The sequence below is a fragment of the Chamaea fasciata genome, unplaced genomic scaffold, assembly GCF_029207755.1.
Source record: "Chamaea fasciata isolate MVZ Bird 193981 ecotype frontalis unplaced genomic scaffold, bChaFas1.0.hap1 SCAF_2, whole genome shotgun sequence".
Taxonomy (NCBI): Eukaryota; Metazoa; Chordata; class Aves; order Passeriformes; family Sylviidae; genus Chamaea; species Chamaea fasciata.
Window position 1 is genome coordinate 5,856,119 of NW_027094087.1, and position 288,358 is coordinate 6,144,476.

The following is a 288,358-nucleotide window of genomic DNA, read 5'->3' on the forward strand; positions in this document are numbered from 1 at the left end:
TCTCTCAAGCCATCTGTACAGCAAGGTGACTTCTGAGTGTGGAGCCATAGCAGCCTGAGTTTTGACACAGTCATATCCATAGCCATGGATCAGCACTGGATATGCTCCAAGACACTTCCACTAAAGAGGCCTGTGTCTTTGCTGCTCAATCTGTGAGGAGCCTAATTGGCACACCTGCTTTCAGCCTGTTGTTGGGGTAACTTGCACTGCGTAATTTTAAGTGTGTTGCTGCTCTAAAACCCTTTTTCAAAGCTTCTGTTATTGTCTGCATCTCAGATCCTGAGATTTCAAGGTCTGTCTTTGCTCTGGTTTTGCTCCATTTTGCGAAATGTTGTAAATGCCTGGCACTAGGTTTTGTCATATGTGTGTCTCTATGTACATACACATATGTAAAATTTTTTCTTAGCTAACAAAAGGAAGCTCAGTAGAAAAAGAAGGCATTCTAGAATGTACATTAAACAGTAAACAGTCAAAATAAAATGCATGTGTATTAAATAACTATTTAATTACTTCCCTCTGTCCAGATTTCCATACTCTCTGCCATTTCCACAGCTGTAATTTGTATTCTCATGCCATGCAGTTATTTAGAAAAAGAATGCACATAAGTATATAACTGTTGATGAACTGAAGGGTCATGAATACTGTTTCTAAGATAATCTTGCTTATCTCTTGTCTTTCTTGATAACTGTACCTTCCCCAAGTCTGCCTTTATTCTTTTTCAATCACTAAAATATTTCCAACAAACAGAAAGTAGTGGGTTCTTTTTGTTTACACTTTTTATGAGTTATTGGAAATGAAAATTTCCTTTCTCAATGTAAAATATCTTTCCCCCCCCCCCCCCCCAAATGCTTAGCAATGCATTTTTGATGATGCTGAAACACAGCGTGTTTGTTGTCCTGGAATGTTTACTTAATATTTCATGTACTCTGGAGATAATAAGAATTTAATTTCTGGAAATTTTTGTTTGCTGAGATCTAAAAAAGGCGAATACTCCTCTTTCTGCTTGAGACTGCCTAAAATGTAAATTATTACCTGACTTCCTTCATGGTCATCTCTGTGTAGATAAAAGGTCTGGTTCTATTCTCATGCTCCTCATTGGTTGTTCCTCACAAAACTGTGCTGCTTTACTTTGGGGTGTTACATTCACAATATCTTTTTTTTTGGAGGATCTCAAGCCATATTTCTGTGCTTGGGGAAGTTCTATAAACACTTCAAGTGTTGATAAGCAGGCTGTAGCTGGTAGTGTTATTGAGGCACTACACCTAAAGCTGCCCAGAGAAGTTGTGGATGTCCCACCCCTGGAAGTGTCCAAGCCCAGGCTGGATGGAGCCCTGAGCAACCTGGTGTAGTGGAAGATGTCCCTGTCCATGGCAGGGGATTGGAACAAGATGATCTTGAAGGTCCCTCCCCCACCCCAAACCATTCTGTGATTCTCTTGACTCCATGATTAAACACAGGAAGCAAGGAGGAGGGAAAGAAATGATCTGAAGAGGAAAATCATCCCACAGGTTAAGTACATGCAGATCTGGAATCCTACAGGCATCTGGCTCTATGTATGAAACCTCAATCATTTCTTAACCTCTTTGTCCCAATGTCCCCAGCTGCAGAATAAGGTTAATAATATTTACGAGCCTGTGGTAGTGGATCACTATCTGTCAGAATGCATGCAATAAAGTATAATTTCAGTGTATTGGGAGGGACATCAGCGATGCTTCAGGCACTCATGACCTGATCCCTATTTTCAGAGAGTGCTGGCAGAAACCACTTGGCGTATTCCCAGGAGGGATAGCATGCCATCTTCCAAGGGTGGTAAAAATTTACGATTGGAGCAGCTTGCCCGGCTCCATCACGGGTCCAAGCGGGCGGGGTTTTGGCCGGCGTGTCGATGCCGGGTGCCCGGGGCCGGGCGCCGCTGTCCGCGGTGCTGGAGCTCCGGAGCGCCGCAACTTTCTCGCCCCGCCCGACCGTGCGCCCACTCGGGCACGTTTCCCGGGAGCGCGGCCTCTAATTAAACTAACTCCTCCCTTCGGCTGCAGGAGCCCGTAGGAACGGGGGCCTTCCTCTCGCTCTCCATCCGCTACCCTTCTTTTTTTTTTTTTTTTTTTTTTTTCTTTTTTACCCCCTTTAGCGGAGCAAGCGAGCGTGCTGCGCCTGGGCTGGGCTGCGGAGCGCGCACCCCGCGGGCTCTGATTCCAGCGGGATCTGCCCCCGCCCTCCCCCGGCAAACTTCGGGCGCCTCCCGCACCTCCCGGGACCGCGTTTCGGGGCTCCCGCCGCCCAGGTAAGAGGGGAGAGCTGAGAGATTAAAGAAAGGGGAAGGAGGCGGAATGCTGCGGTTTATCCCCAGCGCAGCCCGAGCCGGGCCGGGGATCACCCCGGGGGCGGGGTGGGCGCGGCGGAGCATCCTCCTCCTCCGGCGCGTCCCCCGGGAGCGGCGATCCTGCACCAGCTGCTCCCTGGGCAGGTGCCTCCCGCTAGGGAACTTCCCCGAGTTTGGCCGGGGCTGGAGGTGGGAAAGCGGGAGAGGTCGGTGGGCTCTGGGGACACGGAGCCCAAAGGCAGCGGGGTAACACCTGGTGCAGAGCTGCGCTGCGCTTCCAGCTGGGCTTCTTCTGGGCATCCCTCGGAATCCTGGTGCCAAAGCTAAGGGAGGAGTCAACAACGTGCTGGCATGAAGAGAGAGCATCGGAGTTTTGCTCATTCATCCTTTTTTTCCCTACAATTTAATGCATCGAAATGCCAGTTATTTCAAATTCTAGATCACAATATATCAAGCAGTTCAGCTCATAAAAGGTAGTAGAGTGCAGTATGTAAATTGGAAATTGCACGCTTCCTTTATTAATTTGGAACTACCATAATATATTAAATTTAGCTGAAGTTAATAGTAAGAAAAAAGTTAGGCAAGAAAGATAGTTGCAATTAGCTTTGGGAGAAGTAATACAAATGAAAATGAGTGTGATGACACTTTCAGTACAGACATGTTGCACCAAAGGAAACCCAACCTGATAAATTAAAGTTGTGTGCAACCAGCTCAGAAGGAGGCTTTTTTTTTTTTTCTTACTTATAAGTTTGGATAAGTGGAAATATGTCCACTGCATACCTATGTGTACAGATAAAAAAAATTATGGTCAAGAAGGAATAGTAATACTCAAGATGGGTCCTAACATAGGCCTATAGGATTGCAAAAATAGGCTCTAACTTCATTGTTTAAAATCTTGGGTCAAGAATAGGCTGGGTACCAGCTGTAAATCCAGGGAAGTAATTATCCTTCTAGCCAAAGGTATGGCCTGTGATTTAAAGCTATTGGTACTGGGTTACTTATTTCAGATTTAACCTACATAAAGTGTACTTCATGAAGTAAAATACCTGTGGAAAACCAACCATATTTTACTGCTAATGTTATAGAAATTAATGATGGAAACTAATTTTGGAGTTAAATGTTACTTGTTACATTTCAGGTACTTCATACCTGCACACATTTCACTGTTTCTCTGGCATTTTATTGTACAGCTGGATATAGCAAGTACCTAGGTGGTTGCTTCTGGTCGTTACACCTCTGTAAGCCAGAAGCACAGAGGCAAAATAAGAATTAATTCCCTTGCCTCATGGCTCCTGCTGGGCAGTGAGAAATAGGTGCTCTCCACTGCAGCTCAAATCTGGTGCAGGTAGGAGGTGTTTACCTGCATCTTCCCATCCAAGGCTCCATCAGCAGTGTTAGTCAGAGAAATGACTGGATGATTAACTGAATGAGAGTGATTAATATGGGCACAGGATGTCCAAAAGGCTGTTGCTATAACTTACAGTTACAGTGGATATTCAGTTGACAGTCTTGGTAACATTTATAACTTGTGTACCATTGTGGAAAACTCAGAACACCAGAGACATAATTTCTTTTTAGCTAATATGCAGCAGAAATTGGGTGTAAATGTGTGTCTTTCCTCTCTTAAATGACTTTTGCCTGTATACAGAGGACTGCCATGTGATCTGTATGCTGCTCAGGCTACTGGAGTTCTTACAGTGTAGTTATGGTGTGCTCTTTCTCTGAGTAGTTATGAATTTCTGTTGCACATTTTACTCTGGCTTTGGGATGAATTAAAAAATATCTGTTCTGATATCAAGTAGAGCTCTCAAAATCAACAGAAAAAATGCTTATACTGAAAGTCCCTTTATACCAAAATTCCTAAATTATGTAAACATCAGAATAAATATGAAAAAGAATCCTACCAATCCTATTGCTCAAAGAAACAACATGGGAAAGAAATAACTAATTTCACTGAAATTTAGTAGGATTGATGTTTCCAATGCAAATTTTTGTGCAGGTTCAAGTCCTAGGTGGGCGTTATTACCTTCCTTTGTCCTTCCTTGACTTCTTGTTTGTGCTAAAATTAAGTTTCCCAGGAGTGAGACGTCATCAGGCTTTTTCACAAGTAGTAATTGAAATCTCTTAACACGCCTACAAAGCTGAAAGCCAAGTCATCTATTTAAAGAGTGTTTTGAATCGGTGCTTTTCTTTGTTGGTTATCTGGGAAGTGGAGAAATGGTTTATCTGACACCAATTCCCTTGGAATATTTGGGTTTTTCTGTGGAATAACTGATCTTAATGAATGTGGGGAACTAGCATCAGATTAAATCTTTATCCATGGTTCAGCTCAATGAAAAACCTCAGGAGTGCCTTCAGCTCAAGGGCTTTCTCTTCAGACATTGAACATAGGGAACCTGTTACAAGGTCAGCCAGAAGTTATAAGCAACAGCAAATGGCCACCTCTGAAATCTCCACTGATGAAATATTTTGTGAGAAGGACAAAGCAGTCTGCACCTTTGGAGGGAATACAACCCCTGGAGCCCAAATATCTGTATCTGAGTATCACAGTCACAATGTCTCTGATCTCCTCCTCGTGCATGTTTAGCTTACTCTGAGGGAGAGAAAAGTCTTGGCAGAAAACAGAACAGTGCCAGCCTTTAGGAAAGAGAGCTATAAGCACATTGGAGCTGAGGCAGTAGCCACAGAAAAGCATGACATGACATCAGGGGTTAAACTTAAGTGAAAGTGGAAAAATAATGGCGATCTTTGTCCAAAAAATCCCCTCAGTCAAGGTGTCAAAATGAGATATTGCTTTTATTACACTGTACTGATGCTCAGGCATTGATTTTCCTTTTATCTGCTGGTCTGCTTCTCAATCAGCAGAATTTCTTCATCAGCCCTACCTTGCACCTCACAACTTCATGGGGTTTGACTGGGAGTCATGGCTGGGCTTCTGGAAGGCAGCATGCCCTTGGCTGTGGGAAAAAACAATATTAAATACTATGTTGATTTTCACAGTATAATGTTTTCTTCTTTTCTAACCTGTTTTCAGCCGTGATTTGGAAACTAGCTTGACTTTTTTTTCATTAAGACAGCTTTCAAAACCCAGGGCCTCCAACAATGCTAGTATTTCTTTTAAATGAAGACAAAGCTCCCACAGCAGTATATCAAAACTAATGTCTTCAGAAACATTTCCTTCCCTCTTCACCCTGTAAACAAGAAATTCCTGTCACAGAAGCACACTTACCTAGAGCCTAGAATGGGAGCTATCAAATATTGAATGAACAATGGATTTAAGGTGGCACATTCTCAGGAAACTTGGTCAGAATAAAGAAACCTTCAGGCCACAGAGGGTGTCTGCCCTTAAGGGTAGAAGTTTCTAGCCCTGGTGGATCAGGTCTTTAAAATCACAAGATGCAACATTGCTATGCAGTGGAAAGTTATTCAAAGAATTTCTTGAGGATTTTAAAATTTATTAGCCACTGTGCTTTTTATCTTATAGAAGCCCAAACAGCTAAACTCTGGAGAGATCCTCTAAAAGAGATGCAAGAATAATTCCAATAAATATTAGAAACTGCTAGACTACTCTCAAAATAATTTTTGGTAAATTATGCACTCTCTGAATATATGAAGGTATGATTGCTAGTATGGGTGGAACACTGTTTCATTCCCCTGGGATTTATGCCTACTTGGATTTTGCATACTCAACATAACAGGAAAAAAAGCCCTAACCAAATGTTTCCATCTCTGTTGGTACTCCCACTCAAAAAAATGAGGTGATTTTTTGACTTTTCCCATTCTTCACAGTTATTCTGCCCCGATTTGTTTATTTTCAAGTCCATGAAAATTAGTTTAGGTCAGGCAGGGGTGTTTACAAGAATAACTATGGAGTGTTCCTTGTTAGTGGTAATAATGTAAATGGTAATATGTAGTATATAGACAAGACTGTAATTTAATAACTTACTAAATCATGATCAGATTTCGTAGCTATACTAGACGATGCTTCACTGGAATGTATTCTATAGATCAACCTCCAGCTAATCTAGTTTTTATAAAGAGTCCTGTACAATGTTATTACAAACATCTGTAACTTAAAAAAAAAAAAAAAAAGAAAAAAAAGAAAAAAAGAAAAAAAAAGAAAAAAAGAAAAAAGAAGTCAGCAGGGACCAAAGTTGCTCTCAGGCACTTTTGGAAATCCTGTGCACATGAAATAACACAACTGGGATTTATTAATTTGTTGGTGGTTAGGAGAGGTGTCAGGCTTTGACGAACCTACTCAGACTTTACCACCATGCTTGTATGCACCTGAGCAGATCCCCAGGTGAGCCTGGCATCTCCCATCCCTTAGCTGCTCTCCAAGAAGACTTGCAAAACTGTTGGCTGCTGTAAGAAACTGAATAATTGATTTCTGCAGCCGTGCTCCTATGCTGGGGGAACTGGAACATGGTTGTGCCGCTGCACTCCCCAGAGAACGCAGGACTGCACGTTTCCTGAGCAAGTTCCAGCAGCAGTTCAGCATTCCCGGCTGTGCATGAGGCATACAGGTCTTTCAGAGCGGTTTCCAGTCATTAAATATACATATGACACTCATGCAGAGAGTCATTATACCTTCTCTTCTAATGAGTGCGGGAACTTATTTTTTCCCTTATTTTTTTTTGTTGAGTCAGAGCAAAGGGCGCACCTTGAAAATTTCCCTGCTAAATTCCAGCACTGAAAAGACAAGGTTTGGGTTAGGGCTTGTTTGCTGAGCCATAGTATCTGCCTTCATCCTTCTAAGCAGCAGGCTAAAATGTGGCAGCACAAGCACACTGGCACTGAGAAGTCTTTTTGTTGCTTTGGTCACTCTAAGGAGCTTGGAAGTCTTCCTTCCAGCCTCACCAGACGAAAAGACACTGGTGGAATGTTGCTGTTCTAATTTTGCTTTCCCATCCACCAAAAACAAAAGTGAAGAGATGCTTTAGCCAAAATGTTTAAAGTCCCAGAAGGAAAAAAATGTAAGTTAAATCAGCTTCTGTGAGCTTCTGATGTGTCTTAGAGACAAACCAGACCATACCAGCATGTCCAGGACATGAAAGGTGGGCAAGTGATACACAACATCTTTTGTTTATTCCTTTTTACAGAAATTTAGTTATCTAGTACAGTGCCCCCTTTCTCCTTCAAAGTGGAACACAAAAAAAATACATCTTAAACCTCACCATTTTCTAAGGTAAATGTAGAGTGAGGAAAAGAGATCAGAATAACAAATGCCTCAGAGAAGTGTCAATGTTTATTTAAGCAGAGTATTTTTCCCCTGCTCCTTTTTCTCTGCTCTATGTTTGTTGTGGATCCTCATTTAAGACATGAGTTTTTCTCACAGGATTTTGTGGTTTATTTTTTTTCAGTATTATTCTCCACATGTGTTTGAGATCAAAATAGTTATCATCTGAATTTAATTTAGTACACCTTTCTCTTTGTGATGGGCTGCTATTTCAGAAAGTACAATGCCACTATTAATCATCATAAAGAAAATGCATGAAAACAGTCCAAAATATGTGTCAGGCACTTCAAGGTGATGGATGCACAATAGATAGCCCCATTATTATCACTCAGGAACTTGAAAACTTTTGATCCTCACATTTTCTCACTTTAAAACATCATTAATTTGTTCATGGGATCCAATACTTTGTGAAAAATGTATTACTCTCCTACTCACTTTTTCCTCATCCTTCATGCTGTATTGACAGAGCCAGTTACCTGAAATTTCTTAATGCATTGTAAGTTTACTTCTCAGTGTATGAGATAGCAAAGAAAACCAAAACAAATGGTTTTATGGAGCCAAAGTCAATTATATTGATTTTGATATGTTAATGCAAAAGCAGATTGTATGAGTGATTGTAATTAGGGAACTTATGTTTATTGGTCACAGTTTTATTTACTCCTTGGATTTATTCTCTTTTGTGAATCAGAAGAACTTAAGACTAAAATATCCATGTGGACTGAATGTAGCTGATTATCTTCTTCTTTTAGGATTGTTACGAAAGTTATACAAACCTAGTTATACAAACCAGACCACAGATATTCCCCAGTCAGACCACTCACATGATCTAATCTAACTGTTTGGGAAATAAATGGTGGCAGTTTCCAAAACCATCTTCTGCTCTCTGTAGTGATACAGCTAATTCCTGTCTCAGAGCCTATCATCTAAACAACTGGATGGAAAATCTTAAAAGCAAAAGTAATCTAATATTTAAACCTTCTATTGCAAAGGAAGGTTTTTTTTTCATTTTGGGAAAAAACCCTTTTTAAGTCTTAATGAAATTGCCTTGAAGGTTCATAATGTTTCATAAAAATTAATTTGGTAAGTTTCTGTACAGAAAAGAATGGAAAAAACTATGTTTCTAAAGGCCCAGCTTAAGACATATTTGCCTTCATTCAGGAACCATTTAATTCACAGTTATAGTATGTCTGTAGGTAATTTTTATTTCTCCTAACAGTACATATGTTGCTTTCTTTGTAACATTAATCTGCTGTTTAAAAAGTTCAATCTTAAAAATATTGCAACTCTTACATTTTTCACTTTAAATTTTAATCAGAGAGTACAGAAGAATCAATAGTTGCTTAAACTTTGAAAGGTTCTGAAAGCAAACCTGATTATAAGTTAGTGACTTAATGATTTAGTATGTTACTGAATAATCAATAAGTGCTATCAGATGTCTTGAGTCACTCTTACTAAATATGTTTTGGAAAGTTTGTAATTACACCACAGAAGTTTCAGACAGGCATGCTGAACTGAAGAAGACATTGTCAGTGACAGACAGTGCACCCTCAGCAAGTCTCCGGATTACACAAAACTGAGGGGAGCTGTTGACACTTCTGAAGGATGTGATCCCATCCAGAGGGACCTGGACAAGCCTGAGAAGTGGCCTATGGGAATCTCACGAGGCTTAACAGACCAAGTCCAAGCTACTGCACCTGGGTCAGAGCAACCCTTGGTACGGTCCAGGCTGGGGATGAACAGACCCAGAGCAGCCCTGGGAGAAGGACTTGGGGGTGCTGGTGGGTGAGAGGCTGGACATGCCCTGGCTGCGTGCTGGGAGCCCAGAAACCCCCGTGTGCTGGGCTGCATCCAAAGCCCCATGGGCAGCAGGGCAGGGAGAGGATTCTCCCCTCGGCCCCGCTCTGCTGAGACCCCACCTGCAGGGCTGCATCCAGCTCTGGGCTCCCAGCACAGCAAGGACAGGGACCTGCTGGAGCCAGGCCAGAGCAGGCACCAAGGTGATCAGAGGGATGGAGCAGCTCTGCTGTGAGGAAAGCCTGGGAGAATTGGGATTGTTCAGCCTGGAAAAGAGACAGCTCTGGGTTGATCTAATTGTGGCCTTCCAGTACCTGAAGAGAGCCCACAGGAAAGATGGAGAGAGACTAAATGCAGAGCCTGGAGTGACAGGACAAGGGGGAATGGTGTTAAACTGACAGAGACTAGGTTTAGGTCAGATATTAGGAAGAAGTTGTTTGCTGTAAGGTTGGTGAGGCACTGGCACAGGAAAAGGTATGGCTGCCCCATCCCTGGAAGTGCTCCAGGCCAGGCTGGATGGGGCTCTGATCAACCTAGTCTAGTGGAAGGTGTCCCTGCCCATGGCAAGTCCCTTCAAACCCAAACTCTTCTAAGGTTCTATGATTCCATGATTTGCAGAGGCCCTTGTTCTGATGTCACAAGAACCTGTGTTCTAGCAGTGTATTTTCCATCTCAGTTGAGCCATGGCTGACTCCAAGCTGAGACATGTCCTAGGTTATGTGCTCAGCCCTGGGTGGGAGCTCATGGCTTTTCACCTTCTGTGCACAAAGACAGTATCTGGCAGCTTGGAGTGAGGAGCAGGAGTGCTTTGGCCCAGCCGGGGCAGCTCTGGAAACCTCTGGTGTGGTATGGACCTTGTTTTGCTGCTCTTGCATTGCATCTGAATTTAAACAGGCAAAACTATCCTGATACTGCAGGGAAGTCCTCATCAGATAGTATCTGGTTCCACAGATGGCCCTTGGAGGGAGCTTGAATTCATAATGCCATTGGTAATGCACTAACAGAAATGAGGTTAAAAAATACAGTCTTTGTAACAGGCAAAGTAAGGCATCAGTGATAAATTCAATTATTTTAAATGCATCAGACCAGGTTCTGATTTCAGTTACGTGGATATAAACAGGCCTGCTGGTACCATAGCCTTTTGTGCACGCAAGGAAGGTTAGAGTCTTGTCTCAGGGATGTAAAAATACATCCACTTTAGACTTTATAATGTGTATTAGAAAAATTAAGCCTGTCCTTGGATTTCATTACATATCAGCATTCAAAATATTTATAAGATATTTTGTGGGTTTGGTGACCTTTTATCAGTGTTTTGGAGGGTTTTCCTTTTTTCCCCCCACAACTACATAATTCCAAACATTTAATGTACCTGCTAAAACTCTTGTATCGTTGCCTTTCCAGAGAGATCCAGCTGATATGTGAGGCTGGCTGTATTAACAACAGCCAGAGAAACCATTTATCCCTTCCTACTATCTCTACTAGATATTTCATAGGTACTGTGTGGAGAGGAAATCTGTTCTTTAAATAAGGTTAAGTGGCTAAATTCTACTTCATCTGCAACAGTAACTTCCAATTTATGAGGCAAGTGACATTCCCATTATTTTCCAGGAAGCTGTTGTGGGGTTTTTTTGTCATTTGCTAGAGATTTATAAAGTGTATGCTTGAATTGAATAAATACTGTTTTTTTAAAAAATATAGCTTTGTAGAGACAATTATAAATTAATAATACTAAAAAGGATAATTGACTCTACATAGTTGATATATTCAGTGATTGAAATAAGACAAAAGCATACAAAATAATCCAGGCAGTAACAGAAAGAAAGCAAAATATGTGTAAGCTGTTGCCATCCACAAACCCAGTTCTGCAGAGCCTATGGATTTTAATGGATTGTGCTATTTAGATGGCAACAAATCTCTGGAAATGCAGCTGAAAGCCTCCCAGCTTTTCATGCCAACACTACTTCAGCAGAAGTCTCATCTTAAACAAACTTCAGACTTTGTTAGAGTCCTTTATATGACAGATTTATCCATGTTTCCTGATTCCCTGCCAACTGACTGCACCTGGTTCACTCTAAATTAGTTATAGTTAATTGTCAATAAATGTGAAGAAGGTCCTCCTGCCATTTTCTCTTGGCTGTGAAGCTGGTGAGTCTCATGGCTATTTATCAGCTAGAGTTATACATCCTGAGGATTAGAGGAGAAAAAAAAAGAGTAAAATAGAGAGTGGTGGTAGCTGTTTTGTTACTTTTTTCCCATGTGCGTTTTGGTGCAGGATATGTGTGAGCACAGCTGCACTAAGGTTGAGATGTTATTTAATTCAGGTGATTCTTGGTTGGATGGGCTATAAAGGGTGTGGGAGGTAGGCTGGGCTTTTATCTGCTTGTGTAGGGAGAATTGTTGATTTACAAAGAGTAGAGAGAAAGAAGATCTATGGGTAAGTTTTTATTTCCCTTTTAGTCCAGTGTAATTTTTTTTCTCTTATAGCAGCTTTGGAGTGTAATGTGAAAATAGATTCTTCTCTGTGGAGTTAAAGTAATTAAAAATCTTTTTTTTTTTTTGTCCTATTGGAGGATGTAATTTGTGTATCTCTTGGCTTTCCTTCAGTAGGCCTTGTGACAACAAAAACTTGCTTTTAAAATTATTTTTGTATAATTGTAATTTCTGTTTACCTCTTTACAAGATGGCTAAAGGAAAGGCGAAAAAAGGGGCATTTTTCCTGCCCTCTGCCTTTCTAGACCTGTTGCATCTGCTGTTCCTATTAAGTTGGTATACTTATTGCCTGATTCCATCCTTGGTCATTTTATTCCTGTGTTTGAGGGGCTGAAGCGGCACTAGTGTAAATCCAAAGGTTGTAAAGGTTAATTACAGGCTTGCTAGTTAAGCTTTTTTACTGTAATGTTCTTCTCTATTAGAAAAAGTGTTCTTTAATTAAAAAATGTGTTTGTTTGAGATAAACCTGCTTGCCTACACCTGTGTGAAAAGTGAGGCTCAGGAGTCGGAGGGGATTAATGGTTTTGAGTCTGAGGCAGTTTTCTGCTTCTATAATAAAAGCCTCCTGCTGAATTTTCCTCGGGAAATGGAACCTGTAGTTTGAATTTTAAGTTACTTATGTGTCGGTTACTGCTCTTTGCTTCTTTCCCTTCACAAATTGTCTCATAGAAGACAAGAAATATGACAGGAATAATATCTTTAAGGCTTAGATTCCCTCTGTCTCTTTGGAGTTTTGTGCTGTTGTGAAGTGTATAGCTTTCACCCAGACCCTGCAGCCTCTTCTGCCTTGCTGTTTCTTTCGGGGATGGGTCCTGTGTTGTGAAGAAAATGGCTCTTGGATCCAGAATAAAACCTTCCAACTTTTGATTTTTTTTTTCTCAATTGGAGTGGTATGGATACAGTCTCTAGGCTTCCCCTTAGTAATGTGTTTTTTTTCCTCTGCCCGCTAGTTGTGAACTTTCAAGCCAAAAAAATCTTTAAAAAGCTAAACGTTTCCTGGTGAGGTTGTGAGATAATAATGGAATGGTTTGTGTGGGAAGAGACCTTAAAGGCCATCCAGTTCCAACCCCCTGCCATCGGCAGGGATACCTTCTTCTAGACTGGGATGCTCAGAGCCCCATCCAACCTGGCCTTGAACACTCCCAGGGATGGGGCAGCCACAGCTTCTCTGGGCAACCTGTGCCAGGGCCTCACAAGCCTCAAAGTGAAGAATTTCTTCCCAATATTCAATCTCAACCTACTCCCTAACAGTCTGAGACATTTCGCCTTGTTCTATCCCTACATGCCCTTGGAAAAAGCCTTTAGGTGCTGGAAAGCATCTTAATGCTTTCTTAGTTGTAATATTTATATTACAGCTATTAGGGCTGTAGATGCAAATGCCAGCTTCTTGTGGAACTCTAGCTTTCTGTAGACACAGTCAAAACAAAAATTATCTTGGACATTTTAATTAATTGTAACATAGGTAAATAGCTAATTGAATACCATCTGTTTGCTTGGGCTGAGCATCAAGAATGTGTCTGTTAGTTTGAGGAAAGAATATTCATGAAACAGAACATCTCCTTTTCAAGACACTAACTTCACAAAACTATTTCTTTGACCTTGCCTTACCTTGTGGTAACGTGTGTATATTTTTAGGATGTTTATTGTTCTAAGTTTTCACTTTGGAATTCCCATTTTCAGTTGTTTGCTTCTCCTTTCCTGTGGGGGTTAAGTAGTCCAAAAAAGACAAGGCTAAAACAAACAAAGCTTTTTAGCATCCTTTTCTCTCTTCCTTCCATATGCCTGAGAGGGGATAGAGAGGAACTGTGTGTGCTGGTTGGGGAGGGCACTGTTCTGCTGAAATAACAGCAGCTCTAGGAGGCCTCAAACAAGCTCTCCACAAGAAAATCAAGGTGTTTGTAACAATGGGGAGAATTCCCTATGCAAAAGAATTACCTTCAACAACCTGTTTTGAAGCAAAACATAATTTTCCTTCTGAACAGCTACGTGAAGTGCATGGGCAGATACTTTGTGATTTGGGCAGATGGTTAATGCACTGATTAAATGCAAATGTGAAAGTTTGGTGGTCACAGCAAACAGGAAATATTACCCCTTCCCTTTAACCTGTCAGCCAAAACCCATTCTTGTAGGAGCTTCCACTGCCTGCCTTCCCTCCATAAGTGGGGGTAGGTGAGAAAGGGAGAAACTGAAATATAGTGCTCTACATATCTGCTTTTGTCATCTTTAGGTTTTCATTCTATAAATTTTACTGAGAGTTTAAGTTGCATAAAGCAGTGATATTTTTCACTGGAGATCATGGATCAGAATTGAGAATTATGGATTATAATTTCAGTTGAACCTTTTGTTATGGATGAGTGCTGCATCCATGAGTTTGGAAAATAACTTCTTTAAAAATTACTGTAATATCAACATTAAAAGTATGCTTAATGAGCCAATATGTAAACATACCCTTCTGTTAGTGTAGTGTTTTCCCTGTTTTTTTCCAAATTTTTTTTTTAATTGTCCTGTTCACAAGGGTTTTATGGCTCTTTATAATGGAAAAGAACCACAAGAAGTTACTTACAATACCATCTTGTTTTTAAAAACTACTTACTGCTGCAAGACTTCCCACATGTTGGCTAAATTTCCCAAACATTCATACACCAATTTATGTAATAGCTGCCTGTGCTTTAGACTAGAAATGAAATTCTGTGTTTTCCAGCTAGTCCTGTGTAATTTGTACAGTTCTGATAAATCAGTATTCAATTAAACAGCTCTTCTGATGGAGCAGATCTGAGTCAGAGTGCTGTAAGAGGAGGTGTGGTGGGGAATAATAAATAGGTGAATGTTGCCAGTGCCAGTGATGATGCCCAGAGGAGCTCATCCCTGGAAGTGTTCCAGGCCAGGCTGGATGGGGCTCTGAGCACCCTGGTCCTGTGGAAGGTGTCCCTGCCCATGGCAGTGGGTTGGAAAGAGATGAGCTTTGAAGTTGCTTCCAACCCAAATCATTCTATAATGTTAAAAGTGTGGTGACTGGAAGACTCAGTTGGTCCCTAAAAGCCCATGATGAAAAGCAATGGCTCGCACATCTCCATGTTGTAAAACCCAAGACTGAAAAAAAATCCAAATTTTAAGTACATTGAGGGATTTTGCCTCAGGAAATTTTCTTTGCAATCCAACGAGACTTCTAAGAGAATTAAGTGAGGTGCTGCTTGTTCAGGACTTTTAAATCTGGCTGGATCTGGGAGTTTTTCTGGTGAAGCTCAGGCCTTCTGTACAAAAGGAAAATTCAAGCATTTTCAAAGCCACTTATTTTGATTTTGTAGTAGCCTATGAGGTGACGGTATTGAGCAAACAGTCAGGGAGGTTCTGAATGAAAGAGCATTTTTACCAGTGAGTATTTATTAAAGTAGAGTTATAGATGTGTACTGAGGAAATTTATGGGAATTTTTTTGCTTTCCTTCACCCTAAGGTATATTTCCCAAGAGTTATAACTAAAACATTCAATAATATTTCTTTGCACAGCATCCAATAATGCAATGGCTGGAAGACAAGGAAGTGGCAGAGTAGCTGGGTGGATGCACTGGATATTGGCAATAATTCTGATGCTGTGGGGTCACCAGATCAGTGGACAAGGACAAGGTAAGTGAAGATCATTTACTGCAATTTGATATTGACATAGTATTGAATAGCAGTGGTTAGAGAAAGAAGGCTGTATGATCCAAGGGCTGGACTGCTGTGAATAGCTGACAAGAAATAGGGATATAAAAAGCTGCATGACTTCAGTTGAGAAGTTAAATTCTGTTTGGAAAATGATGTCTTGATGCCTTCAGGGATTATCCAGGTGCTTGAATCTGTTTTCATGTGCTCAGTGATTGAAGTGTGCCTTGAAATAAATCTTCCCTTTGTATGTGTTGCTGGCTCTCTAGGTGGGGAGAAGAAGCTGTTTAGGAGATTATAGACATGGATACTTCATGTTGTTTGGCTGTGGTATCTGCAATATTCAGAAAGGCTTTTGTGGCCATGCTATAAATAATTTCCCTGTTGCATTCCTGTCTCACTCACTGATAGAGGTGCATAATAACAGCTGTGGGGATGCAGACAGGCAAAAGAAAAAGTCTCCTTGGATTTTTAGTTTTGAAAAATGAACCATTATTGCATGTTTGTGATCTGAGGGCTGCTAGCAAGAGAGGTAAAACCAGGCTATTATACTTTGTAATATATATTTAGAATAAAAGATGCTTGTGTGTTGTGTCAGATTGGGAAAGGGGGAAAATTGTAATTTTGAGGCACTGAAATTAAAGTGAATAAATTTTTGAGGAATTCTTTAATCAGGCCTTCAGGAAATATGTTACATGTGGGCAGAGATTTCCACATCCTTAATTTACTCCTCAAGTGTGGAAAATGCTGTATGTTTTTTGCTAGAGCCCCTCTGTTCTCTATTACTCCAGTCACTGGCTACAAGCATGGTGCTGGTTAGTGTGTGCAGCCTGTGCTGGGTCCTTTTCCTTAGCTAATTTGGACTACAGGAAGAGTTCTTGGCTGTTTGAAGGATAATGCTGTTCACTCTTGGTGCAGTTTTAGAGGTAGGAATTGGATATAAACTGTGCACTTCAGTTCTGCTGGAAACTTCTGTGGAACTTGTGTGTTGCCTCCAGAAATCCTAAAATCCAACCTGGCAGCCTGTATAGAAGTTTAGCAGGGAAGTGTCATGGGTGTTTTGCAGGTAGCAACCAGCTTTTCTGTGATATAAATTGTATTTGTACAAAAAGGGATGTTGCTTTTCTAAAGTGTCCATTTTGACATTATAGTCTTTGAATTGGAAAACCAGGTATGTTTGAAGACTATTATGTGGTATTGTGCTAAAGTGTGATGGGTATGGTAAATTTTTCTGTTTTATGAAATATTGGTGAATGACATTGGAAAGAAACACAGATATACAGCATCTTGAAAGAATTTGTTTTCAGAGTGGGTGATGTGAGGGCAGCTGTGCTGGGAAATTGTCTTTACATGGTTCTAAACCCTCTGTGAGTTTCTGGTTGATGATAAGACAGTCTTGATCTATGAGCTGAGCTTCAGTCATGTCATTCTGTGTGTTTCTGATTTCTAATAATTTTCAAATTGTAGAAAAATGAAACTACTATGACAAAACACTCTATGATGCAAGATGTCTTCCTAAAGTTAGCAGTGACCCTTAGTGGAAAATGGATATAGACCACAATCATGTTATTTTGCTTTTATTTTAAACGACTTTACAAGGTTGTTACACAGCTCTTGAATATTAAATACCTCTAAGCAGGTCTAGTATAATAAAACTGACTGTGTTTCAGTCTTGGTAGACTTTGTACTCTACTGTCATGGAAGTGTAGTGTAGACTTTTGAGCATATACTTATTTCAACTGCTGTGCATTGCTTTGAACCTTCACTTGAGAAATGTGAACTTTTAATGGCAATGAGGTAGTAAATTATAAACAAGGAACAAGTATTTTTTGGCATAATTACACACACAGGATGTTTTAAAAATGCAAAACCCTTAGGTTTCAGGATATATCTAATTTTGCTCTGGGCTTCTGTTAACACTTTATTTTTCTAAAGTAAAGCCCTTTGGGCATGCCTTGCAGGAAACTGAGAAATGTGATTTCTGATTAATTTGAGTAAAATTAATATTAATTATAAAGTTTGGTTATTTGGAGTCTATCAGGACAATAAAATGAAGAAATAATGATTCTGTGTCTGGGCATAGAACCAAAAGTGTTTAAAAGCCATATGGCTGCATTTAAAGAAAACAGCTTCTGAGTCACATAACTTCAGTGTGAGTGGGTTGCTATGGAAGTTAGGAAGAAATCAACATTTGTTCCACTTCCATTTCCAATCAGAATAGTAAACTTAAATTGAAAGCCCTTTGTTTTTCAACAGCTCTTTCTATCCTTCCCTTTTTACGCATTAACCCAACCCAAGAATTGTCTGGTTTTTGTGGTCCGTGTGGCTGCATCTTCCTCTATTCACGTGTAGCTTAGGACTAGATACTTCAGTGTATCCAGTGCAAGTGTCCAGTAGAGACTGAAGTAAGGAAGAAACTGTTTTAATTTATTTTGCACTCTAGCACAATAGACAAATGTGTAGTTTTAGTGTTTTGCATCCATTCTGCTTTTCTCACTTACCTGAATATTGCAGGTTTACTCCTCTGTCTTCAGAGGAGCAAATATATTTTGGCCTGTGTTTTGTATGGAGGTGAATTCAAAAAAAGACTTACCTCTTACACTGAGCCCTGAGTATTTTGAAGAGTATTTTGAAACAGACTTGTTTTTCTTGGTGAACTTTGAAATTATATATCTGGAAGTCTGAAGTTACTTGAACAGTAAGCAGGCAATTACTGTTCAGTGATATCCACAAATAGTGTTAGCATTGATATTAAGACAGAAGATGAATAAGGAGTCCTGAAATCTAATAACGTTCAGACTTGTAAAAGAAGTGAATGTTGCTTAATATCTGGAATTTCACTGCTGTGCAGATGAAGCAGGTGCTCTCTTTGAAGCTCTAGAGATGCTAGATAAAACAGTGTCTGCTCTCTGAAGTACACAGCAGTAGTGCTGATGATCTTGGGTGCATGCTCTCTGCCCAAAATGAGCCTTTCAAATATTTCTCTTTTTTTTACAGAGCTGTCAGGGTACAGTGTTGACAGGTTGCTTTATTTAATGATCAAGCATAAAGGCTGTGCAATGTGCTACAGTTGAGAGGCTTCAGAGCTCAGACAATGTGCTAGAAAGCAGTGGGTGTTGCTGGCTGGCCAAGCTCTGATCCCCTGCCTGCAGGAACATTTTTTCCCCCCACAACACAGGTCTAATGGGGGAAAGCACCTTAACTTTTGAATTTAAACAGTGTTGTGTGTAAGTATATAATATCTTTGGTTTCTTTTTGCATTTTGTAACTTTAATCAGTGATAAAGGAGGCAGCATTATGGCTAACTTGGAATATTCAGGAGTATTTATCAGTGCACCTTCAGAAACAGGAAAGGAGTCTGCTGGGCTTCAGAGTCATAAGGGGTGTGCTTTTAGCTGAGGACAAGCATTCAAACTGCCTCAATTTCACCTTCTTTTGTCTGTGCTGCTGACAAAGCCCAAATGTTCCTCAAAACAGGCTCCAAAATGAATGAATAACAATGTCTTCACTGGGTTCTGAGATTACTGTGGCCTGTCAATGGTGGGAAGGAAGGCAGGTTGAGGATACCTGAGATTTCTTCCCAAACCCATCCTTAGTCATGTGTTTTGACCGTGAAGACTAAGCTGTGGTGTCTATTTCCAACCACTACACTTTGCTGTGGGCTAAAGCAGTGTCAGTATCTTTCTCTAGCTCAGCTGTCTCGCTGACAAGGTAAGGAAAAGTATTTTGTATAAATGGAGTGTGTACATATGCACATACACCGTTTTGTGGTACTAAATGACTGGCAGTGATTTTGGCTTCAAAAAATGTAAAACCAGAGAGGTAAAAAACTGCATGTAGGAATCAAGAGTATTGGGACTGGTTCCAAATTTCCCACCTCAGCTAATCCTGAAATGGTTCGTGGGTGCTGTGGTGCCATGATTTGCATTCAGCACTGCCAAACCTGCCAAGTGCATGTGTGTAACCTGGCTTTTGACTCTCTGTGGGCACAGGAGCAGCCCCGTGGGGACATGGAATGGGACCCAGGTGGCACTGCTGCCTCAGGGATGCTGCCCACACCAGTCTTGTACAGCTCCTAGGTCACCCAGCCCATCCAGAGCCTGTGGCACAGCCCAGCAGGGTAGGATGGGTTTTCATGCTCAGAGGAGGAAAGTTGATATTTGTTCTGAGCGTCTGATGTGAGTTGGCTGGCAGGTTTTTGGTTTGATGGTAACTTCTGCTACCTGAAAATCAGTCCTCTTACATCAGTCTTTAAAGCTCACCTTTGAATAAATGAATGTGCAAAGCTGCAGGTCATGTATTAATGCTAAGGAGGCATTGAGTCTATGACAGACCTGTGCTTGGATCCAAATCTAGACTAAACCCAGGTGACAAGCTTAAGTAGTCTTTGCTTGTGCACTACTATGTGTTATAAATTCAGGTGATTCAGTGAGAAAAATTTGGGATAGGACAACCAAAGCCCTCCAGGCACGTTATGTTACATTGCAGTTATCCCTTCTGTCTTGGTGCTTCCTCACTGTGCGATTCTAATGGATATTTGAGTTAAATGATGAAGAAGCTAAGTAATTATGGGGCTAGATGTTGTGTTTGTATTCTCACTGTATGTGTGTGAAGGCACTTAGAGACATTTGAGTGAGTTTTTGGAAAAAAACAAACCCAAAAGCTTTTTTCTTGAGGCCAAGATGTACTGTGTGGGAAACGTGTGTGAATGGTATACCTAAAACTCATGTTCTCACTTTTGCCTATGCAAGCTGGATGCCTTAGGTGGAAAAGTGGTTTTTACATACACCTGTGCATGAAAAAAAAGATTGAACTGAAAAGAGAAGTCTTGTTTTTGGTTCAGCAGCCTGTGTTGGAGAGCTTCAGCTTTAGTGAAAGAAACATCAGCCTTAATGCAAAGTGACTGCTGCTTGTCTTATAATAATGTTCTGAAAGTACATTTGAAAGCACAGTGTGTACCTTTACCCTATCAAAGTACCAGTAGTTTTTTATAGCGATTGAACATGATTTAGTACTTAACCTTTCTCTCTTGTACATTACGCAGCTTTGCTAATGGATGGCAACACTGTATTTTGAAGGGAGGATTTGTTTTGTTTTTAATGGAATGGTTAATAGTAGCCACTTTAAAATTGGCAAGTAGCTTTAAAAAAAAAGCTGTTAACCAATAATATATTACATTTTTTTCAAAGAGTTCCTAATTTTTTGAGGCAACACCCTTTGCAGAAACTCTTGATGGAAAAGAAACTAGGAGAGTCTTTCTTTAAGGTATTCTTGCCTCATGTACTATTTGAAAAGTGAAATCTGAAAAAAGGCAACTGCGTGTACCGCCTTGTAATGCAGCTGAAGTTCTGCATGAACTGTGGAATTTAAATTCAATCACAAAGCATTCTTTGCTTTCAATCAATTAAATTTCCATTTGTCATAAATCCTTCTTGCAGGCCAAGGCACTGCACAGTTAATGCAACCTACAAATATTGTGTTTTTCTTTAGAATTAATTTTCATGGACTTTCACAAAAAGGTATAAGTTTTTAAGCATGCAGTCATTGCTCTTTGTGGCCAATAATCAGAAAATACTTTGTGTCTTGCCTATTTCAGAGAGATCCAAGGTAACTCAAATAGTAAACAATTAAATTTAAGACATGATCATTATAGATTCCACTATAATGTAATTCTCAGAAATCATGCGACAAAAGGCAAGACTAATTTCAGCATGAAGTACAGGAAGATATAATTTGAGCAGAATAGTTATTATTAATGAGGAAGTAGAAAATTAGTGGTAATAGCTCTAACTAGCCAAGGAAAAAAGGGTTCTTATTGCTGAAGTGACAAAAGCCCGTGAAGTTTTTGGGATAAAGTGATAAACGGGCTTGAGAATACTCATGAAAAATGTGGACTATCTAAGTGTAAACTTGGGTTTTTGTCCTAAGCAATTTGCATGAATTTGCTTAAGGTTATTTACATTACTCTCTTATGACTTGAAAATCATCTCTCTTCTGTGGACTGTGTTTTCTCTTGCTCTTTTCCCCCAGGATTGTTAGTCTGCATCTTTGAGAGGCGAAAAACCTGCTTTTGCTGGAAAGGTTCTATGGGGAGCGGGAAATGAATTGTTCCCTATTGGGGAGCAGTGCATAGGGAATCAGACCTGGTGCGGGAGATGAATCCAATACCTGAATAATAAAAGGTCTGTTCCATGGGCAGAGAGCACAGGCAGCTCTGTTAGCCTTCAGTTCTCGTAGCTTAGCCAACCAAAAAACAGTGAGACGGATGAGAGCAGGTACTGAGTGTAGTTCTACCTTCCTAGTAGAACTTATGTTGCAAAAATGAATGTTATATTTTTAGTACATGAAAAATTAAGAGAAACTGGGACAATCTCAATGTTAAACGCTTGAATTAATGGCCTGATGCAATTCAAGACATAGAAAAATTTTTAACATCGGATAGGGAGAATGGTTCTGAGATCAGGTGCGTGCTTTGTGTGATTGGTTTTAGGTAGAAAGTTCACTGTTGGCAATTTGCAACAGGTTAAATCCCCTCAAGAATGGCTTTCTAAGAAGTTTTAGTATTGAATAATGAGAAATTTCTAATGAGTGTGTGTGTAAATGAGAACCTCAGATGTCATCATCTGAAAACAAGCTTGGATGATGCAGATAATTGACGGTACTGCTGTGGCAGCTTTTGTTCCAGGTGGTTTAAGACTCACTTCCCATTATGTAGGAATTAATAATTTTCCTGGCACTAAACTGAAACCCAATTTTTATTTTCCTTTCCAAAAAGCAAATTTACTTCTTAGATGACAGGATATGAATAAAGCCACCACTTGGTACACTTTAAAAAGTTTCACTTTATATAATTTAAAGTCTTTCATTTTGGAAAATATGGTGCTCTTGATGTTTTAACAGAATGTATGAGGCTTCAAAAATGTTCTTGGCAGTCATTGTGGTAGTACGCTTCATGAAAAATAATAAAAATTGGCAGTAAGGGGAATGATACAATGCATGTAATATAAAACACTTTATCCTGGAACATATACAAGTACTAAGTGTCCTAATGTATATTTATTGAGATAGAGCTTGAAGTTTTATTTATGTTGCATTTTAAATGAAAGTGTTTCAGGATTCAGTTGTCTTTGTCCAGCACTTATTTGTAAAAGTTACCATAACCATGAACTATCAGATCTTGGTGACTTGAAATGAACCTCTAAAAGGATATTGCAGGAAGCTCATAGTTCAGACAGGCTTTTTTTGATATCTTGGATTGAAATATATTTGCTTTTAATGAAGGCTTCTTTTACTGTTCAGTTTCTGTTTGGGCTTCATCTCTTTCTACAAAAAAATTCAAAAAGACCCAAACAAACCCAACAGTAAAGTCATTTTAGCCTTTCTAAAAACAGATCACTCCTTGAATAAGTGCTGTGAAAGCTTTATTAGAGCGAGGATGCCAAGCCTGTGTTCTAGTATTAACAGCTACTTTCCTATTAATTCAACCTTTCCTCATCTTTCAGTTCCTGTCCTGGCTGTGTGATGTTTGGGAACAGATACTCTTTTTTTTTTTTTTTTTTCTTGCTGCCACTTGCTGTTCTGTGTTTAGATCCTCACTTCTCCAGGAGAAATAAATCCCAGCAAAGGTTTTTTTGGAGTGGCGAATCTTCACTGGAAGAAAGCCAGTAGAAGTCTTCTCAAGTTGACTTTACTTTTGCTAATTGGGACGCAAATTCTCAGCTTCCAAAAGAAAAAAAAAATCTGGGGAAAACTGTCAAAATGTACAAGTGATGGTCAGTAACTGCTAAATCCTGTGAGGATAGAGAAGGGAGAGTAGAAAGTTGGAATCCTTGGCATGAGGAGTGAAGGAAAGATAAAAGGTCATCAATAATCCTCCTAGCTCTGCTCTGAAGGAACCTGAGAGCAGGCAAAGCCTATTTAACTGCAGGTCTGTAGGAATATAAAGGCAGAGTGTCCCATGCAGTGCCTTGCATGTGAATCAGTTAATTGCAATTTGTGCCTAGAACCAAGTAGGCCATTTCAGTCAGTGCTTGCTCTGGAGATAAATTGTCTGGGGGTCTTGAATCTTTCTGTACCTCAACACCAGTTCTGGAATCCATCCAGTGAGGGCTGTCTAAGAAATATATATATATTTTTTTTAGAGAAAATTGTTTGGTTATAGTTATTGGGCGACATTTTATTAAAGCGAGGAACTTCTCATTAACACTCAGTTCAGGGAAAGCGGTCTTCAAAGAATTATCTCATGTACTAGATGAAAGTGTTCAGTGATTTGCAATTTCAGAACAGTTTTTCATTCACAGTTTAAAAATTGCTAGCAAATGCACAATTAATTACATAACAATTTAACTTTGACAGCTCATTTCTGGATCAGATAAAATAAGTCACAGCTTTCTCATCTTGCTAAATGATGTTTCAGTGCTTTGTGACTATGCTTCATAGTTGTAGGGTCATATCATTAAAAATACATGGGGAAGAATGTTGTTTCCATTATTTTAATATGTAGTAGAAAATGCAGATTATTTCTTATCTGTTTAAACCCATCATTGTAAAATTAATATTTTCAATTTTCTCAGTCTGTGTTAAAACTAGGGGAAAAATAATGTGATAGATTTTTTGTTGTTGTTAATTTCAGGCAAATAATACAGAAATGCTTTAACCATAAAAGCAAAGCCTTACTGAGAAGAACTGAAGTTTTATTTTGCTGAAAAGAAATAGTGTTCCATAGTTAGAGTCCAAAGCATGCCATGCTCTTTATGATCTTTCTGAAATCCGTTTCTTTCAAAAACGCTGGCATTGATCATTACCAGTAATAAAACCCCTCATTTTTCTTTATGATTGAAAAGTAGCCTAGGGCAATTCTTTTTCATGTATATTGTAAGATTGCAGATACGGATATATGTGTATGTGCCAAGCACTTTCTGCTGGCTTGATTTGCTGCAAGATTTTATTATTTATTAATTTGAAACGAATGAATAATCCCATTTACATGAGAGATCTGTTCATGAAGTGCACTTTGAAAATTTGTCTTCAATGGTAAGGCTCATAAATCACACGCTATAAAACTTTTAGATGTTTGGCTTTAGACTGGTATAAGGTTCCCAAGAGAACTCTGAAACACATGGGGCTTCAGGTTTTACAATGTTCATACTTAGCGCTGTCCACTTGAGTCTAAAGCTTCAAGTGTCTTTCCTAAAGCCATTTCATACCTTTTTTTTTTTTTTTTTTTTCCCCTGAAGCAGAAAAGGTAAGATGTTGAGCAGTGGACAGAAAGGGGTCCGGTGTGTTCACGATGGCTGAGGTTGTAAAGGTCATCTGTGCCAACCTTCCTGCTCAAAGCAGGCTCAGCCAGCAGAGGCAGCCCAGGAACATGTGCCGACACCTCTGCAATACAAATATTTGAGAGATGTAGAATTATTATTGCTCTCTAGACTATCTTAAAAATATGAGGGGGAGGGCATTTGCAATTCTAAGCGTAATTTTACATACTAATTTATGCGTGTGTGTGTGACAGGCAAACTGTGATTGTTTCACTGGGCTGTCCATCAATGGCAGAATGAGCTTAACAAATATGTTCATTCTTGTACAAACCAGGAGGCAGATGCTGTGTTTGAAGTGCCACTGTACACAGCATGGGCTCATACATGTCTGCTAAGAAAAATAAACACAAGCATGACAGGCTTCCTGTGAAACTGCTAACTTCATCTGGCAGGTCACTGTCATTATCTCTGACTTGAAATGCAGTGGGAGCTTTAGAATCCCCCACTCCTCCAAATCCTTGTCTTTGTAGACCCTGTGTGTGTGGAGTTAGGCATTTGTTGTGAGGAATCCTTTGTTTTAGCTTCCAGTGTGCTTAGGCATTCTGAATTCATGGCACATACAGGCTGCCCCTGTTCAGCTAAATAGGCAAAATAGGTGTTCTAGCTCTGTTCAAATCTCTGAAGCCATGGATATTTTGCCAAGTTGGCCCCCTGTCTGATGGAATTTTGGCTTGGTCAAAAAAATTAAATTGTGTGCAAAAGGTGTCTTCTCTCTTTGCTGCATGTGACTTTGTGTTGTTACTGCTTTTAATAGTATAAGTATTAAATCTGCCTTCAGTACTCATGAATACTTGTGTGTAGTTGATGCCCCTGCATTGATGCCATTTTTTCTATGGCAAATTGCTTTATCATTTTGTCTCCTTAACTTTTTGTGCTATCTTTTTGCATGAGAAATTCTGCTTTCCTTCACCCAAACCCTTCTAAAGGGGTTTGTGACTTTTATGACTGTTTTCAAGCTGAAAATGAGTGGCATGCAGGGTAAATGTGGCGAAGGGTGCCACGCACACAGGCCATGTGTAAGTGAGCACTTACAAGTTTTAACTTTGTAAGCCCTCAAATAAGATGGACAGCTATACTTTTATTAATAGAGCCTAAAATTGCTACAATTCTAATAAAAATATAATTCAATAGCAAAGCATTTGGCCACTTTTGGGCCCTCTGGTGTGTACAGTCTTACTTCACATCAGCTCTGAGGGAAAGCAGTGATTTATTTTGTCTACCCCAGCAGGCTCCTAAATCTTACCATTTTTGAATCCTGTCAAACAGAGTCCTTTGTCCTTGACAAGGCCAGCCACTGACAAGGCCTGTGGCTTTCTGATAACAGATTGCATGTGTTTAAATAATTTTTCCTCTTTAAAAGAAGAAACTCTGCATATTCCTCAGTGTTTTCTAGATCTGATACATGGAACACTTCTAGAATCAGCATAAAATTGCTAGCTTCTAGCTTCTTCAAGAGAGTCTGTATTTCAAAGTGTATGGAACATGCAGTGTGGGATTTTTTGCTAAGGCTGGATACAGATCATCTAAATCCATTAATACTGTGAAAATGTTACTAAGCAGTTGTTAGAAGAGGTGGCTCTTGCTGAGGTGGTGCTGGGAAGTAATGCCTTCTAATTAAATTCCACAGAAAAATCCAGAAGGCATTTCAGTGAGGCTGCTCTACAAGCTTGCTGAAGGCTGCAGTCTCCTCTCACTGTAAAAGCAGGAAAACAAATGGTTCTAATTCTTCTTGTTTTCACAGTAATAACTGTCATAGGTTAAAACAGATATTTCCATTAGACCACTTGTATTAGGTTAGCTTAGCTTGTTGAGAGGTAATAATGACTTTCCTCCAAGGATGAGGAGGCAAAAAAAGGAAATCAAATTAATATCAAAGGAAGCTGCAAGTACTTTGTAAGTAAATCAAGATACAAAGTAAGTCAGATTTGTAGTAGAAATACATGCAAAGGATGGTGATGGGTATTATAAAACTTTTCCCTTGCCATCTTGGAAGTTTCCTTGTGGAAGTTCGTAAGTTTTATGTCCGTGTGGATGGAGGCAACCAGCGTGTTATACTGACATCACATCCTAATACGTAATTTCTCCATGCTGTACAAGGAACTGCTTGGAGGGTTTCCTCTCTTTAGAGGGCAAAAGGAATTCTGTGAGTATGGCAATATGATTTGCCTTAAGATTAACGTTGGGATTATAAACTGAAATAAGTAGTGGCATAAATTCCCTTGAGAAATCATTGATGTCCTATCCGTGGCAGTGTTCAGGGCCAGGCTGGGTGGGCTCTGAGCTACCTGGTCTAGTGACAGATGTCCCTGCTAATGACAGGGGGGTTGGAGCTGGATGATCTTTAAGCCTCCTTTAACCCAAACCATCCTATGGCTGTATTTTGAGGTTGGCAGCAGGCCCTTTCTTCAGGGGAACTTCTTGTATCATGCTGAGAAATCCCACCTGTAATAAAACACTATTCATTTGCTGCATTGCACATTTGTATAAATGGTATTGATAGCTCCAGGAACAGGAAGAATTTATTTATATAATCCTAATATAAATTTTCCATGTGTCTGTTGTCCTCCATTAATGTGCAATGTGTAGGATGCAGTTGACAGGATTTGCACTTTATTTCAGTAGAAGGGTAAGAAAGTATGCTTGTTTCTTAAGGAAGTTAGAGTCCTGGAAATGATCTGGTATTTCTGGGAAGATACCAAATGTTGTGTCCTGTCTCCTGGATGCACAGTATTAGTAGAACCTGGAGCAATGCCATTGCCTGAGTTGCTGTTTTAGCAACTTGGCCAAGCTGTGAATGATGCACAGTATTTGTTTCTCCCCAGGCCCTCAACCCCAATCGGTCTGAAAGTAGTGACTCCTGGCCTTGGATATTTAGAACACTCTTCCTGGAGCAGCGCCACCTTGCTGGTTGCCTCCTGTGGTACCTGAGACTGGGATGCCACTGTTGTGCCTCTCCCTGGCATCTCCAGCCACTGCACGGGACTCCCCTCCTTTCCTTCCCCGTGTAGGTTTTGTTCTTCTTTGGGGGAGCAGAGTGGTGCAAAACCACTGAAGGTTTTTTGCTCAAGTACAGCAGCATCCATCTGTCAGCAGTCTGGAGCTCCTCTCCATGAGGACACCAAGGCTGCCTGGTGGTGGGCTTAGCTGTAGCTGCCAGCATCACCAGCTTCCCAGCAGGACATCTCCCTGTGCATGGGCATTCCCTTGGGAAAGGGAAGAGGGAGTTTTTGCCAGCACAGGGCTGCTGGCACTGGAGGGCAGGGGGACACCCATTGTCCCGTGGCACCACTGCTCCCCTCTCCACCCTGGAGCTTCCCAAGCTCTCTCTGGAAAATGTGTCTTGATGTTTAATTCATGCCACGAAGCCTGTGATTAGGGCAAAGTAGCTGCCTCAGGTTTGGAGCTCAGGGAGGATCTGCTGTATCAATTTATATCCTTAAGTTGGGCAAGGACTCACCATCGAGCGTTTTGGCAGGCGACCAGCTAAGCATTACTGTCGCATTTGATTCTTTATTAGGCACTGTAAATGGGTATTGGAGTTCAGAGAAAATAAGATCTAGCATAAATACTGGTCCAATTTGTGTATGTTGACTGGGTTTACACCAGGCTTTGGTTTGTTTACTTTCAATTAGAGATGGTATGGAAAAAGATTTATGCGATAATCCATACCAAAGGGCCAGTTACTAATGAAGACATTGGTAATTCTATGAGTAATTAAATTTCATCTGAGCTAATTACTGAGGTATTCTGATTCAGAAGCCTCTAGCCACAAATATTGAAAATCCATTTATTTAACTCAGCTTTTACTTAGCTTGTTGTATTAGCTGATAATACACAGTCATTTCTAAAGCATTTCCCTTGGGTGTCCTCTCTTTTTTGTTGTGGATGTGTGTCCACAAATACTTCCTTACTCTTTGAAACACAGCAGAAAATGGTCTTCTATACAGCCAAGCCCACAATAAAGAATTCCAGTGGAGTTTCTTATCTTCAACTAGAACAAAAACTATTGCTGAGGAGAATTGAATCCATATATCACGTATCTTGTATTATTTTCCCAGTTATTCTCTCTACACACATTAAATTCTGATGTATCATGCATGCTATGTAAAGCTTGTTTTAGAAGGTATAATGTGCTCTTATGTGACTGGAGCTGATAGCAGAAACTAATGAAAAAGGACTTGACTCTTTTATGGTCAATTCGCAATCTGGCCGCAGTGAACTTAATGAAAAATCTTAAATATCTAAGGATATCTAAATTTGATTGTACTTGCATTTGAGCATAGCTTATGGAGAGTTTATTGTATTACTCAATGAAAAAATTAACACAAGTTTTTTTTGGTTTTTTATGTATCCCTTTTTGCAAAGAAAGGCTTTACAAGTCTTGGGAGCAAAAACTTAGTTTGTGTGCCTGCTTTTCAAGATAGAGATCTTGGCAAAGCTTTTTCACAATAAATACTAAGCACGGTGTAACACAGTAAATTTTAAGCAAGGCCAGTTTTTTCTTTAAATAAGAAAAATAATAATAATAATGGTATTTTTAGGTAGTAAGTTGCTTGAAAATGTTTTCCTAGAGAGGCGTTACATAAGTATTATTTCAGAAACTAGAAGGATACAATTTTGAAAAAGGCTGAAATAATTTCTGGCATTACTGATTCTTAATTTTCATCAGCAGTGCAAGTGGAAGACCTGAAAGCTCTGCTAGTAACTATTGCACCTGATGTAAACCCCCAAGGATTTTTAGGGCATTTGTCTTCCCCAGTGGCCTGTGATACCTCTTGGGGTTTGCTCTTTTGGTGACTGTGTAGTAAGGCATCCTCTGGCCTTTGTTGTAATGTGGGGGACCTTTCCCCATCAAGGATCTGTATCCAGCTCTAATGTCAAACAAAAGGACTTTGTTTGGTGTGAGGTAGGGTCTTTTGTTTGGCTTCAGAGCTGTGGGAAGTTTGTGTGAGGAGTTGCTTTGATGGAAAGGTAGGCTTGGACTTGAGTTGTGAAAATTGCCAACGAGACTAATTTTGCGAGTTAGAAAGAAATGCTACTCAACTTACTTGCTATGCTACTTTCCATAAATAATTCAAAAATTGGAATTTCAATTTTCAGACTTCTCTGTAACACGTTTTACCCATTTATTCACCTTTCATCCCCTTTAAAAATCCAATCAGGTTAAGAGCATTTTAATGCACTTCTAATATGTGCATTACCTGGAATTTTAGATTAAAGTGGAAAATGGGGCTTTATGACCGTAGTGAGTGATGTTCAAGAGTTGCTTTAGGAATGATAAAACTGGTTCCATTCAGTGTGTGCTGTGATTGAAACACTTTGCAATTTAAAAACACACCCTCTGAAGATCACCTTCGGTGCTGGGAAGTTTGTGCACCATCTGCTCTGACCTCTGCTCTGGAGACAGTGAAGTCAAACCAAGTTGTGTTACTAATAGTAAACATGATGAGCGCAGCTTGGTACCTCTGGATGGGTGGCTGGTGCACAACAGTCACACAGTGAATGGCTCTGGGACCCCTGCACTGCTCAGGTGTTGATTTTAGAGGTGTCGGGTGCTCAGACTGAAGTGATGGATAAATGTTTAGAAGTCTTGAGAGAAATAGCTACATAAATCCAACTGTGCTGACTAATTGATTATAAAATTGCTTATGCTGGTTTAAATTAGCTCTCCTGTTTCATGAAATTAGATTTCTCCTGACACTTGAAAATTGAGGGATGAATGCAGAAGTGATCTGTAGTGCTCCATGTTATGATGCACTGGTTCCTCCTAATGTGGGAGGAAGGTGGAGTTTTTGCTTCCTTTGCAGAAAGAGGGAAAAGAGAAAAGGCTAGCATTCGCTGGAAAGCAAGTGGTCCAGACAATTTGGAAAAATGAAAGCTGATTGTGAGCAAGGAAAGGTGATGCATTATTTGGTGTCTTCATTTACTGAATTAGATGTGGACTTCAGTAAGTGAATGTGGCGTTGTAATAAAGCAGGGCGGGAGGTTCTATTAACTGGCAAGTGCCACCTTATACTGTGGGTTACTGGATGAATAGGCTTGTCTGGAAGTTAGCTCTTCTTGTTTTCTGGTGGGGAAAAAAGCAACGCTGAACACGTCTTTGTTTTACCTTAGTTTTTGTCAAAATTGTATATGTTCATGTGCTTGGAAAGTATAAAAATGTTACAAAATTTGCCCATTAAAAAGGGGCAAGAACTGGAGGGGAAATTCAAAAAATACGTTTTCATGCCAAAATATTTTTCTGTAAGTTTATTATTTTATTTTGAACTTGATCAATTTTCATTTATAGTCCTGAGACTTAAGTGACTGGTTGGGTCATCTTTATTTTCAAGAGCTACTTTTTTACAAAAGGGAAGAATAAGGGATAACCACTTTAATTGAAAGATCCTAATGATTCCCTGTCAGGTATGGAAACATCCCATGAAATTAAGTTGAGTCTTTTTGTTGACTTCACTCAGTTAATAGTCAGAGTCACTGTAAAATTATTAGAGTATGAAAATGGGGTTATTTTTGTGGCCTTGATTTGAAAGAATTTTGATAGATTGTCACAGTGACTTGTCTTGCATTTAATGCAGATGATTTTGCATATTAAGACTTAAGATTTATCCACATGAAATGAATTCAAATTCTAGGCTTATAGATAAAATACAGCAGCCAGCTTTGTGGTTGACCCATCTCAGTGGCACTAAAGCATGTGCCCTTTGGTAGGACCAGTATTCCTGAGGTGTTGGATCTTTTTTGGAGGGATATTTTATATATATATATATATATATATATATATATATATATATGTATATATGTATATATAATTCAAGCCCATTTGTTGGATTGATTTTTCATGCAGGAAAATATTATGTGAAATATACATATCTAAACTTTGTAATCTTTGTTGTGAGACACTAGGAATAGGAGAAATATTAGAGTGTATCCATCTTTGTGAAGCTCTATATAGCCTATATATGCAATATATGCTTTGGTTTAACGTAGAGATAAAGCTGTCATGCATTTAGTGTAGGGAGAAGTTCTTCAGTGCTTCTAAGCTTGTCTCCTACATGATGTTTATAACATCTTCGCAGCACCTAGTGACTGTCAGACTTTTATTTTTCTTTTCCCTTCTTAATGTAGAGAGCTTTGAAGAAGTTCCAGCTTTTATTCAGGGCAGTCACAGTTGGACTTGATACAACTCTGCAGTGTCAGGTTGCATTTGGGTAATACTCTCATGACACCATGTATTATCCTAAAATGTTTGCAACATTCCAAGAAAGCCAGAGGGCGAGGAAAGGCTTTTGTTCCTACTTCATTACTGAGTGTTTTGCTCAGATTTCACTACTGGATTGGGAAGGTTGACACTAGCAGCAGGACAGACTCAGTCATAGAAAATACTTCTGCCACAGTCAGTGTTAAAACTGAAACACAAACATAGCAAAATTGTACTTCTGAACAATAAAGCTGGGTTTATAGTCTGATATATTTTGTGTTATCCCTAAGAAAGGTCAGTGCCTTTCTGGTGATGCAAAATATAGAAATAACTGCATTGGACAGGAATAAGGTAATACACCTTTAAATAGCTGCAGTGGTTTTCATACACCTTGGTGACAACTGGTGAGCTACTAGAAATATTTGAACAGAACTGTCTTGTTATCAGCATTGGCAAAATATTCCAGAAACTTCCATTTTAGCATCTGAATTTTATTTGAAAACTGAACTACTTGTATTTTGGTTCTTTGAAATGCACAGAGAAGGAAAAATTAAATTGAAAGAAAAGCCTTTTGCTTGAATTAGTATTCATAAAAACTAGCAAATAGCTCCTAAGTATGAGTTGTAATAGGTTTTTCTGACAAAGCTATAAAGAATGCAGCAGCATGAACTAATACATAAGAATTGATCTTTTTCTTTCCCATCTCTTTTCAGCCTATTCTATCAAATATGTACTCTGAAAGTTCTAGTTTTTACTAAAATAGGTTTGAAAGTTCAAAGTGCACATTTTATTTATCTTGGGAAGAAAACTAATTTTAGCCCGCTAACTGATTAAACATACTTTAGTTCTCTCATACTTTAGTTTCACTCCATATTGATAATCAGTTGGTAAAGTGTATTTCAATAGTAGTTGTTTGGAGGCTTCTTCACGTCAAATCTTTCTCTTCTTCCATAAGCCAGTACTGCCTGGAAACTTCAAATATTGTGGTGTTATTTACTTGGAAAATAAGCTTGCCTTGCTATTAATACGGAAATGAGAACATCTGTATTTATGGAACTGGAAGATATTATGACTATTCAGGGGCAAAAAAAAAATCCACAAAAATAAGTCAGTATTGAGATGACAGGAAATACTCCTGTTAATGAAAGTTTTAGTGAATCTTGGAGCAAATTTTGGGTCTCCTTGTCCTTCTGCTGGAATGACTGTGGGCAGCAAGGGTTCTTACTGTCTCAACCTCCATGGTTTAAAACGAGCTATTTGGCTGAACTGAAGCTGGCATGATTTACCTCGAATGCTTCAGGTGTGAGCAAAAGTGAAAAAGTAAGGGTTGTTTCATGTGCTGTTTTTCCATTTGCTCAGCCAAGAGTGGGGATGGCTGAGAGAATTCACCCCATCTCTGCCAAGCCTTTGCTTTCCTTATACATTTAGTTTGTGGAAATGTACACTCACTGCCATTCACAGCTCAGAAAAGGCAGAATAGTTAAGGATTCAGCTGCAATTAACCTTTGAGAGCTGTCTATGTAATTCCCATTCATGTCTCTCAAAAAGAAGTCTTTATACATCTCATTAATTTGATTCAGTTGCTTCTATTCAAAATGATAAGAATGTATTTGAATGCATGGCTCCAAAAGATCTGTTGGGCAGTTTAATTTTGCATGTGTTTTGCAACCAGCCTGCAATTTTCCTCTCTAAAGTCACATAAATTTAGAGCCCTATGAACACACAAGTCAATATGCATTAGTTGGATGGTGGGAGGATGATGTTAGTTAAGGCATTCATAGAATCTTTGCTTTTTTTTTTTTTGTTCTGGTTTTCAAGGTTTTGGTGTTTGACTTTCATCAGCAATTCCCAAAGGGTTAGCTGTTTATAGATAAAGTTGTAAAAAGAAAACAAGTGCTCTGATATATATCACTTACGCAGCAAGGCTTAGGTACTCACCCTGCCTGCAATGCTGCAATACCAGAATCCACCACAAATGTTTAAGGCTTTGTCCCATAATGAGGCAAAGTACAGTGCAACCCATTTCAGAGAGGAGACCTGAGAAATTGAAGTGATATTGGTACAGATTTTAGGAGCCTGTCTTTTGTCCTGCGGTAGATTGATGCTGTGGGCATTGCTAAGCCCAAAACCGAGCCCTCTTGCAAGTTCCCCTGGATAGCCTGGTTTTCTTTCTGAGCCCTGCAGCCCCCTCTCGTTATGTTAAGAGTCATCTTAGAAATTATGCTACTATTTTTTTTTTTATTATTTAATTGCAGAAAATGTTCTCTTACTGTAGAATACATTGCTTTACGCTGCTAATTTGTTCAGTCTCTAAAGACAGAACTTGTGGTCTTGAAAATTCTGTTTATGTATAATTTATGTGCAGTTAATTTGCCTCTGTTTGGCCCCCAGCTTACATAGGACAAGGGAAAGCTTTGTTGTCGCAAAAATATTTAGGAACACATTGGGAATACTTTCAAAGAAGTTACAGTATTTTTTCTCTACATTATGAACTCCTTAGGTTGCTCTCAGAATTTCCTTTTTACTCACAACTGTTTCACTTCCTGCCTTCAGATTTTCTGCAAGATCAGTTGCTTACCAACATTGATTGAAGCTGAGGTCTAGAGGTTTCTTAGATGTGTAGTCAAAAGACAGAAAGCATGTGAGGACTATTTTTTTAAATAAGCACTTGTGTGAAACAGGAAGACTCTCAATTGAAGTCAGATGTTGACCTTTGGATTTGTTGAGCTGCCAATTATCTGAATCTGTTTCTTTTCTCCCTTCCACTTGTGTGCCATCAAGAGCACAAACATGTCTGAAGTATGCAATTTTGCTTGCATGAGAGGTATAATGTTGGCCGAAATATAATGATTTTTCTACCCACAGTGCATATAGAAAATATGCCATAGTTTTTCATGTGTTTTGTTCTAGCTACAAATTCAAACACGTAAACTGCAGCTTTCTATACCAGCACTCTTGAAACAATAGGTTTTTGTGAAACAATATCTTGACACCTTTTAGAACAAACACAATTTGATTGAACTATATTCTTTACATTTGTTTGTAGAAAATATGCAATGTTAAAAGAAAAAACTGAAAAAACTGTTTTCCATTTAAAAATTGTTTGTACTTTATACATCACATGAACATCAAATGGGAGGAATTATCTAAAGTTCTGTAACCTGCCTTTTGCACTGCATTATTTCATATTATTTGTCCATAATTGCTACATTTTTATACAAATTTCAGTGAGTTTACAAAGCATCTGCAATGAATCATCCCCGTTTGAGTTTCAGATGGCATCCAAGCTTGGTAACAGAAGGTACAAGGGATTAATATTTCGTTGCAAAACAACAGTTTGAGCAGGTGGTACTTGATGCTATTACACATATAGGTCACTTGGGAGTGTGCTTAATCACTGAACTGAATATTAATTAGGACAGCTTTCTTAGCCAGTTTTTTTTTTTTTTTTTAAAAAAAGGAATACTTCTCAAGGAGGAGGGAAAAAAGACCAAACTCACCGAAGTCTGGAGTTATGAAAATTGAGGTGCTTGCTGTAAAAACTTGCTATAGAAATTGAGGTTCAGATTTTTTCAGGAGATCTAATTTTGTGATACAAGATATCACTATGAGCTTTGAGTACAAGCTGTGTGAACTCAGTCTTCTTAATTTCTCTTATTGAAACTTTTCTCTATCTGCCTGGATTTCACACTGTCCTGTTAAATGCCTGACCAAAATTACTTGGGTCACTTGAAGATGTAGGTTTCCATAGGTACAAAACAGTACTTTAGAAATTTTTGGCTTGAGATCCTGAAAATAAATGTGGGATTAATGTATCTGAGTTGAAAAATTAATTCTTGATATAAATTAGGGAGAAACAATTGACTTAATTGAATGAGCTGCAGAACATAAAATCTACTTTCTTTGACAGTTTTCTGTACAAAGTCATGCTTTAAATAACTTTAGAATTATTCAGGTTCTTGTTTTAAAAGTTGTAAAGTCAATTTTCAAGATGCTAGAATGCCCTGAAAGACAATATTAATCTGATTTGGTGATGCCTGATGCTACCACGGGTTAAATCCTCTGAAATCCAGGAATCCACAGGAGGAGCTGAAGCAGTTTCCTGCAGGCAGTGCTTGCTATTGCCTCTGCAGGACAGCAGCTGGCATTGATATGCCCTATCAACATTGCTCTGCTGCACCATCTGAAACTCCTTTAGGAGCTTTGATTTTTCCCAGGGCTCCGTTTGGGAGCTGCTGGCTGTCACAGCTGTGTGACAATGATGAGCAGCAGGAATTTCCCTCTGCCCCAGGCAGTGGCATAGAGAAGGCGTAGCTGTCTCCTGGAGTGGATTCCCGGAGGCTTTTCCACTCAAAGGGATGAGGTGCTTCACTTGGAAAGTGGGCTTTAGGTATTGAGGAAGTGAGGGATGGTCACGGGGAGGGCCAGTGTGGGGCTGGGACCTCCCAGGACTTTCCCACTGTCTGCTGAGTTCAAAGCCTCCTTCTCCCTGCTCCCACCAGCTTTCAGCACTGAGCTCTCTTTCTGTCCTTTAGCAAAAGGTTCTGGCACAGTGTCCTGTGCCTGTGCATATTTAGGCAGAGCACGGTGCTCCCACCCGGGCTGGGTGTTCCCTGAACCTCCTGGAGGCACCTTTCACAAGGCCAGGGGTTCATTGACAGCAATGCACACCTGAAGAGATGTTGCAGCATTGTTTCTGCAACAGCATCTTCCTTCTGAGGCCTGGTTTAGCATCATGTGAGGATGATGTACTGTGAATTCTGCTGCTCTGACATTTCCAGCTGCATTTGGGATAATGTCACTTTATGATCTGTGTTTGCTCATTGAAAGCCACCAGCAAAATTCAGCTTTTACTTGTATTGGTGAAACAGTCCCGTGAATTTGAACTTATTTCCACTGTGGAAGCTTAACTTCTTAGCTTAATTTTATATCTTTAAATGTTTGGGAGAGGAGGCATATTTTTTCCTGTTCTTTTTTTTTTTTAGTTCAGAGATGAAGTTAAATATTTTAATAAATATTGAAGATAGTGAGATAATCATTGATTTCAGCACTCAGGTGAAGCATGTTTATCTTTAAACACCTTGCACTGTGTGAGATGTCCATACAAATAAAGACTAGAGGAAACATCTAGAGAGAGGAGAAGAAAAACTGAGTTGGAAATGAATTTGAAATGGACTCTGAATTAGATCCTGCATATAAATAAACAGTGGCAGCCAGATGGCACTCTCAGATACCTGGGATAGGGAGGTAATGCAGCGGCATAGGAATTGAGGGGGAAACATAAAGCATGTCTTTGTTTCAGAATGGATAAATGGAAACTCTTGGGTGACTGAGGCTAGGAGTGTTGATTCTCAGAGAAAGCACCAAAGTGAGCTTAGCAAAAAAGAACAGATGTTGCTGAAGGCTGAAATGGTGGACATAGGGTATCTAGCTTGAGCAATGCAGGAGAGGGAACTAGAGTATCTTACAGAAGAACCAGGTGGTGCAGGTCAAAAGAGTGGGATAGAGTTAGACTGGAAGGGGAACCTGAGCTTTTAATAGGAAGCATAGAGTTGGAAAACTGCGATTTGAGAAGGGGGAGGTGTAAAAAAAACACCCAGGACTGATACAGATTTGTGGTGGAAGGCGAAGTTTACCTGGGGGAGCTAAGTAGTTTGACAAGTCTGTTGCCACAAGAGCATGTTGGCTTCCAGAGCCCACAGTAATGTTCCACATTCTTGACTCTTTTTGTCAGCAAATGTGTGAAACCTTTGTGGCCAATTCTATCCCTGAAAACCCACAGGGTAGCAACTGCTACCATTTACTCCCCCAGTCTGCTTACCGTACATGAGTTTCAAATGTTTATAAATGGACAAACTGCTTGTGAAACAAGTGGAATTTGGTTTTAATTCTGAAAAAGTAAACAAGAATGCTGCATGCGATAAAAATATTATTCACAGAAAAAAAGAGGCGTTTATGGTCCTAAGTATGGTTAATGATTCTTGCAACAGAAGTTTGCCTCCAGTTGTATGCTGTACAGTAATACTTAATTATGTTATCCCATGCTATTTTTCTTCCAAGCTATTCTCGCCTTATTCAGGTTTTTGGATGAACAGAGTTTGTTTAATGAACAGATGTTCACTATTTTGTACAACATGTGGCCTCAGGCCTCATTTCCTGCATTTTATTCAGACCCTTACTATGAAGTCAAAATGATTCTTTTCCTCAGGGGCTTTTCATGATGCTCATCACTGTAATATCTGAATAGCTTCTCTCAAAATAATTAATTTACCTTCACAACACCCTTGAGCTGTGCAAGTTTTGTCTATTTTTACAAGCAAGCAATAAAGGAGGAATGAGATCAAGATGAAGTATCTTCTCTCCATGCAGAGTGCCAAGTCTGAGACATCCAAGACACTGTCTGGATGGTCACTTTTTTTTTCAGTTTCTTTTTGGGTACACAACATTAAATTTTGGACTTTTATTTCCAAATTTTAGTGCTTGCTAATATGGTGTGGGAGGGATAAACTCACGTTAAAGTAAGAGTCTTTGGTGTACTATTGTTTGGGTTTATTAACACTAGTTATGTTAGTTTTAACGAATAAAGTAATCTAGAATTTCACATTTTTGAAGGGAATAAAAATGAATGCTCATCAATTCAAGTAGGTTATGAATTTATAGATATTTATATGTTAATGTAGTTATAAAACAGCCCACTGCCAATTTCTAATCATTTGTAGGCTGCTCACTCAGGTTTTGATAAGAAGGTAAAAAATGATCTGTGGAATTTGTAGTTTGTCTCTGAACTAGTTAAATTAAACTAAAGAGTGAACACAAACATCAGTATGAATGGAAATTAATTTTCAGTGTCATAACTAGAGCAACTGTTTAGAAGTCCTGTCTGTAGAGAAGGAATTTGTTACAAAAATGCTTTTCATGGTGTTGACAGAAGGGTTTTGTTTTTAATCCAAGGAAACAAATTGAATCATGGTGCTTGTTACAGAGAGGTTACCCCACTGCTCAACCCACTGAATTCCAAGAGCATCTTGGAATACCTGGTCTGCCCTGGAAAAGATGGTACCTTCCTGTGTGAATCTCATTGCCTGATAAATCCAGCTTTTTGCCTAATAGTGCTGATTCATTATTAACTTATCAATAAAAAGAAAATATTTGGAATCCTTTACATAAATTATGCCTTTACCAAAATGTACCAAGTTAGATTTAAAAGAAACCATAAGCATTTTTATGCAGCATCATGACTGGTGAAGCTCCAAGCTTGGTGGCCTTGTCAGCCGGAGCCCAGAGTTTACTTCCCCTGTTATTACTTGTGTGCACCTGAAATATTCCCCTCACAGGGTGCTGCTTCAGAAAAGCCTTTTGGCTACCTCCTGTGTTAGGCTGTTGTGCTTGATATAAAAAGGAATTTGGAAATATACATTAAGCTGTGATATTGAGTAAAGACGGTAAGCTTTATGTCTTGGGCCTTTGTCATGTTAAGAAATAGCTTCAATCCCTGTTTCAAGTTTAGTTCATTTTTATTGAATTGCATTCAGTGATAGTGGTAGTACTTGAAAAGTCTGTGTTCCCCCTTTCTTTCCCCTGCCCTTTGTTTAAAGGCTTCATCCTTTTTAAGCTTTTGAAGTGTTTATGTGCCTTGTTTTATGGACAGGTCTACAGTCATAGCTAAGGGCTCACTTCTGTAGGCCAGTTTTGCTGAAACAGATGTGCAAGCTAACATCTGGAGTGCTCAAACACATTCAGTAGAGGTTTCAGACAAGTGATTGCTGAAGTCTCTGTTGCTTTTTGACCATCTCATTTCAGGGCTGTGTCTAGGTGCTTAAACACTTAGACTTGTCAGCTCTGAGCATTTTAATGATTGTGCCCTTTGTGGATGTCACTTTAATATCTCTGTGCCTAATACTCTACTTGGTAGAGATATTTCTGTCACAGGTAGTTGTGAGAGCATAAAATGCCCAGATACTGGACTGGGGATGCAGTGCACAAAGATGAAAAGTGCAAAGGCTGCTTGGTGCCTGGATCTCAGAGCTGTGGGGTTCCCAGGGTTTGGAATGAACTAAGAAATGGAGTTTTGGGCCCACGGGAAGCTACTGCTACAAGGGTGTGCTACTGGTAGGACAAATTAGGTCCTGAGGTGATCTTCCTGCAGTTCTGAATTTCAAGAATCCACCTGCCTCACCTTGTTGATAGGGATTTGTTGATACAGGTACAGTTTTTTTTTTTTTTTTAATTTATTTAAATCTTAATTTGGCTACCCTGGAGAAGACAGTAGTTAGTAATGTTTTAATGGCTTTTGTGGTATAATTTTTTCCTTCAACAGTTCAGCCTCTCTCCTTATCTCCCTGCTGCTCAAGCCTGCATTGATACACTCCTCCCAGTGGCTGAATTTGGCAAATCTAGATTCTCAAGCCACAAAGTTGCACTCAACTTTTAGCAGCCTTGAATATAACCTTTCTTTGGTCTGCTGTAGCCCCTAGTGTAAAACCTAGGATGGTGGCAAGCCTCTTGGACACAGTGTGCAGCCAGGGGCCGACTGTGCTGTTCACTTGATGGCTCTCTTCTGAAAGAGAAATGTTTGCAGCCCTGTAATCCAAGCAGCTGCTGTCATTGCTCCAAGCTGAGCTGCTGATGTGAGAGCATGAGCACTGGCAGGGTTAGGCTGTTTGGGGGAACTTTGCTGATTTTTGGATTGAGAAATGACTTCAAAGTTAGTGCCAGGGCTTATATGGATAAAGGAATGTGAAGAAAGCTTTATTCATAATGCATCCTGTGCTTGGATCTTATGGATTTTGTAACAGCACAAAAAGGGAGGAGAGGGAGCAGAGATGAGCAGCACCATATGGGTTGCTGGAATAGTGAAGCCCAGTGGTGGGTGGGGAATATAATGCTTATTTAATAACAAAGACTCTGTCTCTGCCAGTGCATAGGCAGTGTGAAAATAGCAGCTCACATTCTGCTTTTTCCCGAACTGAAGCTGCCTTTTGAACGACTGGATTTGACAAGGTCAAGATCTCTGTCTTATGAATTTGACTGATCCTAATGACCTGGAACAGAGCAAGCAGAAACAGTGGCTGTCAGAGGAAGGTTATCCAGAACACCAGAAAGAGTTAATATTTATGAATACAGTGGTGAAAGTTGCTAACACAACACCAAAATGTGCAGCGTGCTACCTGAACCTCATAATCAGCTCCTGCTCTGCCTTCCTAATTTGTGGGAAATTTGGTAAAATTCGTTGATGTTTTCCGTGACCATTGTGCACACAAATGACAATTTCCATTTCCATGTGCACACACATGACAAACATTTCCCCTGTCATTTAAGATGCCAAATGGACTTCACTGACATGTTTGGTAATTTTTTTTTCCCCCAAGTGCTGAAGGAATAGTGGGTCATAGAGAGACAATAAAAAAATGCTTTGCTTTTTTTTTTCTTTTCCCCCCCAGTTGTATCTGAGCTACAGAGGTTGCTGTCAGTCATCTGTGACCAATACATCTGGAATTTACACTCCCAGCTAAAACATTTGGAGGACATAAACAATGCTGAGAGCTCCTAAGAGAGAGTGTCTTTGTCTGTGCTTTTGTATTTTTTAGCACCGTGAGCTCTGTATTGGATCCTCTGGGTGCTGAATGTTATGAAATTTAGAAAAGACAAGACAGGTTTTTGACTTTCAGAGTTACTTATAATCTCACACTATAGAAGTAGGGATTTTTACACTAATTAAGAAATTAAGTGAAATTTTTATTTTGCATTAAAATTTCAAAGTGCTTGTAACCAAGTAAATCTGCTTTCAGATGTGCTGTACAAATAGAAAGCTATTATATGTCTGTGATCTGATCCTGCTGCTACAATACTGAGCACTTACTGTGTGAGGTCAGTCAGTCAGTTCTACCCTTCACGCTGATGTCAGGTCGTTTTTGCAATTAGTTTGGTGCAAAAATGTCTTCACTTTACTTTCTGATCTCGGTTCTGCAATGCTGGGGAAGACCACTGGATGGAACTATTACATTTTACTGAGCAGAATCTTGCAAAACCATGCTGAGACTGAAATACGTGCTCCTTAAAAAAAAAAAAAAAAAGCTTTTATTAAATAATGGCATTACCATTAATGTTTGATTTTAAAAAAAGAAAAGCGGAAAAGCCATAATAAGAGCAGATTTTAAATAGTACTTCTGTGAATCTCAAATTATCAGGAGATGATATTTTCTCTTTTGCAATCTCTAGTTATTCTATTTGGAAGAATCGGAGTTGAAAAACCAACAGAACTTTAATTATACTTTTTGAAGTCACGAGGGCTTTTAAGAAAGATACTGTGTACCCTGTGCTGTAGTATTAGCCAGCAGATTATCCAGCCAGAAGTTTTTCAAGACTTAATACTGTTTGGCAGATAGCAAAAAGCTTCCACTGTGGGAGATGTTAGGCAAGAGGCTTTTAAGAAGTCATGCTTCAATTATTCTGGTTAATTAGAAAGAAAGTCTGTAATTAAGGGAGTAGTTCTTCTCTTTTTTTTTTTTTCCCCTCCAAATGAAGTTGAAAGTTAATTTGGAGCTAAGATTATGGGGTTTATTTTCTCTTGTCTTTTAGTTTGATCGGATGGACATGATAGCTGCTGTCATAATACTGTGGGACCTCCAGAGAGGAACATTTTAGTTGATAAGCAGTTTGAATTTAAAAACTAGTTCCTGTATTTGGAAACTTTTAACAGATTCATGTGATTTCCAAGATACTCTTTGTGTGATGATAGCCACCAAGGTTTACAGTGGAAAGCTACTTCTATAATTTGCTAACAAGGCAGCTGCTAAAATAAAAATCATCAATTTCTGTGTATTATCCTAAAACAGACTCCTCTTGAAGATGAAACTATGATAATAGAAACTCATTATGGCATCATCCCTAGGCAGTGACAGCAGGCAGATCTCATTGCAACCCAAGCTCTGTGTATTCACACTGGGGTCCTGAAATATTCATTTGTCTCACGTGTGTGTCAGGAGGTGTTGTGGAGGGAGAACCACATTCATGGGTGGTTAGCAGCTGGCATGGAGCTGGGGTAACCTGCAGATATCTTTCCTCCCTTTTTGTCCTATTTGTAGTAGTAGCATTGGGGAAAAAATGAACAAAGCCTTAATGCCTTGTAAATTGTGTGATATTCAGCTCTCTATTTAAGGAAAAAACCAGTGTTGTTTATGATACCATAGAATATGAGCATTTTTGTGGGTTTTTTTTGAGCAGGCTATACCTCTTTAAGGCCAACAGCACTGGCAAAACAGACTCTGAAAATGTGGGAGTGCTCGTAGCCTTTCCACTGATACAGCAGGAGGACTTAAGGAGCACAAATAGAAGTTCAGATGGGTGACTGCAGTCCTGTTGGAGCTGAGGACCCTTTGCAGATGGTGCTGGGGTTGGTCAGTGTGGTTCCTCTAACGATCTGCTTGTGAACTACAGAAATTCTGCTTGAGTTGTGAAGTTACCACATTTGTGAAGTGATACCAAAGTTAGGCTGAATATGTAAATCCACTATTCCTTCTGAAAGAGAAGGAAAGAGTGCCTGAGAGGCCGCCTTCTGAATTCGGAGGAAACCCAGTCATTGTCAGGAAAAGACATGTCTGAATCGCTTCATGAAGAAAAGAAATAATTAGGTAGAGCAAGCTAGTTGTTTCATGGTTTTTGTCTTTTCATATTGCTAAAACCAAACAGAGAACAGCTGTTTCCTAAGCTGGGTTGACTTAACCTGCTGCTTTGTCTCCTTTATTATGATTAGGGTGTGAGGTGGTAGTGGAGCTGTTTTTCTCCACTCACCTTAGTAGTTGTCTTGTTAACTGATTTTTTTAAAAAGAGGATAGATTTCACAAAAAAAAAAAAAAAAAAAAGTCTTTTTTTTTTTAGTATTTGACAAATGTGACTATTCAAGTTATAAATAAAACCAAAACCATTTTATCTTTTTCTGATGAATTAGCCTTTTTATGTTTGTCACTTGCATTCATTCAGCCCTACTCTGACTTCTGCTGCAAAAATGCATAGCACCTTGAACATTTCACTATAAATACTTGGTATTTTGAGGTATCTCCAGCTACATAACTACTGAAGAATTTTCTTACAGGGCTCTTGCTTTAGATGGCTTTTTTTCCTTTAGATGGATGTTGATTCAATAAATATAACAAAGCACAGAATACGGCTAGAATGCTAACCCTGAGTGGAGCTTTCCTTTAAGGAACGGGAAAATTAGTTCTGTGGTATCATTATCAGCTGCAGTGCCAGCATCTGCCTTTTGTTTCACAGCGTCTCCCAGATGCTGGAGTTCCCAATCTGCCTGGTGTCACAGCTCCTCACCTGCCTTGCTCCTTGCAACTAAACTACCACAGTGTAATTGAGAGTTTCAGGCTGCACAAGCACCAGATGATTTTTTTTTTTTTTTTTTTGGTTTAAGCCTAATTAACTGTTAACTTGTTAATTGGTGGAAATTCCTACATCAGAGATCAGAAGTTTGTGCTGCTAATTATCATGATCTGGTATGTGAAGCTGTGCTGACACTAGTAGCATTGGCAGAGCGGGATAATTAGAAGTAGAGAGAAGCAGAACCAGAGTACTTATTCAATTGATTTGATGGAATATTCAGTTTTTCATTACTCCTCCCTGCCCCAACAATAGGAAATCAAGTATGAGCTGCTAGACATTGGAAGCTTGGCTGGCATCTGAGTTTATGACCGAGCTCTACCCAAACAGGCAGTCTGTGAATTGGTGTAAAAGACTCTCTGTAGAAGTGTACACATATCCTTTGCATAGCATTAAAAAGGAGAGCCAGAGCTGATTGGTTTTGACTTTTTGGCTGCTGGGGAGTAGCACATTGAGGTTGGGTGAGCACAGCTGCTCTGGTACGTGACAGCTGTGGTGGTGCTCAAGGCTGGTGGCCAAAGAGGCCAGAGCCCCTTGATGGTCAGAGACATCACATGGGGAGAGTTGGTAGAGTATGGAAAATTCATAGCATGGAATGAGGTCCAAATAACCAGTTGTCATTAGCATGAGGTACTGCAGAAGCTTGGCAGGACACACATTCGGTGGTGTTACAACTAAATTTTAGAATATAAAATCTGAACTGTTTCTAAATTAATAATTTCTACAATGAAATATTTTTACGTTTTGCTTTTTCATACATAGTTGTATTATGGGTTCTTTCGGTTTTTCTGTTTTTTTTTTTTTTTTTTTTTTTTTTTTTTTTTTTTTTTTTTTGTTTTGTTTTGTTTTGTTTTGTTTTGTTTTGTTTTTGCTTTAATGTGGAAATGTGTCCTGCTTGTAGGATAATATTGCTAAGCCTGTTATTTTTGTATTTCTTGCCTTTCCATTTTGTTCTTTATATTCACTGTTGTACATTTTACCTTCCTTTGCTTTCTTAAGCTCTTTTACTTTCCAGTGCAGAATCTCCTTTGCATTGCAAAGGGTGGTGGGGAGAAGTTTGCTCCTGCAGGCACCTGTTCAGGCAGTGAGCACAGGGAAATGTCACACCAGTGCTTTGGAGGACAAGGAATGCCCTGGAATGGTAACCAAAACCTGTTCTGGTCTTTTGTTAGCAATATAAAGAAGGAGATGGATGAAGTTCAAGAGTGAAATGCTGGATGGGTATTGAATCTAAAGAAAGAACATAGAAGGGGAAACAAAGCATTGAAAGATGAGTTAAGAGTTGCCCACTGGTGAGGTGTGTTATGGAGCTGTAACTACAGCAGGGGTAGGAAGGCAGGGGGAAAAAAGGCCATGCTGGGTGAATAAGTAAGTGAAAAATACAATTGAAGATAAGAGGGGGAAAAAATTGTGTGATGAAAAGATTCAAGAAAAGCCTGGAAGAATATGGAAAGAAGTTAAGGGAATATAAAAATTGATGAGAAAAGCAAAGATCAAAAAAAAGATCACACTTACTTTCAAAGGAAGAGGTTGAGATGAAATAACTTGTTTTTTTATCCTGGTAGAAAAGGTGCTTTTCTCTCCGGAGAAATCCTGAAGTTCCCAGCAGGGCAGGAATAGGGCTGGGGTGCCCACTGAGGCTGGCTCTGCCCACCAGGGAGTCAGGGATGGGAGCAGCCTTTCCTGCAGGGAAAGGAGCAGCAAACTCCCTCTCCCAGGCTCAGCTTCACCTCTCTGGTCTTCTAACCACTGCTGCTGGGAAAGTCTCCCCCTCACTTTAGTTACCTGTCTCCACATTGCAATTATTGGTATCTCAGCACAATTTGGGTTCTTTCCCTTAAAAAATGTTAAAAACAGCATGGATTTTTCTTTCTTCTTCAGTAAAAATATTCCCCTCCAAAGTACCGGGGTTCCTTGGATTTGAAAACAGCTGATAGAGACCTGAGCTCTCTACTGACCCGAGACCTGAGCTGAGTCTTCTGGCTCTGCAAGTCTTGGCAGCTCATGCAGGGTAAAAACCTAACAAAACCAGATCCTCCAAGCTCTTCCTAAACCCATCCTTAACTCAGCATTCAAATATTTTCCTGCGAATCTGAGTACCTGCTTCAAATGTACCCCTCTGCCCCCAAACCAGCTGTGAATTTAAAACTCAACAGAAAATACAGAGGTTTAGTAAGGAAAAACCTTGTGGTATGAATCAGTATGTTTTAAAAAGATTGTTTTCTCATCTGAATGAGATAGATTTTTCACAGAAAAACTTGGGGAGTTGTGTGAGGGGGAAAGCACCTGACTACAGCCCATAGCTTGACCAGTGTGGCTTTTTTTGGGGCAGTGAGGTTGAAGTTGCTGCTTGCAACCAAAGTGTGTGGACATCTGGTGTGTATGTGTTCTGTTTTCATAGTGTTTAAAAGGAAAGACAGCTTCGGGCGACCCCAGAGCAGTTGTTGGATAGCTCCTGTTACACAAGTATCATACTGAAAATTTACTTGGCAAGGATTCCTGTTTCTTTTAGCTGTTACCTTTCAAAAATATTTAAGATTTTTACCTGCAAATACTTGAAACCTGCATAGTGATACAAAAAAACCAACCAAACAAAAAACCACACACACACAAAAAAAAAAAGGAGCATAAAATGTAGTGTACATGATCTGGACTGTCAGTCATCTGTCACTTGTTCAGAGTTCTTCTCTTGGAGGTGGGAAGAGGTTATTTTTCAGGGTGCACATTGGTAGGTTTGGCTGCACTCTTCCTATTGCATGGATCATGTGCTCATGTATAGTAATGTGACCTGTAACTCTCAGACTTTGGCTCCCCAGGTAGATGAATGCCATGGATTGATGAACAGGGACATTTCAGTAACATCTTCCCAAGTTCAACTTGACAGGTTAGAGTCGTTCTGTGCATGTCTTGTCACATAACACCCAGAGAGCATCAGGAGGGTCAAGTAATATCTGAAAATGAACTAATCCCAGTGAAGGTCTGTACAAGCTTTACGTCAATTTTTTGAGAGCATTTTTTTCAGCTTCTCACTTTCCATGTGCTCTTTCATGGCTGTAGTCCTGCGCTGCTAGAACTAGTTTGTGATGCTGTTAATAGGGGCAAAGACAAAAATTTTTATTCTCCCTCCCGTTTGATTGTAGCCTTGTTAATGTGCCGACAGTATCCTAGAAGAAATGTGGATTGTGATTTTGAGAGGTCCAGGAGAGGAGAGCATAGGGAATCAGTGGGCTGCTGGTTGCTCTCCCTGTGTTTCTGCATGGGTCCACCCCCTACTGAACAGAGTTCCTGGAGTGTGATGGCTGCGATGTGCAGAAATCAAAGCAATAAATAAAATACTCCAAACACAGCTGCCAGGGCACTGCTGGCTCTTCTCCGACTGGCCCTTTCCACAGCATGGCTTTCCACCCTCTCTTTCCCCTCAGTGTGTGTGCAAATCCAGGGTTGTCCCATCCCAGATGAAGAATCTAGCGCTTGTCTTTGTTTGAGGGAATCAACAGCTCCTCCCAATTTAGTATCATTGGCAAACTTAAGTCTCCCTTCCTGTGCTGAATCCAGGTCACTTATGAAAATGCTGAAGAGCACAGGGCTGAGGATGGAGCCCTCTGACTCAGACAGGTCAGAGTCTGATGTCCCCCCAGCCACTGTAACCCTTTGTGCCTGACCTGTGAGCCAGTCACTCACCCATCCCATCAGGTGTTTATCCAGCTGCGGGATGGACATTTTATCCAGAGGGATCCTGGGAGAGACAGTATCAAAGCTTTACTGGAATCTAGAAAGATTTCATCAACAATCTTCCCTTGATCAGCTGGGCAGGATTATCCAGTCTACCTTGTCGTAAAAGGAAATTAAGATTTTTAAGGACTTTCCTCTCATGAATTTGTGCTGGCTGTGGCCAGTGACTGAGTTGTCCTTGGGGTGTTTTTCAGCATAAGCACAAATGCTGCTTTCAGCTTCTCTTAAAGCTTAATGTATTTAAGGTGAGTTGGGATGGTGGAGCTTTTTAATCCATCAGGTATGTTGACCATGTGACAGTGTATAAAGCACAGCTACTTGATGGTTTAGTACGGAATTGAAATCTTGAAGGCTTTGTGAAACACCACAGGCAGCATTTCTGCAGTAACACAATAAGATTTCTAGGTAAAATTTGTGGAACTACCTATCACTTTAACCCAGTGCACGTGTGCAACAGAACAAACAAAGTGAATTTTAAAGATTTTTCAAAGTATGTTTTAAGTACTTTATAACAAAAATGACAGAATAACACATGCGTTTTTTGGAGTATTTCTATATATTTTATCTGAAAACAGTAAAAGTATTTCTAATAAATAGAAGTCATAAAATAGTTATGGTGTGCTATAAAAATGCAATTTATTTTATGCTTGGTAATGCAGGATGCAGTAGAGTAACACTAAATAAAATCTGATGCAGTGAATCTGGCAGAGTACTAACTGTACATTCAGATGACTCTGCTATTAACCTCTTTCATATACTCTTGTCTAGTTTGTGGGCTACCTTTTATTACAGAAATAAGTGATAAGGACTACTGTTAGCAGTATGAGATGAACACTGGCCCCCAATTCAAGTTTCTCATCCAAACTGTTATGACAATGACCTATACAGTCTTTAAGATGAAATTAATTTTGGTCCAGAGGGCCAATATACGGCTTAAGTTTGCCTCAAGTCCTACTTACGCCTGAACTTGATGTTTTATTTGGCATATCTTGTATAATAATTAAGCTCAGACTAGATTATTGTATTAGTTTTGCCCAGATTGAACAACTTTTTCCAAGAAATGAACAACTCCTCAGAAAACCATGTGCTTCATGTAGTTTTGTAGTCACGAGCCAGATGCTGCTGCAGCTGAAGCTGCCTATTGCATAATCTCCAACTGTGCTTCTTGAGATGTGCAGCAAGATTTACTCCTGGATTACATGGTTTTATGTTATGTAATAAAACATTCCTTTAGTCTATATAGATTGTAATGCAACGTGGCTCAGAAGGCTTTTTTTTAATCTGTCATTTTCATCAATGAAATCTCTTCCTTTTAAACTTTAATTGTCCTTCTGGATAATGGCACTTTTGCTGCAAGTGTCTTACAAGTTATGTGAATATATTTTGTAAAAGAGCATCAAATTTCTCCAAGGTGAAGCTTCAGCTAAGCTTACATCTTGCTAAAACCCCCACAGTTAATCAAAAAAATGTTTTCGAATGCACCAAACCACAGAAAACGTTTAGAGTTTGTATCCTACATGTACACCAAGAATCATTCCTCTGTCAATGGCTTTCCCTACTTTGGTTCTCCAATAACTGACATAAAATGAGTTGATGCTAAAGAGCCCTAAAATGTGAATATAATGTGAATAATATTATAAATTCATTGAAAACCAGGTGGTGGTCTCATAAATTAATGCATGCGTGTCCTTCATGAGAATATGAACTGTAAAAGTTTTTAATTTCATACTTATTTTTTGTAATTTTTTTTCCCTTTTATATACTAGTGCCTTCATTTTATCTTTATCTTGGTTAGGTCAAATTTAAATGTCTGATGGATTTCACTTGCTTTTTTCTTTAAAGGTGTTTAAAGATTGTGTCTGATTCTGTGTTATGACAAGCTAAAGGGATCCAACCTTCTTGTAACTTTTCATGTTCAACACTGTGTACAGTGGAGCTAATGGAATTTACTTTTCTCTGCATTCTGTAAAAGAATTGGTATTTGTGCAAAGATTAAAATCCAAAATGCAGCCATGATTCACATTAATTCTTTCAAAGGGTGTCAGCTTTTTCTAAGCATACTGAGCCTTGAAAGCTGAGAAACTGAGAAATAAGCTCTGTACTTTTGAAGCTTCCGGGAAGGAGACTGAATGACAGCGCAGATCAGAATCCAAATTCCAAAGGCATAACTTAGTCTTAGAAATTCGTTTTAGGAACATGTGGCACAGACTAATCCTAAATTCTGTCATAGGTCACATGAGACTGTTCTGACATTTAGAATGGTCCTCAGCGTGGCAAGCTTTCAGGGTGACATTTAGATGGAACTTTTTAGAAATATATCACCTACTTGGGGAAATTCTGTGGAGTGGAGCAGATTTATAGAGCGAAGAGCCTATTATGCAGAACTGTAGATCACTGTCGTCTACCACTAAAGCCAGTTCTTTTTTTGCTAATGTTCATCAAGTGTCCTTTGCCTTTCTCCTCTCCTTGGTGAAGTAACAATTCAATTTGATAGCATTCTTTTAAAATATTTTTTCTGGGAACACTAAACTTCTGTTGTTTTTCTCATTCCCTGCTCAACCCACCATATGCTTTTTTCTCCTTTTTCTTCTATTTTACTTTCAGCTGCCTGTTTGCTCCAAAGTTGGTGATATCAACATGTTGTACATCTAATAATGTAGCTAGGTTCTGGATAGGGCATCCATCATATTACTGTGTACTGTATATATGCAATTGCAAAAACATAAATCAATGAAAAAAGTAATTTCTAGAATGCAGTGTTATTGTGTTGAAAGCACAGTGTTACCCAGAGACAAATGTACTGTTATGAGAGTGGGAAAAACATTTCAGAAAAAAAAAATCTGCCGGCAATACAACTCTATTTAGACCATCCAGAGGCTCAAATTCCAAATGCTTTTTACTCATGCACCCTCTTTTTCCCAGTGTATCCAATTCATCCAGTTATGTGGAGCAGAGCTTTGGCTGGCTGTTCATTTGGATTCAGCAATCAGCTTAATCGGCCATATATGATAGGTACCCTCCATTAATGTTTTCAACGAGGGTTTCTATTCTATAGCAATGAGAAGGGCTGATAAATAGGTGGAAATAAAGAATGAATTATGTGAATGGAATGTGCTAAATAAATTCCAAGACACAGCTGAGTTTGAGTATCAGGAGGCTGTTTACTGGTGACTTTACAGAAATAAGTAATGGAAATTTTAAGGATTTGATATTGTAACAATGATGGATTGTTTTGTGTGGTTTTCAGATTATTAATTCTTAACGTCCTTTTTACTGTCACATCTTATTTTTCTATGTTCTCATTTATATTGCCACTATCTTCTACTGCTACGGAAGTATGTTCTAATTAACTTTGTCACAGACTAGTATAATTGAAGTTAAGGCTTGGTAAAGATGAGGGTCAGTGCACCTTCATGATGACTGGGGGATTAGGAAGATATTTAAAAACTTAGAGTTGATAAAAATGCATGAGCGGAGAGCCAGTTATTAACCTGATTTCAGCTAAAAAGAAATCTGCTATTACTTTTGTGATATTAAGAGTCCTCCTGATTTGTGAAAAGCTCACTGCATTCTTCTCTGTATGCAAATTTCCTAAAATTATGTGAACTCTTGATGTTGCAAAATGTAGGATGCTCAATTGGTCTACCTATGCAGATGGAATTAGCTGTTTTGGTGTTAATGAAGAAAGGGAAGTATCTGACATTTGTTCTTTTCATTTAATGATCCACAACCTCATGTAGAGTTTTACAAATTAGGTATGGCAGGCCATCATTCACATCACTCTGCAGAACTTGTGACAATGGAACCAGTAGAGAGAATACTCACAGTGTAAATCTGTAAGAAATTTTGCTCTTCAGTTCAGCAGGTAGAAGGAAAACTTTAAAAATTACCACGTCAAGCCAGGCTGAAATAAATGTATTTGTATGCAGTGTGAGAGTATCAGCTGTCCTTTTCACAGCCCCAAAAAACTTAGTCCTGACAGGGTGGTATGGGCTACAAATTTCAGAGAAAATCAAAATCCCAAAAAGGGTCAGTTTGGAACGGACCCTAGCGGGTGTTTTAGGGCTGTTCCCATTCCCATGCTTAGGAGGATTGTGCTGGCTCTCAGGGAGCTCATTTTCTTAATGACTGCACCTGAAGAAGGCTTCAAAACTACAAAAGAGCAGAGTAAAATTATTGGAATCATCTCTCTGCATTAGATCTTTTAGGAAGATCAGGAGGGTAAAAAGGATGTTGCTGGTTTGGTGTATTTCTGGTGTGTACACTGCTGTTGGAGTGAACTTTGGGTGTCAGCTTTTGTGGGATGTTTTTCCCCTCCTTCCTGTTGCAATCAGGTATCTCAAAAGTAAAACCTGCAAAAGCAAGTCTATAATAATAGTCAATAACTTCATGTGAACTACTGTAGAGATAGTGTTAATTGAATAGGCTCTTTTTGTGCCAAACAAAAAATGAATAGCTACAGCTCTTGAATGAATGTTTGTCCCTCTCTAGGTTTTTGCAAAAAGCTGTACAATTAAACTGATAGCTGGATGGATTGGAAATTGTTTCTTTTTGATATATGTTTTAATTATTGAAATAGGACAAAATACCAATTCCCTTTGCATATGGAAAGGGAAAGGAGCAAGACCATGGCAGATACTCTGTAGTAAGGAATTTTAGTTTGAAAAAGTGAAAGAAATCAAAGGGTCAAAATAGATTTGGTTTTCTTGGGAGATGGCACGTTAAGTAAAAGGAAGTTTTATTAGTTCATTTATACCTGTTAATAAAGCTGATGGCGAAACTGAAACGAGTAAAGAAAAGAATAATATATTGGTGGAAGCAGTGTTTCTGTGAATAACTTGTGCTGTGTATGTTCTGATATTGCTGCAGCTAAGATGAACAAACAGAAGATTCTGCCTTGACATGGGAGTCATATAAGACTCCTACTGAAATAAAGATGATTACTGTCCTTGTATTATGGGTTAATTCACATAACGTTTTGAAAAAAAACTTTATCTTTCAGCTTGTTCAACTATGGAGTGTTGGTCTTTGAAATCCCAACATTTTTTTTTTCCATGTTTTTCGTGGAGAACAATTTTGTCTTTGCTATGAATGACCACAGGGTGGCAACATTAAAAAATGAAATCCCAGAGCATGAGCTACAGATACACCGGTAAGGCTGAGAGTTGGGTTGCGTAGATTTTAGAGAGAGGGCAAGTACGAACGGGTGTGTCTGAGGATATGTCCCAGCCTTCCAGTTTTTTTATCAGCTTCCACAGCTAAACACCCCGTGGTTTCAGTTTCTGCCTTTGCTTAGGGATGTAGGAAGAGAAACTTGGTTTGGAATGAAAAATTTGTCAGTGTTTGCTCTCATCCAAAAAATTTTGTTGATGGGTGGTGATGTTTTATTCTTGAGTAGCGGAGTTACTGTTCTGTTGAAAAGCACTGAGGACAGGGCTGGCTGGCAGCCAGTGTGATGCACAAAAATATGCTGCAGTTTTACCTGGATAAAAGAATGGGACAAAGAGCCAACCTGCTGCTAGCATTAGTACTCATATGGAAATTTAGATTTAGTACAATCAGTAAAGGCAGCCGATAAATTGATTTTTAGAATTCTCAATTGCATATTAAAATGAAAACTCTTTAATATTTTCTTTCTAGTACGATCAATATATAAAACGTCATTTTAAATGCATATTTTCTTTTGTGCTGCCATTTCACAACTGGTTTGTGTTGTTTTTTTAATTCTAGTTTTTTAAAGTCCTTGAGACTTCAAGAAGCTTGTGTCTTGAGGTATATACAATTAACAGCTACTTGAGTATTGCAATGTGCCTATAAATGCATGCACTACACCCACTTTTAGAAATCAGTTTACAGAGGTGTGATAGTTTTCTATTGTAGTCTAATAAAGAGAAGGCAGCTGAGGAGGTGAATTTAGCCCTTGTTGATTAACCAATGAATGGACTGTGGCCTGTCTATCAAAAGGTGTTTGGTCAGTGGAGAACTGGGTCTCTAAATCACATGGTTTGCTTTTGGCTCCTTTACTGGACTTGATTCTTAATAAGTAGGAAGAGATTCTGAATGACTCACTGGAACTTTGAACTCCTCCAGGAGACAATTAGGAGAACATTTAATAGTAAAAGATTTAGTACTCAGGTTGAATAATGGTAAGACCTATTAAATCATCTTCTTTCATTTATTAAAGTATTTCAGTAAAACTGACACACAGTCTACCTTTGTTGCTCATAAAAAAAAAACTGAGAAAGGGGGAAAAATACCAGCTGCATGTCAGAATTGATATCAACTTATTGTTAAGCACATCTGAAGCAAGTAAGTGTGTGCTTGCATGTGAACACATCTACGCAATAAAGTAGCCAGCCCCTTTTGCAGTTTCCACTGTCATCTAATGTAATATGTAAAAATATAAATTGCTTTCCAAACTTCTAAGTAAATAGTGTGGCTTTTTTGTACATACTTTCCATGAGTTTCTTTTCCAGTGAAATATGAGAAGTTTTTTGTAATTTTTTTTTGCTTGTATGACAATAAATGATAAATGATTAGCTATTCTCTAGGCTTTTCCATTAGTTTTATCTGGCAGAAGAAAATTAAAGAACAATAATGTTAAGAAAGTATTTGCAAAATCAGTAATTTGAAGCCGATTAAACTAAATGATCACCCAATAAATTTGTAAATAATTCTCTGTTGAGTAAATATACTCTACCCTATGCTACCAATTTTTCATATATTTGAATTTCATACTAAATGGCTTCCAGACAGGATTGGTCCACATTGCTAGAAGGAAGAGTAGTGTGTGACTAGACATATATATTTAATATTTTGTTGCACTTTTTCTGTCATGTAGCTCCAAGTAAAGACTTAGACTTTTGCCTTGTGCTAGGAGAATGTGCAGACTTTCCCTTTTAAGGTGGTGACATCCACTGCAGATGTTGCAATTTATCACTGGGCTTTAACACAAATGTGACATGATCTCATTAAACTTCTGCCACGAGGTTTTATTGCTTTAATAATTTGTTGCAATATTTATAGAATAATGTGATGAATTGAATGGAATTTATCATATTATCCAAAAATAATGTGGCAGAGCAATATATCAATCACATTTTAGAAAGTGCTAAAATTGTATTGTCTTAACATTCTAGATCCAAGCATAATAAGGTCTCCTCTGAAAAGGAAAGGGAAGCTTATTAGCATGAAATATTTCATAGTAGATGGATTGGTTTGGGTCTTGATCAAAAATCCTCTCAAGCTGTTGTCTGGTAGCTGCGGACTTAACTTTTTAGTAGAGAGTATTTTGGCAATGTCTTGTCTTCTTGTGGAATAGACTGAATGCAGGAGCAGAGAATAAAGGATCACTGGAGGCCCTTAGCTGGACTGGCTCCAGTCTGATGCTGATTTTCTTTTAATTTGCTTGATAGTAGTGAGACTGTTCCTAGAAGTAAAAGAGCAGCAAGGAGAGTACATGAACAGGGAGCAGGGCAATTTGTAACAACCACTTATTCTTGTCTCTACTGCCTTTTGAAGGAACCAGTTGCTAATTCCAGGTATCTGTGAACCCCCAAGGAGAGCTGGGCTGTGTGAAATAATGATATTCCTCTGTACCTGTTATTACACACCAATAGCAAGAGGATAATGTAGTAAAGGAAGGGGAAATAAAAAGCTTAAATTAATGATGAAAGTCACTAGTTATTTGATCCTCCAGGTTAGGATTTTTTTTTTTTTTCTGATTTGAAATGTGTTCTCTATTTGTCCAGCTTCCTTCACTCCACATACTGATTCATTCTAGAGTGATGCTGTGGTTAATTCTAAAGTTGCAGTTATTGCTTTTATGAACATCTGTAAACCAAACCATCCAAATCAGGCAGCAGGACACCACTTTGGTGATAATTACCTACATGCAGAAATTCTCCAGACACCTCTGATGCAGACCCTTGACTTGCATTGCCTGCTAAGTAGGTGGTGAGAAGAGGAAAGGATGCAGATAGATGAGAATAGAAAGAAATAATTAAACAATAATATCTGAGTCAGCCCATCAGAAGCCTTATTAAATTAAGGTTTCTTAGAGAAGCAAGTTTTTAAGGAACATAAGAATTATATTAAGATTGATTTTGTGAGTGCGTACAGGATGTCATCTGAGCATAGTACATAGTGTTTTCTTTTTATAACCAAAAAATACAGAGAGACTCCAATTCTGGCCTTTCTCAAAGGGAGACACTTGAGTGGCCAGAGTAATAATTGTGATTTCTGTGGTAGCCTGGGTTTAAAAATCAAAATGTCTTTTGCTTTCATCATTCAATATATTATCTTCCTATCTGTGTACATCTTCAACATTTTGGATGAGTCAAATTTTCTGGCATTATCAAAATGGAACATTTACTCTTGTGTATGTAACTGAAGAAGCAGCATGTTGTTGCAGTTCAGTTCTACTTAGAACTGTCTCTACCTCTGGAATGTGTGCTGCTTTTTTCCTTCACACTTCTCGTGTGTGGGGCAAGTACTCTGTTATCAGTGGGTGCAGGAATGTGACTTCCATGAAGTGCTGCTTTGTCATATTTGAACAGACACCATGGAAAATACACCTCAGCCTGGAAGCACAGTCTGGGCAGAGCAGAGGTGAGGTCTAACTCTCCCTTTCTGACACTAGTGAAATCCACTAAGTGGAATAAAAGTGATAGGGATTTCCCAGGGGGGAAAAAAACAATGAGTTTTCATTTAACATCATCTTAATGAGATGTTTATCTATCTTGGTCCATCTTGAAAGTATCTTTATTTTCCCTCCCTTCCCCTCCCCCTGACTATTTTTCCCCCTCTATCATTTCTCTGTGATCTTGGTAGGTAGGTACTTGGCAGTTTCCACAAAAGTTTGGTGTGAAGGCTGATGGTCTCTTCCAGCCTTACTGTTCTGTGATTCTTTTTTACTGCTGCAAACACCTTGTGAATGAATGTGTGTATGTGTTTCTGCTGACTGCTTTTAAGTTTCCAGGATGTTTAATTTGCTTGCAAACTATCCCCACCTCCAACAAACTCATGAATTATCCCAGACAACCAAAAATCCTCCTTCACTATGTCATGTGCTTGGACTGTCTGAGGAAAATTAAGTGATTAAAAGGTCACAGAAATTTTAGACCCGATTTTGAATGACTACTAGGACTTCAGGTGTGTGAGTTCACATATTTCATTTAGTGAAATAGGACAGATAAATATTTGTGGTACTTTTATAAAAATATCTGGCACAAGGACTGCTCAATTGTATTAGAAATAGCAGGAGAGCTCAGGGCTTGCTTGGAGTTTGGAAGTTTATGCTATGTGCACTACATTGCTATTACTGTGAGACTATTGTGTTTCTCAGTTTTTTAAATGTTACCCATCTGGTCCTTAAAGGTAAGGTTGCTCACTGTTAATGTTTTATTTACCTTAAGTTGGCATGGTTTTCTTTTGTTCCCTCTTGAAGAACAAATGAATAATAACTTGGTGACTCCCTTCTGATGCAGTTGGCAGTTGTCATTTCCACACATTTTTCCTAATGTAGGGATGAGATGTGGTAGCACTAATTTATTAGAAATACAGGAACTCTCAGTTCTAAAATGTACCATAAAAACTACATGTTTTCTCTCTCACCAAAGACTTCATTGAGACAGATAGTCAATACTGCAGGACATAAACATGTTTTAGGTATGGCTTTATATTTTGAGAACCTTTTAGTGCCACTGGAAATTAAATTAATTGTTAATGAAGAGTAATAAATGATTAATAATAATAATAATAGGGCTTAAAGTGTCTTGGGTTGTTATGAAGAATTTTTCTATGTATGGCTAAGTTTCAAGTTCAGACAAAGAAATATTAAAAATCATTAGTGAAATCTTACAATTTGATTGCTAAATTTACAAAGGATGAAGGCAGTGGTTCCCAAACGAGTCTGTTCTCCCAAGGGAGCCAGAAAGGGGAATAACTGTGTCAGCTTCCATTGCAAGCACTAAACCTGGAATTTATAGGTGCACATTTTAGTAATTATCTGCTTATACCTTTCAAAGTGGGCCTTTTAGTGATGTAAGAAGGAAGTAAGTTTCTCTTGCATTAAATTAACATCTCTTTGAAAAGCCATTGGAAATGCTTGAATACTTCTTTAAGAAGAGTAAGTTGTACAGATATTTGTAATATAAGCAGTACTGATTGTGAGGGTTTTGTTTTCATAGTGGCCATTTTAGAGACAAATGTTTCTGTAAGACCTTGAAAGGAAAAGGTCACTTAATGCAGAATGTACATCTGTACAATTTATATGCCAATTAATATCCTGATTCACAGGCAGACACCTGAGTTAAAAATCACTGTGGTTTCATGCCAAAATCCATAATATAGCATTCATTTTGCTCTGCATAATAGAATTTTATTTGGAGAACATATTTGACTAGATGAAGGCATCAGTGTGTCTTGGATGAGAGTCTGGCAGTAATCCCATATATTTGCCATCATTATATTGTACAGTTGTCACCATGTCTAGCATTGGGGAAAAAAACCCCCCTCCTTCCTTTGGAAGGCTTCCTTTGCCTTCCTGTGGTTCCCCTGGGGACAATTTAATGGTTTTGGAAGGATATAAATGCAGTTAAGTTGAAAAATGTATATACAACTTGGGAGCTGTTCGGGTAGTTTCCTTAAGGATTCAGTTATTTCCTAGGGTTCCCTATATTTGGATCTGGGATATCGTGGGCATGGAGTATTGTAGGGACGTGGTAAAACTCTTGTAAACCTTAAACCATTGCTTCACAGCATGGCATTAATCAAGGATTTTAATTTAGCACTGATTCTTCCCTTTCCAGATTCTACATACATTTTCTTGTAACCCTAAAAAAGTAAGTACATACATAATATGAGACATAGGAAGAAAGAATAGTCATTTAAAAAAGCAGTTTACGTGATATTAAGAAGTAGCCATTTGAATTCCTCCTAGATGTTGGTTAAATAGGAGTTATCCCCCTAAATTATCAAACGGTTTCTGAAAGTCTAATCTGAACTGCACAAGCTAACAGTGTTTTATAAATCTTCCAATCTTTTTTTGTTTAAAGTTCCTAGACTGATCAGTAGCCTAATGCATTTACCTTTGGAAATTGTAGGGTATCACTTTAAATGACTAAGTAATGGGAAAACAGCTTAATCTCTTACAGCTTGTCTACAAGTAAAGATCAAAGACAGAGAGATCAGGTTTGCCAGCTGTGCTGCTCTTTGGAGCCTGGAGAAATTAAAACAGTCCCTTGCAAACTCTAGATTTGTAGTCCTGTCCTGAACAAATATGTTCACAAACATATGGGAAGTTAAAGAAGAGGACAATTTGTCATACCTCTAGAGAAAACTATTACTTTCTTTAAGAACTAATATATCAATTTACACAAGGTCTATCAGCTCCAGGATGGGATCAGCTGGAATTTCTCATCAGGAGATATTCTGCTTGACGTTTGTACCTGCTGGAAGCACAGTGTGCAGACCCTGTGCCAGGAGATTGTGTGTCTCCAAAGCCCTCCAGTTTTATCTGGAAATATCCCTCCTAGCTGGGCAGTGGCTACCCAAGGAAATGGATACTCTTGTCATTCATGGCAGTGGTGGAAATTGATCTTCTCTCAGGATTTCTTGTTTCCTCACCTTTTAGTGTAGTCAGTCTGACACCAGAAGCAGATTTCCCTGGGTATGTGGGAAATCTGATCACTGGCACTGGGTGGGATTCTCACTTGGGGAGGCACTTGGTCATTTTTGTGTATTTAACAATTTTCCTTCTGTTTGTTTTGCAACTTTTATTTTGCATCCAAATTCACTCTTTTTACTGCATTTTAATGCACATTAGATAAACCACACTTGGACTAGACAAACCACGCTTTGTTACCCTGGAAAACCAATTCTGCCCTGCAAAATTGAAACAAATTAACTGCAGCCAGCTCGTGGGTAATTTATATTTGAAGTGAGTGGAAACAAAGCTCCAACACAAATGAAGGCAAATTGAAGCAAAGCAAGCCTGGCAAGCTTGAGGAGGAAGTGTTGGGCTTGTTTCTTGGAAATTTTGCAGATCTACAGAAGGTATAATTTCCTCTGGAATATATGTGAAGCCAGGGTTGGTTGTGCTTTAAATATAACTTCATTCATATTGATTGTTGTCCTCCCCTGTGAAGCTGAGTTGCAATGCCTTGAAATGTTTCTGCTTGAAAAAGAGGGCTCAATGTCTTCAATAAAAAAAAAAAAAAGAGCTATGTGAGGAGGAAATTGGTCTAAATACTTGGTCAAAAAATCAAAGTTTAAGCAGAACTATATGGGGATACAAACTTTTTTATTAAATTAAAAACTTTGTGGAGAGAAGGTTTGTATATGATTAGAAATGCCTGAAATGTGTTTCTCATTGTAGATCTTGCACCTGTGAAATTTCATTTAAGGGATAGATTATTCTGGGCAAGGGACCAAAAGAAAGTAGCCAACAGACAATAATTTGATAAGGGAATGAGAATGTATTGTAGCCAAAAGGATGTGGGTGCAGTTTTTGAAATCCTTTGAATGAATAGCAATCTCTTTAAACTTCTCTTATTAAATGTATTTATAAGCAATTTTTAAAACACTTGTTGAGTTTTAACAACTTAATGAAATCATGTAGGACTAATATTTTTGAAATAGCTAATCATTGCAGTACTGTCTGCTGCTATAAGCTTTTATTTCATTAGTTTCCAGCCTAGTAATTTAGTTAAAAATTTCAAAACCATTACCCTCAAACTTGTGTATTCAACTTTGATTTGATTTAAAGAATTGACATAGGCCAACAAAAGGAAGAAGGAGCTCCAAAAACATGATTCTGTAAAAAAAAAAATTGAAACCTGTTTTCAAGACAATAGAATGCAAATTTGCATTCAGTGTGTCAAAGGTAATCAAAACTTTGAGATTGTAAGGAAAATTCACTAGTTCTACATTAAAAAATATTTTTAGGTATAACAAAAGTATAAAAACTTGAAGATGCCTTGAAGTCAGAAGAAAGGAAACATAGGCTGAATTGATTGAAAAATGCATGAAAAGTCAAAAACCTAATAAATGCTGTTGCTTGTTTGCTGCTGGGTTTGGCATATTTGCCAAATGTATTTCCTAGAATGGGGTGTTCATTACAGGCTGAGTAGGATTAGGAAGTCAGATTGCCCAGTATCTTTGAGCTGGGACAGGCTGGTTTTTTTCATACCTAGAATACACTTCAAAAGTACAATGAGGAATTCTGTAAAGAGGCTTGTATCCACATCTCTGCCATAGGACATTATACATTCACTTAGTTAAGCTACCAATTTATTAAGTTTGATGGTATAAAAGGAAATTATTTCAGAAGCTTCTTAAAATGAAAACATTCTGAAAATTTTTCGGTTTTCTATGTAAGATTTTTTTTTCTGTTGACAAAATGCAGGTCAGTTAAAATGAAGGGAATATAAAGTGTCCAATTTAATTCTGAAGTATGGAACCACATCTAAGGTAGTATAGGGATACTGTTTTTATAAATTAGTTGGCTGAATAATATGCATTGAGTTGTAGGCATAAAACTAAAAATATCCTTGAAAAAAGGATAAATTGCATGGTAAATAAACCCATAAATCCATTCTTCATGTCCAAGGACCCATCATTACACAGTTCAGTATCGTCTAATTTAGAGGTGAATTAATACCTGGCTACTGTTCTTAAGGTTTAGGAGCTGAATGGAAAGAAATAAAATAAATATTGATTTTAATCCTGATTGAAACAAAGTTCTCTTGAAGAACTTTTATTTCTTGGGGGAAAAACAAACAAACAAAAAAAACCCAAACAACAAAAATCAAACACCACCCTATACAAATTCATGTTTTAAGGACTTTAGAAAGGGACTATTGCTTCAGGTAACAGCCATCTAAGTCATCCAAGGCGTAAATTACGCAGGGCTATATTTCTGTTTTTTGAATGTAACTGAGAATTTATTAATGTTTTGTTTCACACATCAGAACTTTGTAACTAGTGGGATAAAGTCCTTCTAATGTTGTCTTTCATGGGAGAGCTATTCATTTTTGTGCTGTGTACAAACATTACTGGGAGAACACTGGTTTTTATAAGCAAAGATTGCTTCTGTCTGAGCTCCAGCTCCTGTTGCAGAGGCAATCTAATAACTATATCAAATAACTGCTATTTATGTGGAACAAAATGGGATTTACTAATAACCACATTGGTGTGTTTCTGGGTCCTGAGCAGGGCCAGTAGTTGGACTTTGAGCCCTGTGGTTCTCTTCCAGCTCAGGATATTCTCATTCTCTACTCTATAATGTTGCGTTTGAGGGTACTTGGACAGATTGTGAGGTTTCCATCCTTTAAAATACCGCAAAGCCAACTGGACACGGCCCTGAGAAGTCAGGTCCAGTCTCAAAGCCAGTTTTCACACTTCATAGACTGGTAGGGGTTTGGTTTTGTGTTTTTTTTTTTTTTTTTTTTTTTTTTCCTCTGCCTTTTTCCCCTCAGCCTTGCTCAAGAGTTGATTTTAACAATGCTGGCAACATTCTGTGTTACACTATAACACATAGAAGGCATGCTGTGAAGAACTGTAGAGGCATTTCACAGTATATACATTCTTTTTATAGGTGAATACTCCATTTAAATGTTCAGTTGAACAAAATTTAGGTAGTAATTAAAAGTGTTTAACCCACATAAAATTTTTTTATGTAGGTTATGCTATTAATTTTATTACAGAAATTGCATTTAACTTAAGAACTGATGACCTTATCTTAATGCAGTAATGTATTTTTCATTAAAATGAAACATCCTGTTAGCCAGGCAATATAACCAGCCAGAAAGGAAGAGATGGAAAAGGTCCACAATATACCATGTACAACATCTGTCTAAAACAAAAAAAATAGCCAGTAATGCAGCATTTTTCAATTTATTACTGTGTCATACTGGAAAGTTTAAACAGTAATTAAATGGATGGGAACTACTAATACACTGTCATTTTACAACTTTGATGGCTTCTACTGCTGAGCTGTCCTACCTCCTTCAGTAAATTACAGCTGTTGCTTGGTTTTTTATGCAGGCTTTCACACGTGGGATGTATTAATCATTGAGGAAGATTATTGAATGCATTTCCAGACACAGGAACAGCCAATATTTCTTCTGTCAAATGCACCTTCCACCTGTTTGCTGCAGTGCTCTGTGTTTTTTAGGGGTTTCTTGTCTTTGCTGTATGCTGATAACAACATAGATCTTGCAGATGAAGTTTTCTAGATGACTTAAGGTGATAACTCTGAGAGAGTGAATATATTATTATCATTGCTTTTGCTGTCAGGAGATTGTTTGCTCAGTACAGCATATTATTACAAGTGTTTGGTATTAGCAGCAAACAATATTTTTTAACAATGTTATACTACAAGGGAGAGGGGATTTTTTCATCTGTAAGAGGTGAATAATCGTGGATTATTCATGGCAGTGCTGATGCAGTTTGGACTACTTTTCCTCTCTTCAGGTTATCAAACTTCTTTGAATGGCAGGCAAAAGTATTAATTTCATCTTTTTTTAACCATGCTTCTAGATGACAGTATTTTGGAAACAGGTCACTTAGGTAGAGCACGTTGTTTAAAAACACCCCAGCTTCCTAAGGCTTGTTTGTGCTGCCATTATTGAGAAGTATTATTTTGGTTCAGCTAGAGATTCTTACTTGTATCAACACATTGATGGATCTGATTCTGCAACATTTGTCATTAAACAGAAATCAAGAATGAAGAAAAAAACCCACCAAGCAAACAGGAAAACATTAAGAGTAGAGGTTCAAACCGTGAAACAACTCTTTCTCTGGTTTTGAGTGAAAAACCAATTTATTGCTTTGGGAGAAAGGAATTCTCGGTTGGCTAATTTTAGGCATTAGGTCTGTTTCATAGTTGGCTTCAGTAGAGAAAGTTCCCAAGGAGGAAAGTGATGTGTACAGCAAGAATAGTCTTCTTTCTTTATTAGATGGCTTGGTAGGTTTTATGGCTTATGTTTAGCTGCTGATAGTGTTCATTCTTCCTTGAAGTGGTAAGAGAGAGATCATCTGTAAATCTTTTTCTTCATGAGCTGGATCAAATACTGGAATTGTAAAAAACGAAAAGAAAAAAAAGTACTGATTTTGTTCAGTAGGGCAAATACCTTTTGCTTGCTTATATGGGTTTACAAAAGTGTAAATGGTCAGTGGGCTAATTGTCCTGGAACAGCAGTTACAGTCCTTGAATAGAAAAGTTCCTTGACTTGAGATAAGATTTCTTGAATTTCAATGGATTTTGTATTTCATTTAGTTGGGGATTTTTGGTTTGGTTTTTTACTTGGTTGGTTTTTGATTTGTTTTAGTTTTTTGTCTGGTTGGGGTTTGGTTGGTTCGTTTTTTTTGGGGGGGGGGATTCTTTGTTTTGTTTTTATTGCTTTGGCTGTGGAGTATTGCGGGTTTTTTTGTTCGGATTTTTTGGGGGGTTTTTTTGGCTTTTGCTTTTTTCCTGGGTGGTGGTGGTGTGTGCATATCTGTTTATTTTACTTTAGTTGGTGAATATTGTCAGGACAGTAAAAAGAGTAAACTGATGAGTGATTTTTTGAGGCAGGAAGGCACCTCTGGAGATTATACACTCTAACCTGCTCAGGGCTGTGTCTCACTGGGTTTTGTGTATCTCGAGAGGTGGAGGTTCCACAGCTTCTCTAGGAACCTCCACCAGTGTCTGACCACTTTTAGAGGAGGAAAGTGTCTTCTTGTGTTGAGGTGAAATTGCTTCTATTTTAGTTAATTTCTGTCTTCTGTTTTCCTGTCACTGGGCACCCCTGACAGGAGCCTGGCTGCCCCTTCTTTGTGCTTCCCCCATCTGGTGTCAACACACATGGATCAGATCCTTTACATTTCCCATTCATATGGTTCCTGTCAGCTATTTCTCCAGCCTGTTGAGGTCCTTCTGGATGGCAGCACAACCCTCTGGTGGCTCAGCCACTTCCCCTGGGCTGTGTTATCCGCACAAATGTTGTGCCTTGTGTGTAAGGATGAAACTTTTGTCACTGTTGCAGAAATCATGAATACAGACAGCCCTGATGCTGAGACAGATGACTGCTGCTGAGCTCTTGGTGTTTAGAATAGCTGGATGCCAGTTACAAATCTTTTTTTGCCTTTTTATTTTTTTGACTAGATGTTTTGCCATAAAAATGAACGTGGTCTTATGGTCATTCCCTATAATTTTTTTTTCTGATTATCTGGTGATGACTTATGGATGATGGTCATAAAATTAAACTGATTATGTTAGCTATTGTGTTTCTTGTAGCTGATGATCCATTGCCCACATTAGCACTCCTAAATCATATTTTTTCCCTTTGATATTTGTTAGTGTTAGTGGTATTGTACATAGGTTTTATTTCAATATTAATTTTAATAGTCATTACAGTATATATGAATAGCAAGTAGGTTATACTTTAAGTTTCTGCAAGGAATTACTGTTCTGCAGTAGCTGAAATCCTACCACTGCTAAGAAATTAATGGATCACCTTCAAGGAGCTTATTTTCTTTTTGGGTGGGAAGGTGGACCGGAACCTAGACAAACTTACAACTTTTGTTGACTTTTGCACTATCCAATAAATGTTACCAGGCTTTAGTGAAATGGACACACTCAGTAAATATGGGGATAGCTATTAGCAAATTATTGTGGCCTTCCAGTGCCTGAAGGCAGGAAAAGATTTTTTTACTGGGAGGGTGGTGAGGATGCTGGAATATATTTCCCAGACAATCTGTGCTTGCCTCATCCCTGGAAGTGTTCAGAGCTGGGTTGGTTTGGGCTCTGAGCAGCCTGGTCTAGTGGAAGGTGTCCCTTTCTTTGGCACTGGGCTTATATTTGGATGATATTTAAGGTCCCTTCCAAACCAGGCCATTCTGTAATCCTATAATTGAAGTCTTAAATGTTATTATTTCTACCTAATTGTGAGGGAGCAAATTAAATGGCGATTTCAAACAATTTTATTTATTATGTTCAGTCTTCTCTTTAAAAATATTACTGGGGTTCCAAAACCTTTTACTTCTTGCTCCTCTGCCTGCAAGTGCCATGTTTCTGTCAGTGGTGTTCCTGAAAGTGCACAGAGATAACTTGAGAGGGTTAATCAGGGTATGCAAAATTTCTTACTCATAAACTTTTCAGGCAGGACTGAAAACTTTAAGCAGAGCCTGAAGTTATCTTCTTGTGGATATGTTGCTGAAAGTGCTTCAGCCATAAAAACCTGTCAAGCGGGGAGGAGTCTGCTCAGATATCTCTGGTGAGTCTGCACGTGGAAGTGATTTACTGGCTCACATGGCAGGTGACAAAGGAGAGCAAAGGGGTAAAAAGCCTTGGTGGGACTGGAGGTTTCTTGAAAGGCAGGGAAGAGGGTGTGCAAGGCTCTGGAGTGTTGCAGAGGGATGTCTTATTTTAGGTGTGGCCCCAGAGGCTCTTTACCAGCTTCCTGGGCTGTGAGTTGGTGTTTGACTTCAACACCCAAAACATGAGAGATGCCTTAGCAAGAGGTGCTTGAGAATTGGGGTGGATTTATATTGGCAGGGAATCTACATAGGTGTCCAATACACACTGATCCTGCTGCCAGCTGGGAGGGAGAGGAGCTGAGGGAATCCAAGTTTCTCCTCTTTTATCTTCTCATGGAGTGCCAGTAATTTGTTATGTGAATACTTCAAGGCCCCTGCAGGACAAAGCCAAGGAAGTTATTTAGATGCCTGCTCTCTTTATCCTGGGAGGAGTTCAAAACATTCCCACCAGGGCTCTCCTCAGGGCCCATGCCACTGCTCACAAGAATTGGGAGTTGTCTGAAACACCTTTTCAGCTGTCCGTAACTAAGCACATGCTTCTGTTTTTTGCCTTGGAGCAAAGACCAAAAACTGTCAGAAGGGGTCTGACACACCTGGCATGTGTGACTTTGCATTAAAGTGGACTGAAGCACTCAGGCTGTAAAGGGCAGATGAGATATAGGTGAGGAAACTTTTTCTTCAGTGTTTCCTTGCAGTCCCTCTGCACGTTGCTCGTTGCAAACACAGCTGGCATCAGCACCTGCAAATCCACCACTTTTGCTCAAATGTGGGCAGGAGACTCCTCCCTCTGGAAAAAAAAAAGCCAGGCTAAGGCAGGTTACTCTGCACTTTAAAATTTAAACTGAGCTTAGAAACACAGCCACTCTCAGCAGTCAGAGCCTGGCAGCAGAGCAAACACCTGGTTGAGAGTGGCCAGATGTTGGTTTTAGGGATCCTGGCCTGGGACAGACTAATAGAATTAGTGGGGTGACAGGTTTTCATGTGATTGCTATGGGAGATGCAAATAGTATCTCATCCACTTTGTGAAAACACAAATGCAAAAAATAAACCATGGGGAAGAGAATGAAAGGTATGTACTGCTTGTTAATTAAGACTGATGATATTAGGAGAATATTAATGAGTCTGCGATAAAAGAAGGGTTCATCTGAATTGTTAATGTGAACCAAGACTTGATCGAAGGTACTAAATATAATCTCTGTATCTGATTAATCACTTTTTATTGTGGTATATTTTGGGATTGTATTTAGCAACAATTTCAGTTTTACTCTGAAAAAGTAGTTGTGATGGGAATCAGAGAGCAGTAACTGGAAGGCAGGTGATACAACAGAGATTATGCAGGAATGGCTGCTCGTGGTTTTGCTTTGCTGTGGAGAAACAGGAATGTAAATTTCAGCTGTTGCAGTCAGTGCAGGCAATGCTGTCTGTGAGACTGTAGCTATAGAGGGAGCCTGTACTCCATCTAGGGAAACATGCCCTGGTGTGCACTGAACTGAGAAGAAATATAGGTACTTCTTCTGGCATGACAACCTGAACCCCCTGGGTGACATCCAAACTTGTGTAATTGCAAGACCTAGATGACATTAATCACTCAACCACAAATTGAGTTTCAAGCTAAAGAAGTATGTCTGTCTTTCAGCGAATACACTGTTCTTGAATACATAATAATTTCAAATGTTTGCTGGGACTGGGGAGAAAAGGTGAGTTCAATGTAGAAAGAATGTACTAAAAATAAAAGCCTGCCTGACCATTTCAGTGTTTTTACTTTTAATGTATAACCCATTTTTATGGTTCTAAAAAAACTTCATTTTTCCTTTGAAACAGCACAGCTCTATTAATGCTGTTCATGTTTATATGCTTAAAAATCTCACTATAGATCTTCCTATAGTGAAAAGAGCTTGATTTTTAATATTTTGTTGGAATTTTTAACATTAAAGTCCATAGCAATAATACCCAACAAGCCATATGCAGGATGAAAGGAGAATTTTATCTGTTTGCTCTTTGGATTGCATATAAAGATGCTTCTTTTAAAAAATGAGCAGCAGCCTTCTTGTACAGCTGCCTGCCTCAGTCTGTGGTGATTTAACTGGAGGTAATTAGGAGGTGTGTATGAGGAACAGCATGTAAAATCTTTAAATAGATGCTCATCTTGGAGGATTCAGTACTCTTTTAGATATATTTGGGAGAGGTGCTTTGACTTCTAAGATTTTTTTGATGACATTGTGGTATAGGGGTAAGGAACATGCTAAACGGTTCTGGAAGTGGGTAAAGTCTCTCTTGCTAGTCTCCCCTGCAAGACAGCAGGCTCTTCCATATGAGGTGACATTTTTTTATCCTGCAGATTGAGTCAATATTCATGATATTTTTTTCAGCTCTGCAGTTAAATACAGAAAGGTGAAGGTGAAGCTTCCCTTAGTGTCAGAATAGTTGAGAACAATTTGGAGAGAGAAACTTCAGACTTTCAGTTTTAAGCAAACTCTTACGGGTAGAATTTCCTGACTAAATGTAGCGATTGTTTTCATAATTTCTCAGTGATTGTTTTTTGGACAAAATTTTATAGGATATTCCTATTTCCTTTAAAGATACTAATATTTATTGGAGCTGAATTAATAAAGCATGGAGCTACATTTCATTGATGCCTGTAGAGTTGCGTTCTGAGATTGTGCAGGGTTCTGTCAACTTCACTCTCAAACTGTTCAAATTGAAGTATTGTGTGAGTAACCATGAGATTACATCTTTCCAATTGGCAGCATTGATTAAATTTCTCAGCTTCCACTTTAAGTGGTATATTTCATTAAGTATCTCAATGAGATTTTCAGACTCTGGGTTTGGATGGGCATTGGCACAATTTGACTATAGAAACTTATCAGAGAGCTCATTTTATTATTTTTAGGCCAACTATCTGTCATGATGGTCTTTCCTTTTCTTTTCAACTTCCTGAAATGGTTGTTACGAAAATTACACCAGCCTGCTTCTGAAGCAAAACATGTATCAAACTGTGGTTTTATATCCTATAGGCTGCAGATACTGTCATCCTATTCCAGATTCCCACATTCTTCTCTCTTTATTAAAAAATTATTTTCCAATTGGAATTACATTTTGTATAAATGTCAGGGAAAGAACAGCTTAGTGAGTGTGGGCTCTGTTGGCTTTGCAATGTGATTTTGGTCTCTTGTGAAGCTTCGTGCAACATTTTAGGATTCTGCAAAACTTGAGTAAAAATCTTTTCTCTATGGTTAATAGAAAGTTTATGCCCCAGGCATTTGGAGGTAAGTCTAGGATAGAGCTGTTGGCAGATACAGCTAAAGAGGAAGCCCTTTAGTTAGATAGGAAGTATGGAAACAAATGAAATGTTGTAGTCCCTTGATAAAACATTGTTAGCCCCTTGCTTAGCCCCTAATTAAAATCTTATCTGGTAGGTGTAGAGTTTGCAGAAGGGTATAGGGAAAGCTGCATTGCCATCTGTGGGAGAGGTGTTTTGAGTAGACATTTGGAAGACAGTAGAGGACGTACTCTGAAACACGTTAATTTAAATGTATTGTTTCTGCTGAAAAGAGGAGTGGGATTATAATCAGCGTGCCTATTCAATACAAAATTTAAATTACAGGTGGTGTTACGTGCTGATTCAGGTACATATATTAAAATAATTTGTGGGAGGAACGGACTCTTTGAATGTTCTTTTCAAAAGACATCCCAACTTCTTGACACTGTTATAGCTCAAATGGTAATTAAAGGAAGTCTTGAAGCAGGAAGGAGAGAAAACGTGCAGTGCATTTTTGTTCTCTTGCTGGTACACATGTAAATCTCATTTACACCTCTGCAAGTTACTGAGTAAAATCTTCCACTAGTAAGGCACAGGGTGTGTGATCTTGCAAGTTCTTTTCAGACCAAAGGATTTATCTGATAAAAAATCACTTTGTGCCTAAAGAAAATCAAACAGAATTAATTACACGTCAGTTATGTAGGGCTGCATCATCTTTCTATGCAAGTTCTTAACAGGATTTTTACTGGAGAGGAACAAGTTCTAGCTGCTTATTTTTTCCATCAAAAGTCTAATATTCATAATGGATTAAATGCTCATCAGTTAGAGGGATCACTTAGGCTAGCTGATGTCTTCTTACTGTCATTCACTTTGCGGACTGCCATTCTAAGTATGAAAAGAGAAGAAAGAAACCTTCTGTTGAAGGTTATTTTTTACAGTTCAATCTAGAGTGGGGGGGGGGGGGGTAAGGAGAATGACAAATTAAGATATAAAATGTCCCTGGAAGGTAAAATTACTAAAATATCCATGCATTAGTCAACCCTTCTGTGAGATTTCTTAACAGTAAGGAGTAGAAAGGTCTTTCTAGAGAGAGAGCAGTGAAATTGATGTTTTATGTGTGCCACTTTACTGGCTCTTTGTTTAGCTGGAATAAATCTGTATGAAATGGCATCATTTAAAGGGCTACATAATCTGTGGGAGTTGATGATGAATTTTTAATTTGAGAAAGACTGGCTTTTTACAAAATAAGCCTCATGATCTAAGATGTAATGACTACAAATTGCTGTTTTAAATGCCAAGGCTGTGGCTTCATTATTTTTTTGCACATTAAATAATGATTTTAATAAAAGTCTTGAGTTCATGTTCTCTTCTGAAAGCTATTACCTCTCAGCTACTGGCATATACCTCTTTGTCTAGAGGGCAAAGTGAGCAACATCTCATATTTTTCTACGGCTCTATATGAAAGCATTAATTTCCTTCTGATGCTTTGATGGAACTCCAGTGCTGTGGGGCAAGTTAAAGCAAAATGATCACGTTTTCACTCATAATCAATATAGCTGTATGACAGTGGGCATCTGTTTCTCATTTCAGTAAAGCTGAGTGATGTGTGGATTTTGTACAAAAGGCTTCTTTTGAAAAGCAGGGGTGGAAATTGCATTTTTAGCAGGAGGCTGAGTCACTTGTTTACACCTGCAGTTGCCTCCCAGCAAAGAAAGATCTTGATGTGTTTCACCACGAACCATTTCTCTTTTCATTTACCTGTTGCATTTGAATAAATCAGATACTTGCCATTTTACTTCAGGAAGGCAAACAACTAGCTATTGATCTCCTGAGGTTTTGATGGAATTATTTTTTCCATTTGAGTATCTCTGTGATCTTGCGCTCCTTACATCCGGGTGCTGGAAGCAAAAGCTGCTGAAGATCCTTCTTCATTACTGAGAGGAGAATGATGGAAGGAAAGAAGAGCATTGGCTTTCAAGACAGAAGTTGAAGCATCTGTTTTTGTGATTCTAAATTTTTTGAAGTGCCCAGACACGGAAGTCTGAGTATTTGTATATCATTATAAAAAGTCTGTGGAGGACTGTCTCCTCTGGGAGGGATTCCTCACCGGAGCAGGGGAATAGTAGAAGAAGAAGGAGCAGCAGAGATGTGTCACAAACTGACCACAGCCCCTCTGTCCTCCTGTGCCTCTGGGTAGGAGGAGGCGGAGAAAATTGAGTGAAATTGAGCTTAGGAAGGAAAAGGAGAGGTGTTTTTAGGATTTGGTTTTATTTGTTATTACCCTACACTGGTAATAAATTTGCATAATTTTTCCACAAGCTGACTTTGTTTTGCCTGTGGTGGTGACTGGAGAAGAAGCCTTTTGTTACGGTTTTTTTTCTCCTCTTTCCAGCTGAGGAGGCAAGTGACAGAGTGGCTTTGGTAGGCACCTGCATCCACCACAAGAGTTTAATATTATGTTTGAAAAATACAGACTTAAAAACTATCAAAATTTTCTGTGCCTAAGCCCCAATTACTCAAATTAATATCATGTAGTAGATTTTTCTTGTTATCAAGTGGTCAAGATTCGGAACATGTTAATATAGTATATTTAATCCTTCAAGAGAACAAATGGAGGAACTTTTAAAAGTCTTTCTTAGGCTCTGTTGAAGTCACATTTTTAGCCTAATAAACTGTCAAAATATTTTCGTAGAAGATAATTTTTTGTTTTACATTTCAGTAGAGTGTTATAAATGGAAAATATTGACCTCAGAAGTCAAATAACAGCAGGTGTCAGAAATCCTGCAATTATAAACCCCTGATGAGAACACTGTGAAATGCATTATGGAAGATTAGCTTTCCTTTAAAAATTCTATTTCTGGCAAGAAAGCAACAGTGCGAAAATTCTCAGAATTCTTAATTCTTCTCAGTGTTGGTGTATAAGATAATTCTAAATTATAGTAAATTGGGGGGCAGGGCTACGGATAAAACCCTTGTTCATAGGGAGAAAAAATTTGGCATTCGGAGAGAAACCAGCCGACTCAGTCTCACGTGATAAAGCACGTATTAACAGCCCCTTCTTGATCCATGATATGTAATTGTGAGCTTTAATTTCCCTTGTAACTCAGTGGATACCTGTTGCAGAGCTGCAGCTGTGTGTGAAGCTGCTGCTTCTTCCCCCACCTGGAGCAGGAGTCATCGATTATCCCCGAGCACACGGCAGCTGATTAATCTCAAAACAAAGCACGGGATGTTTTTGCATTCAAAATGTAAGATTTTGTCATTGCGTAAATTCTTGTGGCTGGGAGGGGACCAGACAAGCTGAGACAGACCTGACAGGCACAGAGATGTACCTTGCTTTACGGAGGGACTGGCAGATGCTTTCACATGAACAAGTGGTGTTTCTAATTCTGCCCCTTAGAATGCTTCCACCTGTCTACACAGTGTGACCCTCCTGCTACCAGCCCTCTGTGTCAGCCAATTCTCCCTTCTTTTGGCCTCTCTTTCTACCAGAATAATGAGGCCAAAGAGGTCTTAAAAACTTGTTCTTGGCAGATTATCGATGGTTTTCTGGCCTATGTTGTAACAGGCTCTTAATTTGTTTGCTTTATTTAACTAGTAAAGGAATAATGTAACGAGTTTTCAGCCTCATCAGGTAGGATAGATTAGGCACTGTCAGATTTAAAAATAAGTAGATAAAAAATATCCAGACATCAGGATGTGGAAGTATTTATTTTATTTTATTTTGTTCTGCAGTTTTTGGAGGTTTAGCACCCTTAAAAAATGCAGGTGACTGCTGACTTGTCATCCTGAAGACCTAATTTTCATCAGATACCATCTGCAACTGTGGCAAAACCTTTCAACCTGTGTCAGGCACAATTATCTCGCTACCTACAATTTGAAAAAAATGTGAGACCATTCAGTTGTTAAAGATTGACTTCCATGTTCTCATTTACATTAATATTGATAGTAGTTTCTTAAATTAAGGAATCAAAAAGACGGTACCAGCCAGAAGGGAAGAAACTAAAACATTACACACTGGATTCTCTGGTAATTTACCTTTTTTGTTTGTTTCTGTAAGAAACAGACAAACTCTCCAATCTGGTGTTCTGTAGGATCCCGCTTGTAACAAAGAAGGTTCTTTCCAGATTGTTTTGGGGTTTTTTTCCCCTCTAGAGTTCATAAATTTGGTGCACTGAGAGAGCTGCTCTAACCAAGGAAAGACTGAATATCACGGGAGCAAATCTAGGTCAGTGAGATGCTGATACCAAAGCATGTCTTGAGCAGTCATGTACAGAATCATCAGAGTTCTGATGCTTTGGGGTATGCAAAAGCAGAGTTCTCCATGGGGAATCAGCGGGGAACAGCCCTTGTTCTGTGAGCTGGGGGCTGCCTTTGGTCAGCACCGTTGTTGAAAGGCAGATTTTTTTCTTGTTGGAGGGCTTTACCTCTGTTCCACAGAACTCTTTGCCTTCAAACAGCCAGCATGAGAGGTAAGCCAGTGTTACCTGTCTGAGGCTAGGAGAGGAAAAAGGCCTTGGATCAGTCATGATCCTGCTTTTCCATCAGAAGGGAACAGATGCATTAACTATTGCCAGCGTTTGGTTCATGTTCCCACTGTCACAAAGCTGCAGTTCTGGTCCAGCTGGACTGTGCTGCCAATCTTTCTACACAGGTGGAAAAGTAAAATCACAATTAAGTCTGCTGGCCCAGTTGTATGGAATAATTGTTTTTCTTGTTCACATTTTTGCTCCCTGGTCATGATTTGAAGCAGCTTCTCGGGATTTATTTGAGCTTTTAACTTTTAGAGAGATTACAGAGCTCCTCCCTTGTCCTGTGTCTTTGGTCTCCTCACACTTTCTCTAGATCTCTGCTCTTTGTTTCCAGTAGCACAGTTATGTTGCCCATATTGTCCCCCAGGCCAGTTCCTTTGGGCTGGTAACACCCTCATACCTGGGACTCGTATCCTACCTTTATCCTTGGCTTGTGGATGTTTCCTTGCAGCAGTAAATCACACTTTAGAAGTTTTATCCGCCACTACCCACAAATCACTCCGTGTTCTGCAGTGTGTTATTACTGAATCTATAAATAAGGGAATAAATCATTGGTTTCTGACTGGCAAAGAATATGCCACCACATATGAAAATACATCAATTTTTAATTCATTTCTGAAGGTGACCCAGAAGCAAACGATCACTATGCAAGTAAAAGAGAAATACACATACAATACAGTTCCCTGATGAAGAATTACGTTTTAAGAGCATCTGCAGGATTTATGATTTCATACTTATAATTTGCATGTGCTCCATATTTGTTTGGGATTTAATATGCTGTAATTTCATAGCCGTGTAAATAAATTCAGTGGGAACTGCTGCCATCTCCTGGTCGATAGTTAAATTAAATACCGGGCTCGAAAATGCAAGCTAGTATTGCAGGTATTGATCTTCAGGGTCTTCGTTGCTGAAGCTAAGCTTAAAATTCCTAAACACTTCACCTTGCAATATAGAACCCTAGATATTTTGCAGGGTGGCATTTTTGGTAAGATTTGGGTTTGACATGAAAGAATGTCTCTGTTTAGTTATTATTATTTAATAGGAAACTTCAATAGAAATATTTGGGCAGGTACCTTCCCTGTAAATATGTGTGCTTGTGGATTTTGAAATGTTATCTTTTATTTGTAAAAAAAATTAATTTGAAATTGCAAAGCTGAAGGCCATCTAATGTCTTGTATGACTTTTCCCAAGGAGAGTTTACCATCTTCAGTAATTTTTTTTCCTTCTTCCCCAGCCAATAAATTTATTCCCTTTTTTTTCCTTTCTCTCAACAATTGTGCTGAAAGAAAAGTTAGCATGGTAGGATCTGTCGAGTTGGAGTATGATCTTTTTGAGCTTCCTTGTTAATCTGTTCATGTTCCTTTTTTTTAAATAAATTGACTTTTGGCCTCAAAGTGAATTTCACCACTGTGAATGGATGTCACAAAAAGCTGTTTCTTAGCTGTGTGCTTTCAAGGGTGCCTGAAACATGCTAAAACTCGGAAGATTTTGAATGAAACAGGTAACTGTAGTTTTTTCCTCAAAGACTGCAGTGGTACAACACTATGTAAAATTAAGACATTCTCCCTCTTTTTGTCTTTTCAGCAGATTTATCTCATTTTGAATACAGAATGTGGAAACACCTCATAAAATAATTAAGTCACAGTTCCAACACTAATTTTTTTTTTTTACACGTATCCTCTTTTAAGCTGTGCTCTAAGATGGTGGATGTGTGCAGGGTCTCAGTACTAGCACTGCTCTCAGCCTTCAATTTCTTGTTTCTGTGAACTTTAACAAGTTAATTTTTCACACTTATTGTTGCAGTGTTATTTAGCATCTTTCTGTGTAGCATAGTTAGGTGGACAAATTTTTAATGTTAAAGGGTTTATTGGCTCATGCACGAAATGAGAGAAGAAAACTTTGAAATTTTGTCTTTCAAATTCAAATTTTTGCTTTCAAATTCAGGAGTCACAGAGCTACATTCTGTTGATAGGTCTGTATAAAAAAAAAGATTATATATTTGGTTCTGTCTGGTCACTCTGAAGCACCTGAAAGCGTCTGTGCACAGAGAGAAGTAACCAAAGGAAATGCAAATCCCTTGTAATGCTTAGTTGCTTTTCTAGATGCTGATGCAAAAACACACAATGTTTTTGTGATTCTGTCTCATCCAAAAGATGAACTGGGCAGACAGCCACTAACTTCATTGTTTTATCTTTTTACATTTATTTATCTGACTGGAAAAATAGCCGATAATATGAATAATAGGGAGAAAAGAAAAAGTAAACTGATCCAAAGAAGGGAGTAGAAAAAGGAAAGATGGTAAAAATCTATTCCATGTGAACCTGATTAAATGCAGAACTGAACTTAATCTCATTGAGGGTTTCTGTGCCTTGGATTCAATATAATTATATTGTTGCCACAGACAGAAGACCATATCATTTTAAAACTCATCTGTGTTTGAGTAGTAGAAGCAAAATAAAAAGGTTAAAAGTGTAGTCTATAGAGTGAATTAGGACAGAGTGGCTTTGTGGTGTTTTGACCTTAACCTCACTAAAAAAATATGAATTATTTCTGTGGTGACAGGAGAGGATTTGAGGGAAAACTAAAGCAGACTATAATAGGAATTTTCCATAAACACAGATCTGTCTTTCTCCAGACAAGTTAAGACAAATCAGTGTGTTGCTCAATAAATGCATAATTTATGAGGATATTGATGTAAACAGCTTAAGGAAAAACATGAAAAATTAGTATTGTCTCAGAGCTTAGATGATCAGCACCAATGCCAACCTGACTATCTCAGCTTGTGTGAGTTTTTTGTCTCTTAATGCAGCATTAATTAGACTTGATGATCTTAGAGGTCTTTTCTAACCTCAGTGATTCTGTGATTCTACAACCTTTTCCTTGGAGAGGTGTTTTGATCACTTAAAGACACTAAAGATTTCATTGTGTTTTTGTCAGGATCAAGATGATGGCAGCAAGGTCAACTGTGGAAAAAAAAAAAGAAATTAATGTAGTCTAAGTTCTGTAGTGTCATTTAGTTGTGAATCAGAGTTTACTCTTTCACCATCTTTTTGTAGTGCTGCATTACTGCCAAATGCAGCTTTTATTTCTTTCTTTTTTCTTCTGCAAAGGTTGATTGTGTTTCCTTGCTCCTGAGGTAGTTTATTCTGGCATACAACATGCTTTGTGAAGGTCTCAACATCCTCTCCATTCCCAACCTTTTAGGAAAGTCAGTCTGCCAGAGTGCCCTGCTGAGGTTGGAGTGCAAGGCAACCCTAATAAGAGGTGCTGTGGCAGGACACTTGCAATGGGGCATCCTGCCCAGGCCAGCACATCTGGCACAGAAAAAAATCATTTGACTGAGACAAAATCAGGCTCAGAAGCAGCAGATTGGCATCAGTGTGAGGCTGGAGTGGAACAAGTGGCCTCAGGTTGGGGCCCTGGTGTGGTGCTGCTGTGCCACGCTGCCACTACCCTGCTCCAAACTGGATGGCCCACCCCTGCACTGCAGGTTTGGGTCTGATTCCTGGGACCCAACGACCTCCTGACACCATAAAGCAAGGAGGGGAGTTGCTGACCCCAACTGATTGATTATATATAGCGGAATACAGCATTTTACATAGTGGAATCACTTGTGGCTGTTGTGATGCTGCAGTGTCTTTGCCTGAATACGTAACCTTTGAATTTAATGTTGTAACAAAACTTTTAATTATTTCCTTTAGATAAAGATTTTAATTACACACATCCAAACATGAGTTCTTGGCACTGTTGGGTATCTTAAAGAATCTTTTCTGACACAAAACTTGCTTTTCTCCAAAGAACTGCCACTGCACTGGAATGTGCAGCAGGTGAAGGAAATAATTATTTAATCAAATATAAAGCTAAAGCTTCTGGTGCCCAAACCCCCCAAACAATCTGTACTTGAGAAGCTAATTGTATTTACATTCTACAAACAGATCAGATTTGTTAGAAATGAAATTATCAAAAAAGCTTAGAGGTAAGTGGGTAAATTGTTTCATTCCACTGGAGAGAAATACTGTAAACTTCAAGGAATTTCAGATATTTGTGACAAGTCTGACTTTAGCCCATGGTTTTTAATGCTCTTTTCAGTAACACTTGAAGACATCTTGTATGATTGGAGTCTTGCATTTGCACGCCCTGTGGTGGTATGCATAATTGACTAATGATGTCTGTAATTTGCCGGTGTGATTAATTCATTTGAAGCTATAAATATTCTATATTAAATTATGCAGAAAGTTAGTGAGTTTTTAACTGATTTATTGAAATGAAAAATAATTTCTGTGTTTCTTTTTTGTACACTAACCAAACAAAGAAATGGAATAAAACAAATAGTATTTTAGTGACAAAAAATTATAGCAATATTAAATAGAAGTACACAGTTTTCCTACAATGTGAATAGAAGGAGGAAGTTTGCTTTCACTGATAATTTTTTTTTAAATTTATTCTATTAGTATTTTTACAAAATCATCCCTTCAGCTTATGTTTAAGTCTTCGGGGAGCCCAGAAGGGAACAAGACTTGTGGAATTTGTGTTGGATGTTTTCATGAATTCTGTATAAAACTTTGTCTTTTCTCTTTCATGAAATCAAATGTTTTCTCTTTCTCAGAATAAAAGAGAAAAAACCCTGGAAAATATTACTGAAACGCTCAGAATTTTTGAAAGAAAAATTTCCATTGTTTACATAGTGGATGAATGCATTTTATTCTTTTCTGGTTTTATTTTGAGCTTTCAAAAGCAGCCTGCTGGCATGTAGAGGCAAAAGTTTAGTAGAATGACGTTATTTTACCTATCTGCAGTGACTGTAGGACACACACTGCCTCATCTAGAAGAACCTAAAAATATTCTGGACAACTCTAGGGGGAGGAGTGAAAAAGAAAGTAATTATTTATATGTCTCTCTTTGTTCTTTAAACAAATAAACAGTTGAGAAGACAAAACCTGTTGTGACAGCTTTGAAGAGATGCAGAGATTAATGAACTAATCTCAGGAAGGAAAATGTGGCCTGATTAAATCTTAAATATTTTCCTGTTGTTCCTCACTGTGTCTTCAATCACACAGTGCATCATCCTTGAAGTGCATTAAGACAGGGCCATTGATACTTGTGCTGGATTTTCTCTAGGAAATTTTAGAGTGTTGCTAATAAAGTAAATTGAGTGAGAATTATTAGTAGTTTATATCACTAGCATTGTTTCCGTGCATAGGTATATGCAGAGCGTGGTCAGGACTCAAGATTATTCTCTTGTGGTTCAGTTCCTCCTAAAAAAAACTCTTTTGAGACATCCATGGTGTTAGAGTGAGTTACCAATAAGAGTGAGATTTTGCACTCAATGCTACAGCCTAATCTTTTGTTAGCTAGAGCTGTATTCTAATACTCGATATCTACTGCTTTGAGTCTCCTGAGGGACAAAAGGATGTGAAAGCAGTACTGAAGATGAGAATACTGATGTTTTGAGTGGCAGTTCCCAGGGACCCTGTGTGTCTGTCATGAGAAAAAATCACCTTGCCCAGGGCCTTGGAAAGGTTGCAGTGACCAAACCCTAAAGATCCTGGGGCTGATTCCCAACAGGATGCACTGTGTGAGTGCTGAGGACTTCAGACCAGCACCTGGAGAACTAGGAAATAGTCTTTGGATAAGGCTAGCAATAAAATCAGGAGTAAGCAGATAAGCTACTTCTGATATCTGAAAGGAAAAGAAGTCAAGAGCTGCAATAATATAGGTGTGGGCTCTCTTCCATGTGCTTGTAGCTTCCACATTTCAAACAAAAAAAAGTGGTCTTGAAGACGTCTTTCGACAAAGTGAACCATTCTGGGGAGAGGCAGTAAGGAGAGTTAATGTGTTGCTGGAGTTACTACAGATTTATGTGGGAATTACACGTATTATGGCTGGATATTGAAGGATAATTCAGCCGTGGGAGTTTTCTGTCCATGTACTTAAGAGGCTATATTTGAACATGCAATTTATAGAAGGATTAGCTAATCTTTGAAAATACAAACTGGAAAAATTGCAGTCTGAACTATATCAAAGCCCATGATGTTTGCCATAAAGCTTTCAGGTTAAGCCCATGTCCTATGGAACATGTTAAATGAATGGCACTATTAGGAGCTACAAAAGTATGACATTAGAAATATTACAGCACTAATTGGCACTACTTTTACAGACCTTAATATTGCCACTTTAGGTTCTCATTGTTCGCTTGCATTGCAAATCTCTTGATGAATAGCTTTTTGTACTGGATTGTCAGATTCAGCTTTGACAATTCATTTAATTTACTGGGCTGGTTATTCAGATAGGTTAACTCCACTCTGAAAGGGTCATCCTGAGAGTGTCTGCAGCAGAAAACAAAGTAATCCCCTTCATCTTTGGTGAAACAAGTCAGAAGATTGTTCACATCTATGGATGCTTAATCAGGAAAAACATGCAGACTGTAGGATCCAGATCATATGTGTTGTCCATTAAATATAGGAATAACCTATTTAATATAAAAGTAGCCATAATTACACAGTAAACTAAAAAGTAAATTGAAAGTGAATTCAAGTATGTAGTCATAAAAAATTGGAAATCCTAATTGAAATCTTGTTTAATAGACCAGATACTTCATTAGCTAGCATAAAATTCATACTGTGTTCCTGACTATATAACCCAATAAAAGATCATGAAACTAAATCAGTAATCTGTCATTCATTGAATGAAAATTCTATATAGTGTGAACCCATCATAAACCAAAGCAAGAAAAATGCTCTGAATGTCAAATCAGCCTGGAAATCAAATGGAAAATCTAATTATACTTTTTTTTTTTTTTTTTAATCGTGACAGCATAACAGCTTTAACTACAGTAAAATTGCTCTCCTTCCTGAAGTGTGACTTTTAGCAGATACAGAACATAAAAGTGGACAGGATACTCCAGTGTATTGGGAAATGGCTGAGAAGATGCTGATTCTGTGGGTCCTTATGAGGTCACAACAGGATGCTGCATCAGCCCCCTAGAGTGCTTGCCCTGTGCTTGCAGGGGAAAGTATCTCCTCTTGCCATGCTCATCCTCCTCCTGACTGCAGAAATGGGTTCAGCCCCTGTGACATTATCAGAACTGCAGGTTTAGTTTATTGTGCTCATTAAATCTGCAGGGATGGAGCACAGGGCTGCCAAGTTTATCCTCAGACAGCCCTGATTGCAAGGGACATTTGTACTGTTGTTTCTTATTTTTTTCCTCTTCTTTTCAGCACGTTTCTATTTTTCCTGTTGTTGTCCTTCCCCCAGTTAACCTATCCATAATTACTTTTCTACCCCTGATGCCAGTTTTAGTAAATCCTTACCCAAATTTGGTGTTTCTGACACACTTACCCAGGTAACTTTAGCTCTGTGGTATCACTGAAATGGTGACCTGGGTACTATTGACTGTGGAGAACAACTTTCAAATGCTCCCCACTGTTCCCACTTGGATTTTCTGTGCAGTTTTTCTTATGTAAGAATCCAATAACCATCTACAAAGGTCAGAAGCCATCCTGTTGCTGTCTGAGAGGATGAGGACCAGACATCTGAAGGGCAAGTTCTACTTAGGGAAAGAAGATGGAAAAGCCCAAAATATCAGTATTGCCCATCACAGATTCCGTTCTTGAAAGGTGACAAGCCCTGCAGCCGTGGAATCTGACAGGGGCCTTCAGGCAGTTCCCTATTTTTATTTCATCTGCAGTGCCAGGAGCTGCACTGGTAGGTTTATGCTAGACTTCAATTTCCAGAGATGTCTTTGACTTCAGGAACTGAGTTTCATCTGTCAAAACCTAGACACTGAGGTTCTTGAGAAACTCTCTGTGGGAAATGAATGCCCCAGTGAATTGACTGTGGGGTCATCTCAGTAAAACCATGTAGTGATGCTGTCCATACTACATCCCTGCCACTGTTGTCTTCCTCCCTGGAATATTCTTCCTCTTTGGCACTCATTTTAGTGTAGCTTGTTGCTTTAGAAGGGTCTCCTGAATCCCATTTTGAACAGTCACATCTGCTTCTGAAATTTACTCCAAAGGGAAAATGAAATTAGACCTAATAAATACTTAAAAGAAAACCTCATGCATGTGGAAGGTTTTAAACCTAAATTCATAGTATAGTGAATAACTATTAATTTCACAGTGAAACTGGAGTTCATCACAAAATAAACATAAGACTAGGCTCATGTATTCTGCATCTTGGAAGCAATGCACTGAATGCTTTTGGTGCCTTTTAAATGTGTTGCCTTTAGGGTGCATCTTTTAAGCACTGAGCAGCTTGCTTCCTACTTTTTAGGCATAGGTAACAGGTATGTAGGGAAGAATTTAAATTTTGGTTGATGATCTTCAATTTGTAAACTATTTCCAAGGGGTCTTTTATGAAGCCTGAAAATGAATATTGGTACCCAGAACTGCTGTGAGTTCAGGAGGATTACAGAACCAGGTCATGACTAAAAATTATCATACATCATTAAGAACAGAAAGAACATTAAGAATCATTTGGTGGTAATGTGTCTTCAGAGGTACTGGGAAGTTCACTGAATTCATCTTGCTTCTGTTAACTTCTTCAATTCAGTATGGAAAACTTGGAAGACGTTTTATTTTTTGAAGTCATCATCCTGTCTGTTGTGGTTGGACCTTATATATGTACATTCACCTATGTAAATGTGCAGCTTTAAGAGTATGTCTGCTAGAAATGTGAAAATTAGCAGAAGACTGTGCAACAATATGCCAATCGTGTGGTCAATGCATATGAAACAATATTCTAAGACTAAGCAGATTAGAAAATGCTACTTCATTTTTTTTGAGGTGTAGAGAAATTTCATCAGGTCTGTGCAGAGGTGTTATGGTAACTTTTGCTATTGTCTTCTTATGCATTTGTGTTAAGATAATTTTGCTAAACGATTCAGAAAAAATTTGGTGTATCAAAAAAATTAAAAGAAATTTCTTCCTGGACATTTGTCATAAAACCACCACCACTCCCTTCTAACCCCCTTAGAGAGGTGGGGGGGATGCAGATCCTGTGGATAAATATTAGATAAGAATTATAAAAAATGTCAGGCATAATAGAAGAGGATTTCTTTCTCTGGAACAATTTGTCTGTGCTAAAAATCAGAATCTCTGAGGACATAATTTTGTGTTGCTGCTAAAAGCATGTTATCCACCACAACAAATTACCAGATAAAACACCTGTATAAAACAAAGATACTGAAATGTGAATCCAGATGCCATAAGGATTTCTCTGCAAAAAGTCTGATCGTTAGAAACAAACATACACTTCACAATGGTCACTGGTGCTTTATCTTCACTAAAGATTTGTTTTTAATTACTATTTAATTTGAGTGCAAAAAGATAAGCTAGTTCTTGATTCCGCTAAGGAATCTGTGAAGGTCAATTCCATTTATTTATGGAATAATAAATAATTGTTGATATGGTATAGTGCAGTGCTATATATATGAATAGGGGTAGTTTCTTTAGACTCTATAAAGTGGCCCAAATCCACAAAATTGGGTTTTTTCCCACCTATTTATTATAGCGCTTACAAAATATAACATTAATTTAAAGAAGCAAAATTAAAAGTGAGGAAATGCATGCAGAAGACAGACATTTTTCTTTAATTTGAGGTAAAGGTCCCAACAGAGTAAAGGGCCAGGAGAGAAATGTAGGAGTTTAAGTAGCCTCAAGGGTCTAAGTGCTTCTAATGTTTCATGTAGTGAAGTCAGGGAATTGAGAATTAATTCAAACTGAATATGGCAAAGCATGGAAATATTAGAATCTAACCTTACCCTTTACTAATGTTTTATGGTAATTTTACAGCTTGATGTCTCTGATCTTAGATGAGATGGATTTAAGAAAAATACAGCCCAGTTTTTAAAACTGATCCCTCATGGTCTGTCTTTTTACTACACGTATTTTCCTACTGAAATGGCCTTTAGGCATTATAGAAGTGCAAATAATTAATAACTAGCATTACTAAAATATGAGGCAAAGAAGTATCTGTCATACAGTTAATTTTTTGCAAACTATAATTACAAGATTTTAACACTGATTGTAATTACTTGAACATATGGTGAGAAATAGGTAATGAAAGTGTTTTTAATTGTGGTATAATGAGTTTCTGGATGTTCCATACTATTTCCACTGGGATACCAAAAATTTAAGAAGTGAGAAGAAAGAGAGAAAAGGAAAAAAAAAAAAGAAAAAAACCCCAACAAAAAAAACCCCAACTGTCTGGCTTGGAGTTAGCATGGTATCTTTGAAATGAAAGAAAATAGAATTTAAGAATAGTTTGTAGGGTTTTTTTAAAAGAATCTTTAGGTCATCTTTAGGTAAGGTTGTTATTGTATAGGTTGGGTGTGTTCGGAGAACTTGGAAATCTGTTTTTCTTAACATTTTTCAAGGAAAGTTATATAAGGTAGTAGAATGCCTTCTATTCGCAATATCCATAAATACAGAGACTTTCTTCTCTTGTGTTTAGTTATGCAGAGGAATTTTGCTGTCATTATACCTCTGACTGACCCTTCATACCTGACTTTTCCCCCGTTTTTACACATTTTTGCACTGCCTAAGCCCGTAACTATCCCAGTGATTATTCTCCAAAACCTAGTTACACTCTGCTGTGCTCAGCAAAGCCCTGCCTACTGTGGGAAATCAGAAATAATTACTTGTGGTGTTATTGAAGGGCTTTGATGGTATGGGGCTCACGGTTGGTACTGTGAAATGTCCAACATACAGGACAGAATAAGATCTTATGCCGCAGTGTAGCTTTAAAATTTTCTTTTACTTCATTTGGAAGAAATGGCAGGTTTGGGGTTTATTTTTTAGCCAAAATATGAAGGTGTGTACAGGATTAATAGCCTGATGCGTGTTTCTTCCCAAACTCTAAAAATGTTGTAGTTACACATATCCCAACCTTGTGGTTGAAGTTGTCTTTATTTTGCTTCTTCTGTCTGAACTATGCAAAGAACCAGTGATTGTTGTAGGCTGTGCTGCTCCTCAGTTCCTTCCTGAATCTACCTTGGCTCCTGTACCCAGGCAGTGCCTGCACCCTGCAGTGCAGTAGCCAAAATCATTTGGTTCTAGGTGCAATGTTTTTATGCTACTCTACCAACGTATTCCATCATTTTCTGTAACTACTTTGCTAGAGATGGAAAGGTTTTTTTTTTTCTTTCCCTAACTGACTTAACTAGAAATAATGTTTCTTTAAAAATAAGATTTTTTAGAGCAGAAAAGTAAATGGCTTTTGCTTTTAGTGTATGTCCATAACAAGCTCTTTACATTTCAAAATGGTTGTCAACATTTCACTGCCATGCTTGTCACAGCCTCTCTAAAGCTGTTAGAGTCAGGGAGTGATTTTTCTGCCAGAGGAGCCTGGCAGTGATTACAAGCCTAGTGATACTTCTGCTGTGCAGAAAATTATTACTGATGGTGATAAGGATAAGCCTGATGAAGGAAAAGATATTGGGCTGAGTAATGTTAGGGGGAGGAGGGGATGGTTGTGTTTTAGCCCCTGGACATGTCTAGCAAGAAAGTAAAACCTTTTTGTAGCACACCTGGTACTAGAGTGCTCAGTGTTAATCTTCTCCTGTTTTTTCCCCACTATTTTAATTTTTTTTCCAAGCAGTCTATTAAAATTTCTATAGTATGTTGATGGTATCAGAAGAGAAATATCAAACTTGTTTAAGAAGAGGGAATTTCTCAAAGACCATGATTGATAGTCTTAATATAATGGGAGGGTAAATATTTAGGATTAAAAATTCCTAGTGGTTTCCCCCCCCTAGCCCACTGATAACTTTTCTGTGTACTCATTTTAGTAAAATGCTTGTTTTTAATTCCATTTGGACCTCTTGGTTCCTCCTCTATGATTATCTGTCATGCAGCCATCTTCTCAAGTGGTAGCTTTATATTGATCTCTGTTTTCAGCAAACTAAGCTCTAAGATTTCTATAGATCAGATCTGCTACACACATGGGGGTTATGGCTATAAGCAGCAGGAAATCAAAACCAACAGTTGTTGGGAGGCCCAAGTGTTTGGCTTCAAAGGAGCGACTTGAAAGTAGCTATTGGTGTGCATTTAATTGTTGGCAATAGAATTCACCCAGTGCAGCAGCTCCTGAATGTACTGCTGAGTGCCGTAGGAGCTTGCAGTGTTTTGGTGAGGCATTTGTGGTTTTCACTCCTGTGTACCATAAAAGCCTTGATTATGCTGCAGGTAAAAGCACCAGATTCAGACCTATTGTTTTTCCCTGCCCTCCCTGGAATGAATTAAGTAAAATGTGGAGGGAACTTAGCTGGATGCTCTTTAGTTGTATATATCTGGGATATCTCTGCCTTTTAATGTCAGGCCTTGAAGATGGCTAAAATGTGGAAAAGTCATTCTTAAATTTTAAGAAGGAGGAGCAAGAAGGAAAAAAAAAACCAACAACAAAAAACCAACTTAGCTTGCCAGAATGGAATTTGCTGTTAGTATGCAGGCACCAAGATACATCTTTATTTGCAAAAAAAATATGGTTTAATTATAGTTTGAGAAGTGGCATTAGATTTGGTGACTTTATTAAGTGTCAGGATGATCCATGGCATGATTTTGGTCTAGCCTCATCCCTGGAGGTGTTCAAGGTGAGGCTGAATGCAGCTCTGGGTAACCAGGTCTAGTGGGAGGTGTCCCTGTCCTTGGCACAGTGGGGTTGGAACGAGATGAGCTTTAAAGTCGTCTACAAACAAAACCAAACCATTGGAGGCTTTTCCAGAGATACCTGAGCATTTCTGGGGGGTGGCAGAGCCTGGAAGCCAGCACGGCTGGTGCTCCTGTGCCTGGGGGTCAGGGACCTCAGTGCAGTGGCCATGAGAGATGCTGCAGGGGCTGCAGAGCATGGATGTGGGTGTGGCCCAAATCCATTTTGTTTTGAGCCTTTAGGGACTTCTGTTTGGGATGCCATGTGGTAGCCCTGAGTGTCTGCAAACAGAAGTCATGGTAAGAGTCAGGAGCAGCACAACCTTTTTTAGGTTTTCAAAATGATCTTTCCTGCAGAGCAGTAATCCTTTTAGTACCGGAGGTGAAGGAAGCTTGCTCTGTGTGGATACACCATAAATGCAATATATGTGAATTTATTGGTAACCTCTCTGTGTTGAGCACAACGTCCCTGAAGTCTGTGGGGAGGTGACATCTATGTTTTTAACTAATTTCCTTACGTGTGTGTTCCTCCATGCCTAGCAAAATTTCAACCAATCCTGGAAACAAAAGGCAGTTACAGTAAGAGGAAATAAAAAATACCCTAAGATACATTAATAGTAACCTCTTGGACCATGTACTTACGCTTACCTACATACTATTTAAAAATCTACTGAGCTGTGCCATAAGCGTCGGATTAGGAGGTCATATTCTGATGCAAGGTGAACTGCTGAAGTTTTTGCACCTAAAAATATTTTCTTTTATTTTTTTCCTGTTTATGTCTTTTGTTTAAAAGAAAACAAGACAACATAACAAGAAATCTGAAGCAGAGGCATGTCCAGGAGCAGCAGTGTTGGGGTGCATTATGTCATGTGTGCTGTGCCATGGGCTCCTTCCATCCTGTGCCACCTCTCACTACCTGTGCTTGCTTTGGATGTGCCCATCACCCCCCAAATGGCACAAGCCAAGAATAAACACTGACCTTTAATGCAGCTTCTGCTCCTTCCACTCTGTCCTCTTTGACCCTGAATAAACCATTTCAGTTCACTGAGTGAGCAGAAAGCAAACCTGAACTTACAGCTTTGTGTCAGCAGCTTGGCTTAGCAGACTCAAAGAGCTCCTGACAGATAAGTGCCAGGGACAGAAAGGATCACAGTAGCAGCTGGGAGCCTGCCTGTGGCTGCCAAGGAATCACAGCCTGGAAAAAGGCAGTTGTGCCTTCCTCTCCCTGTCTATTAGCAGATCTGGGTCTCCACACTGCGTGGTAGAACTTTTTTAGTTACTTGTGGTGCATTTCTCAGTCCCATCTCTGTATGAACAGCAGGGAAAACCCATCCCTGCATCTCCAAATGAGAATTTGAGACTAGTCAGTCTCAAACTTGGTAGACAAGAACAATACGTTTTTAGTTGATAGAGAAGTATGTATGTACTAGACTGCTTTCCTGAAAACATAGCTGGTGGGTGGGAGACTGAGTTTTTTAAAAATAAGCTCATTCTGCATCTCTCACAGTGATAAAGCAGCATGATTGATGTGAAATAAATAAAGGTCTACTTAGGATTGCATCCTTTGGAGATAATAGATAAATCTCTCTCAGCCCCATGATACTATTTCAATTCTCTAGTAAATATTTTCAATTTCAAAATGAGCTTCAGGGGAATCTCTTGCAGCTACAGTCTCTTGGCTGCTCTAAGGATCCAATCAACTAGATACAATGTCTTATTAAAAACTGATCTACAAACTTGTTCTTCCAGGAAGAGAGGGAGAATGTTTTTAAAGAGACAAAAATCAGATATTGATGAAAAGTCTGTTTTATTGCCTTTTGATGTTTCTATGCCATTACTGCATTTGTGACTAGTTAAGGAAAATAAATAAGTAGCCACTTAACTCATAGTCATTGCTCTGGTCTTGATACCATTTGTGTGTGTAGGGGACAGGGCAGGTATCACAAGTCATTCAGGAGAAAAGTTATTGAAAAACCCACCTGCAAAATTGGAGTGACTAAATCTGTTTGTTGTTTAACAGTCAGTAATTAAGTATATGCTACTGTGCTTCTTTAATATCACATACATATCTGACAAGATATCTTGTTAGTAAGTCTTCATTCAAGTTTTCCTTTGTGATAAATATTATTTTAGAGGAAGCTCAACTGCATATTTTGTGCAGCACCTGACCTTGCTCCAGTTTGATAAAATATATTTGAGCAGGAAAATTGGTGCAGGTCTTAAAAATTTAAGTACCAGTGGGAAAACTTGGATTTTAGTTGGCATTTAAAAAAATACAAAGCAAGTTCTAATATATTTAGAGATGTTTCTCTTTATCAGGTGCAGACTGTTGTAGTGTAGTGTATACTATATCACAGTGATAGTATTGCATAGTATAATACAACAGAGGAAGACAAATTTTGGGGATTTTGGGGATAACAAATGAAACTCAGATTTGATTATCTCTGATTTCATTAGGTTTTATTTGGTGCTAAGGAAATACTCCTATGAATGCTAATGTATACTAAAAAGTTACTAGCCTTGAAATTCCTCTATCTTGCCTTTTTGTCGACATGACCAGTTACAAAAGGGAGCGTTCAGCTGAAGGATGTTCACAGAAACAGAAAGTTCTTGACTACTGTTCCATGAAGAAGGTCTGCGGGTGGAAGACGTGCTAAAACTCGTCTTCCTTGCCCTTGCGAGTTGTCAGCAGGCAGCTGATTCATGGGCTAGAGACAGCCACACCAGGAATGCTGAAAGGGACAGCTCAGCAGCCCCCAGCCTCTTGGGTTGGATCTGGATCTGCACCTCTTGTGCTGCAGTGCAGATTTCGGAGTCTGAGGCACTGGCGAGTGGGAGCTGGCAGCAGCTCCAGGCTTTGCACCCTGGGCTGTGTGGGCAAGGCGAGCAGCGTGCTCCCTTCCCCTGGCTTGTGCTGTGGGGGCAGCAACCTCTTGCAGAAGGGTGGCAAAAAAAAGAGACAGCTGAAGGCGATAATGTCTTTCACTAGCACAGCTAAATTTGTGAGGTGTCGTCGCTCAGCACCCTCATTGCCAAGTACACTGTGTGTTCCGCCATGCCTGTGGAACAGCAGATCCCTTTTTTTGGGAACAACAGGCTCCACGGGCACAGCCCAACAGCAGACAGGGGCTTGGAGGATGTTTGCCACCCTGGGTACCCCAAAATGTTGCTGCATTCCATAGCTGTCTGTGCCCCAAGTTGTTGCTCTCTCCTTAAGAGCCTGTGGCCAGAAAATGGAACCAGGGTCAGAGTGAGTGTAATTCTAGCCTTTGACTGAATTACTCAGCTTTCTCCACCATTTCTCCCTTTATTCCCAGATAGTTTGTAATATTTAACAATTTTTTATTTAATAATTTTTTTTCCAGTTGCTATTTCAGGTGGTTTGGTTGCTTTTTTTTTTTTTTTTTTTTTGTAAATGTCTTTTTTTCACTCATCACTACTTGCATTTGCATTTTTCCTTATTGGTGGAAAGGGATTGGTTAAACTGAAGGGTAAGGTAACTCATCTTAAAGTATCCCCCTTAAACTGTGTTAAACCAAGGTCTTTGCTTTCATAATTTAGTACTTCAAATAAAAAGGAATACACTTTCTACTGCTCTGTGAAATACTATTTGTGGTGTTCTTCTGTCTTATGAAGTCAGTTCTAACTTAACTTGAAAATCATTTTGCTTATTTTTATTGCATTTTTCATGTTACAAGTAAACTTGCAGAAGATGGAGGCTCATTCTCACGGGGTTTAGATTTCCTTGTTCCAGGGAGAACAATTGCTTCTTTACGTTTAAGTGTTTGATGTCGGGATGCTGGGACAAAGACATCCAAGAAGGTGGTGTTTTGGGGAAACTGAGTAACTTTGGAAACTAAAAATTAGTAATATTAATCAGGTCCTTACAAATAAAAGTAATAGCACGTGATTCTGAAATTGTATTTACAGGCATTACTCAAACCTAAGTTGATATTAACTAAGTTGAAATCTTTTGATTGCCCAAAAAGCCCATGCTATTTCAGTCTCTCTGAATGTAAAAATGTATTTGAAGGTAATATTTCAGACCCGACAGACTGAGGCAGAGTGGTGCATGCTGTTCCATGAGATAAGTGTTGTTTCAGCCTTGGTGAAGGAAAAATGAGTTGTCATTTGAGGTACAGGGTTACTCCCCTCTGAATCATCCCAGAGTGGCTTGGTGCAAGATTCCTTCCTGTTGAAAAGCTTGTCATGCAAGACAGAAGAAGTTTTTTTAAAGTTTGAAGAATTTGTAAGGATTTCTAGGGGCAAACTCAGTTTTAAATTTAGGGATAGTGAAACTTCATTAAGTTTGCCAAGCATTTGGCATTTGGAAATTTTTCAAGTAAATAAAAAGAATATATCTGAAGTTTTAAAATGTTTTAGCTTGATTTTGACGTATTCTGTTTAGTCCCATCTTGAATTACACTTCAAAATGCAGTCTCAGAAAGTGAATAATGCTTTTAAATACCTTGTATTCAGTGAGTTTTCTGTCTTCAGGAGTTCACAAACCCTTTTGTTTTCTAAGATACATATTTTAATGTCTAAATTTTATTCCTAATTATCTGTTGATTCAAAATTTAACGTGAAGCTCGATGAAGGCACCATACTATGTTTTACTGTCTGTCACTTAACATGACTCTTGTTTGAAATCAAATTGGAAATAATTCTTCAGGCAACTGTGTCACAGAAATGGGGCTTGGATTGTTTTGATTCCAACAGCTGTGCATCAGGAAGCAATGGAAACAGCCTCTCTTGGTGTTTGTTTAAACAGGTGGATTTGTGTGGATGGCAGGCAACTGTTGTGCTTTCCTGGACTTGAGGCCTCAGGTGAAATATCTGTTTTGTGCGGTGGTGCGTGTCTCCTTATGCCAGGCTAGCCCCTTACACGCCCCCACGGGATCTTGGTGGGATCTTTTTAGCCAGCCTCGTCCTGCCGCTTAGCTACGGCGAAGGGAATGAGAGACAAGACTCTCGGAGGTTTGACTGGGGGTCAGGCTTTATTGAGGGGGATCCTCGCCTTTAGCCCAGAGCATCGGAGAGACCCTGAGCCTCCGACGACAGGGGGTTTTAACCAAGGGGTGGACTCTTGGGGTGGGTACATACATAACCAATGGAGAGAGAGAGGAGGGGAGTCATTAACATAACTGACGACAACATAGAATTATCACCAAAGAGAGGGAGGGGAGAGCCCTCCAGCCAGCCAGTCACCTGGAAGCTCCTATCGAAGCTTCCAGACCTGGGGGACAGGCCCTTGGTGACAGGCAGGGAGGGGGAATCTCCCTGAGGGATGACAGGCAGTTACACAAGGTGGGAAAGGGTAGGCAATCGGGTGCTGTAACTGGAGAAAACCAGGAGGGGCAGAGGGGGAGGTTGTGACATGAGGGAGACTAAAAATAGAACTGGGGTATAGTGAACAGTGAACTGAAATACATGAAACCAAAGTACATAAAACAACTGTAATACATTAAACTTATAAAGTCTCTTGCACCGCCACAGTTTTGTTACTTAATCTGCTAAAAAACTAATCACCAATACTAGCAATAAAACCCCACCCAAAAACCCTCCCCAAAAAATACCTCGAAGACAACAAAAAACCAACTAAACAAAGCCAGTTTAAAAAGCCACCAAAACGCAACCCTAAATAAACCAAGAATATCAAACGCCTTAAGTACCACTGTTTTCCAGATCAAATGTATCTGGAAAGTGCCTTACAAAATTAAGCAAGTGACTTTAAAAATCAAGACCCGTGTGTGGGAAAAGGGAACAAAAATCACATGAGTGTAAACGTCAATGGAGTACTGGCAGACACAGGTGGTAGCAGAGGCTGAAGAAAAGTGAAGGAGCAGCAGGTAATGGAGGAGAATGCTCTTATCCAGCTTGAGCGCTTCTCAAGGTGACTTTCAGAGACATGGAGAAAAGTTTTGGTTTGCCTTCCGAAACAGACTCCAGGGAAATGATCTGTTGCAAAGTGTTCAGAGGAATTGCTTCTAGTACCGCAGAGATTTGCGTAATGTTGTTCTTGGGTTTGGGGTTATGAATGGTTTGATGCAGGGAAAATCATATGTTCAACCTTGGGCACTTTTCTCCAAGCTAAATCCTCAAGCTATTAAAAAGAAAAAAATGTTTTCTAGGAAAGCACAGCACAATTGATGCAGCCTAGGCACTAGTTTGTTGAGGGAAATTTTGGGGACACAGGCTGCAAACATTGTTTAGCAAACACTTAAACAATAAGCATAATATAAAAATGTAAGACTATTGGGAGAAACCTTGCTGTTAAATGAAGAACATAATTTGATGATTGAAGAGGTCATAAAAGTCTTCAAAGAACACTTTATTGCTCTGATTAATATAATTCATTTAATTAAAAAATAAAATTGTAAACGGTGGAAAAATAACTTGAAAGAGAGACTAACTTTGAAGAGTTCTCCAAAATGTTAGCAGGAATGAAAAAAAAGAATCTAGAGGTTTATATCCTGGCAAATGAGCAATACCAGGTTCAGATTGCAGAAAAAGCTGAAAATAACAGGATGCATGGTAGTCCTGTGCCTGTTTTTCAGAAAAAGAGAAGAATTAATCCAAATTGAGGCCAGAGCACAAGGCACAGCTATTTCTGATATAGCTGCTTCTAAATGTTGCTTTCATTAGTTGTGGAGCTTTGTTTTGTTCTAATTGGTAGATGTGTGAAGATGGATTTAGAGACCTAGCATACAATTAGGAGGAAGACAAACAAACCCCAAATCCAAACAAGCCCAAACACAAAAGCAAAAAAACCCCAAAAAACCTTGCACCAGCAAAAAACCTCACCAAAACACACAAAAACCAGCAACAAAACCCCGTACTTTTGTGTTTTGATGTCCTTTTAAAATTTGTGTTTTTATTTAAGTAAGACTGAATATGAAAAGGTGTGGTCTAAACTGTAGTAGATGTAAAATGGTTTGGGTTTTAACTAAATTTATTCTTGGCACGTGAGCAGTCTCAGCCTGGTGCACAAGAAGAGCTGAGAAGCTGCTGTGTCATTGCCCTTTATGCAGTAGTCTGGAAATGAGCATGCTCACTGGGAATGGGATCTGTCTCCTAAACAGGCAGCTAAAATCATCAGGCTATTTGGGGTTTTTTTTTCTGAATGCTTGTGGTGTCCCTTTGTACTGCAAGTGAATGTTCCAGCAGTCTCTGGAACCCATTTTTCAGGTAACTATACTGAAAATGCACCCTGAATGAATTCATTATTATGGATTAGAAAATTGTTCTTGAATGTCTGATATCCAAGTTTAAATGTACTTTGCCTTCAGTAAAAAGTGGGTAAGTGAACTGACTTTTAAAGCACTGATAAAAGCAGGCTGACATGGGCTATCTTTTCAATACATTAATTTAGGCTTAACCCTGAAAAAAGTCTTGTGTTTAGATTTTGTGTTAGAATCAAAGTCTAAGATAACATCAGCTGAAGAGGGTTTACACTGACCTCAATTTTACCCTCAGAGAGCACAGCATAGTATTTACCCTGCTTTTACTTCACAAAGTAGTTGCTTAGCTCTGCTCCTAGTGTCACTTGTGTTGGGAGTGTGAAAGACATTTAACGATCATTTACCTACAACTGAAGTCCACATTGAAGTGTGCTGACAAATTCCCTGGCTGATGCTGATTGTCAGTGTTACTTTTCCAAAGACCTCAATGTGGCTGCTCCCATATATTCCTGTGAAACTTAATGGTGAATCTGAACCTTTAAACATTGGCATAAAAATCAATAAAAAACCCCTAGAATGTAATACTCAGCGAGAGACTAGACTTGAAAAATTCCTGTATCCAGCCTAGAAATTGAAAATCACCCTTTGTCACTGTAAGTCCAGGTGCAGACAAGGCAGGGCTATAGTGCTTTTGGGTAGAAACTGGTTTAAAAGATATATTAGCTAAAGACACACTAAAAGTGATGAATTACTTCCTGGTGTCATAATTGTAGTGTCCTTTCTGCAGTCATGAGAAACTGAAAAATGGAGTCCTAAACCCACCTGTGCTGCTTCTTGGTGTAACTTAGGAGTTGGCACACATCCACATGTTGGGAGCCTTGTATTATTCTCACATTTAGTAAGTGCATCATTCAGCTGTGCTCTGAAGCACTCTAGGTTCAGTCCACTTGAATATCTAGTCTTTCCACCTGCTAGTCATAATTTAGAAAAGTTTTTAACAGAAAAATCGTTTTGTAATTAATACTTTTACAGCTTGGTGGTGTTTTGATTTTTTGACTCCTTACCTGTAAATCTAGCAATATTTCCAATCCTATCCATTCTATCAAAGGCCACAAGAGTGTCTTAGAACTTCATAATCCAGGCTTTTGGTGCAGAGTTGCAACTGTTCAGAAAAATGATAGAAGTCTAGGAAAAAAATAAAGGTGTTCTTTGGGAGATCCTTTAGTTGATGAACAGCATGCTTCCTGTTATGCCTAGGTAAACAGATGTATTCATTCAGCTGGAATTAGCATCATGCATGAACCATGGGACAATGTTTTGGCAAGAAGGAGGCTTGTCGTGAGATTTCCAATAAAGACTTGAGATGAAAGATTGTGTGATGACTTAATCTTGTTGAACGTAGCACAAAACACTAAGTGTATTAGAGCAGGTATTTAAATGATAACAAATCCTGATGTTAGACTGCCTAGAAAACAGTCTTTTCTTCACTTGCTGCTCTTAGAATGGATTTCTTTCAACTTTGGGGCTATTTGCTATTCTTGTTTGTTGTAGATTAGTTTGTTTTGATATGTACTTTTAATTTTTTGGCCTTGCATTTATTTACAAATATATGCAAAGAAAACCCCCACAAATCTGTATGAAGTAGAAATCTATACTACATAACTATCCTATATAATATATAGTAATGATAAAATTACATGCTTTGTATATTTTATATTGTGTGTTACAAGAATATTCATAATTTAGCGTACAGCTCATAGGTAGTATCATGAATCAAGTATCAGAAATATTCACATCCATTACAGGAAAAAATCTGCATCTCTTTTATTGTTTTCAGGGGTAGTTTTGGAGGGTTTTGTTATAAATGGGCAGGAGACAATGTTTCCTCCTTAATTGCCTTTATTGATTTCAGCTCTTAGGAAGGGGGGGTCTGAAGGGTAGCTTCTGCCCCTCCTGCCTGGACCTACACCACTGAGGAGGAAGTGCAATCCATTCTGCAGCTCTCACCGCTAAGTGGGAGTTCTCCTTCTCACGGGAGTCCCAGAAAACTGTCTTGGCTCGCACCGAGCCCAGGGATGTCACGCTCTCTAAGTACTTTTGGAGTTCCAGTGAGATACAGGAGATTGTCCATATATTCTTCTGGGTGTCGCCAGTTCAGTGCTGTACTTCGCAGATCTAGATTCTGAGTTGGCTTGTTTCCGTTAGGGGTTTTTGATATCGATTTAGTCCCATCATGCACCTGGGCTTTGTAATTTACATACTCGGGCTGGCACTGGCGAGCAGGGGGGGTCAGCGTGGGCAGAGAGTAGGATTCTGAAGGACAAATCCGGAGCAACAGGGCGGAGAAGAGACGGAGTCCTGCTGAGGAAACTAAAAGGGGGGGTATGGGAGTGTCGGGGCGGGGGGAACAGCAGCAGTCTTACCTAATGGGGAAGCGATGGGAAAAGTTAGTAGGATTTTAAGGGCAGAGAGTACAAAAATGAATACAAACAGGTTTTAATAGTATTGTTACAATTTTTAAACTAACTTTGACCTTGACTTTATAACTTTGTAACTGCTTTAATATTTCAGAGTTGTTCAGACTTCATTTCTCACAGGTTTTTTGCTAGTTTGTAAGTGATTTATAAAGTAATATTTACATGGTCATCAATTTAATGGAGAACAGGTGATGGGCAAGGCAGTTTCGGCAAATGGGTGTGACTTCTGCTTGCTGCTTGAAAATTACTTCTTGGTTTCGATAGCAAAGTTATCACTGAGGCAGGAATTAAAGTTAGGATCTTCTAACCTGTTTTCATTAGAATCATGAACTGGTCTGGGTTGGAATGGACCTTAAAGCTCACCTAGTTCCAAAATCCCTGTGCCATGGGCTCAGGTTGCTCAGAGCCCCATCCAGCTGATGCCTTAACCTTTAGCTTTCATGTTTTCAGATTCTGTGCTGCCCAAGGGTGCAGTTCTGAGCCTCACGTTCAGTGTCAGTCAGCTCCCTTCACAGAGTAGGGAGACAAAAAAAAATCCTTTTCCTGATGAAGACCAAAGACAACTTTCAGGCCCAAAAGCCCAAACAACGGTGGACTGAAGGGAGGAACAAGAAGGATGGGACCTCACAACCTGAAGTTGTAATTGGACAATTAAACCCCAATATGGAAATGGACCAAAACTTATAAAAGTGTAAGCCCTCATGACCATCCTGCCATTTTTGTGACCATTTTGGGTCCACCTTGGGTGTAGCCCTGGTCAGGCCCTGTCCTGCCCAAGGTGTATCCTGGAGGCCTTTCAATAAATATCTACTTTAGCTCTGTCTAGTTTCTTTTCCAGGTCAGCCTTCCTAAGGCATCACAACCTGGCCTTGAATACTTCAAGAAATGAGTCCACAACTTCTCTGGGCAACCTCTTCCAGTGCCTCCCCACACACACATCATGCAATTTCCTCCTAGCAGCTGATTTAAACCTACCCTCCTTCAGCTTAAGACCCTTCCCCATTGTCCTGTCACTATATGCACCCTCGTGAAAAGTCCCTCTCGAGTTTTTTTTAGAATTGAATTTAAAAATTAAATTAAAATCTTGAATTTTGTTGACTTAAATACTCAATTTTAGGTGTAGGGGCCTGAAAAAAATTTAGTCTTGTATAACTGAGTGTTAGACATACTGAAAAGCCAACACAAAAGTTTTTGTTTGGGCTAGTATTTGAGGGGTTTGGTAAATGACATATTGGCTTTGTGTATTTGCTCTACGTACACCTGTAGCTGCAAAATGCACTTATATTAGTGGATATGGCTGCACATTTTTTTGGAGAGGTTCATAAAATAGATAATTATAAAACTATGCACATCCCAGCTGCTGCATATTCTCTGGGTACTGTTGGCTGTCCTTGTTCATGTCAAGCAGCTCTGCGTACACACATCATCCCTGTAATTTTCATCACATTAATGAGATTCATTAGCTGTTCGGGGGGAAGAGACATGTCAGGTGTTGCAGAGAAGAAGTAGACTGATTAACTTTGAGGTTTTATTGGAAATGGTGAAGAAGTGTCCTGCAAAATTCCCTGTGAAGATGTGTCTGGTGTGTGTACGCAAAGTAAATACAGGTGGTGGGTGACTAAAGGCAGAACTTCCGCAGCTGGGGACACGCTTTCCTTTTAGATTCCAAATGACACTGCTTAGAGCGGTTCCTGTCCATAAGGATAGCCAAGTGTCAGGGATTTGATACCTATGAATGTGTAAAATTCCCAAAATCTCAATAAAGGAAGTGCTCACATTGGCAACTCTGTGTGGTGGCAGGAGGGGAGAAAGAAAGGAAGAAAGTAGGTTACAGTATTTCATAATGTAATTACGAAAGGTGATTTGAATTTGATTGTCTGCAGGAAATGCTGATAAGGGTGAATCTCTGTGCGCATGGAGATCTGAATGCTGAGGCCAGATCAGGTCTCTGCAGACTTGTGTGGAAAAGCACAGCTATTTCATGACCTCCTTCTCTCTCCCATTAGGCTCTTGCCTTGTAAAAACAGGACAGACCTTGAAATGCATTTTACAAATGCAGAAATGACCGTGTGCTTTTCAGGTATGGCTGAACAACAACAACAAAAAAGTATTTCTGTTCATTCTTTGTGAGAAGAGATTAAAAAAGAAAAAAGCACTTAGAGAATCCCTTTAATTAAAGCAGAGTGAAGGTGTACACATGTACTCCATTCAAATTTTGTTCTCATATAAACAGCATACCAAGATCCTGTTTTGCCTCAATAGCAGGAAGAAGGAAAAAAAGTCATGAAAGGCAAAGAATAAGCTGATGTATGCAAAACAAAAAGTTCTTATTTCTTGCTCTAAACTCTGATTTTAATTATTTGATATAAACTTAATTGCATTTTGTCTGTAGGAGCAGTTTGTGATAAGTTGTGGCTTTTGAGTAGGCTTTTCCTCTTTTTTTATTTTTCTTTTCCTTTTTATTTCCAGTTGTATTTCTGATACGTCAGCAACAACCTGAAGTTGTATAAGACCAAATCACTTCAATATCTTCTGTACAATCACACATACCCTGAGGAATAGCATTGTCAATATCCTCCACTGTTTCAGCCCATGTTTACATCAGCCTCTTTGGACACTTTTGCCTGATCTCAATTGTAAAACAAGTGTCTAGAAATTGGGCTGATAAATTATTTGCTCCCTACTCCAGCCCCCTTCTTTATCTTCCCTATCGATTCTTAACACCTGTAATTCCAGTTTATCTTAATGATAGAAATACCTGGTCTGGCAGCTACTCTAAACTTATATGTTCCTGTGATTTTTATTGGAAAAGGAAGGGGAAGAAGTTAACTTATTGTATCTGAAATTTTGTGTGAGACCTGGGACTCGAAAGTAAAAAATTAAATAAAAAAGAAGGTTTGGGGTTTGTAGGGTTCTTCTTGCTTAGAGAGTGTGTATGCAAAATAGGTGAGGGGCATTAGTAGAAGACAGTGGAGAAACATGTCATTGTTTCTGGATCAGCAGTTTAAACCTGCTCCTGCTAAAAAGCCAGGCTGATACTGGCTCAGAACAGGCACCTATACAGAAAGAAGATATCCTGTGCTAGGCACGTGTTTCTGATAAATTTCATACAAAGAATTTTGTAGCTCTTCCAGGGAAGAGCTCTCTACTTACCAAGGAGAGAAATGTGGTATTTATGGCTGACTTGGAAGCATTTGTAATTCAAGCCTCAGTTTATTCATAGCTGGCTTTATTATGTTGCATTCCTGGGGGATACAGTAAAATCTCAGCCATTTGTAGCCACCTAAGTTACTGAGCTTAACTGTTGAGACCACTCCAATATCATCCTTCCATTGCTCCCTTGGTATTGATCCTAAGATTATGTAGCTTTGATTTTAACCATTTCAGTTCTATACCTGCTGCTTTCCCTTTCATTCCCATTTACCCTGTAGCATATCTTCGGGCTGATTTTCTGATTGCTTGCACAAAATTCCTCTGTCTTCTGGGACATTAGGATGTTTGAAAAAGACCCAAAGCACATCATTCTCCTGCATTCTCCTAGTTGGTGGAGTTGCTGTGTGCAGCAATGTTCCTTTTTTTTTTTCTTTTGTTTAATTTTTTTTGTTGGTTTTTTTTTTCTTTGTTTTTTTTTTTTTTTTTTTTTTTTTTTTTTATTTTGTGAAATGCTGGTGTTCCTGCTTGTTTTAGGTACTCCTGCTTTTTTGTTGGTTAGGGACTAGACCAGGAGGCTTTGCATCTGCTTTGCTAATTGTGTTAAATGGCTTTGTGTGAGAAGTTGTAAATATTGCTCTTGTATACCCTATAGTAAAACTCAATGTTTGCAGTAAATTACATTGCGTGAGATTACACTTTTAATTAAGCATGTGTTGATATTAGAGCTACTTTAACCTTCTGCGCTTAAAGCTCGCTCAGCAATACAACCTGTGAGTTGCCATTGACAGCAAGCATCTCTCCTCATAAGGAAGCAATTTTAAAGATTGCTTTTTTTTTTTTTTTTTTTTTTTTGTTTTTTTTTTTTTTGTTTTTTTTTTCAGAGAAAAACACGTTTGGAGCTTAAGCAATGCAAAAAAATTGCTATCACATAACAAAGCATGAACTAACTTAGAGGATGGAAAAATACAACAGACACTAATGACATTAGTGAGGGAAATATCAGTAGATCTGAATGGAATGCTAAGAGTGTGTTGTTCAACAATCCTTTTGTGAAAAGGATACTGGGTAAAATATTGTTAACTGAAATGTCTGTCTCCCATAAGTACGTTTTACAATGCATAGCAAAAGTTTGTATGAAAATTTAATATTTTTCTTGGCAGTAGCTTGGTACTAGTGAAATCAGAAATGTAGGGAGATATGAAAAATGAAGCAGCTGCTTCTGGAACAATTTTTTTTTTTATTAGACCACATGAAATGTGTATCAGTTGCATGAATAGCTTGAGAATCCCTAAAATATCTCTGAGAGAAGAAAAAGCACTTTTGACCCAGTTACTAAATATTAAGTTAATAAAATTGCTAAAATATTTAATTTTCAGTTGAATGCCAGTTTATGTCAAAGCAAAAATATGAAAAGTGACAGATGTTCTTATAGTGCCACCCCTATATGACATACACTTTGTGTAGTGTTACATTTAATGAGAGAGAAAAAGGCTGTCTTGGTATATAATCCTTGACTTTTTTTTTTTTTTAACCAAATCAGTAATAAGATGTACTTTATATATCCTTTTTATCTTTAAACCTATTGATGGCTGAAACATGTGCAAATCCTAAATAACTTTGTGAGAGCTTAGCTGTGTATTCGATGAAGACATCCCAACAGTGTGGACTACACCAGTCACTGAAATAGTGTGGTTGGTTTAAATGCATTTACTCAGCCAGTAGGACCACTCTGTTTGGGATTTTTTTTTTTGTTAGTTTTTTAGGCTATTTTTCAGTTTTGGAGGTTTTCTGCTTTGGTGGTTTTTGGGGTAGTTTTTTTTTTGTGTGTGAGTGGGAAAGTTTTGTAGCTGAAACATACATACCCCAAGGATGTAGTCTGGCTATGTTTTGATTTCCATTGATCAAGTTTTCTTTATAGAAAGAGGTAAAAAGCAAAAGTAGCAATGAATATGTTCAGAAATGTCTTTTAGTTCCTCACAGAGATCTAAAGCAGGAACCAAGTACAGGAAGTGTGCACATATAATTTGCAATTCTGTACACAGGCAAACTTGAAGGCCATCAAAGAAGGGCTTATGAGCAACAAAACTTAGATAAAATGAAATTAGGCATGGTTGTACTATTGGAAATTGATTTTCTCTAAAACTTATAGTATGACTGGTTTTGGAGGAGTATTATGGAGCCTTATTTTAAGATATCTCCTTAATACATGTCCTACATTATGATGGGTTATTTTTCAGATTCATAGGCTAATGCAACAGGGTAACCCTACAGTGAAAGGCTCTGTACTTCTGATGTTCTGCAGGTAATTAGCTATTGCACTTTAGCTCATTACTTCATAGGTGATAAATTTCTTTGGGGAAAAATGCTTTTAAAGAGTTTGACAAGTTTAATTAATCTATTAAAACTTTGACTCTTGGATAAATTTACAAGAAACATCATCCTGTTTCAAGGGCAGCTCCACTACCACCCTTTACCACCATGTTAAAATGGCACTAAGGAGCACAGGCAATACTAATTTGACAAAGGAAAAAGGTTGTTTTTTTTGTTTTGTGTGGGTTTTTGTTTGTTTGTTTGTTTATTTGTTTTTCACCTGGGCATCCAGAGTACAGGCACTATGTGTTTTGCTGAACATGCAACAGAAGGAAATGCTATCTTGGTACTGTCCATATAAAATGGCAGCAGGTAATTTGTACTCAAAGCAAAATAAATTCCTGCAGTCAGATGCCATCCCTCTACCACTGGGAATGGTATTACTGAATCTCAAAATCAAGGAAAAAGATATTAATGTTGTACTTGCAATGCAAAGTTGAGTATTCAAAAGGCAAAGCAAGACTAGGCTTCCTTAAGTGTTTGCATTGTGAAGTATTTTAAAGTAGCGTATATTTTTCTCTCTTTTGCCTCACTTGAGGTACAAAATAGCTTTAAGAAGCAGCCATTTTTCATTCCTGGTTTTTCTTTCTAGTTCCATATGTTCATTTCAGTTTCTAGGCTGCTGTTCAAGTCCTGCTGTGAAGGTGGAATTCCAGTCTTTTTCTGGATTTTTTTCTTTACTACTACCTGTGGTGTTCCTAATATTTGACTTTAAAATTATTTATTTTTTACAACAAGTTTGTAAGTCAAAGTGGAATAATTGCTGGTGTTTTGTGTCAGCTGTGAGGTGATAAGAATGAAAGTCAATGGGCACCACTTTGAATCACTAAAAATGGAACCACATCTCAGTGTACTTTGCATTGTGAAACAGTCAGAAATCAGGTGGCCTTATCACAATTTCCTGATGAGAATATTCAGCAGCTGGACATCAAGGTTTGGCCACAAATCAAATGAATAAATAGTGATAATTTTTTCCCATTTATTTCAGGGACTGTCCTAAATTTACACAGCAGTATGTAATTGAAAGAATCTAGTTCTTGAGACCTGCTTTAACTGTAGTCATCTTTTTATTTCTTCTTTTCAGTTTTACAATTTCTTTTTGCTCGTAATCATCATTCTCAACAGGAATAGCCATAATCCTTAATAGGAAAGAATGCTGTTGATACGACTTTTATTGCTATGCATCTCTAATTTATTCCAAGACAATATCATTCCCACTGGAAAATGAGTTAGCAGTTAATAATAATAATAATAAAAAAATCTGTAATTGTATAATTAAAGAATTTAATATCACAAGCATAGAGAAGACTGAAGGTTCAGGGGAGAAAAAAAGCAGCCGGCAAACTTTTGTCCCACAATCAAATTGCCTTACTAACAGTAGGCATGAAAAAAACCAAAGCTGCAGAGTGGAACATGTCCATTAATTTAATCTATATGTTTTATCAAGTAGTTTTGTCTGTTTGCAGGTTGAATTGAATAAGAGCTCAGACAAGAGTCAAACTACCCTCATTTTTTTCATTTCTTGTTCCCTGCATGATAGATTTGGTGTGTACGGGTCAAGGTGAAATGTGTCTGTCCTTTGAAACTTATGCAGCAACCTCTGTATCGACCAGAGCGTTGGGACTGCCACCCAAATGGATTAATGCATTTGGAAATTTCTGGCTATTGATTGAAACTGGATACAAAATGAACAGGGAATCACTTGGTGGCTGTGGGGTTCCTAATGGGTGACTGACTCTTAAACTGTTTTCTAGCAGGACAGAGTCCTATTGATCCAGTGTTGAGTGTGTGGGCACAAATGCCCGTGCATGCAGTGGGGCTTGGCATGTGATTTGCTGGTTTGTAAGGAAATGTTTCCATTGTATGTGATACAGGGCTGCCATGGATGTAGAGTAGCAGCAGGAGATCAGTGTCCACCCCATGGACACTTGCTGCTCTTGAGGAATGGTTCAACAGTAGGGTTCCTGCAAGGATTTCTTTTATTTGCAATTCATGAAAGGCCATTTGCTCCAATTTGAGCAGAGTGTTTAACACCAACATTAGTACTTGTATGCACCTCTAGGCAAAATATTTTCTTAGAGCCCTGAGTGTTCACTTTTAATATTACTAAAAATATTTATCACTTCTTTCCCAATGTCCTTCTGCATTAGCTGTGTTTTGGAAGAAAGGGTAACCCAGGCAACCCAACACTCCAGCCCTTAGGCAGCCTGCAGGCAGTCAGCCTTTACAGAATGATAATAATGATAAAAGACCCCTCACAGTGCTAGCAGCAAATTCAACAGCACTTTTGACAGGTGAAAGTCTGTGCCTCTGAGGTAAAGCAGAAAATAGGCAGCATGACTAAGTGCTATTTCTGTTTGGTTTATAGCAGTGCCTTAGAGATTTAATAAAGCAAGATTTTTAGTATATTTTGAAAACAGGCTGAGCAGTATTAGAACAGTGTCCTGAGATGAAGGGCCAGGGCAAGAACTGCAGGAAAGGAAAATTCTTCATTCTCTGTGGCAGCCACAAAGGGCTGAGGGAAGCAGTCCCTTCCCACTGGCTTAACTTAGTGGTGGGAGATGCTGACTTGGTTGTGCAGAGCCTGTTTGCAGTCTTGAGCTTGTTTTCTCACACCATGGAAAGTTCACAGCCTGCTCCAGACATGGAGCAGGCTGTGAACAGGATAAGTAGCTCTCAGCTGGTTCAGGCAGACAATCCTTCCTCAGCAGGAAGACCCCACTAGTTTGTACATCAAAGCTTTCCTGGACAAATTCATATCCTCGGACTGAAAAGTTCCAGTCTGTATGATGGATGGCATCTATTTTATCTATTTCAATTTCTCTTACTAGTTTAAGAAACATTTTGACTGAATCAATGGGGAGGAGTGATTTCCCAGGAGGGAAAAAACTCTTTTTTGCCTTGACCAATAACTGATCTGGTGCCAGGGAGAGACAGTGGAGAGTAAGAGGTGGGGGGAGAAGGAGCCTATGTGAATGGACGTAAAGTGCAGAAAGGTGTGAGGAGCAGCCCTTCAGTCCACTGAGGACATGGCAGATCTGTCTGGACCACAGAGGCCTAGGCAAGGTTTGCTAGAACTTGGAAAAATTACCTTTGGAAACAAATTCCTGCTCTGGTTTGGGGAATTCTTCCTTCTTAAAATGTAATTCTTCTGATTAATAGCCCACCAACCACTTGTTTATTGTTTTTATTTTAAAAGCCTTCAGATCTATTTTGATCAAATTGGATCAGTTTGGGAAAGACTCTTTAACGTAACGTTTTGACCAGTTGGGGATCTGGTCTTAGCAGGCAATAGCACAAAGTGTAGGGTCTGGAATTGCAGAAATGTACAGCAGTTCACAAAGTGAGGCTTATGTCTTCCTTTGGGCTGAATATACTTCTTCCAGCCTTCCTGTAGCATCCATTCTACACAGCAGACTAGAGAACTCTTTTTGGGACCCTGTGAATGCAGAGTAACTCTCAGAATGCTTTATTTCTGACAGACAGGAAACTTTGCACAACTTTGGATGTGTTGACCTTGAGTTACTGAGTGATTTTCTTAAGAGCTTCATAACTCGTGCTTACAGCTTGTAATTCCTGTATTGGGGAGTGGCTGTTCACTTCTTTCCTTAGGTTTGCTGATGCCACTAATTATAGATGCTCAGGTAGTAGAGGAATAATATAAATTACTCCTGGCCATTGGAGTTTTTAAGTTTATTTCAACTGTTATCAAGTTGTGTTCAGGATTTTCAGTTATTTCTTTTGTTAAGGTAGAGAAGGAGGAATGCTTGTTTGGGACAGCAAGATGAATCAATGTATGCATTAGATGCCTGAATAAGGATAATGAGTTGCAACAATCCCATATCCCAAACAGAAAAAAATCAAGAAGCTTGATAAATATCAATTTGTTCAGTGAATGAGGCTGATTACTGTGTTGGAGAGATGCTGCTATATGTGATCTATTTTACCCCATCTGTAGAGGCTGAGGCCTTATCAAGATAGACTTAGATTGATTATTTGTTATTTGGGTTTCTATATTTCTTTTTGGTTCTGTTTTTCCCTTTTTACAGGCAAACCTCTACATCTAAGGTATAATCTGCATTTTGCTCCTCTTCCAGCTTCTAGAGGGTTAAATTAAGTTTACATAGCCTTGTCTTTAGACTGCTGCTAAGAATGTTCATAGTACAGAGGTGTTAGCATGAGTGAGGCTGTCACCGTATGTATGTACAGAGGGAAAACACAGCGAGGTCTTCGGACGCAAAACAAAATTTTAAGTTTTTAATGTTCCTCTTGGCTGTATGTGTATTTGGGTAAAGGTAAGTTTTTTTTTCTACAAGGGTGCTGTAGCACTCATGCCTGCACAGGGCTCTGGGACCATTTCTTGTGGAACCTTGTAAAGCAAAGAGCTCTTCAGACCCTTTAGTGGGTGTATCAATTGTCTGCCCTAATCACAGTCTTTTATTGTAGCTGAAATATGCCATGGCTCAAATGAAGGTAAGCAGCTGCATCAGGCATGTTGTGGCTTTTATATGGTATATATGTATTCTACTTTGAGAGACCTTTTTTTTATCATCTTCAGCTAAATGTATAGCAGGTATAAATGGACCTGTAATTTAGCAGTCTAACTTATATTAGATGATTATTCTTCCTGTGGTTTTTACTAGATAAACTAAATAGGTGACAGTTGTATCAATGTAACATTGTTGAGCAATGATAGATTTTTATGTTTGCCTTTATGGCTGGTTTATTATTTTTTGAGGAGCTGAAGTTTTTAAGCAACTTCAGATTCCTGATTGATAAAGATCAAATAAAGTACTAAAATAGGCATGAGAACTGACAGAGAATGTGTGAGTGTCATGAATTTCAACCCACCCCCTCCCTGCTTTAAATTGGTCTTCATGATGAACAAATGTAAGTTATTAAAAATCTGTGTGTGTGTGAATTTGTGTGTGTAAAAAAAAAAAAAGGAATGAAGTAACAGCAACCTCAGCTACAAATCACAGCAGATCACACACAAAATCTGCATAGAAACAGGATTTTTTTACTTAGAAAATATTGCCATTATTCATTCTTCCTGTCTACAAAGCTGCTTGGAATATGTGATTTCTTAAACAATTCTTTTAATATGCTGTTTGTAGGCCTGCAGTTAAGCAAAAAATAAAGAAAATATTGATTTGGCTGGTAAAGCTAGGCTAGGCTCTTTTACCTCCACCAGCTTGTTGGTACTTTGTGTGAATTTCCTATCTGAAAATCTTTTCTGGCCATATTTTGCAATTTGTTTTAGCCAAGTAAGTCCTTTAGGATTACTCTTTCCAAAGGGTGAACCTAATAGAACCATCTAAAATACTCCCAGAAGTGAAAATCTACTTGTTCAGCCCAAAGGAATAGCCAAGTTCATGCAATAGACACATATAAATGAAGATAATAGCAGTCAGGGGCTCTATAAAATACTAACCATGAGACACTGTAACAGGACTGTGAAATGTATTAGTCAGTCAGTGATTTTGCAGAGTTCAAAATTATATGAAGCAAGGATTTTCAAATGTCACTTGTCTAAAGAGTGCATTACTGTAGCAGAAGAGATGATTTAATACTTCTCTTTAATAAAAATAATCCTTAATAAAAACTACATTGGATGATTTTTTTTCCTGTCTCTTAGTTACACTACCCTTCTATATGATCACCAGAATGAGGGAAACTGTAATCAGTCTTCTCAGGAATGTCAGCATTATCCTATGCTTTCCTTATGTCTGCTACTGAGTAGTTAAACTGAGAGCACATTTTTAGGAATATTGCTTTTAGGAAATGAAATGATTGCCATGATTTACTAAAGGAAGAAAAAAAAAGAACCCTGAATATTATTTAACTTGATACCAGATTTTTGGCCACTGTTCCTGAGCTCATCAGAGAACTAAAACTCTGAGATCTTGTTTTCAAGGGAGGGACCAGAATTCAAAGCAAGTGTTCCAGGGTCTGATGGTTGCAAATCTCAGGGTTTTTTCCTAGTGAATACTAATTAGCAGGTGTATTATATCTTCACAGACTGCTATTTTATATCACATAACAATGCACTTATGGTATTATCTCAAGCTGCAAATCTGTGAGCATCCCTTGCCTTGCCACGGTGGATGGGGGGATTTGTTTTCACTTTTGATTAGCTGCTCACTTTACCTATGCTGTCACCTAGGTAAGAGCCATCATAGCCCAAAAAGGAGGTCGATAAAACTTCCTGCCAGAGCTGATGATGTTTTTGAGGTGACAGGTCTATGGCTGAAACCACCATACTTTTATTTTGGGTGCCTTCTGCTCTTTTGTCAGACACTGGGAGTAGCAGAACTTACCAAGCAGTTACTGGATTCCTATCTGGCCTCCAAGTCTCAAAGAACAGATATTATTTATTAGATTTCTCTATTTTCAATTAATACTGCCTGGAATAATGATATACAGACATGTCATAAACTGCTATACCATAAATTATGAATAATTTGAAATAAATTATTAATCATTAGCAACATATTTAAATCTGATACTTAAGATATCCAATGTATTATTGCAGACAAATCAAGAAATTACACCTTTCTACAGAATTTATTGTGCACGTGTAGATGTGTTGAGATAACAATGCTATGATTTTAATCACACTGTTAATGAAGAAATTATTTTAATCACTCCTGTATGAAGAAATCATGGTACAGACCAAATCATGCACGCAGTGCTGTTGTGTGTCACTGTCTTCTCTCAAATGCATCAATGCCAGGAGAAGACAAAAAAGATACAAATAGTTTTGGGGAGATGGATACTTGATTATCTTGAGAAGTAACAGCTGTAGAAAGAACACTATAAACAGGTGCCAAATTAGCTCCTCTTGGATAGAAAAGGTAGAGAGAAGAGGTAATTGCATTTTTGTTCAGTCTGAAGCTGCTGTTCCTATATTTTCAGCCAACACCTAGACAAAAACTAGGTATGTGAGTTTTGCCCAAGAAAATTCTCTGAAAAATATGTATGTTGTATACAAGTTCTTTAAAATGGACTGAATTATACAACGGTTAAAGCGTACAAGTGGTTGAAACTTTCTTTTAATGAGATTTCATGAAATACTTAGTCATGTTATCTTTTCACGGCAAACGTGAAATTCCAGCATCTGGATTTTGTCACTGGTAATTCGGCGTTCTTCTTTACTTCATCAGACTCGACAGAATCACAGAATGGGTTGGAAGAGACCTTAGGGATAACTTGGTTTCAAGCCTCCTGCCATGGACAGGGAAACTTTCCAGTAGACCAGGTTGTTCAGAGCCCCATCCAACCTGGCCCTGAACGCTTCCAGGGATGGGGAGTCCACAACCTCCGGACAGCTTGTTCTCAACAAGTGTTGGATCATTCATACAGTGAGACAACCACCTGCTGCAGGAATAACACAGCTTTCTGTATCCATCTTTTGTTCCTTATTCTTTTTAGTCTTTTATTTCATTCTTTAGTCTTTGTGCCACTCTTGTATAACACCTACAATATAGGGGTCTGTCACATACCTGACTGGGAATTTTAGGGCCAGTGGGGAATATGAAAATAGCAGCAATCTATCTCCTTGTCAATTTAGTTATGTGTTTGTGACAGTAGCTAAAACATTGAAACAGTAGAAGATTCCTGACAGTCATTGTCTTACTGAAGTCTATTCCCAGAAAAATAGATTAATACAAAACCGTTTCTAGAGAATAGTTATCAACACTTCAATTTTAAATTGCATGAATTACAAGTGGGATTCAGATTGCTTCTTTTTAGGATCAGCTATTGTTGAGTAGCTTTGCTAACAGCTTGAGTAGTTGATTGGGATATATGGTTATTAAGTGAACAAATGGAATAGCTACAGAGTGGCTGTATGTGCTATAAAAGAGGATTGGGATTTAAAATAATCTTGATTAAAATGATTAAAAGATTATTAAAAATTGAGTAAGATTCAGGTAATAGGAATGAACAGTGCACTGTATTTGTACTTCCATTATGCTTTCTCTCAATCTGAATTCTTCATTTCAAGAGTCCCCTTGCAGCTCCCTGGTCACTTTTTAACCTGGTTGGTGGATCCCTTTCTCCTTAGTGGTATAGGTTTAGGGCAAGCATAGTTGGGGTGTTTGATCCCTCTTTAGTATTTTCATTCACTTCTTTCTCTTAATTGCTCTTGCCTACCCAGAACATTTTGCCAAGGGTGGGCTGGGGGAGCACCCCCAAGGCAGTGCCACGTGTGCAAAAATGTCAGATCGCTGTCTCATAAGAAAAAAAATTCACTTCTGTTCAGTACTTCTAAGCTGAAACAGCCTTGTGCCAGATTTAGATTCTGCACCTGTGCAAACCAGAGAACACACAGAGTCCCAGAACAGGCAGGTTGGAAGGGACCACAGTGGGTCATCTGGTCCATCCTCCCTACTCAAGCAGGGTCAGCGCAGGGCAGAGGATTGCATCCAGAAACTTCTGGGGTATCTCCAGTGAGGGAGCTCCACACCGTCTCTGGAAAATCTGTTCCAGTTCTCAGTCACTGTATTGGAAAGAAGCTCTTCCTCAGAATTTTGGGTGGAATTTCCTGTGCCTCCGTTTTTCCTGTTGTCTCCTGGCCCATTGCTGGGCACTACCAAGTGGAACCTGGTCCCTGCTCTGACACTGACTGGCAGGGATGAGGTCTGCTAAGAAATACCAGTTTAAAAAACTGACCACTGGAAGTGCTGTAGCAACGTCTTCTTTGATATAGAGGAGTGACTGATATGGAGTTTGTAACACTTGAAATATTCCTCCTTGCTCCTCCATGGTTACAAGGGTGGAAGAAAATAACTTCTTTTTTTTATACCAAGCAAGGGGTAAGGAGTGAAGTAGGTTTACACTGAACCCCAAAATATCCATATTAAACATGAGGAGCAGTTGAGTTTTTTTTACTACCAGTTTGGGGATGTTGAAGTGCCACTAGTATGGGAGAATTTGAAGAAAAAATTATGGTTGTCTGTCAGGAATAGGTTAGGCAGAGTTGCTCACTTCTTAAAGCAGGGAGACCAACCAGAATATTCAGCAAGTTTTCACCCAGTGTTCTCCTTACCCCTTTATTTATGGGCTGATGATCTGGTTTAAATTAGAGATGTAACAAATATGTTGGTTGTAGTTAAAGCATGTAAAATCATCATTCATTCTGTATTATGGTGAATGAAAATTTCTACTGGAAATATATATATTATATGTGTGTGTGCTTATATAATTTTTTCCTTCTGTATTTCCATTATGAAGGACCACAAGACGTAGCATAAAGGAGTGGAAACATAATTCCTTCCCCCTTCTGTGTTCACTAATACATGAGAAAGTAATGTTTTCCCAATGTTGCGCTAAAAAGCTTGAACTAGCTTTGGAAAAAATTTAAAACCAAGGTGGTTTTGGTTTGGACTAGTAAAATCCTTAAAGAAATGAAGCAGTGCAATAATGAACTTGTCAAGAAAGAGGGAGTTTTAATTTTGGAATCTTGAAATCTTTGATTTGGCAGTTCTAAAAAAATGCGTTTTAAGAATGTGAAATGGAAAGAGAAAATCCCAGCCTGCTTTTTCGGCTTTGATACAAAGATTGAACTTCCTGTTCCAAACTACTGATTTTGAAGAGCAGCTAGTCCAACTTTGATCCAGTTTTTCTCTTGCCAATAGAAGTGTGTTGAACTGACAATATCATAGTTTTTTGGTGGGGAGTTGGCTGCTTTGGCTACGTTCTGGCAGAGATGACACTGCTTGAACAGCTCCTGGTGTGACTCCTAATCAAAATGGATGGTTTGTGCAACCTTTATGTGGATACTTTGACAGGATTATGCTGAAAGTACCCCAGTTCTATTTGCAAATAAAACAGCAGCTGATTCTTAACATACTCCTTTAGCCAGCAGGTCTCCTCCTGATCTTTTTTGGTGTATGGCAAAATAATACTGCCATGCACCAAAATTTATCCAGCTACTTTTACCTGGGGCAAGTAATATCCATATTTTCAGGTCCAATCCCATGCTTTTGTCAGGGTAGATTAATTTAATTAGTGCTATATTCTTTTATGTCTTTGGCATGTGTTGCCTGTAGTATCTTTTGGTTTTGTCTTTCAGCCAGTTGCTTTTATTGAGTTGGTTTGTAATTTTCTGTTCTGTGTTATTGTTTGCCATGGATATTATTTCCTTTTCCCAAACTCTTGAGTGGCTACAGTGGCATGATTGCATGCATATGGGTTTGGATTATGGAAAACTGGTGCATAGCTGGGGATGCCAGTAAAGTCAGAGAAGTGCTAAGGAAAAGCATAAGTTTTGCTGTAGAGAGAATTTCCATAGACTTTTGTAATTGTCTATTTTACATTATAAATGTCAATTCACTAGAAGCAGAAGAATTGCCAAACAAGCATTAAAACCACTGTCAAAAGAGTATCAGCCCTGTGGCACCGAATCAACTCCTGATGGAACACAGTCACATGACAGGTGAACCTGTGGAATGCTCAGATCTGGCCTGGTTTGTGATTGTATGGGTGCTTAGCTCCTTGGTGAGTGTCAGCAAGAGACCTTATTACAGGTCTTTTCAATATGGAAATAGAATATATAATTTACTTTCCTTTGTCTGTTTGCTCAGTGACTCCTGCAGAGAAATATATTTGGAAAGCATGACTTCCCTTTACAGAAGATACTTAGGCTCTTTCTTAATTATCATATCAATCTGCATTATTTTATTTAGGGCATTCCTCATTCTTGGATCTTCCCTAAACCTATTAAAAATTGCTATGTGTTTGCCATCAAAGCAATTTAAGAGATAAGTTCCTGATAGAGTTAGTGGCTTGGATATTTTATCCCTGAGTTTTTAAAGACCTTAGGCAAATAGTGATTAGTCACTGTACTAGCTGTAAGTTTATTCCACAAGAATTTGTACTCATACTTTAATTTCAGAGAGTTCTTTAAATACATTCTTTAAAAAAAAAAAAAAGTAAAATTTAGCACACAAGTAGTCTTCTTGATAAATCCAAATATGAGAAAATCCTTCAGCTTTCTTACTGTATTCTATTTTATCTGCTCATTCTTCTATTTTTCTTTTAAATATCATCATCTGTTTGCCCTCTGTAGCAATGCTGTTTTCCTGAGAAAAATGGCTTCTTACTAATTTTCATGTCTTCTTCAAATATTTTCTCAATCCCTTTGGGCTAGCCTGGTGTTTATATTTAAGCTGTCAACATTTATAATCCTTTCTATTGCTTGATTTAGGCATAACTTCACCTTCTGCAAAATAGCCTTCTTATTTCCGAAAGCTTTCTTACCTGGTGTTTTAGAGAGAGAGTCTCTTATCGTCCTCATAAACCTTTTTGGACAGGTGAAATACATTTCCACTGGGCCTCCAGTAGAGTGTCTGTAAATACACTCTGCTTTGTGTCTGAATATTTTCATCTTTTAGATGGCTTTTTATCTTTTAGAGACAGATGTGGTTTTTTTTCTTTTTTTTTTTTACATTAAGCACCATTACAGTTTATTTTCTGTCTACCTGCTCCTGTAATCTGTGTATGATTTTGGTATCAATATGAATACACATTGCAGTATCAGGCAGAGAAATGAATCACAAAATTATATTGGAGTTTGCTTCAGACACTGCAGTTTCCTCTAATTTCTCAGACAGAAGTGCATATGAGGTTAGTGCTGGGAAAAATCAGCAGGTAGAACACTACTCTAGCTATGAACTTCCTTTTCCTGGATTCCTGACTTGGAATTCAGCAGGAATTCTTGCTATAATTTAAGAGAAACCTTTCATGCATCAAGAAAAGAAACAACATCCTAAAATGAAACTGTATTTTTATCCTTGTTGAATCATTATGTGTTTTCCCCCACATTTATCTTTTTCAGTTTGCAAAAGAAGGTTTTGTTTCTCATACCACTTTCCTCACAAATTTCCCATGCTCTGTTCTTTATGGTAGAAATCTCTTCTCAGCTGTGGTAGAGAGTTTTGTTGAGTTTGCAGTTTATTTTGTTTTCTTTTGGTATTTAATGCATTTCTGAATCCTTTTGAAAACAGCTATTTTTCTGTCTGAATTCAAATTACTTTCAATGCTTGTTTGATCGGCTGATGATTTCCATGTGTCCCATTGTTGCTACCATCACTCTCAGAAGTTTTACGAGTGTTTGGAAAGATCTTGCACAACAGGGAATGATCAAAACTCAAAGTCATGCCATAAGAAATAGCACGACAGAGTAGAAATGTGCCAAATTGCCCAGAAGCAATTTGGACGGCTGGCAAACAGGGTCGCCTGCTGGTTTGTGAACAGCGCAGGCAATTTGCCACTCAACTCTCCCCTATTTGCTTCAATAAATTGTAGGGTACTTAGTACCCTAGGATCTGTTATCTATCTGTCTGTACTTCTCTGAACTGTCAGTGGCTCTGCTTCATGTTGTTTGTGTCTGTCTTTCACTTTCAGCTTGATGGAAAACCTTTAAAAGAGAGGTGTGTGGCATTTGGGGGGTTGGAATCCAAGGGTTCGAACATCATGGGGCATCTATGCAGTCAAATCTAAAAAATATAGTTGCAAAGGAATAAAAAAAATGAAGCTAGAGTATTTAAGATATAGTTCAGCAATAGTAGGTGAAAATAAACCAATAATAAGTTCTCATGATTCAACTGGGAAGAGTATTTAAGTAATAACTGAACAACCAACAGCCTCAAAAAAAATGTGTTATGAAATGGGAACCACGTCTGTGCAATACAAAGATTATTTAACAGTGCTGGTCAGTTATTCTCCTCACACTGGAATGGCAACCTTTAAATAGAAGAGCAACAGTTTGGTGGTTTGATTAAAGGAGAATATAAGTTGTTAACATAGTGGGTAAGTAGAAGGAAGAAAGGAAAGAGAAATCCTGAGGAGTTTGTTTGTTTGTTTGTTTGTTTTATCGTTCATGCTTTTCCTGTTCCTTCCCTTTTCTGTTGGTGTTGTCTGAGTTTAGCACAGACCCTGCACCAAAAAAGACTGACACGGCTGCTTACACAGAGCCCTGAAAGGGAATGACATTCCTAGAGAAACAGATCTTTGTGGCCAAGGATTTTGAAGTCAGAGCCTTTGTTTTCCTGTGAAGAGTGAAACAAATCTGTCCTTACGGTATCTAAATGTGCTAATGTACAGTCTGGACAGAATTTTCATTGTTGGATTCTTATTAGCTACAAGTTACTTATGATTTGTTGTTTGTTAGGTGGCTGATATGGAGGTTTATGATTTTTATTTCTGCAACATTTTGAAGACACAGAGTATATAACAGAGGAATATTTTGGTACGAATACACGAAAACTAATTTTCATATACAGTTTTGATTATGGATGTGAAATAAGTTAACATAACTGCATGTTTTACAACACATTGACTTTGTGTTGGGAATGCTTTTTTGTTGAGACATCCATAGATCTTGAGTGAAAGGGAGAGTTATTTTATTTTTCTTAACAACCTACCATCCCCACTAAATGCTGCTGTATCAAGAACAAGATGTTGGGTGAGAAACAGCTGCTTGACCAGGAATCAGTTGTGCCATTTGATGTCAAGTGAGCCACTAAAATGGTGAAAGCCCTCAGAACATGTGTTTAAAAAATAGTAAAAGCACCTAAAATAGTTTTAAAAAGGTAAAAAGCTACACCTGTGTTCTTTTTAGAATGTTAATACATGAAGGATGATTTTATTCAAATAGAAATAGATAGTAAATACACACATGTATTGGAAATGCACCAAAGAATGACATTGCAACAGGAAAATAACTTCTTGGTGTAAACTTAATTCCAAGAGAGGTACGTTGGGCTGTTACAAAATAATCTCTGACACAAGATGCAAAATACGTCATCTTAAAATGAGGGGCTCTGCAGTAAAGTGAAAAATTTTGAGGACATGGGAAGAGTGTAAGGCTGGTTAGGAGGGCTGACAGCAGGGTAAGGGAGGAGAGGTTTTTCCTCTTCTCAGCTGTGGTGAGGCACTTCTGGGGTGCTGGGCTCCCAGTGCAATAGGCAGGGAGATCTGGAGTAAGCCCAGGGAAGGGCCGCAAAGGTCATTACAGAGCAGGAACATCTCTCGTACAAGGAGAGGCTGAGAGAGCTGGGACTGTTCAGCCTGGAGGAGAGAAGGCTAAATACATTGATGTTACTATGAAATCCATATGACAAAAAAAAAAAAAAAAAAAAAAAAAATTGTATTTCTCCTATTTTCTATATTTTCAGTCATACGTGAAGCTTGAGAAGATATATTGTTAGGTAGATTTTTTGTATCTGCTTTTAGATAACAGATGCTAATCATTAGTGGGAAAGACTGCTGCAGGATAATTAAAAAAATTTTTCTATTTCAAATGCTGCTTCTCCTTCCTTTCAGTTTTTCTGTGTGTAAGAGACCATTGTCTCACTGCAGCTTCCCATCTCATTCCTGGGCTCTCCTAATGAAACTGGAATTTCTGCAGGAACCCCGGATATGACTAACAGGAGATTCACTGTGCAATTAGATTACCAGTTTCTGAGTTCTGGACACCTCTTCAAGGACTCTCTTGACAACTGTAAAGTTCTTTAAATAAATATTGACATGCCAGTCTGAAAAGTAATGAAGTCTCTTTTCTTCCTGCAGTATGGAGCAGTAAAAGAGATGTGTGGATTTTTTTTGGTTACTTTAATAGCTAGAATTGAAGCTAAAAACAATGGGTAGTTTGGTTATACAAGGATTTTAAAATGCATTACTTTGCTATTATTGGCAACTTGGAATCCAGGTTTGCAATTATCTGGAACTGTAAATTATTTAAAATCAATATGTCAAAACTTTGTGTGATATATGTTTAATATGGGGCTAGACATTTATTTATGATTATAACTCCTTTTTATTGGTCTAGTAAATGTAGCTATTTAGAAGATATTTCCAGATGATCATAATTTTAATAGCCCATAGATATTACCGAAAATTATAGATGGCAGCAGCCCAGCATTCCTTCTATTTCTTAAATCATACATGTATATATGCTGCCAAAGACTTGAATGGATTCTACTGCAGAATCATTTGTAGTGGTTTTGTTTTGATTTTTTTTCAAGAAATTGAATTTAAGAACAGCATAGTAAATATATAAACTTGCTAATTTACAAATGTTGGGGTATCATTCTCAATATAGAAGGATACTCAAAAAGTTGGATTACCGTCTTCAAAACATTTGTGAAAATAATTTTCTCTTCACAAGATTGTATTTTAGACCATTTTCAGTGTATCATCTGAAACACAGGTGTCCAGATGTTTCGAACAGATTTTTAGTTTAACTGAAAACTTGGGTTTGCCCTGAAAAAAATAGAACAGATGAGAAATTCCAGGCCGTTCACTTTCTTACTGTTCCCTGCTACGTCTTTTTATAGCATGTTGCTACAATTATAGCGCTGGACATACAACTGAATTGATGCTTATAAGGGTTGTGCTCTTGCTTTGCAAGGAGAGGAAATACTGCATAATAATGTGATCATTTTCTACATTGTTTTTAGCAATAAAAGGATGCAGATGACAGTGTTAGGATTTAGGTGTATTAACACCACTCAGTGTATGTGACAAATATTTTGTGTTAAAGCAGTTGCACAATTCCTGATTTTGTATCTTATTCTTTGAATTCCAGCAGAGTAGAGTGCTCTCCTACAAGCCTGAGAGAAGCGTGCTCTGCTTCTGACAGAATGTCTTCTCATTATTGCTTCAGATGATCACTCCTAGTGAGGGTCCTCAAATCTATTTTTATTCTTCCTCAAGGAAATTAAACTTCAAATAGATGAAACTTCTTATCGTGTTGAATTTCTCTATGTGGTCTGATCTTTGTTGTCCTTTTCTAGAAACCTGTTTGTTTAAAGTGATGGAGAAATACAGACCTGGAGATAATTCATAAATAACCAATAGGAGAAGTTTTCATTGAGTTTATCCAATACGTTTAAGGAATATCTTATTTTTGCAGGTATCTGTCATAAATCAAAATTCTTTCTGCTTTTTTTGTGGTGAGTTCAGGGCCTCATCTTTAAAGCTTGAATGATCTATTTGTTGTAGAAAATAAAAGGATGGCCAGGGATGCATTGGTGAGGAAAGTAGAAATCTTTCTTTTTCCTTTTTTTTTAACTACTACTTTAGGAATTATTGCAATATTCTTCCCAAGGGAATAAGTTTCTTTTTCTGTTTCTCATTTTTGGATGTGCATATGTTCTTAAGTTGGCAAAGGTATACTAGGAGGAAGTGGTGGCTTTTCTATTTTTAAATGAAAGTTAATTTTGAAAAGTACTTTGGTACTTACTTCTTGGTACTTATTTCTTGGTACAGAGATTTTCTGTGTGTACTCAACACGTCTGTGTGGTTTTTTGTTTAAAAAAGGAAAATTTCCCAAATTCTGTATTTCATCAAGGGATGCATTTTTAATAATTCTGATGTAATTCCATCAGATTTCTATGTAAGGCCCAGAAAACCAACAGGAATTGCACAGGTGTGAGCACTAAATGCTTAGACTTCTAAATATTGCACTTCTGTGAGTGTAATAGCAAGTACACAAACCTAAAATTATTAATCTCTCTCTGAAACTTTAAAAGGGAATTTTCCTTAAGAATTGGTTGTGATCATTCACTTTTAATCCCCACTTGTAATCTAGCCATTTGAGAGTACAGTTCTGCAGAAGCACATTAACTTTTGTAGCCAATATTGACTTCAGGAGGGAGCAACACTGTGTGCAGTGGAGAGGGCCAGGGTGAGGGGAACTGGGTTGAAAGATCGGTGTCTCAAGAGACAGTCAGCACTTCTTTTGATCTTAGTGGCACATACCGCATCTTTTCTATCCTACTGCATCGAAACTGCCTGATGGCAGCAGTGGGAAGTGTGTTGGCAGCAGTAATTTCCCCTAAAGAGTGTCAAGGATGAGGAGAAAGTTGATTTAAAAAAAAAAAAAAAAAAGTGGAGGATGGAACAGAAACAGAACTTTAAAGAAGGACCATTACTTCTCACATTCTGGTCAAAACTCAGAACAGGACCTAATGTTCAGCTATGTAGAATGAAGAAAAATAGTTACTTTCTGTTCACATGGTAGATTTGCTCTTCCTTCTGGAAGTTTTGCTCTTGCATTGGTGCAGCTACTTCTCGTCATGGTAAAGGAGGTGTTGGACTCCAGCAGTGGGCACCAACCCACTTGGAGACCACACCACCATTCTGACCCAACAGTAGGTGCATGAACTTCGATTTCAAATAATTTAAAAAGTAAGAAAGGTAACATGAGGTATATTTTGTGTTCAAACCATTCAGTTCTTGAAATGTTGTAAGAATAGATTGTGTGGATGACTTCCTATCAGTGAAAAGCAGATGGGCAGTTTCACTGCTGGCTTGAAACCAAGCTCCTGCTCTGAACAGTCACCCCAAATCTGCCTTGTAATTCTTTTGATGTTTCAAAATGGGAGCACATCAATATTCAGTTCATAACTCTCCTAATGTGTATGGCTTTTTCATCAAACTGAATTTCCCCACTGAGGTACCACCATACAGTCCATTTCACTTTAGATTTCCTCCAAGTAGAGCGCACAGAATATGGCATGGGAGGGTTTTATGAGCAGCACATTGAGAGCAATTAACACTGGAATTGAATCTACATCAGGATAACAACAGGCGATAATACTATTTAACAACTGTTAAATGGTGTTAATGGCTAAGTGTAGACCACAAGCCCAACAGATTAGGATGCAGTGAAACTCGGTGGGCATGTAAATTAACAAAAACCAAATGGATAATTTAGAAATGTATATGCCACTGAAAAACTGCAAATTATTTTAGAATGCTCTAATTACCTAAGGTTTTTTTGTAAGTGAAAACACTGGTGGGGTAAGGAAGGTCATTTTGCTAGAGGCTTTTTAAATTGGAAAAAATCAATTTGGTTGAAGTGTTTTTGAAAGTGGTGTTTACATGCATTATGTTCCTATTCTTTTTTTATGTCCTAGTTTTCTGAGCTGATAACTGTTATTTTGATGTGCTGTGCAGAACTTAACTGGACTTAAGTGGATACAGGAACCTAGAGGACAATAGTAGACAGTCAAGTACCCAAATGCTAATTGAGTCCTGGAATAGAAGCAGTTTGAAATTTATAGTATTTTGTATATGAAATACTCTGTGGTAAGTTTAACAAACTAAAACCTTTTCTTTTAAGTTGACCTAGTTTAGTGGAGTCAGTTGCATTTTCATTCTCTTCATAGAATTTAAAATCTATCCAAAACATATTTTTTTGCTGTAGAGTCTTTTTCACTGTTTTAAAGACAGCAGTGAACATGATTTTAGCATAGTACTCAAGTTTGCCTTGATTTCTACCTATTCTGCCAGCTGCTCCAATTTATCCAGCATTAACCTCAGTGTTCAGAAAAGGCAAATCAATAATTCCCCCAAATTTCTTTCTAAATGGAACCTTTCTGAAGGCACTTCAATTTACTCTGTGGGAACAGGAAAAGTTGAGCTGGCTGTTTGGACTGCAGCTGCATAGATGTGATCCCAGTCCCTCAGCTGCTGCCCCCAGGAAGAGATGCCAGTGGCTTTGGTGGCGCTGGCCACATGCCTCCTGCCACTGGCCTGCCTCAGTCCTGGCCTTCCAGTGTGCCCAGCACACTCTGCTCCAGTCCAGGTAATCAACACTCTTCTTCTAGTCTGTGGAGGTCTTTGTGTCATAGAAGCAGTGACAGACAAAGAAGAAGAAGAAAAAAAAAGGTGCTTTGTTACAGTAAAAATGTCTGCTTGCAGATATTCTTATGATGCTGTCAGGTTTGAAGACAATTCTTTTGGAAATGTAGTTGCAGCGTACTGATATATTAGGCTATTTATCTTTTTTTTTTTGCACTCACACATACACACACACACACACACACGTATAGACATCCACACCCAATTTTATGCTCCTTCTAAAATCTTTGTGCCATTAGTTTTAGAATTTGGCCACAGGGATTTTGCTGAAATTGCCTATTTCAGGCAGCATTCTCAATAGTTAATTAGCCATTTAGTGTGGGCCAAATCCTAAAAGATCTTCAATTGGGTTTGAATGGCAAGTCCCTTAAGGAGCAAATGAATGGTGATGGGTTATCAGCTCAGATAGATGAGAAGAGAATAATGGAGGATGTGAATGATTCATTAAAAATATCATTTTTTATGTTATCTTGACACACATAGTAACCTGCTCAGTCTAGGCCTCACTCTCCATCTGTTAATTCCATGTTATTAAGGTTTTGATTTCTTGAGAAAACAGATGGCTATCAACTAAAACAGGTGTTCACATTGCACTTTTTAAAGTTTAAATGCTGAACAGGTATAACTTAAAGTTTGCTTTGTAACAAATGGAATTAGTGCTTTGAAAGATGTGTGAGTGGAGAATAATTTGTAGGGAGGAGGGTCAAGTAATTCACTGGAAGTACACCTACGTACAATTAGCTATGGACCTTTGCCACACAGAACACAAGGAGAGGTGACAGCAGAAAGATTTAAAGGAGCACAGCTTGTTCTGAACCCATGTCCTGTATCTCTTGTTGAAAATATACACCAAGAAAATGTGACCCAAATAAGTTGCAGTCAGTGAAGGAGGAGGACCTGGGTACTTGCTGTTGTTCAGTGATTCTTCCAGAGTTTTTGTGTGGCTCAGTGCACTGCTGCCTTGTTAGAATACAAAAACATAGAAGTAGACTTCTTCTGGGTAAAATGAAATCTAATTCAAGTTTTCAAATTTGTTGTTCCAGTAAAAAAATTGTAAAAATTTCTCAAATTCTGAAAAACAAAAATACTGGGTAAGATAAGGTGGATTGTGTCTAATATATGTCATAGAATGGCATAGTGAAGCTTAGAGTCTGCGCTGTTCCCCTGCCTCATTTTTTATCCAGTTTTGCATTGATTAATACAAAAAAAGAGTGGTTAAATAATGTACAAGGGTTGGGCTATTCTCACATGCATACAATTTTCTCTACACTTCTTATCAAAGATTTAAGAAGCCCCTACTGTAGTGTGATCTCATTATGAGGGTCCTATTATTTTTATGATCTATATTTCAGCATATAAACTGGGGTCCAGTGAACAGGTAAATAATTTAAATTAACTTGCACCAATTGAATGAACAACACAAATTTCTATGAGGCAAAACCTTTGCTCATTTGTTAATTTACTAATTAGCAGACAGAGGCATCTGTATGCAAATTCCAAAATATATGTTAAATAGCACCTTGATTTACTCTCCTGTGTGGGCTCTGCTAGCTTGTGACAATCAGCAAGGGAAAAGGATCAGTGGGTTACAAAATCTCTGCCCCCCTCTTTCTTCTCCTGTTGATGTGCTCTGAATGACTGAGAGGACAGGAGTAATTGAAAAAAACCTTGACTTTCCTCACTTTCCTTTTAGAAGCACTTTCAGAGCACACGGTGACTTTGCTTTCCACCTTCTGTGACCATCTGTAATTTCCCTTAAGAGCAGAGTGAAGCAGAGTACTGACAAGGATGTTATTTATCCATAAATACATGAGGCAGAGGCATACTGTGGGGTGCTAAGGATTGCTTCTTTCTAATCTAAGTTTCCAGTCTGTAAGGACGGGAGGCTGTTGAGCTTATTGAGATGTGTGTCAGCTTTGAATGGAGTTTGCAGCGCTGGTTGATGGTAGCCTGAATATGCACACATTTATCCATCTTCTGCATGAAGAACAAACACTGGTTAGCCAAGGCACTAGGAAACGTGGAATGGGAGAAAGTTATTTCTAATGTACTTGTTTACAATGTGCTTACACAGAAAGACTTTTGTACTTTATGTTTGAACAGAAGAGTAAAGAAATGTCCTTATTATTATTCAAAGAGCTGTTGAACATTTGTAGGGTTGATGTACTATTTACGCTGCTTTTCTAGGTTTTTAAATTATTATTAGACTTTAACCCATTCACTGGCTCATGAAGAGTGTGGCTACTTTAGCAGCTGGGTTTGCTGAAAGGTGCAGATTTGCTTTGTACCTGACCTTGGAGCCTTGCAGCCCTCAGCTGAGCAGTCTGAGTGCACTCAAGGTGTATTTCCTTCAGGTGGAAAAAGGGTAAAATGAGCACTCTGAACAAGAGCGTTTTGCAGCTGGAGCATGCTTAATTTCCAGAACAGACCAAAAGTGAACCTGTGATCAGGGTGTGATGGAGGAAAGTGAAGCTGTCTTCTTTTTCCCCTTTATACCAAAACAAAGATTTGCAGTAGAGGTGCTGACACAGTCACGCCATGAACTTGGCCCGGTTCTGAGAAGAGTTCAGGAAAAAAAGATTATATGGCATGTTTATATGATATTAAAGCAAAAAAGCTACTGCAGTCTGTTGATGAGGCCATACTGAAATGTATTAGAGCCAAAGGGGTCCTTAGAAAATTCTCTGTGCAATTGTACAGATTCCATAGTTTGCATGTGGATTTCATTACCCTGGATATGGTTTCTGGGGATATGCTTGCTTGTTTCCTTTTGCTTCAAGAAGAGGGATAAATGTGAATTTAATATTGTAGATATTGCTATGCAGTCAAAGTATAGAGCTGAAGGAAGACAGAGCGCTTGGGAATTATTATGCTCTACTTGTTTTCCAAATGAGTTGTTTTCTTGTGAGCCACAACAATGGTTGGATACAAGGGGGAGGAAACAGAAAATCTATTACTCCTCTAGTCAGCTGAACAATAGGATTATGTGCACAGGAGCAAATGCCTTTCAGTTGTTGAGTGATGCAGCTGATGTTTCCTATTAAGAACAAGAAGACTTCATCTAAGAGGCCAATGCACTTTTTCATAGGTCAGAGGGAATTTCCCATAGCAGAATCAAAGCAGAATCCATTTTTAAAGGACTTGTGGAGTCATGCTAAGAAAAGCATTTGCTGGTATGAACCAAGAATTTTTGTCTCAGTTGACCAGCAGCAGGGAGCTGGCTAATTTTGTATGTGCTGAGTCAAATTTCCAGTTGGTATAAATCAGGGGTTCCCTACTGACTTTTGGTGCTCAAGGATGGGGTGTGCCCTGCTGGAAGGGCCCTCCTCCCTTCTGCTGGTGTTTGTCCTATTAATTGTGGCTTCAAATGAATTTCAGGCATGCTTTTAATCTGCCAGAGTGCTGAAGGATGGCATATATGGAGGTGGTTTTTTTACGTTTCTATAATTTTTTTAGTGACAGAGGCAAACATATATTTATGCAGATCACTAAGTTTTTGATACAGTACTTTTATTGTCACCCTAATGAGCACAACAGGGTGGGTGTTAGTAAGCTGCTAACAGATGTTTTAGGGATGACTATTTCTTGAATTAAAAAAACCTATAATATACAAGAGATAAGATTCTATTTAGCTCTTGTCCTGTCCAGTAAGTATCATGCTTATCCTGGCTGCCATTCCATGTAATGCTGGATAGAGAACTACCTAAGCCAGGAAAGCATTTCTAATTTCTGCCACCCGCTGCTCTTGCTGCTCCCCCTCAGTGTATCTGGGGTGAAGAGGAGCAGCCCAAGTAGGATATGGAAGAGGCAGTGGATCCCAGTCTCCTTTGGCACGGCTGGCATGAGCAGTGTGACCTCTGGCTGCTGTCCTAGGTGCTCTCTGCTTGCTTTCTCTCTCTTCAGGAATTAGTGTTTATTTGCATTCTTTCTCTCTCTCTTTTTTTTTTTTCTTTTTTTTTTCTCTCTCCTTAATTAGTATCCATGCTTTGCTTCAGTACTTGCTGATAATTGGAGAACAAATGAGCCAGAAATCAGTATTGATTTGCTTTTTAGCTGTTTTTAGGGGATTTATTAGGGAGAGTCCTGAAATGAATACTAGATAAAAACTTGAAGGAATGGGGCTAAATCCAGTCCTTGGCACTCTGCATGCAAAGTGAAGTGTTTTGGATGACTCAAGGCCACAGCTCTGCAGCACGGTGACAGGAAAGCGAGAAGGAAAAGATGAAGTTAGAAGAGAAGAAATTGAGAGCAACCCTAAAGCCAGTTCAGTGCCCTGAAGAGCCTCTGTGCTTCACTCATGCTAATAGAAATACAGTGTGAAATTTAACTATATCCAGTTTCACTCTCATCTAAAATATTTTTTACAGTTCATCAGAGTGATTATCCTTTGATGTTGCTGAGTAGTGTACATGTAAGAAGTATGTACAAGAATTCTCTGCTCTAAAAATTAGAGATGGTCAGTAATTAACATAATTTGTTTGACAGCTTCACAGTATGCCTGTCTTAAAATATATTGATGATTTTTTAATTTTTCATGTTTAATATTTATTCTGTTCCACTTAGGTTACATCCTAAATCGACAGAGAGGAAGGTGCCTTCACATTAGACATTTCCTATTGGGGTAAATCCCTTGCACTTGCAATCAAAAATTGGCAATGTGGGGGAAGGGCCCACTTATCTCCCCCCCTTTCCTCAGAAACAGTGAGGTGGCTGACACAGAAAGTTGTATATACAAATGTTGAATCAAAGCAGTGTAGACACAAAAATATTCTTGTTAATTTATTTAAGTGCTTCAGTGAAATGAATCATCATACTCTTTCTTAACATTTGTACTGTTAAGACTAAACATGTTGGAATAGTCTCATATATATTATCAAATGTATTGTTTCTAGAGTGAAGTTGTCATATGAGTCCTTGACTAATGTTTTGCAATTTTTTTTTAATAATAAAATAAAACAGGGATTTAGTTCAGATTTAAAGATAATGAATTGCCTTAAATAAATTGCCTTCATGCTAGGGGAAGTAGTGGGTTGGGGCTCCAACTATAAAAATGTAATATAGGTCAATTAATATGAGATTTTTTTTCCCCTACTGGACTTATGATTCATTCTTAAAGCAGAATTTGGGAAGGAAAGGGGATCATTTTTATTTCTTATGTTCTGATTTCACTTAGTATAACAAGCCAGTTCAGATTTTTTATCTCCTCTATCTTTAGGAAGCTAAATAATTGTTTGCATTTCAACTTCACTATATTTAATTAACTTGATAAAACATTTTACGATAACTATACAATAAAATAATTGGAAATTTTTATTATATTATTTTGTGTTATTTCAAGTTTTAACACCTTTGTAGATTATGTTAAACAGAAGGGAATGGAAATCATACCCCACGTTCATAGAATGAGTCAAAGACTAAGGATAATAACAAAATTATAAAAGTGTTTTTCTCAGAGCTGTGGCATTTTCAGCATATATTGAAATATTTGAGAGTAAAAGTTATGTCAATTAAAAAATAAAATAACGTGAATACAATTTACTGTCTGTAGCTTATTATACAGCATTTAAGGATTGATTGTTTGAAAGTTAACATATTTCTAAATGGTCATGCTACCTTTAGGAAAGCTAGACAAACTCAAAGACGGTTGAAATGCTCTGTTTGAATCTGGAAGTGATTCTGAAATGCAGTGCTTAACAGGTAATTCACGTTTTTAGAAAAGCTGTTGGAAGCTATCCCTTATAAATACTGAAGTTATGAGCAGTCGTTTAAAGTGGAATGAACCTCCAGCTTTTTTAAGTAGAGGAAACAGCAAATCCTGGGCCCTCCAGGCAGATCTATATCATTATGCTCATACAGAAAGTCACAAATTCCTTGTTAGTGACTCCTTTGTCTCAAAAGCTGGTAGAAGAATAGGATGGGTTAATACAAAGTTTTGCAAAGATGTGAACAGGTATTTAATGTCAGGCACGGTGGTGAGTGCCCTGAAAGCCACTGGGGCTGTTCTATGCTTAAATGTAAGCCATGAAGTAACTACATAGATATGAAAAGGCCTAACATTGCAAGATACATAACATGATAAATCATTTCCAAATATAAGTAATTTCTGTGTTCCCTTTAAATAATTTGCTTGAGTCCTGGTGAAATTATACATACATATTTTTTTTTTTAGACATAAAAAGTTGGTGTCAAATTTTGTTTAAGTCTATCAAGATGTGGTGCAGAATGCCTGACGGTTTCTTATTCTTTAGTGGAAAATACTGGAAAATGAGTGATGAGTCAAATTAGGCAGTTGACAGCTACTCTTCTTTTCCAAGCACTCTGTCTTTAGATCTGTCAATAAAAATAAAATTGCCTTTGGTAACTCATGGCATGGAAGAAAGGCAAATGTTATGATGACATAGGTGCTAAAGCAAGATTTGAGACTTTTTCAGAAAGTACAGGTCCTGGAAATGCCTGCAATGCAATTGGAAAAGGAGTGTTAAGGCAAATTCCATGATCTGTTAAAAAGTTCTGACCCCAATGGTAGATCAAAGATGATGTTCACTCCATCAGAAACACAGTTAATTGAATAGTCAACTTTCCTCCATATCACATTTGCATATGTAAAATCAAGTCCATTTGATGGCAAAACTGTTTTCTGAGAAGAACATGACAAGCTGTAGACTCTGTGTTTTGACTGGGGCCCAGGGCATTAGTTAGTGACAAAATGGAGTGGAAGTAGCATTGTCTCATCCTAACCCAGTCCTGCAGCCCAGGAACTCTGTCCATAAATCTTTTGTGTCCTGTTAAACTAATTTTTCCCGCTAAACATTTGCCAGCATGCCATGGCAGAGTGATTCTAAGAGGTATTGATTTGAAATCGTGACATTTTTAAGGGAAAGAAGCAAAAGAACTACAAAGCAAGAAAGATAGTAAAACTATGCCACTGGTAAGTAACTAGGAGCTTTTTAGTATAAGAAGTAAAAATTTGTTGAATTCAGGTATGATGTGTTCAAAATCACCCAAAGAAACCTCAACTTGTCGTGTTATTTAGGCATGTGGTCCCCTGGTTTTAACGTAATTAGTCAATAAAACAACAATGCTAATGAGATGTTTGACTAAACAAAACAAAGTCAGTCACAAGTCTCTAATTTCCTGAGAGAATGAAACATCTAGCTTTGTTCTCTGCGTCACTAAATATAAATATTTTGGAGATAACAAATATTCCCTGTCTAAACTTATAATACTTGGCAAGATAACTGACAAAAACATGACGGTACAAGAACTGATGCCTATCCATCAGAATTCCTCCTTAGCCAACTGGCAACACATGCAAGAAATCATGGTAATTTATGTATATTTTTCATTATTGAGATGTGAATATAAACCAAGCTTTTGCTTTGGAATCTTTCATGTTGGAACACTTAATACACATGTCAGAGCACTGTTACTAAGATCTTTTTGTGACCAGCTGTGTAACTCTGGAATGTCACCTAACTTTAATCACTGGATAACCATTTTCAGTGAGATTTTTAACTCTTAGAAATTGCTCCCTAGGGGAATATAATAAAAAAAAAAAGTAGCATGTGTTTTCTGAAGATCAGTGCTGAACAAATAAGAAATCCACAACAATTAAAGAATACTCAAAGCTCCAACTAATTTATAAGTCTTAAGAAAAACAAACACACACCTCCCACCTCCCCCCCCCCCCCCCCCAGCTGACCAAAAAACCCAAATAAACATCCAAAAACCCCAATCCTGAAACTCTTAGGTAACACAAGGACAGTTATATTTTAAAATACCTATATTTCCAAAGTAGTGATTGTAGTTTTAGAGTGAGCAATTACTTCCATTTTAATTTTTTTATCACCTTTATTCCAAAAGGAAGTGTTAGTTACCTGTAGTAAATTAAGATTAGAATTATGGTTACTTATTAAAACTAAAATGTGTTAGGACTTTAATTATATTAATGAACTGCTGAGCATCTTCTTTCTCCTTTTTCTTTCCTCATGAAAAAAGCAAGTAAAGCAAAACCCAAGAACTGATGTGGAAGGAACTCTGATTCACTGCCCTGGCTTAATGAAACTTTTACACTAGACCGATTAGAAAGAAGTAGCTGTGTTTTTTTTATTTTATGCTTAACTTTATGGTTTAACAGTCTGCATTCAAATTTCCACCTTAATTAGCCCAGAGTATGAATGTCAGGAACATCATAAATAGTTAGAAAAAAAGAGAAAACCCTGATTTTTGACATGGACAAAATCAGAATAGCAATGGTATGGATATAGCAGTGAATTAGCAACTAGAGGAGTTGACCACCTAGCTGGCCACTGGTATTAATCAAATAATTTCACTTCTTTACCATATGTATGCACTCACACAGAGAAACTCATTTATACTGTTTTATAAACGTGCATGCAGTAAATGAACTTTATAAAAATAATACTTGTGGTGGGCTAACTGAAAATCCGGGACAAATTCTCAAAATCAGGGTAAAATTGTATGGGATTTTGTTTTATAACTGCCCCACTGGTGACAACAGAAACTCTTGAAAGCTAGTTCCTTGCAGGTGAATCTGTGCTCTCTGCACTGTATCAGTTTTATTTAATAACTCTGTCCTTTGAATCATATTTTTGGACTACTCTTCTACTTAGTCTTAAGAATAATTCCTGTGGTACATGTCTGCGTTTGTTAGCATAGAAATCATACAAAAGCCAGGAAAGCTGAGGAGTTTGCCTTTGAGGAGCACTGAAATAATAGTTAAAAATACTGGATGACTGGGTAAAAGTCTCTCAGGATATGCACCAAGAGAGTGAAGCATCTCTATCTTTCTATCTATGGCCACTTTGTGTTTCTTCTTCTGCAAGAGGCAATGAAAAGTGTTGGCACTAACTAGGACAACCTTTGTGCAGCAATTTCCCACTCAGTGTTTCTGGCAGCCAGTTTTCCAGACTCTTTCCTTCTGCTGGAAATGGTGTTTTACAGTATTTTACAGCTGTCCCAAAGGGCCCTTGGGACTCTTGGCAGTGAGGTGACCTAAATTTCCAATATGCATAGGGCATACAGTTTGATCCACAGTGAGCTCAAACAATGTGTTTAATGCCCATGCTCATCCTCTTGAGTGATACAAAGAGTAGGAAGGCAAAAATCATGCTAAGCTTCTCAAAAATGGAACAAAATTTTAGCATATTTTGTGAGGGGAAAATGTAGATGAGAGGCCTAATGGAATGTGGCAAGAAGGGATGCTTCACAAAAGAGATGGACAAACATATAGAAAATATTGTTCAGAGAGAAATGGATGTTATTTTCCAATTTGAAGGTCTAGTCATGGTTTACTTTGAAAATAACATGCCGCTGTATATAAAACTAAATCTCAGGAACTAACATGTAATAAATGTGAATCCTTAAAAAGTCCCCAGTCCTTTAACTGCTCCTATAAAGAGTCGCACGTTTTGCTACTGTAATATTGTCTCAAATGGAATTTCCTCTGTTAACAACTGTGTAGCCTTATTAATACAGTTAATGAATTGATTTTATTGTTAAGACGCTTAATGCAACCTACAGATAACATCATGAAGATTTAATCAGCCATGGATCTCAGTCAGCAGATCCAAAAATCAGTCAGTCAGATCAATTTTCATAGTTTCTTTGCATGCTATAAGTTAGTTGTTGAATTAAAGATATTTTGTCATTTCAAGAGATCACAGAGACTTTCTGTAGGAGGAAGAGTTCCCAGCTCCGCTCTTAGACACCCCTCACTTACACATCTGCCTGTTCTTGTTTTGGTTGCTTTCAATCTACTTTTCCCCCCTCTGAAGAGAGAGGAGATGAGAGCTCAGTTTTATAGATTTCCAAGTTTCCCTGGCACAGTGTTGCCAGTCCAGCCTCCCCTGTAGCATGGGGCCCATTAGAGGCTCGACTTCGGAATTACTCCTTCTGATAGTTCAACAGTTCTGCTCAGGGCGAAGCAAATGAGTTCTGACATTCCCTCCATCAGCCTGCTACACATTTTTTTATCTTGAAGTCCAGAATACATACATTATAGTCTGCAAGAGATGAGCTTTTTTCACAGAATATGTTATCTGCTTGCAGCCTGCTAGCAATGTTAATGACTCTGCTGATCCTTTGAATTCAGAGAACTGGAAAGGCAGGATCCCTTCAGATCCAGCCATTACAACACAGACCTCCTGTTCTCTCAGGGACCCATTTTATGTTTCACAATTATACCCATTTTGAAAGGAAAAAGCCCCATGTTTTTACCACATTCTACAATTACGTAGTAGCAAAGAAAAATTGGAAAAGGAAAATCCCAGGATCTCGTCCCATTTATGAATAAGAGATCATAGACAGCCAGGGTTCAATCCATTTGAATGAGACACTCTTGCCCTTCTCTGAACATAGCATAATGTCATAAAATTTTTAACAGAGCAACAGAAAATATAATTGTGTACGTGACAATGGAAACATCTGTGAAATGTTAAGGAGAGGTGCTTGCTGAGATGCATTTTTAAAGTTCCCAGAGATTTTAGCTTACATAATATTTGGAAAATGAATATATTAAACTTGAGAAAGTGACATATATAGTCAAACTCACTGAATATGAAGCTTTTTCATAACATGATACAGCAGGAGGACTACTTAGGAACTTATCATTGCACCATAATTTATGATTGAACACCAGAGATAAAAGTGGTGAGTACCACTACCCTCACCTGAGACATGGGCAATTTTATTTGAAGCTGGTTTTTTTAAAGAAAGCAGGAACAGAATTTGATTAATTCTCTCTCTCTCTCTCTCTCTCTCTCTCTCTCTCTCTCTCTATATATATATTTTTTTTTTTTTTTTTTTTTTTTGTGAGTAGCAAACCAGAGTGTTTCAGGGCCTTGTTGTTTTTTTTGTGAATTGCCTTCTGAGTCCATGTGTCTATTGAGTTAATTCATCCTAGAAATTCTTGAATACCATTGATATTTTTTCTTCTGCTTTTTTTCATCTGAATCACTTGGAAAATGGAGCTGAAATGCACTTTTTCAGGAAATCGAATAGTTTCAAAGGCATGGGGAGGAATTGGCAGAAGATGTTTTCTCATGATGAAAATATTGTTTGACTTCTAGTTTAGCAGAATTCTGTGAGCCCAGAAATCCAGCTTTGAACTTCAAATGGAGTTACTTTACCATTAGATACACCACCATTTAAGTGCTGTAATCCAAAAAGTGACAATTCTTGAATATTGAATAAATGCAACCAGTGAAATTTAAAAGGATGGTGTACAAGATTTTGACAGAAGCAGTTTTGCTGACAAGTGCTCAGTAGTGCTATGCTAATAAATATGCAAATTCCATTGTATTTTTAGCTCATTTTACTGGTTAACTTTCTTTAAAGTATAGATTCACTAGAGATACCCTTTTCTTAGACTTCATAAACTTAAGAATACATTCTGTTCTAAATATAATGTGCAGAAACTTCAGTTGTCTAATAAAGACAGTTCTTTCATGATGATTTTTTTTTTTTGCCTTTGTTTCTCTATATCCTTGGAATTGAACAGGATATATTAAAAAAAAAAAAAAAAAGAGAAACTTTTGACTGAAGGCATGTGTATGCCTTTCTCTGAGAAGGTCATTGAACATAATCAAACCACTGGATTTCTGAAAGCTGATCCCTTGCAAATAGATAACAAAAGTATATTAGTAACAATGCTCTCTGCAAGGTGACTGAGAAACTTGGCTCTAAATGAGGACAGAGATTTGCCCTGTAATCCTTGCAGTGTGTTCCACTGAATAAGGAGTCAAACAGGAAGACTTAAAATTGGCTTTGCAACTTTGAAAAGCTGTGTTCTATTTAGGGCATGGGGGGGGAAGTCTATCTCTTGAGTACATTTATGGAAAAATCTATGACTAGAGTTCTTGGGGTTTTTTTTACGTGAAATGGAAATGATTGGGTTCCATTTACAATTTTCAACTAAGCCTTTTGAAAATGCTTTAGGGAAACAGATAATCCCTTACTTCACATCATTAATGTATTAATGTAATAAATACGTATCCAGGTAATTTTCTTTACCAGTTGACAGTTCTGATGAAGCCACTAAAAGTTATTCAAAATAATAATAATAAAAAAGAAATCTGGTGTGGATACCCTTTAATAATATCCAGATTGAGCATAAAATCGGTTAAAGTCTTTTGTGTTGATGCAAGTATAAAAATGAAATAATGTTTTTTAGTATTTGGTTTATTTCAGCAATATTGTACTAGCCTTTAAAACTAAAGCAGTTAGTTTTTAAAAACTAAAGTATTTAGTCATTCATAAGTTAATTTGGTCTTTTAGAAGTTTTTATTATTCTTTAGTTAGAATGTCTTTAGAGTGTAGTATTTCCTCAAAGTATGTTCCATAATTATACAATACACATAATTTTGAGATTTGTGTCTTTAATTTCTTCTAGTGTTTGTGTTGTTTTTCACCTTGAATGTGGCTTTTCTGTTTTTATTTTTCTCTTTTTCGACCAAAATTAGTGCAAAACAAGCAAAACAAACAGTGGGGTCTTTCATAAAAGAAAGTAGCAATATTTTTCAAGTTATTTCAACAAAATGAGAAACATTTTCACAAATATCATTGCTGTAGCTTTAAGTAATATTTTGAGGTGCATTTCTGAGTGTTTTCCTCAGGAAGACTGTAGAATTCTACTTTTCTTGCAAATACGAGGCTGCAATTTGTCTGACCATTTTTTCTGTTTTCCATCTGCATACATTAAATGAATGGCTCTCCATTTTGCAGCTGAGGGAAGCACAACTTTGGATGAAAAATGTTGCCATTAAAAAAGAGGGAACAAATTGCATAAATTATAAATGACCTGTGGAAACTGAAATGTGCTACCACATTACCCTGATTATACATGCATGGGGGTTTTGTCATTAATCCAACAAAATAGCATGGTAACCTGTGGAACTCATGCAGATACAGATCTTTTGGTAGAGAAAAAGAGCTCCAATTAGGTTTAAATTTATAAAATTGCATTATGCTTTACCAGGAGGAAAAAGGTGGACTCAATTCCTGAGTTTTTACTGTTCATTTTATGTGTATGCACATTTGTGTTATGCTCTTCCTCTCTAAAAGTTTGTCTTTTATTGAAATATTAAAAAAAAAAAGAATGTTTCTGTTGATCTCTGAGCTAGCACTTGAGATTGCACGAGATTTATAAGGATTGCTATAGGAAAAGAAATCTGCTTATTGCAGCCTTGCTGTGTCAAAGAATTTGGCTAATCTGAAGCTTAGGAGGTTTTCAATGCCTGCTTGCATGCTGAGGCATTTCACAATTTCAGATTGCTGAATATTTATGCAACAATAAATCTTATGAATAAATTAATATATAGCTGTTATTAAGTGTGTTTCATTTTTGAGTATTTTTAGGATTATTATAAGGACACAGAGAATACTAGGTCAGGCCTCAGACTCATCTGCCATATTGTCCTGCTTCTAGTGTTGTACTATAAGAGCAGGTGGAAAAAGATTTTTCCAGAATTTTCTCAGAATCTCTATCGATCTACAGCTCAGGAAGTTAAAGACCTGTGTATTCTTCTTCCAAGGTATCTTCAGATACCTTTTAAAATTGTGTGAAATGCAATAATACTGGTTAGCTAGTCAGGGTACAGCTGAGCTCTCCAGCCTGTGAAGAACTCCACCTCTGCCTTTCAACATTTTTAATTTTTTTTTTTTTTGCGGTTTCATATGATGCCCCTGCTGCTTATGTTGAAGGATGCTGCAGTTGCTGTCCTCCTCCTTGCTATTCATGACTTAGGTTGACTGCTATCAACTCTACATCTCATGATCTATTTTCCAGGTTTAAGATTCACAGGGATATTTGTTGTTCTTCACACTGTAGTTGATCCCCTTTTCTGTACTTATTTCTGTACATGCATCCCCTTGAGATGCAGAGACAACCAAGGTTCCCTGTATCCAGGCCGTGGCTGTGTACTGACTCGTGCAGGCTGCCACAGAGGCAGCTCCTCTCTTGTCCTCTGGGTTTTTCTTACAAATCCCAACACCAGAAATTGCTTTCTTTCATCAAAGACTGATCAAATAAATGCCCAAACTCAGGCTCCTCCATGCTGAATACATTTCCCTGATGCCTGACTAAACTGGGGCATTCATCTGCAGTGATTATCCTCTGCCATGTGAATGCTGACTCATCTGGAAAAGTGGGAACTTTCTTTTATGTCTTGTAGGTAGCCCTTGACTGCACTGACACTAAATATAATTAAGTAACCATAACTTACTTTGTAATCTCACTTTTGCTCCATTTTCCAGGTACTTTCTGACAATTTTTGACAGCAGTTCAGTGGGCTTGTATGCACAGTTCAGGGAATGTTAATGAATGGTATTTTCAAAGAAAAGGCTTTTTTTGTTTGTTTTTTTCACATTATATTTTAACAGATGAAGCATCTCACATTCTGTAAGTGATAGGCACTTAGATTCTTTTTTTTATTTCTCAAAAATAAATTACTCCCTCACGACGCTTTTAACCAGTAGCGTTCTTGATACACTTCTGACATACTTCTTTTGGCAATGTCTCTCTGAATACTTGAAAGTTGGACTAAAAAAAAGAAAAAAGTCTTTCATTTTTAAAATAGTCTTACCAGGACTATCAAACTAGGATATTTTTTGCACCACCCCCAAGCTCTTTATGTCAGACCAGGATTCAAGGGTGACCTGAGATGACTCAGTTTGTTCACTCATGTTCCTGAAGTGTTGAGTGTCTCACTGTGCTAAAGGGTGCTGTCAGCTACTGCTGCTGGAGCTACCTGCGTAATGGACTGCTGGACCTTCCCCAGTTTTAGGGATTTCTCAGCTGTTTTCAAGCTTCAGGGCAAAACACTTCTGTTTCTCATTAGCAGAGCAGTAGCTGTGCAGCTCAAGAGGAAGATAGCAGGATTTTTTTCCCATTATTTAGAAGGACAAAGTTATTGTGTTTATACTGTTGGAAAAGGCTCATGGTTTAATGTCTTTGGCTTCTGTTACAACTTCACCTGCTTGTGTGTTTGCACTGCAACTTCAGTAGAACCAGTGCTACATCCTACTCTGACATGTCAGTAAGTTGGCAAACAGTGACCTCAGGGCAGGGGACATAAAGCTAGCCTCAGGTCTTTAATATGCCTACATAACAAGAATACTTACTTGTTTGGTTTTTTTGTTGTTTGGTTTTTTTGGGTTTTTTTCAGTATCATTTTCATGTTAGAAGAAAATTCAGGTATCTAGGAAAGGGAAGAGGCAAATTACCAGAAAAAATCAGAGCATGAAATCTGAGTTACTAATGAAAACCGAAGGATGTGAAATCTTCTTCCTGTCTTCATGAGCAGTTTTAATGTGTTCATAAAAAGTGAAATCAGCTTTATCCAATTTGACATGCTTCATTTTTTTATTTTTTATATATGTGCAAGTGAGTTGTAATCCTTCCCACACCCATTCCTGCATATGAAAAAGAACCTTTGGGGAAAAGAAAAACAAACAAAACCAGCCAAACTTGTGGCTAGTAAATAGTGCCTGCTTTTAATTAATGGTATTAATCTTGGATGCATTGAGTCCCCGTGTCTCTTGGGAAATATAAAAGGAGAGCTAAAATGCAACATTCATCGCATAAAAGAAATCCTGAAACAACTTCTGTCATTTTTGACTCAATACTTTGTCATTTTTCTTAAACTTGATTAAAGGTAAGCATTTATAAAATAACATAACATTTAAACTTTGAACAGTTTCAAAGGTAATTGTGGATTTTAATGGTTTTTCTTAATTAAAGGAATGGTTAGTTGTGCCTGTTTTCAGTAAATTAATTAAACTTTTAGTCATTAAGCAAAAAGTTAATTCATTATTGAAGGATATAGGAAATTTGACATTTGAGATGGCTCTGACACTCTATCACTGATATTCTGGAATGACATGTTTGAAACCATTCTCGATAGTATAAAATATTACAAAAAGGGCCTGGTGACTAACTAGGGGTGCTTAAAGCATTTTGGTTTGAGTCATCATCTGTGATTTGAGAAACTAATAACTGGTTTTAGGAAAAGGAATTATTTTCCACTTGATATGTTAGTGTAAAACTTTTTCAAAAAGCAAAAGCTAATGAAAATCATGTTCTCATCACTGATTTTGGATGCTAAGATCCTTTTACTATCAGGAGGAAAACACCAGAGCAATAGCGCTGCAGAAAGGCCAGATTTTTGAACTACACATATGAGTAACTTGATTTTATTTACCTGCTGGACTTTGCCTCAGATTTTGTTTTGACATGTAATTGCTCTGTTTCTCTTAGTGTAATTTTGGGTAGAATACCTTTGTCCAGACTTGTGAAAATGGAGTGTAAGGTTACTCCAGGAGGAATTCTTTACCCATTGCCCTCCTCTTTTCAGAGAGAAGTACAAATGAATCTCACATGCTTTGCATATTGATAAAAAGTAGAGCTGATCATAATCAATGTTCTTGTTGTACCAAAATTCCTATGGTGCTGTAAAAAAACCCCCAAGAATTATCAGAGGTGTTTGTTTGTTTTATGATTTACAATTTGTTTTATCAAACTTATGCAAATCTACTTGCTGCACAGAGTTAAAATTCCTTTTCTTTTTCCTGGAAATATAAAATCTCTACACTTTCTGACATAATGAGACAAGATGTTCTGTTCTTAGCTGCAGGAGTGCAGAGTGTGGCAGTACTAACCCCGTCCCTGATATCAATGTTGTAATTCCTGCAAAGGCTTATGTGGAAGAACATATAAGCCTGGGAGAACGTGCACGTGCACAGTTATCTTTGGTAATGTAATTTTTTTGGTATCTGCTTTAGATCATGGTTGTGTAACACTTCATGTTGGCTTTGATCAGGATATGAAAATCTTTATCAAAACTCCATAATCCAATTTATTCCTGTATTTTTCTGAAAGTGGCTGTATTGGTTGAAATTTCACTTTTAAGAAGTGAAAGTTAGATTTGAAACAAAAATGGAGACTTCTGTAGCCATTGCTTTCTGTATTTTCTGCATTTGAGAGAAATGCTTCAGGATGCTTATTACAGAGGAAGTGCTATCATAAAAAGCAGCTTTCCAAGCAGACCAGATTCTAAATTTCCTGCTAATCTGTTTTCTGTGGCAGCAAATCCTCATAATGTTGGATGTTTCCACGATCAGCTCCAATTTTAACCTCTGCATTTTTGTTAACACTCTGCTTCTACAAGATGGAGTTGCTTTCTGTTCAATGTCAGATAGCTGTATGAGTTTAAGATAATGATTAAATATCTCACAGGAAAAAAAATGGTTGCCTGAATACCCATCTTGTAAAATTTAATGGTTTTTCCTTTTACAATATTACATTATTGGCTGTAGAAGATTAGGACAACTTTGATGGAAGAATTGCACATAATTAAATTTTCATGTGTGATTCAAAGTGAATAAAGATTAGAAGGCTATTTAAGAGGTGCTGGAACTGTCACACCATATCAGTAAAGTCTGAAAGATGGAGCACAAAAGTACTGATTTAGTGCAATATGTCACATTATTATAGTGATAACCACAAGGAATATTCCATGGATGGGTGGGTGCCTATGCATATGAATACTTGCAAAGAAATTCTAGAATTCTGATTTGATCTTAGAATAGGTAGGGGAAATGGATCCAGAAGATGCATTCAGAAGTTGTAATTTAATAATCTATTTATTCTAATAGCATACTAAGTAAGCTTTGCTTTACCTTTATTTCTCCAGGCTTATTAATACTTCTGTGTCATGGATGTTTAGGAAATATTTTTATGCTTCGGGAAATTTTACATTTTGGGGAGATCTGACCTGTTTCTCTATTCAGAGATGAGGGGCAGGAGTCTGTGCAACTCTGTAAGTGCAGGGTCACACCTGTTAGCTCCAGACTAGAACTGCCTGACTTGGTTCAGCTCACAAGAGCAAAAGGTAGGCCCATATGATGACCACTGCTTTTCAAGTACTTTCATGTGGTATTTCTCTTGCAGAGATAAGCTGATATTTATAGATGGAACATTGGTATGAATCTATCAAAAATTTCTTTGTTTTATTATTTGGGGGGAAAAAAAAGAAAAAAAAAGTATTGAAGTCCAGCTTAAAAAAAATCCTTAAAAATACTGACCAACTGTTTTCTTTCAGTGAAACATTGCATTGGATCCAAGGGATAGGAAGGCAGATAATTTCAATATATATTAGTAATAACCCACATATGTTGGAATAACCTGCAGCCAAGAGGCACTAGTGAGATTTGGCTGCCCCTCTCATGTTTGAGATCACAGAAACACCTTCTAACAGCTGTGAAGCAGCAAATGAAATACTGACCATGTTATTGTGTCATTTAATTTGTAATGATGTTGAATACTTTTGAAGCAGTGGACAAGAGATGTGGCAAAATCCAATTGTGTCACTCCTTGTAATCTTAGAAAATAAGACAAATCTCAACATAATGAGAATATAAAAGGTTAATGTAGTTTTTGAAAACTAATGAACAAGAACATATTGTGCCATAAGATTCTTGTCTCACAGCCTGGCAGGGTTTGTGGATTTTCTTTTCTGTGTAGCTGGAGCCAGTATACATGTTCAGCATTAAATAATGTATGAGATTTTCATTATATTTTGCTTTCCTAGGATGAGCTAAACTTTGTTTTAGAAACACATATCAAGTTATTAAAAATAAAATCCAAACCAACTGGGAAGTTGATTTGGACCCAGGTGTTTCTTCACTGTGTAAAATATGTGGGTTCAAGGTCATGCATTGGAATTTCATTTCCTTGGTCCCAAATTCAAGTGGAAGGAGTAATTTTGTTGTACCATTTGGCTCCAATGAAAACCAGCAGGAGTTTTTGTGGGTGACTTTAAGGGAGTGGAAACTGGACTTTGGAAAGCATCTGAGTCAGAGAAGCGTAAACAAGAGAGAGAATCACTCATCCATGTACCCAGCCCTGCTTACATGAAGGCTTTGAATTTTACATGAAACAAAATATTTGCCTGTGTTTCACTTCTTGAAATGCAGAGCAAACAATTCTGCTAGAATAGCCAGTGCTATTTCTTCTTATTTCCAGCTATACTACTTCTTCTTCTTTTTCTTTTTCTTTTTTTTTTTTTTTCTTCTTTTTTTTTTTGGTATTTATGCTAGAAAAACAGCAAAAGGTAATTCTAACTCAGTAACTCTAGTAGCAGGAGTAGAACTAAAATATGAAAAAGTAAAAAGCATTGAAGTTAAAGTTTTAGCTTTGGGATTTACGGGTTTTGCTGAAGTTTGTTTGTTACCTGTGCTCTAGAAATAAGCAAAAATTTGTTTTGATTCTGACCCTGAAGTAACTCCCAAAAAGGGAAAAGCAGAGGAGCTTTTTAATATTAATAAAAACTTGCAGGTTTATTTAAATTATTTGGAAGAGCTTTTGATGCAGGGTTTCCTACTAATAACTACCACTAGGTGTTGATATTCCTGTTGGTTTGGGTTCAGTTACATTATCTTTACCCCAAATGGTGGAGAGGTTAGTTTTTTACATGACTCCTGGATATGAAATCACCTCCATGAACACACACAGTCACTCTTGTCACCACAGGAACCTTAGAATCATAGAATTTGCTCCTGTCTTGTTCACCCCCACTTCACTACAGCCTCCTGTTGGGACCCCCTGAACATCCCTTTCTCCTTTCTAGGAGTGGGTGTCCTCTCTGATCCACTCCAGGCATCTTCACTGTGTCTAGTTTGTCATACTTAAAAAACTTCAGAGCAATAGAAAGCTACTGTTTCACTTTTATTGCTTCGTACTCAGGCAATTTAATTAAAAAGATAATATTTTGTACCATTTAGGTTGCCTTTGCTATTTTAAAATATAACCTGTGCATTTGTGTATCAATAATTAGGACAAAAAGTGCCCGTGTGTGTATTTTCAGTCATATCTGTAATAAATTGCAAAAGAAAGCAAAGTTTGGAAGCAAACTAGAAGTTGAACCAAATCTGATTCCAGATTTACTTTTCTTGAACCAAAACAAACAAACCAAAAGTTTTACCAGTTTAAAACCTAGATAAGGAGTTTTCATTCTTATGTTTCATCTCTTTTCCTTCGGATGAATGGCTTCAATTCCTGCTTTTTTCCCACCAAATGAAAAGTTTTTAAAGTTCCATTTTTCTCACTAATCTCCCCCTCTGGTTGCAAAGTAAGGGACAGTATGTGGAGCCTGAACTTACCTGTTCTCTTACTTAGTACAGGGAGCATCTTTTGAGTTTTTATGGACTTGTGACCCTTGTGAAAGCAGGAATCACAGCTTTCTTCCACCAGAATAATGCTTTGTAGGGCAGCTGTGGCTTTCCTTCTCTCTCTTACCAGCATTGTTTAATTAAAAACTTTGTTTGAATGTTTGTCATAAATATAGGTCTCTTCTTTTCTTTGATCTACTGCTCATCAAGGTGTGTGCTGGACAGATGTCCTCACTCCATTACAGCTGCTGTAAACTTTAAATAGTAACAGCAAAAGTGAACAACTTGGTGCTAAAAACTCCTGCAATTGAACGTAGCATTGAAGTCTCCTATTATTATCTCCCCAATCAGTTTACATCTCTTGATGCCTGAACTTGTGGTGCAGCCAGCATGGTTATTGGTTCTGATGACTTTGGGGTATTGATGTTCTGTCATGCCAACTTTAGGTTTGGTCTAACAGTTGTTCTTGTGGTGTTTCTTGTGGCTTTGTTTAAATAGTCAGACTGTTTCTTAATTTACTCCAATTTGAGCCTTGAACACAAGAACCGGGTGACACTGATGCAGCAGCAGTTTCCTCTAGTCCTTGGCAATAGGTCCCCACAATTGCATTTGCACAGGAGAAAAATGTGAGGCATTTTTGCTGCTTTTTGAAAAGTTGGGGTACTATGGCAACTTGCCTGTGTATTCAGACAATCCTTCAATATCCATTAAATTAGTAGGCATATTTCTGGGTCACTTTGGGGAATTTTTGTGATATAACAATAAATCTTTTATCTCATTCATTCACATTTATTGTGAAATTATATTTAGCTCAGTCCTGTTTGGATCATAAGGGGTATGCCCATGTTGCACAGTTCCATTTTTGTTGCTTTAAATCCAAAATAAATCAAAGATTGATATTCTTTGTCTATTCCAGAGCACTTCAGGTCACTTCTTACATGGATTCATTCAGTGCATTATTGTTGCTATTACTGTTATTGCTGTATTGGCTCCCAGGCTGTTTTTTTTGTGTCCCTGCAGGCACAAAATCTTCTCCAGACTCATAGATAGCTCTAATATGTGTGAGGGAAAGAGCATCTCACCAGCGAGGAGAGCATGTGCCTGGCAGCATGTTGTGAGGTCTGTAGTCCCTGAGTAGAGAAAAATAAGGGTAATTTTCTGAGACCACAGCTAGCCTGCTTGGTGGAGGAAAGAAGCAGAGAAGAGAACAAGGCAGTAGGCCAAGAGCAGCAGGTTGAAAGCTGGCTGGAGAGGGGTGATTGATTAGGAGCAAGCTGCCAAAGGATGATGGCACAGGGCTCGTGGGTGGTGCTGCTGCAGCAGGAGCTGTAATGAGAAGCACGTGTAGAGCAGGGATGTGTGGTCAGTTCTGTCACCTGCCAGGACAGGGACTCTGCTGGGGAATGGGAACTCTGCCACGGCTGGGAGCGAGGGGTAGCAAAGTGACACAGCTTTTTGAGGAGAGCTGTGTAGAATTCCAAGGACATGGCAAGGGCAGGGATCACAGAGTGCTGCCAGCATCAGCTGTGCTTCCTCCTAAATTTGTGTGGCACAGTGCATTAGCAGGCAGCTGAGAAGTGGCAGCAGACATGTCACAGCAGACGTTGCTTCTAATCTCCTGCAACCTGGGCCAGCTTCTCTCACTCAAACAGCTGAAGTTTTGGCTTTAAGAAATTAAGCACAGATCTTTTTCCCAAAAAATTAATTTTGAACTTGAGGATGCAATATGTATGCTGCTGACCTGAACATATGTTACAACCTGATAGTAACAGAATCATCACTCAGCATCACTTCACAAATAAGTGTGCTGCTTAATCTTTTTTTGCCAAATCATGGCTTCTTTAGGACTGCCTTATCACTTGGAGGCATTGCCTCTTCCTGAACTATTACATTTCCAGAAAAAACAGCTATAGATTCCTGTAGGTGAGATGCTGAAGCTGGATGTAGAGGAAATTTGAATGGCCACATGGATTGCCTCTTTTTCCAAGTAAAATTTAAGTAAATTTGACACAGCCCTCTCTGAGAGTGCTACATGCAATGGAATTCCATTAGGACAGTAAAAGAATAAAATATCAATCATAATTGTTTCTCCTATGGATTGGAGTGAAAGAAGTAGGGAGATTATTAATATAATTTCCACAGCAAATGCTCATCAGACACCTGGGTATCAGTCACCCACATAAGAGTGCAAGAAAGGTATAATTCGAGTAATTTGAGCTACAGGAGTGGAGAATCATCTCATTCTGACTTTGTGACTTTTTCTATGATATGTTAGTGACATTTATAAGAGCTGTATGATAGCTGAACTTTCAAATTGGTTTCTGATGTAAAGCCTTTAAATTTTAAGGTAAAATAACATTGCTGCAGGACAGAATCATAGTCAGCAAAATCCGCACAGCCAGATACACAGGCGCAACATTTCATTAGCAGGACAGGAAAATTCCCTTTGTGTCGTGGGGATAGGCCACCAGCCAGAGGCAGAAGGACTTTATAGCTGCTGTCTCAACATATCCATTGGGAAGATGGCTAAAACCTAATCTGAAGCTCATCTCATTTATTTGGACCCTCTCCCCCGTGCAACAGCACCAAATGTCTTGCTCAGAACTGCCTGGCAGTGGGGCTTAAGTCATGTAGGTCTAATGGAATCTATCCTGGTTGGATTTTTTTCATCAGAGCTCCAGTGCGAATATATTGGGGAGCTAATGTAACTTGTCACGGAGTCTGTCTAAGGTGCTGTCACGGCAGTGATGGCAACATGTTTTAGAGCTGCCCAAAATAAACTTTAAATTAGCTAGCTCAGGTAGAAATAGTAATCTGTGGCAAGATGGTGCTCAGGACAGAAAAATGTTCCTAGTTCTTGGGCAGAAGCAAATATATTTTTTCTAATACAGTGATTATTATCTTGCCGAATGTGGATTTACACCTAAAAAAGAGGGGACTGAGTTGTTGTTTGTTCCCCGTGGACTTGCATGCAGCTTTGTGCTCTGGCCAAGTATTTTCCTGGATGATTCATAATTTATAATGTGGGACACCATTCCAAGTCAAATTAAGTTGTATTATTGCAGCTTCAATTTAAAAATATGTTAATTTACAAGTGTGGATTTTTATGAGGGAAAAAATCCTGGGTTTTAGCTGATCTGTTAGTGACTTAAATCTCTCAAACCACTAAGCCCTGCATAATCTCAAGAGCAGTAGCTCTGCATTCAATTTGTTACTTCACAAGTCAGCATCTTCTCCGAGTATTTGAGGAGGAATTATTTTAATGTCAGCTAACATGGAATTGCTGCATGTGTAATCCCCAATCAGTAAAACTCACACATTTGCACACACGTGCCCAGCACACGTTCGGTAGGACAGAGCACAATTGCTGTGAAGTTCACAAGATTTTTCAGCAGTATTCTAACAGGTTGTCATCATCTTTGGATCATACTATTCTCACAATATCTATTAGATTGCCTAGTGCTCACCTTGTGATGCTCTATTAGTCAAAACATCTCTTTGCCCATATATTCAAATGAACTGTAGAGGTTATTAACTTGCCCTTGGCAAAAAGATTTAGCTTTCTAGGGCAAATGCTTTTATAAATTCTGTGTGTGACAGTTTTATTACATATTGTAAATAGAATACCCTGCCAGATTTTTATGACAGCCATCACTAAGTCATTCAGACCTTATTACTTTTCATCCCTTCACATACCTTGAATATCTTTTAATTTTTTTTTCTTTTTTTTTTTTTTTAATCTTTAACAGGCCTTGCTTTGGTCAAGGCACTCTTTCTACTTCAATAGCAAATTTTATTTACTAACATCACTGTTCAAAACATTTTGTATTAAGCCAAATATTTTATCTTGCAGAAAATCAAGGCTGTATTTTAATTTGGCTCAGAAACAAATTAATTTGCATATCCTGCATTTATAGTAAGAGACTCATTTAAGCTCGTACACTCTCTGCTAGCAGTTAATGTAATAGTTTTTGTGCTCAGCTGCATACCTATCCAGGGTCTCACTATTTCTAACTGAATGAATATTCTGCTGTTATTGGCTTCATTTTACGTTTTGTATTTCAAAACAACGTATGTGTTGTGAAAAGGAGAAGCACTTAATCCATGCTGGTGTGAGGACCTACTCAGACATATCTAGTTAATCCATGTTTTGTCAACTCATTTCTCTGATCAGAAGGATGCCGTCAGGGAAGGAAAAGGAGTTGTTGAAGAGGTTTTGTTTAAACATGTAGTTTGTTAGTGATGGAAATCTCACGTGTGACAGGCTTGGTGAGCACCGCCGATAAAAACAGCAGTTCCTGCCTCAGTTTTGCTTCCTGCTGAGAAGACAAACGTAACAGAAGGAGGAGTGAGGCTGCCCGTGGTAAAGATACCGTAGAAGTGAAGAGTAATGATTGTCAAAACGATGCAAGGAGCACAGAAGATTAGGTTCCTAAAATTAATAATCCTTTTGGAAGGCTGCCTTCAGCAGTAGTTTAAAAGACAGCAAAGCTGCTGGCCAGGGGGCTGAGCTGCCTGGGGAAGGACATCTCTCTGCCAGGGGAGGCAGCTGAGCTTCCCCCTCCTGCCATGGGCCTTGGGACAAGCCTGTTCTCCTGCGCCTTGGCAAACCAAGCCCCAGCTCTCCCTGGGGATGTCACATTAGGACAGGTTGAAGGTGGGGCTCATACAGTCGTTGGTTAGTCAAAAATGAAAATGCTGATGGAGCTTCCACTTGCTGAATTTGGTAGGAAGGTGGTGTGGTGGGCTGTGAAAGCAGGAAGGGTCTAACTCCCTCTTGGTTTTCTGCTGCTGCCTGATTGGGCATGTCCTCTTAAAACATGCAGTTCTGATGAATTAAAAAAAAAATTAAAAAAACCCAAAACCTTTTAATAGAGACCCTTGAATTGGCTATAATGAACCCTTATTTGAAAATCCACTGTAAGTCATTCCTATTTTCTTAATATTTCTGCAAGTGTATGAACTCAGATTCTTATAAAGGAAAGAATCAGGTGATTTGCAGCTTTAAAGTTGTATGTTTTGCTGTCTAGGCAACTTACAGTAGTTAGGTCACATTATGATAATTAGCCTATTTATAAGTTAGCTAACGGAGCTCTGTTTTAAGCACAATAAATTCTAAAATTAGTGAATAAAGCTAGAAGCCCATTTTCAGATCCATTTAGATGAAAGGTGCTATATAATTTTAAAGCTATTATAAATGATTGAAAGATGTTTTCACAACTGCTGCTAGATTGCATGGGAATGTGGAATAGCATTTCAAAAGATTTCAAAATTATGTGGCTCTGGGTGTGCTCTGGAGAACTGCTGAACCTTCACTACAGCTTCCTTTTTGCCTGCTGCTGACTATGGCAGTGTTTCAGTAATCAGGTACTTATTTTCATGCTAACTTCCTTCACTTTCAGTCCTGAGTCTCCCAGCCCTTCAAAAAAGTATTGCAATTTTTTTTAAAATATGTGTGTGTATATATATCTATATATATAGATATGAACACATACACATATTTTCACACCCCATTTAATAATGATTGATTCTGAGTAACCTGTATGATTAGGGGTGGGGATCCAGGTGTATCTTAGTCTCCACTGAGTGCAAGGTCTCCAGAATAAAGCTATTCTAAAACTTGAAAACAAACTGGATCTGTACATTATTGCATTTTTATTATGCTAGTTACATTGTCACGGTAAAGATTATTGTATTTTCTGTTGCATTAAAAGCAGTGATTCCGGCTCCTTATTTATGTACGAACAGCATGTTCTTCTGATAATGATGATATCTGATTTTTAAAAAACTGCTAAGGATGCATTTGCTGCTGAATCTCTTAATTATATTGACCTAACATTTACTTTTAAATAAGCACTTTAAGAGATTTTTTTCCATCTGTCAGACTTCTTGTTGGTTATGTTTTTTTTTTTTTTTTTTTTTTTTTTTTTTTTTTTTTTTAAGTTGTTTTTGAAGTGTTTTGCTAGTGGAGAGAGATGCAGTTCTTTAATGTCTCCTCACAATTAAAGCTAATGGAAATATCACATTTGTGCTTAATGTAAAGTAGTAGCTTTAAATAATTAACTCTCTTTGGACATTTTGTAGATGATAGGAATGGGTCTCTTCTGTCTAAAAAGTTGCTTCAAAGTTGCTATAAAAGGAAAATAAAACTTTTGAAAGATGTTCTAAGACTAGGGAACAGATTTCACCAATAATTCTCCTTATGATAACCCAGGAGTCTCATTCGCCAAAGAAATCTTATTTTTTAAAAAAAAGACTCTTGACAACAGTAGTTAGCGGTGAATTCCTAGATTTTCAAAAACTATCTTGTTAATCCTCCAGTTCTTGTTGGCTTTTTTTGGTGGAGTGTCTCTCCTTCTGTTGGGTCTCTCTGCATCATTTTTGTGCTAAGCAAAGAACAGGAGAATGAGATCAAAGAATAACAAACAAGAAAACTAAATTGATTATGTAACCTGCATTTTGAAAACTGGTTAACTGAAAGGTTTCTATTTTTCTCTTCTAATGAAAAGAGTTTCATTTCATTAACTCTTCCGCTGAGTATATTTTTATTTCCTTTACATTTCTAGCATTGTGAATACCTAGGGGTGAACTCAATAGAATTGTTACATCGTTTAATATAATAGGATGTGACATGATGCAACTTGATATAGTGCCTGAAAATAGCAAGATACAATGCATTGCAGAAGGCATTTGAAAATTCTGAGCACTGCAGGTAGAAAATAGCCAATTTGAAATCTGGCACATGCATATCTTCATTTTTACTCTCTAATTATGCCATAAACAAGCCTAATTCACTATATCACTTTGAAGTAGTTGGCAATTATTCTTTTCAGACTAAAACATTACCTTAGGCAGCAAGAACTTTCCTTCTTCATACATCAACTTGTTATTGTGTTAATGTGCTTATTATTGTACCATTTTGATTGAAAATGCTAATTATGATTGTTCTTGAACTTAATGTGATTTTTGTGGCTGACAGTGGCCATTTAATAAATGGGAACAACTTTTCACTACAAGAGCTATAAGTGTTTAAAAAGGAATTGCTCTTCTTTTTCAAAGAATCCAAACATTACTTCTCTGGAACAAAGTATTGCTTCATCATACTTTTAATGACGCTAGGAGGGTGTGTTATCCCCAAATAATCACACTGGTAGGGAATTAAAGGCAGTCTGTTCAAAGACTAATCAAGGAAATGAAGAAGTTCTTAAATAAGTCAAGGGACAAGGTTAGAATTCTTTTTTTTTTTTCCTTTTCTGAATCTGTTAAATGAAATGTAAAAAACTCTCTTGTTTAATTTTAAAGTTATATGTCTGCAAATTGGGAAAATTCATGCATAACTGCATCATCTTATTCTGCTGAGTAAAACTATTCACAAAAAAAAAAAAAAAAAAAGCAATTGAAAATCCAACTGACCTGGAAGCAAAACTAGCGAATGTCTGTGGAGAATCAGTGTAGACAAGTCATATTTTTGCAAAAGAAGGATTCTGATGTGTGAACTGATTTTTTTAATGGTATTCATACAGATGAATTTGTGCCTAGCCTATTGTTGAGAAGTTTGCCATTGACGTTTGTATTAATTATTTTATTATGGCAGATCAAATGATGGCATTTGACCTTTGTGAGGGCAGGAAGGGTCCTCTGGAGTTATGTTGTGCTCTTTGATATCAGAGAGGTACTACCCTAATTAAACGCACAGGAAGCCTCTTTCCAATCTCATTTAGCATTATTATTTCAGTGTCCCCCTTAACCCACAGTGTAATTAATTAGCATTAGGAGCCATATGCTCACATTGTGTGTTCAGTCCTCTGAACAGTGCCTGTGCTTCTGTAGGGCTTCCCAGTGTTCTGTCCCATCCAGGGGGCTGGAGGGGCACACAGAGGGGATGCTGCTGGAGGGGGGCATCTTTCTTCCAGGGGGAAATTAGTTTGGGGGAAATAGTAACAAGGAGAAATGCAGTTACAGCCCTTTGTGGGTAAAGTTGTCAGCAGATTCTGGACCTCTGCTCCCATCTGGTGAGATCCCACCTGGACTGTTGTGTCCAGCTTTGGAGTCTTCATCACAAGAAAGACATGGACCTTTTGGAGCCAGTCCAAAGAGGCCGCCAAGGTGATCAGAGGGATGGAGCAGCTCTGCTGGTAGGAAGGGCTGAGAAAATTGGGATTGTTCAGCCTGGAACAGAGAAGGCTTTGGGGTGACCTAATTGTGGCCTTTCCTGTACCTGAAGGGAGCCCATGGAAAAGATGGAGAGACACTGTTTACAAGGGCCTGGAGTGACAGGGCAAGTGGGAATGGCTTCAAATTGAGAGTAGGTTTAGGGTGGACATCAGGAAGAAATTCTTTCTGTGAGGGTGGTGAGGCCCTGGCACAGGTTGCCCAGAGAAACTGTGGCTGCCCCATCCCTGGAAGTGTCCAAGGCCAGGCTGGATGGAGCTCTGAGCAACCTGGTCTAGTGGAATATGTCTCTGCCCATGGCAGGGGTTTCCAACAAGATGATCTTGAAGGTCCCTTCCAACCTAGGCCATTCTATGATCAGCAGGGTAGAGGAAGAATAAATGGAAGAAAATAGATGCAAACTTTTATGCATGGACAAGACAGACTGGTGTTGATCTTGCATGGGAAAGGCGATGCTGAACAAGAAGTTCAGCAAGTTTTTTTGGTCAAAAGTCATCGCTGTGAGGCTAGAGGGAGTTTGGGGACAGAAGGAATTGCTATGAGCGTAGAGAAGATGAAAAATATGCTGCTTATCTAAAAAATAGTACAGGAGCTGCAGCTCCACGATCATAAAGACACTGAGAAGTTCAGGCTGCTGGAGATCTGAGTAGTGCCCCAGCAGGGTCCTCCTCTCAGCATTGATTACAAAAGGAGATTTGGGCTACCAGGGTCCTAATTTAGACCTCTCATGCAAATGTTGAAACCTGCCAGGGGTTGGGGGTGGAGTCTTGCTTTTTTTGGTTTTGTTCAGTCTTTGTGCAATATAGCAGCAGTCTGGGTTACTAAACTGTGATTACTGTCGTAAGTGTAAATAATAATAATGGTTCCTGCTGTAATTTAAGATACATTGAAAACAATTTAAGGGCTTCAGTTTCTCCTTGATAGGAAAATGTGCACCATAAAGTAATATGATGCATAGGACTAGAAAAGAAAATATATTGAAAAAATAAATTAATCCACATTTAAAATAAATTATGCTCGGCAATTTTTCAATAACTGCAGAAGCAAGATATCTGGGACACTTGTGGGATATTTTAGCTTTCCTTTATTACATATTTTTAGTTTAATGCTAGTTATTGATGCTTAATAAATGCACTGCCATTAGGTCTTGGGTGTGTCAATTATCAGCTGCATTTCTTGCTACTGGTGTTTTCAGATTTGATTGTGAGTGAGGACCTCCTGGGACAGATGGTGTGGTGATATCAGCTAGTGATCTCTAACTCCAGAGGAATTAAGGATTTCCAGGCCTCACTTGGTAAAAACCTTCTCTTTGCTTTGACTTGCTGAAATTCCCTGCTTGTTTTTTTTTTGCCTGGGATTCTTGCCACGAGCCTGTGGCTGGATCAGCAGCCAGCCCTCGCTGTCAGCACCTCCTCTGGTGGCCCCTGTGCTGTCGCATTTGGTTGTTTTCTGCTCCTGCTGCCCCTGAGCACAGCCCTGGTGGGGTCAAGCGGGAGCAGAGCCCAGCCTGGTACAGCTCATTGCTCTCAGTTCTGCTCAGATGGAAGGCAGGAAGGGATGGAGCAGGACAGCTGTTCCCTTCATGGTGTCACAGCATCCCCCTGAACCCTAGAGATCACAAACCCACTTCCTTCTCTTACCTTTTAACACCAAGTTTAGCATCAAGGCCTGGCATTCTTGTGGGCTTTTGGGGAATATTCGTTTTCAGACCCATAGTGAAGTCAAATATCCAGTGTGACACTGTACCTAAGTGCATTATGTTGCATTTTAGAGTGTTTCAAATGCTTTTATTCTACAAAAGTTCAATTCGTCTCCTCTCAGAAAAGGAAAGGAAAAAAAATAAAGGTAAAAGGTCTAGGCAAAGATGCATAGGATTACACTGTGTGTGCAATTTTGCTACAATTTATAAAAAGAAGTAAATTTAATCTTTGATACACAGGAATTTTTAATATCACAAAAATTCTGATATCCACTCCAAAATTCTTTACAAATAAATTTCATTATATATATGTGTCATTCTATAATAAATGCACAGTGTAGTATTTGTTCTAATTAGAATATAACAACATTTTAAAATTCCTTTAAATACAAAAAAACACCCCTCTTGATGGGTTAAAACAGTTGGCACATAACAATGTTTTATCTGATAGATCATATATAAGTCTGTTCCAAAATACAGCTTGTGATATTTTAGTCGTGGACCATTATTTAAAAGGGAGATGAAAGAGTCCAAGCACTGCGTTGTGATTTCCCTCTTTGGTTTTCTAGGGGCACATTAACAGTCATGTTCTCTTCTACCTGCCTATTTTGGAAAAACAGATTTATTAGGGGGAGGAGACATAGGGAAACCCACAGGTGCATGCTAATCTATGTCACAGGTGACTCATGATGGGATTACTCTGCCACGCTCATAATTTCCTTCTGACTGTAAAAGTGCCATCATATCCAATTTAAGACAATAAAATGGAATTGTACACAGGAGCATCTGGTTGCCAAAGTTAAGATTGTGGATGAAATATAAGTGTAGTACAATATGGCTTTCTACAGAGCCCCATACAACCTGTCTTTGCACACTTCCAGGGGTGAGGCATCCCCAGTTTTTCTGAACAGCCTGTGCTTCACAGGAAAGAATTTTTTCCTATTTTTTTAAATGGTAAGCCTGTCTCCTCCTGTGTTAATATCTTAAATTTTTGAATTTATACTAAAGCAAACCCTAAAGTGGAAAAATCTCTTAATTACCACTAAAATCAGTATTTTTGTGCCATTTTCTTGGAAACAGTTGAACCTGCACCAGTTACATTCTTTCTCATATGGCTGGCATTTCAAACAAGACCATCTACTCACAATTAACCACAAATGCTGTGAGGGATGATTCTAAAAGTCCCTTCTTGCCTTAAAATCTATTCTTTGGAATAATCAGCACATGGGCCCTTATAAGCCTTTAGGATTGCTGCAGCAATTTGCATACTTGAAAAATGCTGATAGTATGTGCTGTAGTGTGATGATACCAAAGACTCAGATTAACCATTTTAAAAGGTTTTGCATTGTTTGAACACTGCAGTCTGCTGTAAGTATTCCTGAAATTAGGGCACTCTGCTGTGTAGGATAAGGTGGCAACATCATTTTTATCTCAGGCTTTAGGATGAACTAAAACACGTATCCTAAAACAGGTCACCTCCAACAGTGAATATAAACTAACTCCTAAATTGTTCATTATTGAGCTGACAGTCTGATTTGCGTTTGTCATGCACTTGTTAATCTGTGTCCTTAAATGAAGGCCGTGTATGGCTTTGGGTAAAATGCTTTGCAGCTAATGGTGAGGATTGGTTTCTAAAAGCCCTCCTCTAAATCATGGGTTCAGCTACAAACTGCCCAAGTCTTTAGCTGAGTTTGCATCTCAGCTGCTTGTTTGTAAACTTCCCATTCTTCTTGCACATGTTGTGGGAATGAAACCTTAAGGGACTAAAAGTTGTGCAGGTACTTCGATGATAAAAGCTATATAAGTATGTAGATAGATTAACATATGAAGGAAAATGGCATCTGCTCCAACAGTGATAGGAGTTAAGAGTCAAAATCTGACAAGATTTTTGTGCTTATTGAAGTATTTCTACCATTACCTTACTGCAAGCTTACAGGAAACATCTGCTTACAGCTAACGTTTTTATTCAGCTTATATAATTCTCTGTTTTCTGAATCAGCCACATGGTAGTGTTATTTTATTTACATATAGGTTAAGCAGACTTTGCATCTGGAAGTCAGATGGATGAAGCATAAGAGTTTGTTCATAATTATCTCAGAATGGTATGTGGTCCACTCTGCAATATGATTTGTGTGGGTTTGTTGTGTTTGGTGGGGTTTTTCTCCCCCCATGGAAAGTGGCATCATTATTTTGAAAATTCAGCCATGTCATTTTAGAGTGCTGTCCCTACTCTGATATACAATAATAATCTCTTGTAAAGAATTATTGCTAATGCTGACAAATTAGCAGAATGCCATATTGTAACTATAAATTCTGCTTGACGGGGATATTGATCCAATGTTTCTGCTTATTTTACTTGTGCTTACTTCAGAAAGAAGGAGCCTAGGGATTTACCTAGGATTGCCTAACTGTTGCCTCATATTGGAAGAGAGAAATGCTCTTCCTCACAGAAAAAAACCAGGAGTTTTAAGGGGGTTTTATGCTTCATGAGGAGCACTGGAACAGAGACTGAAATCTCCTCTACACCATGAGACCATCCGCAGTGGTCAGACAGCTCAAGTAGGAACTTCACAGGTCCCACCCGTGGGTTTGTGAGGAACTTGCCAAACCATGGCTCTGAAAACTGGTTAAGGGGAACACTTTTGTGTCCTAGGTGTGAGAGCAACATGTGAACTAGACTCTGGACTTCAGATTCAGTGAGGATCCATCAGTGAGGGGGTTTAACTGAATGCTCAAAGCACTGCACCAAGAAACTCTGTGGAGTTGGGATCTACTCATGACCAGTCCATGGACTAGATGAAGTCCAGTTATCTGTTGCAGTTCATCTTCTAAACTCTATTAATCACAACCTAAATTTTGGCTTACAATTTACTAATCTGATTTGCTCTAGATTATTAGGGTTTGAAGGCCAAGTCAGATGCCATTTGAAAGCAGTTTCCCTTGATTTGCAATTGGATTTCTAAAATGACCTACAGCCTTGCTAACATGTTTATGAACCACACATGGCTTGCATAGAGAAAAATGAAAAAATAGAGGTTTTTACAATTTTGCTAGAATAAGGTTCTTATCTTTAATTCTTTTTGACATTTAAGTTTGATGAATCTTGCATATGTATACCTTTGGGGGAAATTACATCTCTTAATTTATAAATATCTCTAATCATGTAGCATCTCTCATTTGAGAAATGGATAAAATATCAGAGGAATAAGTAGGCAACTGAACCAGTGCAATACTGAGAAATGTTGCCTGTGTTTTCTTAGTCCTGTGCCAACTGTTTGAGGTACATGGCACTGGGTATCTGTTCTTTGGTGTCATTATGGTGAAGAAAGGTATTTTAGTGAAGAAGCACACTGTAATATCAAAAAGATTTAAGTGCTCTGTCTACTTCGTATAAATGCATTTAATAAATAGTTGCTTTAAAAAGATAAAAATAAATGTCCCTCATGGATAGGATAGGATCAATTATGAAATCAAAGAATTGGTCGATGAGCTATATAAAAGGAACAGAGGCTATTGAGGAATATCTGTTAGGGTTCAGACTTACTGCATGCAATCACAATGTAAATGCAAATTCTCCAAGTATATAAGGAATTATGGCAAATCTAGTAATTGTTTCCTATCATTCTTAAACTCTATTTTTGTGCTTTTTAAAATTACTTAAAGTTGCAGAAGATGTATTTAAAAAACCCCACCCTCTGCCAGCTGCACAAAGAGGTCAGAAATAGTATATAATTATTGCTGAGCTAATTGCTGGGTGCTAACATACATATAGACATACAGTATTCAACTCAGACATTATCACAATAGTGGACAATTAGGGCAAATTCACTGACAGATAAAATGCAAATAGAATTTTTAAACCTAGTACTCTACTAGATTTTTAATTTTTTAATAATCTTAGAATAATTGTCACTTCTATCTTTAGCCTTACAAATGCAATCTAAAAGGGTGGCTACATCAGAATAACAGTTGCAAAAATCTTTTTCAGAGGACTGTGCTTAAACTCAAAACTACTTACTGTAAAAATAGTTTTAGACACAGACAGTGTGTTTTCTTTTAATATTTCTATTTTTTGAAAGAAAGGTGAGGATTAGAAAGAAGCTGTTTTTTAGAGAATTTTCTGCTGTTTAATTCCTGACTTCAAACCATCTTCTTGAATATTTTGGTAAGATATGGAATCCTTTGAAATATGTCTTTTTGTATTTTGTAGAAATAGATTAATTTCAGAATTACTTATTTTTATGTTGAAATATCTTAAGCTGTAGGAGGGATAGATGAGAAGATAACATAATTAGAAGAAATCTATGGCAACAGTCTGTGCACTTCACGAAGCTTAAGGATATGATGTCCCTTCTCAAACTTTAAAAATGTACTGTTGCAGCATAGCAATGACATGAAAAGCCAACAGTCTCATTACCCTTTTTATTTATGAATGTTGTTTTAAAAAATGTCAGAAAATGAATTCTTCTGTGCATATTTAGATATGGGTTTCTCATGGTCTTGTGTTCCAAAGAGGCAAAAAAATGAAATCTCGTCTTTGGGGTTTTGATGCAGGGGGTGCATGGCTAAGTTATACTTAAGCTTGAAAGAAATTACTGCTCTACTGATATATTCCATTTGGGGATTAATTACACATATTGGAGTTTCCTTGGAGCTTTAAAAGTCAAAGAACTCACAGGCAGCTAAAATCACTTGACAACTATTTACATGGGGTGTGTATATTAAGGAGTAAGAAATAATTTTAATTTTTGTTTGTAGAGAAGCAGAAATGTCAGAAAAAATAAAAGCTGAGGCTATTTTTAAAAGCTGACAATAGGTAAGGACAGATTTTGCTCCCTCAGGACATGTCTGTACATGCATTTAAGAACAAGAACCTTAGAGGAACTTATTTAAGGAGCCCTTCGATTGCATCTAAAAACCCCAGCTCCTTCCCAACACCTGATTTCCCCTTGTCTTGCTAATCACAAGCAATATGTCTTCAAAGTCTTCTACAAACTTCTGTTTGTTTCTTCAAAGTTTATGATTTATTTTTCACTCAATACAGTGGCTGTGATTTATTGCCCATTTCACAGAGGGAATGAGACTTAAATTGCTAAAGGTAGATGTGGGCAAAGCTGGGAGTAAACGTGTGACGATTGATTTCAGAGATAAAGGGAAGTTTTATGGGGGCTGTGTCTGATCAGGCTAACTCTACTTGGACAAGAAAAACCTTTTCAGTATGAGCTCAGAAGGATGGGCTTTGTATTGCACAATTAGCAGTGGAAAAGACACTGTGAGTTTGAAGCTGAAGGTTGTGAGATCGATCTAAATTCCATGGAAGTTAGTGAGTGTATGCCACTTGCTTTCACAGATTTCATGTGGTTTTCAAGGCTATCAGCCAGGACAATGACTTGGGGTTCTTAGTAAAAAGGGGAAGGACAGGTTGATGAAACAGGATAAATAGGTGAAAATTACCCAGCCTCTCAGTGAAGAGCAGGACTTGCCTCAGCCTAAATCTGAGATCAGATCCATTGCCTGTATGATTGTCCCCATTAAATGCTCATGCAGGTAGGACCTGATGATTTTGACTGATCAGAAATTCTGGAAGAACCCCAACTCAGCATTTGTGACTTTTTACCACTGTTCACACTACAGTTTAAAAGGGAGAAGTGCACAGTATTGAAGTGTCCTGTGCTGAGTTGGAGAATCCTTTGCATCCCACTGCACAAAGGAGGGCTCGTACAGATGTCAGGATTCAGCATCAAGAATGATGCTTTTAGCTATTTATGTTGTTCCTGTTAAGACCTTGCATCCCTCACCTGAGTGTAGTTTTCTCCTGTAGGGGTATCTGTAGTGAGCTGTTTGAAGCCAGAGGAGCTGGCTCTGCACTGGGGCAGAATTTTCCATGCTGAGGGAAAGAGCAGAGTTATTAGCTGTTAAACATATAGACAATGACCTTATTAAAATCGGTGTACCAGGGAAAGCTACTGAAGTGCACTGCCTTATTCATACAATTTAGGTGCCTTAATGAAATATGTATATGTATGCAAATTCCCAGTTATTTCACTCAACCCTGAGCAAGGTGTGGAGAGCAGAGGTTTTATGCACGCTGTTGTCTGCGTGTGCAAATGCCTGCACACTTGTTTGAACACCTGGGCCTTGGAGGAGAACTTGTTCTGCCTCCTTGGGTGGTGGTCTGCTGCTGTGCTGGCTTGTCTTTGGAAGCTGCTGTGCCTTACAGTGCCATGATAAATTACAGCCCATGCTGATTATCTGCTGTCATCTGGCCTCTGGTCACTGAAGTGAAACCAATGAAAGATCACATTTCTTCCCACTGTGCTGCTATAACACATCCCTACGATGCTGTAGGCAAAACCCTTATTATAAATTGTTTTATTCAGTCATGCTTATAGTGCCACCTCTACTGAGCCTGCAGCACAGGACATCCAGGTAGAGAGGAATAGCCTAACTTTAATTTTGGTCCACATATTCAACCCTCTAATAGCAACAGAAATTCTTTGCCTCTTTGTTTGATTATTTTTTTAACCAGGCACTGGTTTTGTGCAACTTGTCTGAAAGCCACTATCAAGTCAAAGGTTTATGTAGTTGTTTAGTAATGCTAATTGTTTGAAGGGAAATTCATTCTTATGTGCTGAATGAGAGTGGAAAGCAGTTAACTATAATGACAAAAGCCATCGTAGGAAGAGATTATGCTTTTATTACAAAACCATGCTCGGAGTGTGGCCTGAGACCAACGTGGGATACTCTGACAATGGTTTGGCAGGGTGGGGTAGGGGATAAGCTTATCTCAGAAGAGGACTTACATATAAATTTTTCTCAATTCATGAATAATAAGTTGTATTTGCTAACGTCAGACTGAACAGACTGAGGCTAGGATTATAGCCTTGCTAAGATTTTTTGCCATGTGAATCACCACTGTTAATAAAGATTTCTGCATGGCAGATGATGCCTTCATTTATACCCAACCCCAGTGTGTGCACCCTCTGGCCTTGGTTATAGGCCAGTGGGGTCAGCCCTGGCATTGAAATGTAATTATCAAGCAGTACCTGATGGACGAGCTACTTTCCAAAGCAGTCTATTTTGTTTCTCTAGTGTGAGCTCTGTAGTGCTAATAGAAGTTTAAAAAAAAAAAAAAAAATTATCAGTGAAGGAATGACTGAATTCAGGATTGTCTGTGGTGGTTGTGGCAGGTGAGGTGTCTCACTGTAGCTGTCATCTGTTAGCATTTGACCTTGTCCTGCTGCCTGGTGCACAAGCTCCTTGCCTGATAGGCTGTCTCCCAAAAAAAAACCCAAGCAGATATAGCCTATAATTACTGAAGTGCAAATATCTTTTAACACCAGAACACTGTAAAATAAGGGGTTTGGTCTTATTTTTCAGAATAGATAAAGATATGTTTCTCAATCTCTGCACCTGCAATAAAAATGGGAAAGGAAAGAACGAATGTAGAACTTGAACATAGCCTTAATGAGCAATAGGTTTTGCACTGGTCTAAACAGAAACAGTTTGAATACATAAATTGCAATTGTGCAATTATTTTAAATGCAACAGCAGATACCTGCTTAGCAGGCATCTGTATTGTGTTTATCTCAGTATTTCAGACAAATGCTGATTATACAATACTTTCTGTCTCTCAAAACCACAGATCCTTAGAGTTAGAGAGATTCTCTTGTTTTCCTTTATATCCAGAAAATTTAGCAAATAATAGCTATATTTTAATAAGCACTAGGAAAAAATACTCTCTTTTTTTAAACCTCTTAAAAGTGCCATACATTTGCACTATGATTCTTGGGATTGTCTTGTGCGGGGCTCTGAGTTGGACTTGGATGATCCATGTGGGTCCCTTCCAAATCAGGATATTCTAGCATTCTACTATGGAAGCAGGTGTGTCACAGTGGCTGTCTTTTGCCATGTACACATTTATTCTTGAATGTGGTGAGCAAACAACCCAGCCAAAGCTGCCAAACTCTTCCATCTTTTGCAAACAGAGATTGCAGTCTGGGGCTTCAGAGGAAAATAATTCCAGCGTTAAAACTGCAGGTTTTATGAGCAGTGTGGCATATTGGCACAGCTTTCACACTGACGCATTGCACCCTTGTCTGGTAATGGTTGGTATTTTTGATTTTTTACATGGAATCCCAGCTGACTAATGAGTTTCTTCCCTTGAACACTGCAGAAATCATAGGTAGAGCTGGGAAGTCACTGCTACACCTTTTGTCTTGAATGTGTCCTTAGGGAAACTTCAATACACCATAAAAGGAAAGGCAAGTTAATATCTTTAATAACTGCAATTAGTCAGAGTTTCATCGTTTCAAATCACCTGAAATGTGACACCTTCAGCAGCACTGGAGGCATCCTGAGTGTAAAACCAACTGGATCAATATCTGTTCAGAGAAAGCAGATGTATCTCTTGTCACTGGCAGTATTTCCTGAATGATCTCTGTTGCATCTTGGTCCTCCTTTCTTTCTGATCTGAAGTTTCAGTTCCTGTATAATTCCATTTTCCAGCAGAGCTTGTCTTCTTCCCACATGTTTATTACATGGAGATACCATTATTCTATTACTTAGCTTGTCTTCTCCATGTTTGATTTCTGTCAATGACATCCGGAGACGTTTGATTGACTGGTGTTAGTCGATTCTTCCTAATGGGGCTACTGGGTATTGCAGAGCCAAAGCACTTCAAAAATTCATTGGAAGCAGGAGAGGAGGACCAGATTAGTGTTTTGTGGCTTCAGAGATTGAAATTTCATAATGAAATTTAAAGAGAATATGTCTACTGTGCTCCCAAACAAGTCAATAAAGTGGAAAACACAAAATATTGGAAGCTCTCAGATATAAAGACCTATTCTATAAATGAAATGTGAGCTGGACATATATTTTCCTGTGAATGATAACCTGGATTGGTTTATTGACAAATCAGAGCCCTTAAGTGTCATGGCAGGTGGGTTATGATTCCTGTATGTTTGAACTGGTACTTCCAGCTTTTTAGCTTTGCTCTCTCTTAATCGTGGCTGTTAGAAATAGGCCTGCCAAATTTTTTTTTTTTTAAATTTGTGTAAGAGTTGAAACTATTTTATTGAGTATTTTCCAAGTATAACTATTGCTTTACTTATAGTTTGTGAAAATAAATCTTGGCATCTTTTCTAGCTGCAAAGTTGCTTTGCCCTCAGTTAATCTCTTTTCCCCCCCTCCTGTTGGGCGGGTATCATGTGCCAATAATTTCATAGCTGTGTTTTGGATAAATGCTCTACTTCTTGGTAGGAAATAGAGCAAACTAGAATACAATAAGATAATATATAGTAGGATTTTTCAATATTAGAAAAGAGATGAATTAGACCAGAATTGTTCGCTTTTCCCATTTCCTCTTTGTCGAAACCAGAAATATATTTTCAGTCTGTAGCACAAAACACAGTAAAGTGTCTCATTAGTGGTGCTACCTCCTGTTGTGATTTATGACTTCATATGGTATTTTTCTTACCAAAGCAGCTCCTTGGGAAACAGCATGTGTACATTGTTTAACAATTTGTCTTATTTTAAGATAAATAATATTTCTTATGTATTGTTGCATTATGTATTGTAAATATAATTATATATATTAGTATATTGCAGTTAAACGGTATGTAAAATTTTTTAAATGTAGGCAGCATTTTTTCATACGTCATGTTTAGGAATTGCATTTCAAAATAACAGTATGGCATCTTGTCAGTGTTGAAAGAATTTAGAATCTTTGTGTTGGATGTAGTGGATAAGATTTTACAAGTCAATAATTTTATTAAAAATATTGATAAAGCTAAAAGTTGGTTTTTTCCCATTGTTTACCAAGTATTTAGGCAGTTTTTGGTTGCCTACAAGCTCCATCAAACAAATTTATACTTTTTGAACTGAAACTCCATGTGATTAAGACTGAAATAAGTGCCAGATTCAAAGTGAATTATTATGACTCCTCGTATACTTAAATGGAAACCACCTATAAATCCTGATTGATGAGTGCAGAATATTATGAAATAAATTTCATGCACTTCTTCATTCTACATATTATAATTTGCAGAGTATCAGAAAGACCTTAGACCTGTAAGCATAAACAAGAAATAACCCTCAATATAGAAACAGGAATCTTGGACTTACTTTTCTTGTTTTATTGGTGTGTTTCTTTTACTGCACTAAGGCGGTTATTATAGTGTATTGCTATACCTTGAGCCTTCACATTGTCTTATGCCAGAAACAAAGCCACTAGTTGGTTATGAAGAAGAGAGGCACTCTTTTGTGGGTGTTTATCACCAGCAAAAACCAAAATGAACATAGTATTTGGGGACTGGCATGCAGTGATAGTCAGAACATCTCATTTGGTTATATTTCTGAAGGGGGGATAGAAATAGTTTTTCACAATACCTGCAGTGGAAGTGCAGACTGTGCTCTGGGCAAGCACTGGTGTCTTAATCCCTGGAAATCATGTGAATTGGAAGGATTTTCAAATACGTTTTTTTGATTTAAGAAGGCTCTGTATTTATTTGGCATGGTATTATGCTACAAGTATCCTAAAATGTTGCTTCCATTGGTGTCCGTGGCTAACAGAAATCCCCAGGAGGTTTCCACAGATATTTAGAAAGCCCTAAGCTGAAAGTATTTAAAATCAAAACAATTTTCATGCCTAAAAAGAACTGAATTAATTATGGCCCACAGCATCTTGGACCTCTTTATATGGTGAGGGAGGCAGCAGAAAAATATTCTTCATGCCTTCAATGAAGGATGTGATATTTCCATCTTGTAGTGGTGTTGATTATATTCCTTTTGCAAAGTTCATTTAGTCATGGGCATTTTCATGCTGCCTGATGCTGGCTGTTTGGGATCTTTGGGATGATGGAAGAGGAGATTGGTAGGAAAAAAAGTAATATTGGTAACTTCTTAGGGGGAGGGAATGGATATTTCAGCTTCTGTCTCCATTCCTTCACATCTTAGTCATGACCATCTAAACAGCCTTTTCTGTCTATTTCTGAAAGCTCTGATTCTTTTTTATTTTGATAGTCCAGTGTTATGAAACTGGAAGAATGACGGCTGCTAATCTTTCTGAGCTTCTCCAAGTGTTAAGACAATTCTATAATTATAAAGTGCCAGGATATACAATGAAAAACGTCTGAATGCTGGGTTGGATTGGAGCGCTATTTCTTGCAGTTGCTGAGGGATCTTGAGGAAGTCCATAAACTTCCCTGTAGTGAAATGGAATCTGGAAGGCAAGTAAAGGGCCCAAGAACATGTCAGTAGGCAAGCAGCTGAGGCCTCTGCCTCCTACAGTCTAAAAGCAGCAGAGCTCTCCAAAATATAACCCTTACAAGACCTCTGATATTCAAGCTTCCGTGAAATTGTTGGTGCTATTTATTCAAGCCTGAGGGTTTTAACCAAGTTCTTATAAAAAGCATCCTTTTGTGCCTGATACTGATCAGTAAAATGAAGAAAAAGTAGGGAAAGGAAGAGTGACCAGATAGCTCATTATATCAACTACAGATTAAACTAACTTGGACATATTTTTTCCTGAGTTTCTCACTAGTGATTTGTCATTTAGGTTGCTGGTGTATACTGCCTCTGAGTAAACATCTTAACAATTCTGTTAATTACAAAGAACCTCTGCATTCATTAATGTTGTAGGCATTTATAAGCATAACTTCAGCTTAATCGTAGCTGCTGCCCTTTGGCTTCATGAGCAGAATGAGGGAGAAAATATACAACTGCTAATTCATCCTGAATGCTGCAGGCTTTTCTCTTGACTTCGTCTCATGAACACTAAATTAGAACTGTATATACATAAGGTGAAGGCAGCAAGGGCACTTGTAAGTGTGGGAATCTTTGGTCTGAGAAATTACTTTTTTTACTGGAGTAAGTTGTAGGAAGGGTATTTGGAAAACCATAATATAAGGAAAGGCGAAGAGGATTTTTTTAAATGAGGAAAACTCTAAATTATCTCAATAAATTTATCAAATATACTTTTCAGAGAAATAAGAGGAAGTAATTAAGCGTGTTGAACTCACTGCTAGGACCTATGGTTGTGGAGAAAAGCATAAATGAATCAAAAAAGGAACTAGACAGTCATCGGGGCATTTATTTCACATGGGATTGTTTTGCCTCTTGTACCTGTCAGAGGAGTTTTTGCTGTAATAGTAACAGAGATAAAGGTGGACTTTAGACTGGTTAATTTTCTGTTTCCATTACTGCACAGTCAAAGCATGAAAAAGAATTAAAAATCAGTCCTTTTACATCTCTAAAACAGGATGTTGACTTAAAAATCATGATACTCGAAAGAAAAATAAATGTTGGGTTTCTTTTATTTGTCTTTTTGACGTTTCATCCTACAAAGTTTATATAATCTTAAAACCGTATCTCTCCTCTGGAGCCATTTTAACTCTGGAAAATTGAAATTCTTATGAACCTGGAAATGAGGGAAATGAGTGGAAAAAAACCCACTAAATTTCATAAGAAGGGACAACACTTTCTCTGTGTTTCCTTGAAGGTCTGCCTGCTCGCTCCTAATATAATCCTAAGTGGATACAAAACCTTACCTTTGTAAAATAAGGCAGGAAACCATCATCAGAGTGGAAGTCTGGGCACTTCAGGCATTGGGCTGAACCAAGCACAGCCATGACCAGCAGCTGTGGTGGTTTTCCTTTTGCTCCAGGGTGGTCCTGCCTTTCTCCTGCTGTATCAGCTGAGCTGCTACTCAGGCAGTACCTGATTCTGCTGAGCTGCTGGAGGCTCACGTCAGGGCTGGCAGAAAGTTGACAGAAACTCATCATACCTTCCAAAAGCCACTGGTTTCATTAATGCTGAGAAGAAAAGGTATCTAGGCTGGGTTGAATTCTTCTGCAGTATAGGGAACAAGGGGATATTTTTAATGATGCCTGTCACCACTGGGAACAGTTTTCCCCATAGCAGCTGACTTACTCATGGGTGGGGGTAGAAGCCAGGATAGTGTGATAAACTTTCAGGGGATTATAAGATTTGAAAGCAAGACAAAGACTGAAGAAGGGATGTGGGAGGCTGCAGAGAGGGCCAAGACAATGATCTGTCAAAAGTTCTGAGGTGTGACTGATACTGTCACATGTTTTAGACATTGAAAGTGTTTGCTTTCTGATACAAAACTTTTAAGTTAGTGAATTTACTTTATGGCACCTGAGGAGAGTGGGGCTGGGGGTTGTTTAGTTTAAGGTTTTCTTATTGTCCGGAGGCAAAAATCGTGAAACCTCTGGGAACTCCTAAGATTTTCTGGTTCTTTAACACATTACATGGTGCTAGCAATCAAAACAAACATGAGTGTCTGCCCTGCCTCATTTCAGTAACATTTGGGAAAGAAATAGGAGAAATGGTGTTTTAGTTATTAGCAATGAGGTGGGTGATTGAGAATGGCTTGATGGAGAAATTTAACAGAAGCCACAGCTTAGTGACTCTATGTGACAGATACTGACCTAATTTTTTGGCAACTAAGAGCCATAAACATCATCCTTGATGTATCAGACTCAGCATCTGGTAGGCTGTCTTATAACTTTTAAAAATTAATGCAGAGAGGGATAAAGAACTGTACATCAGCATGTGTTTGTTTTCCGTCTAAATGCAAATGTTACATCCTCTAACAAGCCCATAAATATATTGTAGAACTTAAAAGATCTTTCGTCATTGATATGGTCGTGGTGAAATCCCAATATTTCCTGGTTTGTGATGTGACATACTGTTTGTTTAAAAAAAAAAAATCTCTGAACATATATCAGATGTTCATGATTGTCTCCACCAGTCAAAATATCATTCTTTATTCAGATGAACAAGCAAGGCTTTAGATTTATTAATACCATCCTTTTAATGTTCCACTGAAAAGGGCATCATGTCTGTGGTTGGAAATGTGATAACTTCAGGGAATTTGTGACCAACATTGCTTTGTCATTCTAAAGACATTGATTTTTTTATTTATTTATTTAAATCTACAGCACAAGGGTTTTTGGCTCACTGATTTGACTGCTGCATGCTTATATGGAAACAACAAAATGCCAGAGTGTAGATGAATTCAAGATTTTGGGCACACTAAAGCAGGCACTGGGCATCTCAAGATTGTTTGAGCAGTCTGAATGTCAAAAATCTTTCTCACTGTATCCTTCAAGAAAATCCAAAATTTTACACGGAAAGTCTTTTTTTTTTTTTTTTTTCTTTTTTCTGATCCGGTATCAGCAGAGTAATTTTGTATCTTAAATACAAACATTTGGAGATGTAGGTAGTAGCTCTATTATTTCTGTGGCAGTAACACCTATTACAGGAAAAATTGACTGCAATCTATTATTTTAGGAATGTGTGCATAACTGAATGCCCCCTTTCTCTTTCCTTCCCTCTCCACCTTGTAGTCCTGCCCCTTGGATTTTGGAGATTCTGAGGATAGGTAGTGTGAAAATATAAAATGCATAGCTGCTCTGTGCAGTGAAAAGATTGCTGCTACTGCTAAAGATTTGTTCTTCCTGTTTGCTACTTAAAAAGGAAAAAAAGAAAACAACATGCAGGGTTCTTCCCATGCAATAATTCAGAAACGCTGCAAGTAATTAGTGTGCTGAAGCTTGTATTTTAGTTTAAAATATGAAGTAAAGCCTGAAGAAAATGCAGTGCAAAGTCCTGAGCAGTGGCACAGTGCAGAGCAGGAAATCTCCTGCACACAATAGAGATTAAATGCTCCCTGTGCATACTGTATTCTGCTCAGCCCTCTGCGTTCGGAGCTGGGACCGTGGCAGTCGTTATCTCCAGCAGGTTCCTTGGTGATTTTCAAGCCCTGCACTACCTACCCAAGTGGCAGTGACACCAGCTTTCACTGAAGCCTTATTACTCTTAAAAGAGCAATTTGGTTGGTTGCACAGCTATTAGGATCAGACAGTCAGGCTTAAAGCTGTCAGTACAACTGCTTCTCATCTTTTTTCACAATCCTGACATCTTCTCTCTTTTCTGCTGGACACAAGCATTACTGTATTTATCATTTTCAATCAAGCTCACGCTGCAAGCTGAGGAATATATTCCCACAGAAACCAAAGTGAGGAGCAGAAATTATTTTATAGCTGCTGTAGTAGCAGCAGTGCTGGCTGCATGTTGTGTGGGAGAAATCGGATCAGTGAGAAATGTGGCTTTCCTCAGGGCTACATCATTGAAATATTACTTCAACGTCTGAGAGGAGCAAAGCTACTCCTTGCTCTAATTTTTCAATGATTAATCACTCTCCCCTAAGTAAACACAAAGTGGGGGAGAAGATGTGAGATTTTTAATTTTTTTTTTCTTTTTTTATATTTTTTTTAAAAATAACTTGTGGAAATGTTATCATCACTGAAACGGGGGAAAATCACTATGCTTGAACTTCTTTTCATTTTGATGTTGCTCTTCTCTGGACCAACCCTGAGCAAGCTTAGCAGGACCAAAGGCAAACACTGGAAGGGGGGTAAGTGGAAAGGAAAAGTTTTGTGATGGATGTTTGGGTAAGGTACTAAAAAGCTGTATTGAAAGTAATCTAAGGAGAATACCTCTGCTATTTTGAGTGACTCAGATTTCAGGTTGCTGTGTGGGCTTGCAGGAGGATGCTAAAAAGAGAGCATGGAGTTTAATTTGTTTTCTTGTTAGTTTGCTTGGCTGACTGTGTAAGGTATGTATCCCTTGCAGGAATTTTGCTTTGCATTGTACCATTAGCAGAATAATGTTTAGGGCCTTGATGCAAATAAATGCATGCCATTTATAATTTTTAGTGGTTTTTCTGGATTGTGAGAATTCAGCTTGTTCTTTTTATTATGGAGGCTCTGGGACTCTTGTGGCTTTATTGGAAGTGATGTTAACCCTGTCAAAGGGGGCTACCGTGTTGGAGAAGAAGAGAGAAAGAAAACAAGCAGCCTATTTTGAGTGCAGAATTGTTAGTATATGTGGTAAAAATGACTAGACAGACTTTTTTTTTAGAGTACATGGATGTTGTGAAATGCACTGCCAGCAGCACTAATTGGCTGACTGGCTATGTCAGTGTTGATGTGTTAATAAAGATAAATTGCATTAACTTTATCGAAAGAAATGCTGTGTTGAGAAAACACTTATGATTTTTGAAGGCAGCAATCCATTTTTCTCTTCTGTTAAAAACTGCTGAGAAGATTTACCCTGTGTGTGCTGTGAGCAGTTCACTAAATGTGCCTTTTCATAAAGTTCACTTTGTTTTGCTTCCTTGCATGACATTTGTTTATGGAAAACACAGGTTATTGAGGTCTCATAATCTAATATAGCTCAGTGAGCATAAATGGTATCTCATAAATATTTGGACTGAGGGACTGTGGATTGTAGATTGTTTGATATTTTCTCCCTGGTTGTTTCTTGATGTTGCTGATTGGAGGCACCCCCAGGATTTTTTTTACCTTTTTTTTTTTTTTCCCCCTTACAAGTGTTGCCACAGCATGGTGTGTTTATCACAGCTTTAATAGCACTTCCAGTTTTTCTCTGCTGTCAGTATTGTGATCTGAGGTTAAAGAGAAGCATCAACATTAAAAAGAAGTTTTAATAATTTATCACAACATCTCAGCAGGAGACTCCTCCCTCCCCCCCCTTTTGTTGCATTTAATCTTCCACCTTCTGTACCTTCAAGGGAAAAGTTGCAGCACACGCTTAACCTGGATTGTTAATGCAGCACATATGTCTGAAAATTATTTCCTGGTCCCGTAAATCACATTATCACATGTATCTCACAGTGCTGCTGCTGGGTATCCTCATTGTAAATTACAAGCTGTTATTTACTCTGGGCAGCATGACCTCTTCTCAGAGGTATGTGACTTAGGAATATATGTCACTGTCAAGTTCCTGGGATTTAAGGAATGCTGTTAACTTTTTTCCCTTTCTCCCATTTTCAATTAAATCTGGTAAATGAGGGCTGGACTGCTTTGGTCTCTTACCTACTCTCAGGCAGAGGTAAAGAGCTGAATTTTTATCAGGGGTAGAAAATAACCTATGAACCTGACTGCAGAAAATATCTTAATATGGGCTTTTGCTGTTCTACGAAATGTTTTTTTGCAGCTGAAACAAAACATAAGGAAGATACCTGTTTCAAGGAGGTTAAGAAGCAATTTGTCTTGTTTGCTTGGAGCTCTGAATCAGCAGAAACCTGGGCATACCTGCTGTCCTGTGGTATTGCTGTGAGTGCTGTGTGACTTGAAGAGGATGCCTGCTTTCTGGGGAAAGCTCCAAGTTCAGGATGTGTCAGAACACAGCTGTTGTAATGTTATGTAGTCCGAGTGTTTCTGACCTCCAAAACAGAACATGTGCACCTCCCCTTTCCATTAACCATTGAGGATCAGCTGTTGCTTTTATCTCAGTGACGAGATTAGTTTGTGTTGGTGTGCACGTGGAATTCATGGTGTCGCTTGGTGAGAGGTCAGCACTCAGACTTCTCCACTGCAGCTCACTGGGAAGTCCATCCCAAAATGGCAACAGAGATTTGGTTTTATTTTTATTTTTAAGAGATTCCAGACAGCCGGAGCCCTGCATACCAGCTTCCAGCTCTGTTGTTCAGCGGGGAAGGTTGAAGCTGGTTATGTGCAGCTGGAAAGGAATTGCATGACTCATTATGCTGAAGTGAGTTGCATGGTGGATAGCAACAGCTGATTTAGACCGTCCTCTAGCTCTTCCATACCACATTTTGTTTCAAAAGGGCTGCAAAGTATAGGCATCTTTGGAAAATGTTGGTATCTGTGTAGGCCTTGTGTCTATAGGCCTGGCCGTGATCAGTGCAAGTTAGTGAATCTGGAAAATTTTTTCGTAAAATAAATAAAAACTTCACTGCTGAATTTATAAGCTCTGAGAAGACACTTTCTGTGGTCTTTCTGTATAATTCTGTATTTATGACAAAACCAGCTCTTTTCCACCTGTATTTTTCTCCTCGGAATTCACTGGACACAAGAAAAATGGTCACCCACATAGAACTAACAGAATGGAATTATGGATGGAAAACTGCTCCTGATGTAGTTGCAAGGTTAGGTGTCAGGGAGTGAAATGAGTCCTGTGTGTGGGTCCAGAGAAATACAAAGACACCATTTTCTTTTCTAGCTGTTTATGTCTGCATGCCAGAAAACCTTTCAGAACGATCCATTGGAATGCAGTCTCTAAATGTGCTTTAAACTGGGATTTATAAACTAATGATCAAGATAAACTGGAGTCTAAAAGCACAACCTGGAAGTACAAATCAGCTGGAGTATCTTTTTCCCTTTAAGCTGAAATAACACACCATGGTTCAAGTTTAAGAAGGATTTGTAATAAGGACACCAAAAAACTGGGAAAAGGAAAATATTAAGTATTGTTTGAGTTTATCTTAAATAAGAAGGCAGATTTGAGGTGTTGCTAATGCCTGTCCCCTTCTGAATTCCTCTGTTGCATTTCTTCAACAGTGTTTTCCGTTTGTCATATATCTTGGTCATACGTAGGGGGGTGGGGGAAGGTTTGAGTGTACCCAGGTAAACAAATGCATGTGGATATGCTTTGTGTCTGTCCAGTGGCATCTGGGAGAATTTGTAGGCTGGGAAGTAAGCTGCCCATTTGTTTCTAACTGTGTGGAAGGCTGTGTGGCAGAGAAGTTCAGAGAGAGAGAGAGTGAGACCATTAGGATAGCCACCAGTCTTGGAGGACATAATAAAACCCTTACTCATCTTGGAAACAACTCATGCATTCCACTGGGGGGAAACTCTGCCCATTCAGGCTGCTGGGCAGCTTTGAAGAGTCTGACTCTTCACACAGTGGTCTCTGTGACAGGATCTGGTCCTTTTGCCAGGGCAGCACCCACCCCAGCTGAGAGGTGGCTCTGGGGTGGTCCTTGGGGTGAGCTGAGTCTCAGGAGGGCTACAGAGAGACTCTGTGCACACCCCAGGATGCCCTGGCATGAGAGTCCTCTGTCATCAGTGCTGGCAACGCCTCTCAAGCAAAGAAAAAACCTTCTGTATTGTATGGGAGAGGAGTTGGAGATGAAAAGACTTCAGAGGGAAAGGACCACATCTAGGGCTGGAAAATTCAGGTTAAAGAGTGCCTTCTCCCCAAAGCCTTGTTTGTTCACGTCTCCTTTGTGCTTCACCAAAAGAATTTCCATTTTGGGAACTCAGAGTGACGTGATTTACTTATGATCAAATTGTAGAAATAAAAATAAAATGCAACCACGGGGCATCACCCCACAGAACTATATGAGGTGGTGCCTGCCCTTACTGTCTACAGGGAAGTGAAGCAATAATCTCTTTAATGACTAAATCAAAGTTTATTATGCCAGTGGTCCAGCCTTATATTTCAGTTCCAATTTCAGCTCTGCTGCAGTTCAATCATTTTTATAGCAAAAGGTACCAGTGTTAGAAATCCTAAGTGTCTCTGGCAAGGACTTACTGGTGAGGGTGATACAAAGCTGTGTGCCTCAGATTCAGTCTCTCCACAGATTGATCAGCTCATGTATTATTTAGGGTGCATGTGGTACAACAACACTAGTTTAAATGTTAAATAAATGAAAGCAGATAGGAGGCGTTTACATGGACCCAGGTCGCCTGGATTTCAGTGTGACTAATTGTGAGGCATGAGGGGTCTGGTTGGATGTGGAGCTTTTGACGTGTGGTTGAGTTGCAGCACTTGTAGAGCAGATCCAGCTGTGCTGGGATGATTCACTGTTTACTTTATGTGATTTTAAGCATAACACTTTATATAGTTTGCCGTTTATCTAATTTAAGTAATTTATTTCATGTCATTTCAAGGATAAACTGCATGAATTATTTTTTAATATCATGCTGTATGACTAACAGTATTTCTTAAATAATGAAAGATTAAATATGCTGCCATGCTCTTTTCCATTGGAAAAGCTTATGAAATGCTGACCAAAAGTTTCAGATTCAGGGTCCTAAAAGTATCTCCCTGTGTTTCACATAAGCAACCTGATTTTGAGTAGTAAGAAATTCACAATTTTTTTAACTTCAGAGGAAGCTCGATAGATTTGAGGAGGTGGCTTGTGCATAGCTAAGGATCTAAAACTCTAATTTTAGAAACTGAGTACTGTAAGTGTGGATCTGCAGTTTTAGTTTGACTACAAGTATATAAAGCATATGACTACACACAGTATGTGATTTGATGTGCTAAAGGATGTTCTAATAGCTTTGCTTCGAATATTCTTGAAAGAAAAAAGGAGGTTTATTTGGATACAGAGTGACTGTGAAATTAACTGGGTTTTATTTAGTCTTCTGTTTTCTTTAAAGTCTAGATTCAACCTCTATCCTGTGATAACAAACAAGTTTTTGCACCTTCTTTTACACCACTTTCTTTAGAGTAGAATCTGAATTCAAAAGGGCTCTGGGGATGCATGAAGCTTCCTGCGCATATTTTGTTGGAATAAATGTAATATATATTTATTCCTTTTTCATCTCTTTGAAGACATTTGAAATACTTTATGGAAGTTTGGCAACCTGTATTTAGTCGCATACATGCAGAGGCAATGGAGATGGGGCCAATGGAAAACTGAGCTTGTGAGAGTTTTCTTCTCAGCTGCAGGGGAGGGAAAACGATATGGCTTTTTCAGTCACAAGGGGAACAGTGTGGGGGAAGTGCAACATCTGCTTAAGAGCAGACCAGTGCTGCCACAAAACTAACCAGAAGCAAACAAATCATGGGCTGGGAGAGTGTTTCCAGTCACCATTGAGAAGAGGTTGCCATCCTTTGCAGATGGACTCAGACTGAGCCAGGTTTTCAGTCTCCTTCAACTTCCAAGAGTCCTGTCTGCAGGATCTCCCTCTGAGTCTTCCACTGGCGCTGGTGCTCCTGCACATCTGCTGGCACCTCTGCTCAGGGAGCTGATCCAGGTTGGAACTGGACAGATAAGAGAGGATGGCACTCATTCAGCTGATGGCATTAATTATCTGATGTGACCCTCTTCGTTTGCACACTCTTGGGTCACAGGGGAGCTTGTTACAGAAGGGGGATATGGCCACAAAGGAAGAGATTGGGATCGTGGTTTGATTTAGGTTAGTTCAAGTTGACACATGACTTCACCCTGTAGCTCCAGACTATCCAGAAAAAAATATTAATAAGGTGGCACCTTCCTTTGAATCCTATGTCCACATCCCGTGCTTGGAGTATTGCTTGAAATGTTTGCTATCATATTAAAAAGTATGTTGATCAAACAGTTATGAACCAAAAGGAATATTTAAATAACACTTCATCCACCATGCATACAGGCTCCTCTCCTTTGGTTATTTGCCTTTTTTTTTTTTTTTTTTTTTTTTGGTGTTGAACAGATTTTGGAACAACCATAAAGCATCACTGACATTAGAAAACCAGCAAGCACAAGTATATTCTCTTTACTTTTGTCCACAAATAAAATGAATGTGTGTACATTGCCTTTAGGTGTTAAAAGAGCACAGATGAGATGTGCACTTTCAAACTGATGAACAGGCTTAAACACATACCAGAATGGCTGAGAAAATGTTATTTTGGCATTCCCTTTCTACAATTTTTCAAAGAAAATGTTGTTCATCAGTTAAACACCATTGATCTTTTACATCAAAGCATGATCTCAGGAATACTCAGAGCACATTACTTCTTTCAAGAGCCATTACTAATATGGCTCATGAAAATAATAATCTCATGAAAACTTCTTTCCTTAGTACATTCAGAACTGGGGGCAGGGATGTATGATGCTTTTACAGATTAGCTAGTTTTGGTAAATGTTGCTTGAACCACCCAAATGTAAAGCTCTTGTTTTAGAGCTTCTGTTCAACAGTGAGAGTATCTTCAAAAGAAATTACTTTTTCAGTCATTTATATTTGAATCCTAAAATCTTGTTCTTGGATGAGTTGTGTCATGTTAGCTTTCATCCTAGCACAGATTTCATCCTACTAGGTTTGAAACTGCATCAGCTTCACTAGATAAATAGTAAAACAACTTCATGGTTGCAGAACTATATTGCACAAAGAAGTGAAGTAATTTTTTTTTCTAAGGTTTTCCCTCAAAACCAGTGTTTTTCCATTACTGTGTTTCCTTGCATGACCAAACTTAAAATAAAGGAAAAAATGAGAGAGAGAGAGACAAAATTCAGTTTTGTTTCCAGAGATGCTGATCACTCAGCAGAAACTCCCAATGACAAGGACTCTCGGCCCACATAAAAACCAGTTTTCATATGCCTAAATGTAACCCTCCTCTTTACTCTGGGCTCCTACATCCTCTGAATGCCAACACCCCTCACACCGTTCCTGCTCCCTGTCAGCCTAAGACACAACCCTGTGGTTTCTGCACTCATATAATTTGTGAGGAGACATCACCAGGGAGATTCTTGCTGTGGTTCCAAGCATGGATGGGTCTGTGGTGGTCCATGAACAGAAAATGAACAGAAAATTCTTCACTGTTGTCTTGGTTTGGGAAGACAGGTATCTGTCAGGTAATAAAAAAACCCCAAACAACTGGAGTTTCTTTTGGAATGGAGAGTGTAACCCACCCCCCCCCCCCCTTTTTTTTTTCTTTTTCAATTATAAATTACAATCAGAGGCTCTTAGGCAAAGATTTGGGAAATAGGAATAGCAGTTCTTTACTAGTATGTATTACAAAGCAAACAAACACAAAAAAAACCCCACCAAACAACTACAGCATTAATAACAAACAAAAACAGTACCAAGAACCTTGAGGGCTTTGTTTCACAAAACCCAGGGCAGTTTGGTTTCGGTGTCCCTGCAGGATCCTCAGAGCACCAAGCTGAAACAGTGGAAAGTCTCGGGCTGGTAGCTGGGATGGCAGGATGTCCCGGCAGCGCAGGGGGTGCAGGGTCACACTGTAGCAAGAGGAGCAGCGCCAAAGAAGCCGAAGGCGAGGCAGGGCCAGCCCAACCTCCGCGGGTGGCAGAGAAAACTCCGGATTCAGGCCGAACCGGTGATAGTAGATTTCCCAGGACTGGATCCCTTTGGCCACAGTGAAACTCCTCCAGCCAGCAACAGCCGTTCTCTCCCTCCCCAAACGCCGAAAAAAGCTGAGCCCACAGCTGCCTCAAGCTCTGTCTTTTACCTGCGTTATCTCCCCCTTCCAACTTTGTCCACCTCTTTGTTTCGGTTAAGTACTCTCAAGTATCCCAACACTTGGTCTCCTTGGTAACTTATGGGGAAAAAATTCTTTAGAGAAAGAAGGAACAAACCTAACCCCCAACAACTGTCTTTCCTATGGAGGAAGCTGGATTAAGTGTTCTCGTTAGCACCACACATTGCTTTAATTAACAATTAACTTTCTACCTGCTGGACTTTGTGTGTTCATTAAAAGTACACTGGGAGATTTTGAAAGTTTAGAGAGAGAAAAGTCACAGATTTACCACACTGCCTGAGATTAGTGCCTCTGGTTTGGTAATTTAACCTAGTTGGTAGGTCCTTTGCACTGACAGTGGTAAAACAGAAAAAAAGGGATCCTTAGTTCTGTAAACAGGAGTAAAGCAGCAAATGGTTTACCCACTGCTTAGAACCTTATTGAGAGAAGAAATGGAAATCTATGTAAAGTTTGATACAGGAAAATAGAAATGAGAAAAAAAACCCCACAAACTTTTTCTGAAAATCAGAGAAAATGTTTTTGAGAGATATTGAGGGATTTTATTCTGTTTAATTATAGAAAATCTGGGAGACAACTTTGATGCTATTTGGACATGTCACCGACTTTCTTCTCCCATGAAGGCAAAGGTTCCTTAGAAATCTTACAGAAAGCTACTGCAGGACTGGATGAGTGAAAACCAGTGGCAGACACACCCAAATAAAAACAAGATCAAGTCTTAGGTTCTGTTTGTCAAAAAATGTTCTTTAGTTATATTTTTAAGTCTTCCTGACATATTAAAATTTTGAATTCCATTATCATCATTTTAGTGCAATTAGTGCTTACTTTGAGAAACCACAGATAATGTTCCTAATTTCTTTTATCTTAAGAAAAGAGGCAGGGAGAGCCTGTTTTTCACTCACTACATTTAGCATTTCTCTGGAAAGCAGTGGAGATACCAAATCTGCTGCTTCTGGCTTAAAATATTAGCATATTACACAGAAAATAGCCCTTGAGGGATACCCCTGCTTAAGTGTCGTCTGCAAATATAAGATTGTGTCTTTTTTCTTGTACTTGCTTGAGAAAAACTGTGGTGTTGTTCTGTATAGCAGGGTGTGTCTGTGGGATCTGAAATGTGCTCAGCATTTTTCTTAAGGCCAGGAGTAATTCTGAAATTTCTAGAATTATACCATTTCAAATGAGAGGAGAATCTGCATTTGAGTCTTAGCTGGTCATCATCTATTTGATAATCAATCATGACAGTTCTTACTGGGTGGGTAGTCCTTGTCTACAAACGGATCAGATCAGTTGGGGATGAACTGATCTGAATATGAGAGCATGGAGAAGTCCTGAGGCTGATGAAGACAGAGGAAAAATTTGTGACACTGCTGCAGTTCCCACTAGTTATGGTGATTTAATACTGCTGGTGATTGTGGTAAAGCTTGAGAATTTGTCTACAGTTCATACTTGCCATCCATCATTCCTCAATGGGTCTGACTGAGCTATTAATTATCTTTCTGATTATCCATAGACTTGAGATAAGTTTGTGCAGTAAGAGAGAACATGTTTTAATGAATTGCTGTTGCTTTGATGTCAAGAATCCCTTAATTCAATAATTTTCGATTTATGTATAAATTTCAATAAAACTTAGATTAATAATATGTGTTTTATAACAAAAGGAACAAATATATACTTAAAATAGTGGAAGACATAAAGTTCATTAAAAATCTGGACAAAAGATGGTTTTCAAATTTGCAATTTTGATTTTTTTCCCATCACTAGACTTTTTGGCTTCTGCTTTAAAAAAGTGACAGTCTTGAAATCTGGGTAATGTTCTAGTTGTTGGTAGTCACTGTGGGAAGAAAAAGAAGAACGACTCTATGCTTTGCTGAATTTTAATTTCCATTTTTATTTTTAAAGTTGCAATCTCCTGCTTTTGAGTGTTGAAGATCAGCAGAAGGGAAATGGGAGGAGAACTAAAGAAATCAGCTTTGTTTAGTCAGTTCCTTCATGCTGTTGAATATTGTTTGAAAGGAAAAATATATTTTTAAGACCAGGACTGTGGGAGTTTAAGAATGGAATTGCAGTAGAGTTGTTAAGGAACTTCTCTAAAGTCAGTGGTGGAGCCTCCTGATGCAGTATGGGGAGACAGAGACATTCTGCCGTGTATCAGGGCAAAGTCTCAGTTTTTGGTACTCTGAGAAAAAAGCTTCTTGGATAATGATGACATAATACTTAATTTCAATCTCTCAATTTTCTAGGGAGAACATCTACTCTTTCTACTTTCTTTTTTATTTTTCTTTTCCTAATTGACTGGTTAATGCATTGGCTCTATTGCCATGAAGAGGATAAATTCCGTTTAACATGGTTTCACCTCACTCTTTCTACAGCAGCCCCGCATAGGATATATTTTAAAATCCAACACTAATAGAATATCACTCTTAAGAGCTCATGCTGCTTTACAGCTCCTGGGCACCAGTGACTGACTGGAAGTTTTATATGTGTGTTGCTTAGGTTGTTTCTCATCTCCTTTGATCTTCACATTCAGTGCACAGTTTCTTCTGCTTATCAATTATTTTCTAATTTTTAGAAGACCTTTTACACATGGTTATTTATCAGAGTTACAATTTCAATCAGTTTTAATAGTTTTTTTCACTGTATTTAAATGGAAAAACTACTCGTAAGACATGTTACCTTGAATTAGTCCTACAGAGAGAGTTAGAGACAATATAACACATCATGAGGAACATGTAGACACATTTTTGTTCCTGATAATATGCCTTGGCTTAATATATATTCCTGGGAAAATATGGGTCAGTATCTTGACTAATTTCTTTTCTCGTGCTCTTTGATATGATGTTATTATTTGTCTTTAATCTGAAAGGAACACAGCAATTGGTAAGAGTTTTTGTACCATTCAAATTACAGAGGATGTGTTGTCTTTTATGAATTCTCCAACATTTATAGCTGCTTCATAAACTTGTTTAAAGCCTAGTTTAAACAAAAGCTGTGTTACAAAAGCTTGCATGTGCTCTCAAAAAGTGCACCTCATGTAGAGAAAGTAAGATGTGTTGAGAACACAGGATAATGTTATGTATTATGCATGTAAATTTACTTGATCTATATTGGTCTTTTCAATTCCCTTTCCAAACAAAGAACATGGTAATTTCATTTTACAGATAATGTAGTTTGAGGCCTTAAATCAGTTTAGCAGTACACATTTTTGATTCATGGCGGGGGCAGTCGCCAGCTCTGGATGTATCTGTTCATAATCTCCTCAGCAGAAATTCAGCAGTGACTGAATTAATGGCACTGGCATTGTCTTTGAGCACTGGGAGAGATCACGCGATGAGCTGTGTGATTCATCGATCACCGCGATACCTATAGACAGCCACCACAGGGGGAAATTTTGCTTTGCATTCTGAAAGGAAAATGATTTGAAGAATTCCTTACTGGCTTTCTGTGACCATCCTCTTCCGCAGATGTGGTTTGGGGTTACCTTAATTATATGTGTATTAATTTTTAGGTGGGCACATGCACTTGTATATATTATGTTGAGTTCCAATTTTGCTTTATGGCCTCAACAATGGCTGGAAGCAAAAACTTTCCTATGAAGATTCCTGATTTATTCCTCTTTTCTGCTGTACATGAAAGTTGAGCATAGACTGAAGACTAGCTTGAAGAGTGATTATTTTATGCTGCTTGGTCTACAGCATGAATATGTACCAGATAACACAACTGCTAATAAGCCACTTGTCATCCTTCCGTAAATTATCCTGTTAGTTTTCAAAAACCCTGTAGAACCAGTCTTTTGTTAACAACATTAAATGAGCACCAAGATGTGTCATTTAACTTGCACAAAATGCAAAGGAGATGCCATTTGTATTGATTGCTATAGATTTTTGTCTTGTGTAATGGGATTTATATTTTTTTCTATGTACTTGTGTTGAAAAAAGAAGTGAAAACAAATAATGGCCAGACGTAGAGAACATATTTTAAGTATAGAAATAACTCAAACCTTTAAATTTCTCGTGCATGCCATGGCATCCCTGGTTTCTAAGGCATCCAGTCCCATCTGTCTTTTTGCCAAGACAGTGATGCAAAAGTGCACTGGAAGCAGCCTCCTTTCACTTTGCATTAAAGCAGACAGACCAGCACTCAGCTTTGTGCATTTTGAGCTCACTGCAATAAAAGTTTTAAGAGATAAGAAGCTTTTTCTATTTCAGGGTTGCCATTAGCCTGAATAATATATAAACATGGGAAAAGGTCTGAAGTCCTTTTGAGGCTCACAGTATAGCTTCAATTAAATTATACATCATTATCACAGCTGCCAAGCCTGGTGTGGGATTTTAGCCCCCAATCTCACTAAGTGTTCTATGTAGCTGCCTTGTCCAATTCTTTTTTCTTCCTTTTCTTAAGCAGTAAGAGCACACTTTAAAAAACCAGGTTTAAGGAACAAAGTGGAGGATGAGGTTTGGTTAATCAAGAAAGAACATGGAGATGTCAACAGTCAAGCACCAAGGGAGGAAGGAGGTCAACTCTCTAGCCTTAAAAACCACTGGGGAGAAATCAAACACTATTAAGTCATGACATATTATGTTCCTTTTGAACCAGGGCTGTGTGTACTTCCTCTGTCTGCTGAGAGGTTTGCAGAGCAGCTCCCATGAGCTGCTCGTGAAACCCCTTGTGAAAGCAGAATTGCTGGGGATACCCACTGGGGATACTTTCAGTCCACAAAGCGGGCAGTGGCAGTGAAACACAACCTAAACAGGTAGATGTTTTGTCTCTTTGTCCGTTTATGGTTCTTTCAGACTTTATAACCCAAATTTTTCATGATGGTTTGTCATATTGCAGATGAGTGTTCTTTTGGATCTCGACATGATACAGAGCTATTCAGCCTTCATAATAGGTGCCAGCTAGTTAATACTTTGTGTTAGCTTTGGCATAAATCTAGGATATACAGACCTATCATCACGTACTTAGGAAGATCATATCTTGTCTTATCTATTCCTATAATATCCTCTAAAAGTGTTAGAAGTGTTTTGACTAATTACAATACTCACATCACTAATGCCACTGCACCTGCCATTAATTTTATCAGTTTTCTTGTCTTCTTTGTACAAGTATAACATTAATGAATATTTGGCTTGAGTAGCCATACATGAAAGACTGAAATCAAAGTGCCATCACAGAGTTTTGTGTTTAGAATACTTATTTAGGATTATACCAGACCATTGATTTTTTTTTTTACACTGAACAGGTTATTGATTTCAGTGGCTGCTTAACGTGCAGATCAATGACACATTATAGGGTTTAAATAGTAACTTTTGATACTTAAAAATAAATGAGACAGGGGTATCACTGCCTTCCAAGCAGGACTAAAAAATACCCGATAAAAATGCAAACTTCCTTAAAACTTCAGACAGTTACAAAGCTCAGTTCAGGAGAAGTATCAGGTTGATGCCTTAAGTTTTGGCTTTCATGTTTTTCAAATTCTGTGTTGCCTAGGGGTGTAGTTCTGAACTTCATATTAAGTGCTAGTAAACTCTCATCGCAGAGTAGGTAGACAAAACAAATCCTTTTCCTGCTGAAGACCAAGGACAATGAGTACAAGTTTCAGGCCCAGAAACATTAACAATGGTGGACTGAAGAGAGGAAACGAGAAGGATGGGACTTCACAACCTGGAGCTGTAATTGGACAATTAAACTCTAATGTGCAAATGGACCAAAACTTATAAAAGTGTGAGACCTTGTGACTGGTTGTCCATTTTGTGACCTTGGGTATAGCCCTGGTCAGGCTCCTGTCCTGCCCAAGGTGTATCCTAAAGGCCTTTCAATAAATACCCACTTTATTCTCTAGCTCTGTCCAGTCTCTGTTTCAGGTCAGCCTCCCAAGGCATCAAGGTAAAGAATGTGTGAGGAATTGTGTTTAAAATGCATAATTGAGAATCTGTTGGGAAGCATGTGAGTTGAAAGTTGTGTGCAGTAGGTTGCACCACAGCACTAGCACTGACCTGGCAGAGCTTTGCTTGTTTGCTCACAGCCCTGGGCAGCCTGTGCTGCTGCTCCATGTCCTGCCCAGCTCCTGTTGCCTCAGATGTGTTCTCTGTCTGGTACAGCAGCAGTTGGCAGAGCAGCAAAAGAGCATTTCACATACACTGGCGAGAAATCAGACCATGTAGCTCATTATCCCAGTGATCTGAATTTATGGGATGCAGCTGGAAATCCCTTTAGGTTGTTTACACCAAACTTTATGTGAGCTATACACTTTCCGGTCCTGTTTGAGAGACAAGAAGAGATGTTGGACTAGGAAATCCGGTACAGATTTTTGGAAATCTAATATACAAGACCTTTAATTGCTTAATCCTCCACTCAGCACAATTTGTTCTGACATAGGTTTCTTAAAAATTGGGTGAAATCCATGCTCTTAAATTTGCATTTGCAGCACTCAGGCGTTTTTCTGAAGCATGGCTTGCCATTTATACCTCTAAAAGTGCATTGAGATGGAGGATGAGGTGCTCATCTTTGGTGGTTTACACTGTTTGATTAATCCTCACACTGAAAAAAAATTTTTTTTTATATTAGTTATGCTTTAGCACAGACCTTAGATCTAAATGCAGAAGCTTTAAGCCTGTACAGGCTGTCAGACTAAACATATAATGAGCTAATTTTTTGCTTTTCTGTGGTAGAATTATTTTATAAGCATTTCTGCTGATATTGAAAGAGAAAAGTAGACACACCTTCCTTAATTACTTTTTCAAAATGAGTTGAAAAATGTGTTCTCCAGTATGTAACATATGCCCTTTAAAACTGCTACTGTGCTGCTGCCTGCTCTTATCAGTATGGGCCATAAATTTTGCATGGGTATAGAGGGAACTGCAGCTTGAGGACTTGAAATAGTTAGCAAGATGCTGCTAAAGTACACAAAGTACACTGGCAAATGGGTCTTTGTAGACAGGCATCATTACCAAGATCTGTGTGTGCAGAACTGTGCAAGCCTGGGGAGCATTAAAGGCCAGTGCTCGCAGGAACCTAATTTTGGGTGAATGGAGTCCTTAGATTCATTGTGATATCGCACATAAATGAAAATACCAAATGTCGTTGACTTGTCAGTGAAAAAGTAGCCCAGGCTTTGTAACAAATGGGTCAGTGATGTATATTTGGAAGCTGTGTGACATATTAAAGTAGTTTATGAGGCACAATTTGTTTTGGTGGTCTGCTCTGATTGATGGTCTGCTATCTGCCACTGCTTTAGATGTTGTGGTATGTTTGTAATAAATGTTTGTTGCGAGACAGTGCTAAATGTGTTCCATCTAAATCATTCATTACTTATAACAAGTTTCAGTGTATATGAATCAAAGCTTTTTTATACTTGCCTTCAAAAGAATTTATCATTTTGAAGCAGCTCTATCACCTGTGATGGGGCCAGCTGCACGCCTGAGTGCTCAGACCCTTTCAGCAGTGCCTGCTGGAAGCAGCATTAAGTTAAACTGCAAGCAATCTAATGTTACGCACTACATTTAAAAGTTTGTTGCCTTTTCTAATCTAGTACTCCTATTTGCTTCTTTTTTCAGTTTTGCAAACAGAATAACAGAAAATATCAGAAATAAGCACTGGGGGATGAGGAGGAAACATTGGTGGACCAACTGGACATCAGAGGAAGCACATCAGTGGGAGGGATTTTTGCTGATGTTTTATACCAGTGCATCACCCATTCATCAGAAAACTATAAAAAATGTATGCACTACTCCCAGGGGATTTCCTCTTTCTGGAAAGTGCAGAATGCATCATCTTTAAGCAGAGTGTACTTTGTTCCCTCTTGATTGGTAGGAGAAGGAACATTTTTTTTTTTCCCATGGGACTTGTCTGTGTCCTTCCTCCAAAATTCAGTTGAAAGTGGAGAAAACCTAAGGATGATCATTCCAGGATGATCAGTGTAGAAACACTACATAACTTTTTATTGTAAAAACATTGATTTTCATTTCTTTGTGGCATTTGAAGAGACCTGGGGTTTTTTTCCTCTTTCAATAGCCACTAGGAAGTATAGCAGTGTCACAGAATTCCAGAATGAGTCAGGTGGGAAGGGATCACGATTGGTCATCTGGTCTCACCGCCCAGCTCAAGCAGGGTCACTCCAGAGCACAGGCCACAGGATTGTGTCCAGATGGTTCTGGAATATCTCCAGAGAGGGAGGCTCCACACCCTCTCTGGGTGATCTTTTCCAGTGTTTGGTCACTGCACAGTGAAGAAATTCTTGCTCATGTTCAGAAGGAGCTTCCTGTGGATCAGTTCCTGCCCATGGCCTCTTGTCCCATTGCTGGATACCACCAAGCAGAGCCTGCTCCAGAACTGGACACAGCACTCCACAGTAACAGAGAGGTGCTTGAAGTAATCTTAAATTCTTAAGAGAACAAAAATTTGTGTAGCTATTAATTTAAAATTTGCATGCTGCTGTATTTTGACTACTCTTTAAAGGCAATTGTTTTCATACAATATAGATGTGTACACTAAAATGTAGATCAAGAAAATGAGATGTGGATTTTAAAAATTATTTTGGCTAGTAGAAATAACGCTTGAATCATAACAAATATGTAAATCTGTAGATAAGAGTCCTTGGTCTCTTGTAACACAAAAAAGAAGCAGACTGTTGCATTAAACAGTTTATAAAACAGAAACAAGTTTGGCAAAGAATGAAAAAGGAAAACAGTACAAAGACTTGCCCAAGCAGTCCAGACTTGATGCAAAAAAACTCTCCAATTCCGAATTTTCTTTTTTTTTTAAATCTTATTTTATGTGCAAGACAGTATAAAACACACAAATTGTGTGCTGGCATTTGGAAAGAAGCATGCAGGTGCCTTTTTTCATCATTTTGAGAAAGAAAGAATAAAAGGCATAGTGTTACAGAGTTAAAGGTGCTGTAATGATGGGTTGAGACTGTACAGCTGCAGCAACATCAAGCAGTGGAAAGCATCTGCATGGCATAAGTTAGTCTCTTCATTCCCCCAGAGGTGTGTATTCATACCTGTGCTAAATTATTGTGGGGGATTTTCAACATATAGACCGTATAGCTGTGAATTGATCCTCTTTTTCTGTTATTGTTCTCTTTCCAGAAGTTCTTAGCATGTTAATAGCGTCTTCTAAGCAGCACATTCAGGAGTGTTTATCAAAACCTGAAAAGTTATGTAAGTAGACCCAGAGGGAAAAAACAAGATGAAACTCAGAAAACATAACAGAAACTTGTGGCATCAGCAGCTCAAAAGACAAAATAGTTCAGCACTTGCGGCTTTCTGACGCTAACGAACAGATACTATGTGGCTGGCAATAGCTGGAAATGAAATCTGCACTTTAAGATCCATCTTGTCTACCTCTAACTGCTCTCTTGCAATTTTAATTGGAAACCTTTGCCTCTGCATATTCACATTTCTTTTTCCTCTCTGGATGTCTTTTTCTTTATCACGTCGTAAGCAACCAGTTGTTGCATTCTATAAAATCTCTTATATGGGTTTGGTGGAAGAAGTGGCTGCCTTGGGAATGTTTGTCTGTAAGACTGATTATCCCATCAGTTCGTAGAAGCTATGCCCATCCATGAGTAGAAAATGTTTTTTACAGATTTCCTGCTTGTTTCTCACTTTGGTTTATGGAAAGTCACATATGCTTAGGTGTGACATATATGGCATATATATGTGTGTATGTGATATAAATGATGTATACACAATGTCTAAAGGTTCTGAATAATTTTATAAGTCTTGCAACTCAAAAAATGACATATGCTCACCTCAAGGGGAAAAAAAATGAGCGGAGGCATTTCCATCAAACCATGGCTCAGATTTTAGCAACATAAGCTGCTGTTCTGGCTCCCGGCCAGCAGCTGTAAAATCTGGCTTCCATTTCTGCCTCCTTCTTTTCTGAGAGTATTTAAGGCCCAAGAGGAAGGCAAGGTGGAAACCCCAAGGTTGTCTTGGTGATTTTTGATGTGCTCTTTACCCTGCACTTAGAATGAGAAGGAAAAAGGAAGCCTTAGGAATTGCCATGGTTTGTCTGCGAGCGCAGAGCCACTCAGCTCAGGAGCAATCGCAAGACTCCTTCTTTATACTGGTGGCTGCAGGAGTCAGCAGTGGCTTAGCTATCGTATCTTCTCACCCTGCTTCTTCCTTACCTACTCTTTTCACTGTTTCTCAGTTACAGAAAGTGTTTTGAAGTACAGCTGATGCCCCTGTTGGCAAGCCCAGCTGACTTTCAAGGTTGCTGGCAATAGCAGGTGTTGCTGCATAACCAACCATTTTTTCTTTTATGTGGTAACTTTTCACTTAAGTTTTGCACTGAAGAATTTCATGAGAGTGGTACAGACACCAGGGGATTTATATACCAAGACAAGGTCTTTTATTCAGGCTTTTTGGCAGTGATGCATAATACTCACTGTGCCTGGGAGGAAGCAATACGTTTGTCTTTTTATTCGGTTCAATAACCTCTACTGCCTGTGCTTGCTGCTACAGAGGAATGACTAAGCTGGGAATCAGGGCTTTAATTTTTGACTCCCACCTGCTGGTGGAATCTGTTTGACCATGCCATTTATATGTCTAGCTTTGTTGAAAGGCAGGAAAAAACACCAGTCTGCAAACTTTTCTACCAGCTTTGATGGAACCTACTGTCCAGACTTGTCTCTGATATTTTTTGCTTTTCCTACTTACGGGGGTATCAGCCCTTCCAAGCAGCTACTAATGTAATTATTTTATTCCCCTCCTCTGCAAAAGTAAATTTAACCTCACAGTCCTCTTGCCTGGGGAGAGTTTTGTCTAGTAACTACACAGAGATTTGAGAAATACAGAGATTAGGTGATCTGCCAAATTGTGCTTCCTCTGTCTCTTACAGCCCAATAATAAAAAGATCTTTCCTGTAATGGCTCTTTATTGTCAATTCCCTAGACGTTCTTTACCAAAGTACAATTAATTGGTAAAGGGGCATACAGAAAATTGTTGATGGAGCATCTGAGGAAAAGCAGTAGATATAACCCTATGGAAACATACTATGAGGGGAATAAAAGAAAATGTACTTCCACCCCAGGCTATGCCCTTTGTGCCTCTGATTTGCATTCTGAGGTTTTTGGTGTTTGGGTTGTTGGGTCCTGTTGGCCCCCTCTTCTTAACTTGTCTCTGTCTTGATGCTTTGACTACTATCATTATCTTTATTTATAGGCAGGTTTAAAATGGTTCAGGAGTTGTCTGCAGGTTTTGCAGTGGGTCTGCAGTGATAGCTCCAGGCTCCCGCTGTCCCCTTTTGAAATGACAGCTCTCCCTCTTGAGTTTACACCAAAAGGCTGAATTTGAATGCTAATACAGATTTTTATTATTATTTTTATTGTGGTTCAATTCAGAGATTGAGGATAAAGTAAAGAGCTGGGTTTCTAACTGCTTAGGGACTGCTGAAAGTAGGACTGAAATGCTACTGTTCCCAATGGTTTATTAGGGAAAAGACATAGTTTGCCAATATTTCCTTTAAATATATGTGAACTCAATCTTGCAGTAGTTGTAAAAATCAATTTCACTAATAATTAGAATTATAGAATTTTCTGCCAGTAAATGTGCTATATATAATGAGGCATTGGACTCCACAAGGTCAATATACTTGCCTTCAAAATATATCCTAATATCTGTTAATGTAATCCACCAATTAAAAAGTCTATAAATAAGTATTTACTCAATAGATTATAATGTCTCCAAAGGGAAAGGGAGCAATTAGGCTTTTAAGGAGAAGTCTTAAACATTCCCATGAAGGTTTTAGTATTTTCTTTAACACTTACTTACACTAATGTGCACTTCAGAAATTATGTTTGAAAATCTATTAATTTATGGTAAACTTGTAATTTGCACCCCAATGGTAAATAGTGTTGATAATGTTAATAGTATAATAATAGTGTTAAAATAAGTGTTGATAATGTACATTAATATTTATTTCAGTCCATAAATGATAAAAATATGAAAGCAGGTTTTCTTTCCTGCTATGGTGCTGAATACCTTCCTATTCACTGCAACCTTTAGTGTAATTAGCAATCACATGAGAACAGTTTTTGTCCCAAATAGCTCTCTATGTATTTTACATACTGGAGATAAAGGGATTTCAAATACTGAGGCAGATTCTTGATGTAAATATCAGTGAGCTGAGCTGGTTTAAATTAGCTGAGCATCTGGCCCATTCTCTTTGAAAACAGATAATCTACTCCAGTAATTGACTGAGATTTGTGGGTTTCATTTCTTTCATTTTATATTTAATTGTATAAAATAGTGGCATGGAAATCTAGCCAAGATTATTAAAATTATTGATCGCCTATGCTGTCCAATCAGCTACAAACTATGCACAGTTCTAAACCATTAGTTTTAGGTTATATTAGAAATTCATCCAATTAGAAAAAATAATAATAATTAAAAGGATCAGGGATGTGTGTCAAAATATAATTGCACATTGCAGAGATAACAAATTGTAATAGTAGAACTAGCAGTCATTTTTAGGGGAGAGGACAAGGGCAAGTGGTGAAAAATTCAAATATGACTGAAATGCCAGTAAATGTCATACTAATAAGAGTACACATTATAACCTACTGTGATTTCTTTTCTCCCATGGGTCATCTTTTTTTTTTTTTCTTTTTCTTTCAAGGTTCCCTGACTGTGGAAGACAGCCCTTTCTCAAATCTCTGTCCCATTTCTTTTTTTTTTCTTTTTTTCTTTTCACCTAATTCATTAAATTAATAGCTTCTATAATTAATCTACAACCTTTTGCAATATAAGAGCTATGAATCAGACACATGCAAAACCAAAATAAACCCCCTGCTTTGAAATTACATTGTTTTTATGTAATTCCTTATTATGGTTTGCCCATAGCAGAACAAGATTCATTATGTTTTTTCTGCAAACTGAAAATAAAACTATACATGTTGTGCAGTTACCAGTACAGCAGACTGTAAATCATATTTAGATATTTAGTAAGCAATGGCAAAAGTGACAAAAAAGCAGCTTGCTTCAGTGATTACAAATATAAACCCAAGCTGATTAGCAAAGTGATTTCCTCTCAAGCTGCCTCTGAAAGAAAAGCAATATCATCCCTGATATTCCTCTGAAAACCGCAAGTTGTAACAGTCACAGCTTGATTTTCTAGCAGGGATCTTCTCATTCCTGTAGCAGAACGTTTTTCTCATCCTTGGGATGTGTGAGTATTTTGGGTATTTTAGGCAGTACTTCAGATAGGGAGTCTTCTCCTTGCTCATCAGTGCTTCATGCTCACCTGCCACAAAGGCAATCCCTGCCCAAAATTAAGTTTGTTTTGTGTTGTTGACATAGAGAAGTGCTGGAGTAATTTAGAATTTGTAGAAAATAATCTGCTGCATTACAGCTATGAAGTAAATAAAGATTTTCTTTGTGGCTGTTTTAAATAGGCAAGTGAAGATGGATCAGAAAATCACCTTCCTAAGGTAACTGAGCTGCAGCCTCTCCAGTTCTTCTCTGGACAAGGACCACAGTCATAACCAAAACCATTAGCAGAGCATTTGGAAGAATTATAACAGCCAAAGAATGCCTTTTAATGCTGAGTACTTTCAATGACTGAAATTACTGGAAAGCGTCCATTTCCCTTAAGTTATTTAAGTGCCCAAAATGGCAAATGGGTGCAATTTTCAAAAGTGTATAGATGAATAATTCTAATTGATCTGAATCACAGAGAAATGACCAGGCTCCTCTACAAAATCCCACTGTGTCTTCATCTGCATCTTGAGATGTCTGCATACTGCAAATATTTTCTTTGGGCACCAAATCAAGGAACCATCTTTGCTTAATTGCTCAGCTGTGAGTTCATGCTTAAATTAAGCATGTGGTTGTGTGCTTTTCTCAACAAAGAAAATTGAAGGATGGGAGGGTCAAGAATCATTTAGGTTGGAACAGACCTACGAGATCGTTGAGTCCAACCTTTGATTGATCATGACCTTGTCAAACAGTCCTTGGCACTGAGTGCCACATCCAGTTGGATTTTTTTTTTTGAACAATCCCAGGGATGGTAACTCCAACACATCCCTGGGCAGCCCTTTCCAAGGCTTGACAACCATTTCAGTGAAAAAATTCTTCCTAGTTTCCACCCTGAACCTCCTTGGTGCTATTTCCTCTGGTCCTGTTGCTGTTTGGGAGGAGAGAGGGGAGAAGAGATCCTCGTGATCCAAAGTACATGGCAGGGGTTGGGTGTAATTGCTAGTTAGCAGCTGCATTGCTTCCTTCTAACTTCTGTGGCTCTAAGACTTTGCCAGTCTGAATTGAGATGCAGGATCTTTTGTGTCCAGAGGGAATTTGAAATCTAATCTGTTAATGTGGAATGGAAAATAGATGGGGGTAGAGGCTGAGGGTGCTCACTGAAAGAAGAAAATGAAGACTTAGAAAAATAATCCTCATTTAAATACCTTAGGCAGCATTTTGAAAATCTCTGCCTCGAGTATCAGCTGTGCTAGGGATTGATATCAAACAATGGGGAAAGTACTTTGGATAGTCAGAAAGTATTTGGTTCTCAGATAAATAAAAAGGGCTATAGACTGTTCCTTTAGTAGCTTTGCATAATTTTTTTTTCTTTTTAAAAGATCTATTCATTGAATAATAGAGATAAAAGATGCCAGGCCTTCAAAAGGTTTTCGGTGACAGTGTACAACACTGAAGTCTTAATTCATGTAGTTAAAGAAGAATAAGAAATATATATTTCATATCCTTTCAAAAGGATTCAAGAGAAATTAGTGGACTGAGAATTGTCCCATCTATCATTTGTAACAAAGATCTTTAGTCTTGGTTGAAAAAACAAATAATTAAATCTCGTAACCTATAAAATATATAAGCACATAAGAGGGCAGAATTTGTTATTAAATAAGTGCTTTTTTAAGAGACATCTTTTTCTTTGCGGGGGAATGGGATGATAAATTTCCTAGTGTAGTTTTACTGCAAGTGAAACAGCAAATTAATTTAAAGACTGTGGAACTTGAAGAAGGCAGGAGTGGCCTCCAGGCACTGTCCTTGCTTCATTTCTGCCCCTCCTTCCCCAGCTGGGAAGCATCTAACTGGATCTCAGTGTTGCTGCCTGCTGGACTACTGGCTTAGGTATTAGGTCGTCTTGGATGGTCTAAATCAGGACTATATTGCCAAAACGTTTCTGAGGGCAGGAAGGTGATACAGGCTGGAGGTTCAGGTTGATTGAATTTTGGAGGGGGAAGGGAGCAATGGGGCTGAGGGGTGGAGGGAGGAGACAGCTTAGAGAGCAGAGCTGCTCTTGGGCAGATTTTGTCAGACAAATTACAGAGGAACTGAGATTTTCAGTCCCCATTCCTAGTGAGCTGGTCCTATTTGCCCCTAATGTAGCCCCACATGCAGAGGGTTTTCTATCTTTCTTTTGAAGGCTTGTGAGACAGAATAAAGAGTAGAATTAAGGTAGGGGAAAGCAGGCTTTCCACCAGGGAACAGGTGGAGTAGGGTGGAGACCCAATGTCCTTGCAGGGTGAGATTCCCTCTGGCTTTTTTTTTTTTTTTTCTCATGGTGGGAAGAATCAGATGTATTCAGAATTGAACCTTACAGTTAGGCCAAATATTATTTAATTTGAAATATTCATTGTGAACTGGGGTGGCACTGGCCTGTAAGTGCATCCACTTGTGTGGTTGTTAACTGGACACACTAGACCCACTGTGAGTTTTAAATCCCTTCCCACATCTTTACTTGGCCTAAATTTCTTAACCCACAAATTCTGGTATTTTTAGCGGAAATCACCGTAGAATGTTTTAAACTATTCTAACATAGCATCCAAACTGCTGCAGTCCAGAGGCTCGTATTTTGGCATGATTCCTGAAGAGTTATTATGTCTTAGTATACTTTTACACTGTAAAGGAATGTCTATACACAGCAGTTACCTCTTCCAGAGAGGAAGGAAGCACAGGTATTGCAAATTCAAGTGGTAGGATAAGCTGAAAATGCTTCTAATGAAAGAAGAAACAGGAGTGTGCTTTTGTTGAAGGGTGGATGACCTCATACTGAAGACTTCTGTGCTCACTCAAGCAAAAGATTTCGTGCCTGAAAGCAAGCTGTACTATCAGATATGTACTTTTTGTTACTTTAGGAGAAAAAAAAATTAAATGGTAAAGAACACCACCAGTATTACATCACAATTCTTTGCAAATATTTACCACTGCTTACACATTTGTTGTTGTTGTTTTTGTGTTGGGGGGATTTCTTGTGATATTCCAGGTACTTCACATTTACAAATAGGAAAGAATTTGTTAAGCAAATTGTTAAATATTTTTATATACTTATGTGACTAGGTTGTATGTGAATATTTCTTATTGGTGATTGAAAGTTTGTGTCATTTCTTAACTTTTAAAAGTGTAACAACCCTCCTCAGGGTAGTTAGTGAGAGAGTAAAAATACAGTATATTCCATGTCTTATTTGGAAGTGGTGCAATTTACCTAACTTCTCATGCTAAGGCTTATCAATCCAAATTAGCAGTTTAACAAGGCCAAGTCCAAGGTTCTGCAGCTGGGTCAGGGCAAACCCTGGTAGCAATCCAGGCTGGGGGTGAGCAGACCCAGAGCAGCCCTGGGAGAAGGACTTGGGGGTGCTGGTGGGCGAGAGACTGGACATGCCCCAGAAACACCCCTGGGTGCTGGCTGTGGATGCCCCATCCCTGGAACTGTTCAAGGCCACACTGGATGAGGCTTTGAGCAACTTGATTTTTGAGGAAGGTGTCCCTGCCCACAACAGGGGCATTGGAATGAGATGGTCTTTAAGGTCCTTTCCAACCCAGGCCATTTTAAGATTTTGTGGCGTTACAGAACTTGAATCCAATAGTCTCAGGTTTTGAAACTTTTCTCAGGCTGGTTAAAAAACAGTTGGTGAAGTCTGGTAATGATAATTTTCAACTGAAATTTTAATAGTATAAGAATGTGTAATGTAAATAAAAACCATCATGTACAGGTTCTATACTTCAAGGAAAAAATCTTCCTTGCCCTGTATTTAGTCCTCTAAAAAGAAGTGACAACCTGACTTTTTTACTGTTCTACCTGCACATCATTGTTCTGGAGAAGTTATGTCAACTTCAGCATAGGTTTTCAGAGTAAGAAACCAAACTCTACTTAATCAATCAACTGGAGCAGGATTTGTTTTCTTTCAGTAGCTTTGCTTTGCTTTTACATTGTTTTGCTATGGGGTAGCATATTTCTTAATGAAATGCCTTTTATATATATTTTATACCTTATTTGATTCCACCACTCATGGCACAGTCAAGGACATTATCCAGATCTGGAACAAGCCCCAAATGATTTTCATCCCTTAAATAACAAGATTTTGTCAGTTTTCTCCATATATAATCTTGCTTCCTTAAATTAAGAGGCATTCAGTAGGAAACTTTCCAGAACTCTCCATCATTCTAAGTTTTAAAAGAGCACCTACCAATCTAAGTACAGAAATCTGAGATACCTCTTGATATAAATAGTCTAGTGTGCAATTTGTGATGTGCCTGATTATTTTCAGTCTGTGTATTACGGTAGTTAATATAGGGTAAATTTGTTTTCACAGTTGATTGTTGTGTTTCAGTAATGGAAAAGCAATCCAGCTGAACAGTTTCCTTAAAAGTCCTCTCACTAAATAAATGGCAAGTCTATTATAAATTCCATAATTTTTAGCTAGGCTGTAAATTTATGATCTCTTGGGGTCTCTCTGTGTAAGTTTTTCCTGCAGAGAGATTGACTTAGTCCATATCAGCAGGATTTTTTTTTACCAGTAGATCGAGGTGGTTATTCTACAGCTCTGCTTACTGTGTACTGTCTTGCTGCTGTAAGATTAGAAGGCTGGCAGCAAAGAAGATGAAGTGAAAGCTTAATTTATTTGTTTTAGGTTCAGTTTTACAGAGCACACTAGTAACGGGAAGTCTGATATTCATGAAAATGGTGCAGCTGGAAATAACGTGAAACTCAATGGGAATTAAAAATTCTAATCCAATAAAAAATAGACTAAGAAAAGTTTGCAGTTCCCTCTGTTACCAGACCTTTAAAGGTTTCTAAGGCATGAAAATCAGACGAAAAAAGAGTGAGCTATCAGTAGTGGTCTTGTGCATAAACATTTTTACCTCTGAAGCTCCAGATAGGGGCTGGAATTAGAGCCACTGCTTCTCTGGGTATGTGGGATGCAGCCTTCCCTTGGTCATAAGAGCAGGTTAATAGTGTACATGTGATTCTGTCTGCCTTCCAGTGTTCATGTGTATGGGACAGAGCCAACAATTTTCTTTCTGGAAGAGTGCAGAAATGGTGCAGGCTGGAAAGAGAATTTTTTCTCCTTTTCGCACAGTGCAATGAGTTTTACATAATTTGTATCAGAATTTTGGTTTGGGATGGAAGATCCTCAAGGGAAAGGTTGAAATATAGACATCCTGAGAACCTTTGTGGTCTGTTTCTGCTACATGTAACTGAATTGTAATTAAATCTGCTGCAGTCCTACGTCCCAAATGCTGAGTGACAGCAAAACAAAGTGTCTTTTGCAAGGAGCTTTCTGGGGACTGCTCTTGGGTCTTCCATTCCAGGTTTTGTTGTGGCATCGCCCCAGGACCTTTGCTTGAGCACCTTCTCTTGCCCTATTTTCCATCCATCAGTCCTTCAATTTTCCAAAAAGGATAGATTGATTGTTATATTTTTGCAGTTAGAACTTAGGTCTGTCTTGCTTGATAGTAAAGCAAGTCTCTGTCCTGTGGGCTAAGCCCTCAAGGAGCTGGCTAGACTCTTGGACTGACTCCTTGAGGGAGCCAAAAAAATGCAATGTTGGTACGTTCACCACAGGCTGGTCAGGGCACAGTTTGCATCTTTTAGCTTGTGTGAAGGACCTGTCCCTATAATATGGAAATGATTTTTTTTTTCTGAAATAATAAAATAAATTGTTGCCTGTTTAGTCTCACTCATGTATACAAAAATTATTTAATAGATCTAGTGCTTCATCCTTAATGATGATGACGATGTGTTTAAGTTTCTGGTTCCATTAATAAGTTTGTGGCTTGCGTGAAATAAGATTAACTCTTTCCACATGCAATATCAGTAACAAGTTAAAGAACAAGATGAATTTTTTCTGTCTTAAAAAATTCAGCTGCATGCAATATAAAGTCTTTTAAAAATTTCTTTTTAGGGGTCCACAACTTTACTAATTTTTATAAATCATTGATTAAATGAAAATGTCTTCTAGAAGTATCTATAGCAATTATTGCATAACAGGAGTTTATATTTTGATTTATGGTGATTTATTTTTACAAAATTATTGTATGTTCAAGACTGAATAGATTTATATACACACACATATTAAATTTCCCATAGAGTGATTTACATTTTAGGTAGCAAGAGAATAACTAATGCTAGTTGAAAATACGTGTTCATTCTTCAAAAAGTAATTGTAACTTCTTGCCTAAACAGTAGTGTTTCAAGTTTCTTGAGCAAGTGTTTATATGGATGAAAAAAAAATTAAAAAATATGAACAAGTTAATCTTAGAGCACCTTTCTGTAGATTTCAGTAGGTTGTTTATGTGAACTCATTTGGCTGTTATTTCTTTTGCTGAGGTGGTTTCTGTGGAGCAAGCCTGCATTTTCAGGTGAGTGAGCAACCCACTCCTGCATTTCTGTTGCTTTTTCACCTCAGCTGGCTCCTCTAGAGCCCCATTGCACGTTGCTGCGCAGCAAGCAAATAGCACAAATAGCACACGTAGATAAGGCAGTGACGGCGCAGAAAATCAGAAGGAGGCATTATGAGGTGTAATTATCCGTGTAAAACTCTGAGGGTTTGTGCCGGCAGACCCAGAGTGGTTCTGTGAAGGTGCTCAGCCCTTCCTCAACCAGTCCGGGAAAGAACTTCCTGGGAGAAAAGAGGAAAAAACTATTTATTTAACAAACAAAGTGCCCACAAGCGTAAAGAATGAGTAATATGAAACAATAAACCCCTTCATTGTTCTGAAATGAGATGGCAAGTTCAGAAGGTCCTTGCTGTGGGTAGCTCAGCTCACTCAGTCTCCTATCAGTCCCTCCAGAGGTCCAGGCCTCGGTGGGCTGCAGGTAGAAACTCCCGGTGCACCTTTGGGTTTTTTCAGTCCCAAGGTTTAAACAGTTCCAAGAAAAAGGAAAAAAAAAAAACACCAAAAAAAACCAAAAAACAGTCCAGGGAACTTCTGTGCTTCAGCTAAACGTGGCTAATTAAAAGCAAAGGAGATCTCCGTCCTACTGTCTGTCTCTGTTTCAGACGAACACAGTCCAGGAGCCGGAATGTGTAGGAGCCAGGCAATTTTCTCAAAACGAATTGTGCACTTCTTTCCCTGCTTAGCTCTCAGAACTAGTCTTAAAGGCACAGAACTCAATATACAGCACAAACATAGCAGACAGCTGGGGATACAAGCATCATAAAGTCACCCTAGGATGCTAACTTTGATGAATTCCAGAGGGTTGTGACAAAAACGACTAAAGGTGGTTTTGCTGGAGCACACCGTGGCCTGAACTGTTCAAATACATTTTACAGTGTCCCACTGAACCTGCTCAGGGTAGAAAGCAGCAGCTCAATTTTATCTGCCTTACAGGCAGCAATATGGGTTTGATTTAAACTCAAGGGAGTGTTCAGGTCTTAGCGTTTGCCATCTTGCCGTGGTCTTTTTAAGTGGGAAAGATTTTAGCTGGACGAAATTCGGTGATATCTTGTTAACATTGGTAAGCTCTGTGGGAAATGGAAAGGTAAGAGACATGATAAAATTATAATTAAGTTCTGGTTAAATGATTTAGGTACATTTTAATTGTTATAAGGAGTGTACTTTTGTAATGCTTTAGAGGGACACGTGATCTGAATGCTCAGATATATCTGTGCTGCCTTCAGGGTGCAGGTTTCTTAATACTGTATTTGTCACTGGATCAGATTCTAAATCCCTTCACACAAAACAAAACTGTGAATCCTACTGGGGTCAGTTGGAGTATTTCCTTCATTAAGGTGCTACGCAACATAAGATGAGGTAATGGAATCTCATCCTCACAAGGATAAAAATGTAACAATTTGATACTGCAGCCCCAACATTTTCAGCATTGTGCTGAGGTGTGCACTGCAGTATTTACTGGCTAACTTACAAAGCTCTGTGGTGCAATTTTGGTAATCAGTGCTATTTACTTTTGATCAAAAGTGGCCATAAGGAAGGCTTATGTACTGGAAAAAACATGAAACAACTTGAGAAGTATGTTTCATTGTAAATAATAAGCCTTTTGTTTATGGATCTAGAATCTGTAGAAGCCTCCTCTGTGAAGAATAATGCCAGATAGTCTCATGTGAAAAATAGAATACAAAGTCGAATGTCTATTTCTAAGTTTTTTGTAACTTTGTCTGTCCTCCTGTCAACTTATATTTCTGTCTCTTTCTGCTTTTTTGAACTTGTTCTATCTTCTGAGAAGATGAACTCTCTCGAGTTCATTCTTTGCTAACAATTAAACTAACTTCTTATATTTTTTCACACTGTTTCCTCCCTTTTTTATATTTAGGAATGTATTTACAAGTATAATTTATGGTGATCTATCCTTTTCCATTTAATCCTCCACATAACTGCTTGGTATTGTTTTAATTCTAATACAGGTTGTTAAAATGTCTTGAAGTAGAGATGGTATAGCAGAGACTGAGAAAAAAGTTTAAGAAAATCAGTGCTATCTATAAAGACACATTCAGGTTTGGAGAATCTTTGATTGCAAAACTGTGAATTCTTGTGCTTGCTCCTACATTTCATGATAGTTGTTCTGAACATGAACACCTGTTTCTTCTTAACCACGCCACATCAATCTATCCTTTGAAAGAAACAATTGATTAAAAAAGTAAAAAAGAGAAGTTGAAGTCAGTATGTATCTCATAAACCATATACTTGCAGATTCTGAAGAAATATCATGTTAATAGGGTGTTCCTTTATAGGGTTTTTCAAAAAGCAATCAGACATGTGACTGGCCTAAGTATTTTTCAGCTTTTCCTACTCTGTGGTCCAAGAACCAAAGTTTAGGCAGTGCCTGACAGACCAGTTTGCTCTGAGCAGCAGGCCTCGTTTTCCAGGGATAAAAGCATCTAACTTCCAGACAGTTTTAAAACCTGCTGCAAGCTGCTAGTTTACTTTTATGAGTTTTATCTATAAGAAAACTCCCTAGATGGGAACTTGCAAGTTTATTGGTCAAATTAATTCCCTAATTCCAATCAGGAGACAGGTTGTTCATTGAAGAAAAACTCAATAACTTTATGACTCATATTTCTACGTTGTGCTTCTGCAAGGAAAACACAGAGGTCCAAAAAAGACCGTTTCAAAAGACATCAAAAGATGTATCTCTGTATGAGGGGCTTTTGAAAGCTTCAAAATTTCTCAAATATTGCAATTTCCACTATTGGTCTGTGATTATCTCTAAAATTTCTGCTATTGATTTCTAATTTAAGAAGTGTCAATGTCTTTATTCTAAACCATGTGTAGACAGTGGTTGTATAAGGTTCCTTAATTTTTAATATTTGTCTAAACAGTTTTCACAACACCTTTCAATACTTGACTGGGCTACCCACTTGAAGATGCTGCAGCACCTAAAGGATTTCTAAAAGTTTTGAAAATTGCTTCCTGCCACTTTTAATAACTTCCTAGTGTGCCATATTAATTCAGTGAGAAAATCTTTGTTCTGGGGCCAAATATATTGGTTATTTTCATCTGCGTGTATTTTTCAGCTGCATTGTTTTCTGGTATATGTAGTGTCAAATACCTTAGGTAAAAATCTTGGTGAAATAAAAGAATAGGTTTGAGTTCATATTTATTCAAAAGATTGTAGTTGCTGAATAGAATCTAGAAATGTCAATAAAAGACATCATCTCCTCATTCTTTCTTGTCTAATGGAGAAAAACACTTTTGCTCTTAGTTAAAGGCACATCGCGTAACATGTTTCATACTGTAATCCATCCTCTTTATTTGTAAAGACAAATTTACACACCAAAATTTTGACATGTGAGATTAGATTTATCTTTCCTACCTTTAGTACCTCCAGCAGAGATGTCAACAACCTGGAGTCCCTTTTCCAGTCAGTAGGAAGCAGAAAGCTTTTTTAGCACATTTGACTAAACAGGTAGATGAACTGCTACCCAAAATGCCTGTCCACCTCTGATATCTAAGCCTAGGTGAAATAAAGCTCTACTGCAATTTTTGAAAACCTTAATATACTTAGTAATATAGACAGATAATTCAATTATTTGAAATCCACCCGAATATTCAGGTTGAGCACAGGGCTCAGGGTGAGAATTGGCCGATTTGGACATTGGATTTTAGGAAGCTCAAGAGAAACATCATAACATTCTGAGAAGGCAGAGGACAGAGGATAAATCTCACTCCAAGTTTTGTTTCTGCAGTATTTTGTAGCTGTCAGTTTGCTTCTTCACGTATTGAGTCTGGAGTTCATGGTAGCCGAAAACAACATAATAGGGGTTGCTAGCATGGCTTTTATTTTTTTAATTTTTGTTAATTTGAAGGCCTTTTATTTCAGGTAAAAAACAATCCCTTTTATTTTCTTTGTGTTGATGCTTGAATAAAAATTTGGAATAGAGGAAAATCATGAATGAAAAGATAAATTGGCATAGTGTCTTAAAATACCTTATGGCACCCGCTCATACTTCCTAATCCATAGTCATCCAAACCATTTGTGTGAAGATTCCAACACTGATAATGAAGAGCTTCTCTTGAAGTTGATGGAATTTTGTGTGTAGGAGGATGCAGGTAGCACAGGCCTCCCTTCATCTGGATGACAATTTTTCTGATCCCAGAATGGCTGAACTTCCCTGAGCCTGGTGGTGTTTTGCATTTACCAGACTGGTGGCTTTCCCTGGCCACTGGCTAACCCTGCCCACCACTTTGTTCAGGGTGCAGGTGACAGGAGAAAAACCAGCACATGGTGTTATTGCCAGAGATCCTTAAAATTTCTCTCATCCTTGAAATGCATGGATGCATGAAGTAACACTAAGCAGTATGAAAATTACCTTCTTTTTTTCCCCTCTTTCTTTCTCTTTTGGTGTGCAATCTTCTCTTTACGGGGGTTTGAAAAGGAAATCCTGAATCTGTTCTTTAACATATAATTTTGGTATCTAAAAACAGCACTTGGGATTAGCAGGCTTGTCAGAAAAACAAGAATTTAGATGTTCAAAAAAACTCAACAATCCACCCCCAGCTTTTCAACTGTGTCAGGCATTATTGGCTGTACACAGCTGCTGTAAGATGAAGAGAGGGGAAATGCACTGAAAAGCAAAGGTATTATTTTAAGGACATGATGAAAATAATGGAATCACCCAATCTGCTTTGTATAAAGTGGTTTACGTGTTCTGCAAAGAGATGAAAATACATGCTGATCTCATATTTGGGCAAGCGTTAATTGCAGACTCACTGACAAGATCAAGCCTCTCAGAACTTGTTTCTTTCTTTTGGTTTTCTCTAAAAGCCAGAGAAACTGTGACTTGATTAATCCTCTTCTTCCTCTCCTATCTGCACACAGATACCAGTCTGCTTTGTAAATCAGGAATGAAATGAGATATGGCCATCTGACACTAATAAATGATTTTTATGAAGGCATGGAGACTGCAGTAATTATTCCTGACAATAGATAAAAAGTTTCTTCTTCATGATTCTATTCTCTCAAAAGTGTTACTGTCTGCCCGTATTTGCTATTTATGGCAGATGTAATTATTGGGTCAGTATTTTTTCTGTTCTCATGGTCTGTTTTCTTTTCAACTTCTGTCCACTTTTAGATTGTGTGAAGCTACAAACAAAAGATTAAGTTGTTATAATTCAAAATGTTTTATCATGGTGTATAGATTTATTTCAAGTGCTTTGGTTGTGAGTGCCTAATAATGTCTTTTATTAATGCTGGCAGGTTTTTTAGTACCTGCTGATCATGAAAGCTTAATTTTAAAACTTCTAAAGAAAAATAACCTGCATAATTACAAATTGCAAAACTGACTTCTAGGTTTTGACAAAGTCTGAATTTCTACTTTAGCGTTTCAAACAAAATTTGCTCTTTCTTCTGCTTCTCCTCTTCTTTTGGCATTAACAGTAGAAAGTTTACGTCATTTCCCACTGAGCTTTTATTGCAGGTTCCACAGAAGACTTTCCTTGGTCTCCCTCAGCCCCAGCCAGCTTGGATACCTCCATCCCCTAGTTCAGGTTCAACCAGCAAGCATGGGTTATCTCCCTACTGTAGGACATCTCCTGCAATCCCCTCAATGACAAATTATCTTCATGTACCGGTAGCCACCAGCCCAGGCCCAAGAACAATAAATTACTCTTTTACATCTCCTAAACTCTCTTCTCATTTCCTTTGTGGGAGCTATTTTTAATATTTCCTGCCTTATTGGTTTGTCTGATGTACAACACCACACACTACTGTTCCCTTTTTTCTTCATATCTTGGTGTGCATCTGGCTATGAGTGCACATAAAGATACACAAACATTAATTGGAATGCTGGGGAGAATTACAGGAATAGCAAGCAAAAGAACACTAGCTTCTGAACTGTATTTAAGTTTCAAAACAGAACACTCAGCAACTGATTTAAAATTCAGTGTTGTACATATATAATAATTAAAAGCTTTATTTTCCTACACTGCGTGTGACTTTGGTTACATTTGAGGTGTGATTCCTGCCCAGAAACCCAAGGCACAGAGCTCATCCTTTCTTCTTTCCTCTTCTCCTGCTCAGAGAAATATTATGAACATGGTGAGAAAGTAGAGCCTTCTGTGATCACTCAACTGAAAACTTTGAAGCTTTCATATATAAGAGGAAAATATTTTAATTTGTCAGGATTTCAAGTATGCGTGTTTGCCAAGAGAATCTGGCACTCCCTTTTGTCGACGTGCTGTGATACAACCTCCAGTGTGACCCATCTCTCTATACCAGAAAGCTTCCCAGCCAGGAAATGGTTCAGCTAATGAATGACAGATTGTGGGGAGAGTAAAGCACTGGAATACCCAGGAAAGTGGGGCTTCCTGCTGCAGGCCTGTACCGTGTGAGGTGATACTGAGGTGAGCAAATTAAATCTCTGCAGGCATCGCTAATTATGTCACGTCCGCGGTTTCTCTGGAATCCCCACTGTTTCTGTTGCATTGCATGTCACACATATCAGGTGGGAATTCACAAGGACGTCTGCATTTGTGAGGTACCACACCATGCAGCAGGGCCTCTCATCTCTGCTGAAGTACTCACAAGACAGCAGAGGAAAAATAAAATTACTGAGGAGGCTGTCTCTGGACCTCCAAGGGAAAATGTCCTTGTGAAATGTGCTCCTTGTGCTGAAGCAGTGATGAGGGAGAGGCTGAGGAGGAGGCAGAAACCTCCCCAAGTCATGTACCACAGTATACATCAGCCTTCTAGGTAGTCCCCAACAGAGTTGCTGTGAATTGGCTTTTTAATGTTTAGTTGTTTCCCGTTAAGCAATAAAATATTATTCTAAGTGGCTTAAATATTGGTTATAACTTCTCATCTTTTTCGTTTTTATTTTAATGGAGCCTATAGGCTATTCATGAGCCCATAGGCTATTATGCCTACTATTCTAGGAGTAGGATCTAAATAAAATATTTATACTGAATATTTACATGTGATACAAAAACCCTGGTGATAGGAATTTAAAAACTATGCTACATAAACGGAGCAAAATCTAATATTCTAATCTTGTCTCCCAAAATTTCAGATTTGTTACTGAAACATTTAGTTAAAGCTTAAAAGAAAAGCAGTTTCTAATCCCCTGCTATTTGATATATAAATATCGTTTTCATGAAAGCGATCCTTCTCCTCAGTTCTTTTTCTACTTTTATTTTTGTGAGTTTGGGTAATGTAACAACTCTATGATACTGAAAATAATCATGCACAGTTCAGCAGTAACAGGCCAGACTTTTTTTCTTCTACAAGAAAAGAACAAGTGTACAAGTATTTAAAAAACAATTCACTCCAAAATTGAGAATTCCTTCCACTCCTTTTCCAAATAGCAAAAACAAATGCATGCTTGCAGTGTCTTGTTTGTGAAAATGGGAAATACGAAAAACATGAAAGCAACAAAAGGAAATAATGTGGTTTGATATATTTCCATTGCATTTTTCTGCATGAAAGTGCAAAATGCCTCCCGCTTCTGCCTTAACCACTTATAGCTGGTTTCCATCTGTTTAAAAAGTTGTGAAATATGTATGGGAAGTCTGCAAGTTTCTGATGTTCACGTTTTGATTAGTTCATCTTTTGGAATTCATCTGTGTCTAATCTTCTTTGAGTATTATAGTGGTGCCAAATACTACCTCCCAACCCTACATATTTCAGCATTTATGTAGGAAGTAATAGCTAGTAAATTGCAGGTCTTTCTACTCCTTGGAAACATTGTGGGTTTTGCTCCCTTGAATATTAAAAGTTCTCCTTGTATCTGCAGTTTTGCTGAGATAAGTGTGTGCCATAAGAGCACTGTGTATTAGATTAGAGGTGTATTTATATAAACTGCAGCAATACAGATGGATGTAGACATTTGTGAAATATGGAGTGGGGCAGACAAATCTGATAAAATTTATAGTTTAAAAAAATATGAGCTGGTATTTATCTTGGGAAACTATCAAATGCTATGTTCCTTTATTTCTGGAATTGGGAGAAATTGAAACATCCAACTGCTACCTTAGCATTTCCACTTCAAAGTCTGGAATTAAATTTCTGGGGGAATCTAAGCAAAGGCATGTAGTAACAAAAAACCCTGAAATATAGACATAGAAACTGTCCTGATAAAGGAGTTTAAAAAAAAAAAAAAAGGGACTTAGAAAATAAGTTATGATAAAGGAAGTGTATAAAAGAAGGAAACTTATGGGGTTGGATATTGAAATATTCTATATGCTCTTTCTTATCAGAAACTATCAGTGGACTTTATTATTCTTTAACGCGTTGAGTATGATGGGTACATAGTAGCTGTGCTCTGACAGGTCTGTTCATCATTGTTCATTTCACAGTTTGTGAACACCATTTGTTTCTCCTTCTATCATTAGATGAAGCTGCTGACATACAGTGCAGGTATTATTTCAGGACAACGGCAGGTGAAGCCATCCCAAGCATTATCTGATGCTAAAAGCCGAGCTAATCCTAAAGCAGGTTTTCTATCTGCTTAGTTTTTATGTGGGCTTGTTTTATTTGAAAGCTGCCAGTGCTGGTGTAGGCTAGCTCAGAGAAAATGTAAGTACTGAGGAAACTTTTATAAGTGCGGTAGGATTATGTTAAGGACGGTGCAGATGAGGCAGCAGAGAAAGGTGCAGCTGTCCCAACTTCACCCTCCCTTAGATATGGACTAGCCCTCACCTGGGAATCTCATTTCCAGCTGTGAATTTTATTTATTTATTATTTTGTGTTGTAGACCTTGCAGGACCTCAGCTGTATGGAAAAGACTGCGACTCCAGGCAAAATCTTGTTCTAACTTTGGAAGTGTTTGTTACAGTTTGGAAATAGAGCATTTTATGACTATTCTGAAAATTTTAGTAGCATAAGCTGTTCCAAATCTTGCCAGATCTGAAAGCAATTGGTATATTTGTTCTTTCTATTTTTGTCCTTTTCTTTATTTTTTCTTTTCAGTGTTTTAGTCTAGCATCTAAAATGCATGCAACAATAAGAAAGGTGATTGGTTATCTCTGTGAGTATAGAAATCCTCAATGCAGGCAAGACTACAAAAAAGAGAAAGGAAATACAGGTGATGAAATTTGAATAGTCTCAAGAACAATGTTTTAATATTTGGGTGATTGGAGATTATGTACTACCTGAGGAAAATCAATTAATTAATTAATTTTAAAAAAAGAAAAGAGGGGAAATATAACTGTGCAGTTATTTCATTTTGCTTAAAATGCTGCTATACTACCTCTGCCATCAGAGGAGTTATGTTTCCTAAAATTCTTATCAGTGCAGCACTGCAAATAAAGAAATATAATAGGGGCATTTGGAGTGTTTTAATGTCTGGATATGTTTTCAGATTGGGAATTGCTGCAGAATTTTTTTGTGAGCCCTCTAGGGGAGTTTCCAGAGGTACGTTTAGTGTAGCACATAGACATTGCATGGCAGACAATGGAAAACTCAGTGAGCAGAGCAATCTGCAATGGAGTTTTGGACATGAGGTAAACCATGCAGTTATGAATGTCAGGTTGGCCTTTCCATTTCTTGCAAGACAGCAAAAAAATAGTTATCATAAAACATTCTCAAAAACACTTCTCCATAAAGGAGAAAAATCTTTAAGGCATGTTGCTATGTGTTTATCCTTGAAATGGATAAGAACTCCGGGGAAGAGAATCTTCACAGCAATCCTCAGTAACTTCCTGTTAATCAAACAGCCACACGAGTGGTTTCAAGTGCAGAAGTTTCCTTCCTTGAAGCGTTTTTCCTTCTTGCTATTAATACTGGTGCTGTAACAATTAAGTTTATTTCTGACAAGTATTGCTTTCAGAGCTGGAGTGCTGCAGACATGAGGAGAGCATTAAGCATCAAATGTATCAAATGACTATTGAGCACTATCTTGGGAAATTTGGCACAGCCTAAGAGGGATAATGAGCTAAACGGAATAATTTATTTTTGTAAGAGAACAAGTTAATTTTGTTTTTGTAATCCCCTCTCTTCTCATTCTGTTGCTTTTTTTTGAAAGCATTTTTTTGAAGTTATTTTTATTTTTACACTGAATTTTGTTCTCCTTGACTGCAGCTGGGAACAGATCAGCAAAGTAAACGTTTCTATTCACGTTAGTGGGATTTGGGTTAGGATTTGTGTTTATTGTTAGTAAAGAATCCCACTAGGATGAACAAATATCTGTCCAAATTCAAATTATGCGACCCAGTGTGTCTGTAATTTACTTATGTATCATCTTCAAGGGAGAATTTGTTTTTGCACACCTTCCTGGGGATGTCCAAATGTACTGATTCACCGCTGGTTTTTATTTGTTGACCACACATGTTTTAAGATCCAGCTGATGAATTTCTCCAAGCCTCCACCTCTGAACTAAATAGATTTTATTTCAAATCTGCTTTTGCTTTTATTTAGCTACGCTGGAAATGCAGCAGAGGTAGAACAATGAGCCTGGTATAAGTGACATCATACAAATGTGCAAAGGAGCCAAGATCATTCATGGAAGATGGAAAGAACACGTACTAGAGAGAGATATATAAATTTCTCATATATAGGACAGCTTAATATGCCTGCTTTATTTATTCAAAAGAATTCAAAATCCTAGCTATAAAAAAATAAATATTGTTTTACTCTGTTGAGAAATTCTCCTTAATTTTTCATGCAAATTGGCATAGAAGCTTCAGTTCAAGATAGCCGAGTGCCCATGGTCAGGAGTAGCACAGAGCTGATTTTGGGAATCACACAGTCACTATGGTATGGCCCTCTGTGAGCAGTGGGCTGCAATGTGTGTTCTAGAGAATGGTCCTTGGTGCACCTTAGGGTGTGCATCCTTCTCTTTGGTCTTTCAGGGTTGCATTTTCACAGAATCACAGAATGTGTGGGTTGGAAAAGACCTTCAAGATCATGGAGTCCAACCCAGCCCTAACACCTCGACTAGATCATGGCATCGAGTGCCACATCCAGTCTTTTTTTAAACACATCCAGGGATGGTGACTCCACCACCTCCCCCGGCAGGCCATTCCAGTATTTAATCACTCTTTCTGTGATTTTCCAAATGAGTTACATATTAAAAGTTCCTGAAGTGTCAAAAGTCTTTCCTTTCAAACTTGTGAAAATTCCAAAAAGAAGGTATTTATTTGGTTATACAAGCAAATCAATGGAATGTTAGATGTGACAGCAGGCATTATGCACATGGAATTTACAAGTGTTCCAAATGAAAGAAAAAAAATCTTAGACATTTGCATTTAAAGCAGAAAACTGAACATGAAAATTAAACTATCTTTTAATTACTGTCTCTTAATTTTTAATAGATAATTTTAATGCTTCAGGAATTTTGTAATTTTGCTTTAATATTTCATTCCAAATTTAAGAGGTGATTTCAATTATGCTGATAATTTAGAAACATAGAAGTATCGTTGTGTCTTGAAGTCAGTAGTATCTATCTGTGCTGATGAGAGTTATATTCAACAAAATCTGCACTAAAATCACTCAAAAAAAGAGGGATGACTCAAAATATTATAGCAAAAAAGATGCATTAAAAAGTCATTGTATAAAGTTTTTGTTTGTTTGATGTTTTGTTCATCTATAACAAGTCAAACAGTTGCAGTTTTATTTTAAAAAGCTAAATTTTTAATGGAAAGTGATGTAAATATGAAAATGTCCCCCAGGATTTATGATTCAATGCAATCACGATTTGGGAGAAAATCCTATTTTTTTTCACCAAAAACCAAAAAAAAAATCTCATCATTATTTTCAAAACCAGCAGATATTCATTCCTTCCTAGCCATGAATGTGGAAGATTTTAGGGGACACAGATATGACTATTTATAAATCTGTGATTTATGCAGACCAAAAGATCTCAAGCTAGATTATTCTACCTTAGTCCATATTCATGGGTTCTTTCAGTAGGCCAGACTATTGTTTACTGCTCCTTAAAAAGTTTATTAGTTGTTTCAGCTGGGAAAAGTTCTTGGAGAGCTTTGGTCATTATTACTCTCTGAAGAATCATGTAAAAAAACTCTGTTGGTGTAAGAGGTTTAGTCATATTTATTTTGGCATTTTGCATGAAAGATGGATAAGAGGTCTTCCTGTCTATCTCTAGTAATTCTACATTAATAGCTCCATGGGGAGTTGAATAACATTTCTGCCTGCATTTCAGTCGTGCTAATTCCTGAAGGCTTATCTGTGTAGTACAGCATCATATAACTTCAAATATCAGTAAATTTTCTTTTTAGCTTTTAAACTACAAGATATTATCTTTTACCTCAGTTCAACCTACTGTTCCCAGTAGAAAAGTCTACTACTGATTTAAATTTTAGAAGCTTATCATCTTGCTGATTCCCTCCTTTCAGCTATTTGGCTGTTCTGTTCCCAGGAAAGTTAAAGCAAAGCACCAACACAATCCAGATCTGGTGTGACCTTAAAAAACCTTTGCGCAACCAATATTTCTGTTTGGAACTCACCTTTAATCAGTAAATGAGTCTTCTAGGTGAGATGTGAGTGCTTTCTACATATTTATGGCTTTATCAAACCCTGTGTTATTTCGATTTTATTTCCTTTTTAAGTTTTAGACGATCATTTTTAATTTTGGCATGTTTGAAGTTAAGCACTTAAATCCTTGTTCAGGGATGTGTGAGTTGATTACATTCCAGAACACCTGAGGACTTGCAGCTATTTTAGTGCATTTGAAAGTGACTTTTCAGTCTGAAATGCCTGCTCACTTCTCATGGCTAAAAATAGCAATAACTGCCTAAATTTAGGTAGCTGAATTTGCACAGGTGATCTTTTCTAGATTTGTATGACATTAGAGTTACTCTGGATAAAAATTCCCCAAATGGGGTGTGTACATGGAAGCCTAAACATAAATTATGTTGATCTGTCAATACACTTCTCCTAATTTGCACAATTTATTGATACAGGTGTGCACTAATTGCTGTTTTGTAGGTGAGGATTTGAGGGACACAGCACTGAAGATCTAATTTTGACAGGACTCTGTTCTGTGAGCAGTCAAAAAGACTAGTTCATTCTGCAATTAGCCCTTAAATGATTTGGTCAGAGCTATGTGGGAATTCTCTGTGCTGTCTCCCAAATCCAGGCTGGACCCATTTTCTTTCTCTCACTAATGCAATAAAGAAATCAGAACTGCCCCCTGCTCCTCAACCACCAACCTCTGAAAGTGTGGGTTCAGCTTGGATTAATCACCACAGGTAATTCCCTTGAGTCTACCACTCCTTTTGTGTGAACAACCACAGCATAAAATGTGCCACAACTGTGAAGACCATTACTTTTAATAACTAATTTGTTTTATTGACCTGAGAAGAGCTGTATTAAGTAGCCTTGGCCATTCTCTTGCACTGGAGAACTGATTTAGGTCCTGAAGGGCTTTTCCCTGCATTTTTATTGAACCCCACAGAGCAAGAGGTGGCCAGTGAACACAACATACCTCAGTAAGTTCATGGCTATGGCCATGTCCACAGGCTTTTGTGGACCTGCTGTTGCAGCCATGGGAAGGGAACTGTTGCTGCCACATCTTTCCTTCTGGGAGAAAAATACAGTTCATGTCAAAGGCAGCAGTGTGCTAAATCCTGCACCAAATCTATCTATGATGGTGTTACTCCAACATAACTAATCCTCATTAAAGAAGAAAACTCTTTTCCCTTATCAGGACACTGAAAAAATAATAATTTTCCTTTTGAAGTAAACTGAATTTCAATGCCTAATGTATGAAATATTAAAAAGATAATTTTAAGGACCAGTTTTATCCTAGGCCTTTTTGCCTTGGTCATTTGGCTTTAATTTTAAACACGCCCAGTAATTGTGGATTATTGATGTTTGGTTCATTGTTGGTGTTTTGTGAATAATTTCTTAGCTTTCTGATCTTTAGTTTAGTAGACAGGTGCCCCTTCTTTCTTCACTTTTGACAAAGAAAATCCTTTAGTGGCGGAAAAGTTTCTCTTTGCAACCATGTTCTCCTGTGCTGTGGTGCACACCCCATCATGCTCTACAATTTATCATGGTTTAGACATCACTTCTATGAAAATCATATATGAAAACACTGATAGCATAATGCTTTTTCTGCTTCTGTGAAATTTCACACCGCCTAAGTATATAATTTAATTCAAAATATAAATCACTACATGTAAGTTACTACTGCACGCTTAGAAATTCTGATTTAAATTGAAATTCTGATGTAAAAAAATTTGTAGGGTTTTTTTTCCACTTTTTTGTTTGTCTGTGAGTCCAGGCATTTGCTGAGTTAATGATGTTTGAAATCTAAGTTGTTAGGGGAAGCAAACTGTAGGAATTAGAGGAATGCATTTGTTATAATGTGAGTTAGCCACGTTTACTGAAATAATGATTCCAGACAGAAAATACCAAGAAAGCAATATTCCAGTATACGAATATTGCTAAAACAGAGGTGTCATAAATGAGAATAGTTTATCCCTAAACTGTTTCATGTAGTCCCTGTATACATTGTGAATGGAGGAAATGATTTTTCAGAGCTTGAAGGATTTTTATCCTTTGGGCTGTTCCCAGAAGAGACAGGGATTTAAACTTACATTTCATGGTAGTATTGACCACAGCAGACCTGGCACGTTCAAGCACGTGATGGGCCAGTCAAGGCTGAATGGCACATGAGCACCAGTTTTAAGACACAGAACACCACTGATTTGTCTGTTGAGTGGTTCAAATGGATTTTTTCATAAATCCACGTACATGCTTTCTCTGTTTAGTGCATGCAGCCTTACATTCAGATGCATTCAAAGTAAAAAATGTTTTCCATTTTCCCATCCATGACTGTTAATAAAGTAAAATAGAGGGTTAATAAAACCTAAAAGAGCAAAATCCCCCCCCCCCCCCCCCCCCCCCCCAGTTCAGCAGATACCTCATTATTTTGCTTCTGGAAAGCTACCTGATCTATGCACAGTACTTTGTTTGCCACTCAGGAAATTGGTATCTGCTCCCTGATTTACAGGGAGTGCGTTAGACCCTGCGCAGCCCGGGGAAAACCACATGTGCAAACCCTCAGGGAGCATCATGATGGCAGAACATACTTCCAGGCTGAAAGGACTGAAAAGGCAAGCAAATATGAAGTGTATGATATATAATTGATGAAGAATAAATCTCTAAATGTATGAGTTTCGTTCAGTCATAATAAAGTAGTTGAGGGTGTGCAGACGCTGGAATTAAAGATACATGTACTCCATTCAGCAGACCAATATTTATTCTTCAGTCCAAGGCAGCAAGCATAAATATTATATTTTTGCCTAAAAGCAAGAAATTTACTTAAATCTCACAAATGTTTAAAAAAAAAATGTGCTGACCAGATTTCTGACTAGGGTTTTTCACCTTTGTAACATGAGCAAGTTTCTAAAAGATTGGGAACAATTGTTCCAATTATAAATTGATGGCATCAATCCCTTGGAAGATCTAAAAGGAAAGGAAATGTGCAATGCATGTAAACCTTTACGACAAAAAGAAGGGTAATTGTTTTTCCCTGAGGTATTCTGGAATTTGTTGAGAGTAGGTTGTGACAAAAATTGCAGTGCACCCTCTTAAATTCATAGTGTCTGGAAGAGTTATGGATTTGCAAACTTCTCTGGGACCAGAGCTGAAAGGTCTGAGAGGGAGGGGTTGTGCAGAGAAATATAAAATAAATAAATACCTGGTATAAAATGGGTGTGGGGTTGAAGGAAGGCTGCAATGTGTGTGATGTCCAAACGGCGCTCTCCATGTGCCTATGTTTAGGCAGCTAAACCCACCTTGGGTTTTTAGATTGTTCTCATATAGAGATGTGTGGGGTGTGGTTTTTGTTTTTTTTTTTTTAATTTCACCTGCAGGGTGAAAAACAGGGTTTGAAGAGCTCAGTGGTGCTCTTTCAGCCCAGCAGTGCAAGGAACCTCTGTATGATCCTTGGGTTTGTCAGGCTCAGCTTGGTGGCCATGGGAAGAGAAGGAAGTAGACCTAAGAGGGATGGTAAAAAGAATATTCAGGTTTTGTACTTCTTACTCAGGTATGGTCTGCTGCAGTTTGGAAGGTTATTGGAGGGCTGGAGAGCTTCTTGCAAAACGTGTGATCTTTTCAGAGAGACAGCATTTATTTAATGACTTGCTGCTTGGGTTTCTGATGTGTGTGATGTGACTGTCATTGTGGCACGGCCAGGGAAAATATCCTCTTTATAATGCACTGTATTCGTTCATGACAGAGCTTGTTCTGCCTAAGGTGAAACTATTTCTTGAATGGGTGCCCTCATTAGATGAAAGTCTTCAGACTAGTGAAAAAAACTGCTTAACACTCTTAAAGAACAGTATTATCTGAGGCTCTTCTGTAACACAAACTCCTCAAGTATTTGGAGTAAGTTGCTGTATGTAGATGTGTTGCATAATGGTGCTCAGTAATGTGCAGTTTTTCTGATGAATGTGGGATTAATTGGTACAAATGCAGTGCTTTTCCAAAGAGAATGTAGTGAAGGATGGTGGATGTTAATTTTGTGGGAAAGCAGAGAGGTATTTCAAGTTGTGAATATGAAGTGTGTGATGACTGTGTATCTCCGCAATGTATGGACCTGGAGTGGAGTTTCTTCTCTATTTTACCTCATGGTATTGCTGATATTTTGCCAGGCTAACATGGTACCTACACCTGTGTCTGTGATATGGCAGAAATAGAGGTTAATTGGGGTGCTAAGGATGCTTCTCTCTCAAACCAATTACCAACCAGTAATTGCCAGTCAGTATTTTTCTTCACTTGCTACATTTATTTCTCATCAGAGGAAGGTCTATGCAAACAGAAAAGATGTTCTGGGTTTTTTTGCCATTCTAACATGAAGTATATTATTTGATTACCTATAAAATGATATTTCATGTACTAAAGCATTATTTCTGTGTATAAACTATTTGTAACAATCCAAAGACCCCAAAAGTGTCTTTGCCCCTGCAAAAAACCACCAAGATGGGTGCAGTGAGCTCAGTTAATGCAACTGGGGTGTTCTTATGGATAAGAAATACCCTTGTGGCTATGATGACTTCATTCATTACTGGGCAATAATCAAAGCTGGAATTTCCAAGTTGGGGATCATGATCCTTTAGGACTTGATTAATTGTGTTAGCGAGAAGGAGATTTTGCTGTCCTCTGTAGAAAGTAGCTGCAATGAGACCTGATAAAACGACTGTGATAAAAGATGTAAATTCTTACTAGCTTTGAGATAAAGAGGTGGGGATCAAAAGTTTGTTTTTTCAATCATGACATTTCCATTGTCTTTTTTTCCAGGTTTCATTCAACTAGCAAACACAATGATTAACTGGGAATGTATCAAATTGTGTAGCTTTCAATGACATTTCCTTTCAACAGTGATAAAATGGGGTATTTTCTGCTTAGAAATGGATATTAATATTACTGCAAAAAGATAGTATCACAGGGAACACTTACGCATTTATTAAGATAATTTTTATTACTTTGATGTTTTATACTATCTGTGCCATACATCCAGTGTATTTGCTTTTGCTTCTTCATTTTATGTTACTGTAGATAAAATATTAGCCAATATCTATTTGATTGTCTTTTTATTAATCTTATTTACCAAAGTGATAAATTATTTTTTAAGTCAGGGCACTTTCTGATTTGAAGGCTCTGAAGACATGTACAAATAGAAATGTTAGAGCATTTTTTCAGAGGGAAGCCTGGTCATTAATCTCTTCTTCCTTTCATCTCTGTCACTATACATTTGTATTAAAATCGATGTACATAGACTGTATCAGGAGACTAAGCAAGTGCATGCAAAATCTACTCTCATTTTGCATGGGTTTAAAGGTTGGAGGAAATTGTCCCCTATGCTTCAAATTGTTGTTTAAAGGATGCTGAGCGACACTTGAGTTTTTGTAGTACTTCTCTTAGTTTATAGCAAATACTTCATTGCAGAGTGGCTGCGGCCTGGAAAGGCCACCTGCTTACTTCGGATCCTTGCACCTCAGGGGAGAGCCTGTCTGTCAGGAGGGAGGATGGTCAGTGGTCTAGAAAATGGCTAAGATGGACCACCGTATTCCGTCTGATTACCAAAGAAACAAGCTAATTACCCACACACATCTGTGCATGCTCAGCCATTGTGTAGCTGTGAAGGTTCAAGGCCATTTGCCTTGGAATTCTTCTCTCAAGCTCAGCAACCAGTTAAACTGGTCTTTAGACAAGCAAAAAGCTGTATGAAGATTTCTGTGTTCTCTCAGTACTCTTTCATGGGGGTTTATTCTATCAATTGAATGCAAAAGGTTGGATAGATTTTTAAATCCCTTGCACGCTGAAATAATTACCTACAATCTTGCCTTCCTTTGCTCACTTTCATTCAGTTTTGAGGGACAAAGCATATATGACACTGTTAAAATTCTTGTGATTTAAACTGCCTTAAATTAACTTTCCCATGGATGGCAAACCCAATGCTCCCCGTGTTTGTGTCCGTGCACATCCTTTGTAAAATTAGTGAGAGATGTGATAAATTGGGAGGCAGGAGGGGAACTACATTTTCCAGGCATGCAAAAGCTTTCCTTTCACCTAAACAAGGTTAAAGTTTCCCATGTTTGGGCCCCTTTCAGTATCACTGGTAGATTTAAGAGCTTGTTTGTTGTTTTTTTTTTTTTTTTAGCTCAGCAATTTGGTATCTAGCTTAAGTAGGTCAAAGTGGGGAAATGCCAGACTGAGTCGAAGGTGGGTAAACTCTGCTTTCATTTGCTATCGACTGAGGGTGACATGAACCGTTCCTAATTTGTTTAGACCGATAACATGGTGAGGCAGATTATGTTCCAGAAGTGACTTCAACACAGTTTGGTTTTTAATGGACTAGACTGTGCTTCATCTGAGAGATACATTGTATTGAGCACGGGGTGGAAATTAATCGCCCCAGTTCTACAAAACCTTCTGCAGCTGCATTCAATTTATAAGTGCTAATGATTAAAATTTACCAAGATGGTGAGCTCAGCATTGCTCTTATCTATGGTTTTATTAGAAAGACTTAAAAAAGACAGCACTGTCATTAAATGTTGTGGGATTTCTTTTTTAATTTTTTTTTTCAAATCTGCATATATTTAGACATAATTTGTCAGAATATCCGTTGCATTAATAATGCAAATCCTAATTACTTGTTAGGAAATTGATGTTACCCCTCCAAGCTACATTATTGCACAGGCTTTCTCCAGAGTAAGATTATTTGGAATACAGTCTCCCGAGGATCTCAGGTTTTGTGTTGTGTCAAATTTTTTTGCAGCTCTGTGGCTTACAAGCTCATTTTTTTTACACAGCAAGGGTGAATAATAATAATCTTGACTGGCTTATAAGTAACCCTGTTTAGACACCTGTACAAATCTAATAGTTTGGAAGAGTGATTGAGTTTATGTGTATTAATAAGGTTGAAAATACATTTCTTAACTATTATACATTGGTGATCATTTCAGTCTCCCTCTCCTTTTCTCCCTAAAAGTATAAAAAACATGCTTGCATATAAATTAACTGAGCATAAGAACCATGAAAACCTTGCTGGCATTTTTAGAATTTTTTACTCTGACTTCTCTTACAGCATTCTCTCTTCAAAAGCATAAAAAACTGTGAGAAACACAAGAAATAACTGTTGACATTATTAATGGTCTTTTTGATGTGTTTAGCACAACATTATCGTGGTGTTTCAGTTAGTAGTCTAAAACATCCTTCATATTGAAAATGCAATGGTAAACACCATCAGCTTATCCATTTTTTTGAGTCACTGGGTCTGTCAACCTTCAATCCTTTTGTTCTTAAAAGCTGAGGTATTCTCCAACTTTCACTACTCCTAAGTGCATACAACACTATAAAGTGATTTAGATGTTTTAAAACAACAGCAATATCATATCTTTTCAGGATATCGTTAGAGTCCATCTCCATTAGCAGAATTTCACACAGTTCTTGGTTAGCAAAGTGGCCTTTAGTGGTGCCAGGAGTATACAGTCAGGAATGTTTTGCTGCAAACTGGAAATGGACCTCTCTGAGTTGTGAAGGTGTGTCAGCTTGTTGAAGAATTTCTGACTAATTTTGAAAAATGCTTTCTGTGAGGAAATACCATGAAGTATCCCTAAAGAATGAGATGAAAACAAGCCTGAATTGGTCGAGTTTCCTGTCAGAACACACAGACCATGTTTCTACCACCTCTGTGGACTTACTCTTTGGCAGTTGATTACATAGTTCAGTTCATGTTCTCTCCAAAGTTTTCTGTTAAAAAAAAAACCAACCAACCAACAACAACAAAACAAACAACAAAAAAACCACAAAAAAACCCCAACAAAAACCCCAGCCAACCAAAAAAACTCTCAAACCCCAAGGTTTTTGTTTATCTCAGTCATGATTCCAGATATCTTGCCAAACACATAATTTAAAAAACCAAAACTCATGTAGTATATTTCTATAGCCCAATTATTCATGATTGATGTTTGTATTTCAGAGTATTGTTAATTTCTAATGGAATGTAGGATATTCATTATGTCTTTCTCATAGGTTAGTGAAACAAAAAATGATGGGTTTTTTCCATGGAAACCAATTTTGTGAAGTTTACAGTTATTTTTCTTTCAACATCCATAAATTTGTGTAATATTAATTTCCATGCAACGACTCTCATCAAATATGTTTTCTGATCATTGCTCAGCCTTTATTTCACAACTACCTCCACAGGAATACATAGCTATTATCTGCCCATTACAGAAATCCGGAAAAATACAGTAGTTTTTTTATACTTTCAGAAGGAACGTGCGGTATGGTGTACGAGGAGCTACTAATCTTCTTTATGTATGCACGGAGGAACTGCAAGAGTTTTATCTAAATTTTTGTACATCCTCACTGTATTTATCCTCACAACAACTCTTTCATGCTGTCAGTGGTTGTGATGTTTTGTTGAGCTGGAATAGGGAGACAGAATGTTTGGCCTGTGGTCATACTGGAAGGATACCCACTTCAGTCTTTCCTGTCCTCAGCTGCTCCAACTTCCCTTGGCATTGTCGTGGCAGGAATTTTCTTCCTTGTTTTCTTGGCAGCAAAACTTCCCTGTGCATGGAGCTGCTGGAGCTCAGAGACAAGATGGTTTCCAGGATGGTGCCCTGTATCTCTTACAGCAAAAACAAGGGGCAGCCTCAGGTGGCAGAATGAGGCCTCAACAATAATTTAAATCAGGCTTTTGGAAGAGGTCCTTATGCTGCCCTTCAAAGTTCACTTGCAACACAATTAGTGCAATACTGAGCTGGGTCAAAAATTCAGTGTAAATGCAAAAAAAAAGATGGTAATTGTTTACCGATAAAGCAAAATAAAGTAGAAATGAATAAGCTGTGTTTGAGAAATTCCACTTTAAGGAGCAGTAAATATCTGCAGTTTATTTTTGGTGTGATGAAAACTTTTCTCCCATTTTTCTGTCTCATCTTTAAAAGCACCAGACACATTATATCATTGCACTGAGGTAATATGAGATAATCATGATTTTCCTACTAGTGATTTAATGAAACTTTCTCTGGCAAAATGTCAAATATCCATTTAACATGAACTACTGAAATATGTAAAGCTTAGAAATTTAAAACTACAAAGAATTCTTATTAGGAGAATATTGATTTAACTTAATCCAGTTTAATTCCTTTGTAATGTTTCAAAACTTAAAAGTGATGAGTTTAGAAGACTGCACAGTATTTCTTAGTAGTAAAATTGCCAATTTTTTAAGGTAGAACTACTAATGTCGCTCACAATTCATGACCTTAAGATTCTCTTTTACTGTGCTGTGTTTATAAGGCTTTTATTTTTACTTCTAATGTTATAGATTTTTGGAGTGCGGGAGTATATTATGACAGACTTTTTCCAAAGCACTGAAAGGAAATTACGTGGCAACAAGCTGTTTAACGCTGTTATAGTCAGGGATCTAATAGTGATAGAAATGATGTGACTGGAAGACTAAACCGTTCTAAATAAAATTATGCCTCAGCTTCTCTACAGACAGTGTGGAAAGACACAGTGAAGGCTTGAATACGGACTTAGTCATGCATGGTCCGTTGTAATGTCCTCAGATGGATTTTACAGGTGTCACAATCAGCGCTCAGAACTTCCTTTTGTCTTTCATGTGAGGAGGGTGTTAACTTAGGAAGGCCAGCAATTAATGCATTAATAATTAAATGCTGAGAAATACACATAATTACTTCACCAGCTGATTAGAAAAAGGAGTGGGGGAGGGGTTTGAAGTCTGATGCATGTTTTGGTTGCATGTTTGCATGACTTTGTTGTGTTTGTTTTACCAATCATGGAAATGCACATTTAGATGAGCAGATGGAGTGCCCCTGGGTAGGAAAAAGTATCCTCAAAGAGCAATGGGAAACTTTATCTTGAAATATCTGATCTTTTTGGTGATCAAACATGTATCATTCAGATTTAAACTGGTTTTATCTTTTTTTCATTTTAAAATTTGTGACTGTAGAAAACTACAGAATCAGATTATTTTAATAGTTTAGATGGTGTATTGGAAATCTCTACACAGCTTGGGGGACCCAGTAAAAACCTTCAGTTTTGGTATGTTGGGATAGTTTGGTATGTTGGGTATATTGTGCATAGGAGTTATTCAGTGCCTGATTATAGAAATTTGAATGCAGCTCTATTTAGATGGCTCTAGAAAATGTTGACTGTCACTTGAGAAGGTGAAGCGAAATGTGGCTTTACAAAAGTGTTGAGCTTTTTGGTTTAATTCCTTCCACTTGTGTTTGAGCAGGGCCCCAGAGCTGTGTCTGAGAGGGCTCTGGCTGAGTAACAAACCTGGTTATCTCAGCCCCCTGCTTTCCTGCCCTCTGCAAATGAGCAGGCATGCTTGTTCATCCCCTGCAGGAGCTGCGGAATGAGCAGCCAGCCTCTCCCCAACTGGGTTCCCAGACAAGCTCAGCTGCCTGCAGTGCTGAGCTAGATTCAAAAATGTGCTCAAGCAAATTCTATGGAGATCTGGGGCTGTGTAGGGAGATCTCTGTAGCAGATGTGTCAGAGCCTTAGCAGCTCAGAACTGCCATTTGCAGTTTGACATGGTGCCTTTTCAGCAGAGATTTTCATGAAGGAGGACTTTGGTTTTAAATCAGTGCCTTTAGATCATCTGGAAGAAAATGGCAATTTTTTTCTCTTTTCTCTTTCTTCTTCTTCCTTTTTTTTTGGAAAATAGATTTCATCCAAACACTACAATTCAACTTTTACGTAGATGAATCTCCCTCTCTAGAGAAGACCTGAGGGCAGAAGAATTACCTACAGAAATCACTTTGAGGTCAAAGTCCTGGAACTACAGTTGCCTTTTCCATAAGAAGTGAAAATGTATAACCTCCCACTGGGCATCCTGGCAGCCTGAGGAGGTATAGATAAATTAATTGCTCAATAGTGATATGCACAGAGCTTCACTCCTTGCATTATGCCTCTGGTAGTCCCAGGCACCTCCGTTTGCAACTGGGGAGGACTTGGAAGAGCCAGAATATGATTTTTTTTAGAGCCTGGCAGATGGCTGTGCTGGCAGTAGCTTTTTTTGTTGCAAAGGGCAATGGGTGCCCTTGTACCAGAGCTCTGCATCAGGCCCTGTTCTTTCACTTTGATGTAGATAGATGAAACAGTGTGTGATGGTTCCACTGAACCTACTTCTCCTTTTGTAGCCAGTCTCTGCTAAACCAGAATATCTTGGCCAGGGTTCTGGGGGCAGAGACAAGAAGGGACACGAAACAATAGCTGTACATCAAACCTCCCACATCTCTGCCCAGCCAAAACTGCATCAGTTGTTCGCTCTAATGGTGGTGTTGAATGATCACATCATTTATACATAAAGTTTTGGCAGTGTGTGTGCAAGTCAGTAGATAAAATTGCATTAAAAATGGACTCACCCTGAAAAATATTAGTCTTTTACTTACAGTTACATCCATAAAATGTATTCCAGCTAAAATCTGTGAAGAAGCTTTCAAAAAAAATCCCCCAAACTGAGGTTATTGCATCAGGCTAAATCCTAAACATCAAAACAATTAAAATGTTGACTGCAAGTAAAATGTACTGTGGCAAATAAAAATTTCTATATATAGATATCACTTGGAAGTGGTGAGCTCTCTCTAATAAATTAAAAACTCTGTGGTTTATGTATTACATTTTCTTTTCCACTGACTTAAAATATATATAGCCCAGTGACTTCAATTAGTTTTATACTTGCTTCTTGCAAGGCTAAATTGGGCTAGAGTCTGGCTTGCCATGTATTTTTCTTTCATCCTACAGTAAACAACAGTATTGAAAAGCAGTTGTGCTTAATTTTATCTTTTTTTTTACAGGGAAGCAGTGAGGAAGTTGACAGAAACTGTAGAACTGTTGTGATACAGGGCTTCCACCTTTGAGGTTTCTTGACTTTCTTCTGAACACTGTAGAATAGGGAATACCAGAAACCAAGTGATGCAGTAAGTTGGAGGAAAAAAAAAAAACACAAACAAATTCAAACTCGTCTCCTAGTCAGCTGAGCTCATCTCAGGGGATTGTCTTGAGGTGTTTACTCACTCATCAATTCTGTGCTCCACAGGGTGTTTCCTAGTATGATCAATGTAAACATTTTGCTCTGTGTTCAGCTGCAGTCTTTGTTTGGGAGACACTTGAAGGATGCTCTTCCTTATCCCTGGCAATTATCTTCTGAAAAGCACCAGGTTTCTTTCCTCCTCGGCTGCAGATATTTTAAACCCTCTTCCATTGCAGAGGATATCTTTCTCTCCTTAAATCCTTTATGCAAAATCTTTTTTATGCTTGAGAAAGAAGTTCAGTTTGATATAAAATGTGTTCAGGCTTCCTGAACAGATGTTTTAGCAATTCATAGCCTTTAAAAGGATAGCTTCACAGAAAGTATTCTGTTTTTCTTCCCTGTTTTGGGGAGACCTTCATCTCAGTCCTATTGTTCTGCAAGGTAATAGAAGTAATTTGTTTTCCACTGCACAGGAAAAGAAACAAAACACAGTGATGTGAAGATGGGAGGAAGTGTCATAATACAGATTTGTGTGTAAAATAATAGCATCTCCTCTTCCAGTTTGATTTCAAATAGAACCACCTGCTGATAGCTCAGATTGTGTCCTAAATCACTTGGCTTTTGGTTCATAAAAATGTCAAGGATGAATATATTCATCCTGCTCTGTTCTTAAAATGTTTTATTAGTGAGAATAGTGAGTTTCACAGAATTTGGAAAAGATTACTTTATAACCATGATAAGGTCTAGAGATGTCTAATCCAAGTCAGGTGACTTTCAGGACTAGAGGATGGTCGATACCAGCCTACAATTAGTAGCACATAATTGTTTTTTTTTAATTTTGAAACATGCTAGTGACATACTTTTTCAAGGTGTTTCATCCTGTACTACTGAAAGCCTGGGATTCATTGTGCTTTTTTTAAGCTGAAGAATAAAAAAAATATATAGCTCTGTGCATTAAACAGAGTTGACAATGATAGATGTTGGTGTGGCACATGGAAAAAATATTTTATTGGAAGCTTTTCTGAGTCACTGACTGCATCTCTGGTGAATGACTGGCACCAGGGACATTTGCCAAGAGGGGAGGGGGCTTGTGGTACTTTGAGCATTCACCTTTTGTCTGACAGTTTGCAGCTAGTAATGCAGCCGGTGCTAATGCCAGCCCCGTGGGCTTTATTGGATCTAGGGGTTATAATTTGGGATTGTTTCCTGTTATGTTAAGCACCACATGAAAAATGATCTATGCCAACACTATTCAGTGAAGTGTGTGGCATACAGCATGCACATGTAATGTGACACGTGCAGATTTCCCTTCTGAGTGGTGGGGAGGAAGGGTGGTCTTCAGAAAAATGAATTCCTCACTTTCACATTTGCCTGCTGAAAGTGGAAATGTGGGAAACAATACTGCAAGTGATACTGGTGGCTCAGAATTTAGGAGGAAATGGAGCTTCTATACCTGACATAAGTTTCTTTGCAGGGAAATGAAACAACTCTTGGGAAAACTGCTGCAAATGCTGGAGCCCTGAAACTGTAGCAGGCAAGTCTTGTGTGGCACCTGTGGAACTAGATGTGCTAGCTCCAGGTCCTTATCAAGTGATAGATTTCTTTAGAGGTCATTAAGACAATGTCCAGTGGCTGTTGTGGCCAGGCGAGTGTCAGCCTCTATTCCCAGACAAGCAGTGACAGGACAAGAGGACAAAGGCTCAAGCTGCAAAAGGAGAGGTTCAGGCTGGACATCAGGAGGGATTTTTTCACAGAAAAGGCTGCTAAACCTTGGAATGGACTTCCCAGGGAAGAAGCAATGTCAGCCTCCCTGGAGATGTTGGAGAAACAACTGGATGTAGAACTCAATGCTATGGTCTGGTTGATAAGGTGGAGAACAGCCAAAGGTGGGACTCTGATCTCACAGGTCCTCCCAAACCTTAGTGATTCTGGGATTCTTCGAGACTGTGTTGGTGGTAGTGAAGCAGCTCAGGTGTACCTCCCTTCCTTCCTAAGGGCAGGAGCTGCTGGTGTGTGCTGCCTTGGCAGATGCACAGAGGACTGTGGCTAAGGAGAGTGTGTTTGGGAGATATAGATATGGCCATGGGCTCTTCTTGTGGGCACTTATTGCAGGCTGCTTTCCCAAAAGAAAGTGCTGTGTGACACAGGTATTTGTCTTTGCCACTGCAGCCTAATTTTATATTCCTTTTTTTTTTTAATATTTTATTTTTATGGTGGAGTTTTGTAGCAGTATTTGATGGGAAGAAGATAAAAAAGGGCTGAATCCTTTACCAAGATATCACAGCTTTGGAAATGTAGACATTTCTGTGGTTTTAGGTGCAGGGTTAACACATCACAGTTCTTACTGCTTGTGTTTCCAGGGTAAGGAGCAAAAATTACAAGCTCTGGCTCAATTTTGGCATTCTTGTTTTCTAAATAACCTAAGGATTTACAAAGCTACAGAGACAAGTAAGGTGGAGCATCTTTGCTAAGCAATGTAACTTCAACACAGGCTTTTTTCAGCATGAAGTATTTCACCAAGGGAGGAACAGGTTTGTATTCAATCAAGAAAGATATAACTGAATTGTAAAATAAAAAACTGTTCCAGGCAATGTCAGTATTTTTTGAGCTTGCAATCCCAGAATCACCACTAAATTGTAGTTATGCTGTGGTAATACATAATGCTTAAAATACATCTCATCTTATTGTGTTAGTAAACATTTTTGGACATAGAAGTTTTCAAGGTCATCTTTGGGTAGTCATGAACAATCATTATAACCGTTCTCGATTGTTTATGTTCGCTAGCAAATGAAATATAGGAATTAATTAGAAATCACGCTTACTTTACTGCATAGTGAAGTAAGGATATGAAGTGGATATAATGATATAATTTAACAGTTTCTTGGCAATTACCAGGAATTAATTTGTCTTCTGATTTCACAATTAAGTTTATGGGTTTCTTTTGCAGAAAGGGGTGCTTTATTTCTCCCAAAAAGTATATATTTGTATTTGTCTCTTGTGGTAGGAGTTATAGGAGTATAATTGAAACACTCCAAGTATCAGTTTTATCTAATCCAGTGAAGTGGTGAACTTTTACAAACAACTTCAGGGTGTCATGTAATGGTTTTTAGAGATGGGCTTGTATACCTGAGGTGCTTGTGCAAATAATTTGGCAATGATCTTGCGATGTTTTTACCCAGTGCAGGATTTTATTTTAATCTGAAGTATTTTATTGCTACAGAAGGTGAACAAACCTGTGCACAAAGATCCAGAACAGGCATTGAGAGGAACTCCATTCTGCCTTGCATAGAACTGCCCTTCAAACAATTTCCTTTCATGAGGGGATACAATGCTATGAATGTACACGCCCTGGAAAGTATGTTTGATTTGTATGTGTTTTATAACCACAAGCCTTTGATACTGCACTGTAAGGATGAAGTCTGCTATTCTCATCTATAGAATACTTCAAGTTAGAAGGGACTTTTAAAGGTCATCTAGTCCAACCCTTCTAGAATGAGCATGGACATTTTCAGCTAGATCGGGTTGCTCAGAGTCCTGTCCAACTTGACCCAGAATGCTCCCAGGAATGGGGCATCTACCCCTTCTCCAGGAGCTTGTTCCAGTGTTTCACCCCCCTCACAGTAAAGTGTCATGCTAACATTTGATATAAACCTCCCCTCTTTCAGTTTGAAGCCTTTACCACTTGTCCTGTCCTTGTATGCCCTTGCCAAAAGTCCTTCTCCAGCTTCCTTGGAGGCTCTCTTCAGGTACTGGAAGGCTGAAAATAGTAACTGGTGTAGTTTGCCCCTCTGTGAGTACATAAGAATGATGACCATCCCTTGCAGAGTCTGAGGTCCCAGCATTCCTGAAAATGGGGATAAACCTTGGGAGCATCCCCTGGGAATAACCAGGCAGTGCTGATATTTTGGTTTCACAAGTCACTGAGCCTACTCCCGCTTTCCCATCTATAACACGTATTTTTTAGCCATATGTTGTTCTTCTTTTTTTAAAAAGGCAGCCAGAGAAAGATTAGGGTCTGCAGTTATTTCTGTTAGGAGGGAACATGTGACAAGATGTGTGTTTGATGCCAGCATTTTATTTTTAAGGAGGTACAAATCTGTGATGAAGCTATCTTTGAGTGGGGGAGGGGCTGCATTGAAGGGTAGGTTTCTGGCTTGTAGCCCTCTTGTTTTTTAAATAAAACCTCGTCAGAGTGCTGCCCCCTCCCTGATCACTTACTAGTGATTCTAGCTCAGCCTGAAGCCTCTCCAGCCACCTGAGTGTGCTTCCAACTCCAGGAGCAGTAGGGCTTCTCCCTGGCACAGTCACACCCTCTCCCCTCCAACCTGTCAGCATTTCTTAGTAGCCTTCCAGGCACTTCTGTTTGAAATTCTTTCCTAATTTATTTCATGTTGTTATTTTGTCTAATTGTCAGCTTTTTGCTGAAAATTTTCCCAGCCTGTTTGTAGAAATATTTTAACACTGTGAATTTTTTTAATGTTGCCCTTTTTTACTTCCAGAGGCAGCAGGATGTGTTATACTATTTTTCTACACAAATTAGTTCAGGTTTTTTTTGTTGCCCTGAATTTCCAACATTAAAATCTCATATAAAAAGAAAAAAAGCATCTTCTATGTGCCACAAGTCCAGGAGACCAGCAATCCACGTTCTTTCCCTGCTATTTATTATTTAACACCTTTGTATTTTGTCTGCACTTTAGATGTAACTCCTTTCTGTGTAGTTATCCCAGCCTGGTCGTTTATTCCTTGAAGGAGAGTTCATGCATGCCCTGGACTATTCTCATTGCCTGCTCTCAGACATTCTCTGTCTGAGTCAGGCATTGGCAGGGCATGCTTTGCTCCAGTGAAATTTCACCTGCTGGTGGCATCCTGCAGTGTTGTCTTTGGTGTTCACAACACGGATTTTCATGCAACTTTTTCAAATTCACATTTAGCAGACACTGTCCTCGTGCTCACCAGCTCAAAGATACTTTACTTTCCTTCCCAGCTATGTTAAACTTCTCTAAGGTGAATGAGGGTTTCAGGCTTCAACCTCCAAATGCACGTTGTTTTCTTTGTGTGACCTTTTTAGCCTTTGAGGTTTACCACATGTTTCCAATAATCTTTCTTCTTGATAAAGCTTTGTAATTTCTCTAAATGTTTCTACTGTTCATCAGCAGTTCTCCATTATTAGCTTGCGTTTATAATTATTTATATTTATGGCCGGATGATATAATTGTCATTTGATATATAAGCAGAGACTTCAACAGCCAGTGACTTTTCACAAAATAGCAAAGAACAAATCCAAGTCATGAGTGTTTGCATATCACTCAGATTTCCCTTTGTAATTTGCATTAAAATGGAGGGAAATTTCCATGAAGCTGTAGTGAGTGAAGACATTCTTTTAATGCCAGACAAATAAATTCTAAATAAGAGCTTTTATTTTCCAAACTGATTTGTGTGTTTTTCTTATAATAAAATTGTAGTAAACATTAAAAGATTGTGAAACTTGGTGAAATGCAATATGTTTATGTAGTGAAAATAAAAATAGCTTTAAATAGTAAAAGAGTGTTTCCTCTAAATGGTAATAGTAAAGTATCTTCATATATTAAATGTTTTTTAAATGCAATGTTTTCCTTTCTGTCTGCTAAGCAGATTTTGATAATTTCAAATAATTTGCTCTGTTCTCCAGCTACTTAAATTTTCAGTGGTTTTCTATGTGACACTTTTTTCAAAGAGGATTTGGAAGTCCAAATAAATTATGTCAACTGGTTCTCTTTTATCCATTTTATCCATTATTATGCTTGTAGAGTATGACCCACTTTGAGAAGTTTATCAGATGAGAGAGAGTTACACAGCGGTATAATACAGACCAAGCTACTGTCTAAATGTATCTTCAAGCACCATAATGGAAAGTGGGACTCTTCAGATCACTGTAAATTAAATTGATTAATAATACATCATGATAAAATGAATTTTTCATGGTTTGGGAGCTAATGTCCTCAATTATTCAGCAATGCAAAATGTAAGAAACTTGCATATAAACAGCATGCAAGAGTTGATCCATGAAATCTTTATTTAGAATACAATTTTTTTTTAAATATGCTACAACTATTTTACTAAAAATATCTTTTTGCTTTTGGTGGCAAAAATTAAGTCAGAAATTAAACTGGCCACGTATAGACAGTGAAAATTTCCTGTCTGTTACAGCAACAGCACACACACTTTAATCATTGTATATTCAAAATTTTCCCATTTTTTGCTTCTTCAATGCTATGAAATTAAAAAAAAAAAAAATCCACACGGTTAATGTTGCAGTTCCTGGAATGCATTTGCAATGCTGGTACAGGAAGTTCTCTTGTCTTTTGAAAATGTCTTTGTCAGAGAAATTTTTAGGCCATTCAATTTATAAACATTGATGTTTTTGATGTGTGTTTTTCCTGGGCCCTGATTCCAAGTCATAATCCTGTGTGCTTAAACCTTGAAGTGTTTTAGTGGAACTGAATTTTGAGAATCCAGAAATTATCTTCAAAAAAATATTTCTGAAATGGATAAATGTTTAAGAGGCCTCTTTGTTTGGTTGTTTTTAACAAGTAGCTTCAATCAGGATTATTTTTTGTTCATGAATATTGTGAATGTGACCAGTTATATTGGAAAACAATTTGCTCCCAGCCTATGTACTAATCTCAGCAGTAAGTACATAATTTTGTAGTATCCTACCATGAAATATTAGCAGTATAAACTTCTGTATTGTCCTTTTGGACATTGTTTACTGTCAGTTTTCATCACTGAACACATGTAAGAGCACTAATAATCCTGAGCACTCGTAACAAATTGCAGATGCATGGGTAGGTGAGGACCCAGGTGTCTGGGCTGCAGTAGCCCCATTCCACACAGGAGTCTGTTCAGAACCAGCATTTAAACCACAGCATCTGGGGCTTAAATCCAGACACCAGGTTGTTTTCTACCTTGCTGTCATCAATCCTTCTATCATGCTTCCCCATCAAATCCTTCTCCCTCAATGTATTCCATTGCTGTACTGTTACCAAAGCTGACTCTTGAGCGCAGATTTAGAATTGAGATTGCGTGAGCGAGAACTAGCCACAGCATTCACTGATACCTATTTATCTTGGGCAAGATCTTTTAGCTGTGCAACATTTGTCAAAGCTCTGTTGGCAATGTAATCTAGAGCAATCATTTCTCTTCAGTCACTGCAAATTCTGCCAGGGAAACTGCAAACCTGAAACAGACTTCTTGGAGAGCCGTGCCGAGTGAAAACTGAAAGACTGGGAACTGCTGAATGTCAGCAAAGGTTATGCAGTCATTCCTCATGTCACTTTGACAGGCGTGCCACTCACACCAGAGCCCAGGAGCAAGGGAGAACTGCAGGATGGGGATCCAAGGGTGCAGGGGAGAGATGGGAAATGGGCCATTAATCAAGGGCAGAATATGGGAAAGCTCCGTCTTTCAAAGTGGGGTGACCTTTAGGAAATATCTAGTTAAGCGCTATGATTAATGTTCTGTGTTTATTTCTTAATCAGTTGCATTATTTACTGTGAAAGTGGGTGAAAATAAACAAAAACACAGTTAAAAGGAACAGCTTTTTAAAGACAACACTGGAGTGGTTCTGTTCAGTTGCTAGTTTTTTCGTTAGATTTGGTACAATTAATATCCACGCTGCAGATCTTTAGAGAACACTTTTTGATGGTGCTGATAGGCACTGTATACACAGCAAGATTATATTAAATTGCTCAAAGAGACACTGATACATATTACTGCCCTATTGATTGATGATGTTTTATTGTATGAAGTGTAAAATCACTGAACCTAAGGTTACATATTCAGTGTGATTTGGGGTCTTTTAGTCATAGAAATCCTATTAAAGGAGAAAGAGTTCATACAGCTAAACTGCTGTGAATGGCACTGAACAGTTACCTCTAGTGTCCTGTAATGATCTTAATAATGGAGAAGTCATTTGATATTCATTGTCGAGCCATTGATCATAATGGATTCATTCATTATTAATGTGGCTGTAGCACAGTGATGAAAGACCTGTTGCAAAGTGAGCACGAAGATTAGTTTTGCAGAGGAAATCTTGAGGTAGCTTGAGATCAATATTCTTACCTGCTGTGGTAGCAGGATCACTGCAGAGGATGTTAAAGGATATCAGTGGTTGGTTGACTCTTCAAGAAGCTCAAAGAGTAAGAAATAAATTGCTAGGAGGAGATAGTGAAGCTGTATCAGGAACCTAAATTTCCTAGGCTCAAATAATGCCACCATAAATTGACACAGGTTGTTACCCATCATCATCACTGGTTTTAAGATTATATGCCATCCCTGGCTACACAGTCTGGAGGCAGCTAGGCCAGGAGATAAAAGGATTTTGGGGACAAAAAATGACCCCTGGACCAGTTCTGCAGATGCATTTGTCACCCACTGTGATGCAAAGAAGCTTTCTTTCTAATCCAAAAGACCATTGCTAATTGAAAGCTCTACCTATATATTACAGCTGATTGTCCTGTATCCCAATCACTAATTAAATCTGTTTTTCAAGTATCTTTGCTCTACTATATCTTCATAATTGTTCTTGCTTTCCTTTATCATCTCCAATAGGCATGAAGAAATACTCAACCATGCTACTTCTTAGAGTAACCAACCTAAAGTATTTCCAAAAGACTTGAAAGACATCATGTCAATAGCCCCTTTCTGCATTGCTCCTTGCTCTGCCAGGCAACAAAAAGACAGGTTTGGGTTATTGAGGTGGGTGGTTAACCAGTCATGGTTTTTACCCCTCATGTTTTTCTGTGAAGTATTAAGAGCTTTGAAAAGGCTCTAAACAACAATTTTTTGTGGTATCAGTTAACTAAGTAAAACAGTAATCCTGTTATTAGTAGCTTATGTCTGCCCTTTTTATATTTTCTGGTGATTATTTACATATTTATAGCTATTGGGAACAACTAGACCTACCTTAAAAATACCTATGGAAGATTATTTTCCAATTCTGATTTGGAAGGCCATTAGGAAGTTCCTCTGAAGTCCTTTGCCCAGCAGTCCTTTAGGTGCTTTCAGAGTTACTTTTGCCTTTGTTAGTCATTGTGATGTGTGGGAATGTTACCTGTGCCACATCTTTGACTGGTATGAGCTAGATAGAGGCTGAACATATGACTTTTATTTTCTTATTTTATGAAAACCATATATACCAGGGATTGCACTGATATTTTGTGGTTTTTTTTTCTCTAAATATCTTTATTTTACCCTATATCTCTACCTACTTCTCAAGTAGGTGGACTGTGATAACTTTAAACTGGATATGAAACTGGCATGTAGGGTTTTAGGACATGATCCTCGAGAGAAAATGTAACTTTATTTCATTTTTGTGATCAGAAGAAAGCATTGTTCCTTTCTATACTATCCTTTCTCTTCTATTCCCCTTCAAATGTTAATGAGTCAGGATTTATAAGTCACTTCCAACCTTTGAGACAACTGAACTCCATTTTCTCAGCTCCAGCCTTTGTGTTTCTGCCTGTGTTGTTGTAGGATCACATTGCCTTTACATACTGCTCATCCTAATGTTAAGGTCTATCTTCAGCCTTGTAATTTTTAGGGTATCCTGACTTTGAAGGGACTCATAGGAATCATCAAAGTCCAGCTCCTGGCCCTAGTCAGGACAGCCCAAAAATCCCATCATGTGCCTAACAACATTGTCCAAACACTTTGTCAGCCTTGGTGCTTTGACCACCGCCCCAAGGAGCCTGTTCCAGACTAATTGTGTGGTTCAACAATGCAATAATTTAATATTATTTAATAGAAAGTGTTTATGTCAGTCTTCATGGCTCAAACTTCATGTAGATGTAGTTCTTCAGGAAGTCAAGCAAAGTTCATAGGAAGTGGTGCCTGCTCAGCTGAACTCAAACACACCCCACAGTGGAGATGCTGTAAGGGCTTTACAGAGGAGTGGGAACACATTTCAGAGAATTTTAGGTGGTTTTATTTTTTTTCCCTTTTTATGAGTAGAAAGACTGTTTTATCAATGCAATAAAACACCTGTCTAGCAACATTTTAAGGCTGCCGACCAGTAAAGCAGTGGACTAAAGATATTTTTAAGTGCATTTCTTATCTTAAATATTAAAAATTAAAGTTTGCTTCATACTTTGATAAAGTGTGAACTGATGGAGTGGCTGTCTTAATGAAGGTGTACTGGGTAGGAGACAAAAAAATCATCTCTTGATTTTTCCCCTTATGTTTTTCAAGAGTATGCAGCAACAGGTTATGGCCAAGCACAAATAGATAGAATATGATGATTTTTAAATAGTGCAGAGCTCCAAAGTGCCTTAAAAAACAGTCCAAACTCATTGATACCTACGTAAATTAGCCCTGTATATGGGTAAAAACCTAATGTATGGTGTTCAGATATAGATATCTTAAAATAATAAATATCAAAAATATTAATTTAACAGCAAAGCACAACTTCTCTTTCATTCAAATGAACATTCGTACGTGAAATGTTTGAGTGGTTATCAAAATAACTGAAAGCAAAAGTGTCTTTCAAGATATAACATGTATATCCATTTGAAGCAAGCTTGAAGCTATGCTGATAATGACAAGGTTCTGTAAATTTAGGGGTTGAAATAGCTGTCCAAAAGCTGCTGTTTCAACATTCCTGGACAGAAAACATGCCCATGCGTCAATTCATAAACTTGTTCTTTTGCATGCCTGCACTTCTGCCATCTGTTAGTGTGGCATTTTGCCCACTCTAGGAAGTGGTGTTTCATTTTCTGCCATGTACAAATATCAACCTTCTTCCTAGAGAAACCCTGAAAAAATACAGCTGTTCTTTCTGGCTTTTTTCTTGCCATACGTTTCCTCTTTCCAAGCTTTCTCACTGTGTACTTTCATTGGAGGGATGATGGAGAGTTCAGCTCACTCTGTTTCTCATTTGTCAAGGTCTTTTCTGAGCATCCAATGTTCAGCTGCCCCTACATGACCAAGAACTCCACCACTGTTCAGATGGTGTTTTTAGAGTTTAAACATAAGCTTGGCTTATCTTTACCTGGCCACAAATGGATGAGGCACAGCCACTGTCCCTGTGCTCCCTGAAAGTCACCTGACACTCTGTCCCTGCTAATGCACCCATCAGTGTATTTGAAACAAAAAACCAAAAACCCTATGAGCTTTCTCTTGTGGAAACTCCCAGACAGATTTCTTCATCTTGAAGTGATAATGAGAAATATTCATGGTGCTTTGTTGAGATTCCAAGCCTTGCTCTCAGTGTCCTGATTCGAATTTCTCATGTTGTGTAGCCTGGGAAAGCTACACAAAGCAAATTGTTTTGTTCTCAACTTGAAAGGTATTCCTGCATCCACTAAGTCACTGACCCCACATTTGGTAGTAAATGGCGTGACTTCATGTGAAGTAATTTCTAAAGCACTCATATGAAATTAAAAAAATGCAACAGCAAGATAGAAAGATAGCTGGAAAATGGCTCACATGAGGTCTCTTTATCAGTGTGCTGAACTTGCACTTGAAAAAAGAAATGCAGGGAGGGACAGTAATTCCCCTATAGAAAACTGACATATACAGGAATAATTGCAGGATTACAATCACATGGGGCACTCAGATGGAGGTTTCACAAGTGCCTGAGAGATCTGTGAGTGCAAGGGAAGCTGAGGCCCGAACAGGAATGGCCTCACAGGGAAATATCAGTCAGCTATAGAGAAGCTTTTGTTGTGAATTTAAATCTCAGTGGCATAATTTTCTTGTTTATCACGGAGGATCAGATATGACTGATGACTTGTGGAGATTTCCTTGAGATCACTGACAGGTATGCTTAATTAGAGGCAAAGATTCAGTGGAGGCTGAGTGAGGAATGACTCCCTCTGTGTCAGTGAAATTCCTTTCTTTACACCAGCTGCATTTCACAAAGGAACTGGGAGGGAAATTGCATTAAGGCACAGTGGTTGCACTGGAAGTTTCAGACTCTTAGTTTTCATGTCCATTTCCAGGTAAATATAGCAAGAATACTGTCAAATAACGTGGACTGAAAATGTGGTCTTTATTTTAAAATATTATGTGAGAGTGTTGTGGCTTAAGCCCAGAATGGTTGCAGACCAAGGAGTGGTTGACACATGTTCCAGACTAGCAAGAAGATGAGTCAGTTTTTGAGACTGGCTAGAGTAAAAGTTTATGCTTGAGGAAAGGGGGCTGCTAGCAGAGGAAACTAAGTGTCCTGGGACTGTGACCATCTTGCAAGGTCTTCTCTCCCCTGCATGTCCTTCCCTGCTTCTTTCCCACATAAAAGCTGCATGCCCATCCACCTGCCATCAGTCATCCTGCTACTCAGGCCTGCTCTTGCCTTTTCCAGCTCCAGACTCATTCTTTCTGCCTGTCATTCCCACACCAATTCACCAGAGGTACAGAGTTTCCACATAGGGGAATTCTTATTTGCAGTTATTAATACAAAGTGTAGAAAGAGCAGTTGGGTCAATAATATGTAACAGAAAAGCCCTTTTAAACTGGCTGGTTGCTGTAGCTATTTATATTAGCTGTGAGAAAGCTCAATAATCAATATATACCTCATAAAAAGTTTGGTAGAGAAGTGCAGACACTGTATATTTATTACAGGTGCACCTGATAAACCCTTAGCATCATCACAGTACAGTATATTTTTGCATTTGAAGTTGAATTATATATATTTATATGGATATATATGTTTGTATGTAAACATACACTTAGAAAGGGCTTTGTGTTTACTAAAGGTACATAAACAATTTACAGAGGATCTGATTTGATCAGCTGATGCTGTGTTGTGGCCTTTTAAAATAATTGTTTCCTGTACTTGGAACAGCTTTTGGAAGCCCATTTCATGTAGAACACAATCTAAATAATTCTTATTCTGTAAATAAAAAATATTTGGTATGTACGCATGTGTTTACACATCTGCATATACATATGCACATGCATATAAATGCATAATTAATTCCATCTACCCTTCCAAAGAAGTTTTCCAGAACCAGGCTCTAAAATCCCTGTTAGTTCCCTTCTGCCATTTGGCTGGAGAGCACATTCATCCACAACATCTGTGGCCATTGCTTATATGAAGGCAGGAAAGAATGCTTGTGAAAATGGCAAGAAAAAATTCTCCAGAGTGCAGGGACAGACTTTCTTGTGGAAACCAGGTACTGCTGATCAATTTCCAGAGGTCATTTTTGTGGAGGTGACTGGAAGTAGCCATTCCAAACTGCCAGCCCCCTGACTTCCCCTTGTGCACAGCTGAAATGGGAACTTGACTGAGTGATGAGCAACTCTAAAAATACATCTAGTGGTCTAAACATATTGTAGTGTTTTTCATATGCTTGCACAGCATGCAGTGTCAGGCATGAAATAGTATCAGTGTTTTGTTCTTCCTTCTCTGACTATATTTCATTTATATGGAAAAAAACCCCTCAAGCAACCTGACAAAGAACACTGAGATCAAAGAAAAGGCCTTTATGGGATTCACATGCTTCTCTCATTTTCATTTGTGTCCCATCCACTGAGGTCGTCAGTATTTAAAATTTAATCCTTACTTCCTTGTCAGTTAAATGTCACACTGCTGAGTGTTATGTGAGTAACAATAATGGTAATAAAGTGATTAAGTTCATGTACTGAGAAGACCATGAACTGGAAAATGACAACTTGAGATGGAACGACTAGATAGAAGAGAAACGTGAGGTGGACTGTGATCAGACTATCAGTCTACCACTAGTGCAGCTAAGGAAGATGAAGGATCATATTTATGAAGCAGGTGGAAGTCTATAGATATGTCAAATGTGTTCTTTGAATAGTTGCTGTGTGGAAAAAAAGGGATTTCTTAAATGGTCTGTAGTAGAGATAGAAGTAATTTTAAGTGTGGATGACAATAGCTTTTGGTACAATCTGGTTTAATTGTTCAGGGATGATCACAATATAGAATTTCTTCAGATAAGTTTTTTATAATTTTAAGGTGCAGAGCAAGTGTAAAGTTGTCCTCATCCAAGTGAGGGTGACTACACGTGTCTGCATATTGTTGTCCTGGCAACAGTGAGAGTTACAAACCTCTGATCTAGTTAAGGGCTGTAATTTTGTTTCTGCTGCAGAAGTTTTTATTCTGTTGTTTGAGATGGAAATATAAGGGCTTCCACATTCTGCTTCCAGTTGCAATGGTGCTATGATAAATCAATATAACTCTGAAAACCAAGAGAAAACTATACCTAGAAATATTTAGCAAGGACTTATTGAGTAACTTCTTAAAGTAATTTTTCTGACACAATTAAAAAAAAATCGGATCATGTTAAAGTACTTTGGCTTTTTCTAAGAAAATTTTTCAGATTGCATTTTTCAGACATGTTTTCTGTTTATGGATATGATGGGAAGAGATAATCAGTGGATTATAACATATTTACGTGGGTTTTCTTTTGGAAGGGAACTTGTGCTACTGTTACTTGTTATATGTGGTTTTGCAAAAGCAAGACAGATCATTACTGAGAATTTTTTCAATGTGCTCCTTTTAAAGTATACCTATATTATTGATTTTACATAATCTGAGTATTTTTAATGTCTAAAGAACAATAAACAGGAGTGTGTTACTGGTGTGCGTTGTGCACTGGTACCTGGTAGGCTTTAGAAAGTGAACACAAAAATTTTCATATTTGAATAGTCAAGAACACTGTGCAAAGTACTCACTAAAATATCTAAATTAGATCATTCTTCTAAAATCCAGTGTATTCTTCCACACAGAATCATTCCCTCTTTCATTAACCTAACATTAATGATTTCATTATGTCCAGAATGTTGAAACCTTACAGAAGACAACAGAAGAAGACATTTTCTGAAGATTATTTGGATAGAAAGTCCAAAGATCTGCCCAAAGAAGGGTTGTTATCTATTGCTAGAAAAATAATTGGCTATTAGTATAGAATCTCATGACAGCTAAAAATATTCCAGTCACTATTTCAGTGATAAAAACTCACCAATTTCATTTCATTTGGTTTAAGTTTGTTAGGCATTCTGTAAGAGTTTCCTGGATTTTAATGTAGAGAGAACTATCCCTTGAGGGTGTAGAGGGTACCTTTACAGACCTTCATTTGCTGGTCTAAGGGGTCGTTTGGTTGATTTGAAGAAAACCTGGGGCCAGTGGGAAATTTTCCACCAGCAGACATGGTGAGGCATCCTTTTCATCAGAAGCCTTGCCTGTAGAATGGGAACCTGCCTTCTCTTCCCAGGAGTGTGTGGAAAAATGTGTTGGAAAGGGTGTATCTATTTCTCATTTTCTTCTGGGTGGCTCATGGTCCTCCTTAAAACAAGGTTTTGTTTAGGTAATATAAAATAATGTTTCTGGTTATATTCTTTTATACAGATTATTGTATCTTTTAAGACAAGTATTTTCAGGATTATTATTGTTATTATTATTGACAGTGTCCTTCCTGAGTACTTAAGTGGCAATAAACCCTTGAATTTTTCTGTACTAGGAATGACCATTTAAAATTTATTCCAACTTTTTTTGGTAGACCCGATTTGACCTCAGACAATTTATCTGTAAAATACTGCTAAATCTTTTTAGTTGAGGGAGTAGGACCATAAGATTAAAACAAAAGAAGACTGGCTTGCTTTCAGCAGCAACAATTTTTTTCTCCTATAAACAGGAAATATTTTCAAAGTTCCACTCTTCCAGGTTTCAGAGTCACCAAATAACATAAAAAGGTTTCACTCGGACCTTGAATGTTGCAAATCTTTTGCTGTTCGGATTTCATGGGCTCAAGCTTAGATGTCAGCAGGTATTAAAGTGTCTGTCAACATAAGTACATGAACATTTTAAAGGTTACTGTGTCCATATATAATTCTGATGCTTTTTTTTTTCCCCTGGACAATGTTAACAGCACATTATAACATAAGAAGTTCAAATACTATACTTTTTAAAACCATATGTGGCATATCTAACATTGAACACCACTTTGTGGGTTTTACTCAAGTGGTAACGCAGTTGTGAGTTAATCCACGTTAAAGGTGTAGATGAGGTGTTTTTCCTTTAATGTACTCCTTTACCACCAATGCATTGGAATAAAACTTAGCCACACACTGTTGAATGGTAACTCCTGGAAAATGACTGAGCCTTTGGAAAATTAAGAATAACTTTTGTTTGCATTTTTACTGCAGGGGTTTCTTTATAAATTTTTAAGGCAATGTATATCTTAAATTGACAGTATCTACATAGCAACAGTTTTCAAGCCATGATAACACTGCAAGACACGAGCATCACTGTCCCCTAGGGCTTGTGGGGGGGACAGGATAATCCTTCCGCTTAATGCTTGTTGGTTTTATTTTTAGAAGTACAGCACAATCTTTATTGTTTCTTTTTCATTTTGTTCTCAGTCTTACCTGAAAGGCCGTTTTTCAATGGACGAGATGTCCATATCCCCAGTGTCTATTAACTACAAAAACAAGTTCCTCTGTTCGCATACCTGAACTGGATGACCCCAAAGAAAAAGTTGGGTATAGATGGAATTCTATGGACATTTATTTTGAACTGAATTCTGAAATCACCATTTTTCCAGTAAATCACTGTTGATTAGATTGATATAAGTTTAATTATATTAAAAATGTATATAATTAAAAATCATAGTCAAGATAATAATCTGTAATTAATCTCTCAATAGCACACTGAGAATTCACACAATTCTGACACGGAATAGCTGTAGACTTACGAAGTTCATGGATTAGACTTTAGGCATTCACTGTGTACCAAAACTTAAATATTTTACATATTTCTATGTGCTGAGAGAATCACTGCAGATTTTTTTCCCCCCATCTTCTTTATTTCCCAAATGATGCTACTGTTGGAATCTGCTACTGTATTCCTGTGGAAATTTTGAGGCTTAATGCTGTTGTATACAACCACAAATAAATAAGAATCTTTGTAAAGGTAAGGGGAAGTACTGTGATGAGGAGTTATGTTCTTTGTAGAATAAAAAGGCAGGCTGAAAACACTCTGAAGAGAATAACTGGTACAACTCAGCACATTGCAGGTGAAGGCTGGTGCTCTGTAGAACGTGGGATGTGACAGCCAGGTTGGATCCAAACACTGCAATGCTCATACCCTGGCTCTGACTCTCAATGCTCTCAGTGAGGGCAGTATTATGAATAATTTAATATTCAATATAAGGTACAAATATAGGTGCTGTTCTACGAGCATCCATAAGAGATAAGCTTGAAATAACATAGCTTCTAAATATACTTTGGTTGTAGACCTAGAAAGGTGGAGAGAGGTTTTACGAGTGCAAGTAGTGACAGGACAAGGGGGAATGGATTCAAAATGAAACCTTCAAAGAGAAGGTTTAGATTAGATATTACAAAAAAATTCTTTACTGGTAGGGTGATGAGGCACTGGCACAGGTTGCCCAGAGAAGTTGTGGCTGCCCCGTCCCTGTTCAAAGCCAGGTTGGATGGGGCTCTGAGCAACCAGGGATAGTGCAAAGCGTCCCCTGCCCATGGCAGGGGGTTGGAATGAGGTGGTCTTTAAGGTCCCTTCCAGTCCAAACCATTCGATTACCCTGTGATCTGTTTGTAGAGCTTAGTGATGCTACTGACACTTCATAGTCCAGATGCTGTAGTGACTCATTGCTTTTCATCCCCCCAGAGAACACCCACCCTAAGTTAGTTGAAACCTCCCTACCCTGAAAGACAATGATGCATCCATGTGCACACTTTCTTTACAGAGATCAGCTGAACTATAGCTGTGTCCAGCTGCAAAGAAAACTTATCATTAAAACTTGGGAAAATTGTACATTTCCAATGAGTAGGGAACATTGTTTTATATTATTCTAGCACCAAGGGAACTTCAGACCCATGTTTTCCTCCATAGACTTCACACTGAATATCAATTCAGGACAGAGTATTCAATGTGTTGTGTCCATGCCAAACATTTTTTGAAACTCCCTGGTAAACACCAGCCCGCACTTGTGGGGTGCCAGACAGTGTCCATGGTAAGAGCAGGAGAATGTGGGCACAGAGTCTGCATACTTTAGTATGGCAGATAGACTGAAAACATGCAAGCTGCCCGTGCCTGACAGAAATGTAAACTCATATGAAAACAAAACCAAATATTGTCTTTAATGTGGGGAGGGTAAAAAACCCTCCAGCTCTTAGTACTGGGTGTTTACAAGTGCTGCTTTAATTGCCCTCAAAAGGTTTTTGGGTCTTATATTAAGGAGCATAAACACATCTATCCAAAACTGTTAGCAATTCCCTGTAATTTCTGAGACACTTCAGGCAAATGATTTCCAAGTACTTGTTTCTATAGCATACACACAAATGGGATTATACCTAACACTAATTTTCCTTTCGTTATCTTCATTACACTTTGTATTTTGAAAGACCTGCCGACGGTGCTTTGGTATTTATGGTTTTTTATTCACAAATAGAACAAAATTGTTCTGTTTTCCTAGTGCTTTAAGTGCTGTTAAGTGGCTTTTTAGGAGTGGTTTTCAAGCATTTTCCAAAATACCATAAAACTAAAGAACATTCAAGGGGTATAGGTAAACATAAGGCTTAAGTAACCCATTCCATTCCTAATGAATGTCACAACTCTCTCAAAATTTCAAAAACTCTAAAATGAGTTGAGGATTTATCTTAAGGAGAAATAAAAAATAAAAAGAAATAAAAATTTGCTAACCCCTTTAAATCACAGGTTCCGCTTTAGCATTATTTGAAAATGCAATTATATATGACAGTCTTAGAGAAGACAAAGCTATCTGAGTGAATAATTCCTCAGGTATTTTATTTAGCAGTTTCCTTCTATCACTCAAGTGTGGAAGAAAGGTTCAAAGAATGAAAGGTAATGCATTTAAAAGTTTAATGAAACTTTTTATTTGAAGTATAAACAAAGCAAGCTTTAAAACTTAGGCACTATTGATTGCCAAAATGTTAATTTATATTACAGTAGGCTGAAAGCAAACTGATAATTTTACAATCTTGCTTAAAAAGGCCTTCAGAGCAAGAGGTGGTCTTGGATGTTTTTATGAAGGATCAAATAATTCATTTGGAGAGTTGCATATACATGTGGAGCACTGAGAAAGCTGTATCTGTCCTTTAAGTTCACTGATACATTTTTCCAGGAAAGACTGAAACCCTGGAAAAAGTTTAGAAATTAGATTTTCATCCTTCCTGGATTAAAAACCCCATAATAGTCAATTATAACAAGCGGGTGTCTCTGGATTTTTACCTCCAGTGTCCTGCATTTCTGGTGTTTTGAAATTCCCTGTTTTGTTTTGATTTCAGGCTCTTTTTTTTCTTGTTTCCTTGTCAAACTTTCCCTTCCACCTGCCTGGTTGGAGGGACACCATCAAGCTCTCTCATTCTGACCCCATTTCCACATTCCTCAGTTATTGTCAAAAGTCCAGCCTAGTTAAAGGGTTAAAAAAACCTGCTCAAACTAGAATATCTGAATTGGACCCTTTTTCACATGCACACATGCAAAAACTTGCAAAACCAAAACCCAAAAAAACCCCCAAAACTACCACGCCCAAAAAGAAAACTCAGCCAAGCAACAAAACAACAATCCACAGTCCTTCCTTTTCCTTTAATGAAGTTTCTAGGGTTTAAAGCCACATTGCCATCTGTCTGGGACTGAACTTGGGAACTTTCTGTAGCATTTATTCCATGCTTCACAGGCCAGGCATTGTTTCAGTGACACAAATCTTGGGTATGTAAGCAACTCTGATACCTTAAAGGAGTAGCAGTGAAGCCGTATTTTATATATATATATATATGTGTATATATGTATATATGTATGTATATATAGTTTTCAGAATTGGATTTTGAATCTATTATTTTTCTATAGACTTTCTGTGCCGTGTTTTTTCCTTGCAATCCTACTGGGATGGATTTGAGGACCACGGACTCTCACCAAGTGGTTGCGGTTGCTTGCTTCTGGCCCTTGGGAAGCTCTCACTGGAAGACACAGGGAATTCTTTCCTTCTACACATCATCAGTGGACAAAGACCACTGGTGGCCATAGTTCTTGGGAAGGATTTCTAAGAAAGGAGCATGTTACAAGCACATTGTTAATTATTGATATATTAATGGCATAGCATGTAAACCAAAGCATTGCTCAGTTTCTGCTATGATTTCAGTTCTGCTTCCAGGTAGTGTAGAAGACACAAAAAAAGAAGCTTTCAGTATATTAAGACTGGTTCTTTTTGTTCCATAAATAGGAATTTACAGTTATGAGCCAGAGAAATTACACCATCATATGGATTGGAAACCTGAAAAGAAATCCAATAAAATACCATGTCTATCCTGCTGTTTGATAAATTAGAAGTTTACATTTCCACACATGAATATAATCTGCCAAGTAAAATTACTTTACCTGCTGTCAGATATTTTGCTTATCTGTAAATACTGAGTTTTTCCATATATAACTTGCTGAATCTGGCTTCTCTCAAGCTATTAAATATGTTTATTTTAGGCCAATACTTGCCACGAAAAAACATAATCTGGCTCAACTCAAATTTTGGTAGCTACTTGCTGAGGAAAAAATATGATGTAGTAACTCATATTGAGTGTAAAACTCTAAAATGTAGTTAAACCAATTTTTTCTTAAGAAAGTAATTCTACCAAAAGTAAAGTTGTCTAATATTTTTTCCAGTTTGTGGATTTTTAAATGTTGGTTCCTTGGTAGCTCATTTGTTCTCATGGCAATATGAATGATATTCTTAATTATTTCTGCAGATCTCTAAATCCTAAGCCCCTTAGGAATGAAGACCACAGCATCCTATTTAGCCATGTACCTATTACTAATTTGTTGGTGGTTTTAATCACCTTCCTTTAGAAGTAGGGTATTTGATGAGATGACTGCTGTAGGTTTGGATATGCACGAAGCCTTTTTCAAACTGGCAGATTTCCCTCCTCATGCCAAGAGAACAGGCAGGTTCCTTGTGAGTGAACTCCTAACAGATTTATCACCACAGAAACGACTTGTTAAGAAACAGCATTTTAAAATAATATTTAACATCTGAATTACTTCTACACTAGGCTTTGTATCTGCTGTGAATTTTGTTTCTCTTTGTTTGGTTTTTTTAAAGGACACTACTTAGCTTTCCTAGTCACTGTTTTCTGGTATAGTGTTCTATACAGCCTGAGGATATATCACAAGCTCGTGGGGTGCCAGAGTAATATCACATGTTTGAATAAATCGAAAGAAGGACGCCTACTTGAGCTCAAATTAGAAATGTCTTCTTCAGGGTAAAGATTAAAAATATTCTGTAGTGAGCAGGTTGTGTTTCGTGCAGTGTGCACATGTGTTTGGGTGTGCAAGAAAAATCTATTCGCATTTTTACATCAGTATCAGTGCCCTTAAAAGTAGAACCAAAACCTCTAGGAACTTGTTAAACACAGAACAAATAGCATACCTTACATATCATTCTACAAAGGCACTCTTAACAGTAGCTGCTCTTATCCCCATGAATACTACTTCATCAACCTCCAAAAAACTATCACTTCTCTTTATTTATATTTATTTAGCATCTCAGGTGGTAGCTCCAAGTTATGCACACAGCAATTTGGTGTTTGTATTTGTACTAAAATATGTACATTTGGGATCTATTTGCTGTAGATCAAACTCTTTTAAAAATAAGTGTTCTAGATAAAAGTTGGTTTGTGTTTTCTCAATAAAAACTGAAGTATGTCTCAGCCAAAATCTAACAGGCAGCTTCAGAGTTTGACTAGTCCTGAATAATAACACACAGAATCATATGAATGTTAAGGGGTTGGAATGGATCTTAATGGTCATCCAGTCCTAAACCCCCTGCCATGGGCAGGGACACTTCCCATTAGACCAGGTTTTTAAGGATTTTCCCATTTTGGAGTCAACATGAAAATTAAGGTATGCAATCTCTCATGATGCACGAGGTAATTGTTGAATATTATTGAATTAAGTTGGCACCTGTGTGAAATAGCTGAGCTGGCAAGGCCACAAATAGCAGCTGTGTCATTTCCCTTTTGGATAGGTCTAGGCTCCTTTATTTACTTTTCATCTTTTTCTCCAGCAAAACATAGTTTTTAAGTTTTTAAAAACCTTTGGGGCACAGTGTGAAACCACTTACTCATGGGGTGAAAGGGCTTTTTTAATGGATAGCAAAAGCTCACGGTATGAGCATGGTGCTGGTCTGCCTTGTGAGTCATAAAAAAGCAAGAAACTGTAAATGATGCATAACTTTTTAATAAGTAAATCCTAAGAAAAAACTTCCAATATTTGAAAAGGAAGACCAAATTTCACTTTAAATCCTTTACGTGATTTATTTTATGGCCGTTGTTTTCAGTATAACAATTAAAGATGTTTCATAATTGCAAAGTGCAGTTATCTTATTAGTTTAATTGTGTATTTAGTCCATTCCAATGCTGTGCAGAATAAAACATTGAACATCTCCCCTAAGGAATGTTTATTGTAGCAGTATTTCCAACGAGATGTAACAGAGCAAGCTAGAAAGCCTGAAATTAGACCACAGGCCTCATTCAAGGGATTTTCCTAATTTAGTGCCATGTGCAATGTGCTCTTTTAAGGCAACATTATGAGCCAATTCCACTCAAGAAAATTGGAGACCTTTAATTCAGATGCTACATTTAAGAAAAATATGTTTTGAGTTCATAACAAGTACTTCTCTCATCTAAAAAAAGTCTTCCAGACCATTTCTGATACACAGGAGGAACACTATAATTACAATTTTGAAAAAAATCACATTGCTAATATCTACACAGTTGTTCAGTAAATATTATTGAAATTGTTGTTTATTTTGAGAAGTTTGTGTGTGACCACTCTCTAGGAGTACGCATTACTCAAGATTATACATTTACATGCATTTAGCTAAAGGCCGTGATACTAGGATATAGAAAGTAGATTTTGTGTTTCAAAACAAAACAAAACAAAACAAAACAAAACAAAACAAAAAAAACAGGAAAAAAGGGAACATGGATGCAAAACCATTTTGTGTACTTGCCACTACTTGCCACACTAACTGTCTTGGAAGGAAAATATTCAATGTAACATCTGATCAGTTGTAAAAAAGATAAAATGATGCGGCTTTTAAATGAATAGGTTAATTTTATTTCAATGTACTTACTAAAATGTTCTTAGAAAGCCAAGAAGTAATGGGTTTTTCTCTGACTTAGCTATGGATTCACCTGTAGTATTTCTAGAAAAGATGGACACAGCTTGAAACACAAGATGCTTTCTTGGAGTTGAGAGTTAATGATGAGTTAATGGGTGACTTCGGTAGAAGAGGTGGGATGTGGAAGTGGGGATTGTATCAGTACTAATGATCATTCCTTTTGAAATTAGAAACCTAGTGTTCATCACTGCCTCACTGATTCTTTGATTTCATCATCCTCAGGTATCCAAGCGAATGAAACTCAGAGCTTTATTTTCAGTGATGTGCTGGGAAATATTACTAGGAAGTGTACTGTGCTTTTTGCTGGGTGACTTCTGCAGCTCATTCATCATCCTTTGCAAAGGAAACATTAATGTAGCTGTATGAATTAACTAAGTGGACTCCTCTGTGCATCATGATTCCTTATGTTTGGGGAGAACAAGGAGTTGTGAAAGGACTTGCATCAAGTTTTTCAAACATAATTCGTGTGCTCTCCATTTTGCTGTGTGCATACAGCAGGGCTACCTCTCTGGCAGGTTTTTTAGGTTGCATCCTCTTTTAAATAAAGTATTCTGATGAATTAAAAAATATTGATTTCCACTTATGGGGAGAAAAGAGCTTGCTGATAATTAATAAATAATTTCTTCAGATGAAACATCTCTTACATAATTAAAAAAGCCCAAAATGTTAACTGATTGATATAAAAATGTTTGAATGTATTCACAGATTCAAAAATTTTATGTCTGCTTAAGGTGGGAATTCCTTTGTGTGATTTAAAAAAAATTACTTAGAAATCATTTATTTTAAAATAATTATCCTGACTGGTTTTTAATTAATTACCTTAAGTGGTGCAAGCAATCCAAGGAAGATTTACGGTGTGTGTAGCAGATGGCATCTGTTTTCTGTGTGTGCAGGATATGGTGGCGGCTCTTCATTTAGGGTGGCTGGCTGCAGAGCCTGGAGGATAACAGGTTGCTTCACTGGTCCTGACTGTTCCGTGTGTGTCACATCAGGTGAATCAGGTGCAGGGAAAGGGATTTCTCCTCTGTCCTGGGAGCCTCAAGGTGTGCAGAAAGAGCATTGAGGCATTTCAGGTTATGTCATATTGCTCCATTATTTAGCTGGGTTTCTAAGTTTGCCTTTTAAAATGTTTAGGGGAAAAAAAAAATAGAAGGAATGTTCCAGCAATGCTTTTAATGAAGGTAAAAGTACAAGAATATGCAGTGTTATAATAACACATGTTGTTATGTACTGCCATTTGACTGGAAACTTTGGGTCCCCTTTCTGGAAAAAGAAGTTCTGAGTGGCTCTGAAGTATTGGTTTAGCCTCATGCAAAGACTTCTTAATCCCTGAAGTGTCTTTCTTGTTCTTGTTAATCCACTGCCCTCCCCTCTAATGGACAATGTTGGCTGCTTGAGCTGAAGGAAGGAATCCTGCTGCTCCTGCTGCTCCTGCTGCCTTTTTCCTCTTTTTCTGTTTTTCCGAGAGCTTGTGGGCAGCATCCAAGTTCAAATGTCTCAGCACTACAGCTTGTTATCAAAAACTTATTGACAATCTGTAAGATCACAGCAGTGTGGCTGGTGGCAGAGCTAATGGGATTCCTTTGAAGGACAAAGGTTCAAAGAGCCTTTAGACAGACATATTTTGGCCAAGATGTGGCAAGGCTTGATAACAGAGGACGCCCACCTGAAGGGTGCAAACACAAGAAAGGAGAACAAATTTCATGTCAGAGAGACTAGTTAATGGTAATAATGACATGAGATTAAGCAATTATAACACCTGCCTGAATCTTAATGGACACTTTTGGATAATTAGATTTGGTGACTCGCAGAGCTCTCTCTGAAAAGGAGTGTGGATGGTGCTGCCAGGCTATTATCTGAAATTTGGTGGTGCTCTTGAAAGCTCTTTGCTCGCTGGGAGCTGGACAGGATGCCCCACTTTCTGCTCTCTAGCTCTGGCAACCTGTATCTTCCATCGTTTTGAAGATAAAAACTCCAGCCTGCGTAATTTATTAAGTAAATATGTTAAAAAAGTCTGGGATGTTGTATGAACAGAGGAGGAAAAAGGAGACAATTTCAAAGTTCAGCTTTGTCCCTTTGTAAATTCACTGATATTTATTTGTGTTTCTGTGCATATAATGGATATGTGAAGTACATTGTGCCAGTGGTCATTGGTCTGATGGATGACTGACATTATTGTTCATTGTGCACTTTATGCTAGGCTGCCAGACAGACTTTACCAATCCAAGAAATTTTACAAAGCTTTTCTTGGAATAATCACTCTACAAGTTTTATAAACCTGTTTATGGTACAAGGCCCTAGACTTGTAGACATCAATAGCTACAACCACAAAAATAACCAAAACCAACCAAATTTCTGCTTTCTCACAGTTCCCCATTCAGATTTCACAGGTTTTCGTGAAGGTTGCTGCATTCCACAGCAACATAATTAATTAATTAATTATTAATAATAAATAAAGTTCAGAGTCTTTGTATTAGTTTTTTTCTAGGCTGGTGGTAAATGTGAGGTTGTCTAGGTCTATTGAAAACAGGCTTGTCATATGGAGCCTGTTATTTGACTCTCAAAATTAAAGGCAATGGTTGAATTTGGCAATTACAGGTTGGATTTTGATTCCTCTTTCAAATGAAGTGATTTTCAGTATCCACATGTTAAAAGTGTATTTTCAGACTATAAATAAACCTATATAGCACTTCATTGAGGAGACAGGTTTTCCCTGAACAAAACCATATTCTTGAGTGTATTCTTGCCCATGTGCTGAAGAGGAAAAATTTCTCTCACTAAGTGTACAGTGCCAATTACAAATTACTGGAAACAGATGCATAAATTTTCCAAGTTAAACATTTCTCAAAAATGAGTGTAAGGTAGCTGTTAATTCACATTAGGAAAGTTAAATGTTTCTTGTCGAAGCATGCTTTTTTTTTCTTTTAAATAAATTAATTACATTACAAAAAAACCCGAACAAAAACAAACAAACAAGCAAACAAAAAACCCCAATAAAAATAAAACAGCATCCCTTCTTCCTCTAAAATAACAAAAAAACCCCAAAACCCTCTAGCAGTGGATGCACAATTAACCACATTTTTTGGTCTAGCAAAGATCAGGTCAAAGGTGTAAGTGACTGAAATGAAGACTCTAGAAAACTTCCAGTAAATCGTAAAAAGTGGTATATGTTCTTAATATTTTTGTAGAAGAAGTATATAGAATTAGGTCCTCTGGGGGTTTGAAACAGGGTGTATTCTTCAGAGCTTGAAGACATGTCGTTTCTGTAGGATTTCAACACAAGTTCAATATTGTGCTTGAGTACAACTACCACTAAACTGGCAGCATAAGAACAACATTAGATCTGAGTCAGATCCTTGACCTGGAGTGTGATACTACCAGTGGGGAGCTACAGATTCCTTAGTAGGCTTAAACAAGGGACAATCAACCACAGCTGCAACTTCTTCTCTGTTCAAATGTGTCCTCAGACTGCCAGAATTGTTTGGTTTGTCTTCATCTTTTCTGTTCTGCTGTGATGAAGATGTGTAGGACAATCATATAAAAGTAAGTTTCAAAATCGAAGCAGTTGCCTCTATTGATGCAACGCAGCAACTTCCCTTCCAGTGGAAATATTCCAATTTTAAGTAGTATTAACTGAACCAAAGAGAGAAGAAATGCCAAAACCAAGTCAAAATTGAAGGACTTCTGGTGTAAAACTAGTATTCACATACAGTGTTTTATTTATTGTTTCAGCCACTGCAAGGGCATGTCAAATCATGTGAGCAGATGAGAGAAGGTGAAGAAACCTAGTGCTGATTCCTTGGAAGCAGTGCAGGATAATCCAGGTCCCAATTTAATTGTGTCACATTGATGGCATAAAGTTATATTATTATTATATTATAAAGTTATATATACTCAGGGAAAACACATTATTCACAAAGGAGGCCCAATAATCAGAGAGGCATGTGCATTATGTTCAGGGGTGGTTTTTTAGATTGTTTTATAAAGAAATATAAAGTAGTCAAGAATATATCTGTCTTGTAACACACCTCTAAAATTTGATGATATTAGCTCCTCTTACAAGCTGGCTTTATCTAGCGTGTATTAGGACTACTGCTGGTTGTGGTCTTTGAGGTGTGGTTTGCCTGATGCTGTATGGCATAACCACCTAACTTTTGCTCTCTGCTCTGTTTCCTCAGATCAGAGGTGTTCTGGTTTGGAAAGACAGGTGTCTGCTAAGGAAAGCAGGAGCCTCCCTTGAAATGGAGAATGTAAACCCCCTCCCTCTGAATTATTATAATTTTGAAATTAAGGGGCTTTCAGGCAAAGATATAGGAATAGGAAGAACAGTTATTTATTAAGAAAATTTAAATAAAAAACAAAGTAGTACAAAAAAACTAACCAAATAAAAAGAAAACACTGACTGGGTCAGAATGCAACCTGACACCCTGTTGGTCAGGGTGTTGGTAGCAGTCCAATCAAGTCCTCCTGAAGTGACAGATGTGGTTCTATTGGAGCAATGATCCTGTAGAAGGGTGTAGTTTTCCTCTGAAGGTCCAGTGGTGGTGAGATGGGTCTGCTTTTCCTCTGGGAATCCAGTGGAAACAGGCTGTGCTGGTGTTCTGAATGTCAGGTTTTATCCAGGCAGGAATGCTTGGCTCCTCCCACTGGGTGGAGCATCTCACAATGGGATGATGTAATTGTATCAGTCATGCAGTGAGCCTCGATGGCCCATTAACAGCAGATATCCCCCGGAGGGAGGATGGGCCATGGAAGAGATAAAGAACACTGCCCCAGCTGGTTTTAACAGATGGTAATAAAATACATACTTTTGGTTACATCTTGCATTGCAACCTAAGACAAGAGGGAAGTTGATGTGCTTGAAAGTTTGTTTATTTACACCAGAAAAGGAATATTCAGAGGCCAGCCTTTGCCATGTTTATCAGTTCAGCTTTATCTGGCATCTTATTAGTAACTTCAGCTGCTGTATAACATAGATTACCTTGCGTCTTTACAAGCATTATATAATAAAACAATTTTGACTCTCCAAAGGTTTTAATTTAGTCTGTGATGTGCTTGCATTCACTGTGAGACATCTGTGGGAATACTGAAAGTCTTATTTTTAAAGTGCTTTTTCCATCCCAGCCTTGTGGACCACTCTAACTGGTAAAAAAATGTGATGAACTAAATAGAGCATGGCAAGAAGTGGGTCTACTTTGTCACTTCACCTCATTTTGAAAGCTGAAAATGAATTATTTAAGCAATGAGATAGTATGGACTTTGCATCAGTGCTGATCAACGCCCATTCTGGATGTTTGCCTTGTTTCCCACCCCGTGTGGACAGTACAATAATTAGCACTAATTGACAAGCTAATGTTACTTATAAAGATTTGACATTGCTCTTTCTCTTGATGTTTTTTGAGAGTTTCTTCCACTAAAAGTTATAGGTGATAGATATGCTGCACTCTTATTTCCAAGATGTGCAATGATCAAATGAATTCAAAACCAGATGTTATTTGCTGGGCTTTTGTAAGAATTTCTTTTTTTTTTTTTTTTTTTCTTGATAATTACATACTTAAAGCACTTGGAATTTGTATGTTTGCAATTTGAAATTTCTTTTTCTTGTTGTTTTTTCTTTTCTTTTACTGGTATATAACTTGCCAGGTTTTGGTTTGCATTGTGCAGTTGACTCCAGGGTGGGTAAACTAACATTCCTTTGGATGGGAATGACACAGTCCTGGAGCACATGCTCCTTGATTACTTCAGTGACTGGGGGCACTTTGTGTGACCAGGCTGGAGCCAGTCTCACCACGTCCAGCTGTCAGCACTGCCCTGCAAATCTGCTCCCTTGGATTGCATCCCTTGTTGTTGCGGGCAAAGGCTGGGATGCTCTGACAAGGCTGTCAGGTGGACTCACCTGTATAGTTTTTATTTTAACAGAAGCATTCCAAAAACACCCAAGAAGCTTTTTTTAAAACTCTTGTTAAGATTTTACTTAAAAAGAAAATGAAACTGTGGATGTTTCAAACACAGAAATACAGATCTAGATGAAACAGAATAAATTAAAATCCAAGATTTAGCAAAAAATTCTCTCCCTGCTTGCTGTTCCTTACAGGGAAAATCCCTTCCTTCAGCTTCACTTTCAGTCCTGTAATTTTTAGCAGCTTTTTAGGTTGTAAAAGCCTATGTGGTGTCTTCTGAAACCCTCAGAAAAGCCTATATTTTCATTGTCTCTGCAACATATCTTTGTGTCTGTTTCTCCATTCCCCAGACAGGTCAGTACCTTCTAGGAAGGAGGAATTTTCCTAGGCAGACTGTAAAGGGAATTACATAGTCCAATATGCTAGAACATGAAAAGAAGTCTCTCAGTAAGACAATGCATGTGCAATAAAATGTTGTTATACAGATTTTTAAGTTGTGTAACTTTCCGTATTTGGGGGGGTGGGAGAGGAATGAACTAAATCTATTGTATTTCATACATTAAAAACAATTGGTTAAAAAAAAAAAAAAAAAAAAAAAAAAGGCTGTTTCAGTCTATAGAAGATCAGAAATGGCTTTGCTTTTATGGCTTCTCAATTTATTCCTGGAGGTGCTTGGGGAGGAAGAAGGGGAAGGGTCTGTGTCAAGGGCACAGCACTCACTGATTTTATGTCATTTACGCTGTGTTTTGCACATCATTTGTAAACAACCCAAGCACACTGAATGGTTTGGAAACATCAGCTCTTTTATGCATTGGCCTTTGGGCTTACTTAATGGAGTGTTTTAGAATGTCTTCATGTTATTACCATCAAATGTGGGCTAAGCCACCAAAAAGTTAGGTTTTACTTGGAGGGAAGCATAGGGAACAAAGAATCATACGCATTGCCCTAGGATGACTGTAATCTGTAAGTGATGCAGCTCTCAGGTGTTGGTACACAAAAGATCCATTCTCTTATTTCTGGTCTCTGAAAACTAGTTATGGATACTTCATGCCTCCTTTTTATACAGAAAAATGCACAGTTTTTGTTTAAGGAAAAATTTGTCCTTTCTTAGTGCAGAATCAGTGATGAACTAAAGCTCAGTAATCTCATGACTACTGCTCACTTGTAACTTCAGCTAAAACCTCAGGTTGTTCTGCTTATTCTATCACAACCTCCTGTCATTTTCCCTCTCTGTTATTCTTTAATCTTTGCTGCTGAAATCTCAGCATTTTTTTCAGTACTTTTTAATTTCATCTTCACTACTTCAAACATTCTCCCTTTCTGCACATCCAAAATGTTGACATCATTATCAACTGCATTGCTCTGATCACAGTTCCCTCTTTCCTGAATTATTGATCAGGATTTCCTTTTTCACATACAGTTCATGTTTCTCCTTATGCTCCATGTATTTATTCTAAACTGCTTTCTGACTGTTTCTCTCCACACTGCTCTCTTCTCTCCCCACTTTCTTTTCCCTGTGGCACCTGAAATATATTTGTCTCTGTTGACCTTGTAAAGCACAGCCATCCTTCTCTTTGTAAGCACTTTTGATAATCTGTATGTTTGGCAAAGCCTGTAAGTGTAGGCACCCCTTGAAGAACCCATTTACAGCGTAAGATGAGGTTTTACTCTGGTTCCCTTCAGCACCTGATGACAAAAGCACTTCTGTCATCTCTCCATGGTAGATACCTTAGGGGAATGGAGCTGATGGGACTCTGAGCTCTGGGCACTGTGTGTAGATTCCTTTGAACTTTTAATGTCATACTCTGCCTCAATTTCAGCTGATGGTCAAAGAAAAAGGAGAAAGGGAAAAAAAAAAAAAAAAAAGGAAGCAAGCTCATTCTACCTATCTCTTAATACTGTATTTACAACATTATGGGATATTTTCTTTTGTGAAACCCCAGATGAAGTTCCTAGGTTTGTGTTACATCTTTGAAGGGTTTGCTTTGTTGTTTTGTTTTGGGTTTTTTTATTACATTAAATTTTAAAATCTAAAATTCATCTGAATGTTTCCTCAATTGATTTCTCAGCCAGCATTAGCACTCAACTGGCCTTTGGGCCACTTGCAGATGATTAATAATATGAATGTTGAACTAGAATTGTAGAACCCTGCAGGTCTGTTTGGAATTTACTCCTGCTTCTGTGTCCAGCAGCAGCAATGCTTCTCTTTGCAGCTGCCCACAAACATCCCTGCTTAAAAATATGTACTTCTGCAGTGGGATGTTTTGAGTAATGTGGGTTTCTTTTCCCCCAAGACCAACAGCTAATGCACTTTCTAGTAAATGACAATGATAATTTGTCTTGGCATTTGGTTAATAGTCAAAAATCTTGATTTTTTTAGTAAAAGATGTTTCAATCCTGTTTGATTCATACATTCAAGTTTGAACCTTCACCTGAATTTCCATAAGAGGAAGAGCAGAGTCTTTAAAGATTTAATGTAAGAGTTTATCAGCCAACAGGTAAAATGGAGTTTTATTGTAGAAATTAGACAAAATGTTACCCTGAGAAAGCCTCTGCATTTGGAGAGCCTAATTTCATTTTGATATATTTAGAAGAATGTAATTACATATTCAGGAGGAGGACAAAGAGTCTGTCATTTCTCAGTTACATATGTGGAGACCTCTTGTGAAAGTGGAGATGCACTGGAATAGACAAACCCATGGGGTTTCTTACAACATTGCCCCACGAAGGCTCCTTGAAGCTTCTCGAAAATACCTGGGCTTCTTTGCAGAAAATGTTAGCCTTAGGGGAGCAAAATACTTCTATAATTGCTAATTGATCTTAAAATATTTCCGATTCCATTAAGTACAGAAAAACTGTGCAGAGGTTGAGATTTCAATTAAGATTATGTTGCAGCAATATTTTGTCATTTCAGTATTAGAAGTTTTATCGGCTAATAGCATTTTTATTTAGAAAGACAATCTTACAGTGAAACTTTTTTGACACAGGCTTTTTTGTTGCTGTTGTTGTTGTTGTTTACGAGTTGTGCTTGAACTACTGCATCATTCCCAGTGCAAGAATTCAGATTATTCTTCTTATGGGTTCTTGTCTAAGCAGAGCCTACAAGTGAGCTATAGCCAAGTACCCAAACAGAATAATATCCACATGAGTGTGTGTGCAGAGGTCTACAGCAGTTTTCAAGACAATCTATAGATAGATGTTTCTAATTTTAATGGTGCCTTTGAGCAAGTAACATTCCCACTCTTCATCAGATTGAAGGGCCATAATTTTAATATAGTCTTCTGTACACTATCACATTCTTTCCAATCCATTTCACAGGGAAATTGTCCATTGTTAGAAAGATATTCTTTGCATGGTTTGGTCCATCATTGTCACACTATTAACCTTCAAGTACTATACACACAATTGACATAAACTAAAAGAAGCAAACCAAGATGTTTTCCCTTACTTTTGCCGTCTAGATGACAGACATTTAATAACATGCTCTTAATTTGACTGACAACAGACGACCAACATGATACTTGTATATTACAGAGATTAGCTACAGGAGGAATTTTGAAGAGGTCATTGTTAGAAGTGTGTTTGTTTTCCCCTTTAAGTACCATGACAAATGACTGCCTAGACTTAAGCACTGACCTGTGGGCCAGCCAGCCTTCCATGGGGAGGAAAAGTGTGTTCAGGTCTGCTGGCTGTGGCACTAACCCATATCCAAGAAGATCATTGTTTGCTTTGATAATCTCCACGGGCTAGGCTTTGTTATTTCCTTCTCATACTTTTACAATCAAAATCAAGAAAAAATTGAAGTGCTGTGAATACTGTGCTGGAAAGATGTTCAATATATTTAAAAATAGTGGCTATTTTTGTCAAGCTCAGCAAACCTTTGAAGTGTATGTAGGTATGCTTTAAGATAGAGGCTTTGTAAATCCCAGCTTAAATAAGGAATAATTGAGCCAATTGCTATTTTGCCTGTTTTAAGATCTCTGAAGTTGTTGGAGGAGAAATTTTGTATTGGTGAAATGAAAATACGCGTGAGAACCTAATATTTTCTTCCTGGGTGATTTCCAAGAATTTGGTCATCTTGAAATTAAAAATGGCTTTTTCTCTTAGTTTTACAGTTATTTCGAAGGTTATCTACATATTGGAGAGCTAAATTTGACATACAGTCTTCGTAGTCCTGTGGGTGACTTATTCCTTAATTCTTGCAGTGGTACCGTGAAAATGGTTCTCCTCTTTAAAACTACATTCCACTCTTTCCTCCTAACAAAACAACCTTCCTGGAAATACCCAACTCCCATGGACTTCTGCTAGTTCTCTTAAGTCTTCTGTCACAACAAGAAAGGTTCTGCTACTCTGCCAAATTGGCATGGGGAAAAAGCTCCTCCTTCCTGTTGCTAGTAAAGAGTGTTGGCTCCCTGTTTTATCACCCAGGCAGTTCCGTGCTGTGCTCCACTCTGAGTGTGGCTTAGGGCCAGGGGAATGGGAGATGGGAAGAAACAGGTCTGAAAGGAAGCAGGTCCAGAGTGTTTCTTCTACCCATTCATTCCCACCCTGTAAATCTCAGGCCATTCTCAAAAGAATGCTTTTTCAAGGACTGCCTAACACTAGTCATTTTCCTAGTGATTGAAGAAAACTGCTGGTTTTCTCTTCACAAAGTGAGGAAAATTTCTGGCTGGAAAGTCACATCTCAACACTAGATACAGCTCTTTCATAGGCATGTCTAAGGGATCCTGAATGTCAGGGTGTTTTTTGGAAAAAAAAAAAAAAATTGGTGAATGTGTTTTGTGCTCATATACAGTTTCAAAGCAAGTCCTAAACTAATGTTTCCTTTAAAAAGTTTGTGGATTTGTATGCATGCTTATCAGCAGGTGGAGATCTGGGAAGGTTGGCAGTGTTTCTACAGTAAGTGTTTTTGCTGGTTTTCATTAAACCATAAAATGTAAGGATGTGCTCTAAATTTGGTTTTTGGTTGTGCTAAACTACTAAACTTTTGCCATAATGTGAAGTTACCAATTCTAATTGTCACCACCTTATTGCAATTAGTCTTACCTCTGGTACCTCAAAGAAAAAAAAAAAAATCACTGTGTTTGCTTTCTAGATTTTGTTATAAAGACTTAGCAGTGAGAGAAGTGTTTCTTTTATTTCAGAAATTCATAACAACTGTTTGTCAATATTTTGAAAGAGGAACAGAGAAAGACATGAAATATTAAAAGTGTGCCAAATCCCATCCTTCCTGCAAGCATGCCTTTGATTTCAGTAGTTCTGTTTAGTCTGGGTTATTTATACTTTTCCAAGAAGAATAATTTAAACATTCATATTCCTAGAGCTCAGTTAAATATTTATCTAAGTTTATAAAGCTGTTTCTACTAATTAGTGAGCTACCTGTTATGGGAGAACAAAGAAACTCAAAAGGCAGCAAATTAAGGTCACAGGTCAGTGTTCAGGCAAAATAGAGCTGGGCTACCAAATGATTTTCAGTTATTAAGCCAATAAATCAGGCAGATGTTGATAGATGCAAGCTCTGGGGCAGTGTGTCCGCCTCATGAAAAAATTGTTTAACAGATTCAGGTGATCAATGCTGTCAGAATCTTGCATGTGGAAAAATAAGATGACAAATTAAGCTGTAAGGCTGTGACACCAGATATTATTATGCGCCCCTTCTTCCCACTCCCCATCACTGCCACCATTGTTTTACATCCGGCCTAAAAGCAGAAGCACACAAATAAATAAATAAAATTATGTACCTATCCATTTATGTCCCTTGGAAAGCCCACAAGTGAGGCAGAAGGCTAATGGATTTTCAGAGCAAATGCAACCTGCTGCATAAGCCCTGATTGAAGAGCTCTGAAGGGGAAGGGAATAGATGAAGGGGGTATTGAATTATTAATGGACTCTATGATAGTGGTCTAATTAGAGCTAAAGAGTTATCACTTTTTATTAATGGCACAATGAAAATAAAAATAACCCATCCAAAGTCATTAGGATAGAAATGATCCTAAAATTTAATAGGTTTTCATGGCAAAAAGCATTGCATTATATTTGTTTATGGGAATTTTTGGGGTTTGCCTATTGTAAGACATGTAGTCAAAAAATATGCCTTTTTTTTTTTTTTTTTTTTTTTTTTCTTTTTTGTGACACCAGTAGAGAAATCCAGTAATTGCTGTTGAAGGCTTGGGCCTTACTGTTTTTTCCAAGTGAAGACACTTAAGGCTAACAACAAAAAGAAAGTGGTCTGTAATAAAAATATTTTCTTTCCATTCTGTGTATCTGCTTTCATGAGACACTGAAGGCTGAGTGCCATGTTTTTTCATGTTGTATTGATTTGGGGTTTTTTTAAGATAAAGGTGGTTACTTTAAGGTGATAAAGGTGAAAATATGTGCTTTTTGGAAACTTGAAAACTAGATCCAAGAGAAGCTCGGTGTGATTTTCCTGGGAAGATCACTGTTGGAAGGCATTGATTCCCATCTGGTCATGGCAAGTACTGGGCTCACCAGCCTCCACCACTGCAATCCCTGGTACCAGAGATCCAAACTGTGGGTGTGGTGGGGTGTGAGTGACTCTGTTTTCCTCCAGGGACAAGCAGGAGCTGTCTCCTGATTTCCCTGATGCTGTGCCATTGTCTTTGCAGCAGTGCTGGAAAAGCATGTGTGCAACCTGACAGTACAAATTGTCCAGCATTCAGCTAATTTGCAAATATCAAAATGTAAATATCACAAGGCTGCAGGAATGATGACTTTATAGGGAAAAATTAGCTGAGGGAGACAACAAAAAGCATTCATGTCTATCTTAGGAGATACCTGAAAGCCAGCCTGAACTGTCATCGGGGCATTTAAGATGTTTTCAGCAGTTACTCTGTCAGAGGTTTCAGATTACTGCTGTTACCTGTCTCATAGATGGACAGGAAAGAGCTGTGTGTGTGAGTTTTTTGCCGACAAACTCTTCCAGAGAAAAAGACATTCTTCTTTGAAAGACACCAATTCCCTGCTTGTTTATCTGTCCCTGTTTTTTTTTTTTTCTTTAATGGTCTGTCCTATGACCTGGGCTTGGCACACTCAGATGGTGGATGGAATTTCTTTGTAGAAGCCTGGAGACAGTGCCTTTCTCAAAATGAAACTTAGTTGTTGAATAGGTAATGTACATATGCCAAAATATGGTTTTTTCCCTAAATTCTCCCACAGGTCTTCAGTTCATAGTGCCAAAGTCATGGTAGATAATAATTGCTAATGATTTGAGAGAAATGAATGACTGGAATATTCTAGTTTAACTCAGATTTTTTACAAGAAAATATAAAGCCTACCTTACTCAAGGTGTCTTTCTTTTCTGTATTTAGCACAGGCCAAAACAGCTGCAGCCCTTGAGTCCAAGCCACCCCAGCTGAATTCAGATTGGCAGTGCACACCTTACTGTGGGGTGTCAGGGGTGAGAACAAAACTCTTACTGACAAACAGGAACACAAACGCCTCTGCTTGTCACCCACGTGCACAACCACACAGAACATTTTGCTGTCAAAAAAATAACGCTGCTATTCAGGAGTGTCTGGGTGGCACAGCTGCCTTGGGGGCAGTATTTTCTGCAGCTGATTACAGATGTTCTCCCCCAAACACCACCTTTTTTTTTTCCTTGGGTAAGCCACAAAAGGGTGCTCTGCAGCATTGTTCACACAAGGGTTGTGGCAAAAGTGTTGGAACTGTCAACAACACTCTTCTGGCCCGTGATATACCAGCTGCTCTATCACACAGCTGTCACACAACTGTCTCTTGGATCTCCTGGATGATGGCTTTTGGCTGTTTCAGACAGTCCTATTTCTTCTTGTTTTGTATAGGGGGGAAAAAGGCAATAAGAAGGAGTAGAAAACAATAATTTATTAATATCATACAAACTTGTGAAATATTGCTTTCTCTGAGATCCTGCAGTAATGTATGAGCAACATAGATCAGTTTGTGAAGTTAATTTCTTTCAAGAATTCTGTGTGTTGCAGGAAACTGCATAAATACTCCATAACAGTGCCAACTGCTACACTGAAGCAATAACCATTTATTTTGGTGAGTTCCAGAGTTAAAGTCTTTTACTATTAACCCCAGTGTTCCCTGGTTAGATTTCTTCCATCTTTGTGGAAACCTGGAAAACCTGCTTTTAGCAACTTTTAATTTTCCTACATGGAGGGAATTGAAAAGAACCAGGTGGGTACCCTAGGGACCAAGACATCACAGGTGATGCATGTTGTCATTTTAACGGAGGCACATTAACAGTTTCTGAATACACAGTGTACTTACTGCGTGTGCCAGTAAAAACTGCCTTGAAATTTGGGCTGAAAAAGAAAGATGTAAGTCCTTGGTTTATCATGTGTACAGCAAACTGTCAGAAGACTGCATGTGGTTTCATAATTAAAGGCCACTGTACTTCTACAACAGTGTTATTAATGAGTCTTCTCTATTGAGGGTCTCTTCTCAGGTAGAACTTAGGGTGCTGTACACGATCATTTTAAAACAGCATGAGTACAGTGGCAATTTATTAAAATATTGTTAATTCTCTCAATACAACCATGAGGCTAATTAAATATAACAAGTTTCCTTCTGGGATTGGTTCCACAGTCTGCAGGCTGTTCTTTCACCAGATCCTTTGGGGTTTTCCATCTGTGTGGGAGACCAAGAGCAGCCCCGTGAAACACAATTTTCTGCACTTGGAGAGATTTGTAATTCCCTGCCTGAGAGGTGAAAATTACATTTAGCTCTTGACTGCCTCCAAGAATGAGGGGCAAAAATTCGTAATCTAAAAGTTTGTCTTAACGCTGTTGAAGTTTTTTTTTTCTCTTAGTATTGGGGCTCTGCTTATACTGGTAAGTTAAACACAGCTGCAAAAACATGATGGTTCAATTCCTGAGGCCAGCTGATGAGAAACTGCTCCTATCCCTCCCTGGTTTAACTCTCTTTAGCTGCTCTACCCCCGTGGTCAGTTGGGCTCAGCTGTCCCAGCTGCGTCCCCTCCCAACTCCCAGTGCACCTCCAGTCTCACTTGCTGGTGGGGTGGTGTGAGAGGCAGAAAAGGTCTTAGCTCTGTGCAGATTCTGCTCAGTGGTAGCAAAATCATCCCTGTGTCATCAGCACAAATCCTAAGCACAGGTGCTATGGAGAAATTTAACTGTAGCCAGCCCAAATGAGCATAGATATTAGCACCTGGCCTGGAACAAAGTCACACGAATGGATATTATACCAGTGAAAGGGTGTAAAGAGTCTTGTCCCAGATCCTGAGTTTCATGAGGTGCTGTTTAATTTCTGGGTAACGCGTGAATAGCACCACAGGTTAAAACTGCTCAGTTAACATCCTTTCAATCAGATCAGTACCAAAGCAGTTTATTGACTTACTAATGACACATGTTTAACCAGCAATCATGAAACTTCAAGTGTCAATGTCACCAATTCAGCCAATGCACCTTAATATTAAATGTTCAGGCAATGTTAAGTAGCACCTAGAAATTTCTGGGCATCCTTTTTGTAGCTAATCCCCAAAAGTTCTCAACATACCCACACCAAGTTAGGGGCTCCCCACACTGCACCTGCTTGAAATTCTGGGTGTTGAAGTCTCTCACACTCCTTTCACTGTCTGGCCATTCTTGCCCTCTGTTATCTAAGCCATTTTGCTGGCAGGGGCCGGTGGGAGCCATTCCCACAGAGTGACTCCATCTCTGGCAGACAGATGAATGTGTGTTCAACTCGACTACACAGCATGAAATGTATACAGCTCTAACCTTTCTTTAAAAAACAAACAGTAGCAATAACACCAATATGACAGGCTTGCATTTTAAATATTTTTCTTCTGAGTAACGATGAAACCCCTCTCTTTAAAACGCTCTATCATAAACACTTTTTTAGCAAAAAGCTTGAGAGCCTTTCCTTCAACTATTCTCTGTAAGAATTGAAATTGTTCATCAAAAGGAGTGAATGCAGGCCATACTCACAGGATTTGATTCGCACAAATGAGATTGTGGTCAGAGAAAGGCATATTGTTTTTATTTCAATATGTGTATTCTGCAGATTGTTTTCAGCAAAGTCATTGGAGTTGATGGCTTTTTATTTTTTTCACCTTTTTCTTTTTTAGCTCCTTATCTCATATTTTCAAAGGCAGGAAGTAATCACTTTTCTCTTTTGTTAACATAAGAGAAATTTCTAAATAATTTAGCTAAAACTCTCAGGACAGCCTTGACTAATGCTCCTTTTTTATTACTCATTCCAGTGCTCATGTAGGTATTTTTTGTAGGCTAAACCTGTGTGCATCTTCTTTGATATTTCTGCTCCAGAGCTGAAATGTCTGTCCCTCTGTAATGCCAGCTCTGGCAAGTGTTCCAGGTAGATGCCAACTACCAACCCATGGTTCCATTTCCTCACACATCCCATCATGTTTTCTCATGGGAGTCGAGCTGGTGGACCACGTTACAAAGCACACACATTCATGTCTACAGATAGGTAGGGTGGGTTTCCTGGACTTAAAAGTTTATAAGATTTGCTTTAAGTCAGCAAATTCTTTTTTTTTATACTGCTGTCCAGAGCACTTTTATAGTTGAGGCGATGCACTTAATCTAACACTTTTGAAAATTAAAGAAATAGGTTGAGACCTCAAGATATCTCTTGGACTGTTTTCCTCTATTTCTAAATGTAATAAAGGTGTGCCACACTTTCTTGAATATTTTAATCTTTGATCAAAGCATATGGATAGCAAATAACCAGTAAATTTGGTGCACTAGAATAAATTGCCTAACTTCCTTTCAGATTACCCCATAATCTCCAGGCAGTGTTTCTTGCTTTGAGTACTAATTATCCTGCAACTTAATTGAGCCACGAATTACCCATAATTATCTATTTTCCATGGTTAAACAAAACCTGTAATTATGCTTTTTTCCATGCCTTGAATTTATACATGGTGTGAACTGAAATTAGGCCAATGTGTACTGAGCTAACAACAAGAGTGAGATTATTCTTTTAGCCCCGAACTTCTTCATGGCTGTGTAATTTGATTTTAAGAAAGGCAGAGATGTCCCCCAGAGAAGAACCAATCTGCTTCAGGGTGTGAATTGTGGAGGTGTAGTCTGAAGTGTGTGTTTAATTATTCTTCTCCTTACACTTAAGCTTGGGTTAAGGTGTGTGGTCATAGTTCACTGTAATACTGCTCTTTCCCTCACACTGTGGCTCTTGGAGATAATATGAAAAGCTTTTCACTGCATTTGTTTACAGCAGGCAGACAGGGCCTTGAACAGCTCCAGGATGAAGTGACCTTTGAAGGTGCTTAAAGTTATCCATCTCTGTCTGAAGCATAGCAATTGAGACTCAGCCTCAGTTTTGCCTGAATCAAATCATTATTTCAACCAAAAACAAACCTAAGAGGATATTCCTTGGAGTAGAATAGATACAAATCTTTAGGATAATGCAGTCCTAAACATTATATCCTGAGATTTGGCGTCTCATTTTACAAAGGCCAGTAGATGACAGGCTCTAAAACAACTAAAACGTGGGAAAGTGAGAAACCAGATAAAAGGTTTTGAATCATGTAATTCTGTGGTGTGTATCTCTGTTGTGTGTCCCATGATGGAGCACCTGCACCAAGGCTTTCTAGAAATGACATATCACAAAAAGGTCTGATATCATGCAATTCCTCTGCTGAGGCATCTGTCAAGTCATGTTTGCTGTCAAAACAAGGTGATGTCCTGAAAGGAAGCAGCATGTTTTGCAACCCTCTGCAGCATATGGCACTGGAAATGCATGTCAGTGAAGGAAAAGTCATGCCTCGTACCTGCTTTTCAGCTGCAACATGTTATTTGTCATAAAAAGCTTCAGCTGTTTAATTTTTCATTAAGAGTTTTCATGTCTTCATATACTGCTTCATGCACTGGATTAAAAGCAAAAGGCAAGAAGCCTCTTTGTTCAGCATGGAAATGTACAATGTCAGAAGGCAATGTGCAATAAACACATCATTACACAAAATATGAGGCTGATTGTCATTTACACAAAGGCCCACAGACACTGGTTCAGCAGTGCACAGCAATGTTACTTTAAATAATCCACAGGAAGCTGTGAATTCGGCCCAAATACTTGAATTTAATTCTAAGTAACTAGGAGTCTTCTTTTGAAAATCCTTTGTGTAAATCTCAAATAAGCTCTTTCAAAGACGTGCAATGTCCTTGAATGCTAATATTTTTAGTGGGGAATGTACATGATGAAATGAGATTTAAAATCTCCATGGGTACCACAGTGCTGGTAGCACCAGAAATGAATATATTGGATGAAAGATGAAAGGCTCAAATTCCTCTTTATTGGCTTGACACAAAAAGAGTCACCGAATTCCAGTGAAATAGAGGCTAAAGCACCTTCTTCCTTTACCTGTTTTAGACATTTGCCAGCTGGAAGGAATTTAATGTCTTATTTTATCTTCTCACAGTACAGAAGTTATGTGTCTTGTTTTATAGGTCAGTGCACCCAAAACTTGGCTAGGTCTTGCAGAGGCTGTTAAAGGTAATAGGTAGGTGCAATTTCTAGTGAGGATGGCCTTTAAACACTGACTGCCTTGATTTGGGAAGATAGCAATTTATAATTGCTCCATATCATGTACATTTAAATGCCTTGAGCAACTACTGCTTTAAAAAAGAAGTTGCATTGTATGGAACATTAGTTCCTGTCATTTTGTTTCTTTTTTCTTGTTTGGGAAAAAAAATAATTTGTTGCATAGAAATAAAGTCATAAAGCTGTGGTGTTTGAAAACTTCTCTCCTTGCTTTTTGCCAGTTCATTGCTATTCAGGATTATATTGGTATTATTGCAGTGTATTATGAAGAGATTTGTGTCTGGTAGAAATCAGAACAGCCTGGCTTCTGTGCTACACTCATGGTTTTAATCAAAGTACGATTACAGTCACTGTTGTGAATATGTAAATCAGGAAATATACAGTGAGATTACTCAGCACTTTATGACAGCAGAAGCTGGAGGTTCTGTGTTCCCATCCAGGAATAAAGGCTGGTAATCATTAGGGCTGAATGTTGAATCTGCAAACTTTGTGAAAGGTGCAGCCTTGCTGTGTGTACATGTCAGAAATAGCATAACTTTCTTTGCAAAGTGCTGCAGTACATCAGATCCGTGAACTCAGAAAATCTGTCCTATACTTAGGATCTGCTTTAAAAATTAGCAAACTTCCCAACCCCAAAGCCCTAGGAGTAAATTGAAGAAAGTTGCTATAGGAAATTATAGCTTATACAGGAAAAAAAGAAAAAAAAGATAATTTCACTTAGCTAGTCTAGAAAGTGTATTAAACAGCAGCTGTCTTCTTAGTTAAGAGGATTTTGTTTGGCTGGTCCTTCAAAGATGGCAAGAGCATTTAAAATGAACTGCTGACAATGGTAAAATCCCAATGAATTATGAATGCAGTGAGAAATCCATGTACCTATTTACTTGGATAAATCAAGACAGAGCATTTACTTTTGAGTCCTCACTTCTTTAGCTGAAAATTGGGGCACTCCAAACTTTACTTTGGTTCAAGTTCCCTCTGGAGTACAATAACAGGCTTGTGGTTTACACAACAGCCTACCCTACCTCATACAAACATGGATCTCCTCACATTTGAGTTCTTCAAAATTTACATTCCCGAGCCAGGAATTCTTTATCATTTGGATTGTTCTTTCACTCATGTCTCAAGATTTTATAGTCTTTTAAGCTTTTAAGACTTCTATCTCTAAAATGCTTGATTCAGCAGTCTTTTAAACATGCTTAATCATAGGTAACACAAGGCAATGGAAAATCAGCCATGCTCTTCAAAACATAATGTATTACACTGCAAGGAGTATTTCCAAGACTCTTCATGTGGCAGTGTGAAAAAGACTGATCAATACACAGGCTGAGCATGTATGATGTGTTCACTCGTGTGTGCTGCCTGCTCAGATCCAGCACAGAAGAACTTTGGCAGCAGGGCCATGTCTGTCTTTGATAGGATTTGCTCAGGATTGGAACAGTTTTTTGCTCAAATTGGCATCTGTGTGAGGCTCACTCTTCTGACCCTCTTCTTGTCCCTCTGTCTCTGCTTGTTTCTGTCACCTGCTGTGGTCTCAGCACCCCTTGAGGTCTCAGCCCTCTCTCCTTGTGAGATCAATTCCCCAGTGGCACATGCCAGCCCTGCCTCGCATGGAACCATCATCCCTCATTGTCTTGGCATGAAGGGCAAGAGGCTGAGGCACCTTCAGGACGCTCAGTGCTCCACCAAGTCCAGCCAGGACTCCTTGTGCAGGGGAATGCTGTTGGGAAAAGCAGCTCCAGGTGCAGAAGCACATCCATCCTTTGTACATGAAGGGTACAGGCACCATGACCCACTGTGGCTGAGACCTGCTTCCATCGGCTGACCTGAGGCCTGAAGTTTTGCATTTTGGACACCGGGCTCTTATAACTGGTCTGAAAGTTTACCTATTATTGTAATTATGCCACAGAGAACAAGACTAGATTTTATGTTTCTCATCAGTGTTACCTCTGGAATTGGTGAAAGTCTTCTACTTTTAGTCCTTATTCATCAACTCCTGAAAGAATTAAACAAGCAGAAATCCTATGTTTCTCCTAATGGTGTCTGCACTTTTAGAGTTGACTGTTTCTGTTTATTTTTCCTTCTTAATTTCTCCGTATCTTCTCACAATTGCAGAGAAATGCAGTGATACAAAATAAATGTACCTTGTCTTTCACTGCTAGCTCATATTTTGAAATACTTGATGTGAGGCGGAAAACATGTCCTTTAAACTCACTACTTTTTTCTCTCCCTGATTTTGCATCTTGAATCTAAGAGGATGAAAACTAAATTTCCTCATCAGCAAAGAATTATTAATGAGATGAATTGTTTCTGCACCTTTTCATGATTTAATACTCAAAACCTTCAGAATTACCTGCTCTACAGGGATATGAAAAATATATATATTAAACAGCTGTTTTTCTTAATTTTTGGTCTTGAGAACATTTGCAGATGCCAAAAGTATTCTGGGTACGATGTCTTGCATGACAAAAATCTGGTCTACAGTATTTTCATTAATTTTATTCTGTATATCTGTTTGACTGTAGGATTCCTTTTAACACATTTTAGTATCAAAAAAACACCCAACAAGGTCCGAATCAGGTCATCCAGTGAAGCTAAGATCTGGGAAAGTACTATTAGGTGGGTAAAAGAATAACTTCTTAATAACTTCTTAATAACTTCTATTTTGTTGCTTGTCTGGTGTTAACCTATAAAGTTTATTGATGATAATAAAGAATCAGTGATTCAGTAGTGGTAACAGGTCTCTTTCAAAATTAAAAATGTATTTTAAAGGTTGCAAAAGGAACGAATGGAATTTTTTTAAGCAGAGGGAGTAGGTCAGGAAGACATCTTAAACGTGCACAGACATACCTTTACATTGCATTTTAATCACTGAAGGGGAAACTGAAGCTTGGATAAAGTAACTTGTATGTGCAGGCAGAAATATGGTTTGTTTCTGCAGCCAATTTAGATGTGATTAAACAGCTTTATATTTTGGTACACATGAAAATATCAAAATGTAAACTTTTTTCCTGTAAATAACTATTATTAACTTGCTGAACCTGTAATGGGCAGATACGATTTTCTGCTGCTCTCCCTAGTGTTTCATGGGTTTCTAATTGTTCTGCAGTGCACATGGTAGGATAAATTCAGCCCTTAATTCTTTCCAGTGGTCACTAAACTCTCTTCTGTCTTGCTTTTTTGCCAGAACAAGGGCGAACTCTGTGTTCTCTGGAGACTTCTCTGGTGGTCTGTGAATCTGCCTAGTGGTATATTTCTGATTCTTAAATTCCCAGCTTTAAATTTGATTAAAAAGACAGCTTAAAGTACTTTAAATTCCCTCCTGTTACCTGTTTGCCAGATAATGAATTGCTGTGGTTGGTCCTGTAATCAGTCACCAGTGGGAAGAGAGGTGATCTGTGCAGAAAAGTACTTTGTTTCCCGTAATAGCGTCTGAAAATGGTGACTTGCACTCTCAAGGCTCTAATTGTTTTGGCTAGGCTAGGAAGTAGCTTTTCTGGGGTAATAATTTCATTCTTCATCTGGCATTACTGTTCCTTACTGCAGAGGCACTGAAGTGTGATGGCACTGAACCTAGATGTGTTTGGTGACATCACCACAGGATATCCTGGGACAAAGTGAAAAAGCTGGTCATAAAATCTCCACAAAATCATAGAATAGCTCGGGATGGAAGGGGCCTTAAAGATCATCTAGTTCCAAGACTCTGCTATGGGCAGGGACACCTACCAGTAGACCAGGTTGCTCAGTAGAACAATCTCAGTCTCACAGGCAATCGTTTTCTCTGTGTGTAGCTGTTTGGTGTTACTTTGCATTTCTGAGTTGCACAGGAGTCAGCAAATCATTAAAACTGGTGGTAAAACATCCTCCCATTCTGTGTTTTTGTAAATATTTATCATTTGATTTTGTAGAACATTTTGTAGTCTATGATTCTTTTCTTCTCTTAAGCTGAAGAACAGTATTCTGTAGTGCTGTTATACACTATTGCAGCTATTAAATCACTAGATTGTGAGATCTACTCTGGTGATGACTCTGGATAGAATATGCAGGAAATCATCTCTAAGATGCCTACTTCACTTCTTAGAAGCTTTTAGGAAAAGCCTTTTCATTTTCTCTTTTTTACCTCTTCCCCTTTATGTACTTTTACAGTTCAGCCTGATCTGAAATATTGCTTCATGTGGGATTGATGGATTTCTGTCTTATTTTATTTGTTGCAGTCAAGAGCAACCAGTCTGGGAGGTGTGGGGATGTCTTTCTAAAGGGGACCAAAGAGCTGTGCAGAATATGTTGAGTAGGCATTCCATACAAATGCATTTTAGAGAATTGCACAGTGCACATTCTAATCCTAAGGGGCCAAGGAAATGATACAATCATCACACAGGCTTTTGATAGTTTAGTCAGTGGAAGAAAAATATCTGTAAACATGCTATCAAATTTAAAGCTCATTGAAAGTGACAGAGAGATAAAAGAGTGGCTAAAATGATATAAATAGAATATGGAACATTGCAGGAATGTATAGTGTTTAATCTTGTATACACAAAAGCATGAAACATTTCTGCTCAGTTAATGATCCAGTGCCTAAGCCTGAGCCATAATGCGTCACTGCCAGACACAGCTATGAATGTAAAAGATAACATTGTCTAATTAGTTTGGAAGAGGCTTGATTTTTTTTTTTTTTATGTTGTTATTGGTGATGGAAATCTTCTCTACATCTTACTCTTTTTTACAGATGCTGTTTTCATGAAATTACACGCTTCTAAATTTTTATTGCTATTACATATAACATTCTGCTTTTTGCTGCTTTTATCTAGTTTCGTAAATGTAATGGGTATTTCTCTTCTCTTATCCCTTTTATTCCCCTTCCCCCTAAGAAAAAGAAGAAGGGAGCTGAAAGTATTGTGAAATTGACTTGGAAGTTAAAATCTTTCAAATAACTGGTCCTGTCATTGACAAATCTTTTTCTTCCACTCTGGTGCTTTTCATGGTAATATAAGACAAGTTTCAGAAATTTTACAATAATAAATACACTTCTGTTGAAAGCATACATTATTTGAGCAATAATTTAAAACTGCTCATGACATCAATTATATTTTGTCATGGTGAAATATATAAGACATTACATTTTATCAGCACAATGAAGAGGTACATTCTAGAATCATAAAGGTGGAAATCAAAATGGTCTTTCCTTTGCCTAATGGCTTTAATTGCAGGATACAGCAGAATAAGGTTGCTCCTTTATTTAAAATTTCATTTTATCAACTGTCTGTAACCTGTCACAGTCTGCCCAGTGCCTGACGGTTATACCATTCCCTTCAGTTCCACCTCAACAGACTTATGACAAAATGCCACTGGATTGTTTTCTTCTCTTCCTTCAGGAAGGGGCAGGTTCTGCATGCTATGGATTTATTAAAATGCTATCTAAGCTCCATTACGGATGAGTATTATCCATTAGACACTAGCTGTCCAACTATAGACTTATCATCCATCCATCCATCCATCCATCCATCCATCCATCCATCCATTCTCCACCATAACTGTAATTTTTTTAGCAGAGTTCATAGAGCAAACAGAGTTGTTGGAATGTAAGAACGACTGCAGTGCTGTTTGCGTGGTCTGGCAGTCGCCATGTGTTTTACTGTCTTGGCTCTGTGCCCATACAGATAAGCTTTACAAAAGTTGTTTCGAGAACCAATGCCTTTGGCAAAGCTTCTTTTCCTGCATAAAGGCTGTTTTACTATAGGAACATGTAGAATCTTAGAGTATTCTGAGTGGGAAGGGACCCACAAGGGTCATGAAAGTCCAACTCCTGGCCCTGCAGAGGACAACACAAGAGTCCCACCGTGCTCCTGAGATCATTGCCCAAAAGCTTTTTGAGCTGTGTCAGGCTTCGACTGTGGCCATTCCCCTGAGGAGCCTGTGATTTGCAATTACTTCTGTAGTCATGCCTGATGTATATAAATAAACTGTATATATAGAAATCTAACTTAATTCAGTAGTTGGCCAAACTGTCCAATAGCCATACTTCCCAGAGGTGACCTGAATTAGGAAGCAAAAAAACCTGGTTTTCCTCTTGCACATGCAATTAAAAATAAAGGGAAAAAACCCTATCCATAGTATTGAATGCAAGGTACCAGTGTGCAAATTATTTAAAAAAAAAATATGTCAGGGTTTCCATTTAATTTGCAAATATTTCTTAATCACTTAGGAGCAAAAATGCCTTTTTTTTTTTTCTTTTTTTTTCTTTTTTTTTTTTTTCTTCTTTTTTCTTCAGTGAGAGACCACTCAGGAATTTAAGTGGATCAGCAATGCTTTAGATGATGTGACCTACATATAGATTTTTGGACGGGATTTCCCATAACACAGACTGGGGGCAGCTATACCCTCCTAGTGCCTTCAGAGGTCAAATATTCTCCCCAGTGCAAATACAGCCTCCTCATTTTAACTTGCTCTGCTTTGGTGAGCAGAGAACCTGTTAAAACTATAAAACAAGGAAAAGCTTTGCTATATTAAATATCCTTCCTATCACAGAAATGCCTTGAATCTATTCAATTTACCAGTGTGGCTATTTCAACACAGCTTTAGAGAAAAACACCCTAGGGAGGAAAAAGAATGTTAAAATATAAAAAAGGAAAAGATATAGATGCGTTTCAGTCAGGGAGCTGGCATTAAAAAAATGCTTATTTTCATTTTCCTGAAAAGGCTGTCTGTGTTTAATGATAATTATGAGCATTTAGTTAAGACCAGTATCTTCTCTCTCACATGCTCCTCATAACCAAAATTCAGAGTATCTTGTTCTTGTGGTACATCCATTTGTCAGCTTTAGCCTTGAGGATCTCAATAGCTCCATCACTTTGAGCTCAGGGGATTGTCAGGATTTTCAGTGAGACACAACATTGCAAAATTTAATGAAACAGAGGAAAACCAGAACCAAAACCACAAAAAACATACAGGAAATAGTAAATAGTTACCTACCATGGAATTAAACAGTCACTTCCCTTGAGGGACACATGATGAGACTAGACAAAAAAAGGAAATTCATTAACTATGTAGCTCTGAATGAATAAACAGTATAGCACTTCAAGCTTATCATCTATGATCTTATAAAATACAAATATCAGAAATATTAGAGTGTTGAAAGGGTAATTGAGCAAATCTTTGAAAGCTGGTGTTGCACTTTGGACACAGCGGTGTTTCCTTGCATAAACTGATGCCAACAGAGAAAAATTCAATCAGCTTAGTTGTAACACAGAAAGTGTATTAGACAATGTAAGTTTATGCTTCTGATCTCTCTCAGACACAAGATTGTCCACATTCCACTTTTAAAACTATAAAAAGAGAAAAAAAACACCCTAGCAATTTCCATTTATATGAATAGAAATAACAATTAATCATCAGGCCTCGCCTTGCAATTATCTTTTTGAGTAAGAAGGAGCAGGTCCAATAGCTTGTAAAGAATGGCTTTATTACGGCTTCATCCTTGTAAACAAATTTGTCCATCAGCCAGTTCCGTGTAGTCCAGATGGAAATTTGAATAGGCAAGGCTGTTCTGCTTTCCATAGGCTTGGATTTAAGGACTGGAGTATCTCCCTCCTCTGAGGAAGGGGTGGGAGCTGGGACTGCTCAGCCTGGAGTGGAGATGTATCAGGGTAGATCCTATTCTTGTGTATAAATATGTGAAGGGAATGTGTAAAAGGGATGGAGCCAGGATCTGTCCAGTGGCAGGACCAGAGCCAGTGGCACAAATTGAAGCACAGGAGGTTCCTTCTGAGCACAAGGAAAGACTTCTTCTCTGTGACCAAGAACTGGTACAGGTTGCCTAGACAGGCTGTGGTGTCTCCATCCTTGGAGATATTGGAAAAGCAGCTGGACAAGGTCCTGGGATGTAGGTGGCCCTGCTTGAGCAGGGGGGGCTGGATGAGATGACCTTCAGAGGTCCCATCCAGTATCAGCTTTTCTTTGATCCTGATTAATGGTTATAAAAGTTTGCAATGATAAATCAATATTCCTTTTTTTCCCCTTTGCAACATTGAAAAGGTGGACATTTTGATTGATTTCACATATATGAGAATATTCCTCATTGATTTTTTTAAATGAATTTAATTTGTGGTCCCACTTCTGTACCTAATAGTTTCAAAATTTTGAATTTAGTGTATTTCAAAAGTGTAGTTAGTAATCAATCATTTTAAAGGTTTGGTAAAAATCTAAATGCATAATTTGATAAACTATTACTCAAGTATTCATATCATAGTCAAGCACACATTCAGTGCATTAACAATAGTGTATTGTACTAATGTGTAATATGTGCTAGTGTTGTCTGTCATATTCTTGTTATACCTATGAGAATCTTTTTATTTTTTATTTTAAAAAAAGAGCATTAGGTGTTAGGACATTTTGTGTCTTGGGTCCAGAATTCTGCCTTCATGTGCCATATTTGGGAACCTGAATTTGGTGTAGACACAGTAATATTTTGATATAAGGTATCTCAAAGGTGTTTAAGGTTAGGCCACCAAAGTTAGAGAATAGTGCCTTTAATAATCAGAAGTGCCAAAACTTCTGTACCAATTAATTGTAAACACAAAAGACCAACCCTGTTGGGAAACCTGCTGGCTGGAAAAGTATAAACCCACGAAAATATGGGCTTCACACTTTTGTCTTGGCACTGCGTTTCAGGACAAGAGGCTCTCTGGCACATTTCTCTGATAACCACAAGAGAAAATCTGTAGTGATCTACAGTAGCCTAGAATAAAAAGCAGATATTTAAAAGGTGCCTTAACATGAGCCCTTCAGAGGAAGGTTGTTTATTATTAATAAGGTAATTTTTTAATAAATTATTTTTTATTTGTTACTGCCTTTTCCAGTAGCCATTTATTAATTAGGGGACATAGCCTACCTTTTTCTTTTTATTTCATGGCTCTTAAAAAATAATGATGTCATTGACTCTGAGGTTCACTGATTACATTCCAGCAGAACTATGTGCATCCTAGGCATGAAAAAAGACACAATTTAGAATAAAATCTGAGTCTGAAATGGAGATAGAGAGGTTTTCATTTTGTTGAATGTTTGCGTGCCACATTATAATTCCTGCTAGGATTTTCATTTAGGTATAATTTGCAAATTCTCAAACTGACTTCTCTGATATTTCAAATACTGAGCACAAGAGTGTCATTGGTCAGGAGAAGAGGAGGGGGATAAGTGATGCTCTGTGTGTTTGGGGAAGACTTTAGCTTGAGATTTGTTTGTACAGGATGAATATCCTAAGATGCTGTGAAATTCTTGCATAGTACTCAATGCCAGAATCTGCTATTGACTCAAACGGATGAAGACACTGAGAGCACTGAACACCTCATAGGTGTTATTATGCTTTTATCACAGAAGTTTTACTAGCCGAAAGATGACTCTGTCCATCATTTTCATGAAATTGTGAAGTAAATGCAATCCTTGCGAGATTGATGGCACTGAGGAGTGAAGTCCTCTATTGACCTGCTGGGTGGGTACATCCCTTCAGAAACTCCATCCCAAGCTATAAATGCTCCACCATTTCAGCAGAGGAATTGTCCTAGAAAAAAGATGCTGTGCCTGAAATTGGCCAACATAATTGAACTGCTTATATACAATTTCAGATCACATCTTTTATATTTCAAAGGAAATGGCTTCTTTGGGAAGGATGTGCCTGTAAGGTGCTAGCAATAGAACTTCCGGTGTATGGGAATAAGTGTTACCAAAACTCCAATATTGTGGTGTAATGACTGATAAGTATATGATGTAGGACAAAAGAAAGTGGATTTTTGTTCCTCCTGCCAGGATAGTGACACCAAAATCATGCAGTGGTGTAGATCAGGCCAAGATAACTATTATATTTCTACCTTTTTGAATGAGTTACTGTTAAGTAAGCTGCTACATGTTACTGTTTCTAAGCTGAGCTATCAAACAAAGCAAACTGAAACCAGAATAAGTTTTCAGTAAAACAGAAAGTAAAACAGAAGTTAGGAATAATTGTGACCCTTCTTCACTCCAAGAAGCTTGTAATGAGCCCTGTTTCTGTGATCTTAGTCTAAACAAGCAGTAGACAGAAGTCTTCTTTTTCAGAAACTTCGAGTCTGCCTTCTCCAGCATCTGCAGTGCTACAAGAAACTTTCTCTCTTCTTCCCTTAAGCCCCTGGTAGCTTCTGCCTCCCTCATTTTCTTGGCATCCTTCTGTGAAGGTACTGATTGCTTAGACATTTTCTCTAGTTTGAAAGCCAGTATCCTGTCCCTCTCTGTGTGCACTTCCAGACTAGACGGTTCACCCCTCCTTCAGTTGTGCCAATTCACAATCTGAAGTGATCTGTACAGAAATATTCCTCCAGAGTGCAATATGTGTGTGTATGTGCAAGTTAGAGTATAGATATTCATTATTCAGCTTAGTGTTCAGAACTGCAAATGGTTAGACACAAGTGAAGGATGATGAACTACTACCCTTGAGAACAAAACAAGAAAGACTTGGATAGCAGGAATATCCTAATTTAGGATTATGCCCAGAATAATCTTCAATCCAGCAGCTGTAACTTGGCATCACAGAATCACAGAATGGTTTGAGTTGGAAGGACCTTTAAAAGTCATCTGGTTCCAACACCCCTGCTGTGGACAGGGCCACCAGGTTATTCAGAATTTCATCCAGCCTGGCCTTGAACACTTCCAGGCATGGGGCATCCACAGATTCTCAGGCAGCCTGTGCCAGTGTCCCATCACCCTCATCATAAAGAATTTCTGTCTTATATCTAAAACTTCTGAAGGCACTCCATGTTTTGGTCTGTTACCGGCACTATTTGCACCTACCAACACCTACAGACAAAAGGATAAATCCAGGGGCCCTGGGCAACAGGGTCCAGCAAGCCCTGTTTTATAAAACCTTGGTTTATAACACAGCCCTGTTGAGCTAGGCAAGGATACAGGTGGGGGCTGGGACTGCCCCTGCTCCCTTGTCTCCTTGGACTCTGTTGGGATGAATTCTGTCTCTTATCAATGAAACAATTTACAGTACAGATCAGCTGGCACTCCAACTTGCAGGCAGCACCCTTGAGTGACATGAAAATGCAGTTACTTGGAGTGGTGCCCAGGTGGGCAGATATTATAGGAAGGTCTGTGACTCCCCACAGGTAATTTTCTGGCTGGCTCATTTCTGAATCATTGTCAAATCCAAATTCTGCATCGCTACTTCTGAAATATGATGGCACAGTAATGAGTTGTAATATAAATAGAGGAGCAAAATGGCAAGAGTAGCTTCATATGCTAATTATCCTGAATCCTGTGCATTCTGCAGCAGGCTCACTGAATATACTCTACACTGAGAATTGGTGATGCTAATTCTATTTAAATGTTATGGATTGTCAATGTCGATTTATGGAATGGACATATATTTTACATATTTATAAGAAGAGCTACCTAACCGTGGCAAAATAAATATTGACAGCCTTGTAGATGCAGTACCAAAGAAATTACTAGACCAGTAACAAGCTGCATGTCAAAAAGGTTTTACAAAAATAGTCCTCGATGGATTACAAATTATGAGAATGATTTCTGACATTTTATCAAGGCAGTGTGAAATATCAAATTTCAGTGGTCAAAACATTTTCACCTTTTTCTATGTTGTAGCTCAACCCATAAAAGAAAATATGTTACTATCTGAACAGGAAGCTAGTACATTTAAAAAATAGTTCATAAAGATGGCAAGGGAAGAACAGCTTTTACGCTTTTGAAGCTTATGAAAGACTGATGTTTGAGCTGATAAGGATTCTTCAAAGGACACTTCTTTTGAATGTTCAGTGTGAAGAAATCTGCACGATGCTAAAAGGATGCAATGTTTTGCAGTTTTAAATCAAGGCTGATGCTATACAATCTTTGTAAGATATTGGAACATTACTATTTTTATTATTATTATTATGTACAATAAGAATATGTTTTAGCACTTTCTGTCTCCAACAGGCTCATTCAAACTGTACTCAAACTTTAAATGAAGACAGTAACACATCCCCTGTAAGGCTTCCGGTGCTTTACGCAGGAGGTCGGTATTGTGATTGACATCGTCGAGGTAGAGAACGAAAACATGTGTCTGTCTTGATTGTCTCTTTACCCTCCTCAGAGCTGCTGCTTTCTTGTTGCACGTTGTTTTACTGGCCTGTCATGACTCTCTGGCTGTGGGGGCTGCATTTGTGTCTTGCACCCTTGAACCCATCAGGTGTTACCTCAGCATGTGACCATCGTTCTCTTGGGCTCTGCCTGTGTTTCCTGTGGGAGACATTCCCATGGCTCTGAGATGGCAGAGTGGGAAGAGTAGGAGAAATAAAAATCTACAAAACAGGAAACCACAATCTATATCCACAGTAATTAGAGACCATCAGTTGCAGACACATTTTCATTGCTTTTGAAATTTGTTTTTAGTGCATGCTTATTTGAAGTTAAATTTAAGACTTCTTCAGTAATATACCCTCAAGCAAGTGCTGGCAATCTTGTAGATAAAGCATTTAGCTGTAGCCATAAAAACCTGACTGACCTAGCTTCAAGCAATACGGTTGCTTTCAGAAGATTATGTTATTCACTCTTTTAATTTTGAAGCCAAAGTCTCAGGTTATACTGGTGGCTGAGCTGCTCATAAATTCAGGAACCTTTTATAAAATGAGAACACTAACAGGGACTATTGAAAATAACTCTAAGTGCTGAGTATGGACATAGTAAACAAGACAGAACTCTTACCAAAAGTCTGAATAGAAGTGGAGCTCACAAAAACTGTTTTTGAGTGATAAAGAGGGGAGGACAGGTTAGGTTTTGCTAGTGTCCCAGTCAGGAATTCATTACTATGCTGTGAAGTCTCTTGTCACTTTCTCTCCTGGCTAATTTGCAAATTAATAAAGTAGCTGAAAGCACAGAGTACTTCAAGGATAAGTTTCTATGTGTTTATTGTGTTCTTTCTGATGTCACCTCTGTTCTCAACTGGCTGGAAATAAGTGTATTAAAACACTAAGTCATCAAACTGAACTTTGTGGAATTAAAAAACCAATACATTACAATCTTCTTTGAACATGTTCCTTTTCTGTGCATTCCTATTATTTCTGTTAGATGCCCATGACCTTCTGAGAGGGTTTATAATTTTCTCTGTATGGCTTTTTCATTTGCCATAAACAAAGACATGCAAAGACCAGTGGTATCATCCAGGCATTGTAATTTGAACAACATTAGTACTAGAGCTCAAGTCTGAAGTATTTGTGGACTTTATCTGAATTAATTTAACTTGCTTTTTAAGAGATTTTCTGATTTCGGCTCCCCCTCTGCCCCTGCTGAAATGCTTAAAAAAGTCAGAATGTGCAGTCCTTGACTTTTGTAAGCCAGTCAGTGAGAGGTTCTCTGTGTTTAAACACTCAGCTAAGATGTGAACACTTTTTTTTGCGAGCTGTTAGGCCCAATTAATCCCTTACCCGGTTTTAGGCATTTTATTGAGTTGTCTTAAGCGAAGCATAGTTATCTTAGATTTCTTCTGTGGAAATAAATAGTCATGGATACTGCTGCAGGAAAATCTGCATCATCCCTGGAAGTCTAGCCTAGCAACTTCCCTCTGAATTCAAGCACTTGAGTTAAACAGTTAGAGTGAGTGCAGACTTGTCTGTTCAGCCTGCCCTTCATCCCTGTTTTCTTCAAGTCTGAAGCCTGCTCTTTCCGATTAATGGCAGTGTTAATTCATGTTTATGCAGAGCCCAGCTGGCTCCAACAGGGCACAGATTAGCCCGGTACAGGCTCCATGACAGCCCAAGTCCAGAACAGAACAGAAGAACTTGTGCAAGCAGCTGTTTATATAAATGGTGTAAATAAGGATCAAGTCCTATGCTGGAAGGTGCTTCCAGTGCTTTTCCAGTCAATTAGTCCTTCCTGTCTCTGCTATTTTAGGAACTTGTTGAAAAGGAGCACTTGATTTTTCTTATCTCTTCTATACAGGTTATAATTAGGACTAGCAGAAGTGTTTTACTTAATGTTGCAGAGGTTCTTGTGTACAGCACTCATATCTTAAGTATAATTAACACTGGATAGCTCCCATTAGTGTTTTTAAGCATTTAAAATGCACTATAATGGCCACAGCTAAAGTTGTCATTAAAGGGCCATTGCTATTTATTATGCTCATAAAGTAGACACTTTGCTACAGAAAAAATATATCATTGGGTTCCATTTAGAAAGCAGTAACAGACAGCAGCATTAGTGATGGGACCCATGGGAATAAAGAACTGCTTTAAATTGATCCCATTCTTATTCTGTGCAGGAGTCAATAGGGAAATCTAAAAGCAGGTGACAAATCATTGTGTTGCACAGCATAACTGATTAGCTGAGTTATGCTGTGGGGCAGGCTTGCTGTTTTTTCATGAGCATTCCTTTCTGTAAATTCTTGACTTTCAGTTTTCAGTCTGTGTTTTCTTTATAAATTGCAAGTATATTCCACAGTTAATTTTTATTACATTCAGCTGACATTGTTTTAAGCAATTATAAAAAGGAAAAAAAATTATATTCTCTTCATTATATTTTGGGAAAGGGGCCAGGTGCATTATTAATGTGGATTTTGCAAAAACCTGTGCCTAGAACTCTTGATCAGATGCCCACAGCTGTGAGCAGGTCAGGTTTCTTATTGCCACTGCTTCATCTGGTCCTCTTGGTGATTGAATTACCAAGTTTTTACAAGTCATATTTTCTCATACACAGTCATAAAATGCTCCCTTACTTTCATAACTCCTTTTCTCTGAAGAAGTTAATCTTCTTTGCCAACACTGCTCTGAGGATACATTTTAGTCACAGTCCAACTGTTGGAACAAAACGTGAGGCATTTATAGCAGTAAACAATTATCACTGAAATGAGATAACAATTTAATGGTTTTGCATGATTAATGTCCTACATAAATTCTTTATGACATAGAATTGAGGGATGATGTTATGAATGTATAATAGAAAGTCAACAGAATGTGTCACCTTTTGCTTAGTTTCTAAGGAAACAGGCCATGCAATCAGTGTTTTCATAATAATCAAAAGTTCATAACAAAATCATCATCTATTGTCCTTACTGAATTCAATTTCCAAAGGTACAGTTGTTGGCTTTTTTGGCCTTAGTGCCAATTATGCACAGAAGAGGTCAATTCAGTTAATGGCATCCCTAGAGTCTTTTTCATGCTTGTGATCCAGGGCGGGCATTTTCCAGTGCTGGTACCTACATTTAATTTAAATTGCTGTCCATTTCTAGGCATATAAATTAGTGGTCTGCTCTTCATAAAAGCTTATTGCCCACTGCTGGTTCAGACTTCACCCTCTGTCTCTGAGGTGAGCAGACCTTGGAGTTTAGTGTTTAGTATCTTCGAAAATCAGGGCAACAAACTTTGGAAGCCCAAACACAATTGTCATGGAAAGGTTTTTTGAAATTGCAAGTCTAGTATTACACCCCTGAGTTATTTCCTGTAGCTTAAAGAATGTCTAATAATCAGCAAAATCTGTTAGGCTTGTAGCATTTTTAAGATCAAAGCCTTTTTTTTTTTTTTAAGCTTATATCAAGGCAAAATAAAATCAGCATCCAAAATCATTGGTTTTCCTTCATAATTTTGAATATCTCTCTTCTTCCTCCTTACATATGTATGTATACACATAGAAAACAAGCTGTTAATACAGTAACAATTTTTTGAAGAAGCGTTGGTGCGCACCACCTTGCATCTGACCTCTACTGAAGCAATGCAGAGCCCTCTGCTGTCTTCACTTGAGGCTTCCCTCTGTCATGCATGGCAGGAGCAAGGACATTTTGTCTTTCATTTCACTGAAAATTCTTATTTGGTCCAAAGGATGCACAGAGATGAGCAAAATCATGTGCTTGTCCTACCACCATGCTGCCCTTGGAAACAGGGAGGGGAAACTAGGATTTCCTCTCCTGATTTTTTTTCAGCTGTGGTACCTATAAATGTACAAAAATACCCTTCTATCAGCTTTCTGTGTATTTATTTATGAAATATATCCCACTGTTTCATCAGACTATTTTAAGGTGGCCTAAAGATTGGTTTAACTCACTTGTTGATTATTCCTTAGGTTGGTCCTTGGGGGAATGGACAAAAGGAGGCAGAGCAAGAGCAATATTGCAATACAGATATTCCCTGGATTTGGAGCAGGCATTTAGGGCCATGGCCAGAAAGGCAAATGTGGAGCTGCTACTCTGAAGCTAAGTAAGATGACTTTCAGTGTAACATGAATGAGAGAATGGTATCATCCTAATAAGAGCATAGATAATGGACACATAGAGTTACAAGGAAATGGAGGGGAAAAAAAATAAAAGGAAGAAAAATATGAAAATAAGGAAACACCTAATTTGTTCCCAGACCCAATGTGACTCTGTCTGGTAAAATATTTCATCATTTTACTGAGTTTAGTCCAGTAAGGTATGTTCCCAGAGCTAGACAGAGAGACCAAAGGTTATTTTCCTTTGGCATTTAGAGAGTTCATGTCCTAAATAAACAAAACAAATCACTATGATCAGTTTGATACTTTCATACTTTTACAGTCTTGTAGAGATTTGTAGTTCATGTACTGCATCTGAAAGTAGCCACAGTACTAGTGCAGGCAATAATTTATTTTTGCTGGTTCTGCTTGGGTATTTCCTAGTCATTTCTTAAACATAAGTTAGAAACCAGTAAAAAAAAAAAAAGGCTAATTGATCATTTTTAATCACAGACATGTGAAGCTGTGCTTCCTCAAAGAAAAGAAATAGTAATACCTATTGTTGTATTGATAATTCTTCTCTAGGATATAAAACTCATCAATAAACTTTGTTCTACAGTCCCACTAAAGATTAGGACTGCATAAAAGGTCAGTAGCACACATATCTGCTAGGATGCATATATATGTTTTATTTATTAGCAAAAGTAAAGCATAATATTTTACAGTTTTATTCATTAAGCCATTAGTAATTAGTAATTAGTAAAGCTGATCAGAACTTGTGTTTTCCTGCTGCAGATCTGTGGTTTCCTTTTAAAGTTGATAATTTCTGTGGTAAAATGTCAATTTTGACAAGACTGTTTTGTTTTCTTTTCTTTGAACCAAAGTTAAAAGTTCTGACTGAATAGTTTCACTCTCAATTTTTAGCTTGTTGGGGGTGCCAGAGTGTCTCCAGTGAGCTACACTCAAATCCATATGATTCTGCATGAGGTTCCTGGCTCTGCTACATCTGTCCTTTGAGAAAGGGAAATTAATCTGTTTTAAGATAATGCAGCATAGATGTCATTTGATCAAAGTGCCCAGCATATGAAGAAACATATGAGCACCAAACTCTGGATGTTCAGTCAGTGGTACTAAAATTATTGTGACATTCAACACTTCTGAATTTCTAATTTAAAAAAAAAAAAAAACAACCAAAAAAACCACAAAAAAACAAAAAAAAACCCTAAAAACAAAAACCAAAAAAAAACCAAAACAAAAACAAAAAAACCCCCTTTCTGTTTGGTCTTTTTGCCCCAAATTGGAAGTGTAAGAGAAAAATTTCTAGCCTTAGTCAGTCCTTCTGCAAGAGAAATCCAGGAAAGTCCAGTTATCTCTGAGATAAAGGATGAAAGTGAGCCTACATGACATTCAGTTTGCAATTTTTTTTTTTTTTTAGCTCTTTTTGACAAATAAGAAGATGATGTCTCAGAACTGCAGTCCACACAGTGTTGCAGTAAAGAAATGTGCAAGCAAACAGTGCATTTAGAGTTTTCTTAGATTCAGGAGGGGGTACATTGTAGATAACGTGTAGAAATTACTCAGTCCAACTCAACCCATTTTGTTTGGGAAAAAGTGTTGGGCTCCACCTGATGTGAAATGAGTTTAAGATATCAGGAGCCACTCTGTCTGTTGATTACTTTGTACTTTAAAAAAAAAAAAAGAAAGAAAAAAAGAGTTCTGAAAAGGCCCAGCTTTGCAGCAGCATCACTGCTTTCCTCTTCTGACAGTTGCTAGAAGCCTCTGTAGTTTTTAGGTGTAACTCCAGCCCTTCTAAAATCAGATGTTGCCCATCTTGTGGAATGCTGGTAGAAAACCTACTTTATGCAAACAAGTATTTATTTTTCAGTCAGTGACACATTACCACAGGATGATGAACTCTCTGGTATTAATGCCACCTCACACCTCCTGTTGCTGCCTGATGAGCTCCACAGGGTTGCATTTCTGGGATCATAGAGGTTGCCAGCCTGTCAGTGGGGTTGTCCACATGTCTTGACCTGTGGGAATTCCTTCTTTGCTTTACTTTACTGGATACCTTCTCCTGGATAGGCACGTCTGTCATGCCTGAACAGCAACAAGCAGAGCATCCCAGAGTTTCTTGAAGTCAAACAAACAATAGTAAAATATTCCTGACCTGTTCTTCATTATTCTTCTCATCACATCCTATATTGTGACAATTCTGTTTAGACAATGAATCTACCTGCAGTCCGTATTTGTTAGTAGGCCAGGGATGAAACAGTCTCTTAATCAACCATTCAAGCCTTTCTGCATCTATACGCTTTCCATTTGTGTAAAAAAATAAAACAACAGCAGCAAAAAAACCCAAACAAACAAACAAAAAAAACCCCAAACCATAAAACAACCAAAGAGGAATAATAAGTAGGAAAAAAAGGCTGCAATTCTGATTTCTTAAACAATTCCATTCAGTCTCCAATACATTTTGCCCTGATTTTCTGTCTCTCTTAAAGAGAGCAATGAGTAAGTAGAATAACTGGAGTTATTCAGTCACATTTTTGTGTCACATTTCCATAATGAGCATAAATTGACTATGATAAAAATCATTTTATCTCTGCTGATGTCAGTAGCAGAGATCCCACAGCATATGTAGAGCCAGGATTCCATTCCCCGTTTGTTGCTGGGAGAAGGTAAAAAAGGGTGCTGTAAGGTGTTTTTCTAAGGTTTGACCAAACAACCTTCTCCTGAAGTCACATGAAGCCTCCTGAAGTTGGATCCTTTTGAAAATGCTTTCCAAATAATGTTAGTTCTTTTTCACTTCTCTATTACTGTATGGAATGGAATTCTAATGAGAATTGTGTTTTCCATTCTCTCAAATATTCTTACAATGGCTGAATGTTAATATTGCTGGAAAATTAAAAATACGGTTCATCCAAGGCTAAGATTGATTTTTTAAATTTTTTTTTTCATACAGAGGTCCTGAGCATGTAGGAAACCATACTGGCCCTTCCTGTTTTGCCTTTAAATTCATATACATGTGTATACATTTAGTAAGGGTTGTTTAGGGATGGGTGGAGTCTATGAAGTCCTTGTGCTGTACTGTCTCTTTTCTGACAATATTCTCAAAAATGTAAGTCCACAGGTAATTCTTCAATTACACAAATATAAAAGAAAAAAAAAATCCCCAGAGTCAGAGAGAATGTATGTTCATAAAAGCACATATATCCTAAATACTATGGGTAAATACAGTGATATTAAGTACTCAGAAGCAACAGGGGTTTCATATGCCTTGTCCGATTCTGTTTGAAAATTGATTATTTTGTTTTCCTTTGCTTTTGTACATGAACTTTTATTTTGCTTTATTAAACTGCCTTTATCTTGACCTGTGAGTTGTTTTATGATCCATATTATTTTTCTCCACCCCCATCCTTCTGAGCAGGGGAGTGATAGAGAGGCTTGGTGGGTACCTGTTGCAGGGAGTCAGCCAAGACTCCATTTTCTGATGTGGGAAAGCCAAATCTTTATTGTATAGGTCATATTTTATAGGATTATCAGAAGGCACTGTGTCAGATTTTATTGGTGCACAATACATTCACATTTAGTCCATTGGTCAGTAGATGGCATTTTGCATATCCGTCAAACTTTTGTATTTATAGTTAGTTCACATATTTTTTTCTACTGATTCTTACAAGACAGATTTTATTGTTAATGTAGGTGCTAGTTGATTTTCACCCAAGAATAGGTTGGTGTGTTAAGGAGCTCTCATACCAAGATAGTTTTTGGATGGGAACTTGCAAATTACTTAGCTGCACCTAGAAGAAATTACTATTAATTTAACAGAGCAGGCCTGATTTTATGAGGCCTTTCTTTCATAATTCTTCTACCTGTCTGTGATGGGTACCTGACATTCAATCAAGGTCAGCCCACCAAAAAAACAAACCATAGAAAACATTTTGGGGATTTGGTTATCTAGTGTGATAACAAAGGATTTGATACATAAAACAAGCATTTTTTCAGTGAACAGCAGTACAAAATTGAAATTTATTCTTCTATGAATGGCCTGTAGTTTGCTGAATCACCCCATATAGCCTTGCTGGCATATCAAAGGGAAGCAATTCAAGCATTTTGGAGACCTAGTTATTTGTCCCTTTGATTATGGCCTTCCTGGTTTATTTCCTACATTAGTCTTAGACAGTGAGATTCTCTTTTGATCACTGTATCTGTAGAAGTGAAGTGAAGCTAAAGAAACGCATGTGCTGAGGCTCCCATTAGGAGTAAAATGAACATTTTGGCATGTACTTAGTATCTGCTGTCTGTTGTTATGGTGGGGGAGCCTGAGGAGCATAAGGATCTTGGGATCTGCTCTTCTCTTGACGCCAGCTCCAACATCTGCAGAATGCATTTTAGCAACAACTAGGAAAAGTGGGATAAATAATAGTAAAATTACACATATGGTGTGAAGGTGACACAGACAAATGTATTTTCAGCTCTAGCTGTGCTATTTCTGACCCACCCTTTGATGACTTAACTCCAGTGACAAGATACTGAGCAAGAGCATATGTGATTGTTATGCACCATGTAGAGTTCAGAGCAAAGCATAAATAATTGCCATGCAATATCAATTTGTTTGATCTGGGAATCAAATCTTAACCAGATTGTCTAGTGCCTGAGTATAACATTGAATGGTTTTATTAGTACATATTACTTGAAAAAGCCTCATCTCTCCGAGAGATCAGCCTTGGGTGCTGCACAGCTGATTCTGCAAGAAGGAGCAGCATGTAGAAATTATTTGGCTGTTATTTGTAAAGATGGACTTAGAGTGAGCCTATTCCTTTTTATTTCATCTCTCTTACTCTAATGGTCTGAAACTTCTGTCAGTGTGAATTAGTCCCATTTTAGGAAAGGGTTTGTACAATGCACTTAATTTGAAATGATTACCTCCCTGTATATAGAAGCTTCTGAGATTTATCTTCTGTTGTGTGTATTTATTGAAAATTGTGCTGTCTTGACAAATCATCTACTTTTGTTGCTGGATACTCCTGACAGATTTCTTTTCTACCCATTTTATCTGTATCAAGATCAACAATTTACTTTCATGGTGGTAAGAGAATCAGAACAAAAACATGAAAGAAAACCTGACTGGTGAATTTTCATCAGCAGTTATATCAGGACAATATTGATGTTTATGATTTCCTGTCCTATTTTTTTACCTGCATTTACTCCTGTCCTACTTTCTTCACCTGCATGTACTTTTCTTTCATTCATCAACACATATATTTTGTCCGACAGACCATCTTTTGCAAACATTAATGCTTTATAAATTATGGCTTGACAGCAATTCACTGACCATCCAGGAAAAAACAGTTCCAGAATCAGACTCACTCAGAATAAACAAACAACTTAGAGATGCATTTTCCCAAATTTATTTTTATTTATTAAATCACTACCATTTGTTTGGGACACAGACATCTTTTCCAGGACACACAGTCTCAGGAAGGACTCGCCAATAAGAACTCCACCAAAAGTTCAGAGTACTGCTTCATACAGCACTCACTTGAAATGCAAGAGTCTGCCTGAAGCCACAGTAAACACACAGTCACGTTCTCCTCACAAAATTTATTTACTTTGTCAGTCGGGGCAAATCTCTCATTCTTGTCAAATTACACAGTCCCTCTGGCAGGTCACAATAGCCATGGTGGCATTATCAATATTTTTAAAAGGTCATCTATCAGAGAAACTGTGTTGTAGGTAATGAAAAGGAGGGAAAGACAACTGCTTTGTATGCTCATAGAATTGAAAATGGTACAAAAGGATTGTATACCTTAACAACAAGAACTTGGTGTTTTTGCATTTTGCAAACCATATCAACATCCACATAATTCTAATTTTTTCAAATAAGACAGCTATTCTTTTTGCCACAGTCTTCTGTACAATTGGTATTGGTCTCCACACATAGAAAGAAGGGGTTCATATCATAGGAATCATTTTATTCAAGCAAAAAAGCAAACAAACTAACAGAAAACTGGTTTAATTTTTTTAAAAAAATATTATTTAAATGAGTGTGTGTTTTTGTGAGAGCTTGCACTTTGTTATCTGGAAGAAACTGAGTTTTTCGAGCATTCATTTGTCTTAAGCTGATAGGGAGGAAATCTAACAGAACAAAACCATCCTTGTTAAGTCCTCCAAAAGTTCCCACTGTTACTTTGCTGTTCATAGAAAACTGGGAAGTATGTCTGGTGCTTTACAGATAAATGTGATCAGTTCTTGGCTCCAAGGAGCTTACAAGTTAAACCTCAGAGCTTGGTTTTATATATCAACTATATAATCTTTTATTTGTATGTATTAAGGCTCAAAAATTGAACTTTGGAAAATTTTCTTTTAAGATTAGTAATTATTCTAGTAGATATAAAAAAGTGCTTGGACCTTTTTTTTTTTTTTTTTTAATTTTTCATGCCCAGGGAATGGAATCTAAGTTAAAAACTGTGATTTCCTTTTTGCACATGAAAACAGCAAAACCTTATCAAAATTTCAGTCCAGAAATTTTGGGACTTTTTAGGAAGTAAAAAAGGGTCTTGTCATTTCAATTGAGAAATCCACATCTGACATCAGCAGTTGTTATCAAGCACTGCATATCAACCGTGCCAAGGTGTTCCAAGTAGTGAAGAAAATGTGGGAGGCTTGCTAATTTCTTTATGATGGTTCAAAATCTCTCCATACGACCACCTTGATACACAAAAGATTCCTACCTTAGATATGTATGAATCAAAATCCCCTTACACTCTGGTGCTGCTGCTTTAATGGTGGGGAACTCAGTTTTTGAGACTCCCTGTATGACCCAGGAAGATTGGGAGCAGAGAAAGTGTTGAGTTTGGGGTGTGTTGCTGTGGCTGGGCAGCGAGGGCTTCAGCTGTATCAGCAGTCATTTGGCACAGCAGGAGGAAAGCACAATGGGGGCTTTGGCTGGCAGCTCAGCTTTACTCAGGCAGCAGCTCCGGGGCACTGCTGCTGATGGTGTAATTTCCCCACTGAAGTTTGTGTTTTAAGCTATAGAGAGAGTTCGTTAACAACAAGAAGCTCCAGCTCACACTGTGTCTCTTGCTTTCTCAACAGCCTGGCTATGAAAAGCCTTTGGCACTGCTTTCTTAGGCTGAGATTCCCTGCTGAGAGTCAAAATACTGCCGTCCCCATTTCCGTCATTGTCGCTGGTGCATATTTACCCGTTAACTCAATGTCCGCTAAAGTTTATGGACAGGCTCCACAGCGTTCCCTTGGCTTTGCATCAGGGAAAAGACAGGCAACCCTGAATCTTTGTGAGCTAAAAGAAAATCAATTTAAATTCCACAGGACGGAATTATTGGGGTAGAAAAGAGAAGTCATTAAATAGCCTCGCTTGCTCCAAGGCTAGTGGTATGGAAGAAGAACTGGAAAGAAAAATTTTATCATTGGATTGCTGTAATTGTTACAGGCACCCGCCTTATATTGCATTCCCTTGTTAACCTAACAGCTAGCTGGTCTTGGTAAGTATCTATATTTTCTCATGGAAAGCAGTATAACCATTATTCTGGTAGACTAATAATGCTGCTGATTTCCTTCCCTAATTTAAACTAGTCACCATAAAAGAAGGCAGTAGGATACCACAGCGTCATATTTTAAAGCTACTGTGAAATACAGGCCTGTAACCTTGATGTAGTAACAATAAATACATATAAAACAAACACTAACATTTAACTACAAGGCAGGAAAGAAAACTAAAAGCAGGGAAGGCAGCCCAGAAGCTGTGCTGGGGTTGGAGAAGGGGCCTTGTTTGGTAGCTGGGCTGCCTTCTATCTAGGCTTCTTCTCCAGGGTCTATAGGGTTGGCTGAGGTGCCTCACAGGATCCTCTCCACACCACCACCCCCAGCAAAGGGTGGCCAGCATGCTGGGGGTCCTTATTGCCTTCAGCCTGTGTGCATACTTTGGATTTTAGCATTCAAAATGGCTTTGGTTTGGGAATTTTGAACATTTAATTTCACTTGTCAGCTGCCTCCAGGAGCCCAAATATATTTCTGCTATGGGTGCCTTTGCCATACATGCAAATCTACAACTTCCAGCAGGCTCTTCAGAAACTTCTCATGTAAGGATGTATTCACGTGTGCAAAGACTTCTCATAAAATTTTCTGTGAAGTTCAAAAGTCTTCAACTCAAGCAGTAACAAGCACCATGTGAAAAGACCTGTTCATGCTCTGCTCTTCTAAGCTGAAAACTTCCCACCAGAGAAGCTCAGCTCAAAATCTGAAGACTCTTTGTGTTGTACTGAAGTCCCACAGGCTGGTACCTTAGTACATGCAATGTCTGGATCTTACCAAAAGACTCTAGTGGACGTGTTCAGTCTTATTTTATTCTCATTTGAGAAGAGGTGAAGTATTAAAATATAAAGTTATGTTTTCAGATACCGTGTCAGGTTTGTGCCTTTTAAGTTGTTTGGTTTGTGTGCACACTCTAAATTAACCACAGTGGGTTATGAGAGGGCAGTAATCAATAAGATAGCTCGTTATCTATGATACTCATAATTATCCTGATGCTGGTACTAATGCATTGGTTTAACTAAAGCATATTAAAACAAATGTCCTAACAGGACATGTCATTATCACTCCTATTTTTGCTCTGAAGTTTTATTAGAAAATCGTGCTACTTGTGTGAACTACCACACAACAGCATTATCCCTAGGGTGTTTTTTTCATATCAAGGTTAATTTAAAGTGATTAGCATGAGTGCTACAGATGTTGCTATGGGAATAGGAACCTCACATCTACTATGCTGGACATCACATGATTTCTGTTACAGCTCCAGTATGATTGGATTATTTGTTTTAATGTCATGCAAAATAAGTCACGTGATGAAGATCAGAATCTCCTTAATAGCATTTCATATTCTGGAAATCAATCACCTTTTTCTCCATTTCTAAGTGTATAAAGTGCCTGAAGAGCACATAAAACAGATGTCATGTTTACTGCTGCTTGTATCTGACTGTTTGTCTGGTAAAATCTACCACTGGTGACTCAAGTGTTCACCTATTTGAAAAATGAAAAAAACAAGTAATTATATTTTACCGTAATAAGAAGTATTTTTTTAATAAGCTGGATTAAGATTTTAGCATCAACATAATTAAACATGTTATAAGAAATATAACATATAAACATGTTATAAGAAATCCTTTCTCTGAATATGTGCAAAGTCTTGTAGGATGGATGATCCCTCTGCCATTAGTCAAGGAGAAACACCTCAGTAGGTGCCTCTGGATTCTCTTCTCTCAATTCAGCCGCAGGTATTTTTATATATATCTAGTATTACAGTAAGGAGAAAGATAAAAATGTTTTCTAGGGACTCCATAAGGACAATAATTAACACATAGAAACATGGCATGGTCAAAATATTAATTTTAATGTATTACTTAATAACACTTTCACAAATGTGGGCAAAAGACTGGGATTAATAGAGTCTTTATCATTATCACTGATGAAATGGGATAGCTTTGTCATCTACAAGGGGGATGCTTTATGGGCTGCTGTGTGATGCCACTTGGAGGCACTTTTCTCTTACTGGTGACTGCGCAGACAGTGAAAGCTCCTAAATTGGGTCTCCTAAATTACATCTAGAACACACTCTAAAGGAAATTCGAGTACAGCTTATTAACCTTTCATTCACATTCCTCTCTTGTGATTATTGCTATGAGTAACGTTTGGATTTTATATCTGCAATTTTCTTATTTCCAATAAAATAGAAGCAGTTAATTGGGAAACGGCTCTGAATGCCGGCTTTACTTTCCAGATAATGTTATGTCTTTGTTATGTGATGTGGTTTTAAGCATGCTAATGGTATTCTATACAAGGTGATGCTATATAGAAAATCTGTAAGTAAAAGGAAAAAGTAAAGAAGATTTTTGAACATACTGAGGATAACAAAGAGTAGCTCATACTTCATTTGCTTGAACACTGACTTACAGAACTCTCACTTCTGCTTTTAAGGTGGAATAAATTTGTGATTCAGATAGCACCTTTCATCCCTCAGAGAGTGTCAAAATTAATTAGAGATTGATATTATCATCTCATGATGGGTGATAGGTAATCATGACAGCAGGTCTTGGAGCCCAAGCTATCAAGAATACTAGTTCATGAAAATGGATTTGTTTGTCATGGTAGCTGCAATTCTTTTGTTTTACTGCCCTCTCTTCACGGGAAATATTCTGCTCTTTAATTGTCAAAGAATAGTTTCCTAGGAGGGAAAAGGATATGGTTCTGTGATCACTGGAAGGGCACAAAATTCAGTAGCTCAGTACTCAGAACCACGCTCAGCAAATAGAACACAACTGAAATAGAGGAGAGTATTTCAGTTGGAAATAGTGGATTACAAACTCATCTCACTGCAAAAGCTTTGTGTCAGCTGAGCAGTTCTGCTCCCATTTGAGTAAGCCACACAATATTTGGCTATTCAGGAGGTAAGTAGACTATTAAAAAAAGACAAATTGAGGGGTTTCTTCATGCTGCTGGTGCTTTCCATTCACTCACCACCTGTGTCAGGAGACATAGTACTCAGTTCTTCATTCAGATTGATATCACTATTAGGGTTTAAGTATAAATAAATAAAATATACAGTGCCCTTCTTCAGAGATGAGGAAGTTGTGGCTTGCTCAAAGCAAACCAGTTATTCCTGACTGGAATCTGAAACAATTTCTATTCTATCTGCAAAACAGAGGAATGACTTTGGGCCTCTTTATCCACCTATCCACACAGAATCCAATTCCTCTGCAGGCAAGTGATAAGGGCTTGGATCCAAGCTTTTCTCCATTGGTAAACAATGGTGTAGTATTTGAAGTAGCTGGAAACAACCAAAAAATGACGTTCAAGCCATTTTGGATGCCGCATGAATGCTCCAGCCTTACACTCGTATAAACCAGCCCCGTGTCCTTATTTCTCCTTACAAATTTGTAAATCCTCAATAAGCAGGACTCTTAAACACTGGATTCCTTATGTGGTGATAGGTATTACTGCATTAATACCTCTACACTAGAACTAAACCATGCACAAAGGCTTCTTTCTGTTCAGTTCATTTCCAAGTTGTTCATTCTGACAATAGTATAATAATATAGAAAGTAAGACAAGATTTTCAAGCACTTTTAATGATAACCATGATTTTTTTTTAAATGAAAAATACTTTCAGAATAGTTTGCCATGATGGTATTATCAATGGCAATGATGACATAGTGGTGTAAAACCCTAATTAATAAAATATCACTCAAAGTGTTTTTGATTAAAAATCACAAATTATTTTAAAAACATAATCTCATCTCTTGAAGCAAGAATTGACACTTAGGATGCTGGTTTCATTTATACCAAAGGCATTTTCAGAAAATTTCTAAAGACAGAATTTGAAGAGCTTCAAAGATATCATCCAGTAGTCAAAGGCTATTAACAGTTTCATCATTGAAATGTTTAGTGAATAAAACATGAGCCCAACTTTTTTATTTCAAAAAATTATTAATTTTCCCTATTTTGAATGTTTCTATACTTCCAGCTGCATACAGAGAATATGTATTTTATGAAAAATTATTTGTTAGAGGACTGTTAATGAATCATCTCACAGTCTCCAGGTTAAGCAGAAGAGGAAATTGTATAAGAATTTCTACCCCTTGTGCAGACAAAAGACTTTGGGAAATGCGTTACAATCTCTGACTTTTCGATTTACTGCATATTCCAGCCAAGCTTCCAGAAATTCACCTGTCACTAGTTAGAGTTACAGTATATGTTGACAATAGATCTTAAAATCGCTCTCTCTCCTGCAGTTCAATTTGCTATGTTCCACTTTGCTGCCCTACATACATTCTGTGTCTAAGAACAAGTGCTTTTTTTTTTTTTCAATATAGATATCTGTGTGCAGGATTTTTCCCCCACACTTTCTATGCAAATGCTTTGATTTTTTTTTTGCTTATACTTATGTAGCAACCTACTAAATTAAGACTCGTTATCCTCCCGTGTTAACAAAAGCAACATTTTTAAAGGTTAACAGTTGGTTCATAACAAAAAGGAACATTTTGCTGAGAATACAACAAGTCCCTAAAATGAGACAGTTTATTGTTGGTAATTTCTTTTGTTAAAAGTTCTTTTTAATCATTTAATTGTACCTTAGGTTCATTAAGGATCTTCAGAAAATTTTGTAATATTGGCACATTAAGTGTCATTCTGGCACATTTTAAAGCATTTTTATAGCATTGTGAACTTGCAAATGTAAGGTCAATACTTTCCCAGAGCTCGTATGTGGTCCCACTTTCATTTTATCACAACCAGCGAGATGCAGTTGTCTTTACCAGAGATCTCCCTGTGTATCTCTTAAAACCAGCAAGTGCCAGTGCCCCAGCTGTTGTGAATCATCATAGCTCTGATGAGGTCAGAACTTTAAATATGTGCCAGGAAGGGTTAGGAACTGGCATTCGGCACTTCCTTAGCACCACCCCTCTCAAATGAGGGCTTGCAGCTTCAGCTGATTTTAGGGTGGTTGAGTTTACAAGGGTGATGTGACTGTAGCCTCTCAGAACACAGCTTCACAAAATTATTGTGTTGAGCACCCAGAATTAAATTGTGAATGGGTTTTGTAAAAACCCTCAGAGCTG

At 38.1% G+C, this 288,358-nt stretch overlaps 1 long non-coding RNA gene across 6 annotated transcripts; it reads left to right on the top strand.

Annotated features, from left to right (window-relative positions):
- Nucleotides 1-11,678: 11,678 nt before the first annotated feature.
- LOC136304985 (uncharacterized) lies at nt 11,679-182,489 on the top strand. Of its 6 annotated transcripts, XR_010724945.1 has the most exons (4): nt 11,679-11,787; nt 15,348-15,464; nt 150,247-150,345; nt 152,782-152,947. It is a non-coding gene; the product is annotated as an uncharacterized lncRNA (long non-coding RNA). The 6 variants fall into 6 exon arrangements; XR_010724947.1 differs by lacking the exons at nt 150,247-150,345; nt 152,782-152,947 and adding an exon at nt 181,362-182,489; XR_010724946.1 differs by lacking the exons at nt 150,247-150,345; nt 152,782-152,947 and adding an exon at nt 167,794-168,625.
- Nucleotides 182,490-288,358: the final 105,869 nt, after the last annotated feature.